A 270,654-nucleotide genomic window follows, 5' to 3' on the forward strand; every position below is an offset into this window, starting at 1 on the left:
CACAGGTGGTGGACACAGCTGGGAATAATCAACAAGACGAGACAAAGGTAAAAATGAACACACTCACATGAGACGCAGACCTTCACAATAAAACAGGAAACAAAACACACTTTACTAAGACACAGACTAGACAGAGACAGACTTGAAATGACATATGAAACTAAACCCACATCTTAGACCCAGACAAACAGAAACATGGAACTTTAAATAGACATAAGCATTACCATAACACGACAAGAGAACAAGAACACAATCCCTGATGCAAACATAAATCAAAACACAATAAACTCAAAATACTGGGTCCAACGGACCCAGAACCGTGACAGTACCCCCCCTCAAAGGGCTGGCTCCCGACAGCCCCAAACAGAAAACACAAGCACCAAGCCAGGGCGGGCGGAGGGGGCCCAGGAAGGAGGGCCCGAAACACAAAAAACCAGGAGCACGAGAGTCCAGAACCAAAACACGACTGTTCACTAGTCCATAACACAGTCAGGGAGCCGACCATGCACACAGCAACGGCGGCGACGGGAAAACAGTTCAGGAGGCCGACCGTGCACACGGCAACGGCGGCGACGGGCAAACAGTTCCGGAGGCCGACCCCTTGGAAGGTAGTGGCGGCCACTGAGCAGGTCCGGAGGACAGCCGCGATGCCAGCGGCGGCGACAAACCCTTTCCGGAGGCCGTCCCCGAAGGCCATGATGCCACCTAATAGGCCCGGAAAACGGCCAGCAGAGGCGAGGCGGAACGGGTCGAGCTGGCTCTGACGGCGGTGTGGCAACCGCAGGACCAGGCGAGGCAGGACCAGACGAAGCTGAAGCTGAAGCGGAGGCTGGACCAGACGAAGCTGAAGCTGAGGTTGGACCAGACGAGGCTGAAGCTGAAGCCGAAGCGGAGGCCGGACCAGACGTGGATGAAGACACGGAGGCCGGACCAGGCGTGGATGAAGACACGGAGGCCGGACCAGGCGTGGATGAAGACACGGAGGCCGGACCAGGCGTGGATGACGGCAGCGGGACGGCTGCGGAACCTGACGGCAGCGGGACGGCTGCGGAACCTGACGGCAGCGACGCTGCAGGCGGTGATGCGAATGGTGATGATGTGAATGCTGTAGGCGGTGGCGTGAATGCTGCAGGCGGTGATGTGGATGCAGGCAACGGTGTAGGAGTCACAGGGGATGATTCAGCAGATGGTAGCTGAACAAACTTCCCCGGACCGCCAGCAGATGTGAGGATATGCTGGCTGGGTCCTCCAGGACCCTCAGCTAACGAGGCGTGGTGCTGGGTGGGCTCCTCGGGCCCTCCAGCAGACGTGGCTTGAGGCTGGACGGGCTCCTTGGGCCCTCCAGCAGACGCGGCATGAGGCTGGACGGGCTCCTCGGGCCCTCCAGCAGACGAAACATGACGCTGGCTGGGTTCTCCAGAACCGCCCGCAGATGAAACATGAGGCTGGTGCGGTTCTCCCGAACCCCCAGCTGACGTGGCATGAGGCTGGACGGGCTCCTCGGGCCCACCAGCAGACGTGGCATGAGGCTGGTGCGGTTCTCCTGAACCCCCAGCTGACGTGGCATGAGGCTGGACGGGCTCCTCGGGCCCACCAGCAGACGTGGCATGAGGCTGGTGCGGTTCTCCTGAACCCCCAGCTGACGTGGCATGAGGCTGGACGGGCTCCTCGGGCCCTCCAGCTGACGTGGCATGAGGCTGGACGGGCTCACCCGAACCCCCAGCTGACGACACTTGAGGCAGGATGGGCTCCTCGGGCCCTCCAGCCGACGAGGCAGGACGCTGGCTGGGTTCTCCAGAACCGCCAGCAAACATGGCTTGAGACTGGACGGGCTCCTCTGGCCCTCCAGTGGAAACAGACACTGAAGCAGCAGGTACGGAGACCTCCGCCAGTGTGGACACTGGCTGGGACTGAGCAGCACAGTGGCTAGACTCAGGCAGCAACAGTGGGATGCAGTCCTCAGAGGGCTGAAAGTGTTCCCTAATACACTCAGCAGAGGACGGAGGCGGACGGGTGAACTCACTTGAACTCTCAAGGGGTGCTGAGAGCTGAGACTGTTCTGGTGAGTGCTCCGGTGAGGCTGCTGGCGCTGGCGTCTTGACCTCTAGGGGTCCAGAGTTGGCTGGTGACTGACACCCAGCCTCTGGGGAGGCCCTAGAGGGAGCAACTGTCTCTGACATGGCCAGCTTAAGAGAACCAGCAGATATTGCAGTGAAGTGTGTTCCCTGCTTTGAACGAGACCGTGAGGATGGTGGCTGAGTAAATGAGCGGGCAGACAGCTGAACTGGTGGCGACTGAGCAATAGGCAACGAAGCGGCTACAGACTGACCTACAGGTAGCGGAGACGATTGTAGTGGAGTCGTAATGAGTGGTGGAGTGGCTGACTGAACGGAGGGCAGCGCGGCTGCTGACTGAACTGAGGGCAGCGCGGCTGCTGACTGAACCGTTAACTGAATTGCAGACCCAACGTTAAACTGTGGTGAAAGTGTGGATGGGAGAACATGATCAGAAAAAACTGCTTCGGTGAGGTTTACAACTTCCCCTGAATGAATCAGTGCAGGTGAAAAAGGGTCCCAAACATTTTCATTGTCTAAATTCATAATACCAGGCTTGGAAACAGAATGGAAACAGTCATTAACACAGAGCGTGGGCTCAGGAGAAACAGTCTTTGAAGCAGTGGCCATGGATGAGACAGAAAAATTATTGTTATCTCCAGAAGACACACAAAAAATAGCTCCAGAAACAACAGTCACAGAGTCCGACGCAGCAGAAAAAGTGTCCCTCACACTCACCACAGCCGATTGTTTCCGTGTCCCGACATCCGGCTGTGGGGTGCCACGCCGACGGCGCAAACGTCGCTTCTTTCTCGGAGACAGCTCCGACAGGCCGGGTAATCCCTCGTCCGGCGGTTCGGACAGCACGTCCTCCGTTGAAGCGAGCAGGCGAGCGGTAGCGGCAGGGGGGTGTAGGTGAGGCTCATGGAGAACGTAATCCTGCACGAGCGGATGCAAAGAGTCCAGTAGCCAGGGATAACAGGTAAGGAGGTGTTGTAGATCGGCTTCAACGGAGTGAAGAGGCGCCCCTCCCTCATGCTCAAGCAGCCGGTAAACCAACTTAGAGGCGGAGCGGACAACGGCCTCCTGAAGCTCCCTGGGTGGGGTGACTGCCGCTGGATCCATATCTGGCTGGTCCGTACTGTCACGGCGAGTGAGATGAGCCGTATAAAAATAATAAATGAGGATCCAATTGCAGGCAGTAGTGGAGGAGTGAAGGTGGTTTATTGGGCACGAAATAAATATAGACAAACAGCAAATGGAGCACGAACTAAACTAGACTGGAGACAACTAAACTACTGAATACAAACCGGAACTCAAACATGAAGCAAGGTGGACGACGGTACAAGATGGTGACGGCAGGGAAACACACAGATGACGCAGGGTGGAAACACAGACGGACCAGCAACAACAATGACGGAAGACATGACTTAAATACACAGAGAACCACAGGGGAATTACACACAGGTGGTGGACACAGCTGGGAATAATCAACAAGACGAGACAAAGGTAAAAATGAACACACTCACATGAGACGCAGACCTTCACAATAAAACAGGAAACAAAACACACTTTACTAAGACACAGACTAGACAGAGACAGACTTGAAATGACATATGAAACTAAACCCACATCTTAGACCCAGACAAACAGAAACATGGAACTTTAAATAGACATAAACATTACCATAACACGACAAGAGAACAAGAACACAATCCCTGATGCAAACATAAATCAAAACACAATAAACTCAAAATACTGGGTCCAACGGACCCAGAACCGTGACACTCTTGGCTTAATCAGGTGATGACCTCTAGGTTGCAGCTGAATGTCAAAGGGGCGGGAATGAGACCAAGTCTGAGGTCCTAATGGAAGGGTGGAGTGCCATTTCTGGGTCAGCGAGGAGTTACTGCTCCAAGTGTAGAAGCCTAAATATCTAGGGGCTTTGCTCATAAGTAGAGTATGAGATTGGCAGAAGGATGAGTGGGGCATCATCAATGATGCAGACAATGTACCAGTATGTTGTGGTGAAGAGAGAGTTGAGTGTGAAAGCACATCTGTTTAGCTACAGTCCTACAAAAAGAAAGAATGAGGAGGAGGGTCCAGGTAGAGGTCTCTGCTTAAAGTGCCAGTATGACATCATACATCATAAGCCGCTGCAGTATTCTCCTGAACAACAGGTGTCGCCACGCAGACAATACCACCACATGAGCGCTGATGAAGGAAGAGAAGAAGCCAAGAAAAGACTTTACCGAGTGTGTTCTTTTCCCTCAAAGTCTCAAGTTTTCGAACTCTTGCAACATCCTCCTCTGAATACAGTGGGGCAAAAAAGTATTTAGTCAGCCACCGATTGTGCAAGTTCCCCCACCTAAAATGATGACAGAGGTCAGTAATTTGCACCAGAGGTACACTTCAACTGTGAGAGACAGAATGTGAAAAAAAAATCCATGAATCCACATGGTAGGATTTGTAAAGAATTTATTCGTAAATTAGGGTGGAAAATAAGTATTTGGTCACCTCAAACAAGGAAAATCTCTGGCTCTCACAGACCTGTAACGTCTTCTGTAAGAAGCTTTTCTGTCCCCCACTCGTTACCTGTATGAATGGCACCTGTTTGAACTCATCATCTGTATAAAAGACACCTGTCCACAGCCTCAAACCGTCAGACTCCAAACTCCGCCATGGCCAAGACCAAAGAGCTTTCGAAGGACACCAGGAAAAGTATTGTAGACCTGCACCAGACTGGGAAGAGTGAATCTACAATAGGCAAGCAGCTTGGTGTGAAAAAATCAACTGTGGGAGCAATCATAAGAAAATGGAAGACATACAAGACCACTGATAATCTCCCTCGATCTGGGGCTCCACGCAAGATCTCATCCCGTGGGGTCAAAATGATCATGAGAACGGTGAGCAAAGATCCCAGAACCACACGGGGGGACCTGGTGAATGACCTGCAGAGAGCTGGGACCAAAGTAACAAAGGTCACCATCAGTAACACACTACAACGGCAGGGAATCAAATCCCGCAGTGCCAGACGTGTTCCGCTGCTGAAGCCAGTGCATGTCCAGGCCCGTCTGAAGTTTGCCAGAGAGCACATGGATGATACAGCAGAGGATTGGGAGAATGTCATGTGGTCAGATGAAACCAAAGTAGAACTTTTTGGTATAAACTCAACTCGTCGTGTTTGGAGGAAGAAGAATACTGAGTTGCATCCCAAGAACACCATACCTACTGTGAAGCATGGGGGTGGGAACATCATGCTATGGGGCTGTTTTTCTGCCAAGGGGACAGGACGACTGATCCGTGTTAAGGACAGAATGAATGGGGCCATGTATCGTGAGATTTTGAGCCAAAACCTCCTTCCATCAGTGAGAACTTTGAAGATGAAACGAGGCTGGGTCTTCCAACATGACAATGATCCAAAACACACCGCCCGGGCAACAAAGGAGTGGCTCCGTAAGAAGCATTTGAAAGTCCTGGAGTGGCCTAGCCAGTCTCCAGACCTCAACCCCATAGAAAATCTGTGGCGGGAGTTGAAAGTCCGTGTTGCTCGGCGACAGCCCCAAAACATCACTGCTCTCGAGAAGATCTGCATGGAGGAATGGGCCAAAATACCAGCTACTGTGTGTGCAAACCTGGTAAAGACCTATAGTAAACATTTGACCTCTGTTATTGCCAACAAAGGTTATGTTACAAAGTATTGAGTTGTATTTTTGTTATTGACCAAATACTTATTTTCCACCCTGATTTACGAATAAATTCTTTACAAATTCTACCATGTGGATTCATGGATTTTTTTTTCACATTCTGTCTCTCACAGTTGAAGTGTACCTCTGGTGCAAATTACTGACCTCTGTCATCATTTTAAGTGGGGGAACTTGCACAATCGGTGGCTGACTAAATACTTTTTTGCCCCACTGTATCTGTATGTCTCTGAGCTTTTGTGCTGCAATATTTTTAAAATGGCAATAAAAACTGACACAATCGTACACTCGTGTCGTGCGATGGCTAGGTTCCAAATATCGAGAGGTGCACGACCAGCCAAAGCACCTCAAATACTGTGGTGCATGCCACATGATGGTGTAACATTCAGAGAGCATAAAAACACCCTTAGACTGCTACCCTTGCCACCCGGACCCACATAAATGGCAGAAAATAGATGTATGAATGAACGGTTGGATGACATCTTTTTAAATACTAAAAAAAAAAAATCAAACACATTTGTCATTTATATGTCATGTTAACATGTCAGTTATACCCGTCACATCCCCTTGCACTATCACTGTGCACAACAGCTGGTTTGCTCAGTACAACATGTGCTGTTACAAGAGATGAGATTAAAAGTTTGATTCCACTTTGCAGGGGATGTTTTTTCTTCATTTTATTGCTGAAATTTGCAACAACAAAAAAAAATTCTGTTAGTAGGTTTATTAAAATGTTGGTAAACCAACTTGCTAGGACATCTTGGAAGGTTGTCCAGCTACCCTCCATCCTGGCTGTTTAGGGCAAAAAGAGCTTCAAAGCAAATACAACATAAACATTTGACATCCTAATATTTTGAGCACATTCAAAACTTAGCAATGCTAAGAGGTTGGTGTCATGCAAACGAGTTTCTTTTAGCTTTTGCAGCATCTGCACCGCAGATGGGGTTAATAAAGACACATTAAACAGAAACTTGCAGATTTCAGCTTAAAAAGAGCACAACACAGATACACGCGCAAGAAGGCGAAGGGTATCTTGTGCATTAGCTTACTCTGCCAAAGCTTTTCATTTGAACAGGAGGAGCTGAACAGGAGGTGGGGTCACTCTTTCTTCTATATGATCATGTACGCGCACACATGCCGTCTGCCTGTGAAAGCACATCTGAGCAGCGCAACAATAAAACAGCTGTGTTTGTATTGGCCTGATGATTGTTTCATTCTCAATCACCCCATCATAAGCACAAACACACTTACGCAGACACAAACACACTTACTGTCCACAGAGATGGCATGACAGTGATTCATCTTGGGTAATAGCTGCTGTTATGGAGTAGGGAGACAGTTTATTATGAAGAAAATCTCTCCTCAACATTATTCTAATAGCTGCATCTTCTCTATGTTAACTGCTATTAAAGTGGACTGCAGTGTGTGTGCGTGTGTGTGTTTATTCACATCCACTGCAATACTGGGAGATGGATGCACTAGTCTGGGATGTAAGAGGAATAAAAAGTGCAACACTTAGATTGAAGTTGCAGTTGAAGATAGATTTTTTACACTCCAAAAAAACGAAAAACCCAAATTCAGCTTAACAATGATCAAATACCAGATTTTATATGTGGGTATCTGAATTATGATCAAAACGTTTTGACTCCACCTTCAAGGAGCAGCAATAAAATGCTCCCACTGCTCATTCATGTTTATGTCGGTCCCTGGTTGTGCTCTGCTGACCACTTTCACGTGTGTGTATGTGTCAAACCCACGTAACCTTCATGCCGAGGATCATCACTGGTAACAAAAGCTGTTTCTGCAGCCGGAACCCAGAGGCCAAACAGCCGTTTTCACTGGAAGAGTCTGAAGAGTGCAAGCTTTGAGGTCTTTGGTAGCTGCGGCTCAGGAAGTAGAGGAGGCCATCTACCAACTGGAGGACAAGGATAGAACTAGTCAAAGTATCCATGAGCAAGCCCTGAGTTGTCTCTGATGTGTGTGTGTGGGTGTGTACACATGCTAGACAAGGAGCTTAAGTATAGAAAAAAGCACTTGTATGAATGGATTAATGAGGCTTGTAGTAAAAAGCACTTTGAGTGCTCTGTTAGAGTAGAAAAGTGCTGTATAAGTACCAGTCCATTTACCAGGAACAAGCTCATTGCTTTTGGTTTCCAAAATCACAGCGTTGTGGACCATGAATGTCCCCCCATGTTCTGACTGTGAGTGTGGAGTTCGACTCTGAGGTGTCTGAGGGAGAAAATGTGGCACAAACCACCTCGATGAGGGCTGCAATCTTGCCATAACTAAAACTCTACATAACTAAAAAGTCTTTGCTCATCACCACCTTACTGTCCACATTTGTCTCATAAGCAAAGAGGCTGCAGTTTTGACACGATGGAACAGATCGAGTGCACACATGCAGAAGAGGGCTTCCAAGGAGGGATTTACAAACAGCAGCTGCTTGAGAAGTGCTCTAGGAGACAACATAAAAAGCACAGACATTTCATTACCATGTTATACAGCTGGTGAGGGACCTAAAATGTTTGTCCTTATATTTTCAGATCAGATAAAGAAGCACCACCACCGCTGAATCACCCCAACCAACCAAGACAGACATACGAGCAGTAACGAAAGACCAGCATCTCAGAGACAACACAATCCCCTCAACCTCGAACTGGCAGATGGCCGCCCCTCCCTGAGCCTTGGTCTGCTGCACGTTTCTTCCTGTTAAAAAGGAGTTTTTCCTTCCTACTGTCGCCAAGTGCTTGCTTATAAGATGTTGTCGGATTGTTGGAGTTTTCTCTGTATCGTTTTAGGGTCTTTACCTTTCAAAATAAAGTGACTTGATTTGAAAAATCAGAAAATCTAATGACAGAGAATCTTTTTTACCTTTAGAAATAAACAATATACAGCTCTTCTTTTCTCTTTAGCCTGAGTAAAATTACCCAATAATGACTTTTACAAGTGTTCATACAGTCACTTTCTTGATTACATAATTGTGTTCATTTTTTCAGTATATAATAACAAAAAATGTAACTTCTGTAGCATAAATAATGAATCCGGTTATTAGTTGGACCCCCACAGTCTAGTGAACTTTGAAAATAGATCATAAGCATGGAGAACAACACTTCAGCTCTCAGCCCCTTTAAACTGTGATCACGGCTGCCAATAAAGATGATGTAGTTGGAAACTGACAAGTGTATTTCTTTGTGTAAACTGTCTCTGCTGCACCATTGCAGAACAGAGGTGGCTCTCCCATCGCTGTTTGATACTCGTTTCATTGTCTTTTCAGGCAACTCAGGTAGAACCTTGGCACCGTCTGACCTCAGTCTGACCTGTTGGAAAGCCAAAATCAGACTCTAATTATTACTTTAACAAACTGACATGAAAGCATCACTCAAATAAACGGCTGACTTAATCGGACCATCACAGCATACAACAATCACTGTTAGCTTGTTGAACAGACTTTAATCAGCCAGCTCTGCAGGTTTATTTGCATCAGTTCTTTAAGATGGCACCCAGGTGAATGGAGCTAATTGTTGTTTGGAACAGCTGCTGTAAAGCACTTTGACTTCTCCCAACACGCACCGCATCCCTGTGTTTCTCCATTAGGTTGGGCTCCCTTTAACCCCAGATTGAGTCTCTTTTCCTTTGTACACCTTTCCTGTAGCATTTTTTTGTCAAACGTGAATTGTGTCTGAACAACCCTAGTCTATCATAAACTTAGAGGAAAAACTTTAAGTTGAAAGCATGCATCTCTACATCAATGGGCCTAACGCTTATCGTAATCCACCCATCCATACTTGAGTCATGCGATCCATCCTTTTTTCCCCCTTTCCTTACAAACCGGAATCCATTTCCCCCTCCCTCATTCTTTCCTCCATCCCTCCTTCCATCAGCGGTCTGTTCGCTAATCAAACACCATCTGTCCTTCCATCCCCAACCTGTCAGGAACAGCTGCCAGCCGCTCTCTTAACAACACTTTTAACAACCCTGCCGCATCTTCCACAGCCCGCCGCCCGCCACCTCGACCAGGCAGACGTCGCCAGCGAGGGCCACCGCCTCCTTTACGGGCGCACGCGACCGCAAACGACAGGATCGGTGGTGTGCGAAACCACGCATGTGTAACCTATTAAGAGATCAGGGTGTGAGACTCGCAGAGGAGAGAAGCAGTTATTAAGCAGAATAAAAAGGAGGTGAATGAAAAGGTGAACAAAGAATCAGTCCTACTGACCTCTAATTGAACCTAAGTGAGATGATTATGAAGCACGAGCAAAGAAAATAAAATTCCAGAGAAAGAGGAATAAAGGACAGATAAAACCAAAGAGAGATGGTGCTCAGTAAACGAGTGCAAGTCCAAATAGTAATCAAGGGAAGAATCAGCCGCCTGCTCAAAAAAAAAAGAGTTTAGAGCTAATGGTGGGAAGTAAAAGCTCCCAGCACTCACACACAAGAATACAATTTCACACACAAATACTGTACAATCACCACTCACGCACCGGCATAAGAACGCAATTAGCTTAAACACACAAACACGTCTTGTTGCGCAAACAATTCAATCATCCCTCACAAACACACACATCTTGAATATAATTAACAATACATGTTCACCCAGAACACACACACACACACACAGACACGCACACACGCTGCACAAACTGCACTGCTGTTGTCGTGAACATGCCAAGACATTTTCAAGTGTTATATCCTGAGGAACTTCCCCAACCAATCATTGGCACATAGGCCAGATGTTCACTGGTGCTTCAATGCAATGTTCTCCTGGCACTCGCATGCATTTATACACAGCGTAACATTCGCTGGCTTCTTTGTCTGTCTCCCTTTACGCATACGAGCTTTTGAAATGAAACTGAAACGCCAAGGCTGCACTTTTTCATTGCATAAAGGGAAGAGAAAAATGGGTTTAAGGGGAGAAAAATAGGAGGCAACAGTAGGACAGACGAAAGAAAACCTTAAGAGATAGTTGTGAATAGAAGTCTAAGAAACAGAAGTCAAAGGCAGAAAGGATTAAGAGAAAAAGATTCCTACTAGTAAGTACGGATGCAGTGGTTTATGTGGGGCATTCAGGTAGGTGCTAATACCTTTCCATACCACCAAGAAGGAAAGTTCATGTACAGCCTCATAGCTGTTAATGATTACAGTGAACCGTACCAATCAAAGGTTTGGACATACCTACTCGTTAAAGGGTTTTTTTCTGTATTTTTAATATTTTCTGCATTGTTGTACAAAACTGAAGACATGAAATGAAATGAAGTTACGAAATTGAAAAGGTCTCCAGATCGATTGCAATAAGTTCTCATCATCTGAAATTCTCATTGTGATGAAAATCGCTGATGTTACTCTGACAAAATGTTCTACGTTTAATAGCCTTCCCTGAATGAGCCATCATTTTAACAACACCCCCACATTTTCACAACCCCAGTGGAAAAAGAAGTACACCATCTTTCAATTCTAAAGTTTTACATTTCAGGATATAAGTTTTTAAAAAATCTGATCTTTACTATGTTCTAAACTAATATCACATTATCCAAGCTAGAATCGATTTTAATCGATAAATCGATAATCAAAACCCACCCCTAATCACAATCATTCTGATTAATAGGTACATAAACATTTTGTGTACTAAAATATTTCTCGAAGGAAACACGTATTCAAAGGGCAAAAAGTGGTGATGTTGTAAGGTGTTGTAAGAGGGAAGTCAGCACCACTAAGGCGAGAAACCAGGAGAAAGTCTGACTGAAGAAACTGAAACAATCATGCCCAAGAGGAAGCCACAGAAGGTGCAGATTTCCAAAGTGTCCACCATCACCAAGAGTATGATTGAAATAACAGAAATTCTTGATATAATTTCCCCTGAGACACTCGCTATGGCTCAAGTAAAGAAAAAAAAAAGACTAAATCATGTTTTCATGTGGAATTTCCGGTATCTCTCACAGTAAAGCAAAGAGGTAGTGTGGTGTTTTAGTGAAACATTGGTATCTGATTACCTGGCCTCCACATTCACTTCAACTAAACCCAACTGAGGTTGTTTGTAAGGAACTGGACTGCATTGAATCAGAATATGGGCCACATACACATTAAACCTATCCCTATATTTTCATTTCAACTCATTCTAAATACATATATCCATCCAAATATGGTTACAGCAGTGTTTCCCAACCACTGTGCCGTGGCATATAGGTGTGCCCTGAGAAATGATCAGGTGTGCAGTGGAAGATTATCTGGTTCCACCTGATTAGTACTCTAATCGGCGTGAGTAGCAGGCAGAACAATTACATTCTCTTCCACTAGAGGGGAGTGCATCTTCCTGCTCTAATGAAATGGGTTGCCAACTGCCAATATAACACAAGAAGACGAAGAAGAAATAGTCATGCTGTGAGACGACGCAGCAAGTAATAGCAATAGATAAATATCTGAAAAGAAAAAGTAGTCAGTCTGACATGGGTCCTGGAGAAAATTCCAACCCAAATGAAGGCCCTAGCATGAGTAGTGGTCGGAAGAAAGTAAAATAGGTATACTGGGGACAAACCGAACCAATTCTGCAATATCTGGTGCGTGGTGCATATTCTCTATATGCTTTTTGTTTGGTGGTGCGCTGTGTGTTTTTTCTAATGTCAAATATGTGCCGTGCCTCCAAAAGATTGGGAAACATTGGGCTACAGTATGTTTGTAAAGGTGGACAGCATGGCTACAGTAGGTGCTTGATTTTATACACATGTAGCACTGGGACTGATAACACCTGTCCTAAAATGAAGAGGTGTGCAGTAATACTTTTGTCCACATAGAGTATGTAAAACTGCTTCAGCACTATTCAGATGTAAAGTCGGTTAAAAGAGACTAAAAAGATGTTAGTGAAGTATGTTTCACTCTAGTGCCATCCAAGATGCAACTCAGAGTACTGCCTATTAACTGAGTTAATTTAATTTTTCATCCAACATCTCTGAAATCACTTCTCCCAGGTAATCTATCGCAAGTCTTTTGGTTATATTATTGCAAAGTTTGAATTTTTTATTGCTGGTTTTGTCAGGTATTATATTACTTATTTTATTCTTTTGTATTTCGTTGTATTGTACACATCTGTAAAAGTATTTTGCTGTGAAGTTTTTGGACCTTGATTTTTTTTTTATTCCAAGAATTTTATGACATCTATAACAGTTGAATGATGAACAGCTGAATGATCCATTACAGTGACTTCACTTCTTTTACTTTGAACCCTTCCTTTGACTGAAGTTCTCTTTACACTCAGTATTACTGAATCGCTGCACTTGCAGACACAGTCTTGACCAGACAAAGGTTCTACTATTAAACTGTACACATAAAAGTTTTTCATATAATTACGAGCATATTGAATTTGACTGTCCATGCTCACACTTACATGGACTGTGCTTTTGAAATAATACTAAAATCACTTATCTGTAGTACTGTGCACAAGCACTGAGCCACCCCTCATAGGGATACAGGTGCAGCGATATACTGAAGAATGTGCAGACTCATTATCTTTCTCTTTCTTTGGGTTACTTGGTTTAGGGAGGTGGCTGTTTTCTGTCTGGGCAAAAGGCATGGCCAAGGGCTGTGGACTTTGAAAACACAATAGCTATGCCCCAATTCATAGGCCGCATCCTTCAGAGGACCTGGCCTTTGCCGTCTATGTGGCCTGGGTCCTTCGAAGACCGAAAGTGCCAGAAGTGCGAGGCTGTGAAATAGGACTGTCTAGCCTTGAGATTTGCTTCACCAGCTGTCTCGGTGGAGTTTAACAAACTTAGCCATCCACTCCTTACTTGCTAATAAATAACACAACATTGGAGTGAATTCTCTACCATTTCACACTTCTGTTTAATCAGTTTTCTGTTTGACATTTATTCAGCTGTATGAAAACTAAACTTTAATTCTCAGCCAAACAGATTGATTCATGAACAAATAAAACACTGAAAAAAGCCGAACATTAACATTTTTAAGTTATCGAAGTGACTTATATATCATGTTTAACCTGAGTAGTGAAAGACTGCGGGAGGTCTGAAAACGAGTCCGGTGTTCTCACCAGCTCTAGTGAGCATAGACCTCTCGGTCAGCTTTGAGCTGGTGAGTAACACACGTCTTCGAAAACATCGGAGCACTTTTGCAAATATGTGATGTCTTGATAAATCAAGCAGATATTTGAAGTTTACACAGCTACATTCTCACCTGAAAATATCTTAAAAGTTTATTTTGTCACCCAGAAAGAGTAATAAGATAACCTTTATTAGTCCCACACGTGGGAAATTTGTTTTGTCACAGCAGGAAGTGAACAGTGCAAAAGTTATGAGGCAAAAATTAGAATACAATAAGAATAAATACAGTACACAACTGTACAGAATAGAATAAAATAAAATACTAGATACAGTAGAATAAAATAAAATAAATATACAATAAGATAAAAATAGAATACAAATACAAATACTATATACAACTGAGTAAAAATACAACGATGACAGAAAGGATTATTGCACTTAGTATTATTGCATATGTATGGATGTGTGTGCTTGATCAGTTAAAGTCTCTCTAATATTAAAACAAATTAGCTGCCGCCATTATTGGAGACTGAATTCTGGGATTGGTTGGGCTATGAATGATAGACCTGATTCAAATTTGGGGAAATGAAGGATGCATTTGTCGGCAGCCTTTGAATTGGGACAGCCTTTGTCGCCTGGCTGTGACGTAATCGGCCTTCAAATGTGGCCTCTGAAGGATGCGGCCTAAGAATTGGGACATATCTATTGGACATACCTGCTCAGCAGGACCAACCAAATGCTTGTCAGAAACGGGAGTGTTTTAGGTTTAGTTATATTATGTTGTATTTACTTAGTATTGGTGTTTGTTTTTGTTTCCCCCTACTGTGTGTAACTGATTTGGCTCAACCACTGTGTCTTTGTGCTTAGGTCAGTTTGTGAGTTGTGTCTGCTTTGTTCAATTAAGTTTCTGGAAGTTACTTTTTGAGTAGTTATATTTAGCTGACCTGTTTTATGGGCCCACTAATGAAATTTTGAACTGTGTCTTTTTGAACGTTTTGGGGGGATTAAATTTAAAAAGTACATTTTGAAGACATTTTCCTGTGTCCTCTATACCTTTGCTGCTTTGTCTCTCATAATGTGTATATGTACTGTACTGTATATATGTATATGTACTGTACGTATATACCACAATATATACAATACATAGACATATATAAGGTTAGATCATTCTAACAAGCTTGAAAGTCAATATTTGGTGCGGCCATCTTTATTCTTTAACACACTCTGGACTCTCTTAGTCAGCTTTCTTGTCAAGTAGTCTTCAGGAATAGTTCTCCAGGATTCTTGAAGGACATTCAAAGCTCTTCTTTGGATGTTTCTTCCTTTTGTTCTGTTCTCTGTCAACATGATCCCACACTGCTTCAATAATGTTGAGGTCCAGGCTCTGGGGAGGCCAATCCATGACTGATAGTGTTCCACTGTGTGTTTTTCTATCCAGGTATGATTTTACTGGACTGGGAGTGTGTTTGGGATCATTGTCATGCTGAGAGATGAAGTGGTTGCCAGTCAGATGCTTCATCTGCATTCTGTGTTAATGTGTGTAATTGTGCAGCCCCAAATCATGACAGAGCCTCTACTGTGTCTTACAGATGGCTGTAGACACTCACTGTTGTACGTCTCTCCTGACCTCCTCCATACATGCTGACAATGATTTGAACCCCATATCTGGATTCGTCAGGTCTGCTGTCACTGATTTTTTGTCCAGTTCTTGTGTAATTGTCACTCCTCAGACTTTTCTCCCAGTTTGCCTCTCTTAAAAAAAGCTTCTTAACGTTCACCGCTGCACTGAGACAATTTCTGATGAGGCTTCAGTGAACATTAGATGCATCTCTCAGGTCCTGTGCCAAGTCTTTGCTGAAATTTCTTCAGGACAGGACTTTCAGATACTATTATATAATATATAATAGTATCTATATTATATATAATATAATATGCTGTAGATTGTTTTTAGTCCTCCATTTGTCCAGTTTTCTCAATTTTATAAGGACACACTGCACACCACGCTGATATGCCAAGTTTTTAGCTAATACCTCTTTGGAAATCACCTAGTTGGTACAAAAATATGATTTTATGTCTGTCAAACTGATTCATTTTTTCACAGATTCAGCTAAAGAAAAAACTTTCAATGATTCATAGTTCACTGTTGAGTGGCTTAACAAACAAAAATGTCTGACCCTTTGTTAGCAAAATATCGAGAAATGAGGAGTGACTCAACACTTTTGTGCAATGCAGTATATTGTGCTTACAAAGAAATTCATATCTAGATAGATGGATAGTTGGCTGGTAAAAACTAGCTGCAAACTTTTACCATTATGCAGCCACTCAGATTTTTGTACCTATCTAATTTAATGAATGGTCAGAGCCCCTCAAAAAAGATGACCATTCAAAGCATCCCAGTTGTCTTTTTCTTCAAAGAATGACTTAATTAATTAATTAAAAATGATATTTCGAGGACACCTGCGTCTTTTTTTTACTTTTAGTGCTTTTTAATTAATGCTACCTGATAAGCTGTGCTCCATAGGTGTGTAAAGTCATTAAAACAATGTCACATTGTCAAAAATAACACTGAAGCAAAAAAAAAGAACAAAAAAAAAAACTGGCTATAAAACAATTTTGTCATTGCAGACCACTTCAAAGATTCAATGAGAGGAAGTAATGCTTTTAGATAATAGCTTTTAGAGGTTATAACATGATGAAAGTTGGCTATAAAAGATCAAAGCTTTTAAACTTTCAGTTGATCGAAAGATATTTTTTTATTTTGACTGCCTGTTATCAGTCAGTGTGAGAGCAGCGATTGGACACCCTGTGATGGTAAAATTCATCCGAGCAGAGAAAAGAGACATCTGGTGGGGAAATCAATAAAGGCTCCCACAGAGCGCATACGGGAGCTCGCACACACATTAATACATGCTCATACATAAACACACTTCCAGTATTTGCTTGAGGGAGTGTGTCAGCCACGTGTCTCATGTCCAATACAGGCATTAAGTCTGTCAATAAGAGCCTTTCAAGAATACCAGGGGTTCTACCAACTGACACACAGATGAAATATTTTTCATCTGCACACCCACAAAGACTAACTTCATCTTCATATTTGTCCTCTCACCAGACAAGTGGAGGACATGCACGGGGCTGTTCCATTTAAATCTACATCACCCCACCCCTGCTGCCACAGGTCAGAGAAGGGACGTTAGGTCAACCCTTTTAAGTACTGTATGTGTTCAAAAGGTAATGTCAAACTCCAGAGTTGAATTTTTGACATGGCTCAGTGGTTAGTGCCTCAAAGCAGGTGCATATTCTCCTCATGCCAGTGTAGTCACTTCTCCAGGAGCTCTTGTTTCTCCTGCTAGTCAGCAAAACCTTCTCTGGGCCACGATACTCTGCCAAAAGAGATTTTTGAGTTCAAGGGCTTTACTGTAAACTTTTTCTTAAAATTTACTTTTAAACTAAAATGAAATGCCAAAATTTTAGTAAACAAATAAATACCACTTTTATTTAGTGTTTTATTTACTTATTTAATGCAGTAGCAGGCATTTAAGGCCTTGGGTGAAATGACAAAAGTAGCAACACAGAGCAGGGTGAGAAGCTCAAACAATCACTCGCAATTATTTAAACAATCAAAATAGTTACTGTTTTTTAATGATATTCAAATAATTTTAGCATGAACCTAGCTGGTTATGAATCTTCTACCAAAACATCTACTTTTAAAAACTTAGTCCAAATCTTGTCTCAAAGTGTCAGGATGTAAGAGCATGTCTTTGGCTTTGGTTTGGTTTAGCAGTGCGGACTTTTATATCTCTGCATGTTGTCATTTTTTAAAACACTTGTATAGTTAAAGGAAACTGTTAAACGGGATAACAAAAGAAATGTCAGGCTCCACCCAAAAACTGCAGCTGATAAACAGTGTCTGAAAGTCATCTCCTTACGAAATGCCAGCATAGATCTTATACGGACTTGAGAGGTGCTTCTTGTCCTACAGAAGACCTTCGGAAAAAATCTTGAGGCATGCGGTGCTTGTGGACAAATGCGCATGTGACTGAAGACTAATAATGGGCAGAGTCTCTTAAGCTCAGTATCTGTGCTATGCCATTGTTAAAACCCCAGAGTGGGTGTAGGAATTTCATTTATCAAGACGTGGAAAGAGCTCCTAGAAGACCCCTCTTCAGAAACACACACAAACACTATAAATAACAAAACGAGAGAGCAACTGCTTGAAGTATGAGAGTAAAGTTACAATAATAATAATAAGAAGAAAATGTTTTTTTAAGCATAAAGAAAAAAGAAAATCAACCAGCAGAAGAAGATAAAATGAAAATAATGGGCTGTTTGATAACTAGCATTAAAGACGAGCGACAGAGGGGGAGGAATCTCAGGCCTCCCGTACTTGTCTGTCCACACACAGACAGACTACAAATAAGCTTGTGCAGATTCTTTGAACTTGCAGTGGTCAAGGTTCACTGGCAGGTCAGCTGAGGACTGAGGGAACAGAGCATGGAAAATAAAAGAGACACAGACACACACAAAGACACTTGTGGACAGCTGTCAATTGGCAGCTAAGCAAGTCTGAGGTGAAACAATGGGGTCGAAGGAGGACAGCAAAGTTAAAACAAGGTTAAGCTTTCAGGTTGTAAATCACTATGAGACATGGCAAGAGGCTTATGCGGGTTTAGATTATTCACATTCCACCGTCACCAATTATTTTTTCCAATCATTGGTGCAAACAATATAAACTGAAGACAATGAGCAAATTCAGTCTCTAAAACACTGAAATGGACTTTAAAAGCGGAAAGCTTGAGCAGTGCTGGTCAACATGTTGGACACATCTAGTTACTAACAAAGCCCGTTGTATGGCTTTGTTATGTTGCCATACAACAAGGCTTGTTAACTATGTAATAAACAATAAAGTTCAAACAAAACATGATATGTCTGGAAATTTTAGTTTCTTCATTCAACCTTTTGATCCAGGCGTTGCATTCATCATGACGTTATCGCCTGAAACTTTTGCGCCTGAAGTCTTTCCACGTATGCCGACCACTTGCATTGCAGTCCAAGTAATCCCAAACCATTTCACCTGGGGTTAAGTTATAGTGAAGGCCAGGGCACCTCACTCATTCCTAGTCAGGTAAAACTGACTTATGTCTAAATGCCAACACCAACGGGTCAAGTCTCAGTTGGCCAGGTCACTCTTGAAGGAGAGCTTTTTTAATCGCAGTGAGATTTTTACCTGGACAAATAAACTACAGGAAAAAGATGCTATATCTTTAGTGTTCGTAGAACAGGATAATCGTTTAAAAATATAAACCTTGGGCTACCATTCCCACATGCTTACACAAATCCCAGTCCTAATGAGGACAAACATACAATCATTTAGTGGTTTAATATGAGCACAAAACCTACAACAAAAAGCAGATGAAAACCAGCCAAAAGAGACTTTGGAGCAATCGCCACAATGATGGTACTTTAGAAATACAGTGGCTTGGAAAAAGTATTGCATTTTGGCCAAAAAGTTCCATTTTGGTCTCATCTGACCAGAGCACCTTCTTTTTTTTCTTTTTTTTTGGCCACCTGTCCTGTTTGGTTCTTTTGCCATCAGAATTATTGTCTGAAGGTAAGGAGAGAAGCCCAACGGAATTACTTTACCATTGAACCATCCCTGCCTTGCCCTATTGGTCCATTTGATTGACCTTTGTTGTTATTATTTATTTTATTTTATTTTCAGTTGTTACAGACGGGACAGACATAACCGTGGGGAGGGAGGGAAACAAAGACTGCGGGGAAGAGGAATAGTTTGTTTGCTGTGTCCCCCACATGGCTTGTGGCAAACTGCAAACGGGACTTCTTATGGGTTTCTGTTAACAATGGCTTTCTTCTTGCCACTCTTCCATAAAGGCCAACTTTGTTCAGTGCACGACTAATAGTTGTCCTATGGACAGATTCCCCCACCTGAGCTGTAGATCTCTGCAGCTCGTCCAGAGTCACCATGGGCCTCTTGGCTGCATTTCTGATCAGCGCTCTCCTTGTTCGGCCTGTGAGTTTAGGTGGACGGCCTTGTCTTGGTAGGTTTACAGTTGTACCATACTCCTTCCATTTCTGAATGATCGCTTGGACAGTGCTCCGTGGGATGTTCAAGGCTTGGGAAATATTTTTGTAGCTTAAACCTGCTTTAAATTTCTCAATAACTTTATCCCTGACCTGTCTGGTGTGTTCTTTGGACTTCATGTATGATTTTCGTTCCACTTCTCAAGTGTACACCACTTTGTGTTGGTCTTTCACGTGGAACTCCAATAAAATTGATTCATGTTTGTGGCTGTAATGTGACAAAATGTGGAAAAGTTCAAGGGGGGCCGAATACTTTTGCAAGCCACTGTATCCACAGATAGAAATGATGGCTACAGAGTTACACTGACTGCTCATTACTGTTTCTGTTACCTGCTAAAGTTCAGGCTCTGACTGCAGGCTCAGCTTTAACAGCACAATGGATTCTTCGCTAATCATGTATTAGCATGTTTGTGCAGATTCTTGCAAATAGCCAAAGTTGTGTTTGTTTTTGTCTTGCCCTGTTTTTGTTGCAGTTTACCACCATCTCCTTGCCCTTTCTTACAATAAAGATAAAGGTAATGTCCCTATCTTCACTCTATAAAAGTTTTAGGTTGCTCCACCAATTTCCTCCTTGCTGAATCAGCTGAATGCAGCGCAAAGATGCAGGGAGAAAAGGGTAAGTTTGATGTTTTTTTCTGCAGATAACTGAAGAACCATTGTAATGCAAGTACAGACATAATTGCAGTTACAATTATGTCTGTACTTGCATTACAATGGTTCTTCAGTTATATATAATATAATTATATGTAATATAATTACTGAATTCAGTACAGTAAGATGTTGTAATACTGCTTTAAAATGTAATATAATTGCAATAATGTGTTATTTTGGAACTTATAACATCTTATTGAAAAATGTAATATATGTTAGTGAAAAATGCATTGTAATTACATGTTACGTTTAATCTGTTATTGTGAATACAGATTTCAATAACAAGCTAATTTACTGTGTTATTGAAAAATGTACTGTAATTGCAATAACACATTACTTTGAAATGTGTTATAACCAACACTGGTGGGGACAGATGCATCAATGGCTAGCATACAATCGCACCATTTTATTGATGTGCACTACTTTAGCAAGCCAATGCTCTCTGTTCAGTACCTGTGGAGCCTGGTTATCAATTTGGACTCTGCAATATTTTTTTTATGTAACTTGAATTTACTTATGTAGAAGGCATTGTTGAGCAGAAGACATGAAACAGCTCTTCATATTTTTAATGTCACCTTTTTTTTCCCCAGTGTCTCACAAATATGCAGCAGTATTTAAGACTACGCAGAATTCTTCATAATTTCTGGGTAAAAGAGACATTCGTGGAGCATTAGTGGTTGTGAAGAGAATTCTCAGAAATGCACAAATGCACAACTCAATAACGCCACTACAACTCTTTACTTCACTGCAAAGGTCTCAACACAGGATTTTTCTCTGCTTCTTTGGTTTGGATCAGTTTGAAAATCCAGCACTTAAAGGAGGATTAGAAAAGCTGTCCACAATAGAAACAAGTCCAGGCCTCTGTATCAAGATACTTTCGTAAACCTCATACAAACGTGACAACTTTAAAACCAGCTTTTAAGAACTGTCTGGAGGTGCCACAAAAATGGTATCATAGCATAATAATCCAGGCATTTTAACAATATTTGTAATATGTACAATATTTTTTCTGCCACTTTAAAACAAGTTAATTACAAAATCCAACGACCACAAAAAACAATACAAACTGTCCTTTGAAATGAAAACAAACATCAATCAATTAAACAACATAAATATAAGTGCCAAGGATTTTTTTTTTTGTCTGTTTGCTTTTTTTTACTCTAAGCCTCTTACAGTGCCAGGGCACTTTTCTGTATAATTCAGCAGGACACGCTGATGCATATTGCCATGTAATACTCTTACTGCTCCCTGCCTTTTCTTGGCAGTACATATGAGATAAAGTGAACACAGACCAGAGTCCGGCACTACAACAGCGACAGAACAGACAAGCCAAAGGTATTGTTTTTGTCAAACAAGCTGAACCTTTGACAAGGATAACAGAGACAAACATATGATGGAAATAAAGAGTTATTAAATTACTGGAAGATTACATTGCATCAGCCTTAACGATCACTATTCTACTAAAGTAGAGCACAGCAAAGAGAGTGTTATTGTGTTTTGTTTTCTTTTTTGTGGTCATTTCATTTAACTCATTCAGATATTTTTACACATTATGCCAAAATGCACCAACATTTGCAGCGTTTATCTTTCTCTGATAAAACTTCCCCCACAAAACAACTTAAGTTAGCTCCAAGTGGGCACACATCTGTGATCAAATTATGGTGCTAATAGAAAATAAAAGTAGAGCAGTGTTTTATTATAATCTCAAACTCTACAGATGATCTTTCTCTGAACCTTACCTCAGCTGATCTACTCCTAAATTCACTGTGATAGATTGGCTGTAAAAAACAGCCAATCTAAGTGACAAAGGCACCACCCCTTTGTGTTGAGGGTGTTTTATTATCATTATTATTAATATTATGATAACAGTAAGAACATGTCTAATTCTGCCAAAAACTCTTGCGGTAGCAACAACTCTGGCCTGACAGCTATATCAGATATATTTCTGTCAGGTACAAAATTGAAATCCTTACTAAAAACAAAATCAACAAGCTCTCAGAAAGCTTAAACCTCCACCAGGCAGCTCATTCTCTTTCTCTTTACAACACGTTCTTTAAAGATGTAACACATTTTTGATTCAACTTGAAAGAAAGGCAGGTGTGAAATCTAAAAGTGAGGTCAGAGGTCAAATGTGACTTGATTTTTAGATGCAAACTATATTGTGATCATCACAAAACCCACATGCCAATATCATTTCCTTTTTACCAATACAAAAAATGTAGTGTAGTTTTAAAGATAAAATACATTTTATGAAAATTTGACCTTATTTGGCCCCATCTATCATTCCCTATATGCCTAAATGTTGTCAGTACAAACACTGGCAGTAAGAAATATAGTTTTAAATGAGTTTCAAAACTTTTTGAGCTATTGTGTTTACAGACAGGATGACACGGACGCAAGCAAATGCTACCAAAGACATGACCTCCTTGGAGGAGCTAATAAAACAGAACTAAAAATGCACTGAAGCCACAGCAACTTTTAACACACAGCACAGCAGCTCAACTCTAGTCACTCACCAGACTAGTTAACCTAGTAAAGGACCGAGGTACTGACCACAAAGACACGGGTGGACCAAGTCTTCATTAAGACCAGGGTAACTGGTGTCTTTAAGGGCATAAATACATGATGTGCTTCCATGTGGTCTTTGACCATGGGATGATTTGTGTTACCAATGTAAACAGTATACCTATATTACCACCACCCTATCCTTCGGTCTCCTTCTAGAGAGACCTACATAGACACAAACACTGCATTCAAGTCAACATTTTGAATAAGCAGTGTTAAAATATATGAAGCTTGTGATAGAATCGACTTTATCGTTAAACTCATCTATACAGTTTCAGTTTCTTGACAGTTAACACGTAAAAGTTGCCTTAAGGGCAGCAAAGCCAAGTTTCAGGTTTAACATTGGTATGGTAACTTGTGACAAGTGTTTCTTGATTGTAAAAATCTCCTGTTACTCACAATAATGTCACTATTTCTCTTCATGATGTTTTTGATCAGGACTATCTGCTGTAGTGTGTGACCAACTAATGTTTGCTCTGATTATTGTACGTTTCATGTTTACCTTACAACATAAAGTTAATAAGCAGTGTACAGATACAACAGATGATGTACTACTATAGTGTAGTAACACAACGAGTTCTATATTGCAGAAAGCCGCTAAATAAAACACTTTTCTAGTACAAAGACAGACCAAATTCCAGAGACGCTCAAAATAAGACCGCATGCCAGGAATTAACAAAAAAACTGTTTCATAAATTTAATCTGAGTTTTAGCATTTGGTGACTTAAGGACATAATCTCCCCAGAGACTGCATACTCATCCTCTTGCAAATCCGACTTTTCCTCAAACGTACCCCCTCTTCTCCCCGCCATCTTTGGACCACGAGCTTACACACAACGCACACGCAAAAATTGTTTCCATTTGCTTCATCAGAGTTCAGCGCTGCTCCTGTTGGTCCCTGTTAACCAGAATGTACTGTTACAAGCGTCAGCACTCTTGGATTTTTTTGAAGATGAAGACTGGTTTAACTGGTGTCATTTCAATAAATCATCCAGCTGTGTCTGTGCAACCGCAGCTGTGTGTGCGCGTGCATATTATTTGGCCTTTTCTTTTATGATTTTCTGCAAATTTTGGATAAACATTCATCAGGAATTTGAGAAACTTTACTAATATTGCATTGAGATAAATGAGAAGTTTTTTAAATGTGCAAAATTGGAGCCAACCCAAAAAGTGAAATCCACTAAATATTAGGGGGCACAGTGGTTAGCTCAGATAGCCGCACACACTGCAGCAGATAGAGCTATTACAAGTCTCCTTTGCTCTCCAGGTAGTTGAAGGAAGAGGGCAGTAACACAAACTGACAAACAAGATGGCTACCGCATGCCTTCCTGATGGGAGCCTAAATTGAGTGGACGCAGGTCTCAGATAACCCCGGCCGTGTGTTACCAGCGAAAGATTTTAAGAAGACGCGCCGAGACGATATTCAGTGATTGAATGCAGTCCTGCCACACCCCCCACCCCAGACACCGGCTTGTCATTATAACACAGTTTCTCCTTGAGAACTAAATCTACTTATGATTGTTTTTTTATATTTCTTTTTCATATATTCCTTATTGTTTTCTTTAATTCAGAACGACAATCTGGACATCGTAATCCATCATGGATTTAACAATTTCCCCATACGCTCCGCTGCCCCTCCTAGAGCCAAATAATCGTAATGATTTAGGACTTCGGGTATGACTCGAGGGGGACAGAAAGGAAAGAGAGATAAAAAAGAAAAAGAGAAAGCAAACCAAAAAAAAAGAGTGGAAAAAGAAAAAGATGATGTTCTAAAAGTGACATTATGACAAAGAGAGAATAGAGATAAAGAGTGGGGGAGGGACAAGTTCGACAAAGTCTCTTAGTAATCAAGCAAGAAGTAAAACAAGGTTGTGATATTCATAAATGGGGCCCGAGCTGTGTACCCACCACCACATCCTCACCCCCACCCTTTCCCTTTGGCCTTGATAGTATTAGAAAAATGAAAACCAAATCTTTAGATTAGAAAGATTGGAAAAATTGAATTACAGTGGTTGCATGGGGGCCGGATGGATGAGCAGAGCCAAATCTTCATCTCGGATGGAGCAGGAGAGGAGGGGGGTTGGGGGGGTGAAAATGATGAAAAATGAAATAGGGTATATCTGGAGAGGTGGGCGAGGAGCGATGGGGAGGCGGTGGGGGAGGGAGAAATAAGAATTTGGGGTCATCACCTATTTGGTTCGACCAGCTTTTCTTTCAATCTCAAATCCGGCAATCAGTTTAAGCTTTGACCAGATTGTAGAGCAGAGAGACGGGACGAAGGCAGCAGGGCGGCCTCACATTACCTACGAGAGCAGATTTAATGTTTCTGAAGGCAGCGATGATATTTTCCACATGTTAGCATCAAGAATCGCCGCTGTCTGCAAAAAATCTTAACATCTATCATCTAACTTCAGCTGTTTTTACCGAATAACCCATTGACGTTTTTTTAAGTCCATATAACTTTTTTCTAAAGATGATTTTTTTTAATACGCATTCCTCTTCTGGTTCAATCCTCTCAAATCTGAGGAATTGCTGCTTTCTCCTGTCATAATTGGCAGAAAACAGAACATTAGCTGCAGGCTGTGAGGCATCTATTCAAAGTGGAAGAAACTCGTTCATGTGAAGGCCAGTAACCTAACACGTCCGGCAGCTTTAAACCAAATCCTGTTTCCTAAACAGCAGCACACTCTAGAGGTTGAACCGGCAGGTTGCATGCATCTACAAATAGCACCCATTGAAATTAATTCAGTAGTATTAAAAGGTTGCACTGCAGGCGTGTCAAACATAAGGCCCAAGGGCCAAAAGAGGGGCCCAGGAAAGCTTCAAATCCGGCCCACTGGACGACATTGGAAAATATTTAGAAGAAGTGCATAAATTTTGAACTTAAGTTTATTTTAATACATTTTACAGCTTTTCCTGCTGGCACAGACCTCTTTCACCATTCATACTTCAAAGTAATTAAACAGTTAAACAACAGAAAAGTTCCTGTTTTTTCCATTATCTAGTATAGAAATATCAAGTATTTTGTTTGTTTGATTGTTTTTTTGTTTTGTTTTTTTTATAGAGGGAAAAAAAACCTGGAAATTAATGTGAAATGAGTTTTACATAGTGCACAACATTTTTATAAATTGATAATTTAGGTAACATTTCTGTTTCTGTGCAAACATTTATGTTGTTCAAGTGAAAGACGAGTATCAGGGGCAAGTCCTAGGCCACAAGATGTCACTGTAGACTACAGACCGGTGGATCTTAATGTTCGACAACCCCTTTGGCACTAGGTTTCTCCATTTGGGTTTATTGAGTTGTGCTTTGTTCTGCAGGCCCTAAATGGGCTATAAATGCTTCCACCTTCCTGCAGACACCAGCCCTCCTACACTGACTAGTTTATCAGTTTTACAGCGAGGTTTCTTTCACATTGTATTCCATAATTTCTGTCACAGGGCCTGCGTGCTTTGCACAGTTTTGTTTTCTCCCCATTTTTGGTCACAGTCTATGAGCCCAGCTGTGATACACACAACTGAAGGCCACACAATGTACTGTAAATACACACGGTGCAAACTCCTATTGTAAATACTTGCAATGTGCCTGTTTGGAAGATGGTGGTTGCTATTGATAATTCATTTATTTCTTCCTTTCATTCAGTCATTTCAGTGTTGTTTTGTAGTTTTAAACATGAGTGAGGAGGCTGTTGTATATTCAGAGGCCCGCTTTATTTGCTAAAAACTAAATTATGATGGAACACAAACTGTGGATAAATCAAATGTAGAGTAAATAAATGTTTCCAATGGCCAGGACTGGATTGCAGGGAGCGCTTTGATAACCTTGACTAACAGAGCGTTACTGAATCACCACTGAAGAACATAAAGATGCAATTTGACCTCCAAAAACAAATACGCAGATTCATTCAATGGAAATACGCACAGAGAAAACGATAGGACTCGGAGTTGGGAGTGAGGATGTTTGAAAACGAATCAGCTGAAATTATAACGGAGTCACAGCATCACCCTGCCTAAGACACAGAGGTGCTAGGTTGAATGTCAGACATATTAACACAGGTTATTTTATGCCCAACAGACTCTGTCTAGTCCACAGTGCTTCACATGAGTTGTTTCATTCCATCTCGCAATATTGATTTTAGGGACAGAAAGCATCTTTATTTAGTAGCAGTAATCTGTAGACAACCTGAAACCTGATGTTTCATGCTGATGTCAGCATTGTTAATATGTAAATCTGTAAAGTCATATAATGTTGCATATAATATATATTTTAAAGACCTCAAAAAAGAAAGTGTGCATGCCCCCCAATGGAAACTAAAGCTTTTTCGCTTTTTCCTAATTTATGTGTCCCTGACCTTTGACCTATGACCTTGAAACATTACATACTACAATGGTGTCATTTATTATCTTTATCCATATGATCAGAGCTGAACTGGCTGAAACCTTTGGCTTGAGATTTAAAGATATATTCATGGACTGTGTGACTTTGCAAACTTCATGGCGTCGTTGTGACGTTATGGATGTTGTATTGAAAAAGTGTGTTGTACAGCTCTCTCTGTGCTCTCTCATATGATATATCACACTTGAAAAAAATTGTTTTCAAACTCTGATTCATTTTCTCCCTTTGATGTGATCGGTTTGTGCAGGTGTGAACACAGTAATAACACTTCAGTGTGGGCCAAAACGACCACACCGAGATTCAATTTAACCCAACTACCATGTGTGTGTTGCAAGTTCGAGCTAAACGCCTTCCTGTACCCATATATGCTTTGCACTCTGGGATATGGCAGGGTCCTACAGAGGAGCAAACAAAGGTCAACGCTGGCATGCAACAAGCTGCGAAATCAATGTAAAATTCTCCAGTACATTCTTCCTGGATCTACTTTCCCCAGACACATGTGACCAGAGACCAGCGTAATCAAACTATAGGTATGAAAACACTGTTAGGCATCAGAGTCAAAAATCACAGTCCATAAACAACAATGGCATCCAACAAAGCCTTCAAACTAAAAATAAGGTTATGTGCTGACATGTTATTTTAAATATTCACAGCTGAGGGAATAAAACGACTGTTTTTCAAGTCAAGGGAACTCTGTAACACCAGTCTGATAGTAACAGCTGTATGATCTCACTGGCTTTCCTAATGAATGGCCTGATGTGCAACCCTTACACTGATGTTTGAACTGAACCTGTTGTCTTCATGGCCTGTGTGATAATCTGACAGAGTTTCCTGTGTGTAAGTGTGAGACCCAGAATGAAATACTGAAGGCCAACAGATTCAGTGAGTGACTTAAATCGCCTTTACTTAAGTTAAAACTCCTGAGCTTCCTCAGCAGGTGGAAGTTTTCTTCTACAACACACACATGGCCTCATTTCAACAAACCCTCTTGATTCCTGAAATTCTGCACTGTTTAAAACATGCACAACTACAGTGCAAGTATGCAGTTTCACGTTTCAACTTGCAGTTCCCAAAGTCATCCACCATGTGTCCCCACAGACCGATTATTATTTTACTAAGGCGCCATGCTCAGCTGCAGTGTTTTTTACAGTACGTGCATTTGTCGTTACATAACACGATTACTGTATTACCCTTTTAATTTATTAATCCCTATATGTTAAGATGGGGCATCAACCTCTTAGTCGAGGTACTGTGATGGTGAAAGCAGCGGTCATCTGTTTGACTTTCTGGGATTTGTTTAATTGTGCAAAAATGTAAACGGATTAAGTTACTTGTAATCACATTACAGTGCTGCTGTTACATCTGCAATATCTGATGGACAGAGACAGAGATAGGATTAAATCTATGGGCCACCAGGGGCCCTCAGTGGTCTGCAGTGATCTGTTTTTCTGCAGCTGCCAGCCAACAGCTCAGTCCTGTTTTCCACAGGATGCAAAAAGCTATTTCTGTATTTTGTCACGCAATTCCTGCAGCTATGCTGAGCGGCTGCTTGAATGGCCGCACGCGCAGTTTCCAGCCAGCAGCGCCTGCTGAAAACCATCGAGCAGCTGATTAATGCCTGTTGACTTGCGAGGATTATTGAGTGACAGGAAAATGAATGAAAAAATTTGCAGGATTCAATTAAGCATGACAGCTCCAACAACAACACGTCTGGTTGGCTATTTCCAATTATGTCTACTGCTTTCATTGACTGCCTTCATTCGGCGTCTGTTTTGCTTTATTATTATGCTGTTGTTGATTTTTTTTTTTTTACAGATTTGAAACGAGGAAAAAAATGTTTAAAAAGTGCAACATTAAAGCAGACAGCAGGTGGAACAGGCAGGGACAGTGACAGATTGAGAAAGCTCAATCCTCACAAAAAGCTTATGTAATCGAGTGTGCAGGGGCCCCCAGGGGCCGTACCGGCACACGCAATATGGCTCGGCCTAGAATGAAGCAGCAAAGGCAGGGAAAAATCTCCATGTATTTGTGCTTTTGCATGGATTTAAACCAGCAACCTCACAGCTAACAGTGTTGTGATGCTGTCTGCTTTCATCCGCTCCACCCTTCACGCTGATTTATTACAGTTTTCGTAAGAACATATAAATTATTCTTTCCCTACAGGGCATGGAAATGTAAACCCGGATTAACCGTCATTAATCAAATGTACTTTTTTTTTTAAATCCTGCAAAATGAATTACGCTCTCATATTTTTGTAAGAGATGCAGACAGAGAAACAAAGAGATAAAGGGAAAGAGCCACGACTCGCATTAGATATGCATGATGAATCGCACTGTGCTACTTGGAATTAAAATAACCATCTGAAATAAATATTTCAATAACGTGAACTTAAGAACAAAAAAACTAGCAGAGCTAAATGTCTGCTGTACATCCTGGACAGTCTGCAGCCTGTGTTAATGTCTCACATCCATATAACAGAAACCAGGAGAACAGATCTGACAAATAAGGAAAAGCAGGACAATCAGAAATGGATCACATAGCCAAGAAGACAAGTTTAGAAAAAAAGATCTAAAAAAAAAAAAATGTGTGTGTTTCTTTTTTTATAACTATCATTTTTACACCACTTGTGTTTATATAGCATGATTGTGTGTCATTACCATCGCCTGTAGTTTGTGCTTTGTCCTGATTTTCATCCCTCTGTGCTCTTCTTTCTGTTATCATTCACCACCAACCGGCCGAAGCAGATGGCTGGCTGCTCCTCCCTGAGCCTGCTTTCTTCTCTTCTGAGTTTTTTTTCTCGCCGCTGTTGCCAAGTCATTTAGATCACTGGGTGTTTAACATTAACGTTGCTAGGACTTGACCCTATGAGTGTCTCGGATGAGCATGGCTGTGTTTCGCTGCTATATAAAAAAGACCTGTCTGATTTAATTAACAAATTAGCTCAATGTGTTTTAAACATGCCATCCAGCTTGATTATGGTCCAAATAACAGTCAATTTAATGTATTTTTAAATTAATACCACATCATTTACTGTGTTTGTACATTTCTGAGGGAATATTCGGACATCAGAGTGTGTCTGTTCTTAGCACTGTGGCACCAAAACAGACACATCATAAATCCAAAGGCTGTTTTGAGCGCTCTGCAATTATGATGTTAACAGTAATTAATGGCATTACACTAAGCTGCTAAGCTGAAAGCTCCTGCCAGTCTACAGAGCTCGTGAAATTAGAGCTGCAGCAATAAAATTAGTCAAAAGAACATTAAGGAGTACATTTTTAATTGTATCAAATGAAAATATTTTAAAAGTCTTGGAAGAGAAAGAAAAAACAGCAATTCGCCAATAATAATCAATATTATATGATAGAGCTCGACTGATATAGGATTTTTAAGACCGAAAACTGATACCGATAATTGGTGACTTAAAAATCCAATATTTTGGCTGATATTTCTTTTCTTTCAAACAAATGAAAAATGAATAACAGATTTTACGTGCAGCTATTTATGAGTCCTAACAAAATAAAACAACAGTAGAGTTTAAAGATAATCTTGTTTGATGTCAACAAGCCACAGATTACTCACTAACACTGACACTGCACAGATCACTTGTGTTTGTGGCGTCCCAAACAAATGTTGCCAACATGGAAGTTGAAGAGTGCCATCTGGTGGACAAACTATGTAACATCAGCATTCTTTCCTTGTTTTATTTATGTTAATTCATTGGTATCAGAATTTAATATACATATACTGTCTCCATAGGCTAAAGTTCAATTGTATTTGCTGATATTGATATTGATAAACAGGAGCTTTGTTAGTGCGGCGAGGCTGTAAAAGTCAAGCAACAGAAATCCCATCATGGATGAAATATGTTGGACACAGAAGTCCAAATACAGCAACCATGCTAAATACTTCTATCAAGTTTAGGTCAAAACTACAACAATCGGGGTCTGTGATACATTTCAGACCATATTGATCAACACAAATTAATTTCAGATGATCGGAATAGCGAGATGCTTCACAGTTACTCTTAATAATCTACCAACTCTATTCCACGATCACCTCTCAGCCCAAAGCCATTTAAACTGTGTGCACTGCTCCTTTATTTGGTTGGCGAAACAAAGGATCTTTTCTCCCGTTGGCACCACTGAGCTCATACATGCACGCTCAAGCACTTTGTATTTTCCGCATGTTTCCACAGTCAGTAGTGAGTTTAGGAGAGAGTGTGAGAAAGAAACAGAGCGAAGAGGCAAGGCAGAGCGAGGCTGTGTGTGTGTGTTGGAGGGTCTGACCAACTGTGGTCTGTGGGAGATTGCATAACACGATTAGACTGCAGGAATCTGAGAAAGAAGTCCTATTGTTTCTAACCATGTGAGTGAGAGCAAGAGAGAGAGAGACTGCTGTTCAAATCCATGTGACAAAAGGTCAGAGTTCAAACACAAAGGAATGACAACACGAAGCCTGAGGCATCGCATTTCTCAACATCAATTTACTTTTCTCTGCAGCTCTGTCACTATGCCTTCTTTTCCTCAGGAGATTATATTGATAAAATGACAAAACACACTCCAAAATGTCACAACACAAGTATTATTATACAGACTACATAACTAGCAGCCTGAATGTGACGTTAATTGCATTGTTACTTATGAAATGCACCTGCTGAAATTGAAAAATAAAACTCTAAATAATCTCCAGTGAGACATAACTGAAAATGAGGCATTCAATTCAATTTTATTTATATAGCACCACATCACAATAACAGTCACCTCAGGTGCTTTATATTGTAAGGTAAAGACCCTGCAAGAAAACAGAGAAAACAGAGAAACCCAACAATCTTTGAACAAGCACTCTGGCGACAGTGAGAAGGAAAAACTCCCTTTTGACAGGAAGAAAGTTCTGGCAGAACAAACTCAGGAACGGGGCTCATCTGATGCAACGGGTTGGGCTTAACAGCATAAAACAAATTTAAATGACTGTTTACCAAGACTGACTGATGATTTGCCAAGATGACTGTTTACCTGTTAAACAAATTCCCCACAATCCCGCTTGCTTCATGCCGTTTCTTTTCTTTCTTTCTTTTTAAACAAATTCGTACTGTTTACTTCTAATAGTCAAAAAGCTCTGATTTCCCACAAACTCCACTCATCTAAAAGGAACCCCTGCCGCTAAAACTTGCCTCAATATCAGGCTTAAAGATGCAACACTGTGAGCTCGAGTGTGCTTCAGACCCTCAAGACCCTGCTGCGAGTGTTTAAGCATTTACTCTGTTCACTGGTCTTTCTATAGTCCAGAAAAATAGGTGAATTTAACTAAAATGTTATCATTGTGTTACCCATGTAGCAGTCGGACACAGTCACTTATAGTACGACATAAATAACCTGATTTAAGGGTGAAAGCATGAATTCGGGTACGGATTAGGTAAGCAGTGTTCATGTAAAAGAAATAACGGAAATAAACTATGTGTATGTGTCTGTGTGTGTAGTCTTGGCTTCCTGCTGCTCTTAACCTAAAAGCAGCAGGTTCAGCCCCCCTTTGTCTATTAATAATTAAACTTTAATGGCCTATATAGCCTGAGAGGCTGAAAAGCTGCAAAGGAAACACCAGGGGATTTACACTGCACTGCACAAAGGTAGATAAAAGAGGGCCATGAGGTGACAAAGAGGAGTGATGATAAATTAAGGAGAAGACGAGCTATAAAAACACAAAACACAGTACCTTCTGGCATTTCTTATTCCAAACTAGGGCCGCAACGATTCGTCGACATGATCAATAAAATCGACTGTAAAAATCTGGAATTTTATTGTCGATGTGTCACGAATACGTGTTTTTGTAACTGCAATACACTACTGGAAGCTGTGGGGGCAGTGTTGCCTAATTGTCTGCCAAGAGTGCAGACCAATGACTGTAGAAAACAGTCATTGGTGCAGACAAAGAACGTAGCACGAACTGCTGATGCCTTCTTTATGTTAATGTTTGTACATTAATGTTTATGTTAGCTTAGCTGTCACAAACTTGCCAGGATGATGCTAGCTTAGCTTTAGTTAATGAGTGAAATGGAAACCATTAAACTGGAGTAGCCATAATGTCTCCTAGTTTTTTGTTTTTTCTTCTTCTCACATTAATATTAGCGTTTATTCTGAATAGTAAACCTCTTCCAACTAACGTGAGTCCATATCAATAATTAATTCTATAAAACCAGTTAAAAAGTTTAATTGGGATTAAATGCTACACCAACTGAGGAACTATGATATACAACCAAATTTGTGATTAGATATGGTCTTTTCTAATTCAGTTTTGTTCTGTTTTACTAGTACTAAGCACAGGCATATAGGTGAGTTTGTCATGTAAAGATGCTCATGCACATCCCAAACGGCTGAAGTCATGACAGAGAGGATCATGGTTATCAGGAGCTGGGAACATCATCTCAAAGATGAGAGCAAGCCTCACTCCAGAGCATGTCCACTGCAATCATGAATTTATGAACTGAATCATCTGTAAACTGTGGAAACTTGTTATTTTGGACTGGAAAGTAAAATATTTTTGGTTTTAATTTGAAGCTTTATTTGAACTTATGGACACTACATCCCACCTCAAGCTCTGCAGCGGCTTCTTCTTCCTCTATTACATTTTGCTTGCCTTGTCAAACAGAGTGAATTAAAAGATGATGGTGGTTGTACAAGTACTTAGCTGGTGAGACCACAGGGTCTTTTTGCTGGCGGTCGATCTTAGCGCAAAGATATCCTGCAGTGTTTTCTGCACGCAATCCCTCCCCAGGGCAGCAAAAGCCTGACAGCAAATATCCATCTCCAGAACAAGACTAGTGTCAGTCTGAAGCTACGGAGAATTCTTTTATCCTCGCGGTGTCATCAAACCACACCATTAAACTCATGTTGAAAATAAATGATACACAGCCGAGAAAACTATATCACAACCTTTCAAACCACAGAATTTTAAATCTGCGTCCACACTGGAAGTGATTCGCCTGTCACACATGACTTCGCTTGCCTAAGGCATCCTTTAATGCAGGGCTGTTAAACATAAGGCCCGAGGGCCAGATTGAGCCCCTTGAAGACTTCAATATGGTTCTACCGGATGGCTTTGGAAAATGTGAAAGAGGGCATAATAGAGTTTGGATTTTAACTCTATTTTTTTTAACAGGTTTTAAAGTATTTCCTACTGATAAAGGACCTAAGAAAACATCTATGTGGAAAGTTTAATATATTGTGTTTTAGAAGCGTTGAAAATTCAAATCCTACTCTCACGTTGATTTACCTCTTCTGATCCATGAAACTACTTATTTATTTTACTTATTTCATTAAATAAAGAGCAGATTAAAGTATGCTAATCAACTTAAAATTAATGCACTCAACCCCTACTTCCTGTAAATTGAAAATGAACTATTACCACTGGCTTTGATGCATAAAGCTCAATAAATTGCATTTAAATCGAGACAATTAACAATCAAATTGTAGTTTTATTCCATTTCAGCCTGACTCAGGTTTGGCATCATGTGACTTCATGTTGGTGCAGATGCACAGCATTTTCTTTGCAGCTCAGCAGCAGCTGCTCTGTCTTACCACAGCTATAAAGCCAGACAGGGCGAGGCCGTGCTCTAATTTATGATTTCATCAATATGCTCCATCTGAAAGATGGAGACGTTGCTTGCAGCAATGCAGCATTATCTTCGACATATCTTTGGTTTCACTCGATCTCGTGACAACAGACGCAGTCTAGGGAAGAAGAAGAAGAAGATAAGGTGTTTGTATGCAAAAAAAAAAGACTGAACTGTTTGATAGCCATAGCAATCAGTTTCTCCTGCTAGCATGAAAACTATGTAGTAGTGCTTACTCTTAAAAAGCAAAAACCAAGCTTCAGTTTTTTTCATTCAGACTAAAATAATAAGTGTACACATTTAAATATTAAAGCTTATTGCTGGTTTTATAAAAATCCACTGCAGAATAACCTAACTAAACCCTGTTCATGCATTCAAAGTCCCGATGAGAAATTCATCAATAATTTGGATCTCATTGATGAAATCAGAGCTGCTTTGTAAGCGCTAAGTCTGCTAGTATTAATCTGAGCTCATGTTCCTCACAGACATGCCAACAAAATCTTAGTGAGAGTGAGTGGATGTTTTTCTTCTTCCTCTTCTCTTTCCTTTTATTGCTGGGTATCCTGCTTCGACATCAGCCAGTAAATGGATTACATTTGGAAGGCAACAGCTAGACAGCTCTTGTGGGCAGGGCTTCCCAATGCACCACTATCCACACACACACAGACACACACACACACACACACACACACACACACACACACACACACACACACACACACACACACACACACACTGCAGCAACAAAGCAATCGACAGTTTAGGAGTTTTCCTGCTGATGACGGACTTTTGTTCCTCTTCGTAATCAACCCCTCCACTCCTCCCTGCTCTGTCACTCCCTCCTCTCCTCCCCACTGCTGTCACTAATGGCTCGACCAACGCGACACACCCACACACACACAGATATTGTACTATTATACTGTATACTGCACCTTCTGTTCTCCTGCTTTCCCTAACTTTTAAGCACAAATGACGTACTAAAATAAATACCTAACTATTTCCAATTAGCAATCTCTAAAATGTTCCATTTAATAAATGTGTAAAGGCGCTTTCAGCAAATAAGAAAAAGTACAACGTTTATGTGTTTCAACAACGACAGATCTATAGCTCTAACGTCTCTAGTCATACAGTGTTTCGAGTGGATAGCTTCTTAGCACATCAGAAAATGTCTACTCCTCGCCCTCGAGCTTGCTCACAGAGCAAATTGCTCCACTTTGGGTGCCATCACCATCACCATCCACAGAGCCATCTGGGGAACAGAAAGAACTACATGAGGATGCTCTTTGTGGACAACAGCTCAGCCTTCAACACTATAATCCCAGACATCCTCACCACCAAACTGCTACAGCTCCACATCCCACCTGCTCCTGGATCAAAGATTTCCTCACCAACTGGCCTCAATCAGTCCAACTCAGCCCCCACCTCTCCCCTCCACTGTCACTCAGCACCAGACCCCCACATGGCTGCGTTCTCAACCCCCTACTGTACGCCCTGTCCACCAACCCACCCAACCAACGTCGTCGTCAAATATGCTGATGACACCACCGTGGTTGGGCTCATCAGAGGTAGAGAATTTGTCCCACTAGTGCTCAGAAAATAACCTGAAGCTGAACATCCTTAAAACAACTCCTCATGGACTTCAGGAGACACAGACAGGTCCACTACCCTCTCATTAAAAATAGAGAACAGGTGGAATCTTCCTTCTGTTTTATATCTTTGAAAAGTATCTAGATCAAAATCTGGTGGCACTTTCTGTGTTCACAGTTTCATCAATTTTGATAAGATCTCCAACACTACTGGCCGAAATGCAGCTCAAACCATGACAGAGCCTCCACCGTGCTTTACAGATATCTATAGACACTTATTGTTGTCACTGATTTTCAGTCCAGTTCTTGTGTAACTTGGCATATCTCGGCCTTTTCTTCCTGTTTCCCTTCCTTTAGAATGACCTGAACTCCTCTTCCTTATGTAATCTTGCCCTATGAAAGCATGCTCCGGGGCATCCCCTAGTTACTATATAATACAAAAACCTTATAAGCTGTAGTGAGTTCTAATGCATTCTTTGGTTTTTATGTTTTCTATGAGAAAAAACAAAAAGTTACTTACATAAGACAAGTTTTAAAAAAAAACTGAGTCTGAGAGCTGCGGCTTAATGTAAAAGCTACTGAGACACAACCCTCAAGTAGTTTGGCTGGAAGACGATCTCTTCAAAGTATAAAAACTTTTGATTAAGTTTTAGCACACTCACTGTTGATGGCAGCGTTCCTCATTTAAATGCCCATAAAACTAGCCTAATGGATCACTGCCTTACAGCTACTATGCTACACTGCTCAGTCTGTCTCTGCATCTGCTCGCCTCCGGGGAAATTTCCTCCACTGCAGGCAGACGCGGGGGGGAAGACACACCCATATAACATAATACCCTGCAGTACAGAGATGGTGGTGGGGGCGGAGAAAGAGTGAGACAGGGTCTGCATGAGAGAGTGTGAACAAGTGAATGATAAAAGTGTCAGCTTGAGTGAGTGAAATAATGCCAAAACAGTAATTACATGCAGGAATATGAGGAGAGAATTACAGATTGCAAAGAGCGATGAGGAGGAGGAGGTATAAAGCAGATGAAGGATGGAGGGATTATTCAGAGAATTGATTTTATCAGTAAAACACCCCGACTGCCGATTAGACTCTTGCTGGGGAGGGTTTGAGTTTCTGAACGCTCATACATGTTTCTCTCAACGTGACCACAACAAATAATGAATGCATAATGCATCTAATTACAGTGTTTGCTCCCATACACAGATCATCAATCCACCACTCCAAACTGCTGAGCTCCCCTCACTTGTTTAGTTTTATTGCCTCTCTCGCGATTAATAGCCACAGTCCTTCAGCCCTTTATGCTTTTGCTTGCTCAGCTTCTCTTTTTACCGTCAGTGTGCGTTAAACATTGATTGCTATGGTACTTTCACAGCTCCACTCACAGAAAATTCCTCAGACAGTGGAAATGCTTGGGTTTGTGAAAGACGTGGTGTTTCTTTTAGTGTGTGCCTAAAAAATAGCATCAGTTGCTCGCTTTATCAAACTTACGTATGAATATCTTAGAAACTGTGAATGAGAAAATGGATCCTCAGAACTAAGACGTAAGCTATTTGTTTATTTAAAAGTACTCTAGTCTACTATAATAAAAAACATTGGAGTGCTTCATACATGCAGATTTTGTGATTGTTCATCTGTGTGAAAGAGCAACATTATCACTTTAGCAGCGGACAATACCCTTGCTTTTTCTTCAGCCCCTGCTACCCAGAAGTTTCCTATATCACTGACCACTGTAGTCCTGTCACCTGATGTCTTTCACTTCTCCCAGTGCCTTGTTAATAGTTGTCGCATTGTTTGTGAGGCGGGCCAACTGTGACATCACCACATCCCCATAAACATTTTTACTGGGCCTGGGAGTTTGTTAGACACACTGCAATACTGTCGTGAATGATCGGTGTACCCAGCCAAGCAAAAATTGTACATCAGCACCGCTGAGCAGAAGAAGTTGATACCGGAAGGGAAAAAAAATAAGAGTTTCCCTCTGTTTAATCTGGGAAACGGTGGTAAAAAGTCACAGGATCGCACACTTGTGTCTTCAATCTGGCCACGCGACCCATACAAGGCTGCCAAAATCCAGAGATGCATGACATGCCAAAACAATACCAAAGCACGACTTATGCCAGCAGTTATGAGGTTTTGGTGCACACCACTATTCACGAAGATGACAAGGTGGGTATAATCTGGCTGAAGTACTCTAGTTTTTCCATCATGAACTGCTATTAGTGTCATTATTCCTTAATCTGCTGTGAAGATTCAATGGAAATCAAGGGCAGCTCTAACCAAAGGAAAACAAAAACCTATGTTGTCAGCTTCAGTTTATCATAGTAAAGATGAGAATGAATCCACAGGATGAGAAACTCACTGAAGATTATTCAGTAAGTTTCATTTTTCAGCATGACAGTGATCCCAAACACACTGCCAATGCAGTAAAATCATACCTGGATTAAATAAATAAATAAATAACAGTGGAGCACTATCAGTCATGGATTGGCCTCCCCAGGCCCAGACCTAAACATTATTGAAGCAGTGTGGGATCATGTTGACAGAGAACAGACAAAAGGCAGAAACATCCAAAGAAGAGCTTTGAATGTCCTTTAAGAAGCCTGGAGAACTATTCCTGAAGACTACTTAAAGACATGACAAGAAAGCTGCCTAAGAGAGCTCAGACTGTGCTGAAGAATAAAGGTGGTCACACCACATACTGACTTTCAAGCTTGTTGAAATTGTAAAACTCTGTTTTTGCCTTTTATATTGGATTGCACATTGCAGAAAATGACTGCACTGACCCATTTTCCTAGAAGAAATTTTTTTTTTTAAAAACACACGGGGTGGCCCAAGACTTTTGCACAGAACATTCTGTTTATTTAGGTCGAATGGAAATCACAGTTGGGTGGGTTCTCTCCAGATACTCTTGCTTCCTGCCATGTGTAAAGATATGTGTGTTAACTTAAATGCTAATTCTAAACTGACTGTGGGTGTGACTGTGTGTTTGAATGCGATAAGACTGTGGACTTGTCTAAGGTGTACCCTGCCCCTCGCCCCATGAAAGCTGGGATAGGCTCCAGCACCCCCATGACCTTACCTGGATAACCAGTTAAGAAAATGGATGGAAATATTCAGTAATATTCAACTTGGATTCACTGAGTTTCCTCTATTGTATACTGTACTTGTATAACATGAGAATCTGAATAGAAGTGACAGATTCAGTGGATCTACTGTGCTTCATTTGTGCATGTGTACAATCAGTAAGTTATGCTAGAGTGGCTCTCAGAGACTCAACAGCATATTGATGAGCATATAATAAAGCGCCACTCAACCCCACTCACAGTCTCTCTATGTAGGCCACGCTGTATGGTCTCTATGCTCTAGACATATAGCTGTGGTTTACTATATGTATACTCTCACTGTTCCAACATACTCACACACACACACACACACACACACACACACACACACACACACACACACACACACACACACACACACACACACACACACACACACACACAGGCAGATTTCTGCTTAAATGTAAACATTCATAGCACACACACAAGTAGTGTGTGAGTGCATGTATGCCTCTGTGTAGGTGTGTGCCCCAGCTGCATCCTTTATTTGCTATTCAATTTTTCATGCATCTATAATGCCGCCCACATCCATCCAGATTCCTCCTCCGCTGCAGGAGGGAAAGCACCTCCTCCGTTCATTCAGAAGCAGGAATGTCCACTGTCAGATCTGGAAGTGCATGTATGTTAAATGCCACAATCTCCTTACTCTCCCTGCAATTATACTTTATCATTATTAGATTATTTAACACCCTAAAGATATGATGAAAAAAACCCTCCAATGCTTAAAGTCAAGAAAAATAAGAAACAGGCATCATTAGACAGCGGAAGGAGGAGAAAGGCACCACCTACCACAGCAATTGAAGCATAAATGAGAGCATAAGAAACAGCAGTATTTTAATTGAATCCTAGTACTAATCAAGGAAGAGAAAGGAGACGACACTGTTGTTCTTTGCCAGGGTTTTTATACTTTTGAAGCAGAGATATCACAGGTACTCAAATCACAGATGAATCCCCTGCAGAGGATTTCTTCCAATCTGCAATAATTTTGTTACTCCTGGTGGATTCAATTTGTACGCTTGGCAGTTTAGGTTTTTGTGGGTCTAATTATTTACATATTTTTGGTCTTTTTTTTGTTTCTTGAAGATGTTATAAAGTAAAACTTCAAGGTAAAGAAAAAAAAAACTTAACCTGTGAGTTTTCTTGACTTTTTCTCATTTTACTGACTATCAGTACTCTGTGTTGCCAATAAAACAATTATATTTTATACATCCTAATGTGAGACTTATTGTAATCTACAGCTCACTTTCTATCCTCATGGAAATGACTTTCTGCCTCTTTAAGCTTTTCACCTCAGGAAGCTGAGAATAAATCAAAAGGTACACGAGAAAAAAAAAAGGTTTCATGAGATTGGATTGTTTTGTTCACTTCTCTGACTTGTGACAAAGAAAGGCGAAATAGAGCTGCATAAGGCTGGTGTGTGTGTGTGTGTGTGTGTGTGTGTGTGTGTGTGTGTGTGTGTCTGTGTTTATCTGTTTTCTGGGCGTGTTTCAAGTTACTCTCTATCTCGGCGCGCCGCCACAGGGGAATTAATTAACTTAATCAGAGTGGCACTCTTTCATGCTCCTCCAAAATCTGTGTGTTGCATGCAGGTGTGTTTTTGTGTACATGTGTGTTTCTGGAAAAAGTGGAAAAAGCGTGCTGGCAAAAATAATAATAATAATAATAATAATAATAATGGCACATATTTATATCAAGCGTAAGAAAATGTAAATCATTTCGTGAAATAACTAAATTTAAAAATAAATAAATAAACACATTGGAAGCCAGTGGTTTTCTGCACAAATGCTTCATTCTAATTCTTTAAATGTTTAGTCAAATACTCTTTCACAGTATTAGAGCAGTTCTGTACACTGCACAAACCCTTGGTCATGCAAATCCTACAGTCAGGTGACAAATTGTACAGTATGTGGACAATAAGATCTAGCAGTTGTAGGTCAAATGAATGTAAATCAGGGGAAAACCTCAGAAATACTGGCATGTATGTTCATTTCATTTCACTCAGATGTTATTGGTCCATTTAATGAATCTTATCTGTTGTTATATGTCCCATCAATCAATACCATCACCTGACGCTCTCTGGTAAGTGGTGGCAGGCTGAGAAAGAAAGTCAGTGATGAGCAAAGAGACAGATTATGAAGGAGATGTTAAGCTGTCGTGCGAAAGTCTCCAATGGAGGAAGGGTAAATGTCTAGTGTGTAGGTAAAATGTTTCGTATCTACCATGGTTTATTCACCAAGCATTTCCAATGTCATTTATTCCACTTTGCATGATTGATAAATGTTGTTTCTGTCATATGCTGTGGGAGTGTCTGGTTGGGCGTGGTCCAGGTTCCTGTCATTTGTCCCTGGGAGTGGAGTTGGCCAGCTCATCACCTGTTGTCAATCTCCGGGGCTCCACCTAGAGGGTTTTTAAGCCAGCACGGCCTGCCACTCCTCGCCAGTTCGTCCTGCTACCATCTGTGGTAAACTCGGCCTCCTCTGAGCTCTGACTCTGTATATCTGGACCTTGGGTTAATATGTTTTTGTTTCCTGTATTCTTCAGATTCTCCACCCATCGCACTCACCAGTAGTGCTGTTTTTGGTCTCCATCCTGTCCTCCCATCTGCTCGGAACCCGAGGATTATATACTCCACTTCTCCTCAGCCTGTCCTTCAGTCTGTATTCTCCATCTCTTCGAAATCTGGACCGGACTCTCCACTCTTGACCCTCTTTGGAATACACCCCTGGCAGCCTTTTCCCCGTTAAATGACTAGGGTCGCCAAGTAAGCCCAAGACTATTCACTGGCACTCCGTACCTTTGTCCCTTACTCGTTTGTTTCCCATTCAGTAACATTTCTCCCCTGTGTTTACAGAAGTTCCCGTTAGAAGTCTCCCCGTGCTCTACGCCGGTTTCTCCGCCCACGGATTTCCTTTAGTTTTCTGCGTATGGTTTTTGTTAAACCCAGTTCCGTTCACGTTTTGTTCTTTTCAATAAATTATACACAGTTCTAAGCAAATTGAGTCTGCTCTTGAGTCCACCGCATTCTCGTCCGTGACAGTTTCTAAATCTACGAACACTTTGACTTGTCTCTATAAGAGCACCTCACTTCTAAGTTATAGTCAATCAATCTGAGACTACATGCTGGCAGTTTTAATTCTGACAGCAAACTTTGATTCACTTTTACTCATTGACTAATACATCTTTTAGTTTTAGCTCATAACGTGAGCAAAAACCTAATTTTAAATAAGTATAAGAATGAAGAAAACGGGGTTAACCCAGGACGGTAATGTTGCTGGAAATGGTGTTGCGGTTCTTTTTTGGTTTTTTTTGTTTTGTTTTGGTTTGTTGTTTTTCCATAACTTGTGTATCTGCAAATATACACATTCTGTATTTTTCATATGAAAGAAACTATACTGTGGTGGGGTTTGCTAATTTCTTGTTTTGATTTATGTATGTTGTGTTTTGTTTTACTTCATATGTTTCATATGTTTCATATGTTGTTTGTTTAATTTAAGACAAAAAAAAATTAAATGAATGAGAGGTAAAACTTGAGGGGGTAGGGACAAATAAGTAAATACTTCAGCCTACTCCTTTTCAAACAAATAATGGAATGATATTTTGTAATGATTGTGAAGGCACATGTTTGAAATGTTTGAAATAAAAATGAACTGAACTGAACTGAACATCTAAAGATTATTCTAGACTAGAGCTTCAGCAGCATTCCGAGGGAGACTGGGGACATTGAGTCCGAATGGACCATGTTCAGCGTCTCCATTGCCGAAGCTGCCGCATTGAGCTGCAGCCGCAAGGCGGTTGGTGCCTGTCGTGGTGGTAACCTCCGAACCAAATGGTGGACACCAGAGGTGAAGGGAGCCACTAGGCTGAAGAAGGAGTCCTTTCAGGCTTGGCTAGCCTGTGGGACTTCGGAGGCAGCTGACAGGTATCGATAGGCCAAGCAGAATGCGACTCGGGCAGTGGCTGAAGCAAAAACTCGGGTGTGGGAGGAGTTCGGAGAGGCCATGGAAAAAGACTTTCGGACTGCCTCAAAGAGATTCTGGCAAACCGTCAGGCGTCTCAGGAGGGGAAAGCGGTGCTCTACCTGCACTGTGTATAGTGCTGGCGGAGCGCTGCTGACTTCGACTGAGAAAATTGTTGGGCGGTGGAAGGAATACTTCGAGGACCTCGTTAATCCCACTGACACGTCTTCCAAGGAGGAAGCAGAGTCTGGGGATGAGGGGGATGACCCGCCAATTTCCGAGCCCTGGTGTGGATAAGGTCCGCCCCGTGTTCCTGAAGGTTCTGGACATTGTAGGGCTGTCCTGGCTGACACGCCTCTACAAAGTTGCGTGGAGATCAGGGTCAGTACCCTTGGGCTGGCAGACGGGGGTGGTGGTCCCCATTTTCAAGAAGGGGGACCGGAGGGTGTGTTCCAACTACAGGGGGATCACACTCCTCAGCCTCCCTGGGAAAGTCTATCCCAGGGTGCTGGAAAGGAGAGTTTGTCTGCTAGTCGAACCTCGGATACAGGAGGAACAATGCGGTTTTTGTCCTGGTCGCGGAACACTGAAACAGCTCTTTACCCTCTCAAGGATACTTGAGGGCACATGGGAGTTTGCCCAACCAGTCTACATGTGTTTTGTGGACTTGGAGAAGGTATTCGTCCGTGTCCCTCGGGGTGTCCTGTGGGAGGTGCTACGGGAGTGTGGGGTGTCTGGCCCATTGCTACGGGCCATTTGACCCCTATACAACCGTTGCTAGAGCTTGGTTCGCATTGCCGGCAATAAGTCGGACTCGTTCTCGATGAGGGATGGGCTCCGCCAGGGCTGCCCTTTGTCACAGATTCTGTTCATAATTTTTATGGACAGGATTTATAGGCGCAGCCAAGTGGTGGAGGGCTTTCACTTAGGTGGCCTCAGAATCTCATCTCTACTTTTCGTGGATGATTTGGTTCTGTTGGCTTCATCGGGTGAGGGCCTCCAGCTCGCACTGGAACGGTTCGCAGCCGAGTGTGAAGCAGCGGGAATGAGGATCAGCACCTCCAAATCTGAGGCCATGGTTCTCAGCCGGAAAAGGGTGGAGTGCCCACTCCGGGTTGGGGATGAGTTTCTGCCCCAAGTGGAGGAGTTCAAGTATCTCGGGGTCTTGTTCGCGAGTGATGGGAGAAGAGATGCGGACGCTGCACCAGTCCGTCGTGGTGAAGAGAGAGCTGAGTGTAAAAGCGAAGCTCTCAATTTACCGGTCGATCTACGTCCCTACCCTCACCTATAGCCACGAGCTGTGGGTAGTGACCGAAAGAACGAGATCGCGGATACAAGCGGCAGAAATGAGCTTCCTCCGAAGGGTGGCTGGCCTCTCCCTTAGAGATAGGGTGAGATATTCAGCCATCCGGGAGGGGCTCAGAGTAGAGCCGCTGCTCCTCCACATTGAAAGGAGCCAGTTGAGGTGGTTCGGGCATCTGACAAGGATGCCTCCTGGGCACCTCTTGGGTGAGGTGTTCCGAGCATGCCACACCGGGAGGAGCCCCTGGGGCAGACCCAGGACACGCTGGAGAGATTATATCTCTCGGCTGGCCTTGGAACGCCTCTGTGTTCCCCCGGATAAGCTGGAGGAGGTGGCTGGGGAGAGGGACGTCTGGGCTTCTCTGCTTAGGCTGCTGCCCCCGCGACCCGGCCCCAGATAAAGCGGAAGAAGATGGATGGATGGAGATGGATGGATCAAATGTGTCTGGTCTGCTCTTCCTCCCAAGCTCTGATGTTTGGTCGAGTTTTCATGAGAAACAGGGGGCATGAACACTTCTAACTTTAATGCGCAAGGAGATTACTTCTGATTGGACTACTTCCAAACTTGTCTCTCCAGAACATTTTAATCTTGTCTTTATTCTAAGTGTGTCAATTTTGTCATAGTTTTTGTCCTCATTTTTTCATTTTTATTAGGTATTGTTTTGTTTTTGTAGAAAAAATAAACAATGAAAATTATCGGTTAACACTTCTAGCTAAAGTACAAACAGGTCGATTAATGCTGATGACTGCCTTGAAGTATCCTCTACGCTCCCATATTTCTATTGAATTATCATACATTGGGACACCAACAAGCTCTGTCTCTGCTCAATGCTTTATAAACTAATCTGTCTTTCCTCCTTCCTCCTCACCTTTACGTCTTGCATCAAGCTTCCAGTGTTTGTACCTGTGACAAAGATGATAGTGTCTGTTTCACCTCTTATTTCCCATCCACTCTCACTGTGCATAATAAAAAAGGACAACACTGTTTTGTGCAAGAGAGAAAGACAGCTTCCATTAACAACCATTAGAGCGAGTGCTAAAGGCTCTATATGACATTTAATGTTTCTGCTCTCTCTGATTTAAAGTGGTCAAGACAATGATAAAAGGAATGAAGAAAGTGAGAGGAAGAAGATGTGAATATATCAGAAGGAGGAAGCCTTTGAGTAATGGCAACGAGTGCCAAATGAGAAAAGGGGTTTTAATTATTAAGCAGCTATTCTTTCTCGATTTCGGGGCAATCGTGAAACCCAAATCGTCCTGTCATTACATCAGACATAAAATCAAGAACCAGAAGCAGGATTAGGCGAATGATTTCGCTCACATCTGACTGCTTTCTCACACAAAAGTGGAGCTCATCTTCCACTCGTGCTTCTTCCCCATCGTCAACCCGCTCCATCTTACTGTCTGCTGCAGCTTCAATTCTCTTCTTCTTCCCCCTCGCACTTTTAGCTTATCTCGTCCTTATTTTTATGCCTTGAAACACCTGCCTCCATCTCCTTGCCGAGTAGTCCAGTTTTTCACAGCGTCACTCGTGGTCTTAATGACACTCTCCCCCCTTTCTTCTTTTTTTTCTTTTTCACATCCCTCTGATCGGTCACTTTCATCCTATCTCTCTACAGATTGCATTTGTTTATCTGTCCAACTCTCAATGTGTTGTCATTTATTATTCATGAACCTGCTTCAGATTGAAAAAAAAGAAAGAATAAAGATACATCTGCATCATGAAGAGGATCCTTTCTGCCTGAATGCGTGTGCGTTCGTCTTCTGCTCAGCTCTGCATTGGTGAAGTGAAGCAGCTTCCGACTGATTTTACTGCAGTGTGCTCGACTAGACTTTCGAATGCTTGACTAAAGAGTACAGATAGAAAAATCTATTAAAATAATCATGCTGAATGTTAAATGATGGCAAATACAGGGGAAGTTGAGCACAAAATGTTCCGACAGAGCACATACATCTGATAAGTGACAGCTACAGATAACGTGGAGCCAATTTTATGAGTTTTCAGATAAATAAAAGGCATCTTTTTGCCTGATTTAGTTTCTTTTTCTGTTTACCTGGTCTGTCTTGGTGGGAGATGAATGGACTGATTGCTTGTGTGACTGGGACTCTGGAGGGTCTGCATGTCAAATTCAAATAAAACAACCGCATTTCTTGGGTTTACTCCATCAGAAGAACATGACAGGAAATTTACACCAGTTTACAAAGACAAGCTCACTTTTAACTCTGTTCTTGTCATGGTCCGGAGTCTGCGACTCCGTGTTTATTTTTAGTCTATTAGTATTCTGTGGTTTTGGTTACCTTGGGTGTTTGTATTCTTCTGTTCATGTTCCTATGTTCTGTGTCCCCCAGTCTGTGTTTAGTTGGTGTGTTATGTCATTGCGTGTATGTGTTTCCTGTTTTATTGTGAAGGTCTGCGTCTTATGTGAGTGTTCTCAGTTTGCCTCCCTAGTCTCGTCACGATAATCACTCCCAGCTGTGTTCCCCACCTGCGTGTAATCTCCCTGTGTTCTCTGGGTGTATTTAAGTTGTGTCTTCTGTCATGGTAGTTGCTGGTTCGTCTGTGTTATTTCCCTTCCACCCTTCTGTGTTGATTCTCTGGTCATTCTCCCTGCATGTCACGTTCGTATTCCGGTTAGTGTTTTATTTAGTTTTCCCAGTTTAGAGTTTTCACCGTTCTGTTCCTCGCCACCCTGTCTGTTGTACCTTTTAGTTGCAAATAAACTCACCCTCCACTTCAGCAGCCTGCAGTTTGGATCCATTATTATTCACACGGCTTGCCCCGGCAAACCGTGACAGTTCTGGCCTTTCTGAAAATGTGGCGGTGAACAGAGTAAGTGCTATGTTGGTTACATGCACCAGGCCAGGAAGAAGTCAAATAAACTCGGAGTAAAAAGTAAGGAAATTGTGAGGAAATTGGTTGATTATTTATTTGTTGTCAGAATGCTTCTTGGCATTACAAGCTATACCGTTGGAAAACCTGTTTATTTCCCCTTAAATGGTGCCACATTTGTAAAGATTATGCATTTATGTCTCGAGCACATGGAGTCCGACATGGTTTTAAACTACTTTCAGTACAAGGTTGCTTAACTTCATTATGTTTTACTACTCTCAACAATGTCACATCCACTGGCATACAGTCATCCGGTGCGCGCACACGCACGTAACAAATGTGAGTCTCTGTTTTTTGTGAGACTTCAAATAGCCGAAATACCTCCACACTACGGAACTTCTCTGGCCTTTCCTTTCGACAATCTCTCCGGCATTGGAACCGTCATCTGTGTTCTCTTCGGTAACCTGGTCACCCAAGCTCTCGGTTGATTTTTCTCTAGTCGGCACACTCATTTCCTCCATTACCCGGCCGCACGGCGGCTGGCTGATTCCCAAACAAATACACATGTGCGGCTTGGCACTTGAGCTGTACGTAACAAGTTACGTGACGTGACGCTGCGGCTGTGATTGGTTCGGTTCTGTGCTACTTAATTTGTATTGGATATTCATCTTTTTTATAAGAGAGGAAGAGAGAGAAAGATGAGGTCCATCATAATAGTTTCATTTTTCTATCGAGAAAAAGTTATTTCGCAATACATATCATTATCGTTCTATCGCCCAGCTCTAGTTTCAAGTTACAAGTACGAATTCTGACCCCGTTTTTCTTCCTTTCATCTGATTGGCCAATGTCATGTCAATCACAAATTTAACTATCCAATCAGAGAACAGATGGGTTTGACTGTCGGAGGGGCACTTTTTTTGAACTGCAGGTCCTTGAAGGGTAATACAGTTTGAAGCTGGAGGATCTCTATGTAAATATCCGATAGAAGCTAGGTCCCCAAACTTTCAGTAGCTGTTGAAAGGATAAAGTTGTGGTATATCAGTGGTTAGAAATACCATTATTACTTTAGGATTAGTTTAACACAAAGTCAGGGCTGACCCGGGACCATGGCTGTGAGTCACAGTGCGCAGCATAAAGGTCCTTTCACATCGGACACAGCATGTGCTGCTAATGCTAACTGCTAACTAAAAGCCAAGGATCCAGAATTTGTTGCGCTGGCTGCTGAGCTCTGTGGGTTTTTGCAGCAGCTCTACCTGTACTAGATGCACCTGCTCCTTGTTGTTTGTATCTCTGACTTTATTTCCTCTACAAGAGTTTTTTTCTTTTTTTTTTTGCTGGTTCTTCAAATATTCAATAAAAACATGTATGCTCATTCAGAACGAAGAAAGCTTTGTAACTATCCCCACTAGTGAAGACTGTCATTTCCACAATACTGAGACGCCCCAGGTCCACAGCGCTGTTGAAAAGGCTCTGGAGGTCCCTGTATTAACCCTTTAAAGCCGGTCGGAGCGGACACGCTCCATTTTGCGTAACTAATTTTAAATCACGGTAGCACTGCAACCACGTAAGCTAGCGCAATAATTTTTTTTTGCATATGAAACCGGAGGAGTTGTACTTGCATCTTATGCCATCAGCTTGTCCTAGGTCACAGTTTCCTTCCACATACAGCTTTGCAAAAACTGCGTAAAAAGCACTTGCAGCAAAAAACCATAATATTCCAGAAACACGCTTTGCCGATCCGATCAGCTGTTTGTAACACTTCCTAGTCCATCAGCGCGAACTATCGCATGTCCGCCATGTCCCGCCCGAAACCGGAAGTGACGTCATTTTGCGGAAATGTAGTTTTTTACCATCAGGGCCTTATGAGCCTATATTTGTGTTTTCAAAACTTATGTTTGACTTTATGACTTTCTGTGTCGTTTCTGGGATGCTTAGGACTCATATTGCACTGCTGGAAATAGTTTATTTTGATGCATATGCTGTTTTTTTTACAAATTTGCATTCTAATATTTATTTTCGTTTTTCCTGCAGTATATTAAAATTGGTGTATTTCAAAAATAAAACTATGAAGACACTCAAAATAAATTTCCTGTGGTGGGAAACTATTTTGTGCAACTTTTTTGTATTTACAAAGCCTCTTAAATTTCTCTAACTAGAAATATATGTTAAAAAAACAAAAACGATTTTCAATTTTTTTTTAGTTTATTGCATATTTTGCAATTTATGTAATTACTATGCACTTAATGCTTACATATTATTAAAATGTGGGCTTTAATGGTTGATTTGATGTATAGCGACTTGGAATGCTCCCACAAATGGCACTACAGCATGTAAAAATATAATATAAGCTCTGGCGGCCTTGGTTCTATACTAGGTCTTAAAGGGTTAAGCACGTAAACCTGTGTTTTCCTTCGTGGCGATGAAGGAAAACGCTGGGCTGGCATGTAAAAGGGCATTTATTCCCTTCAAGGACCTTAAGCTCCATAAAGCACACCTCCAACAGCCAAACCCACCTGTTCTCTGATTGGATAGTTAAATTTGTGATTGACATGACATTGGCCAATCAGATGAACTTGAGTGCAGTTTCACACGTATTTTTTGGCTAAGTCCACACACAAATCTTTTTTACGCACACACAAATTCTCTTTACACATACAAATCTTTTTTTACACACACACACAAATTCTTTTTACACATACAAATATTTATGACCGCAATTTGAGCCCATACCAGTCTGCATGACTGAGTGCTTGATTTTATACACCTGTGGTAATGGAAGTGAGTGGAAAACCTGAATTCAATGATCTGGATAGGTGACTGAATAATTTTGGCAATAAAGTGTAATAAAAACAGCAAAGCACAAGTATCTTCAGTCTTTGCAGGGACTGAGGTTAGTCTTGCCGAGTGTTTAAGTGGACGTCGGTAAGTACACCGCAGAACATTGCAATGTCATAATGATTAATGTAGTTCATTTCATCTGTCATTAGTGTCAACGGTTGGTGTATATGCCTATAAATAACCATCATACTGTACCCATGATCACATCTTGCTATGCCCCAGGCTCCGCTGGTCCTCTCTAATACAAAGCGACAGACACCCACTCATGTAAACACACATGCTGCTAATTTAGATTCAACCACTTATTCATCAAGCACAATCTATTTGCCAGTATGATTTGCACAGACAGACCCATTTATGTTAATCACTATGATTGAGAAGCACATCATCTGCAGATTAAGCAGATCTTGGTTGTACAGCCCGACCTTCTTCAAAACTTTCTTGCTTTTGTTGCTCTGTGTGTTTTGTACTATGTGAGCATTTCTGATCCAATGCTTGTCCTTTTTGGGTTAATTTAATTTTAATTTGAATAAAACACATTATGCTCATCTGATAATTTATTTCGCCAGATCTGCATCTATTCATCTTCAGTCTACAAGAGAAGAACCTGTTTTATCATCTCCTATAAAGTATTGTGTCCACTCTCAAGGCTGTTTGAAGCAGCTTCAAAGGGGGCCCACTCATTCGAAATTCATTTCAAGTAACACGTGAAGCCGCTTTTCATGGGCTAAAAATAGTTCTCATTCTCAGTCAGGTTCGGTAATAGAGGCAAAGCATTAGAAACACGGTGTGCAAAGCTTTAACTGTCTGTTCTTTGTGAATTTCTGAGAGGTCTCATTTGAAAATGCTACCATTCTTTGTTCGAAGAAAAACAAATACAAGAAATAACGTCTCTGCTGTTGAAATTATTTAACAGACAGTTGACAGCACATGTGCCTGCATTTGTAATCCAAATTTATTTTCTCTGTCCACTGGTCCATGTGATGTTGATGTCCAAGCTGGTTGAGATATGTTCCAAAATGTTTCGGGTGCCGTTTGAACAGTTCAGCATCTTGTTTTTCAGATGCTGCATATACATGAGTTGAATTTTAATTCTACTCTTGTATATGTGTTGCTGTTTTCTCCTACATCATCATAATAACATCAGCAACTGACCAGCCATGCTGTCTGAGCATTCAGAAAGCGTTAGCTGAGAAGTTAGCTAATGCTATTAGAAACTATCACAAACAAACCAACATGAGTGACCTAAATTCGACTAACAGCAAAGCTAACTTGAGAATATATTTGTTATATTTGCATAAACAAATAAAGAAAACGCTTGAAGTGGTTAGCATTTGTTCCAGAAATGAGGTTTCGATTAACAAAAGCATTTTTTTCTTCTTTTCCCACCACATTCCAAAGCTATGACATCACAATTACATAATTGGTCACTTGCAATGGTGGACCAATATTTTTATGATGATGCAGTAACAACTATAACACATGGATATCAGATGTACCTCTTGAAATTGTGAAGCAGGGGCTACAGAAAGAAGCTTTACTATAAGAACTGTAGAAGAAGTGAATCATCTCTGGGAGCTCGCAGTCAGGTCTGGAGGTTCACTGATGCTGACAAATTGGCTTTTAGTAATTTGCCATGACCAGATGTGACTAATGAACTCTCTACTTCTGGTTTCTACCGTATTTTCACGACCATAAGGCGCACTTAAAAGTCTTAGATTTTCTTCAAAAAGTACGGCGCGCCCTATAGCGCAGTGCGCCCTGTGTGTTGTAAGGAGGACGTAGTAGAGAACACCATGAGAACGCTAAAGGGTGAAGTGTGGGCGTTGATCGTATATACCGGACAATCGCACATACCTGTATAAAAGGACAGGTATGTGCATTATGTGGAACATCATTGTTTTAACAACCCTGAAAATGGCAAAGAGACACGCTTATGAAGCACAGTTTAAACTGAAGGCCATCAGCTATGCGGAGGAACATGGAAATCGAGCAGCGGCGAGAGAATTTAAGATTAACGAATCGATGGTTCGCAAATGGAGGAAGCTAGAAAACAAGCTCCGGCAGGTCAAGAAAACGCAGCTGAGTTTCCGCGGACATAAGGCGAGGTGGCCCGAGTTGGAGGAAAGACTCGAGCGGTGGATCATCGAGCAAAGAACGAGCGGGAGAAGCGTTTCGACGGTCACCATTCGGCTAAAAGCAGTTTCACTAGCTGAAGAGATGAACATTGAACATTTCCAAGGAGGTCCGTCTTGGTGCTTTCGTTTTATGAAACGGTGCCATTTTTCCATCCGGACCAGGACTACGGTAGCGCAGCAACTTCCAGCGGATTATAAGGAAAATCTGGCCATCTTCCGCTCCTACTGCAGCAAACACATCGGCGACAAAAACATCCAGCCCAGCCACATCACAAACATGGACGAGGTCCCGCTCACTTTTGACATCCCGGTGAGTCACACTGTGGAGAAGAAGGGGACCAGCACGGTAGCGATACGCACAACGGGGTATGAAAAGTCTTCTTTTACTGTTGTGCTTGGCTGCCATGCTAATGGACAGAAACTGCCGCCTATGGTGATTTTTAAGCGAAAGACTTTGCCTAAAGAGAAGTTTCCAGCAGGAATCATCATTAAGGCAAATGAAAAGGGCTGGATGGATGAGGAAATGATGAAAGAGTGGCTGAGGGAGGTGTATGTAAGGAGACCAGGTGGTTTTTTCCACGCATCACCATCGCTGTTGATCTGTGACTCTATGCGTGCCCATCTCACAGCCGATGTGAAAAAACTAGTGAAACAAATGAACTGTGAGCTTGCTGTCATTCCGGGAGGCCTGACAAAGGAACTCCAACCGCTGGACATCGGTGTGAACCGCCCGTTCAAAGTAAGGCTGCGAGCGGCCTGGGAGCGATGGATGACCGATGGAGACCACAGTTTCACCAAGAGTGGAAGGCAGCGCCGGGCGAGTTACACCACAATTTGCCAATGGATTGTAGATGCTTGGGCTAACATGTCTGCTGGCACTGTTGTTCGAGCTTTCGCAAAAGCCGGCATCATTTCCGAGGAGCCGCACGGCACGGAAAGTGACTCTGACAGTGAAGAAAGTGAACTTGGCATGTTTGATGGAGATTTAGTGCAGCTGTTCAATTCAGACACAGAGGATGAGGACTTCGATGGGTTTGATTGATGATAAAAATGTGAGTACCAAACTTTGTTTTGCTCCTGCTTTATTTTTAAATACGCACACTTGTATGCTTGTGTGTTGTTGATGATGACGATTACTGGTAATAAAAATGTGAGTACCAAACTCGGTTTTGCTCCCGCTTTATTTTTAAATATGCACACTTGTATGCTTGTGTGTTGTTGATGATGACGATTACCGGTAATAGAAATGTGAGTAAGGTACCGAACTCAGGTTTGCTCCCGCTTTATTTTTAAATACGCATACGGTACTTGTATGCGCCCTATAATCCAGTGCACCTTATGTGTGTGTTAAATACAGTAATGGCACACATAACTGAGACTGCGCCTTTTAGTACAGTGCGTCTTATGGTCGTGAAAATACGGTAAATCACTCTGAGTGCCAAGTCTGACCTCTGTCTTAGATAACACCAGTGAATAAACAGATGGTAGTAAAGGTGAAGAAAGTAAGATGTGCTCATTTTGTACAATATTCTTTTATTTGTATTCCAACTAGAAGAACAATGACTGTGATTTTTTTGGTTCTATTAAGCAAGGGTGGTGTATTTACCTCCAACTGTGTTTGAGAATCACAGTTCGTCCCAGCCACTATGGTGGTAAACTGATTCCACGTTTTTTCCCCTGTGTTCGATCTTAGCAAAGTTGGAGCTCCTGTTTCTCCTTCAGCTCATTGCTCCGCTCTCCAGTGGATTCACATGCATAGCTAACCTGCAGCTTCCTGTGGAGCTCTCCGTTCAGAGCCAGAGTCAATTCGTCTTACCCTCGCAGCCTGCCACCTCCACTTTGGATTCCAACCTGCCTGCTCAACATCCTGCCCTCAAACAGCCATCTCCCTCTTCATTATTCATTCTCCCACCCCAAATAAGGGATCTAAACTACCCACATCTGCCCATACAGTCTAGTGTTTCAGCTCCGGTCTCCAATATCTCCACTCAGCTTTTGATAGATTCAGGATTTGTAAATAAAACCCTTAAACTTGCTCAGCGCTGTCATGTCTGCTCCTTGGATCCAGAAAACCTGGTAATCATGAAAGCCACATCGTGCAAGTGGGAAAGGAACATGGACAGATTTATTTAGATTTTCTGTTATTCTCATAACAAAAGCAGGTGTTTGTTGCGCAGCTATCCTTTGCGATGATAGTTAAAGACTCAAATCATGGCTAGAAGTTAATATGAAATCAACTTTCCTTAAATTTCCTTGTTTAATTAAAGAAAACCACCAAGTGTAACCATTTCCCAACCCCATCTTCCCCGCCCCCCAAATAAAAGATCATTCACTGTGTATGTGTCATGATAATCAGCTCATCTGTGAATGATGACTCCTCCAACAGTCTGCCTTTTCAAACTGTGGCATGGTTTCCAATTTGGCAGGAGGCACTTGATCTGCTGAGGCAACGAGTGCAGAGAGACTTTAACTATTTATGGGCATGTTTGGAAGCCCGTTCAGACTGGAAGAATAGAAGAAGACAGCGGGAGAGAGGAGGAGGAGGAGGCAGTGGGGAGGGGAGAGCTGTGACATAATGCTGTGAGGCAGAGCTCCGTCTGCTGGGACTTCCATGATCCCACTCGGTTCCTGGTAAACACACTGCTAACAGCTAGGTGAGGGAGCGGCTATTAATAGCTCTCCGCGTACCCGCCGCACCCACCCTCCATGCCACACACACACACACACTCATGCATAAATGTATTCAGTGACACATGCATACAAGCAGCCGCGCTCATACATAAACAAACACAGGTGGATGCACATGCTGCCACGGTCACGCTCTCCTCTCCTTTCTTTTGTCCCTCATCTTTCTCCCCCACCCCACCCTCACCCTCTGTACGTCTCTCCTTTGTGCTCCCATTCTCCCTCCGTCTCCTCTTGGCACCACCAACTCTTCTCCCACTTATCATATGCTCTGTAACAGATGGTGGATATGATAATTACCAAACAGAATAAACAGTAAGTAAATGAAAAAAATCCTCAGTGACTCCATCTCTCTCACACACATGCTTTTGCCACCTCTGACAGTCTGACGACGTTGTCCAGGAGAGAAGAGCAAATCCTAGGTAGGATTTATTTTTTATTTTTTTTTGGGCAAAAGGCTTAAGGTTTCGCAGTCACAGTTACACAATTTCATGAAATAAAGATTGCAGATCTTTATCCCTGCCGTTATCAGTGTGACAGTAACTCTCTCCCCAAGAGCAACCAAACCAATTACAGCGCCAGCAGTTTTAATGAATCCTTTGATTAGAACGAAACACCCCGATTGCAGTTTCTGGTGCTAAATCCTGCCCCTCATTACAAACCAGAATAGTACATTCCCTCTTGCCCCCTTTTCCAGCCCATCTTCCTTCATTTCTCCACATGTGCCCTGTTTCTTTTCCTCTATTTGCACATCTGTTATGAATGCCCCATTTTCATCATGCTGTTAGATTAAGTGGGCTACGAGTATTACAGGTGGGTGCCATCAAAATGCTAAAACCTCTTGACTTTTATTTTTTCTTTATATTATTAAGTAGGTCAAGCAGACAGTACAAAATGTGGGTTAAAAAATATGAAGCTCAGCCCAGCGGAGAGCTGCATGATGACAGCTAAACTGATTATCAGGATTATTGTGATCAACACTGAGATCACACTGAGTTATTTATTATGATCATTAGTGAGGAAAACTGTTTTACTGAGCTGTCATGTAAACAAAACACTGTATTCACAACCACGATGTGCTGCATTCCTGCATGTCCAAATCATTGCATCCAAATAAAATGAGTCCTCCATATTCTCTTAAATTCAGCAGCTCTTAGAATAACCATAAAAAATGAATTTTTACTTTGTGCTGCAAACTTGAGTCTTTCAGCAAGTGTTCAGCAGCTGTGAAATCCATCTCCTTTTCCCATGCAAAATGTTGTGCCAGTGCAGAACTGTAATCTGATTACTTTTTCAAGTAACTAGTAAAGTAAGGGATTACTATTGCAAAAACGGTAATTAGGTTACCGTTACTTTCCCGTAGGAACGCTGCGTTACTGCGTTACTAAAACCGTGATTTTTTTTGCGAGAATGTCTCATGACAGTGATGTAAGCGAGTGCGATGTTCCTGACAACAGCTGTGTGCAGATCAACAATGGAAAATATATCGAGTGCAGGAGAGAGTATGAGTGTGCAGCGTTTAAAGCGTGGAAGTACTGACCTTACTTTGAGTTTGATGCCATAAAAAGTGACAAAAACATTAGTGTCCATTGTGCGTGGGAACAAAACTTCTTTTTACAGCGAAAAAAAAACCCCTAAACAAGCACCGAGTGCGCAACGACGTAATGGGAAATTCACAGAGAAACTCGTGGATTCTTCAACTGACCGCGGCACACCTGCACCAGGGTAAACCTCTGGTGCTGGGGTAGGCCCAGTCCTGCTTTACAGGTGAAAATAGAGCAAAAGGACCGCTAGTCTTTGACTTTATTTATTTTCTGCTGTGTTTTACTTGCATCTATTTGAAAGACTGAGTGTAAACACAAAAAATATTTTATTTTATGTGCTGGAATGTGCAGAAAATAGGTTTAAATGTTAAACTAATTTATTCAAGTCAGAGAATGTTGCATATAATTTTATTTTTGCTTGATACATAAAGTTAAAAGATTAAAACTGATAAAACAAGTTTAAAAAAAGAGACTTTTCCATTTCATTACATTTTGTATGATGGATTATGTAGAAAAAAGTAGAATTGGGCTGAAAGATCTATCGCTCCCATATGGAAAAGATATATATAAATCTTACAAAGTTTTTATCTGTCTTGTATGAAACTTGTATGAAAAGCATACAAGAGTGAAAACACATATAAGATCCCTTGAAAAGTTATACAATGAAACTTGTATGTTTTGTATACTTACTAAAAAAATATATGAAAGTAATGAGAAAGTGGCCACTTTCATGAGTAAATCATGTAAGCCTTATATGATTTATATATGATTTACTCATGAAAGTGGCCACTTTCATGAGTAAATCATATATGTTTTTACTATTTCTTTTCCATATGGGCTTTATCACCTATTCAGGTTGTAAATCGTGTTTTTAAAAAGTAACTAAGTAACTAATTACTTTTGAAAATAAGTAATCAGTAATTAGTTACTGATTACTTTTTTCAAGTAACTTGACCAACACTGCTCACCACCATGTTTACTGGAAACATACACTGTATTGCTAAAAGCCTACACTGGTCCATCCAGACGTAGGCAGACTGAAAAGGTGTGTGATTGAGAGGCGGTCTAATATCTGTTGCATATTTGTCTTTTACCGTTACTGTTTACCTTGTTACCATCTGGCAGACGTTACAGGAGTCTGTCTGCTCGGACTACAAGACTTAAAAACAGTTTCTACCATCAACCCATACGACAGCTCAACCACAACACTTTAAACACACACAACACAGTCCACAGAACGCACTCAGAAGCTACCCTGCAGCTTCACAAGTACTCTGTATAATCTGCACTGGTCACTCCACTTTACTGATATTTATATTTAAAAAAGAAAAAAAGTGCAATACTGTAAAACAGAGCGTTCTCACTCCCGAGGCGTAACATGTCGACGTTTTGTCACGTCCCGCGGCGTTCCTGAGGAACGCGAAAGGAGACCTTCGGCGTTCTTATGGTACGCGGCGGGTTATGGCTGGAATCCAGTGCAATGACGCTCCCGCGGTAATAGACGTTCCAGCCCTGTATTCCAGCCCTAAACCTAACCTTATCCCTAGCCCTGACCATAACCTTATTCCTGACCTTAACCAGGACTTTAATGATGTTAAATAGCGTGTTTCTAAGCGATTTTAAGAAAAAGAGCGAACATGTGTAGGTTCAGTCCAGACGGTTCTCATATTTCCTCTTTTTCCGAGGTCGTCATTTAGGAACGTGGTGGGTAGCCGAAAACGTAATATGGTGACGATTTGTCACCTAGCGTAAAATGTTACGCTTTGGGAGTGAGAACGGGTTGTGTAAAAAGTGCCACTAAAAAACTTTTGTACTGTTCAGTAGTGATGGGTCGTTTGCGAACGAAATGACTCTTAGAGCCGGCTCCTTGACATGAACGATGCGAGCTGGCTCCTTATCGCGAGCCGTCACGTGGGTTTTGTTTTTTTGTTCTTTCTCTCAGCCTCTCTCTCGCACTTTTTCCCCGCTTCACTCTGCACGCAAGCCTTGTGGTTTACACTGGGCAGAGGGGGAAGGGGCGGTAGCAGTAGCACAGGAACAGAGCCAGAGGAAGAGAGAGAGAAAGAGAGCCAGGGACAACAACGTCACATTAGAAAGGTATAGTAATCATCCACAACTATTTTCAGTTGCAGATGATAATGGATTCAGAAAGTTTATTCATGCAGGTCCATATGACACAGAATATGCATCTTCTTTTTGTTTTCATATTTTAATTTATATTTAATTGTGTTGTGGTTTGCAGTGTTTTGTGTTGTTTCACTTTAAATTTGTAAAAGGAAAAAGCTGAAAATTTAAATAGTTAAAAGTTGAAATGTGAATAGTTGATTTTTGTATTATATGATTCATTTATTACATTTTATGTGGAGTGAATAAATAAAAGTATATTTACGGTGGCCCCTAGAGACAAAGCACGTACAAACTTCAAATCACGTACGAACTCTGAAGCACGTACAAACCCTAAAGCACGTACAAACTCAAAAACACGTAAAAACTCCGAAGCACATAAAAACTCAGAAGCACATAAAAACTCAAAACACGTACAAAACACAACAGAAGTGCTCCAGGATGCTAGGCGCAGTGTTGAGCTTTTGTTACCTAGTGGCTACACAAGCCAGCAAGTACCAACGACTGGATTTGGTGTGTGGTAGTAACAGGTAAATGAACCGTTTTTTTTAAAATTATTTGAATATATATGAGTGCCTGTGTATAAATACACAAACAATACACATGCTTTCAATTGTGTAATTTAAGTGATCTAGTAGCTCTGCTTTGGAAGTTCAGTTCATGCTAGAAATGTGTTTTGAAGTTTGTACGTGTTTTGTCTCTAGGGGTCACCGCATATATTTATATATAAACATATATAAATAAAACCACTTTTTTTTTTACGTTAGTAATTCCTTTTGTGCATAATTTTATATTATTGTTAATAATAAATTAATTAAAGCAACAAAACAACCCGAAGAGCCGGTTCGGAGCCGAAAGAGCCGGCTCTTTTTAGTGAGCCGAACCGAAAGAGCCTGATCTCTAAAAAGAGCCAGAAATCCCATCACTACTGTTCAGTTTGTACTGCTGCTCATTCCTGCCACTGCAATATCCCATCTGCCGCCCCCCGTCACATTGCTATTTAAGATTTTCTTTATTTAATCACTAGTGTGTACATATATTCATTAGGGGTGCAACAATACTCGTATCGATATTGAACCGTTCGATACAGTGCTTTCGGTTCGGTACGCATATGTATCGAACAATACAAATTTTTTTATTTATTTTATCAACTTTTCTTCTGATGATGCTGTCTGCGTTGAGCGCTCAGTGGATCTGCGTTCGACTACTCCACCTAGGCTGCACTGTCGAGTGCAGATCCACTGAGCGCAGCGCAAGCTAGCATATCAGGCGTTGTGTGGAGGCGAGGAAAAGGAACCCAAACGCAGGACTCGCAGGTAGGTGAAGACTGGTGAAGGTTTATTATAAGGAGTGGATGAACAGAACAGAGGTAGAAAATGGCTGGCTGGCTGGCTGAAGGACTGACTGAATAGCTGGCTGGCTGAACGCAGGCGGAAACGACAACATAACATCAATGACACGACAAGGGCTGAAGGGAAGAGAGGGCTTAAATACACGACTAACAATGACAACGATTGGAGACAGGTGAGTGAACAGCTGAACCTAATGAACTAATGATAAATGGGAAGAGGACTGAACATAATGCACACAGACCAAGGCTAACACAATAAAACAGGAAGTGGAACAGGCAGTAGATAAACAGTGAACGTGAACTGAAAATACTGGGTCAACAACCCAGAAACCCTGACATAGCAAGACAGAAGCTAAGCTTGTTGCGACATGGCAACTGCCTCAACGTTACCTGAAATTGAACCTCCCCCACCCTCATTCAGATCTGGCGTTTGGAACCATCTCGATTTTCATGTGAAGCATGACCCTGATGGTAAGCGCGTCATGGACAAAAGTTAAACAGTGTGTTGGATGTGCCACACAATGCTCAATCTTGGGAACTAGTGCGTTAGCGCAGTTAGCTCGTTAACGTGTTGACGCCGTCCAGCCCCACGCACGGGGCGATCCGTGGTAACTCGTTAACGGAGATTTGCCGCGTTGTGGCGTTAATGTCATTTTAACGAGATTAACACTGACAGCACTAGTGGGAACACAACGAATATGACTGTACATTTACGCCGACATCATCCTAGTGCAAAGACAAGTGGAAGCAGACAAAAACAACAAGCACGCATGCTACAAACTTCACCAGAGTCATTTAGACAGCCGTTAGCACATGATTCTCCTTATGGGGACCTGATATGTTTAATATGCTGCTGAGAATATAGCCCAGAAGAAGCGTATAGTATAGCTTTTATTTTAGAAAGAACCATTTCTCTGTAATAAACTCTCTTTTCCAAAGATGAGTAATTTCTCGATCAGATAGATTTATTTTTTTATTATTTTGTTGTTTCAGCAACATTAAATTTAAAAACTGTACTTTTGAGTTAAAATATATATTTACAATTTTAATAAATGACAAATTAAAAAGGAATGACCATTTTTTGTATCGAAAAAATATCGAACCGTGACACCAAAGTATCGAACTGTGAATTTTGTGTGTTGTTGCACCCCTAATAAACTAACACCCAGCACGCCCCTGCGGGCGGCTTTTATACATATATATATATATATATATATATACATACATATATATATATATTTTTTTTCTTTTTTTCTCCTTCTACTGTACCATTCTGCTGAGTGACTGTCTTCTGCTCGTCGAATACATTTCATTGCAATGTTGACCCTCTGCTAACTTGCATATGACAAATAAAACTGAAAACTACTGTGATGTCACTGGTTCGAGCTATAATCAGGAAACTCCAAGCTTAGGTAAATAGCTTGGACTGACACATGCAGACAGTGATTTATGGAGCGCATGATTTGCTTTGCCTTACTTTTCTAGTGGTGGAGCACAGTACTGCTGATTTAATTGTAGGATTTCAAAATTGTGATCAAGATTCAAATTCAATTAATTGTGCAGCCCTAATTCGTAGCACAACTAACAATTTTTACTTCTGCCTTGTGGCAGGGTGTGGTTTGTGTCAGGTCTTTGTCACACCCCTGTCTCCCACAGGTGTGAAGGAGGGAAACAGGAAATAAAGACCAAGAGGGAAGAGGAGCATGCAAAACTGTTATAAAGGGCTTCATTTCTTTCTGTTGCTCCAATCTGAAAATACTCAACCACAAACTGTGGATAAGTATCGATCCTGTCCCACTAGTATCGATCCAATAACAGTGTTGCTATCAATACTGTCGATATTTGGATGGATTCGCCCACCTCTACTCTCGCACTCTCGTTATTTTCTTGCAACAACTCTAAGTGAGATTTCTGTTACATGTTGGAGACACAGCTATCTCCCTAAATTCTTTCTAAAATCTTGTTAATTGTGCCATTGCTGGACATAAAATCCCTGATGACTATTGGCCAGAAGCTCAACATTTGGGTCCTTTTCAATATATAACATTTAAATTGACCTTATAAACTTATAAATTAAGCAAATTACATTTAAGCTGTTGCCTTACTTCATATAACTGCCCCCAGACTCATCAATTACACCTGCTCGTATTTACATTTTCTTTCCTTCCGCTTAAAAATCTCTCAAACATGTTCCTCTCCCCCTCTTAGTCTCCATTTCGTCCTCCTTTGCTCCAATACTCTCCACCTCCTTGAATATCTCCCCTGAAGCTGTATAACAATTAATGAGGCCATATATCATAATTAAGGCAAAAAATAATACTTTGTCTCCTCTCCCATCTCATATGCTCTCAATTTTAATGAAGCTCTCGCTGAGCCAGACAAATCATCTGAAAAGGAAGACGACTTCTTAACTGCTTCTGTGTGGACATATTTGAAGTGACACCTCTGGTTTTGCTTCAACAAATCTGTTCCTAATAATATCTCCGCCGCCCTAAGTACGGGGGCCTTGTGTCCAATGTTCAGTCAAATATAATGCTTATATCTTTGTGCAGTCAGGTGTGGGCTTTGCCAAAGTTTTTATTCACAGTTCAACTTTTTCTCTGCAGCAATTTATCTGAAAGCATCTTTTTTTTCTTCTACTCACAATCGTCTCCGAACATTTATCCCATACAAAATAATTTCTCTTGTTTATGTCAGGCTAAGGTTTCGTCATGTCTCTGTTACCCCACCTGCAACCGTGAAAAACACATTCGTTACAAATGAGGAATGGCAGTGGTTAGGTTGGGTGGTCCCTTGTTGTATGTTGTGCCAAAGCCTGCCCAGCCTACAAATGTACTGCCATAACTCTTTCTATTCTTAAACGTTCATCTGTCTCAATAAACTTACACACTTGTATAATGTGCGTGCTGCAGCACCTGATAAATGGGACCCTGTGAGCAGGTATGACACAGAGCAAGAGAGCCAGCCAAGCAACAACCGCACAAACACACTCTCTATTACTCCTTTTGTGAATGCTCGTGTGTGTTTTGTGTGTGTGCTTCTGTGTAAATTGCTGAAAACAACCATCAACACCCACAGCAGACGTTTAAAAAAGCAGTTAGTTCGTTCTGTTAGTGCTTTAAAATTCATTTTTATCATGAAATTATTATGTAAATCTGCATGATTCATCCGGCTCTAAAAAAAAAAATTGTGTGAGTTTCTGAATAACAATACTGACTTGTGAAAATGATTGGAGTCCTTCTGACAAATATGATACATTTTAACCTTGTTAGCGTGTCCGTATGTTGATTTCAGGCATAAGCAACCAATCATATCAAAGTGCAGAGAGCAGCTAACATATTTAAATGATAATACACTGGAGAACACAGCAGTACTGAAGGCACATTATACTTCTCTTTACATCTTAGCTTTAGAGTCACATCATCATTTGAGCCGACACATGCACAGCAGCAGGAGATGAGAGCGGCATTACTTGTTGACAGTTCCCAGTCCTGCCAGCATTAGATGGCCAGCCCAGTACAGACAAATACCAGGGTGCAGCAGCTCCAGGCAGGTCTGTTATTGATATGAGTTTGAATGAAATTACATTTAGGAAGGAGAAGCTTTTGAGTCTTATTTTCATTTTCTTGTAAAGTTAAAGTTTGACGATCTTTATGATTTGCATGCTTTGCAAAAGCCAGTAACTATAACCAAAAATTGGAATCCTAAAATTTGCATTTTTAATTAAGGTTTTAAAGCCTTATTTCATTGGCAGTTATGTATTCTACAGGATCTGTCACACAACACAACTGCATTGGCAAAAGTCTTTAAAAGTCTACGAAAGAAATCCATCCAAAGCAGCTTTTCCAGTACAGGCTAAAGAAAAAGAGGCTAACCCAAAATAGTTCATGCCTTTAACTTAACAGTCTAACCTCACACCAGTTTTTCTTCCATGTCCAACACCCAGCATCCAGCCTTCTCCCTCTCTTGTCTCTCCTCCATCATCTTCTCAGTGAATTTATGTTTCCTGTTACTCTCGAACTTTGATCTGTTATCTACTTTGGCTCTAGGCTTGATATCAAGAGGACACTCAAATCTTATTTTGTCTGGGCTCACCCGCGCTCAGATGACCATTAAATCTTATTTTCTCATTCCCTGGTGCTGCCTAACTGAGTTTACCAGCCTACTACCAGGAACAAGAAGGGTTTTCCAAAACCTAAAACCCTAAAGCCAGTTGCACAACAGATGCAAACAAAGCATTAAAGCAGTGCACATCACGTGTGACCCAATACAACACTTTTTGGGCTTTTGTGTGTGTGTGTGTGTGTGTGGGGGGGGGGGGGGATAATCTGTAGCTACTACTATATCGTTACTGGAATAAAGACAAGTCACTCATTTGGTATTGTAACACCCTAAGAAAGTATGTGCTTGAAAAACCTTCCAAAAAAACCCATCAAACAAAATAGCTGTCTGCTATTTTGCTGTACTTGTATTAGTTGCTTTAAGCAAGTAATTGGAGATGTGCAGCTCCTGAAGACCTGGGATGATGCGTTATCACTCACCGACACAGTGGATTTGTTTCCTCCTCTGCCACATTTAGAGAAGCTCCATAAATTGATGATAACTGCGTTTTGGTCCTTCGAGGAAACACTCGAAGAGTTCCTCGAAAGACACATTTGTATTGTGCAATTACTGCTGGAGCCCTCTGATGTATTCTTTTATTTTCTTGCATGATTAATATTGCACAGTTTTAATGAGGAGTTATCAAGCGCTAAATGCTGTGTCGCTCCAAACATGGACAACAAGTTTTAGGGTAAATGTCCTCCACAATCACAACAGAAAAAAGTCTCATTGATTTGCACTGTTTCACAGATTTGACTGAGTAAACATAAACAAAAATACTTGAAGGGGAAGAAACGCTTCATTAAACAGAGTTGTCTTTGAAAGTTAGTTTCCTGCCTTGACACGCAGCAACAGTGCCGCTGCAATTGTTGTTGTTGTTCAGGCTGCTCAGCACAATAATTACTGGGGGGGGAACCCCAAAGCACAAAGAACAGGAGAGAAAGAGAAAGTGCAGGAGTGTGTAACCAGGATGACACACTGTTTGCTGCTGAGGATGAACCCAGTCACCTTCATAGAAATACACTGCTTAGAAAATATTCCAACCAAAACCAGGGAAGCTAACATTTTCTGTGATTTATTCTAACTTTTGAAACTGTACAAAGGAGTAGTTTTAACCATTGAGTTGTTATACCATTTTTCCAGGTGTGAAGAACATTACACTGGCAAACTGGCATGCTGTGTTTATTTATTTATTTTTTTAAATGAATAGTGTTCAAAAGGAGTTTGTGAGTAAATTAGTCACACTGACAAGCAAGACAACAAAAATACGCCCATGCAAAACACATTCCTGCATCCTAAATATTAGTTGACTGTTATTTGACATATCAGCTAGTTCTGCTGTTTAGGTAATATACTGCTGAACAGGTGGTCGCCTGGCTACTGTAGAAGTAAAGCTTTTTGGCTTCACCTGCTTCCTGTGTGCAAGGAGGAGAGATGAAAGTCTGGAGTCCAAAAAAAATAATGTAACTGTTTGATCGATATGTTTTGACTTGGGGCCTCCAGCATGCCATCGATCTACTGGAAAATCTGTAAGTCACATCAGATTTCATCATGCTTAAAAACGAAGCAGCTGTCAATCAGATACTTTCCAGATGGAATTACATGGTGGATCAAAATCTGATGGTACTTTTCAGTGTTCATATTTCATCAGCTTTATCAAGATCTCCAACATCACTGGCTGAAATGCAGCCACAAACCATGACAGAGCTTCCACGGTTTGACCTCCTCCATACATGCTGACAGTGATTTGAACTTCATCAGACCTGCTGGCATTGATTTTTAGTCCAGTTTTTGTGTATTTTTCATACACCAGCCTTTTCTCCCTGTTTCCCTTCCTTAAGAATGACTTCTTGACAGCCACCCTTCTACTGAGACCATTTCTGATGAGGCTTCGGGTATTTTCTTTCCTGTTTCTTACTGTTCATCAGCTGTAGATTTTTTTTTTTTTGTAAGGCCTGACACTTCTTTAATTCTCCTCCACTTGTTCAGTTTTCTCAAATCATGCACACCATACTGAGATATGTTCCCAACACTGGTTCATCCCTTCTTTGTTCCTTAATGATTCATCATAGGTATGTGGTTCAACAAAAAAACAAAAAACAAAAGACTTCCTCTGAAAATGCTCAGGTAAAGCTGGGCAGACACTGTGCGATATTTTTCAGTCGCGCGATTCAGCTCCTGCTCAAACTGTACAATTGACTCACAGGGGTTAGAAGTTCGTGGTCACGATGCAGGGTCTCACACTATACGGCCCGATGCTCTGATGCGACCTGAGTGCTCACACTGTGCCTCCATAAAATGAAGGTTATAACAGAAATTCTGTCGCTCTCCCTCTCTGTCTTTCACTCACACAGACACACCACCACCATCAACTTTGCTAAATTGCTAATGAAAAACATTGATCAGGCAGCTGTGATTGAGCAGCAATGTATAGATCCAACCGTTTTCACGGTTGTTGTGGTCGTGATAATTTTGTGAGGCCACATCGAAAAGGCTCGGATGAGCTTGCCATAGTTCTACAAGTTGTGCCTCCATCGCTTGTGTCCAGATCACACGCTGCACTGCCGTGCTGCGCCGTCTTTTTCGCTGGCATTTGTGTTTGCGCGTGCGCAGTGTGAGAAACTGTGGTGACACCCTCACGACGGTCGCGAGGATTTCAAACAGGTTTGAAATCCTCACGACCAAGCGATTGATGATCGGGAGCTGGTCGTGAGGTGTCAATCGCTTCTCGTTACCCCACGTATACTACACGATGCACGACGCACGATGAAGGCCAAAATCGGGCCGATCGCCAAAACGGTCGCACGACTCAAAAATCGGCTCAAAATGGGCCAAAAATCGCACAGTGTCTGCCCAGCATAAAAGGACTGGACTGAACATGAATGAAAAAGCAGTCAATGTCCAGACGAGGAAAAAAAAAAAACTTCAGAAAGCAGGGAGAGCTACTGTTTGAGACCACAAAAATTACAAAAATCTGGTTCTTTGGAAGCCCATTTATAAATAAATGCCCATTTATAAATAAATGGGCTGTAGCTCAAGACTTTTGCACAGTTCTGTGCTTTTTGAGGGCATTTTCACATCAGTGTGTATAAAACTGTTTAAAAGCTAGCAAGGGGCAGCTAGCTAGTGGAAGTTCTATGAGTTCTGTTTCTATGTCCTCCTGCTGGCACCAGGCCTGCTGTCGAGTCCAATAATGACCACATTGTTTTGGTGCCATCAGCCACACTGGTGGCTAAATGTTTGTCTTACTCACACACAGAAAAACACAAAAGAGCTTCCCAGCACAGGCTTTTAACTTTGTGTGCATCTGTGCGTGTCCTTGCTGGTAGTTAATGTGGTTAGGGAAGAAAGCACAGACAGCCGGGTGGTTCGGAAGAGCTAGTTTGCTCAGAAACGTGCATGTTTGGGGGTTCACGTTTGTTACCTGTGTATCTGTGCCGAGTTAAAGGCATGTGTGTGTTTGTGAGAGGAGCGGAGAGAGAGTTGGCCTAGGCAGTGGAAAATGTGCGAGCCAGAGACGATGACGTTGGCTGAGCGGAGAAGAACAAACTACTTCCTGAAAACCTATTCAACTCTTTGACTAAACACTCACTCCAGCAGACCTTCTGCAGCTCTCTTTTCTCTCTTTCAATGGCTCCAGCTGAGACTTCCTGTGTAACTCAGTTCAGAATCAGAATCAGAATGGGGTTTATTGCCAAATGTTGAGCAGGTTTACAACATTAGGAAATTGCTGCGGTGCTTCAGTGCAAACATGCTGTCATAAATAGCACTTAAATAGACATGGAAAAAAATAAAAGTAGGGATAAGAATTAAAAGTGCTACGTGGAAAGATATGTGCATGAGATATACATGAGATATATACATGAGAATAAGAATTAAGAGTGCTACGTTGAAAGATATATACATGAGTGCAGGTGGTGATCAGTGCCAAACATAGAATGATGCAGTGACACAGCGTAGGGTCATGTGTTAGTGGCGGGTTCATACAGCACTGTGGCACATACCCAATTAGACAAAACAGGCCTTTAATTTTAAAAGAAAATTTGAAACAGCATTAGATGGTAAATATCTAATTTGCTTATCTCATTTCTATCTTTAATATTCTGTGTTGTCTAGAAAACCTATTGCTTTATTTTGAATTAGTCAGCTATAATGCCACATTCATTTTTTGCCAGTTGATTATAACTGATAGTGCTTTTAATCCACTTTCTAAATAGTGTGCAGTTCAACAAACTACATAATTAATACACAATAAAAAAAAAGCTTCACATTCACTGTCTCACTTTTAGTAACTCACAGAGCAGTGAAGTGTAACTTCAAGCTGTGACGAGGTTTTATTGTAACAATATGACTCTGTGGGTTGGTCCTGCTCCTAGTGGTTTCCTAAAACCACTAGGAAATGTTTATGTTCATTTTGCAATGTCGCACAACTACTTGCAAGCACACAAATGCACGTGACACACATGCCAATCATTTGCTACTTGGAAGTTTGCAGTTATATTCACCCACTTCAGCAGCAGCACAAAGAACAAGGACACACACACACCGGAAACACACAAACACAAACTGGGTCAGGTAATTAACAGTTTGTAGATCTCAGCCAGCTTTAATCTAATCAAACCACCAGCCTACGTTTCCCCCATGGGTTTACACATACACACACATACACACATATGTTTGGTGCAATTAAGCACAGCTTTGCCCCTTCCACCTCTCAAATATTTGTTTCTCTAAAAGAATATAAATTTTATTAATTTAGTTTACGTTTGATCGCAGGTCAACACGAACACCATCGTCTAGATTACGCTATTCGCAAAATATAACTGAGCAACGTTACTTTCATTTGTTTATGCTAAGGGTAAAATTATGTGTAGAATTCCTATTAAAAACTAAACTCGTTACAATTTGCTATGGAACAAGGCGAAAACATCACTAACCATGTGCTTTAGAGCTGCAGGTCAATATTAATAATGTTGAGCTTTATGTGCAGCTTTAAAGCAAATATCAGGCATCCACGTTTCCAGGTGTGCTGACATCACGGTAACAGATGTGCCCATGAATTGCAGCTCGATACTCAAACAGAAAAACAGGATGCTGATTCTGTGTCATATCTCTAACCAACCCCATAAAATATATGACCCTGGGTTCAACAGTACAGTAGTGTGCAAAAGTCTTGAGCCACCCTTCATTTCTTTATCTGCTTGGAAGAAAAATATAAACGTTCTTGTCGTTTTTTAAACTGCTCTTGAGCAACAGTTCTTCAGGCTTTCTGGACGTCCTTCGAAGGCTTTCTTTCGCTGCTTTTTCACTCATTTTCAGTGCAGTCCTTGTACCTGAACATTTTTAGACGAAGGATTTTTTTGTTAGTCAAGCCCCTTAATACTGAAACTAAGAAATTGGTTTGGCTCCAGACTTTGCATAGTATTGCAGTTCACCTGCTGAACCAGCCTCACAGCACATTGTCAGCTTAAAAACAAGGAAATGCTTGCAAAGAGCAATACGACTTCAGAGAGACAATTCATCCTCATTTGTTCCATTAATCTTGAGCCGAAGAACTGAGTTAATTAGTGTTCAGTGTGCCGTAAACTCAAACTCAGCCAACATGTCATACAATCAAAGAGTCCAACTCAATTTTAAGGCTTTTTGAGTCTTTTTATAGTGCATGAGCCCATAAAAGGGATTCTGGAGCAAGACCAACCTGAATCTAGTTCATTATGCTTTTTAAATATATATTATGAAAGTAAAGTCAGCTGTTTTCAGTGCAGTGAGTTTGAATCACCATTAATCAAGCTATAACACCTTAGCAAGACTAGAAGAAACAAATCATCTTCCAGTAGATTCCTACAGAACAATTTTATTAAGTCAACACTGAACATTTAATTAGGCATCATTTGAAAATAATTCCATTGGTCATGCTGGAAAGTATGTTCAATCTTTATAAGCATACATATCATCTGCATTTCAATATTTCAATGTATGAAAGACTTCTGGTAACAGAAGCTTCACAAAAATGTATCTACAGTTGTGAACAATGACCAGCACACGTGAACAGATATCTGCTGTCTCCACAGAAGAGCCCCCAATTCTGGGATGTTGTCACATATTTCACCATAGTGAAGTGAGTTTATATACAGTCAGCAGCAACACAAGTTGAAGTAAGTACTAATGTCTCTATCTAAACTGTCAAACATTAAAAATTAAAGATGCTATGCCATTTATAGGAACAATACACAGTGCTAGCTAACTCATCTCATCTTGTATGACCATCTAAGCAGATCTGTGCCATCTCGGTGTGCTCTAATTCAGCCCTAAACTTGACATTATTACGCTCCTGCAGCTGACAGTTTCATCATTAGAGAGATTTCTCATCCCACTGCAGTTCCTGTTATTATTTCTGCAGCGGTGACATGGTTTATTCATCTGTAAAGTCTCACCATGTGTGTGTGTGTGTTTGTGTGCTGCACTGAGAGTGGACAGCTGTAGTTGCCTAAGTCCTGCCTCAGGGCCGCCTCCTCCTCGCTCTTACTATGAGCTAGATTGGGAGCGGTGTGGATGGAGAGTGGAAAATAGTCTGAGTGTATGGAAGGAAGGGAAACATTTCTGCAACCTGGTTTAGCTGCAGTAAACAACGATACAGAAACCCATCTACTCCCAGATACACATACAATTTGAAACCAAGAGTAGTGCAGGGACAAGTGGCTACTTCTTTGCTCCTGGACAAATTTTCTGCCTCATTGAGTTCTTTTGGAAATGGCGGGCAGCAGCCACTACAAGATGCTGCCCCCAACCAGAACGACAATGAGACCAATAAACACATGAAAGTCTATTTATTGTCCTATTTCTTTCGGCTCGTATTTGCTTCACATAAACAAGCAATCCGGTCCCTGAGCATTCCCTTAAGGCTGTGCGACCAGATTTTCTCTTATATAAGGGTTATCATCATGTGGTACCTGGAAAAAAGGGAGTAACATTTGGACCCGAGTTCCCATTGAGACAAAGATGCTGTACAGGCATTTATACAAGTCCATTTGTGACACTGTCATCAGCTTCATTGACGCTTGAAGAGGGTTATCCTGCTAAAGGCCATCTCAGCAAATTCAATTCTTGCTACAAAACTTCATCTCGAGTGTGCAGAGGTCTTTCCTGATCTCCTAACGAGGGTTATGACGGTAACCAGGTCCACTCACTCACACACAACTTCCTATCTTTTTACTACTTTCCCATTAATCAGCAACTAAAAAGACAAAAAGTGAAAACTGGAAGCACAGAATCCAGAACGCACCACCTCAATCCCATAATGCCGTTTTAATATGACAATTTTAATATCCACAGTATGAAGTTTGAGCAATGTTCAGATTTTGGGCTGTAATAGCTGCATATTTTTATCTATGCCTCTTTGTGTGTGTCTCCGTCTGTCTCGCTCACTATGCCACGTGGCTTTATAAGAAGAGGACACAGATTTATCTCAACTAAATAGAGCTGGGCGATATAAGATTTTTTCATATCACGATATGTTTTTTTCATTTCAGGCGATAACGATATCTATCACGATATAAGCCAAATAACTGTATTTGTAAGATTTAAATGCCGTTGCTCACAAGTAAAATGTGAAATAATCAGCAGCTTGTTTTTATTTAAATATTTATTTCCCATAATAAGTTCAACAGGGTAGATGTACTTAAGGAACATGAGACTTTTTCAGATAAATAATATTGCATTTAAGTTTCAAAATAGAACAAACGAAACAGACTACTAAATTGTCAATTCCACTTAGAAAAAAAACATTAATTCTAAGAATAAATCTTAGTTTGTTTTACAGAAGAACAGACAAAATTGACTAACTTTTGTCAATATCAAATAAACTGAGAACTAAAAGGAAATTCTCAATCTCTCCTTGTTGTATAGCTTAGCTTTTCAAACAGTTTTAACAGTTATTTTAGTCTGACAAAAGCCGAATGATGAATTAGCGCTTTCAGTCAGAAAGCGATTTATTGTATTTCCAGACTTGCTTTCGGCACAATTCACAGTGCGCGCTACTCTGTTTTTTTGTCAGACTTGAAATAGCCGAAATACCTTCACACTACAGAACTTCTATGGCTCTTCCGTTCGATAATCTCTCCGGCATTGGAACCATCATCTCTTTTCTCTTTTCGGTAACCTTCGGTCACGCTCTCGGTTGATTTTTCTCTAGTCGGCACACTCATTTCTTCCATTACCCGGGCGGCACGGCGGCTGGCTGCTTTCCAAACAAATACACATGTGCGGCTTGGCACTTGTGCTGTAGGTAACAAATCACCTGTCGTGACGCTGCGGCTGTGATTGGTTCGGCTCTGCGCTAGTTAATTTGGATTGGCTGTTCTTCTTTTTTTTTTTTTTTTTAAGAGGACAGGAGAGATGAGGCCTATCACAATAATTTAACTTTTCTATCGATAAAAAGTTATTTCGCAATACATATCGTTATCGTTCTATCAGCCAGCTCTACAACTAAATATATAACACTAAACTACATCGTCCGTGTAGCATCCAGTCGAACTGAGAAGGCCAGAACTGATGGTTGTTGAATGACCTTTATTATTCCATGCCGTGTATAAGACAACAAACCAACGTAAGAGCTAGACAAACAAATAAAACAATTACCACGTTATTCATGTAACACCATTTTAACTGCTCATTACGCTGGTCTAACCGTTTTCTATTAAACTATACAATACATATTATGCGTTTCAGATTGCTCAAATTAAATCATGTTCATTACAAACCTTGTTCCCCTGTCGACTGTAGCTAGAAACATTCGTTTGTGTACAATTTAACCATGTTTTTCTCTCCCTTTTCTCCGTTAGCAATAGTTTACCGTTTTCTTGCGTCTTTTTTGTACATCAAACTAGTTACCGTTAGCAACATTCACTTCCTGTTACACAGGATGTTACCACAAACATTATATTACGTGTATATGAGCTAGCTTTACATATCCGCCGTTACAGTCCGGAAAGGTAATTGGACAAATACAGTGAAATTATGCTCAACTGCACATACACTTTAACAAGCAAACAGCACAAACTTCATATTTCCCTAAGTTCTGAATTTCTGTTTTGAAGAGAAACTATTACGATTACCAAGAATAATTTGATATATTTATACTGTTTTATACCAACTGACAAATGCATATACATGTATAAACTACAACTCAGGCTTTTCAATTTACCTATGGAACCAATCAATCCCTAGATAAAAACAATCACCATCATTTAAAACAAGTGAAACAGTTTTATGTGTTATAAGAGCAAAACAAAGCTAGCAAAAGGACCCATCTTCTGTCTATGTGACGGTTTCATCATGTAGACCGTCTATGTGCATTGATATGATGATGACATGATGATATAAATGTCAAATCTCAGAGCTCAGCTGGACTAGGCTTCCTCTTTACATGATTATGTTTTAGCATGACTAAAAACAAGACAGCGGAGAGCAGGACAGGATGAGGGGAGGAAGCCATGCCGCAATCTAGACTTTTGCTACGTACATAAAGGTACAAATCCACCAGACAAAGTTAAAATCCAGATTGAATTAAAGTCTAGACAGGAAGGCAATAACGGATATAGATCCAGCAATCAGCAACCTTATGAATAACCACAGACAGAGACACGACACAGCAGCTGGGATCTACAATTACATTATCTTTGTCTTATAGTAGAGGACTACAACCTTAATAGAGAAAAAAACAGTCATTTTTAACCTGCTTTAACTTTGGTTTGCTTTGAAAAGTACCCGCTGGCATTTCCTTTCACCTTTTGCAGTATTGCTAATGTTGCTACACAGACAGGACAGGGAGAACAAGCCATTCCTAAATACAGCAACAGACACCTTTAAAGGCTTCTGTGGTCACCATAATCAGAAAGGATATTGAGTTTTTCTCTAGGTCTCCTTGTATGTCTTTTCTTTATCTGAAGCAGCCCTTACACACATGCCACCAAATGATCTGACAAGTACAGAAATAAGAGTGGTTATATTAATACTGCTTATGATTATTTATTTTAAAAAATGACTATGTCTAGATAGATAGATCATATAATTACACACTCGTGAGAGGCCAAATTATCAAAATCAAAGCACTTGACACATAAGCATCCTTATAAGCGTGACCAGCTACACCATCACCGAGTCAAGGTTGAAGGAGTTGCTCAAGAGTTTGTTCACGTCATCCACCGGCATGTGTGCGTTTTCAAACATCGAAGCATGACTGGTTGATGGTTCCCCTTGTTACTGGAGTGCAGAACACAAGAAAAATGATCAGCTGCATTTTTCTGTGTAGGTTCTTAGTCATCCAGGTCATGGTACTCTGAGAGGCTTCAAAATAAAGTGAATGAACTTGTTCAAGTTTTCTGAAGACGTTTCACCTCTCATCCAAGAAGATTCCTCAGTTCTAACACCAAATGGTGGTGTGCCCCAGGGAGTTAAATCCTAGAGGGAGTTGTCCCTATAGACTATTGATCATGTTCATCATCACAAGAGCCAAGGTGTGAGAAGGGGTTGAGGGGCCCAGGAAGGGATCTTAAAACTGCACTGTAGACAGTTCAGTAGTTGTTCACAGTGGACAAAGATGGCCTCTTTTACTCTTCTTTCAATCCATCTGTGTTCTCTGTCCAAAATATGAAGATTGTTATCCTCGAAAGAGCAAACATTGACCTTTAGATGCAGATGTACAGCTGAGTGTTGACCTGTCGAGTTGGCTCTTCTACACTCAACAAAAATATAAACGCAACACCTTTGTTACTGCTCCCATTCCCCATGGGATGGACGTAGAGACCTAAAATTCATTCCAGATACACAATATAACCATCCCTCCCAAACAGTGGTCACAAATCAGTCCAAATGTGTGGTAGTGGGCACATCTGCTATATTGAGATAATCCATCTCACCTCACAGGTGTGCCACATCAGGATGCTGATCTGACATCATGAGTAGTGCACAGGTGTACCTCAGACTGCCCACAACAAAAGGCCACCCTGGAATGTGCAGTTTTTTGCGCTATTGGGGGTCTGGGGACCCAGAACCGGTCAGTATCTGGTGTGACCACCATTTGCCTCATGCAGTGCAACACATCGTCGCATGGAGTCTATCAGATTGTCAATTGTGGCCTGTGGAATGTTGGTCCACTCCACTTCAATGGCTGTGCGAGGTTGTTGGATATTCGTGGGAACTGGTACACGCTGTCGTATACGCCGGTCAAGCACATCCCGAACATGCTCAATGGGTGACATGTCCGGTGAGTATGCTGGCCATGCAAGAACTGGGACATTCTCAGCTGCCATCTGCCCTGAACAATGTGAACCATGATTCATCCGTGAAGCGCACACCTCTCCAACGTGCCAGACGCCATCGAATGTGAGCATTTGCCCACACAAGTCTGTTACGGCGACGAGCTGGAGTCAGGTCAAGACCCCGATGAGGACGACGGGCATGCAGTTGAGCGTCCCTGAGACGGTTTCTGACAGTTTGTGCAGAAATTGTTTGGTTGTGCAAACCAATTGTTCCAGCAGCTGTCTGGGTGGCTGGTCTCAGACGATCTTGGAGGTGAACCTGCTGGATGTGGAGGTCCTGGGCTGGTGTGGTTACACGAGGTCTGCGGTTGTGAGGCTGGTTGGATGTGCTGCCATATTCTCTGAAACGCCTGTGGAGACGGCTTATGGTTGAGAAATGAACATTCAATGCACGGGTGACAGATCTGGTTGACATTCCTGCTGTCAGCATGCCAATTGCACACTCCCTCATTGCTTGTGGCATCTGTGGCATTTTGCTGTGAGACAAAACTGCACATTCCAGGGTGGCCTTTTGTTGTGGGCAGTCTGAGGTACACCTGTGCACTACTCATGATGTCAGATCAGCATCCTGATGTGGCACACCTGTGAGGTGGGATGGATTATCTCAATATGGCAGATGTGCCCACTACCACACATTTGGACTGATTTGTGACCACTGTTTGGGAGGGATGGTTATATTGTGTATCTGGAATGAATTTTAGGTCTCTACGTCCATCCCATGGGGAATGGGAGCAAAAACAAAAGTGTTGCGTTTATATTTTTGTTCAGTGTATGTTGTGCCATGCGCTTATGGAGTGGTTGTTTGGTTTCTCGGATGCAGCGGTCTAAGTACTCCTCGCTGCATTGCACAGCATACACTCTGGTGTTTAGTTTGTGTTTGGGAGTCGTCTTTGGGACGAACCAGTTTTTGTCTGAGGGTGTGGCTCTCTGATAAACCTGCTAAATTAGGGAAGATTATGTTGTTCTGTTCGTCATTCTGTTTCTCCCTAGTTGGTGTCCCTAGTGACCTTCTTTCCTGTGCATCTTCACTGATTTGATAAAGACCCAGCTGGGATAACCACATGTTTTAAGAGCTGTCTTTACATGTGTTCCTTGTCTTTCCCTGCTCCCTTAGAAGTAATTTGATGCACATTACACACATAGCAGCTGGGTTTCAGTTTCCAGCTTCTGGTCACCAACTACAAATAGAAATTACTAGTCACATCTTTACCATTAATGTGACCACAGCACTAAAGTTTTAGATTCTGGAAATTGCTACCATCAGCTCTTGCATTAACTGAATACAGCCTTTTATTAGATGCTATCAGACTGGTAAATGTTCATGTCTCTTACTTGCCTTACCACAAGATCACATGCATTGCTTCAGTGAAAATGCTGTAACCCACAAGTTCAAACTCTTCACTGATGATGTACTGTTCTATAACTAATAACTGAATAATGACAGATCATGTTTATCTTTCTTTCCCTGTTATGGTAGCAGTATTATAGTAATGATACTAACCTTTCTTCCTCTGACCTAATCATCTTTTAATATTCTTTACTATCTATGAATTTTATATGACAGAGCTGAGTGTAAAAGCAAAGCTCTCAATTTACCGGTCGATCTATGTCCCTAACCTCATCTATGGTCACGAGCTGTGGGTAGTGACCGAAAGAACAAGATCGCAGATACAAGCAGTGGAAATGGGGTTTCTCCGAAGGGTGGCTGGCCTCTCCCTTAGAGATAGGGTGAGGAGTTCAGCCATCCAGGGACAGGCTCAGAGTAGAGCCGCTGCTCCTCCACATTGAAAGGAGCTAGTTGAGGTGGTTCGGGCATCTGATAGGGTTGCCTCCTGGGTGAGGTGCTCCGGGCATGTGTTCTCCGGGAGGAGTTCCCGGAGAAGACCCAGGACACGCTGGAGAGATTATATCTCTCGGCTGGCCTGGGAATGCCTTGGTGTTCCCCCGGACAAGCTAGAGGAGGTGGCCAGGGAGCAGGAGGTCTGGGCTTCTCTGCTTAGGCTGCTGCCCCATTGACCCAGCCCCAGATTAACTTAAGAAGATGGATGGGATTTTATGTCTGTACTACCAATTTATCTGCTTCTCCATTTTTCTTTGTTTTTTTCCATTATTATTCAACTAGAAGTATAATCATCAAAATCCAACTCTTTCCTTTAATATTTATTCCAAATGCATTAAAATTGCTAAAATTGGTGCAACTACTCTGAAAAACAAGAATTCATTTTACAATTTATAATCTATACAAGAGACAGAAGTATGTGTTCCTGTTGCCCAAAAAAAGAAAAGATCTTACTATAACTAGAATTTCTTGCAACATGTTCACTCTCAAGGATGCTTCCAAGGATGCCACTCTAGTTACATATACATACAATGTGTACTGTGAGCAGAGCTTGATACTCCTAAACACTTAGAAATGTTGGTAAGGTCAGAATGTATCTTAAGAGAAGGCCTGCAGAAAAGTGAGGCCCTCCTCTGAGCACACTGGTTTGTCTAGAGTGACTCCTAATCGGCCATACATACCTGAATGATTTGGTATCAGTTTGAAAAAGTGAATTATCTAGAACTCACTGCTGTTTTCAGTCCGGGGATAGATACACTTGGAAATGCCTGAAGGTTGGATCCTATTCTTTTCCCTGTATCTGTAACTCTCTCACTCCTGCGACCTCACCAGCTTATATGACATCTGTCACCACAAAATTTCCCTCTCTGAGCAAAGTGTATCCTCAGAGACAGAGTGGAGTGATGCGAGTTGAGTTAGCATTGTATTGTCAGCATGCAAGCACATGCTCTGTAGAGCACCGGGTTCATGCACACACACACACACAGACGCACTCTGGAGATCAGAGTGCCAGAGCTGTCACTGGGTCAGTGGGGAGATGTGCGATATCTTGACAGAGCTGAAGTGCTCACTGACACACAAACACTGCAGAGCCTCACAGTCTGTCCTTGTCCCTTGGAGTGACCAAGAGAGTGTATGTGTGTATGGTGAGCATGTGTGTGTCCACTGGCTGTTGTGTGCTTTTGGTATTAGTTTAAATTAGACTGATATTAACTCTTAGATGCACATAGTGGGGGGTTTTTTCTGGCTAATTTTTTTTCCAGAGAGAAATCTTGAGAGAAATCTCTTTAAATGTCATTGAGATTTAACCTCCTAGGACCTGGCGTCCACATATGTGGACATAACATTTTGGGTTATTTAGACCAAAATACTCAATTTTGCTCTACAAGGGCCTGGTATCCACTTGCAGGGACATCATACTGCTACTGTTCTATCGAAATTTTAAATGAATATCCTCATATGTGGCTCTCATTTTTCATAGAAACAAAAATCTGGTAAAAAAAAAAAAAAGAAAAAAAGAAAAAACATTCTGGTAATGCTTTGTCCTTTTAATCCTTTTAATTCATCGGGTCCCAATCAGCCAAAATATCAAAGACAAATTAAAAATGCATGCTGTGGAAGAGTTCAGGTCTTAGGAGGTTAAAGACAATCTCTAAACATTCAGTGTAACATGTAAATATTCTGCATACTTTGGTTGTAACGAGTAGTAATATGACTTACTGTTGATTTCCTATCACTTTGAAGCAGTCTGGCCAATCTCTCTGCCCTCTGACATCAACAAAATGTTCTCACCCAGAGAACTGTTGCTCACTGGATACTTTCTTTTTCAAACCATTGTTTATAAACCATAGAGATGGTTGTGTGGGAAAATCTCAAGACGGGCAGCAGTTTCTAAGATACTCAGACAATCTGGAACCATTAACCGTGCCGCATTCAAAGTCATTTAAATCATCTTTCTTCAACATTCTGATGCTCAGTTTGAATTTCAGCAGACTGATTTGATCACATAGACATGATTAAATATGTGAGTTAACGAACTGTTAAACAACTGTACCTAATGAAGTGGTCAGTGAGTGATTTGGTTTCTCTGTCATCCAGCCATTATGCTGGATGGAGATTGGAACGCCAGAGACCAAACTACCAACCTTCCAGTTAGTGCATGACCTGTTCTACCACCTTAGCTACAGCGACAGACAAGACAAAGATTGAGCTATTTAATAATAATAATAATAACTTTATTTATAAAGCGCTTTTAAACAAAGTGCTGTACAACTATTTAAAACTAAAAAGATAAAAAATAATAATAATAAAAGCGATACATAGCAATACAGGTAAAAGACACAATACAAGTTAAAAACAGTAAAAATTTAAAAACTAAAAGCCATAGAATTTAACCAGAATGACGAGACATATGTTTCAAGTAGTAATGGTGAGGCTTTTTAAACCTAAGAGATCTACCTGCTGTCAAGAATGGTGGTGGTAGCATCATACTCTGGAGCTGTTTTGTTGCCAGTGCTACTAATACATTGTACAATGTAGAACGAAGGAGGACTACATCCAAATAATTAGCAGGCTTATAAGAAACAGCTGCGCTTACTACCAGAAGGAGGCTTTTGGCACTCTTGTCCATCCAAGGTGGCTGAGAGCATTAGGCAGTTAAGTGCTGCAGATCTCTCAAGGAAAGCTACTCCGTTTAATATTGCCCTTTAGAGAGTGGTAAGTGGGACTCTTGTGTTCATCATAACGTGGCATATAGTAGGGTGGACTTTGACAACTGTTTCCCTCTTTTGTTGCAGGTTTGCACTATACTGCTGCTGTATTGTCATGCTGTTTTGTTGTTATGTGATGCTTTTATAACGAACAGTACTTTGGGGTGTAATTGTTTTATGTAGATCTTTTATTAATTAGTGGAACGTTTTATTGCTTTAGTGGAGGTGCGGCCGCTTGCTGAGGGGCTAGGCACGTGAGGTGGAATCCCCTTCCCGATGCATGCGAGTGTACACACCGAGCATAGGTAGATTGCACCATTTAGAGTTTAGTGTGAGTGACAGTGAGGTCTGCAGTGAAGTTACACGGGTGAGTAATTGGTGGCACCCTTGGGCACTCCTCCCTGTAGGTTGCCTCCTCAAGTGGCCGGTCTCCACTATTTTGTTTAGTTATTCTTTTATCATGCTGTGATTGTTTTAGGGTAGCATCGTGGTAGGGAGTCTGGTCATTTTAATCATCGTTTGTTAATAAAGTGTTTTAATTAACTATTTTGCCGTCTCAACCCTGCTACCTTAGGTGTCTTCCTGATTTTAGTTATGTTTTTAGTAGTTTCTCTTAATAAATTTTGATTTGTAAACTTCCTTTTTCTCACCTCTACCGTTAATAACGAGTCTGTGGGCTTTGGTAGCCAGTGCAACACGTACATTGGCTAGAGAAATCTTTCCTGGGGTGTAACGCCCTCCCCCAGGTGGCGTTGTCAATATCTTAGAGGAATAACCGGGGACGGTAACTATCGCCACACCACATACACATCAAAACTGCTTTTAAAATGGATAAAACAGGCTAGCATTAAGCTTCAGGAATGGTCTTTTCAAAGCCCAGAGCTCAATCCTCAAAATTTGTGGAATATCTTTAGGGGTCTCTGAGCCTAAGAATTTAATTGCCGGTAGTGATCTGCCATTACCTGTATATGACAAATAAAATTTGAAACTAAAAAGCCAGGTCGGGGAAAGCCAACTACTGTACAGTTTAAAACAGGGATGTCAAACTCAATTGCACAGGGTGCCAAAACTGAAGGCACAATTTAGGTCGCAGGCCACACTATTGTTTTAGTGAATACACTAAAACAATGTTTGCTTGGGTTTTTTCTTTTTTCTTTTTTTTTTTTTAAAAAACATAAATGTGAATAAAAACAGACAGGAATATTATTCCAGATTAAATAAACTTAAAAAAAATAAACCTTAACTTTAACTATTTTGCTCTTCATAAAAATATATCCTGTCAAAATTATGCAAGTTAGAAATATGAACATGCTGCCAAAAACCCCAGAAAAAATAAATGAAAGCATACACAAGGTTGGAGCCGCATGTAGACTGAGCTGGGGCATTGCTTCAGGAATGGAACTAATAAACTGTGCGGGCCATTCAGTGTCGTACTTTCCCTCGAGTGTACCATTACACTACAGCTCCATCTGAATCTGCACAGGTGCAGTTCAGCAAAGTCCACTGACTTTGTTCAACATTACTTGGCAACAGGGAAAGTGAGGCAAGTTGCACTGGTGCATTTGTGACAGCTTCACTTGAAATGCCTTCACCGCATCATACATGCCATGTCCATGAACTGACAGATTTCCTTGCTGAGCTCAAAAACTCGATTGAGAACTTTTCCCCAACTCAACCAACAGATCTCTGTATGATAAGGAATGTCGGCAAACTCTGAATCTATTTCCCTCATAAAAGACTGAAATTGATGGTGATTTAAACTTTTAGCTCAGATAAAATTTACGGTTTGCGTTACGGTGATCATTACCTTTTAGGACTTCACCACACAGCTTTTCCTGGTGTATGATGCAGTGATATGCTGTTAACTGACCGGTACAGTTCTCCTCCTGCATCTTTACTCGCATCCTGCTGACTAGTCCGCTTTTTTTTCACCGCACAACACTGGCGCTCCATCTGTTGTAAGTCCAACAAGTTTGTCCCAGGGCAGTTTCATGTCGGTTACACTTTGACATACGTTTTAAAAAATGTCTTTTCCTGTCGTTGTCGCGTGCATCGATTTAATGTTCAATATTTCCTCTAGACAGCTGAAGATGGCCAGCTGTGCAATGTCCATCATGTCTGTACTTTCATCCACAGCAAGAGAGTATGCAATAAAGTTTTTGCTTCTTTCACACAACTGTGTTCTTAAATCAGTGGCCATCTCACAAACCCGATCAGCAATCATATTTCTCCTCAGGCTCACATTTGCCAAAATCTGCATCTTTGTCTGGACACAAGACGTCGCACACCTTCATCATGCAGCTCTTCAGAGTGGTACCGGGCTGATTTGGCAGTCTCCTCTACTACAATAAAACTTGCTTTCACAACAGCTTCACTTTGTGATTTTGCTCTGCTGAAATGTCAGATTCTTCTTTAGCTCTTCTACATTCTGTAGTTTCTGCTCTGCATTTAGGTTTTTCAGCTTATCCTGATGTTTTGTCTCGTAGTGCAGTCTTAAATTAAATTCCTTAATTACAGCCACATTAGCTCCACTAATAAGACACACGGGTTTACCAGCAATGTCTGTAAACATATTCAGTCACCCACCGGTGCTGAAAGGCTCTGCTTTCAGAATCAACTTTTCTCTCCACCATTGTGAGCGGCTAGCTTCGCAGACAGAGAGTGTCACCACCCAGAAACAGATCACCATGTACCCCAACCAGAAGCCTTGGATGAACCGGGATGTTCGTCTCCTCCTGAAGGCCCGCAACACCGCCTTTAGGTCAGGAGATGCACACGCCTACAGTACAGCCAGGGCTAATCTAAAGAAGGGCATCAAAAAAGCCAAACACCATTACAAAAAGAAGGTAGAAGAACACTTCTCCAACTCCAACCCCCGACGCATGTGGGAAGGACTCCAGACCATTACAGACTACAGGACCACCAAACCCTCCCCCGCATCCTCTGATGTCTCCTTCCTCAACGAGCTCAACAACTTTTATGTTCGTTTTGAGCGAGGGAACCCCACAACCAAAACAGACATGACGCCAGACGACCAACCTCGGACTCTCTCCCCCACCGATGTAGGAGCGGTGCTGAGCAGGATCAATGTCCACAAGGCTGCAGGTCCTGATGGCATCCCCGGGCGTGTTCTCAGAACATGTTCTGGGGAGCTTGCAGGAGTGCTCACAGACATATTCAATCTGTCCTTGGCCCACGCTGTGGTACCGGCCTGCTTCAAATCCACTTCCATCGTCCCGATACCCATCTAGCTAGGGCTGGGCATCGTCACTGATTTCTAGAATCGATTCGATTCCGATTCACAAGGTCCTGAATCGATTCAATCCATGATTCGATTCAATCCGATTCAATTCGATTTGAATCTGGGAAATTTTGCCTCAGACAGTCAGAAATATTATAATTCAAATCAGTACATTTACATATTTTTGTATCTATAAAAAGAAAGCTGACACACACAAGACTTTATCAAAGGTGTGAGCATCACAGCAAATGCCTTTGTGTCAAAGTAGCTGAAGATAAAACACAGAAAAACATGAAGGTGATTTTTCTGGCCTGGGATTTTATAAAAATATTCTGCAGTACATCAAAAACGAAAGAAAACCATTAATCAACTTATGAACATTACCTCTGAAGTTACAGTGGTTTTATTAGAGACACGGCTGAGCGTTTTGCATTTTGTATAATTTTAAAAAGTTAAAATTTGTTCAGAAGCCTATTGAACGGCAGAAATTAGGTTTTCTTTTCGGAAGTAAGTAAAAGAAAAAAACCCATCAGCCGATAGCGCTGTAAACAACGGTAGTCTTGTGCGTAACAAGCAAGCGAATAATGCGGAAAACAGATTTTGGGGATGGACAGGAAACTGTTCTTGAAGTATACAGAGAAGGAGAGAGAGAGAGCTGTGCATGAAGTGTGATTTTTATTGTGGTGGAAGCAAAACAGCAAAAGTAAGAGGGAGTCCATGACGATGTTTATGTGATGTTTGGATCTTCTTTTGCTGCTGGTTCGGTCAATATTGTTTGGAGAGAGATAAAACTAACAGCTTTAGAATCAGCGCAAAAAGAGCGTGGACCCGCCGAAACATCAGAATCAGCGAGCTGTCAGCTTTCAGCCCCGACTGTGTCTGGTGAGAAAGGCGACATCTCACTGATTATGATCTGCGGTCTGCGCTTTGTGTTTGTCTTTGTGCAGAATCTGCGTACCTGCTCTCATTTACTGTTTTAAATGTTTAAATTTTGTGACGTTTCACCTGAGATTCTGGAATTTTGGGTAAAATACATTTATATTAAAAAAATCGATTCAGGATTTTAATGAATCGATATCACGTTATCCAAGCCAGAATTGATTTTAATCGATGAATCGGTTATTAAAACCCACCCCTACATCTAGCCTCAATGACTACCGCCCAGTAGCACTCACCCCCATCATCACTAAGTGCTTAGAGCAGCTGGTCCTAGCACACTTCAAATCCTGTCTCCCCCCCACCCTGGACCCCCACCAATTCGCATACCGCCAGAACAGGAGCACAGAGGATGCAGTCTCCATCGCACTGCACTCTGTCCTCTCACACCTGGACAACAACAACACCTACGCCAGAATGCTGTTTATAGACTTCAGTTCAGCATCAATACAATCCACCCCTCACAACTCATCAGGAAACTGACAGACCTGGGTATCAGTTCCCTCATCTGCAAATGGTTACTGGACTTCCTGACCAACCGCCCCCAACATGTCCGGCTGGATAACCGCTGCTCATCTACAATCACGATGAACACCGGTGTACCACAAGGCTGTGTGATGAGCCCTTTCCTCTACTCCCTCTTCACCCACGACTGCAGACCTGCTGAGGGTTCCAACACCATCATTAAGTTTGCAGATGACACCACGTTGATTGGCCTCATCAGTGACAACGATGAGGCCGCCTACAGGGAGGAGGTGGATCGTCTGGCTGAGTGGTGCGACACAAACAACCTGCTGCTTAACACCGAGAAGACTAAGGAGCTCATCGAGGACTACAGGAGGAATGCAGACCCACATCCACCCATCCACATTAAGGGGACGGCTGTGGAGCGTGTGAGCAACTTCAAGTTCCTGGGAGTCCACATCTCCGAGGATCTCACCTGGACGACCAACTGCTCCAAGCTGGTCAAGAAGGCTCACCAGCGCCTCTTCTTCTTGAGGACTCTGAGGAAGAACCACCTGTCCTCAGACATCCTGGTGAACTTCTATCGCTGCACCATCGAGAGCATCCTGACCAACTGTATAACAGTCTGGTACGAGAACTGCTCTGCCTCGGACGGGAAGGCGTTGCAGAGGGTTGTGAAAACTGCCCAGCGCATTGCCGGAGCACCACTTCCTGCCATAAAGGACATCTACAGGAAGCGGTGTCTGAAAAGGGACCCCAGTCACCCATCACATGGACTCTTCACCCTCCTGCCCTCTGGGAGGCGCTACAGGAGCCTCCGGACTAAGACCACCAGGTACCGGAACAGCTTCTTCCCCACAGCTGTCAGACTCCTGAACTCTGCCTCCTGACGTGACCCACGTTAACACATGGACTGAACATACACACACCCACAACCACCTACACACACACACAATGGACAACTGTACCCTCAAACACACAATAATAACATGGACTGAACCACCACTCACAACCACTAGCACTTTATATAGCCTCTGTAGAAATTATCCACATATCTCACTTATCTTAACTGCACTACTGTATAGCTCTGTGTAAATAATCATTCTGTACATACGATAATTTTTAATCCTACAACTGTTTATAACTTGCATAGCTCACATTTCTGTATAACTGTATATCTCAGATTCTGTATAGTTTTTTATTTCATATTTATATCCTGTTCATATCCTGTACATAGCTTGTACTCACTACAGCCTGTACATACTTATAGTTATAGAATATTCATAACATACTTCATACCATGTACATTATAACATACCATAATAGACCCATTTCTGTAATATACTTACATATCTATATTATTGCTAATATATATTGTAATATATCTATATCATGGCTAAAGCACTTCTGGATGGATGCAAACTGCATTTCGTTGCCCTGTGCATGTGCAATGACAATAAAGTTGAATTCTATTCTATTGACTATGTGCACGTTAGCATATGCTACTTCCGGTGCAGAAACTCCTGTGGGGAGCTTTGTTTCCGGTGTCCTATTCACGCCCTGTTTACGGTCCAAAACAAGTTAAGCAAATGAATGAATCAAGCGGCGATTTACATTTCTATAGATGTCTTGGGCATTTACCCAATATGATGCTCATCGACTTGTTGATATTTTTTACCCGCGCCTCAGGGCAAAAGAGAAAAGGGATTCAAATGTTATATTTCTCAGCTGTCCCTCGTTTATCGCGGGTTTTATGTTCTAAAAATAACCAGCGATAGGTGAAATCAAGTAGCCAAATTTATTTTTTGACGGTGCAAAACGTTTGGTGGACATCGTGGACATACTGTACTGCACTTCAGATTCACACTGCTAGCGATCGATGCAGCGATTCTGTACTGTACAAGAGAGACATCACGGAGGAGATTGTCTGCAGCGATCAGGAAGCAGGACACAATGTGACGTAAAAAAAAAAACGTGCAAACTTGCACTAAAAAAATCTGTGAAACAGCGAGGTGAAAGGTATCTTCGCAGTAGCGATTGACCGCAAAGTAAAGCTACCGGAAATGTAGAACCCCACATCCGGTCTCAAACCAGGAAGTTAGCATTTTCTCGTGCACAGGGTCAATTCTATTCTAGAAGTTTGACTTGATTGACGCGGGAATGTTCCCAGTTAGCCTAGCGGTCAGCAAGGAGGCTGCAGCGCTGCATTATGGGATCTGTAATTTGTATATTATTAGCGCCAAAATAAATGCAAACTTGTGAACACATGTGTCTGCTGTGAACAGGGTCTACAGAAACAAGCTAATTAGCTACACGTGTTTTTTCATTTATTTATTAGCAGTCTGTAAACATACTCAACAAGCAAGTACTCACTTCTACTTGAGTATTTATATATATATTGTTTATATTTAGCTAGCCCACTTAACGCTTATAGAACAATACTCACAAAATGTACTTGTGACCTTGTGAACAATAGAAATGTATGAATATTTTTGAATGTACACGTTTTACCAGTAATTTTGACAAAATCTACACTTACCAGTTACTTTAGCAGTCTTCAAAGCTTGTAGCTAGTAATCATCATGTCCTCGTGCTAACATTAGCTTCCAACCTGTGCAGGTGTGGACTAAAACAATTAAGTCCCAATAACCTAATGAAAAGAAGAGTTGTTTATTTCTTCTCTATTTAATTGGCTTACAATAAATAAATTAATAAGTTAATTACTTCACAGCAGTGGTGGTATTGGCAGTAGCAGCTGCTCTTACAGTTATGTAACACAGAAGTCCTGACAATATGCCATAAAAAGCATGCAAAGTTGAAATGATGACTGTGAGCTGCTTTGCTTCACCTGTTAGTAACCAGCTACATATCTGGGCAGAACCATTCACGTCTCCTCTTACTTTTTATTGCCACCCATCAGAGAGCTGGCAGTGTTAATTCTCTTTCCTCGTCTGTAACTGTGTTTTTGTAGGATGCTAAGCTGCCGAGTTTGTGCTCTTTGCTTCTTAAAGTCTTAAAAAGTCTCCTTTTCTGTGTGGGGGGTACTGGTGTGTGTGTGCGCTTGTCAAGACTCAGCAAGCAGTGAGTGGGAGGACTGAGACCACATACAGTAGATGCCTGAAACATAATGGAAATCGGATTTGGCACGCCGGTCCATCTTGGCGAACTCAAACACCCACCATGGCCTTAAACAACTCAGAGACAGTGCTGCTGCTTTAAAGGTCACGCAAAGTTAGAAATCTCTTTATTTTAAACAAACATCTGGCTCTTGAGCCAAGATGAAAGGGCTTCAGCACAGAAGAAACACTTTGTATGGCTGCAGGAGCTGCAAACGCACCTTTGAATGGTGTAAACTGTGTTTTGTTTTGTTTTTGTTTTTTTGTTTTTTAAAAAAGGGTAGCATCATCTGGGAGGTAGATGCATGCTGTGGGGTTAATTGTGAGATATTCTTCTTCAACCGTCTTGCAAAGACGGTTGGACCTACCGTGTGATTCTGAACAGCAAAAAGCAGATGCAGTACACTCTGAAAGACTTTTGGGTAATCTCATTAAAGCATCAAAGTGGTCTGATGCGAACATTTCTTGATTCACTCCTGAAAAGTGTTTTAGTAGTGCAGCAGTAAGCACACACTGCATGTAGATAGGGAATGAGATCGGTAACCAGCTGGGAGCAGCTCGTTGATAAGTCTTCCCCTTGTTGTGCTGATAAAAGGCTGCTCACAATTTGACCCACGGGTTAACACTGCCAAGATAGCAATAAGGTAATAAGGCAACAAAAAAAGGAGGCTTTTAGGTTTTCAATTTATGAATGATTTGCTGCATATAAGAAGAGCAAGGATTTGCACAGTAAGAAATCACTCTATCAGCCAATAGCCTGCTAGGAAATAAGTTACTCTAATCCACTTGATCAAGGTCCCTTCATTAAAGCCTGTTCAGATATTCTGTGACAAACCTTGAGTTTAAAAGCATAAAAGACATTATTTCAAGATTATATTTGCACAAACCCAAAAGATTTTTTATTAAAAATGAAGGCTTTACCAACAGCATTGTTTACACACAATTCAGGTTTAAGTGCATGCACTGTGATTGCAGTGTAGTTTCTCGTGGACATGTGTTGATGCTTCGGGATCACTGTGGGTACAAGACGCCTTTGTATTTCTGTAGCATTGTTTTAATTAGACCTGGATTTCACCCCTATATTTAACTCTAATTAAGGTCACCTGATGTGCAGGTAAGAAATGTGAGGAAAACAAACCATAGCAGCAATTTTGTGTCGAGCAAAAAACATAAATGAATAAAGTCAATGCTATTGTGTTTCTATCCCCTTTATTTACATTTCAAAGAGAACGAGTAACAGAGAGTTCCCATCTAGCCATCTTTATGAGTGTGTAATCTCTTAAATGGTAACAGTACATTGGCTTCTGTCATGCTGTTTTGTTTTGTTTTAATAAACACTCCTGCTTCTGAAAAAGATGGGATGCTGTGTAAAATTAAAACACAAAATTGCAGTGATTTGCAAATCTCAAAGCACAAATTTTATTCACGACAGAACAAAGAAAACATACATTTTCAAAACATACATGCTGGCAGAGACATCTTAAAACAGTTGGGACAGGACTACGTTTGCCACTGTGTAGCATCCTCTCTTCATTTAACAACAGTCTGTAATTGTGGTGGAGCTGAAGGAGAGCAGCTGCTGGACTGTTGGGAGGTAATTGGTGTCCCATTCACATCTTTTTCCATTCAAGATGCTCCAAATGATTTCAGTTGGTGAAATGTCGAGACTGCTGGCCAGTTCAGCACCAGGACTCTTCGACTGTGAAGCATCATCTTGCTCAAACATGCAAAACCTGTAAAAGAGCTTTGTTGCTCTAAAAACCTGTATATACCTTTCAGCACTGATGGAGCCTTTCCAGATGTGCAAGCTGCCATTTCCATAGACAATGAAGCACTGACAACAAGCCGGAAAATCCCCCTCCTCGTCAGTCCAGAGGACACGACATCCATCTTTTCTAAAACAAACTCCAACATTTGATTTCTGTGCCCAGTTTCCCACTTTGCTTCAGTCCATTTTAAATGAGCTTTGGCTTGATCACGATCATGTTCACAGATGACTTCTTCTTTGCATGATGGAGATTTCACCTGCATTTGTGGATAGGGTACTTCCTGAGCTCATGCAATCTTTGAATCATGCCTGTTAATGATGAAGTGCTGCCTGAGGACCCGAAGTTCACAGGTATTTTATATTGTTTCCCCATCCTTGTCCCTTGCGCAAAGAGATTTCTCCAGATACCCCGAATCATTTGATATTAAAACTGTAGACGAGGAGAGTTTTCACAATTTCACATTCAACTTATAGATGCCTTTTTGCAGATTGAACCTCTGCCTCTCCAAGATGCTCTTTTTATACCCAATCATGATACTGACCTGTTGCCAATGAAACAGTCAGAAAATCTTCCAGATGTTACCCTTTATTATCACTTCTTCAGCCCTTTGTTGCCCCCGCCCTGCCGTCGAATTCCCCTTTATGCAATTTTAAATTAAATTTGAACATTTGATACATGTTCTATTAAGAATAAATAAAGGTTTACAAGATTTGCAGATCATTCAATTTTTTTTGCCTTTTTTTTTTTTTTTGGTAAAGATTTAGGGTTGCATTTCAAAAGAAAGAAAAAACAAAGAAGCAGCTCAGGCCATTTGCATTACATTTTCATGGATTCAGTCAAAAAGGCTGGAGATTTCCCAGGCAAGCACACACGATTAATGATGACAGGAAACATTTTGGGACCTGACTCGAGCGCATTTTTATTTAACGTTCATAACTGTTAAAAACATGTATAAAATTGGTCCTGTTTCAGAAACAAGGCACGCATAGTCATGTCAATGTTCAGTGTTCATGTCATTATTAGCATTATCATTTATCAGCATCATCATCAGCATGTTCCATCTCAGTATTTGTCTAAGAGTAGTATCAAGCATTCCCTAATATAAAAACACGTTCCAATTTTTTATTTTTTTTTTTCCACAGAGGTTAAAATTTTATTCCGAGCAGCAAGACAATATTCATGCAAAGACGGGAGTGGAGGAGAAGATGCGAGCTGACTGGACTGACAGGTCTTTAGTAGTAGGTCTCCCGTTCCACCCAGCCTGGATACAAAAGGAGGAGAAAAAAAACTCACTTGATTTAGAGGAAAACTCATTGGACACATTTCATTATACACTTTATTTTAAAGCATGGAAATAGGCAGGAGGATGGCAGAAGATTAAGGAGATGCCAATTTTTCCATTTTAGCCACTAGCCTCAGGGAGCAAAGAAAGAAGGAGAAGGGAAAGAAGGGAGGAACGGGTAGTAGAGAAAGTAGTCCACACACACACACACACACACACACACACACACACACACACACACACTAAAAAGGATAATAAAGGCATGGATTCTGGACTCACCTCCTGGGCTGCGTCTGAGGATCAGCTTACGGATTTCATCATAGATAAAGATAAGCAGGGAATAGGGGAAGGCGCAGAACCACCAGTTGGGCCTGGAAACGCACACAAACACAAAAGAAGATGAGAAACTGATCCAGAGCCCCAGGTCTGGATGAACGACATGTGGTAAGTAAACCAGATTAGAGTCCGTAAAGTACTTATTGGTGGTTTCTGGGGGAGGGCTTTACTTACTTAAGAGGATACATTCTGAGGGCAACATCCATGCCTGGGCAGTAGGAGAGGAAGGCAGCCAGAGCGGTCTCCTCAAACAGTCCAAAGATCAGGATCTTGTTCCTGAAAGAGCAACAGAAATAAATCAGGCTGAATATTTATAGTTTTATATGGTTTTATTGTGCCGGGATGCTGCAGTGGATACACACATTAAATATGACCAGAGCTCCACAAGTTCTTAATATGGTTATGTCAGGCTGCTCACAGACTTCAATTGTGACCATAGAACTGGTTTAAACTTTGTTTGTGGTGGCCAATCACAAGGAAGTTGACTGAAAAGTAAGGACTGCCTTTAAGACTGCTTGTTTTAGACAGTGGCTGACCTGAGATGCACCTTCATCCAGTCTATAATAATAATTTATTTAAAAAAAGAAAAAAAGGAGAAAAGACTTTTGAACTGTGAGATGGGCAAAGCTACTCCAGTCAAGTCCATGAATAACAATGTGGCACTTGAAATGATGAGAATAGCTTCCCTTTAAACAACTGACACTGATCTGAGCGACCGATGCAAACCACAGCCGGAGTGCTTTTTAAATTAAGTATATCCTTCTTAGAGCCCAGAATATATGCAGAGGTTAGCTGGAGTTCTTCCCAGAGAAAGAGCACTGCTACTGCAATGTGGATAAATAAGCATGACATTAAAGGTGGCAGCTGTTTCAGGACCATTTCAGAATGAAATATCCACAGCTAAGTTCAAGCAGAGGTGACGGAGAACAGTGATGCGCCTCCGCATTCACAAACGGAGGGCGTTTTACTCACTTCATGCCCTGCTGGAAGACTGAGTTCCTCCTGGTCTTGCAGATGATCAGATCGGCCCACTGCACGATGACGATGCTGACGAAGAAGGCCGTGTGGCAGGTGAACTCCACGATCTTCCTCTGCTCGTAAGTCTGATGGAGAACACATCGTTTGCATCAGCTGATGATGGAACAAACTGTTACTTGAGGTCTTCCTTACAAATGTTACTCACCCACTGCTGTCCATAGCTGTCCTCCAGGTCATTGATGTACTTGTTATCCCAGGAAACTCTGATCCCCACCAGGGTGGCCGGCAGGAAGCCGTTTTCAGCCAAGATCACAAAGTAGGTGAAGAAGCCTGCCAGAGCCTGGATCATACCTGCAAGAGGGAATGATCATTATATCAGACACTTCATAACATTCTGATGTTTTAATACTAAAATGATGAATACATGCAGTTAATTTGTGTGAAATTAAACTGGAATCAATCATTTATTGATTAAACAGATCAGCTTTGTGCTCTTTCGGAAAAAACGAGACGAATGAGAACGTCGCCGTCTGAGTCGGTGAATATGTTTATCCAGTCCTTTGGGTAATTTTCTGGATCAAACCATTTGTCAATGGGTGAGTAATTAAGTAAATAAATCTGATTAACCAGTCTTTGAGGCATTAACAACTTAGAATAAAAATTACAAGTCGACTAAATTTCATTTTAAAATCATTATCCATGAGATGAATAATCCATAAAAAGATGCTGTGATACTTTAGATGTCTGGCAAGATGCACTGATCATCATCAGATATTCAAAGCCTCCTTAATGCAAACCCCCAAAACAGTTATATCATGTTTTTAAAACAGTAAGGAGGGTGAGAAATTTGTTTGAGTCTATAACGCTCTTATAAGGAAGTTCAAAAATGGTCAGAGGGGTCAGGTTTATTTCTGGCTTCATTACCGAAGAGGGAAACATCAAAAGCCCGAGGCAGTGCTCTGTCATCACTCAAACATACAACACGCATACACTTCAACTCTCTATCACTACAGGACTATTTATGGTGCATGCCTCTCTTCTTGTTATCTTGCTCCACCCAGACACTGAGCTGCCCTCTTAGAAAGACAGAAAGAAAAAAAAAAAAAACAACATCTAGCAGAGATCCATGTCTAGAAAATGTCATTTCAGTGGGCAATTTCCAGAATTCGCATTCAAGTCGAGGCCATCTGTTTACCGATTTGTCCATAGGCTATACTGATGAGCCTCTCGTTCACCAGCTTGTCTGTTTTGGGGTTTCTGGGCTGTCTCTTCATGATGTCGCTCTCAGCCGCTTCATAAGCCAGGGAGATGGCAGGGACCTGAGAGGCAGCACGCAGCACCAATCAACAAAACAAAAAGCACCAAAAAACATAAAAGTTCAAGTTCCTTGTTTTTCAAATAACTTAAAAATCATACAACTGAGCGATGAATCCCTAACCGGCAGCAGAAAAAAAATAAAACACTACCATGTCAGTTCCCAGATCAATACAGAGGATGGTGACGGTTCCCAGGGGCAGAGGGATGTTGGCGATGATGAAGAGGAGGAAGGGAGTGATCTCAGGGATGTTACTGGTCAGAGTGTAGGCGATGGACTTCTTCAAGTTGTCAAAGATCAGACGGCCTGATGAGATCAAAGCAAATTTGTTGTATTCATAAATGCTCCTACTACTTACACACAAGTAAGCTAGTGTCAATTTGTACAATCTGTTACCCTCTTCCACTCCAGTGACAATGGAGGCAAAGTTATCGTCCAGCAGGATCATGTCGGCAGCCTGCTTGGAGACGTCGGATCCAGCGATGCCCATGGCGACACCAATGTCCGCTTTTTTCAGAGCTGGAGAGTCATTCACGCCATCACCTGTCACGGCCACAATGGCTCCCTGCACACAAGACGGTGCCAAAGTCAAATTAAACAGAACAGAAGGGGAAAGGCGACGTTCTTTCTTTCAAATGACATTACATCGTGTGACACAATCTCCTGCCTTGTGAAAGAAAAGCCTCAAAAGGTTTCAGGGAAACTCCCATTTTTGTATTTGACAGCTGTGATAAAAGTGACTAAGAGACATAAATGTGGAATCAGTGGAGGAAGATTCGCCGCTACAGTGTTACGTGTGACAAGGCTTTGGAAGGCTATTCGGTGGCTGTGTTGGATGCCAACAGGGGCAAAAAACAAACAAACAAAAAACAAAAGCCTGTGGGATTTCCTTCATTAAAAAATAAATTAAAAAAAGGTGAGTGCCTCAATTATTTGTCACATTAGCTCCACACAGTGTTATTATTAGGCCTCCCACTTGAGCTAATGAACAGCGCACCAAGCATATTTTTGAGATTTATTAAACGTTGACAAAGAAAGAAGCTGACAGTTCAATTATTTATAGCCGAACGTGCATCAGTAAACTACCAGATCTATATTTCACTGCACCTGATGTGGCAAATAATGGCTATTAAAGCGTTGAGATGAGAGACGTGTTTGAAACGTTACAGTCATAGCAGTCTGCTAAACGCCGCCCTGCAAATAGCTGTGAAGAGTCTGTGACGCAGAATTGTTTACCGAAACCCTTGATCGGACATTATAAACAGGAATTATTTTAATAAATATCTCCATAGTCAGAGTCCACGTACAACTTTGAGAGTTTTCCCCCGCTTACTGATGCGCTCAGATATTCATGCACATGGTTGAGCTCACAGCTTGACAGATGTTGGCGCTCAATTATTCAGCCAACTTGATAAATCAGACCAAAGCAGCAATCATAACCAACCACTGGGAGAAATTCACAGATGCATTTACATGACAAAGCAAAGGCAGGTGCTGTGTTTGCCAAACTAAAAAACACGAGCACAAACGCTGCAGGTGTTTGTGCGAGCAGGACGGTCTGCTCCACAGCACAGGTGAAAGCACTGTGCCACATTTTCACATTTGTTTTGCTATACCTGTCTCTGGCAGCCCTCCACAATGATCAGCTTCTGTTGTGGCGAGGTTCTGGCGAAGACGATCTCCGTGTGGTACTTCAAGATGTCGTCGAGCTGCTCTGGGGTCAGATCCTTCAGGTCACCACCGTGAACGACGCAGGCCTTGGCATCTCTGTGGGGAAAAATGACATTCATACTTAATGTTCTGAGGGTGGAAATTATAATAGATAATGGCCGAAACACCCAATGAATCCAAGGTCCACTACTGATAATATGTCCCAAATCTTAATATGATAACCTAGATTAGATCTCAAATCCCCTCCAAAAATTGCAGATTAGCTTGGGTAAAAAACCAAAAGTTGAGGCATAAAACGATGTGTGCTGCTGGTAAAGTTTCTGGGCTGCCTTTCCTCATAACAGCCATCCCTCAAGATTCTCGCCATTTAAAGCAATGCATTGTCAGGGACTACAACATCTAGTCCTTTTGCTGAATGTAACAGCCACATTTAAAAAGAAAAAGGGACCAAGAATGTGGCCATGAGGTAACCCCACAGAAAGTTGGTACCTTGGATTGACTTCGTTGATCGGGATGTTCAAACGTGCAGCAATGTCTTCAACAGTCTCGTTGCCCTCAGAGATGATACCCACACCTTTAGCGATGGCCTTAGCTGTGATTGGATGATCACCTGTTACCATGATCACCTAGAACGAGGGAAGTTTGTGCTGATAAGTCCAATAAGTCAACACTCTCATTTATGAAGTCTAAATGTCTGCTTTGAATGTGATCTCCGCATGCATACCTTGATTCCAGCACTCCTGCATTTACCCACGGCATCGGGCACAGCAGCACGAGGAGGGTCAATCATGGACATGAGGCCGATGAAGCACAGGTTCTCAGTGGGGAAGTTCACCTCGTCGGTATCAAAAGCAAAGTCCTCTGGGAACTGCTCATCAGGCAGGTGATAATGGCAGAAACCTAGATTGGACACGAAGTGGTCATTTAGGTTTCAACTCAGTATTATGAATTCAGAAATTTAAACCCCCAGCAGCCACAGAGCCTCACCCAGCACTCTCTCTCCCAGACCTCCCAGCTCAAGGTACGCATTCTGGAAAGAGTCTTTCATCTCGTCATCCAGAGGCTGCTCTTTGCCCTGCATCATTATGGTGGAGCAGCGGTCCAGAATTCTCTCTGGAGCTCCTTTCATGACCAGCAGGTGCTTGGACTCTCCTTCACAGGAATTCTTGTGGATGGAAAGCTATGAGCACAGAACAAAAAAAAAAAAAAAAAAACAGGAACAAATTTTTTAAAAACTGTTGTTTTTTTTTTTGCACAGTTATGAACCCAACTTGCAATTAAGATAATCTAATATTGTAGATTTCATGTACATGACAATAAATGTGACATTTCATAATGCAATGCATACTTTTGCCATACCTGGTACTTGTTAGTGGAGTTGAAAGGGATCTCAGCAATTTTGGGGGTTTTCTCCCTCATTTCTTGGACTGAGCCACAGCAGAGTTCAATGCACTTCAGCAGAGCCGACTCAGAGGCATCACCAGCCACATCTCTCTGGATGATGAAGATAAAATGGGGAAAAGAATCTTAAGTAGATTATCAAACTATTCAACTGGGTTGCCAAATTACTGTACGGAGAGTTTAGAAAATTGTTCTCTGTTAAATTTACTTTGGAATAAGGCATAGCACAAGAAACAAAATGCCCGTTATAATTTTTCTTCCCATTGTAATAATAGGCCTTGATGAAAACCAACCCCATGTTTACCCTTGCCTCATTCTTGTAACAGTGACAGACAGGAAAATAATGAGCAGTGAAAGAACATGACTGATAGTCTTGGAGCCAAGAGACCTACGTGCAGCTGCGTGTGTGTGTGTGTGTGTGTGTGTGTGTGTGTGTGGTGAGGTACACAGTAATTATGTAGTTACATGTGTGTGTGCGTGTGTATGTGTTTATGTGAGCCACTGCAGTGGGAGTTATGTGAAGGAAAACAAGCCGGTCTGTCTAAGAGGAAAACATCTCAGCAGGGGTAAAAATGAATAAAAGCCCAATAACAGAATTGGACCCCTGTTAGAAGGTTCAAAATCATTCATAAACAGAATAATGTAGAGCTGGATATGAAGATATGATTTTTAAGACCGATAACTTGGTGATTTAAATGGTCAACATATCGGCCTTTTTTTCTTTTTTTCAATTTTGCCACACACGGAACAAACAGATCTTCTCCAACTTGTTAGGTTTATTTATATTGATGATAACGACAATGCAGTTCCATAATAATCTAGTTTTATTGTTACAACAAGTCAAGGATTACTTGTTCACGCTGTCCGGCTCTCCTCGGATCAGTTGGCAGATATGCCAACGGGGAAGTTGCAAAGTCCCTTCTGGTAGACAAATGTCACCATATCAACACTGATTACACCATTAAAGGCCGTTTCTCCCTTCTATTCTTAGAATTTTGATTTATTTGCCATTATAAACAGCAAATATCAGTCATCGACTTACTGCCAATATATCAGTTGGGTTTTAATTGCCATTGTGAGCACTGGGATAAAAGCATGATTATGACTGTCATACTTTTGTAGCTATTGCCCAAATGGGCTACCAGCTGTGTCTCATATCAGTCGGGCTCTACAAAAATAAAGGTTGTTTACCAGAGTTTAATCTGCAACCCCTCCCCCAACTGATGAATGCTGTGAAGTGTCATGTGGGCCTGTATTTAAAAGGGGGCTTTTATCATAGGCTTTACAGGATTCTTTGGTCAGTAGCACGCCACAGAAATTATCAGTGGATCTTCCAGCTAAGTCAGCCCACTGGAAACACCAACACAAAGTACTGAAGCTTTGACACTCTTGATAAATATGTCCTAAACTGCTTTATCATGAAGCATAGACAAAAGCTGCAGCATCATTACATTTCCTTTCATAGAACCGAGCCAGTCTCTTGTCCTTTGTTAGAATATTTAGAGAGGCATTCACGCAACCGCACAGGTGTTACAAACACTGGGAATGAAGTGAACAACATTAGAGGATAAAAACCAAACAATAGGGCAGAGGAACACTTGTGTTTTTCAAATCATTTGAAAAAAGGGAATATTCAAATTTAGATAATGAGTCAGCAGTACTGGAGTTTTAAATCCTGCCCACATAATGAGCACACAAACTAAAAGCTTACAACAACAGAAACACATTTCTTGCTGTTGAACAAAGGATTTAAGAGCACACAGGCTTCTGTTTTTAGCTCTTAAAGCTAATCATTTCCTAAAATACATAAACACATACACAATTCATGCAGGGGAAAAAGAAAAATCCCGAGAATGACTCAATTTGATTCCAATTATCCAAATAAACAGAAGGACAGGTGAAAGGCCTACCTTTAGAATGGGAACGTTGCTCTGCTCGGCCAGGAAGACGGCGCGGTTGCAGAGTCCGGCGATTCTAGCCAGAGAGGCCCACGTGGCAGAGCTCCTGTCAAAAGAGGTACCGCTCTGGTTCTCAGTGGTGTCGGCCTCATGGATCTGGTTGTCAAACCACATGTGGGCCACAGTCATTCTGTTCTGGGTCAGGGTGCCAGTCTTGTCGGAGCAGATGGTGGAGGTGGAGCCCAGCGTCTCGACAGCTTCCAAGTTCTTTACCAGGCAGTTCTTCTTGGCCATACGCTTAGCAGTCAGAGTCAGACACACCTACAGAGGAGAATGCTTGGGTCAGCCAACTGTTTGAGAACCACTGGATCTTTAAGACACATGAAACATCTGGACTCACAGTGACAGTAGCGAGGAGACCTTCTGGCACATTGGCGACAATGATGCCAATGAGGAAGATGACGGCCTCGAGCCAGGTGTACCCAAGGATGAGGGAAAGGATGAAAAAGGACATGCCGAGGAAGACTGCCACACCAGTGATGATGTGGATGAAGTGCTCAATCTCGATTGAGATTGGGGTGCGTCCGACTTCAAGTCCCGAGGCTAGCGTGGCGATACGACCCATGACGGTACGATCTCCAGTGCTGATCACAATACCACGGGCAGTTCCTGTCACAGGGATAAGATCATTAAATAAAAAACAATAAAACATTAGCTTCATTGTTCATTCTGTGTCATTATACCTTCAACACAGTTGGTCGAGAAGAAAGCAATGTTCCTCGTCTCCAATGGGTTCTCGTTGGAGAAATCAGGAGTACGAGTCTGGGGCTCTGATTCACCAGTCAGAGACGAATTGTCCACCTGAGTGGAAACAACACAACAAACATATGGTAACATCTGCCTTTAGTTAAATAAAGATCACTGAAAGGGTCTTGACTTCAGGTTTGGGACCCAAAACGGATCAGCGATTTGCTTTTTTGTTTTCCATAACAAAATAAGTGCCTGTTAATTAATGAGGCACAAGTCAAGTAACTAAAATAGTGACTTCAAAGGAAGAGTCAGAGAGGGTAATTTGGTTCTTCATGCTCTACTTCACAATCACATGGCAATCTGATAATGAAGTGTTAAAAATACAAACAGAGTGCATGACATTGTTTGAAATCCACAATAAAAACAGAATTAATTGGTCACAGCGAGCCTGGATTTTATGAAAGGAAGCACTATTTTTAGAGAGACATTTCAGGAGCTTCGAATCACTAACAAGCACTGAACTGAAGGATTAAAAGGTTTCCCCTGGATGATACTGATGAGAAATTGTTTGTTAAAAATGAAATAGAGGCAGATATAAATAACTTATGGAGCGCCCACCTTGCAGCCGTGGGCGGAGATGATTCTCAGGTCGGCAGGGATCCTGTCACCACCTTTCACCTCCACTAAATCACCAACCACCACATCCTCAGCGTTGATGCTCTTCTTCTCACCGTCACGAACAACCAGGGCTTGCTATGAGAGAAGAGAAATGAGAGAAACAGATGCTGATGTGAGACAAATGGAGTCGGGTGAACGTCCAAATCCGTTTCAGCTGATTTCAGAAAGCACTGTGTGATTTAACAGGCATGAGACTGAGACGTCTCTCTCTGCTGCTCAAAAATAATAAACACAATAATAATCACTGTGACAACACTGCTTTCAGTGTAATGTAATCCATCAGCAGGGGTCTCATTAGGATAGCAAGAAAAAAAAAAGCTCAAATGTAATAGGCACCTGTGGGACCAGGTTCTTGAAGGAGTCCATGATCTTGGAGCTCTTGGCTTCTTGGTAGTAGGAGAAGCAACCAGTGATGATGACGACAGCAGAAAGCACAACACCCAGGTATAACTGAATGGCAAAAACAGCGAGTTCAGACTTTTCCCCAGCAGTTCCTTTCTTATCCAACTTAGCTTCCTTTATTCTGTTAAGCTTCTGAAGGTAAATCCTATTAGGAATAAGTGTCTAGCATTGCCTGCTTTATGATGTTAAACTGGCTGAAATCATTTTCCACACAGTTAAGGACTGTAGCTTACATTATCATTCGCAGGTTCCTCCTCCATTGCAGCCTGGATACTATAGGCCAGGAAACAGAGGATGGCACCAGTCCACAGAAGCATGGAGAAACCACCAAACATCTGAAGGAAAAACGAGAACAGGACTTGCCTTTTAACTCACGAACTTTATGAAACTTGTGTCACAATTTAACGTCGACGCCGAACCCCCTGACAATCTCCAAACAAGGAAGATTTTGAAGTCACCTGTTTGCAGAATTTGACCCACTCTGGGGTGGTTGGAGGAGGAGTGAGGGCGTTGGGTCCATCACGGGCCAGGATCTCAGCAGCCTTCTCACTGGTCAACCCCTGACATGAGAAAATACCGAAACAGAATGTTATAAAAATGCGCCAAGCTGACACGCAAGAGAGCTTGGACAACGATGTCTGCCTTTAAATGTCTTCATCACCATTTCCCAACCAGGGACAAATACACACACTGCCAGATATTTAAGCCCAGGGGGGACGGTAGGTGCTACTAGTTGCCTGGAAACACATCATCAACAGGAAAAAAAAAAAAACCTACACAAAAAACAACAACAACAGGGCCATCTACTTCATCAGCAGGTAGGAGGAAGATGAAGAAGTGAAGATGAGAGGAGCGAAAGATGAGGCAAATGGGATCATATGAAATCAGGGCAGAGGGGCGTCTGTGGCTAATAAATTATTCACAGCTGCTTTAGACGCATGCATGCGCACGCATGCATAGCTCGGAGACCCCAGTTAGAGGCACTGATTAACTACTCTCCTTGATCCCTCCTGTATGACCAGGAGCACATTTGCATGAGGAGAAGGGGGCCGTTTGGAGGGTGCGACTGAGATGGCAGTGGCTGGAGACTGGGGGAGTGTCTTTAAGACAGGAGTGTGCATTACAGTTCATGCATTAAAGCCAGTGTATGAATTATACAATACAGTCGTCATGCCACTGGGCTAATACCAAGAAAGTTAAGTGCATTTCAAAGGAGCTTGCAAAGAAAAGTGTCTGGACTTCTTTAAGTTGCTTGAAGACGTTTCACCTCTCATCCGAGAAGCTTCTTCAGTTCTAAGGTCAAATGGTGGGGAGTCCCAGATATAAACCTAGTGGGAGTGACCCCCCACAGAGGGACAAAAGGACCCCCTGATGATCCTCTAATCGCCTGAGCCAAGGTGTGAAACTGGGCGTGGGTCCCAATCAGCCAGAGTTTCAGGTGAGTTCATTGTGAAACCTGGCCCCACCTTATCATGCAAATTCCTGAGGTCAGATGGCCCAGGATGTGGGACTCTCCACCATTTGACCTTAGAACTGAAGAAGCTTCTCGGATGAGAGGTGAAACGTCTTCAAGCAACTTAAAGAAGTCCAGACGCTTTTCTTTGCAAGCTCCTTTGACTACGATGACCTGGATGACTGAGAACCTTCACAGACTTAAGTGCATTTCCTTTTACACAGTGGCATGTGAGGTTCTGCACTGCAGGGTCTGTCACAATAAAAACAAGAGCTTTTCAACTTACAGTTATGACAAGGTGGGAACATACCTGAACTCCGCTTCCTCCAAATGATCGACAGCAAAGATTTTAAAACTTGATTCAACTCTCTTTGTCACAGTTCAATTTCCATTGCTATTCCTCTTTGTCCCACTGTTTTTCAATTAAAGGTTTAGCTTAATGCAGTTGACTTAAAAGTGAGGTCTAGGAAGCAGAGGGCTGCAAAATATTTTCTCTAAAAATCATAATATTCTGTTCTAAAGAGTCCTCTTTATAGATGGGGGGCTCATTTATACCAGTAAAATTAGTATATTGCGACCATCACTCCCTCCCACGTTATTTTTGGACCTGCATAATCTCCGATATGCCTCATCAATCTGTCATGAACAGCAAACCATCCCTGCTACTGCATAGCTTGGCTAATCCAGCTAGCCAGCTGGCGAGCACAGGCAAATATTTTAGCCAGTCCACAGCATCAAGTGACGCAGCTAAAAACTGGTATTAGGATTATGACTGGGCGGAGGGCTCTCTCCACTGGAAGTGTTCCCTGGGCCCCCAGAAGTCTCTTGAACCCTCCTGGCTGAAACACACGAACAGAGCCTGAAGATGAAGTAGCAGCCTCGACAACCCTTCGTCACGCGAGCACAGATCGCTCCCCTTTTTAAACAAAGTCTCGTGTTTAATTCATCCGAGCACCATTAATTATTCATGTGCCGAATGTCAGCTGTCAGACCGAAGAGGGAAAACAAAAAAAAAAAAAAAAAAAAAGGAAAAAAAAAAGGGGGGGGGTTAAAGGCAAACAGCAGCCAGTTTGCAGCTGGTATTGCAGCTTTTTTTTTTTTTTTTTTTTAAATCTAATCTAATCTCCGTGATAGATGGAGACACTTTGATGGAAATACACTCTCTCCACCCCCCCCCCAAAAAAAATTACATTACGATGCCAGAGTCTGGAGACGAGGACAGCAGCTACCAAAAGTTAGACTGTTTAAGGTTTTTAAAGCAGACAGAGAGCCAGAGGGCAGCACATTTTCAGCTTTCACTCACATTGGTGAGGTCCGTTCCATATTTGCGGTTGAGCTCGTCCAGGGTTAGCTTGTGATCATCCTGCAGGGACACAGAGACAAAGTGGCATCAGACCAGAGTTCATGTAATCCAAGTGTGTGTGGGCTCAATGTGCTGAAAACCAGTGATATTTACCTACATTTTACAACGACTTCCTCATATAAGATGAATAAATGAATGGAAAGATAATGAGCCAACAGAAGACAGAGAGAGGAGATGGTGAAGAAGAGGTGAAAAAAGAGAAAGGAAAAGATAAATGTAAAGTAAGTAGAAGGATGAGCTGAAGGAAGGCAGCAGGCAAAACAGGAGCATGAAATGAGGAAGCAAGAAAGGGAAAAGAGGAAGGAGTTAGGCAGGAAAAAAAACTGGAGAAAAACAACAATTAGGCAGTGGCAGGATGAAAAATGATGTTTTTTTAGAGGACACTATTCAGAATTTAATGAGAAATTAACATGTGATTGGTAAAAGAAGGTATGATAGATCAACAAATGAAACTTTTTACTTTGACAGATTTGTGAATATATTGACATCAAACACCAATTTTATGCTCTTTAGTACTGGCTGCATTTTGGTATTCCTTGTGGAGAGGTATATATGAAGGAAGTAGCGGTAGAAGATGAACACAATGGAGAGGACAGAGTGTTCAAATGAAAGGCAGGGGACTGGACAATCACAGGAAAAGGTCCTGAGGTGAACAAACGTAGCAAAAAAAACAAACAAAAGTGACCACTGACACACTCACCATGTCCACTTCCTTCTTTAATTCATCCATATCCTTTTCTTTCTTCTTACCCTTGCCCTTCTTCTTGCCGCCCTGCTCCGAGGTCGCAGCGAGCTCATACTGCTCTCGTCCTTCCTGGAAACACAAGGCAGATGGGGGTTAAAAAACAAACAAACCCAACAACAACAGAAAATGAGATACTGTTTAGTTACAGAAATAACTTTAGATTATCTCAAGAAGCTTTGTGAATGATACCAATAATGCATAAATTGGCAGTCAAAAGGTACAAAGTATAGTGTTAGTAATGAGACACCACTGAAACGGTTATTGTTCTCTCGAGTCACAGGAGTTATATAGTACTTTTCTACTGCAAGCTAATTGAGTGCTTTCTTACTACAAGTCATATTCACCCAGTCTCACACACACATTCATACAAGTGTTTTTCTCTATACCTAAATGCTTTCAACCTAACAGTCACACTGAGATGGATGCATTGGGGGTTCAGTATCTGGCCCAAGAATACTTTGACATCCACACTGGAAGAGCAAGGGATCTAAAACTTCCCAAAGCAATTTACATTTTTCCAGTATTTTTTTCCCCTCTTTTTACACATTACATTACATAATTTTTTTTTATGCGAGTGCATCTGCCATTTTGCTGCTCATACCGAGGCTGCTAGTTTGCGGCCAGCTCAGAATTCTGGATAGACAGAGGTGGTTTTCCTATGTTAGCTTCTTTAAAATGTGCATGTTCAGCTGGGTGAGGGTGATTAAAGTGCCACCCCGCACAACTACGCACATTTAAGAACTCACCAACGACCACGGTCACTTTGCTAACAATGTATGCAAACTGCTGCTTTGCTAAATGACCTATGTATAAAAGATTCTTTCTTTATTGGTTTCCTAATGAGATCTGACATTAAATCAAGACATTAAACCAATCGTTCAGTCCCAGAGTATAAACACAAAGGACATTTAAAAAAAACAAAAAAAACAAAACAGATTTCCAAGTGTCCAAAAATCTTACTGTCATGACCTTGATATAGTCGTTTTTTGATGTGCCACCACTGGATAACATACCAGCACAGATAAAAAGAAACCAATACATGTGAGGCAGTTAATTCTGAGGCATTGGACAATTCAGAATTCATTCTGGGTTTATATCCACATGCCTAAAATACAACTTCTACCATGTAGTTATAAAGCCATATAAGATCAAATCTTCGAGCCTAACAGTGAGTAGATTCCCTCCTGTGATGCCAAACCAGCTTTGATCCTTTGGGGAAAGGACATAAAACCTCTGGGAATATCCTGTGGTTTCTAACACTGAGACTTTGACCCCGGATTCTTTGGGTCATCTGGGTCATGTGGGCTTGCGGTATGGGGCGCATTCTAGAGAGGCCAGAGGAATGCTTGGGTCACTCTATTTGGTAAATGTAGTCCTTTAATAGCAGTTTTTGCTGCATGGCATTGTGCATTTCCCTGCTGGGGGAAGACTGTTGCCACTGGTAACTGCCATGGCCCTTACAGTGGGGTGCCTTTTCTGCATTGGTATTTGCGTGGATGGTTTGATCAAAGTGACATCCACATGACATTCAGAACCCAAGTTTTGTTTGTTAGCACAACAAAGCAACAACATGATGGATGTTATTCATTTCACCTGGCAGTGGTTTAAATGTTGGGCCAGTGAATATTAATCACTGCATGACACTTTAAGTGGGGGTGCGTGCCACTGATTTAAATGAACTGCAACCACTTGATGGCACACGCATGCTAAATAATAAAATGTTACAACTTGAAGGTGAAACTTCATGTTCCAAACCTTTTCTGTGCAGAAACAGACAGAATCATGCATAAGTAACACGATGACTACTGCCGAGGTGCATCTGATGTCTCATGACTCCAAATGCCAGAAGACATTTTGCCATACTGCGTCTCTTTAAGCCTCCATGTGGGTCAGTGCACTTAAAACCAGATACAAAAATAACAAACATGGCCTTGTCTAAACCTCAGAAAACCTTGACCTAAATTGGTGAGACAAACTGCCACAAACTTCAGCCAACAGTCCAAGAAAGAATAGTCACCTCTTAACTTGTCACATACATGTGGACACCATCTGTCACTGCAAACAGCTCTCTTTTTCTTTCTTTTTTTTCCCAGTAAACTTCTAAAAGCCTCTTATTTTTAAAAAAACAATAATCCATCTGTAAAATTGTGTTTCAGCAACTGACAATTTTGAAAATTTAAGTCAATTAAGCTTTCAAAGGATCAGTCGAGCTCTAGAGGCACATCTTTATCTGCCAGCATCAATAGTCTCACTTCGGAGAGGAGCAGAGTTTTTGCGCTTACTGGTCAGTTGCGAGATAAGACTTTCTGTGGTGAGCCAGATTACGGTGCTGGGTGAAACCAGTTTCACTTGTTGAAAACACCCACGTTTGCAGTAAAAGGTGTCACTGTTGCATGCAAACGCATGCACACACAAAGCACTTTATTCACTCGCCAGTTTTCTAAATGCAACGTGAACAGTTATGCACCCCAGCCAAACACCAGAGTGGAACAATAAACCACACTAGTCATTTACTGGTAGTCACACTTATATATATCACCCTATTTTGTTGATTTGAAACTCCAACTGGGACACAAATTCTCTTGCTGTAGGCAAGTAAACAGAATATCTCCAAATTTGGATCTTGCAGTGTCCACATAGAATTACTCATAGTAGTGAAAGCAGGTTTAAAAATTATCAAATATGGAAACACTTCTGATTTTACATTTCACGACAGAGCAAGACTGCGCAAAGACCGTCTTCTAAATGGTCAAGCTAGAGAGACGGTGAGACAGAGTGGGCAAGTGGAAGAAAGGAAGTCACAGGAAACAGCTAGGGGTAGAAGTAGCGTTATTTTTAAAGCTCAAAACGCACAGCTCTGAAGCAGCACTTATGAACTCCGTTCTTCAACAGTGAGAAACATCGCAAGGCAATTCCATGTGCTGCTGAACACCTTCATCCTGTCCAGGGTTTTAAATGAGGTGAATAATGAGCCTACAGTTTTTATTGACACCATAACCAGATGGCCAACATAACCACTCCTTATATATGAGGACATGAACATTCTGCTTTCAGACTGCCAAACTCAGTGGTTTTTATGATACTCCTAAAAGACTAAAGTTATAGCCTCTATAGAAAGACTTGGTGATATGATGAAACAATCTGGCAATAATAGGAAATTATACAATTTTACTTTCATTCAGACTTGCAGGGTTTCTGAATCAATGCAACTGATGTGCTTTTTAAAGCTTTTTACCACCGATCAGTTATTATTTAGTCACATTTACAATGTTGAACTCTCAAAGGAAGATAACCGAAATTTTCAAATTGTTATTTTATTCCAACTGTCCAATTTAACAGATCAGCCAAAAGCTGATATCCACTTAAGCCCAAAATGAAGTATCTCAACAATTATTTTGTACATGGCCACTTGACTAAGTGCAGACATTAAAATTCCTGTTCTTCTTCGAGGGCCACCATAAGACTGAACACTTCAGCTGCCTTTAGCCTTAATGTGGCACATTAGCAGGCTACATAAAGACTGACTGTGATTAGGAATACTGATAACCATCGCCATTTAAAAAAAAAAAAAAAAAAAAAAAAAAAGTCGATACTGATATTTAGAGATTTGAAAAATCCCACATATCAGCTGTTTTCCCTTCTGAAAGAAACAGGTTTGTAAAATGCAGGCATTTATGAATCCTCACTAGTTTAAAAATTATTGTTTTATTGCAGACTGATCTCAGTCAACCAACCAACTCTGATCAAGTCAGCTGGTTGTTATTTGTTCCAATTCAAACACAGGGGAGTTCCACCTGGTAGTCAGCCTATGCAACAGCAACACTTACACCATGTTCAAGTGTCTTTTTCCCATTACTTAATTCATTTATTGGTTGTTATCAATGACACTACCAATATACCGGCAAATACCCAATAGTTCAGCTCATATATCACAGATATATGAAGCAGGCTGTAATTGTCTCATAGTAACGGGATGTAGGTTTTTATATATTTCAAGTAAGATAATGTTGATATAACCTGGACAATTGGATAACTCTATTGCCCAAATGGGCCACTAGCTGTGTGTTTTAACAGGTTAAGCACATGTTTGATTCTCAGGGTTTGTGCTACGAGGGAGAGAAAGCTAAGCTAGTGTGTGCTTCAGGTATGTAACAGAAGACAGCAATTCTAGAAGCAGACATCGATCAGTGGTTAAGTCCCATCAATAATTCAGCGCTGTACAAGGTACAGCACTTTAAAGGTGTTAGCATGTTAGCAGACAAGGAGGCTGTCCAACACCAAGTGACTACCAATTTGCTTCGCTCGTTAGGTGGTGATATTTTGGACCCAGAATGACTATAAATGAACATCCTAACCACAGTCCCAGTCATGGAAACATGCTAACTAATATTGTTTTTCTACCACATTAGCCCTTAAAGTTTCCCAGAGAGCCACCAGAGCACTGTGTGATCCCAAGCACATGTTGTTATTGTTGCTTGAGCCCCCCTGGCCAGCTAAGCTGGGAAAACATCGAGCCTGGTTCTTGCTCTTAGCCTCTGGAACCTCAGGGGGCCCTCAGGGGCCATCTGGCTTTAGTGAGAACACTCATGAAGAGAGGACCAGAGCCCAAAGTTGGACACACATTTGTTTCCAACAGAGATGACACCAATTTGAAGAGTCTGTAAAGTCCATGTCCTCCATGTATAAAAGTTCACATCCTGAACAATGTTTTATTGATAAAAATTCATTCACCTCTGGAATTTTGGATATGAAGAATGCCAGGCTTGTGTATACCACCCGTTCTAATCAATCAATGAAAAATCATGCATTTGTCTTTGATAGCTTGTGATTATGATTTGATCATTTATCATCCAGGACTGCATGCACTCCTCAGCTGAATGGCCTCAAGAACATATCACTTGACTGACGCACGTCAAATATATCATTAGACTTTGTGCAAACATTAATCGTCCTCAGAAAAAGAAGTTGAACTGCAACCATTTTAATTTTGACTGTCCAACTTAAATAATAATTAATAATTAAATATCTGTTAGCTTAAATAATTACAGTTTTTGGTTCTTTAATTACTATATAATAGTAGTTACATTAATTATCCTATTTAGGGTCAGACTGATACAGGATTTTTAAGACGAATACTCATGTTCAGTGATTGAAAAATCATATTAGCCGATATTTTCAGGCACACAAACCAGTTTCTTCATACATTTGTTATGTGTAGCTACTAATTTTAGGATAATGACAATTTTATATGCCTATTTGTATTGTTGGTTTTTGTGTTTGTCTGTAGACACTGATACTAACATAGCGGCAAATACCCAGTATTAGTCAACTGTAATGGTTGGGCTCTAGTCCTAATAGGAAAGATAAAAGTTTATAATTGAAGTATCCAGAAATGAAATTAATAAGTCATTAGTATTTTTTGTCACAGCAACAGTGTATTTATGAATATGAATGATACATAAAAGAGGCCACAACAATGCAGAGAAACCCCAACTTGGACTAGTGATCTGTGAGTTTTTAAACACCTGCTATTTCAAGTCTTTCACTTCAGGTAAAAGATCAGAGTCTGAGAAGATGCCAGAATAGAAACACTAACCTGCTACAGAGCACAAAGTCCCTGACGGCAGACTCAAAAAAGAAAGCAGCTGACAAGCAACAGTCAAGCCGGAGCTGCTGCACCGCTCCCCTAAGTCTGCTCTTGACATTTCTTTTAAAAGACAGAGTAGATTGATAAGTAAATTTCCCTGCGTCTCGCACCTCAGTCAGTTGATTTGTCATTGTGCGCCTCAGCCAAAACACTTTTTTTCCCTCCCAGCCTTGAACTGGAACCTAAGTTTATTCTTAATCAAGTGACACTCAGATTATTTGTAATCACACAGCATTTCATTCAACTCATTGCTACTGACAGCATTCAGCCTCTAACTCTAAAGGCATTTGCCTTGACTATAAAGACAAAACAGTGTTAATGATCCCTCTGTAGCTCACTGCCAACACGTGGCCTTAAAGTCAGCCACAGTTGTCTGCCATTTCTTTGTTCGGTCTTTGATGCATTACTGTCGACGCACCTGCCTCTGTGTGGGGAAAGCCCCATTTCATCAGTTGCATCAGTTTTAAACCCAGTGAACTTGCTCTGGTCCTGCCAGATAAGGGTGACACATAACTAAATCCCATCCGGGATTTTACCCACCCTCCCCCAGTCTTACTTGCACTGTACAGAAATGACTGCATCCCCCGTGACGGCGCTGCACCTGTCACTTTACTAACTACTACTGAGACATCATAAATTAACACGCAGAGGTGCTGCACCTACACTTACTCCACAGTCACATGTTGACAGCTCATCTTCCTGGTGTCAGAAGAGGCAACAGAGAGTCAGGTGACTCTGAAGCTTTCGCGGTCTTTTTCCGCTCGCAAGACAACAAATCAAAGCACAGAGTCAGAGATATCAACTAGATTAAGGATATCACACAAGACATCGCTGTCTGCATATTTCCTGATGCTTATTTAGCTCGAAGCACAGCTGCAAACAAATACTACTACTTTGAGGATTCTGGGGTCCAGTGCACTTACACTGAGAGGCTTCTCATAACCTTGAAGAGCAGCATTCAAGGTCAGTGAACTCCTTACAGCAGCAAGGTGGTTAAGATTAGAAAGAAAATGCAAGGATGAAAGTGGGGAAGGAGGTGGTATGAAGACAATACACTGACAGATGATGAGCAAGGGAAAAAAATGAGAGGGAAGGATCTGCTCTACAAAAGCAAACGTCATAATAAACTGGTATGAATTCTCCCTGAACAATGGCCTTTTGTACTACCCTCACAAAATCTGCATCAAACACACAAACAACAGCCTCACAGAATCGTTTCATGTGCTTGGTAAGACCACAGGCACGTGGGCCATGTTATCTGTTATGATGCTGACCAGTGCTCATTGTTTTTTTTCCTTGCGCCTTTTTTTGGAGATTTTTGGGAATTTCAAAACAGGCTGGAACCACGCTCTCTTTTGTTTGTCTGCAAAAAGGCTACACAGTCCAGGAACTGTCAGAAAGATTTCGCAACATTACAGACCGATATCAGTGACATTGAGTTCAGCTCAGCTTTTATTAGCGATTGAATCCCGTGAGAACTAACCGGTAAGAAGAAGGCTTGAGATAGAAAAAGAAGCATGACAAAGTTGGGGAAAACAGTGAGGGTTTGCATCTCCGAGCAGAAGCAACTTCAAAAGCTGACCCCACTCCCAGCCTCCCGGCTTTTGCTCCTCGCATGGGAGAACAACATCCTAGAGGCTCAAGTGGACATCAGAAGAAAGCGGTCGAGCAGCCACATATTTTAAAGTGTTCGAAAACGTTTTACAGGCAGAATTCCTGTGAGCGAGTCCACCCTGGTGCCAGGGTCTCTTACCAGATACAAAAGCTGCTCATTCAACTGTGCCCCCACAAACACACACAGACTGTCCTGGGACTTTGCCCGGTTGCCACCAGCGACTGTTGCCACACCTCTGGAGATATGTGAATGGACAAAGTCACGTGTCACAGCCCCTCCTCCTCCCCCTTTCCTCCCATGCCCCCTCCTCCTCCTCCTTTATTCTTTCATTTCCTCCAACTACCCCTTTTTCTGTTTAAACACTGAAAAGAAAGTGTGTTAATTTAAATGTGGGGGAGGGGGGGGGGGGGGTCGTGTTTAAAACTCCCTCCACGTCCCTGTGACTCTCAGCTTTTTTTTTTTTTTCCCCCCATAAAAAAAAAAAGAAAAGAACAAAAGTGAGTGAATGAATGAATGTCTGGCAGTGTTTCCTCAAGAATTCAAACTGCAATCTTATGTCATAATCGCACGAGCCAACAGCTCAGTGATTCAGCCTGCAGATCCTGGATCTAGATTTTAACATGGCGTGGAAAATTCCCATATTTCCTCATGCAGGAAAGGAGCACAAAAGACAGCCACCCGTGTGTTCTCTGCAGGTTTTTGGTTTTTATGTCCATGTTCCACATTTACTCAGCTACAGGCTCGCAGGGAAAGTTCAAAGAGCTGCCACGGAAAACAAATCACACGGCTCAAGCTTCTTAGCAAAACAGAGGGGAAGGCTCAGGGAGGGATGGCATGTGGAAGAATTGAAGGGAGGGAATTAAAAATAAAAACGAGGAAAGCCAGAAAGAATGGCAAAGCAGGAAAGAAAGAGAGAAGCTAAAGATGGCAAACAGATTAATGGAACGTAGGAAACACAACGGGTAAAGATTGACTGAGCGTAGGAAAAAGAAGCAGAGAGAAGGGGGTACGCGGTGTTCGGAAACAGACAAGGGGTACTGTGTGACAAAAGTCCCAGTTAATTCACAGTGACTGCCAAGCGGAAAGAATGTTAAATCCCCAGTAAAGAGGGGGAGCGGGACAAGAGCGGAAGGAAAACAGGTACAAACAGAGAACAAGGGGGGAACGAACTGTAAGGAATGGATGTGAAGGTGTAGATTAAAAGTGGGCGGGGACTAGCATGCCAAGTCAGCTTATGGTGGGAAGATGAGAGAGAAAAGTCTTTGATACGAGTGAGGGGAGTGCCATCCAGAAACAGCAATATTACCATCTTTTCACTGTTCACAGCATGTACACTTCAATGTTTCAACTACACTCGCATAGTCATATTTTCCATGCAAAACTGCAAGCTCAAGATCAGAAAATCCTCAGCTGTGTCCTTAACCAGTACTTTCACAGAGCCAATCTGCCTGTCCATAGATTTCAGATGAGACAAATTCAAGGAAAAACTTAACATTGGGTGTTTCAGTAAGGTACCGCAGCTACACGTTCCTGTACACCTGCTTTGGTCATCCTTTGTATTGATTTGCCAAGTTTCTACAACTCCATTAGGGTCCTCATTTGGCATTCCTAAGGATTGTGGTGGAACTCCCCAACATGTCCGTCCTAAAATTTTCTAATAGGACTGACTGCACCCTCTTCAAATAGTTATCATTAGTGACTGTATTGCCTCCTTTCTACTAGCACCTACTCATCTACTACCTACTCACTTGACTGTACTCAGTTTTTAGGATTTCCCATTAGGTGGTAGTGCCTGGTCTACTGGGCTGGGACCAACAGACTTCATGCCACTGATTCCCTCAAACATGGAAATTAGGGAAATGGATGCACACAAACCAAGACCCTAGTCCAAAGACTAGGTGCAGACATTTACCATCAGCTTAGCAGCAGGTATACGCCTCTGTTTTCCATTGCTGTGTTGTATTTATTTCACATGTAAATGTTGTCACAGGATCTTTGGGCCACATTGTTATAAGGACCCCACCCACAGTGAGTGGTAATTGAAAGGGAAAAGGCTTAAACTGAGCCAAGTTGAATCCAGTACAGTCGAGTTGGTGCTAGTGGAAAAGAGGCATGTGTGTCCTACAAAGAGGGCATTATCATCCTGAAGAAGCTTACTCCCATCAGAATGAAAATGACCAGCGGTCACATTGTAACAATATGACGGTTGAAAGGTCAAAACTTTGTCAAAACTCAACCCTCATAAACCCAAGTCAAATGTTACCACTTTTAGCACTAAAGAAAAGAAAACCCCAGAAGGGTGGGAGCCAAAACACTGAGGCTTTGCAATGCAGAGTCTAGAAACTGATGGGAGATGTCAAGGAGGCTATGGCAGCTATGGACATTTCAACCAGTTAGAAAGACCCTTGTCACATTTGAGTGATGTACTTTCAGCTTGCTGGAAGGCTGATATTGAATCATAAAAAATAAAAAATATTTCTCTTCAATGTGTCATCCATCCAAGTATGATTAAGACAACTGGGTAGTTTAACTCTCTATAACTGCAGAACGCATGCTGCACGAAAACAAACAAATTCAACCTGACAACCCAATATTCATGCAACTGTGACCATTTCACCCTACCCCACCCATTTACCAGAACAGGATAATTTCGTTGGTGAAAGGAAACTGCTATAGCTAAAGCGTTTGAATTGGTTGTAAAAACGGATGATTTTGAAGACCTGAAACTTCTTAATAATTCAGCCAACTGAGGAGAAAAAGATCTTAAAGGTTGAGTTAGGTAAGACTATGAAATATTTAGTCCACTTCGCCCCCATTGCTCCCCTGAAAGCGTTGACAGCTGCCTCTGCGTTCAGATCCCCCACTCCGCAGTGCTCGCCTAGTTCAAGTGCAGAAGCTGCAGTTTGAACAGGTGAGGTAACCTCCCATCAGCTTCTGCACTGCGAATTTAAACAAAAGGAAAAACAAGTGTGTGTGTGTGTGGGGGGGGGGGGGGGCATAAATAAATATAGATAAGCTTCAGCTACCTGCTCCTCTTTCCTAAAGAGCTTTTAATCCATGAATGGATCATTCAGGTTAAGAGAGTGCACTGCACAGAAATGTCCGCAGCCCCTCCATCATGTCTGGAAGTTGTTCGGCAGTGGCAACTGGTGCCTCTTGGCCCCCACCTCCCTCTTTTCAAGCAATCAATCCACCCTCTTGCTAGCTCACTTTGCTTTTGTCTCTTTATTGCACTGTGCTGCTGATGTGGTGAGGAAAATATTTTTTTTTTTTTTTTAAAAAGGGCGAAAGAGTAATGTCATCCTCATATTATGAGGGGAGCAAGTGGGAGGCACACTTCCCCCCCAAAAAATGATCTTCCCGTACCTGTGCTCACTCTCTGCCCCACTTCTTCTCCATTGCAACTTAACCCCCCCACCCCTTCGGAAGGCTCTATGGTGGCCATCATCTCTTCCAAGTCTAGCTATTTGTCCGTGCCAGCACTGAATGTATTTGAGAAAAGGAGAGAAGAGGAAAGGGAGGGGGGCAGGAAAGGAGGGGAGACACTGTGGGGGAAGTGGAGGCTCGAATGGGGGCAGGGCATGGCTTTCATGACATATGGGAAGGAGAAAAAAGAAGCGGTGGCCAAGAAGCTGAGAGAGAGTGAGGAGAAAACTCTGCGGAAACAGAAGGAGGGAAAAAATGAAAGAGGAACAGACTGAATGAGGCGTTCTGCTTCACATCTCCCGCCAGATCTCTCTCAGCCCATCTTCCCTCTCCCCTTCATCCCACCTCTCCATCCCTTGCAGGCTGAATCTGTAATGAGTGCTTCCCCTGCGCAGAATGGCAGGGTGTGGCGACTGCTGACATTACATGCAACTGGCTTCAGTTTCATCCCCTACAATTCAAGCCGGGGAGGAAGGGGACGATATCAGCCATACCAAGAAGCAACAGAGGAACAATAACAGACTGAATCTTTCCATGTAAAAAAGCTGGACACTAATATATGATGAAAAAAGACAAGGAGGCGTGGGAATTTTAAATCAATTTTAAAACATCACAAAAAGGGCTTAAACTGTCCTCTTTTCTTTTTTCTCTTAACAATGCCTGCAAGCAGCTTATAGCAATTTTAATCTATCAGTGATGGATTGCTGCCACCATGGAGCACAATTACCCTTTCATCCATTATATTCCTGCAGTTAAAGTCACAATAGTGAACCCGCATGACACAAAACTACCCAGCAAGCAGTCGAAGAAATTCTCCCTAAAAGGAGGTACGGCTGACTTCAGATAAGTTTAAGATAGCTGCTCACAGTTGCAGGCAGAGAAAAATGGGTCGGGCTGCTAACATATCCCTCCCACTGCCAGGCTGTTATTCCCAGAATAAAAACGCCTGGTGCTGAAATAAAATAAATAAATACATACAAGTAGCGAGAAAGAAAAGCCACAGTTCTTCCCTAAAGGCATACATTTCTGTGCTATGTGTTGCTCACGAAGAGCTTTCCCACTCGAGTTGAAGCTTAAAGTGGCTCTAAAGTCAGTAAAGTGAGGACACCGTTACTTTCTCGAGCGGGTTTATTTCCACAGCTGCACCGTCGCAGCTGGAAAACTTTTGACAGCTCAGGCGGTTCAGAACATCTCGTTACATAACGGGACGCCACTCAAAAGCATCTCTGTGAGCGATGGAAACTTACTTCACAGCGGTCTTTATCCTTGACGGGCTCAAGTCAATGACAAAATACATAAATAACAGAAGGAGAAGAACAAGAAAAGGGGGGAGTCTCTACTCTCTGAGGGTTCGAAACACGGAAGTACCCCTCAAGAGGCATTTGAGGAGAAGGCATTTTGAAGCGTTTCGAGCGAATCGCAACACATGGTGTAGCATCAGCATCGACTTAAAGCGAACCACTTGTTTGAATGGCGAACTTTCAAATATCTCCTTTTGCCTACCGCTTATTCTCAGCGGGAGCAAATAAGAGCATTTGTGGAGTCGAACAAAGAGGTAAAATAAACATTTTTTATACTCACTCCTCGTCCCATGGTTGCCAAAATGCGGGGTTAATTCTTCCCAGTTCAAGTAAAAAAAAGAGCAACGAAACTCCACCTTAAATTTATATACAGTTAAAAAAAACAAGCTAAACAAAAAACAAAGATAAAAAAATAAAACTCCTGGATGTGCCTGTTATTATATATATATATATATATTTTTTTTTTTTAAATTTATTTATTTTTCTTTATTTTTGTAGTCAGCACGTGTCACTCCTCCGCAGCACACATCCGAGCTCGCAAGCCGTCGCGGCAGACCCTCCAATACTTATAGACGGCGTTTCTTCCATAGTGACGTCGACGCCATTTGCCATGGTAACCCCACGGATGAAGGCGGGGCATCCTCCATTACTGGGCGTTTTTTTTTTCTTTTTTCTTTTCTTTTTTTTCTTTTTAAGCGCCACACACAAACACACACACAATTCAACACTGATGGGCACTAATCTGCACCGCAAGTAGTCCAAAATAAAAATGATAATAATAATAATAATGATAATGACAATACTAACAATTAAAATATCATGGCAACTGTTGATTTTCTATGTTAAATGTTATGTATCTTTGCTCATTCACTGAACGAACTATTTGTTTTTGAGAAACATTGCTAGCTTACAAAGTCTATGACCCCTTCCTTATTTCCTAGTCTTCTGCATATTTGTGACACTTACATGTTTTAGAAATTTTAATAGTGGACATAATTTGTATTAGAATTACAATTTTCTGTTTTTTTAAATGATTATCCGTTCCTGTATTAATGAAATAAAAGCTATCCAAACTATCCTGTGTGAAAAAGCAATTGCCCCTTAAAGCTGCGTACCCAATGAAACTGATTTGCAGCAACGCGGCAACCAGAGAACATAGAAAGTGCATGATTTTTGGTGACATCAAGCAACTACGGAAGTTAACTTTGGATGGAAAGCGTGATGATGAGAGTGAAGAATAATGTTGATTGACATATGACCAACTGATAAATACATTTGCGGGTCATCTTGGGAGCCCAAGCCTGTAATGTCATCAAGCAACCAGCTGGTGCGATGCATGATGAGAATTCACTTCCACTGTGTGCAAAGCCTAAACCTAATAACTGGTTGTGCCACTCTAGGCAGCAATAACTGCAATCAAGTGTTTGTGATAACAGCAAATGAGTCTTTCACATCACTGTGGAAGAATTTTGTCCCAGAATTTTATTTGTGGTGCTTTATTTATGTGCTCTGACGCAACATTTAAAGTTGCGTCAGAGCATCTCAATCTGATGTAAGTCCAAACTTTGACTGGGGCACTGCAAAATATTCATTTTATTTTTTTTTAACCAGTCTGAGGTGGACTTACTGGCGTGTTTCGCATCATCGTCCTGCTGCATAGCGCAAGTGCTCTTGAGCTCCATGGCATTAACTAATGTTTTTTCTGCTAGAGAGCACAATTCATGGTTCCATCAATCACAGCAAGTTGTACTAAAGCAGCAGGGCAGCCCCAGACCATAACACTACCACCACCATGTTTAAATGTTAGTATTATGATCTTGTTATGATTTTCTGTTTGATGTCTAACGTAACGAGACTCAAACTTTCCAAAAAGTTCCGCATTTGTCATGTGAGTCCAGCGAATATTTTCCTAAAAGTCTCAGGTATCATCAAGATGTGTTTTCTGGTCAGCAGTGGTTTTCTCCTTGGAAATGGATGCCATTTTTGTCCAGTCTCTTTTTTATTGTTGGATCATGAACTTAGACCTTAACTGAGGCAAGTGAGGCCTGCAGTTCGTTGGGTGTTTTTCTGGGTTCTTTTGTGATGTCCTGGATGAGTCGACGATGCACTCTTAGAGTACCTTTGGTACGTCGGCCACTCCTGAAGGTTTGTCGCTGTTCCATGTTTTTCCACTTGTGGATAATGGCACTCACCATGGTTCACTGGAGTCCCAAAGCCTTAGAAATGGTTTTGATAGGTGTCATTGACTTTGATGCATTAATTTTTGAGAAACTGTAGCCTATTTCATTACCAGTTCTTGTGTGAAATACTAACACTGGCACAGGGCCAGATAGGTGGATACTTATTTTCCGTTAATAAATGAGGACAAATATGTTTTCAAGGTCCTATCTATTTGTAAATTAAATCGAAATGTGGTTAGCCTCTGTGACCAGCAATATTGGCACCTTCAAACCCTTTTATAGAAGAAACACTTAAATATGAAGGCAACCATCTAGATGAACAATACTCATATCATTTCTATACTTTTTAAATCCTCATTAAAGGACAGCTTAATGTGAGTTTAGAATCAAAGTACCAACCAAGAAAGACTGTTCAGCAGAAATGTTGAACTATTGCTTTAAACTTCAGCTCTGCACAAAAGAGGCCCACCACTAACACCCTGCTGTTAGCAAACTACTACACACACACATGCACACACACTCCTGATTCATCTACACCTCTCCCAGCTTAACAGCTGGGTTCGCAGACACCTCCCTTCCCCTGCTGCTTTGACAAGGTTGTTGCTGCTGATAGCGGGCAGCCAACTTTTGAAGCCCCTGCTTCTGAATCTCTAGCTGCAGAAAAAAAGGCACACTCATGCTCGCAGTATAGTCTGACCAGGCTTGTCATGGGTTTTGAGGGTATAAGCAGACAAAAGCTTATAAAAGCTTATCTGTTTTGTTGGTTTATCATGTCAAAATTCATTAGCATCCCAGGCCTCCATTCTGCCCTGGGGCGCCTTGACACTTTTCCCTTCTTTCCCTCTGACCAGCCAGCCTATTGTTTCCTTTTTCTCCCCTGGTACTAGGCCCCTAGCTGGACTGGCCATCGGGCATACCGGGCATTTGCCCGGTGGGCCGCTGGCGACTTTTTGTTTTTATGGGCCGATCGATTTTTTTTTTTGGAAGGGTATAAATAATGAAAGGTGTTGGATTGGCCAATCCGATTGTTCAGTCTGACGTCACTGGCCGTGTCTGGGTCTAAACCCCGCTGCAGGTCCATATATCAAACGATCAATATGGCATTACTGAGAGTTGAAAAACTGTCTAAAGTCTTTCATCTTTAATAAAATGATCAGCGTTCTGCTCTACCAGGTGTAACAATTGAGTTTAACATCCAGGCATCCATGAAAACGGAATTTATGACATTTAACGGAGTTAGAAGTTAGCAGGGAGTTAGCTCACTAGCTTCTATCTAAATACAATATAGCATGTTCTGACTGCGGGGTTTTGGAAACAAATTAAAACGTACAGCTCTGCTATCACTTCCAGCATAAATGAAGACAGAAAACTAGACAGCAGTGACGTTTGTAGGGTTACTGAAGTTAGGCTAGCTGGTATATAATGATGTGCTACGTGACCGCTAGTGACACAGCATGTTAGCATAATATAAACAAGCTAACTTTTTTTTCCACTCGATAAAAGTTAACGTGAGTGTTCTCGGTGGTCAGGAACAAATGTAATCGCATGGCAGGATGCTGTAAAAGGACCAAACTTCAGCCAGGAGAACAACTGAGATAATCCATCCACAATACGAGGTTAGTCATTCATATACTGCTGCATGGGCTGGGCTGTAGTTACATCCTAAGGTTTTAAAAAAAACTGAGCTTAAATAAATGATTAATGGTAATAAAAGCCGAGGGAGGTCAACAGGGATCACTGACTGTTTTTAGGAGCTTCTTGAGATCAAATAGAAGAAAATACATAACATTAAACATGTTAACAACACAAAAGCCATATTAAACGCAGACTACTTTGGACCCGGAAGTAGGATTCGTCGCGTCATCACTGAACAACCGGATAGACGAACTAAAGAAAATGGAGAACAAAAAAAGGAAAGGAGGTGCAGAAAAAATTAGGGCCAAAAAGAAACAAGCCCTTCAGGCAGACGCTGCCAAATGTGTAAAAATAACTGAATTGTTTGGCGGTAGCTATGGCATAGCTTCCACAGATTTAGCAACATCAGCAAGTGGTGGAGGCCAGCAGGTGGATAAGGGAAAGGGGAGGCAAGAGGAGGAGAGACCCGAGGCGGCCGCCGGTCATAGTGGCAGAGGAACTGAACTTCAGGTAAGTTATGACCTGCTGTCTATCTGTGTCAGATATAAACCAAGTTTAGTTGTAGTTTGTTTTCGTTGTGCTGACTTTTTACAGTCGCTTAGAATAACTGGTACTGCGTACTAGCTAGCATGACAGAGTTTATATACTGCTGGGTGGGTGCTATGAAGTTACTGATAGTAAATTTTATTTTATGCTTAAGGTTAGTTTCTCAAACTCCTCAAAATCTTAACAAATTGTGCCAATCCTTACATGTTGCACCAGGCTGATTTATTATCAAAAGTGGAGAAGTCTGTGACAGAGGAGACAGAAGAGCAGCAGAGAGAGATGGAGCAAGAGAGAGAAATAAAAGAACAGGAGAGAGAGATGGAGATGGAGAGATGACTTTATGTCATCCATGAGGGATGCATTTGACATATGTTTCACATATTATAGCCCAACAAGTTACTTATAGCAATTTAAATACGAGCAATCAGTTTTTGGCAAATACCGGAAATCGGTTTTTGGCAGACAATCACTTTTTGGCACAACACCGGCTATTGCAGTTAATAATACAACAGCTTCTTGCCATTTTTTGTGTTTCTTTTTATCGCTGTGTAACTGAGTTCAATTGAAAGCCTGCATGCGCTAGTACCTCTTGCCACAAGTTCCCAGAACCCTTTGCGGTTTTACCCCTGAATGACGTCACATTTTTGGTGGGCCGGTCTCTAGTCCAAATTCCCCGGGCCGATTTTTTTGTCCCAGTCCAGCCCTGACTAGGCCACATATACTTTGAACATATACCAGCTCCAGAACACTGCCCAACCTCTGACCACCTCCTGCGGAGATTGCAAGATAGAGGGAGAGGGATCTGTGCCGAGAGCCCACTGACTATCACACTGCAGCAAGATTTTGCTGTACACTACCCCAGCAGCAGCAGCCGCAGCAGCAGCAGCACTCTTATGGCCATTTGCATCTGTTCCATGAGCTTTTAAACCCTTTCATCCCACAACACAAATGAGAGATTTAGTCTTTCATCCCTGCATGTAAGCTTGAAACCAGAAACAGTCAGCCACTTGCTGTCGTATATATATGGCCAGAGGGGAAAAAAAGGAAAGTTACAGCCTTATGTTCATGAGCCAAAGCTCCACCAAGGCTTTAGATTCCGTAAATCTCGAGGCAAACCCACATTTATAATTCCCCCCTCATTGCTCTCCTGTCTCCTGTCTGCAGCTCGAACCAGCCGCATCAGAAGGCTGTGACAGATTACGCTTTGAGAGCGACCTTCTCAAGAATGAAGTAGACCGGGGCAGGGCAATATGAGCCTGCAGTTACGGAGTGCTATTGTGTCCCGATAGGTAAACGGTGTCACTCGCTGTCTGGATCCCTGTGTATTCTGACAGACTTTATCAGCTGGCCTGGAGAGCACTCTGCGGCAAGTGTCAAGATAAAGCTGAGATAGATCAAACAGACGACGGGAAGATTTCAATGGCGGGCTTCAGCAAGGAGTTCAACAGACACACACACATTAACTCCATGGTTGCTTATCAGACCAGCTCTGCTCTGAAATATGATGAGAAAAAAATACCCCAAAGCAGGGGTAAACAAACAAAACCCACAGGTGGACTTAATTCACAGATGGACGCACAGCAGCAAGCCTTGGCATAGAGGAGGTGGGTGTGCACACAAGCCTATATGTCTTCCTGTGTATTACTGCACATGTGCAGTTGCCTGTTTACTGCATTTTTGTTTTGCATTCCCATTTGTGGGTGCACGATTAAATGTGGCTTGCATGTTGCCAGTGTTGTGCTATAAATAGCCAAGATTTTATTTAGATGTTAGAGAAAGAGACAGAGAGCGAGAGAGAAGGCTCTCAAATGAGTTGCCATAGCAACAGGCACGTTCAGGGGCCCTGCTTGTGAAGGAGGGCAGGACTGGGGGTGGGGGAGTGGAGGAGTGTGTGTGTGGTGAGGGGGGGGGGCTGAAGACATGATAATGTTAGTCTGTCTGCAGCCTCGTTTTCTCTCAAAGCAGTGAGCAGAAACCCATAAACTAAGCTTCATAATGTCAGCCCCTAAAAACACAAATTAATGCCTGCCTTTGTTTCTCATGCCCCAACTCTTTCGCTTCCTCATCGTCACTCTGACTCACTTTTGTCGACCCCATTCTTTGTCCCTCTTTCCTCTACATCCCTCCATCCTTTTGTCTGCAGACTCCTGACTCTAGACTCTGTCTTGCAGCAGCACCCTCTGCTGTGGAAGAAATCACCTGAAAGATTACTCTTTCGGCTCAAGCACTTTTCCCCCCAAGTGTGTGTGTGTCTATGTGAAGCTGGCCATCTGTGACCAGGTTGGCATGATGATTAGATACTCGCACACACACAAGACAGGTTGAGGGGCGATCATAATGACCAGTGTAAACACAAAGATAGCACTAGAGTGGTTTCAGTTCATTTTCACTGAGGCCCTCTTTGCATTAGCGGTCAACAGACCAATCCATTGCAAACACTGCTGTGACAGACATGGCTCTTGAGATAATAGAGACACTTTTAAGCACGTGCACACACACACACACGCACACACACACACACACACACACCGTTTCAGTATGCTTGTTCCTCATTTTTGCGAGGAAAGTACAGCTGTTTACTGCACATGAAAATGGAAATACAGTATATGATAAGAAGACTGAGATTGTGGTGTTCAACAGTAAAATCCCTCGTGCCCAACTCTGTGCTGCCCTGGGTTCCTTTGCTAGCTTTTCTTGTGACTATGTCAGTAACTTGGGTGTACTGCTGGATAGCTCGCTCAAACTCGATAAGCAAGTGTCTGCTGTAGTGAGATCTAGCTTCCACCAACTGCGCCTTATCTCTAAGGCTAGGCATTATGTTCCGCATGAGGACCTGGAGAAGCTTATTCACGCTTTTGTGACCTCCAGGTTGGATTGTTGTAACTCTTTGTACTACGGTCTTCCCTCTTCTCTTCTTCTTAGACTGCAAACAGTCCAAAATGCAGCAGCCCGCCTCTTGACCGGTACCAGGAAATTTTGCCATATTACTCCTGTCCTAGCTAGCTTGCATTGGCTGCCCACAAAGTACCGTATTCCATTTAAAATATTACTCTTTACTTTCAAAACTATTAATAAATTAGTGCCAAGTTATCTTAGTGAACTTCTCAAATCACATACTCCTGCTAGAACACTCAGATCTGCCACTCAACTACTTCTGACCCAACCCAGATCTCGGCTGAAGTCCCGGGGTGACTGTGCGTTTGCTCTAGCTGCCCCGGTACTGTGGAATACCCTTCCTCTCGACCTCCGCGCATCTGATTCCATTGCACTGTTCAAATCACGATTAAAAACCCACTTATTCAATCTTGCCTTTCCCTCTAGTTAATATTTCTTTTATGATTTTATATCATGCACTTTTATGCTCATTTAAATTCTTGTTTGCTCTGTACCTGTTGCTTTCCTATGTATCAGTGACAGTTATCTGCTTGCATACTTAGTACTTGCTTTGGTCCTATTTCTATTATCCTCCTCCTATTCTCTATCTTACTTGTTAAGCACCTTGGCATACCCTTGGTTTTTAAGTGTGCTTTATAAATAAAGTTTATTATTATTATTATTATATGAGGCAAAAACAGAGTTTGTACAATTACTGAATTTGAAAGTCAATATTTGTTCTGACCACCTTTATTCTTCAATACTTCAATACACTCTGAACTCTAAGTTACTAATTGATGGTAAATGATGATCATGCTTTCCTGTGAAAATGCCCTAAAATATTTCTCCTTCCCTGAGACATCTTGCTTGTTCCCCATTAAGCTCTTCATATTCAATTCCTGCAGTGAAGACTGTTGAGGTGGATAATCCCACTGCACGGGTCATTGCGCCTGACTCACAGGTATGTATCTGCTGAACCTCGGAACATCCTGAATCAAGTTCCTGAAACATGGTTTCCAGTCCAAAGGCATCAGAGAGACAAGCAATCATGCAAGCAGCCTCAGTGAACAGTGGGAATGTTTTATTGGGAAAGAAACACACATCAATATAATCTTAATCTATCCATGCTTTGTGGTGTTATTAATGGGGGGGTCTAATAACTCAAACAAATATGTAACATGGCATTAAATAGTAATGAAGCACACGCTCCCTCCGTGTCTGTGTGGCGTTGGATCAGTAGTATGTTTCTTTCTCCACCCAACCTAGAAAGCAAAGGAGACACAATTAGGGAGGGGTTTTTTTTTTGTTTTTTTAATCTTTCTCACAGTTTAGGGCTCAAATTTGTCTCATTGTCTTTTACAGAGGAAAAAAAAGATGGAATACAACACGACAGCCACATCTAAAACGGCTTTGGCCTCAAACCTCGTGCTCAGAAAGATTTCACCCCTCATGCTGGCTGACAGTGATTCGAAGAAATAAGACTTGACTGGGCTTGGGCCGTGTGCGAGAGACTGCATGCTAAATTTAGGGGAAATGCGGCCATTAGGAGATGCACCCTGAAGGGACGGGAGAGGCTGTGTCATTTTTGTTTCATGGTTGCTTATGAGGTTACACCATCAGTGAGGCCATGAATAATCACCCTGGGATGAAATGACTAAAAGAATCACATAAAATGACCCTGTAGCTCAAAAGCTAGATGTTTGGGTTTTATATCATTAGCTGGACATAAAATCCAGTAAAAATGAATGGCGAGAGTGGTCCTAATACCAAAATTCCCCAATTTTGACACCAATTTGGTATTTGGTGTCAAACATAAGGCGCCAGGACTGCAAAAGACTCCAATCTGGCCCGCTGGACATCTTTGGACAATGTGAAGGAGGGCATAAATCTTGGATTTTTAACTGTATTTTCATAAATCTTTCAGTTTTACCTACTGATAAAGACCACCCCATGCATACTAATCATCCTACAGTGATATATTAAATAATAAAATCATGTCATAGATGACCATCTATTATAGAAATGCCTCTGTTTTGGTTATTATTTCACTTAATTTTCTTATATTATAGAAAAATATAGAGATGGATTAAACTTAAACTTACAACGACAGAAAGGGCCCAGTTAAGATCAAAGTGGGCTGTATGTGGCCCTCAATGTAAAATGAGCTTGACATCCCTGCTCTAAATGCTTGAATTATACCATTTAGCATGTTGGGTTTCACTTTTGGGAGAAACTGTGAGTTAAAAAATAGTTTTAAAAAAGTTAAAAAATTATCTAAGGGCAGTTCACTTTGGGCTATTTATGGAGTGGAAAAAGTATTTATTTGCTAGCACTTTCAAAAAAAAAAGAAAGAAAAGGGGGCCAAAGTTGCTAGAAACCATGTCAGCTCAACTTGTGTTTTTTCCTGTCTGAATGTAACACATTATTCACCATGGATGGGCAGTGGGATGTTCACTGATCTGTGCCGTGGGGCTCAGATGTAGCGCACACGCACTCTCACACAGCTGCTTCAGAGCCAGCCCTTCGTACAGGTTCTGTTCAGCTTTGTGGGTGGAATGATGCATTAACTACACCACGGTTGGGGGTTCAAATCCCACCGGGCTCTGCCATCTGCCTCAGCTCACTGGTCAGTGTAGGGACGCAGTTGTGGCAGCAATACTGGGCACGAGTATCCACGAAAAATAGACTCGCAAGAGGCACACGCCACTTTTGCTGAGCGCGCGTGTGCGCACACACACACACACACCTGTGTCTCATTTTCACACAGTACAGTGGGCACCTTCACAAAGCTGCGGCTGCCTTTGCTCTGTGATGTCAGCCTCAATGAATCAATGAGACTGACATCAGCCACTGGAGGGAGTTTGTTTGTTTTTGTGGGTTTTTTTAGAAGTTTCAACACCTTTTAAAGCCATCAATATTTCACTACTTTGCAGCCGTGTTTTCAATCCCGTGTGTTTGTCAAAAAATAGCTAAAAAGAAGGTCTCCCATTCAGATGGGTTTTTTTTTAATGCGGTTTAATTACGTTAAAGGGACACATTTTTCCTCTGCCTTCAGCGCTTTTCATGCATTGAGATTACTGCAATGTGTGGGGCGAACTTTTGAGAAAATCACCTCCCAAATATGCAAAAATATGATCCTCTTCTTTCCAAATGTGCAGAGAGCACATATTTTAAGCAACACAGCACATTTTTCTGCATCTGACTTCAAGTCAAGTAAAAAATCCCTCTGTGCCCCACTACATTCAGATTACAATACTGAGAATACAGGCAAAAATGTGTCCTAGGGGCCTCAGATAGTTATATATGTCAAGAGTTAGTGAAGCTCTTACCTCCTGGGTTGCGTCTGAGGATATATCTTCTGGCTTCATCATAAACAAAGATGAGGAGGGAGTAGGGGAAGGCACAGAACCACCACAATGGCCTAAAGGTAAGGATGGACAGACAGGTTGAATTATTAATGGGAATGTGACAAAAAACCCCAACACAAGCACACTCTTCTCTTTTGAACAGAAAAGCTTTTGGGGTGAGCATTAGGCTGTGGAGAACCGGCTATTAAATGAATTCAGAAGCCGTTGAAACAAAATGATGCAGAGAAATCTGACAGCTGGGTTGAGGACATATCCTGTTCATCTCTTTGATAGTGCTCTCTGGCAACGCTAACGAGGCTGCTAAAAGCCCACTAATGCAAAGCCCTGAAAACAAATCCACAAAACTTCTAGAGGGGGTTTGTGTGATTCTATAAGTGTCTTAGAACTAGAGCAGGGGCCTACACCCCTGTCTTTACCCAATAAAATACCCCAGAAGGGCATAGTGTCAGACACATATGCTCAGCACCTTTAATCTGCATAAGATATTTACAGAGGTAAAGAGAGAAATAACTTAGAAAGAACAAAACAGAAGCTAGAGTCTGGGACACAAAACAGGTGAATGAAGAAGGTGAGAAAGGAGAGAGATCCATGGGAAACCGATGAATAAAGGTGACAAAGGAAAGTAGCGTGTGAACTCTTGAGCTAATGAGCCTCAGTGCTTTCTATTTTTCTCTTTTGGGCAAAGAAACTCATTAGTATAGCATCTCTTGTGCTTCGCTCTGCCTCTGAAGTGGAAATTACCAGTGACACTAGATAATAGCCATCTTATTTTCAACGAGATGATAAAGCTAAAGCATCACCAAACTGAAAACATGAAGCTCTCAAAGGGCTGTCTGCACTGAGTGATGTACGAGAAACCTCCGGAAGGATCCAGCAACCAGGGATGTCTGCAAATTTGCCAAAAGAAGGCTTTTCACACTTTAACAAAAGTTGCCTTGTGCTCAGCGAGGTCCTCAAATAAACTGAACAGACACGCAAAGTGGGATATCAACAAAAGCCAACAGTGAAAAAGGAAAATGAAACGTTCTGCATGATTATTGGAGCCTACGAAATTATCTTGGAAGCTAATTTTAAAGTCATGAGTCACAGGATGGTTCTGTTTGTGTACTTGACTCACTTCATAGGGTACATTCTGAGGGCAACGTCCATGCCTGGGCAGTATGAAAGGAAGGCAGCCAGAGCCGTCTCCTCAAAGAGCCCAAAGATGAGGATGCGGTTCCTGTGGGGGTGAAAAAAAGGTATGGGTCAATACAACAAAAGCTCCTACTCTTAAAATTACCTGACATATTGATGTTCTTGTCATAGGAAAGCATGCAACACAGTACCAAACTGTCATTGTGGCTTGAAGCCATCTCATCAGTAATGTCTTTGATTTTATTTACAATTACTCAAATATAAAGACCCAGTTGTCATTTGAAGATCTCAAGCATCTCTATGTGTACATACGTCATTCCTTGCTGCACAATGGAGTTCCTCCTGGTCTTACAGATGATCAGATCGGCCCACTGCACGATCACAATACTGGCGAAGAAGGCTGTGTGGCAGCTGTACTCTACAATCTTTCTGCGCTCATATGTCTGGAACAGAATAAAATAAAAAGGAAAAGATTAGAATGTTTTCCTTTTCCTAGACTGAAACGCCAATTAAATTTAAGCATAAGTGTGACTGACCCACTGCTGCCCATAGCTGTCTTCCAGGTCATTTACATATTTATCATCCCACAGCACTCTGAGTCCTATCAGGTCCATGGGGAGGAAACCATTTTCAGCCAGGATGACAAAATATGTGAAGAAGCCAGCTGTGGCCTGCATCATACCTAACAGGAGAAAAACAACAGGAAACCTCAGGAAATGCAAATCAGAAGCAGAGTTACAGTTTCTCTAGCTTTCATTAACAACTTTCATACTTGTCTCTGGTAATCAAGATGGAGATAAGACAGCCAAATATAACATGTAAGTGGCATTCCCTGCAAAGCTAAGCCTCTGGAGAGACATAAAAGTAAGTAAATCAAGTAACATTTTATTTGTATAGCACCTTCCAAGATAAAAACACAAAGTGCTTCACAGAGAACTGAAAACATAGAAACAAAAATCAACCAAAAGCAAGTTTAAAAAGATGAGTTTTTAACAGTATAAAACTATATGTTTGAAATTGTGAAGATATCCTTTAATTTGATTTTCTTCTTTTTGAGGATTTTTAAAAACACGACTTTAAATGGATTTAGTCTCTAAAAATGTGCTGAATTAAAGCTGGAAGTCTGTGCTACAATCTCATCTTGATCAGTTGATTTAAAATCCAATGTGATTTTGGCGGCGCACAGAGACATTTCAAGCTTTAATAAGTGTAGTTAATTAATGGAAATATTGACTTTGTCACTGTAATAAGCATCATATAGATTGCTTCATAAGGTGAAAAAAGGAGAGATATGGGGGACAAAAAAAACTGACTTTGGAAACCCATTGTGTTGTATTTGATGCAGACTTTACCATGAAGTCAGGTATAAAAACATCAAAACCATCTGAAACAAAGCAATGATATTCACACCAGAAATGTATTGTAAAAGTAAAGATTTCCCCAGCAAAGCGCAACTCGCCAAAACAAGGCAGCCATTTTGGATATGGGATTCAAAGTACAGTATGCAGACTGTCCACCAGGGGGCAGTAGAGAGCATACACTTCAGTTTGTGTTTTGTTTTGTTTTGAGTTGGTAGGAGGAGCATGTGTCTGAGCGACACAAACTCCCTGAGCGGTCCTTTGGACCACTGTGAGCAACAGCAGACATGTCCACTGTGGTCACGCCAGCATCGAATCCATCCAAGTTACATGGTTTATTAAAATAATCAAATTATAGACAAGCATGGGGTAGTCACGCTTTCCCTTAGCTCCCGCAACTTTTAGTTATTTGAGCGAGCCCACCTAACTTATCTTTTGAGGCAAATATCTTGGTGATTTGGTGAAGCCGTTGGAACATTTGATGCCCTGTCATGTCGCCTAAACCTGCAAAGTCGAATGGTAAAACAACCGAATGCGTGGTTGCTAGCGTTCCTGCGAATGTTAGCAAAGCCGACATAACAGCACTGCTAGCGGAGCACCATTCAGCTTTACTGGCGAAACTAAAAGTCAGCTTTTGATGACTTGAGTAAAAAGCTGGATGGACTACAGAAGGCATCGGACAACCATGGTGAGTGCCTAGAATCTTTGGGGGAAAACGCTGAACCGCTCGACCAGCGCCTTGCTAAAGTGGAGGATACCTGTGAGACACTACGGGTCGCTAATGAAAAGCTGAAGGCTAAGCTATCGGACATTGAGTCGAGAAACAGACGCTGCAATGCCCGCCTTATCGGCCTGGAGGAAGGGATTGAGGGTCCACAACCCTCTAAGTTTTTCTCACAGTTGTTGCAAGACGTTTTTGGGAGAGACATTTTCCCCTCTCCCCCCGAACTGGATTGTGCACACCGTATTTCGGCCCCCAAACCGACCCCTGGAGGCAGACCGCGGCCCGTCATTGTCTGTTTTCACCGCTACCAAAACAAGGAGCTGCTAATACGACAGGCTAGGAGGAACGACCTGAAGTATATGGATAAACCATTCCGAGTCTATGAAGACTACAGCCCTGAGGTGGTGAGCCAGCGGAGAGAATACAGGTCAGTGATGTCAAGCTTGTACAAGATGGGCCTGAAACCATCACTGCTATACCCGGCACGACTACGCATTGTTAAAACAGATGGTGTACGCCTCACATTTGGCTCTGTGGCTGAGGCCGAAAGGTTTGTGCAAGACTCCATGGAAGACTGAACTGTTTTGAGGCGCGTGGAACACGGGACTACTTCGGACGACTGTTACGGCATTGTCATGCATCCTTTGTTGATTTTCAGACATTTGACTTCATTTCTTTTTCTTTATTATTTTTTGGCGTGACAGTGCAATTATTTTACACATACTTTGAATGGTGGACTTCACCGGTGTACACCTGGTGAGTCTTATTCCAACCTTTCCACTATGCGGGATTAAGGAGCTTTAGGTAGGATAGTTATGGAAGTTTTTCAGTTAGATTGGATAGGTGTGCTGTTTGTTCTGACATCTAGCGTCACCTGGGGGTTCAGGGGGTTTCTGGGAGGGTTCCAAGTGTTTTATGTTTCTTGTCTGAGCAAGAATGAGCTAAAATTTTTGATATATTTTCAATGGTTACCCCTATTGACTTAGTGACCTGGAATGTTAAAGGCCTGAACCATCCTATTAAAAGAAAGAAGGTTCTCACTCACTTGAAAAATATGGGTACTGATATAGCCTTTATCCAAGAAACCCATCTTAAAACTCTATAGAATATTTATTGTTAAAGAACCGCAGTGATACCTATGAGCACGGAGATTAGGCGGGAGAGATTCTAGCAAGACAGTTGAAATGTGCAAGAGCCAGGCAAACTATTAATGGGGTCGCAACCCGAGATGGTGGAACTGTTACAGATCAACAGGATTATAAGTTGTATAGCTCCGATAATACCAATGATTCTAACCTTCTCTCTGACTTTTTTAGAGACCTAAAGATTCCAACATTGTCCCCAGACGAGGTTTCCACCCTAGATGCACCTCTGCAGCAGCAGGAGATCATAACGGCAATAAAATCATTACAGTTTTGCCGATCACCAGGCCCTGATGGTTTACCGAACGAATTTTATGCCGTCTTTGCTGGAAAACTAGCCCCTGTGTTAGCTACAGAGGTGGGACCAAGTCATTGTTTTGCAAGTCTCAAGTAAGTCTCAAGTCTTTATCCTCAAGTCTCAAGTCAAGTCTCAAGTAATGTCAGGCAAGTCAGAGTCGAGTCTCAAGTCACTGGTGTAAAAGTCCGAGTCAAGTCACAAGTCTGAAATTTTGAATTTCAAGTCCTTTCGAGTCTTTAAAAAAAAAACGAAAAAATAATGTTGCAGTTATGCTAAATGTAAATATTAGACCATGTAATTTTAAAATCTGTGTTTTTCTCAACACATGACAAAATAGTGAACTTAGAAAATATACACAAATTGTGAAATTGCACCTCTTTAAAATGCAGCTCAATTAAACCTAGCTCCAAGAATAATTTTCACCGACAGTTCTGAGATAAGCTGCATGTTATTCTTGGATGCGGTTGTAGGACCAGCTTTAAAATCGCATGACAAAAATATCATACACATTAAAAAAAACTGTATCACCAACGTAGCCTGAACAACATTTGCTAGTTAGATGAAGTCAGCTATCTCATTGTAGCATATTTATATGCATATTTATAATCATACGGTTCTTGGAGTGAGTGCACACACTCATGAAGTTTAGTAACTTCAGGTCACTGCAACAAGCCCAGGTACAGTTTACCGACGGATGGGTGCAGGACCTTGAAATGCACCGTGTAGAACGAAAGACCATCGTACGTATCATAAGTTTACCAGTCTCACAAATTGTCGTCATAAATACACATTCCTTAACCGTTTATTAATAGGACCTTTGAGCTCAAGGGTAATTAATTAGTAGTGGAAATAATTTCTGGTACCCATCACAGAAATGTAGCAGTGACAACAATATTGTATGCTGTAATCGTACTGGGCAATTAGTGATACAAAAACCCTGTTTTATCCTGTGAATAAAAGTATATGTTTTTGTCAATGTACCATAATAACAGAAGCGAAACGCAATATTCTGTCAGGACAATTCACTATTTATGCACAATAAATAAAGGAGCATAGCGCGACAATTTCTGTTCAGCGCCAGACTTGCTTGTAACCTATATCACTAATTATGTTATGAAAATGAGGTATTAACTACTAAAAAACACTGACCTTCGTGTAAATGCTTGGAGCAGACTAACCTGTGAGCTGGAGGGTTCTGGGACGTTATATTTGATCTTTGAATGGCTGCAATCCAGGCCGTCTTTGTTACTTCGGAAACATGGCTAGAACAATTTCTCTTCAACGACGTAATCCGATAACAACCGATCTCTTTACCCGTCGGCTTCCCGTGGCTGTCATGCGACCGGCTATTGCAGTTAATAATACAACGGCTTCTTGACATTTTTGTGTTTCTTTTTATCGCTGTATAACTGATTTTAATTGAAAGCCTGCGTGCGCTAGTACCGCTTGCCACGAGTTCCCAGAATCCTTTGCGGTTCTACCCGTGAATGACGTCACATTTTCAATCTCTATATAATATGCATGTTAAATTTTATATTTGGGGTAAAATATCAAGTCTTTTCAAGTAAACCGGTTCAAGTCCAATTCAAGTCCCAAGTCATTGGTGTAAAAGTCCAAGTCAAGTCACAAGTCTTAGAACATTTTTTCAAGTCAAGTCTAAAGTCATAAAATTAATGACTCGAGTCTGACTCGAGTCCAAGTCATGTGACTCGAGTCCACACCTCTGGTTAGCTACATTATATACTGACTCTCTTGCCAAAGGTGTTTTGCCTGATAGCCTAAATCAAGCTTGTATAACATTACTTCCCAAAAAAGATAAAAACCCTTTGGAATGTGGATCCTACAGGCCGATTTCACTCCTGAATTCAGACTATAAAATACTAGCAAAGATTTTGGCCAACCGATTGGAAAAAGTTTTACCCAACATAATCTCTTCAGCTCAGACTGGTTTTATTAAAAACAGTCACTCCTTTTTTAGTATTCGTCGACTACTTAATATAATGTACACCCCCAGTCAAGCTGCTTCTAAATGCCTCCATGGATGCGGAGAAGGCTTTCGATAGAGTAGAATGGGAATATCTATTCGAGGCCTTGCAAAGATTTGGGTTTGGAAGTTCCTTTTTATCCTGGGTGAAATTACTCTATGCCTGTCCTTCAGCTATGGTACTCACTAATAACCGTTATTCTAAACCGTTCCGCTTACATCGTGGAACCTGTCAGGGCTGCCCCCTTAGCCCCCTCCTTTTCGTATTAGCTATTGAGCCATTGGCAATAGCTATAAGAAGTAATCATGCTATTCAAGGCATTTCGCGATACGGAACTGAGCTATCAGCACTACAGCACGATTGCAGCGGACCCGTATGGGTAGAAATGGAGAAGCTCTCTTCTGGTTCTTTTTTGCTATTGTCTATCGTAGGTGCATCTATCCCGTTACCCAAAAGCCTGACAATTGAGAATCCTGTAGTTAATAATACTATCCAAATTTGCTTTCAGTTTAGAAAACATTTTAATCCTCTGAAGATGTGCTTAGGCAGCCCAGTAGCTTCCAACTATGTTTTTTCCCCTTCAATGTCTGATGCCACATTTCAGGGCTGGCAGAGGTGAGGGCTGAGATCTTTAAAAGAACTATTAATTGACGGCACGTTTGCCTCATTTGAACAGCTGACTAATAAATACAACTTACCCCCCTCTCATTTTTTTAGGTATCTACAAATACGACACTTTCTTTCAGGCTCTATCCCAGGGTTCCCAAATAAACACCCTAATGATGTAATGGATGACATTATGTGTTTCAACCCGGTTAAGAAAAAGGCCATATCATCAATACTTGTTCTGATTTTGCGCCTGGGTTCTTCCTCTATGTCTGCAATTAAGCGATCCTGGGAAGAGGATCTTAAAATCTGTGTTGCTGAAGCAGACTGGGGCAATGTTTTAAGTAATATTCACTCGTCCTCCATGTGTGCAAGACATTGCCTTCTGCAGTTTAAAATAGTGCATAGGGTACATCTCAGCAAATCAAAATTGGCAAAGATGTATCCTCAGATTGACCCAACGTGCGAAAGATGTAAATTGGCAGAGGCCACCTTGATCCATATGTTTTGGTCCTGTCCCAAAATACAAAAGTTCTGGACGGATGTCTGTGAGGCATATTTGGAATGAGAGTGTCACTCAATCCACTTTTATTTTTATTTGGGGTCAATTCCGATGGTCTGGCACTACCGGCAGGGGGTCAAAGACTTATTGCCTTCTCTACACTATTGGCAAGATGTCTAATACTTTTGAAGTGGAAGGACGCAGCCCTGCCCATGGTTTCGTATTGGGTTAAGGATGTATTATTTCATCTTAAATTAGAGAAAATTAGGTTCGTTTTGAGAGGATCAGTAAAGAAATTTAATAAAGTCTGGAAACCCTTTTTGATATTTTTTGACCAACCATCAACACAGGTTCAGGAGTGACCTTTATTTATTTATTTTTAATTATATTTGTTTGCTTATTTTTTCTTCCTTCTTATTCTGTATACCTTGGCTGGTGTTATTTCGCACTGATTGAAAGTTTTTCCTTTTAAACTTTTGATTACTTGAGGGGTGTTGTTTGTCAGGGTGGGTTTTTATTTTAATTTTTCTCCCCTCTTTTACTTTTATTTGATGCTTTATGTTTTTGTATTTCATTGTGAAAAATAATAAATATATTAAACACCAAAATAATAAAATTACAGCATTTACATTTATGTTAGACTACTTTTAATTAACTGCTTTAGCCCACTTACAATGAAAATTTAAAAAAAAAACTTGTTCATGACCTGTGTAGTATGTTAACACTATTGGAAGTAAAAATAACTTGAACTCAAAGTTTGAAAACACAACTTTCTTTCTTTCTTTTCTTTTTTTTATTTTTTATAAAGCTCTGACTTGTATTATGAGTATGAGTCTGTGGTCTGGGAAATACAGTACTGTATATAATGACCAATGCTGGGCAATTAATTATGTAGTTACTTCTTCAAAAAAGTAACTGAGTTTTGCAAACGTTTTTTGCAGCTGTTTACCTAAAAATGCAGCCAAGGTGTTTTTTTAAAATAAACGTTTCAAACTATATACAGAACAATCAGGTGTTCTGCATCAAATTTGATGCCACACAAATTATTTGTGCCACTCCAAAAAAAAAATTTCTGTCCACTATGAGATAATGGAGAACAACAGCCTGATACCTGCAGGCCTGACAGCAGGAGATGTATCACTCCTGTAACACCTGTAACATTCAGATGCCTCATTGTTCTGACACACACAACAAAACTATTGAAAACTATCGCAAATCTCTCACATCTCAAAACACCACTGTCAGTCCTAAAACTTCCCCCTTCCTAAGCAACTAAATGCCATGTTGCCATATCATTTTTTGATTGGTCGACATGGTACTTTTTTCCACCAATAGGAAAAGGTGGGGGTTTTTTTGATTTTGTTTTTGCTCACAGGCGGAGAGTGCTTTCGAGCGTGTTCCGTATAAAACGCTGGTTTTACCGTTTCTTCCCGCAGTAAATATAAATAACAATGGTATTCAGGAAGGCAACCAAACATTGCATATATTTTTATCATAACTCTGGTTTTACGTGGCCCACAACAACACAATTTAAAAACTGGTATAAAGTCCACACTTTTTCCGTCAATTGCTCCGTCTGTCCTGCTCACATCTCCAATGGTCGTACACGTTGTGATTAACGTGGCTTCACTCCACATCAGCCACGCCGCTTTGCTAGCTAAAACACCGGTGTCGGCACATAAGGACGCTGTCATAGCCTGTCAGCGACGCTGATTAGCTGCGTATATACGAATGTGAATCGCATTATTGGCTGGACTATGGGATAAGGTGGCATCGTTCTAATCCCATACGGGAACAGCCAGTCACTTACTGACTAACACTGCAAAACAGAATTGTTAAAGTATTAATTTTAATTTCAATTCAGGTAGATTTTTTTTCTGTGCACAACGCAGATTTTCTGTGCACAGACCGTGCCAGCACGCGCGCAGCTTAGAGGGAACATTGGTCACAAGTCATGTATCGATTATAAAAACTGAGATTTATATATAAATAATGTCTTACCAATTTGTCCGTAGGCTATACTGATGAGCCTTTCATTCACTAGCTTGTCTGTTTTGGGGTTTCTGGGCTGTCTCTTCATGATGTCGCTCTCAGCTTTCTCATAAGCCAGGGAGATGGCAGGGACCTGCAAAACCACAAGTGAATAAATATACACATGAACTTTCCACCCAAATTTGAGTTCAGTTGAATCTCTCTATAGAACAGGATGAAGAGCCAAACAGCTCACCATGTCAGTTCCCAGATCAATACAGAGGATGGTGACGGTTCCCAGGGGCAGAGGGATGTTGGCGATGATGAAGAGGAGGAAGGGTGAGATCTCGGGGATGTTACTGGTCAGAGTGTAGGCGATGGACTTCTTCAAGTTGTCAAAGATCAGACGGCCTGAACAAAGTAATTTAGTAGATTCAGTGATTTTTCGTATTTTGTATTTCCAGATTTCTGCAGGTGTAGGTCTTGATATAGATCTTACCTTCTTCCACTCCAGTGACAATGGAGGCAAAGTTATCATCCAGCAGGATCATGTCAGCAGCCTGCTTGGAGACATCAGATCCAGCAATGCCCATGGCAACACCGATGTCAGCTTTCTTCAGAGCTGGAGAGTCGTTCACACCATCACCTGTCACGGCCACAATGGCTCCCTGGACAAGGAAGAACATGTTTTTACAAGTTCCAAACAAAACATTTGTCAAACTGTGTCTGTGAGAATCCCCCCCCGATGCTCACCTGTCTCTGGCATCCTTCCACAATGATCAGTTTCTGTTGAGGGGAGGTCCTGGCAAATACAATTTCAGTGTGGTGCTTCAGCAAATCATCAAGCTCCTCTGAGGTCATGTCTTTAAGCTCACCACCATGGACAACACAGGCCTTAGCATCCCTGAAGAAATTACAACAACATTAGTACAACAGTAGGGTATCATCAGGAGATTAGAAAGAAAAAAAAAACAAAAAAATAAAGTCAATTTGACCAAAACAAAGACAGCATCACCCTTAGGAAGAACTAGGACTCCCAATTATAGACAATGAGTTCTAGCTCCTCAGCCACACCTACCCTACAGCAACTGCTTTGTTCTAAGGGGGTTGTGGCTGAGGAGGTAGAGCACGTTGTCTACTAATTGGGAGTCCTCCATTTGCATCCAAGTATCTTTGGGCCAGTTACTGAACCCCGAGTTGCCATAAATCCAGAGTAAATGTAAGGTTAAAAGTTAAAATGGAAAGGTTAAAATGGAGTAGAGGTAATGTTAAAAAAAACTTTTGGCATAGAAAAGGGTGCTTGTGTGACTGTGTGTTGAAGAGGTAATGAAGCTTGTAGTAAGAAAGTGCTTTAAGTGCTAAGGTAGAGTACAAAAGCACTATTTAAGAACCAGCCCATTCACCAGCTAATGGCCACAGAACGATTTTTACCAGCTGCTCCTTACGCTTGAGAAATACTAGCACAGTGAATCTTTGAAAGAGAACTAACCTAGGGTTGACCTCTGAAACTGGAACATTCAGGCGGGCAGCAATGTCTTCAACAGTCTCATTGCCTTCGGAGATGATACCCACACCTTTAGCAATAGCCTTGGCTGTAATTGGATGGTCACCTGTGACCATGATGACCTGAGAGAGAAGAGATGAGAAAAAATTGGAGTACTTTGTACAAACAAAAAAAACAAATATCTGGTCATCCAAAAAGTTATCATACCTTGATTCCAGCACTCCTGCATTTACCAACAGCATCAGGCACAGCAGCACGAGGAGGGTCAATCATGGCCATGAGTCCGACGAAGCACAGGTTCTCAGTGGGGAAGTTCACTTCATCAGTATCAAAAGCAAATCCCTCTGGGAACTGGTCATCAGGCAGGTGACAGTGGCAGAAACCTGAATAAGACACAAAGAAAATGCTAGTCAGGACTTTGCAGAACTTTGCCTTGTTTCCACTACCTAATAAAGGATGTAGCTATAGAAGGAATGCTCTGTACCCAAAACTCTCTCTCCAAGACCTCCCAACTCAACATAGGCATTCTGGAAAGCATCTTTCATCTCATCATCCAGAGCCTGCTCTTTGCCCTGAAGCACAATGGAGGAACAGCGGTCCAAAATCCTCTCTGGAGCTCCTTTCATCACCAACAGATGCTTGGTTTCCCCAGGAGTGGTGTTTTTATGGATGGAGAGCTTTGGGACAACAGAAAGGCTGGATTTAAATTCAGGTTTTATCTATACTATCAGTGGTTTATGTAATGAAAAAAAAACTGGTTTACTCTAGACAGCTTTGATAAGAACTTTAGCCAAAAACAGCTTATGATTAATCCAACCACTAGGGGGCACAAATCAGCATTTACTACTAAATATGTTGTACACCGAGACTATACATAACAGACCAAGATAATCAAAGATTTAATTAAAAAGGGCATTCCAGAATGGCCTAAAACCTGCATGCCTTCTAATGTCCAGAAGGTCTGTTTGGATAAAGCAGTTTGTATTGATGACTGTATGATATTAAACCTGAGTAAATACTTTACTGATTAGTTTATTGTCTAACTCTTTTAAATTTGCAGATGCTCAACTGGCAAACCACAGCGTAATTTAAACTAAAATATATGATAAAGCAGGGTAGGGTTTAGGGGATTGCCAGGCTGTGATTGTCAAGTTGCCTTTGTATTTGGTTGTTGTGCTGTTTGTTTCACAGTCAGAGCCACAAGCCTTCTTGTTCAGGTTAAAAAAGAAATAAGATGGAAACAGCCTAATGCTCAAATCAATGCTTTAAAACAACACTTGAGTGGCTAAACAATCTGTGGATCAGTTTTCTTTTATTTTTGAGCTTTTATCACACTATCTGAATGGTTTACCTGGTATTTGTTTGTGGAATTGAAAGGGATCTCAGCAATTTTGGGGTATTTTTCTCTCATTTCACTGACAGATCCACAGCACAACTCAATACACTTCAGCAAGGCAGCTTCTGAGGCATCACCAGCGACATCTCTCTGTGGATTTTAGAAAAAAACTGTCATTAAAATTGGATCAACAATCACATCCCATGCCTTCTCTATTACAATATGTTGCAAATGTAGACTGATAAATACAGAACTATATATATAGATAATTTGTTGTTGAATTACATAAAATATACAGCACCTGGGTCTTAATGAATACCACTCCCTAAACTGGGTAGATGATTTTGAGGACTAGGATTCAGTTTTAATTTAATTCCACAGTACAATATCACTTGTATCAAATGTTGATTTACTCTTACACTCTTATATAAGCTTATATAAACTCTAATATAATTCGCCGACTATGCATTGCCTACATTTGATTCCGTCCATAATGAGCATTAGTAGCACACTTGCCAGGATTCATTACATATATTAACTTATGGTTTTTTTCTGGCCAGCCATCGCTAAAGAACCAGCTGTATATTTAAAACAGCCTTTAATTATCTTGAGTGCTTTTCTAAAGACTTCTAGTGCTGATTGGCTGCATTTGTATTTGCTTGTATCCCAAAAGTTCCAAGCCAAGTCATAACACTGCAGCACTTCACACATAGCCACTGCATCCCATGTTCACTGGGTATACTATCAAATTCCTTAAAATATTTAAAGGAATTAGGTCAATACACCACGAGGTAATAAGCTCTGTGCTTGTTTACAACCAGAGCTGTGAGGATTTGCTCCACTGAAACAAAGGTTCTTACAGTGGGGAATTATTTGGAGTCTTTCGTGATGGTCACGATGGATGAACTAGAGTACAACAGGTAGTGCTTAGGAAGCTGAGTAGTTTTACAGATGAAGATTTCTCACCTTCAGAATGGGAACGTTGCTCTGGTCAGCCAGGAAAACGGCACGGTTGCAGAGTCCAGCGATTCTGGACAGATTAGCCCAGGTGGCAGAGCTCCTGTCAAAAGAGGTACCACTCTGGTTCTCAGTGGTGTCAGCCTCATGGATCTGGTTGTCAAACCACATGTGGGCCACAGTCATTCTGTTCTGGGTCAGGGTGCCGGTCTTGTCAGAACAGATGGTGGAGGTGGACCCCAGAGTCTCGACAGCTTCCAAGTTCTTCACCAGGCAGTTCTTCTTGGCCATACGCTTAGCAGTCAGAGTCAGACACACCTACAGACAATTTAGGTTTTAAGAACCACAGTCTTTTTGTATCAATAAATATAAGGTATTTAAAAGGAATGCCATTAGACACCAAAACTCACAGTGACAGTAGCCAAAAGACCTTCTGGCACGTTGGCGACAATGATACCAATAAGGAAGATGACAGCCTCCAGCCAGTTATATCCAAGGATGAGAGAGAGGATGAAGAAAGAAACACCCAAGAACACGGCCACTCCAGTGATGATGTGGATAAAATGCTCGATCTCAATGGCAATGGGAGTTTTTCCGCCCTCTAGACTGGAAGCCAGGGTGGCGATGCGGCCCATGACGGTATTATCACCAGTGTTGATGACGATTCCTCTGGCTGTGCCTGAAAAGAGAAGACAGACTGAGTCCATGGAAGCTTGGTGATGATTCATGATCTCTATATACATTTCTATGTCAACCACTAATTCTCCATGCTGTACCTTCAATACAGTTGGTGGAGAAGAAAGAAATATTCCTGGTTTCCAGTGGGTTTTCATTGGAGAAGTCTGGAGAACGAGTCTGGGGCTCTGATTCACCAGTCAGGGAGGAGTTGTCCACCTGAGGAATGAAAGCACAGAAGCAGGAATCAGTGACAAAAGACATCACGCTGATCAAGCCAGAAAAAGGATATATTGAGAAGCTGAGATGGAGGTGGGTTGCCAAACAGCTTGCAGGTGAGCAACAAATGTATGTTGGGTAAAGAAACTCAAACACAGTCTAGATAAGATTCCTCGTTAGGAAACATAGAAAGGTTTCTGATAAGCAATCATCTGATGCTGAGATCATGATGTGAGCTTGCCTTTAATGCTTTCGTGGACTAACATTCCGCCCAGTTACTCAAAAACCATAACACATGAATCAGAAACATTATCACAGGGCAGCTTGAGTGTAAAGAAGTAAATTGAACAGTCTAAAAATATATATTAGCTATCAAACCCACGCTCTACAAAAGTATTTGTTGGGATTAACACAAGTAGTTGATACAGGGGCAGGGATAGCTCAGTAGGTAAAGTGGTCGCCCCATGATCGGAAGGTCGGCGGTTCGAATCCACTTAACGGCTACCCTGAGGTACCCCTGAGCAAGGTACCGTCCCTACACACTGCTCCCCGGGCGCCTGCTTAGTGGGCTGCCCACTGCTTCACAGAGTGAATGGGTCAAATGCAGAGAAAAACAAGTAATTTCCCCATGGGGATCAATAAAGTATCCATTATTATTATTATTATTACAGACCTTGCAGCCATGAGCAGAGATAATTCTCAGATCAGCAGGGATCCTGTCTCCTCCTTTCACCTCCACTAAATCTCCAAGCACCACCTCCTCAGCATTGATGTTCTTCTTCTCTCCATCACGGATAACCAGGGCTTGCTATAAAACCAAAGACTTAAGTTAAACATTATAAAACAATAACTACATTATAAAACATGTCAAAAAGACATGATGAATATTTCTTGTTTTTAATTCCCAGATGATTCAGATGAATGATGGTAAAATGTATCATCATTGTTGTAATACCGATGACGAAACACTACTCCTTAGAGTTGTGCAACTAGTACTGTTGCTTGTTGCCAAAGACTTTAGTTAAACATTATAAAACAATAACTACATTATAAAACATGTCAAAAAGACATGATGAATATTTCTTGTTTTTAATTCCCAGATGATTCAGATGAGTGATGGTAAAATGTATCATCATTGTTGTAATACCGATGACGAAACACTACTCCTTAGAGTTGTGCAACTAGTACTGTTGGGTGTTACCACTGGGAGGCTACAAAGCAATTTAAGACAAAAACAGTGTGTATAAATGGGCTGTTACATTAGCTTTTCTTTTTGTGTCTCACCTGTGGGACCAAGTTCTTGAAGGACTCCATGATCTTGGAGCTCTTGGCCTCTTGGTAGTAGGAGAAGCAACCGGTGATGATGACGACAGCAGAAAGCACAATACCTAGGTACAACTACATGAAGAGAGAAGAGAGACATAACCTTTGTAACTATTAATTCTTTAATTAATATGTCACAATCTATATAAAGAAACTATCATTACGTTATCATTTGTAGGTTCATCTTCTGAGGCAGCCTGGATACCATAAGCCAAGAAGCAGAGGATGGCACCAATCCACAGCAGCATGGAGAAACCACCAAACAGCTGGAAACAAGAGGAAATAACAATCAGGCTTTGCTGGTTGTACTGGTTTACAGTGACACAGACTTAATTTGCATTTCTACTATTTGAATATTCAAAAACAGGTTTATGGTTTGCAAGGGGAGGATGTTTGACTCTTACCTGTTTGCAGAACTTGACCCATTCAGGTGTCGTGGGGGGAGGTGTGAGGGCGTTGGGGCCATCTCGGGCCAGGATCTCTTTTGCTCTGGAGGAGGAAAGACCCTAAAAAGAAAAACAAAGATAAGAAGAAGCTGTGCAAACTATAATATAAAAAAATATTCATCTGTTCTCTAAATCTGTCTAAATCTTCATTTACTGGGTGAGAACCATAATAAAGGACAAGAACAAGAACGGTTTTATTTGGTAAACAGGTTCACTCTATTCCACAAAGACATGGTGGATTAAGGTCTGGTTGACGCAAAACAAAAGAAAACCCGAACGCGTGAAGAAAATTATCTCCCTAATCTTAAAATGAGAGCTTCCTCTGTTTTATGTGTGACTTGCAGTAAATGAAAACTCAACATACCAGTAGTAATAAAACCAAGACAGAGAAATATACCAGATGATCAAGTTGTATTTCTATTACTTCATGTGTGACTGAAAGTCTCTTTAAACAAATACCAAGATTAACAAGGAGCTTTTTTTCTCTCCTTGTTGGCAGGATCAATAAGTCTGGTGTTCTGGTGTGAATGAAGTCTTTGTTTTAGGGCAAACTCAGACAGATCAGATTTCAGGAGATAACCAGCGTCACTCAGGCATTTGGCCGTGGTGGAATTGTATTGGCTAGTGCAATTGGATTCTGTGTGTATGTAACCTTAGCTTGATGAGGAAAACATGAAGAACAACTATTGTGTAGGAGCTAGCTTTGCTTTCTTTGTACAGTGTGGCGTGCACTGATACCTTAAAGGGCTACTCTCTTTCCTCTTCCTAGAAATTTCTCGTGTCTTCTCTTGTTTGTGGGAACATGTAGCATCATTGTAACAATGCAACAGCATGACTACTTTCTAACAAAGTAGTCTTTGACCTGCTTGCAAATCATACTTATAGCCAAGACCATTACAGTACTTTTAAATAACAGGGACACTTTTTATTTCTATCCAGTGTTTTGAAAAGTCCCTTTTCACCTGCTTTTCATTGGGAGGAAGGAAGGAATGAGGCCAACACCTGTAAAACTAGGCTAAAAACCAAGAAATGAATTTCTTTGCTGCATGACTATCTGTGCCTCCACTTCTTTGCTCTTGGATAAACACTACACTGCTGGATAAGTACAAGAAAAAAGTGAAACTTTGTCCACGTCTTTAGTCCGCTGTTTGACCTCAGCTTGGATTGTGAAATCTTCCCTTACCTCTGTCTTTATCAGCTGAAAGACTCACAAAAACAAAGACACACATACACACATCTGGAATGCTCACCCTGGTTAGGTCAGTTCCATATTTTCTGTGAAGTTCATCCAAGGTTAACTTGTGATCATCCTATGGAGAGAGAAGGAAAGAGACTGAGAGACATTGCATAAGTGAGACATGAAGGCTGCCGTGAGCTCAGTGACGTTCGGATTGGCTCAAGCAATCAGTTTGCTGCGAGCAAACACTCCGTAAATCGATGTCACCCAACTGATAGACTGATGTTTGCTCTCAAAAGTTTGTGCTCATTTGTTTGACATTTCAGCAAAGCTCCCCAAGAACTCTATCTGACTCAGAGGCTAACTCACGTCATTATCAGTGACATCAAAGTGAATTTGGTGCAAGATTTTCATAATGATTTCTTGTAGTGTTTAACCATGAGTGTTTGTAAGCCACCAAACGTTTTAATCAAGCAATAATTCAGTTAATTCCAAATGCGATAGTGGCAGAAACTAAAGTAGCTCTGCAAATGAACCACCAGAGACGCATGTGTTCATCGATGCCTACATTGAGATTATCTCATGTCATTCGGTTGAGCTGCAGTGATATCTAACTCCCACCTTTCATTGATTGGAAACTGAGAGACAACACAGTCATGCGATCAAGAGTGCACTAAAGCAATTTCCATTTCCAGACAAAAACGAACAAAAACAAAAATTATTATTTACATAAATAAAGCAAGGATGTTGTTTTATAGCCACAAATTTATATGTTAATGGTTTTAAAGATAGCGGCAGATAATCTTCTGGGACTGCTGTGTCACATATCATGAGGTGACGTTGCCTAGCAACCACCTATCAATGGGCTAAGATGACCCATTTCTTTTTTTTTCTTTTTTTTGGCGTTTATGCACCTACAGCAAACCAGCTCCAGCATCGCTATCACTTTAATTTTAAAACAATGCCATCTGATTTGTATCCACAAAACCTGGATGGTGTATTACGTGGGTTGTGACGTCATCACGTTGCCTAGCAACCGCCTACCAACAGACTAAAAATCATAGCACGTGTACTGTGGCATGGGCATGTGCTGGTGATACGAAAGTACAGGATCACTTTGATTGTTTAAAGTGTAAAAGCTCCAGTCGTTTACTGCCTGCACTGTGAAAAGCGTGTCAGAGTTGTAGTTGCAGGTAAATGATTGTCACTCAGCTTTCTGCTTTAATAGATTGCAGTTTCTTTTTTGGTTAACCTTTATTTAACAGAAGGAGTGCACATCAAGTTTCACTTACTGTGTGCTGGGTTGATCTGACTAGTTAAGTTTTTAATTAAAAAAGTTAATTAAACCACTTCTCTTTCTTCACTGTGCTTGATGACATTTCTCTGCACGCTTTCCTGTCACATGGGGAAAAAAATGGGGGTAACCGCATGGTTCAATCAGCATGGCCACTTTTTTGCATTACAATAAGCATGCAAAATGTTCCATACCAAATGTGCCACAGATACTGTGCTTATATTACATGCTACAGGCTAGCTTTCATATTCTGGCTTATAAAGACCTACACCTTGGCCATCCACAAACTGCTGAAGAAACAAACTCTATAACTCAGTAAGATCTATATTTAGGACTTTCTGTTAGACTTTGTCACAATTTATCAAATCACTAGCTGCGTTGTGTTATTGTGGGCCTGTTCCCTTTGTCTTTAGCTGGACTTTGATGCCTCGGTTAATTGTATGATGATGCAATAATCATTAACAGATTGCCAAATCCATGGGTTTCATAGAGAGTCACCTACAGTTTTACTACTGAGCTGATACATTAATCCAATACGTTATTAATATTTAACTAAAGTTCAAATCTGGGGATTATCAATCCAAGCTGCCCTTTGACAGTAAATCTTATTTTGAAATGCACATTCAATGGTGGCCTGACACATGAAAGACAATGCCTGCTTTTAATTGCAGGCCATGGGAGGTCATGGCACTTTGGTGATAGGGTTGCCATGGCATTGAGATGTCCTTCAGTGACAGCAGGACTTTGAGATGTAGTTAAGATGTACACGGGACAGTAATCATTCATGTGTGTGGAAGATGGGGCTTTTATTACCTAATAACCCTCAGTATTCTGTGACCTGCAGGATGACATTGGGAAGAAGGGACTGTCGCTTGTGTCAAGACAAAATCACTGTAGAAGTGCCAAAGACCGCTAATAGCATGTTCTGTCAAAAATGTTGTTTTTAACAAGTTACTTTGGAGCCATGTTGGATATCTGATATTACCTAACAATATCTATCTACATGTTTTCTTTGTGACCTTGTGAAAGTCATTGACCAGCAACATTTAAAAAACACCATTCTGCCAAATAATTGATGGTTCCTCATGACAGAAGTGACATTTCAACACAGATCGCTCGCTAATACTTGACTGGTGTTTGGAGATGTTGGTAAACTTGCCTATGTGTCAACTGACCTTGTCAAGGACAAGGACAAGGCTAAAATATTTTCTAGAGTATACATCTTAAATATACGTGAATATGTACATATATAGAAATAAACGAGTAACCAGTGACTTTACGTGTTAGTTTTAAAAACGCACTAGTTTTACCTGCTTCTTCTGTTTTTGACTGATAACCAACAAATCTATGTTAATCCGAATGGAAGGAAAATTTGCCTGGAATTGAAATGCATAATATTAAGAGTCTGAGATAAATGTCGCGCTGAGTTGTCTCCAGTGGAGACGTGAGAAGAGAGGTGAATGCCTCCATGTGTCGGATAAAAACCTAAACACTTGAAACTTTTAATAAAAGCATCCCTGGCTTCTAAAATACCAAAACGACCGTTTTAACTGGTCATCGGTGCTCTGCAGTTGACTTTGTCGTGAACTCACACCAAGTTCCTTGCTGACCTTGGGAAATGACCTAAGCAAGCTGCAGACTGGGACTGAGAAAAAGCTGACACCAGTGGAAAACATCTCAGTGTTCTGCTTTTTTTCCCCCTCCCTCTCTCTCATCTGTCTACGCCAGGATGTTTAAAAACCTGTCTAAACTTTTAAGTGTGAAACTTCACAACTCCACCAGTCTCTACGTCATCAGAGTCCAGTGGGAAGAGTTGAAATTTTGAAGCCTAACAATAAAATAAATGCTGAGTGTTTGTGGAAGTTTATGCATTTGAAACATCCTGGCACTCCCACCCAGCACTGACGTGTTTGGTTGAGATCAGTCTTTATAGACATGGCTTGCAATTTAATTATAGCTGTGAGCTACACTATGCAAGCAGTCCCAATAATGTGTGACTGTACATGCAGCAGTGTAAGCACAGAGCTACGTCTCATGTGACCAGCCATGAGGCCAAAGCAGAGGTTTGTATCGCTGGCAGTGACTGAGTGTTAACATGAACTGAGTGAATTTTATAAAATGACTTGACTTTAACTAGTTTAGATGTCATTTGTAGGCTTTAGTGTCACCATTTTATGCTTAAATCACATCAATCGAGGCCTCAAGTGGCAACTAATTACAGACTGGCTTTGCTCAAGCACTCTGTACTCACAAGGTCGACTTCTTTTTTCAGATCGTCCATATCCTTCTTGGCCTTGGCCTTCTTGTCTTTCTTGCCCCCATCTTCTGAGGTTGCCGCCAGTTTGTATTCATCTTTCCCTCTCTGCAGTGAAGGAAAGGGAAACAAAGTTAGCCTCTGACAAAAAAACAGAAAAAGCCTGAGGGAAGAAAGCCCTGGAGCTTCCGATTTTAAGAAGCGGGAAGCTATGTCAACTGTCCTGTTCAAACATATTGTGAAACTCCTGTAAATTATTATTAACACAAGTGAGATCTTTGAGTTCTGGAGTTCATAAACTTCCTAAAGCTGTAAAGAAAGACGTAGTCTAAGTCAATGCAGGAGAATCTGGCACTCACATGCAAAGTTAAGCAACCTTAAGCAAACTTGTGACAGAGTTCCAACACTTACCCCAAGCCCCATGACTGCAGCACGAGTCAGAGAGTGGTCAGTCCAATTGCTTTTTAAAACTGAAACTTCCCACTCCGCCTCTGCCTCTCTCTCTCACGCTCACTCTCTTCCTCTTTTCAGTCGTCTTCCACTCTCCCCAGAGCAGAGAAGGTAGAGGCGGTTGCAGAAATACACCTTTATACCTGGAGGAATAAGAGGAGGGGCTTGCTGGGTGGGGGAAGGGAGCTAAAACTGGACAGGTAGCTTAGTTGGGGGAAGTTTACTTGCATTGGGAGGAGGCGTGCCTGAGAAAGGGTGGGCTAAATCTTACTCAACTTCTCATTTTTGTTCCCACTGTAGCCGGTCTTCTCCTTCCCTCTCCCTTCCAACTGTCCTAAAACCGTTTTTTGGCTTCTGTTTTTGATTAATTTCATCTGCAGTGTTATTCGTGCGAGGGCATTGTCTCAGGTTGTGTGTGCTTACCTCACACAGTGAAAGGCAAGATAGTGAGAGACACAGAGATAAAGCAACAGCTCCAAAGGTCAAAGTACAGCTTTGAAGGTGACTGATTGCCCAAAGCGTGAATAACAAAGACTGAAAGTAAAGTACCAAAAAAAGAAAAAAAAGTGAGAAGCTGACTAAAACTGACTGACTTCTATCTTGCGAGGGCGCGGGAGATAGAGGGAGAACAAAACTGCTACTCAAAACTACGATAGCATGTGGAATGCATAGGGAGTAAACCACTGAGCCTGAAGCTCAAAACAACGCCCCCCCTCCCCCTCTGAAAAAGAATCTAATTTGAAAGTGTTTTGAGATTAAAATTTTTAGCTATCTCTTGCAAACTTGGCCAAAGTTGAATGGAAAAGTGTATTTTAATTGGTGCGGTCGATACACTTAACAGGATCCAAAAGGTTTGCAGCTGCCACTGGAATCCCCACCTCAGCATTCCTGAGGTTAGCAAAGTCTAAAGTAAAGCCATAAAGTTTTAACTGACAAGGTTTCAATGAATGATTAAGCAACATAATGTGCCTGCAATACTCCGTGCCCTTGAACAGAGCGACCACTGACTGCTGACTTCTTAACTGAATGACAGTCCCTGTGAAGCAAATGGACTGCCCAAAAGTTTTCAGCACTAGCGCTCAAAGAGCCACAGTGGAACTGAAGGACACCCGTGACCCCCAATGTCCCTTATGGAACCGACACGTGCCGTTAACGCAACTGAAACTTTAGCTGTGAGGATTAAGGGCTGTCCTTGATGGCTGACTGGTGGGGGTTGTTGGATGTGTTTGTAGTAAACTTACGGCTGTTTGTAGTCACTCAACTATTGCAGGGTGGGGGGTTAGCAACGGAGTGGGAGGGAGCTTGCAAAACACTAGGGGGCGTGGGGGCGGGTGGGGGACACATGGAAAATCTCAGAAATGAACATAAGGGCTTGTAATGAATGATTAGGCAACATGGTGGCCAAGAAATACTCTGTGCCCTTGAGCAGACAAAGTGATCTCTTGACTTGTTGTCAGACTGTTAGAAGTAACAGAAAACAGGCTAAAATGACCCTAAATGATGAGATAATCCCACGTTTACCAACAAGGAAAGCCTGGACAAAATTAACCACTATGCAAGCAGCGTCAGTGCACAGTATTTATGTTTTATTGAAAGCCCCACACATACATCAATATAATCTGACTATGACTTGTGGTGTTAGTGGTCTAACATCTCAAACATAGGTGTAGCATATGAAACACTCCTGTGTCCCATGCATGGCGCTGGCTCAGTAGTATGTCTCTAGCTCCACCCAACCTAGAAACCAAAGGAGACGTAATTAGGAACATCGCACATCTCGCCTCACATGCACCAGGGTTGACAAACTGATGCGTTGAAAAAACAAAAGCCATGGTTTCAACAAGCTTGCACTCAATCCTTTAAGTTTGCTGGCAGCAATCAAAAGAAAAGAGACTCGACTTGTGGAAGGGGGGGCGGGGCTTTGAAGATATATGTTGCTGAACTTTGGCCGAATGCCACCATGGCTTTGGTGGCAATGCTATTAGAAGATGTATCCTACGGGCGGGAGAGGCTGTGTCATTTTGGTCTCACAGATGCTGATGAGATGACATCATCAGTGAGGCCATAAATAATCAGCCTGGGATGAAATGACTAAAAGGATCACAAGACACTGAAATGACCCTGTAGCTCAAAAGCTATGAGTGGAGTTTCATGTAAATGTAATTGAGTAAAACTGTCCTAACATGTCTCATGTGTTAGTCTAAAGGTTAACTAGTCGGACATCCTAAAAAAATCCAAGTATTTCTGGTGGAAAGGCCAGCAACATAGTGTATTAGGTGGTGATTGTATGGGATTTGGCATATAGTAAATAATAATAAATTAAAAAGAGTAAATTAAATGAAATAAAAATCTGGAAAATGAAACACACATATTTTAATGCACTGTTGTCCCATTTATCCACCCGTGTGCATTGGGGTGAACGGCCACTTTTAGAAACATCAGCTTCACAGATGTGTGCCTTGCTTAAATATAATGTAACTATTACCTGTTATTAATTCCACCAACTTTGTTCTGGTCAGAGTATCATAATAAAAATCCTTAAAAATCCTTGATGTGGGCAGTTTAATGCAGGAACAATTCCTATCAACTGTATGACTGTGCAGGAGAAAGAGTACATCTACTGATCACGGAGGGGCTTTTAACTGCAGCAACTTGAGAGGACGTAAACATAAATGGGTCCCACCCCCTTCCACCCAACCAACAGCTGAGCTTTAATGCCAGCCAGCTGATGGGCTCCTTTGTTTCAGTGGATGTGGTTCAGTACTATGAAAATAGTTCCCACATGAAACTGTGCAAAACAAGGTTTGTAGAGTTTTTGAGCAACCAGGCCCTGATTACAGGAAGGATACATCGGTGCCACTGGCACTACAAGGAGAATGTTATTTAGTTTCATGACATTTAAGAGAATGGAGACATTTCCACAGCCTATACTGTATCACCAAATCTGGGCACTACAGGCCCAAGTTAGATTTTGCAGTGAACTATTCCTTTAAGTAGCAGGCTTGTCAAAGCACTTGATCATTTCTCTTTAAATTTGGATGTACAATAGATTTTAACGCAAAACAGCACATTTTGTGCTTCTGATTTCTCATTTGGGTAAAAAGGAGTTGCACGCTACTTCATTCAGATTAAAATGCAGAGACAAAACGGGGGTCCTGGGTGCCTCAGATAGTGAAAAAATGTAACAGAGTTAGTGAAGCTCTTACCTCCTGGGTTTCGTCTGAGGATATATCTTCTGACTTCATCATAAAGGAAGATGACGAGGGAGTAAGGGAAGGCACAGAACCACCACAATGGCCTAAAGGTATGGATGGACAGTCAGGATGAGTTACATGGCAAAAAAAGCAAAACAAAACACAAGCACACTCGTCTTTTTTCTTTCAGGTTCAATAAAGGCACATGAAAAGCTTTTGGAGTGAGCATTAGGCTGCAGAGAACCGGCTATTAGAATGAATTCAGAAGCTGTTAAAGCAAAACGAGGCAGAGAAATCTGAGGACTCTGGGTCGAGGACATATCCTGCTGATGCGTTCATCTCTTTGAGACTGCTCTCTGGCGACTCTAACGAGGTTACTGAAAGACCACTAATGCAAAGCCCTGAAAACCAGCCCACAAAACTCTGGGATCTGTTTGTTATGTTTTTGTGCTTATTTCAGTGTCCTAGATCTAGTGCAGCTGTCTACATCTGAATATATCCACAGGTAAACAAAGAAATTAAAAAAATAAAAGAGCGTAAAATAATCAGAAATAGGGACAACAACACAGAATAAGAAACTGGGATTATTTAAACACCAGAAGACACCCAAAGAAACAGGGGAGTGGGTAAGTTAGGGAAGTAGCATGCGAACTTTTCAGCTAATGAGCCTAAAGTGTCTTCAATGCTTTCTATTGTTCTCTTTTGGGCAAAGAAACTCCTTAGTAATAGCAGCTCTTGTGCTTCGCTCTGCCTCTGAAGAGGAAATTACCAGTGACACTAGATAATAGCCGTCTTATTTTCAACAAGAAGGTAAAGCAAGATGACACCACTGAATTAAACACAACAAGATCAACACTTTACCAGGGGATTGTCTTGTGTTCATGAATGTCATTGCATGAATAAAGGTGACAAAGAAGACGGCCACAAGAATAACATTGGAAGAGCAAAAGTGTGCTTTATGAATAATTATTGAATTCTAAGGGTGTTTTCCTGAATTTGTGGTATTACTAGATTAAAAAGAAGAGCACAAGCTTGTCTGTGTGCTTGACTCACTTCATAGGGTACATTCTTAGGGCAACATCCATGCCCGGGCAGTATGACAGAAAGGCAGCCAGTGCAGTCTCCTCAACGAGCCCAAAGATAAGGATGCGGTTCCTGCAGGGAAAAAAAGTCAGAATCACCAAAACACTGGTGAATATTCTTAGATGTTCTAAAATCAAGCATCACAACATCATTAAACTTTAAAGGTGCTCTTAGTTTTGATGTAAGTCCCGCCCTGAGATCTCTTGTGTCTCCACATATACGTACGTCATTCCTTGCTTCAAAATGGAGTTCCTCCTGGTCTTACAGATGATTAGATCAGCCCACTGGACGATTACAATGCTTGTGAAGAAAGCTGTGTGGCAGGTGAACTCTACAATCTTTCTGCGCTCATATGTCTAGTGCACAAAAAACAAAATGATAAGCTTAGAAAGCCTTTTCAAGCACTGAAACTCAAGTGAACAACACAATAAAGCTGAATAATTCTCCTAGTTCAGAGTACATGTAGTAAAATTACTGTGACTGACCCATTCCTGTCCATAACTGTCTTCCAGGTCATTTAGATATTTGTCATCCCACAGCACTCTCAGTCCTATCAGGTCCATGGGGAGGAAACCGTTTTCAGCCAGGATGACAAAATATGTGAAGAAGCCAGCTGTGGCCTGCATCATACCTAACAGGAGAAAAACAACAGGGAACTTCAGGAAATGCAGATTGTATTGATTTTTCTTTTTACATTCTGTACGGTGCTTGAAAGTCCCCGACTACTTTTGATCACAAGGTGACTGCACAGGTCAGCTGATAGGAGGCAACCTTTCTGAAACCAGTAGTTCAGTCTTACTTGGGCTGACTGATGTCACTCTCAGTGGGATTGCTGAAGGTTTGCAAATAACTGCAGCAAGAGATATGTATTTGTAGTGGGGCGTGGTCTGCAATGCCTCTCCAGGTGAGATGGATGAACCTGCGTGGCAACTGCAATCACGCTTCGCCAGCTTAAAAGTCTGTGACTGTTTAATCTTGTAGTTGTTGTTGTTGTGGATGTGTGTGGTTGACAGCTGCAGAAATGCAGCCCATTGTGAGTGTACAGCAACTGTGTGTGTGAAAAGTGGTTGAATAAAGATGCTGAAAAGTGTAAGAATGTCGTTGGGTCTGCTGTGGTTATTTTACAGTGATGCCGAAACCAAGGAGTGGAGTGGCATGGCAGACCCAGGACCGGGCCAGCCAGGGAAGGCGCTGGCCGGAATAGTGATCAAACTCACAGCCACACAACAAGAGCAGGCGGTGTTGTCATGCTTCTGGCGGGAAGAGCTGCAGGACAAGACTGAGCAGCATGTGGAGGTGATTAAGGCATGGCAGCTCGGATCTGGACCTGGCTGCCACTGCCGCCAGAGTGAAGGAGGTAGGGACTGTTCTGGCGTCCGTGCCGACCCCCAGGGCGTGACCATCTAGGCTGCACCCATCCCCACTCCTAGGGTGGGAGCGTCGATGCCTGGCAGGGGCCTGCAGCCATCAGCCATTCGAGGGGGTGACCGTGGCTCAGGGGGTTGGGAAGTTCATCCGGTTCGATCCCTGGGCTCTCTGTCCTGGTCGTTGTGTCCTTGGGCAAGACACTACCGCCTACTGGTGTTGGCCAGAGGGGCCGATGGCGCGATATGGCAGCCTCGCTTCTGCCAGTCTGCCCCAGGGCAGCTGTGGCTACGACCGTAGCTTGCCTTCACCAGTGTGTGAATGTGAGAGTGAATGAATAGTGGTATTGTAAAGCGCTTTGGGTGCCTTGATAAGTGCTATATAAATCCAATCCATTATTATTATTAATTCCCATCTATCAATAGCTCGCCCTTCATAATTGCAGACATTTTAGATAGACCATTCAAATGCAACTGATGTATATAAATAATGCACAACTTGGCAGAAGAGTTAGAATTAACTTTTTGAGGGTTTTTGGAAAATTATATGTCATATTGAAGGTGCAGAATTCTTAAATACTGCCACAAAAATATGGATACAGTATAGTTAAAGCTGAATAAATAAATGATGCCTTACCAATCTGTCCATAGGATATACTGATGAGCCTTTCATTCACTAGCTTGTCTGTTTTGGGGTTTCTGGGCTGTCTCTTCATGATGTCGCTCTCAGCTTTCTCATAAGCCAGGGAGATGGCAGGGACCTGCAAAACCACAAGTGAATAAATATACACATGAACTTTCCACCCATATTTGAGTTCAGTTGAATCTCTCTATAGAACAGGATGAAGAGCCAAACAGCTCACCATGTCAGTTCCCAGATCAATACAGAGGATGGTGACGGTTCCCAGGGGCAGAGGGATGTTGGCGATGATGAAGAGGAGGAAGGGTGAGATCTCGGGGATGTTACTGGTCAGAGTGTAGGCGATGGACTTCTTCAAGTTGTCAAAGATCAGACGGCCTGAACAAAGTAATTTAGTAGATTCAGTGATGTTTTGTATTTTGTATTTCCAGATTTCTGCAGGTGTAGGTCTTGATATAGATCTTACCTTCTTCCACTCCAGTGACAATGGAGGCAAAGTTATCGTCCAGCAGGATCATGTCAGCAGCCTGTTTGGAGACATCAGATCCAGCGATGCCCATGGCAACACCGATGTCAGCTTTCTTCAGAGCTGGAGAGTCGTTCACACCATCACCTGTCACGGCCACAATGGCTCCCTGGACAAGGAAGAACATGTTTTTACAAGTTCCAAACAAAACATTTGTCAAACTGTGTCTGTGAGAATCCCCCCCGATGCTCACCTGTCTCTGGCATCCTTCCACAATGATCAGTTTCTGTTGAGGGGAGGTCCTGGCAAATACAATTTCAGTGTGGTGCTTCAGCAAATCATCAAGGTGTTCTGGGGTCATGTCTTTAAGTTCACCACCATGGACAACACAGGCCTTAGCATCCCTGAAGAAATTACAAACACATTAGTATAACAGTAGGGTATCATCAGGAGATTACATCAGGACATTTCAAAAAGTAAATTATGTGAACTTTGGTACTGTCAGCAAAAAAGTGTTCAATAACACTGTCACCTAATAAAATAATCAATCCTCAGTGCAGACAGTGAATCCCAACCTTTTGTTTTTAGCATTTAGTTAATCCAACAGAATGTTATGTCATATTTTGTAAACAGAGGTTTTATATGAGTTTAAAAGAGCCTAACAATCCTAACCCTGCAAAAGCACTAAGAAGGATAGTAATTTTAGTGTGCTTTAACGTGAACACACAAACACACACACACACACACACACACACACACACACACACACACACACACACACACACACACACACACACACACACACACACACACACACACACACACACACAATAACTTGTTGATGAATAAAAAGCAAAGCCACCAGCTAAGCATCACACCAAGATTTAATAGATGTAAATTAATGGTAAAAGCCTCTTTGGCTGTGTAGCAGTCAGGACCTCTGAAAGACAGAGTTAATTTAATTTAGCAGTTTTTGCAATTTCAAGCAAACTTTAAAGCTGTATCATTAAAGAGAGAAACATTTTGAACAGTTCTCACTTGTGGTCAAGAAACTGTCAAAGCTACTTCAATAAATCTTTGAAAGAGAACTAACCTAGGGTTGACCTCTGAAACTGGAATATTTAAGCGGGCGGCAATGTCTTCAACAGTCTCATTGCCTTCTGAGATGATACCCACACCTTTAGCAATAGCCTTGGCTGTAATTGGATGGTCACCTGTGACCATGATGACCTGAGAAAGAAGAGAAAAAAATGGAGTACTTTGTGCAAACAAAAAACAAACATCTGGTCATCCAAAAAGTTATCATACCTTGATTCCAGCACTCCTGCATTTACCAACAGCATCAGGCACAGCAGCACGAGGAGGGTCAATCATGGCCATGAGTCCGACGAAGCACAGGTTCTCAGTGGGGAAGTTCACTTCATCAGTATCAAAAGCAAATCCCTCTGGGAACTGGTCATCAGGCAGGTGACAGTGGCAGAAACCTGAATAAGATACAAAGAAAATACTTGAAAGATTCCCCTTTGCTAGCTAAAATTGAAATATACAGATAGCGAAGGAGGCTAGCTGTACCCAGTACTCTCTCTCCAAGACCTCCCAACTCAACATAGGCGTTATTGAAAGAGTCTTTCATCTCATCATCCAGAGCCTGCTCTTTGCCCTGAAGTAAAATGGAGGAACAGCGGTCCAAAATCCTCTCTGGAGCTCCTTTCATCACCAGCAGATGCTTGGTTTCCCCAGGAGTGGTGTTCTTATGGATGGAGAGCTGTGGGACAGCAGAGAGACTGGATTTAAATGCAGGTTTAAGTGATTTACGTGAAGCAAAATTAAAAGAGCTTTACTCTAAACCGTTTGACAAGACTTTTTACTAGATTAATCAAAAACATTTAATAGATTCAGGTAAGGCAAGTTTTATTGATAAAAATGCTGTTGTTAAAATTAGACTGAAATAAAATATATGTAAAATATAGACATGGCTTAGGGCCCTGAAAAGTAAGTTCATGCAATGTACTCTCACCAGCAGGGGCGACTCCCCTGGTTGAAACAAGTAGTATGATTGCAGAAGTGTAAAAGGATATTACAGTCATTTTGTTCTGATTTATAACTTCAGTAAATACTAGGGCTGTCAGCATTAATCGCTTTGCAATGACGTTAACGGCAAAACTGCATTAACGTGGCGCTAACACGTTAATCGAGCTACCCACACTAACGCGTTGACGCCGTCCAGCCCCACACAAAGGGTGATCCACATTAACCCGTTAACGGAGATAAGCCGCGTTAATGTGGTTTTGGCATTAACGTCATTTTAATGCGATTAACACTGACAGCCCTAGCCCGAGTAAATACTCAATAGTTTATCATCCAAATCTCTAGTTTAAGTGTTATTTAATTCAATGTGATATTTCTTTTGTAAATCAAGCCCTCATTTATAGTGAAATAGATAATAAAGTGCAAAGGGTAACTAGCCTGAGACTGACAGCTTAGCACTATATTAGTGTGCAGCATCCCCCCAGATCAAATCAAGTTTAAGGAAATCAAGATTGGGATTGCCTTAATTCTAAAGTTAAGACTTTGAAACAAGGCTTTCTGCAACTTTATAGTATGTGTTTTGTCTATAGATGTGCTTTTTTTGATCTAAACATTTAAGGGCTTTATCACACTGTGTGGATGGTATACCTGGTATTTGTTTGTGGAATTGAAGGGGATCTCAGCAATTTTGGAGTATTTTTCTCTCATTTCGTTAACAGATCCACAGCACAGCTCAATACACTTTAGCAAGGCAGCTTCTGAGGCATCACCAGCCACATGTCTCTGTGGATTTAAGCAAAAAACAGGGTTAGTAAAATAGGTTTATCATCACATTCCATGCCTTCTTTATAACAACATTTTGTAAATGAGAATTGATGTGTACACAACTGTATTTAGGTAATCTGTTGCTGAATTACATCAAAAATATGGCAATCACATGGTTGTGGATGTAATTTACTAAATTGGATAGATGATTATGGAGACCATGACTTAGACGAAGACTATTATACATCTGTATATTTAAAACAGACTTTAATTATCTTGAGTGGTTTCATAAAGATTTGTAGTGCTTTTTGGCTGCATTTGTATCTGGTTGAATCCCAAAAGTTCCAAGCCAAGCGATAATACTTCAGGACTTCCCACATAGTCACTGATTCCCAGTATTCATTGGGTATACTATCAAACTCAGGAAAGAGGGGTAATAAGCATTGTCTTTGTGTACAACCAAGGGTATGAGAACTTGTTACATGGAAAACAAATGTTTCTGATTTGTTCCTTCAGATGGATTATTTGGATGGGAAATTATTTGGAGTCTTTGTTGATGTTCACGATGGATGAACTAGAGCAGTTTTACAGATGAAAATTTCTCACCTTCAGAATGGGAACGTTGCTCTGGTCAGCCAGGAAAACGGCACGGTTGCAGAGTCCAGCGATTCTGGACAGATTAGCCCAGGTGGCAGAGCTCCTGTCAAAAGAGGTACCACTCTGGTTCTCAGTGGTGTCAGCCTCATGGATCTGGTTGTCAAACCACATGTGGGCCACAGTCATTCTGTTCTGGGTCAGGGTGCCGGTCTTGTCAGAACAGATGGTGGAGGTGGACCCCAGAGTCTCGACAGCTTCCAAGTTCTTCACCAGGCAGTTCTTCTTGGCCATACGCTTAGCAGTCAGAGTCAGACACACCTACAGACAATTTAGGTTTTAAGAACCACAGTCTTTTTGTATCAATAAATATAAGGTATTTAAAAGGAATGCCATTAGACACCAAAACTCACAGTGACAGTAGCCAAAAGACCTTCTGGCACGTTGGCGACAATGATACCAATAAGGAAGATGACAGCCTCCAGCCAGTTATATCCAAGGATGAGAGAAAGGATGAAGAAAGTTACTCCCAGGAAAACGGCCACTCCAGTGATGATGTGGATGAAATGCTCGATCTCAATGGCAATGGGAGTTTTTCCGCCCTCTAGACTGGAAGCCAGGGTGGCGATGCGGCCCATGACGGTATTATCACCAGTGTTGATGACGATTCCTCTGGCTGTGCCTGAAAAGAGAAGACAGACTGATTCCACTGACTTTTCATTTGGCTTTTGTTAGGTTTTGTATTGTTGATTGTCATTTATGCTTAGAAATATTTAACCATATATGCTTAGAGGTGTATAATCAATTGTGTAGTGATAGGATGTGTGATCTTTAACAGGCTGCAAAGGGTTGGTGTGTATTCCACACTGGAATGCACACCTACATCCTGGGAGCATGAGAAGAGGTCGTACCTTGTTTTATTGTTTTATGGTAGGATAAACGTGGCTGTATCTGTTTTAGGCTAAGTGCCTTTTGTTTAGATGAACTGTTGGACTTCCAGACCAGCAGGTTTAGGGAAGTCATTTATGGGGTCACACTCTGACCCCCCCCCCCCCCCCCCCCCCCCACACACACACACACACACACACAGAGTATTCTTTGTTCACATGTATACCTATGTAAGATGTTATATGTTAATGACCCTATGCATATTCATGTAACCACAATAAAAGGAGTGCTATGGGGAACCTGGCTGAGAGTCTGATGGAGGTCAAGTGGTGGGACGACACTTGGCTCCAGGCAGGTCTCCCTCATGCATGAGTAACAAGAAGAACTTTGCCTACTTCGTGTCTTGCTTGCTGTGTAATTATATTGTCTTCAACGTTCCAGCGAATAGGTTCAAGCTACAAACCTATCAGCTTTTACTTGAGATCATTAAGCTTATGTTTTCTCTAATTAGACAGTAAATCAATTTTTGTGTCTGTACCTTCAACACAGTTGGTGGAGAAGAAAGTAATGTTCCTGGTTTCCAGTGGGTTTTCATGGGAGAATTCTGGAGATCGAGTCTGAGGCTCTGATTCACCAGTCAGGGAGGAGTTGTCCACCTGAGGAATGAAAAAAAAGAAACAAACATGTTAACAGGGTCAGCAATAAGCTGTGATCGCTGACCAGTGGTGATGATCAGGTGATGCACAAGGGTGGAGGACTGAGGTTGATTTTGCCACTTCAAGAATGAAAAATTACTCAAAAACTATAACACATAAAATAAGATTTATATAAATAAAACCATAGCTGTCAAACCCCCACTCTAGAAAAATGTATGGTGTAATTAACACAAGTATTTGAGTTAAAGAACCTTGCAGCCGTGAGCAGAGACAACTCTGAGATCAGCAGGAATTCGATCTCCTCCTTTCACCTCCACTAAATCTCCGAGCACTACATCCTCAGCATTGATGCTCTTCTTCTCGCCATCACGGATAACCAGGGCTTGCTATAAAAATCAAAGATATTTTAGGAATTTTTAGGGAACACATCAAGCATACCTAGATATGTCAAAAGACACATGAATATGTATTTTCTTTCTTTTCCCATCAACAAAAAGTCAGATGAGTGATGGTAAAAATGCATCATCATTGTTGTAATACTGATGAAGAAACACTACTCCTTAGAGTTGTGCAACTAGTACTGTTGGGTGTTACCGCCGGGAGGCTACCAAGCAAAATGATACAAAAACAGTGTGTATAAATGAACTGTTACATTAGCTTTTCTTTTTGTGTCTCACCTGTGGGACCAAGTTCTTGAAGGACTCCATGATCTTGGAGCTCTTGGCCTCTTGGTAGTAGGAGAAGCAACCGGTGATGATGACGACAGCAGAAAGCACAATACCTAGGTACAACTACATTAACAGAGAAGGCGCAGTTAGGTCATCTTTTGTGTTATACATTATTTATTTAACATCAGAGTTGGGGAGTAACGGAATACATGAACCGGCGTTACGTATTTACAATACAAAATATGAGTAACTGTATTCCGTTATAGTTACAGTTAAAAAAAGTGGTATTCAGAATACAGTTACTTTGTTAACATAAATGGATTACACGGTGGTCTTTTTCTGTTTCATATGCTAGTCTATGCCCTCTTTATTTTTGGTAATTCCACGCCGGTGGAAACCCAAACAAAACATGCATTAAGAGGCTCTAATGCCTGTGTCTCAATCTTGCAGCCCATGTCACCCCTACTTGCGGCCCGCATAATAGCATAAAGAAATATTTTTTAAATTATTTAAAAAATTATTTAATATGAAGGCAACAGGCAGAGTGTTACAGACATAGCTCTAAAGAATGTAGCCTCATGGGCAGTGTAGTCTGTGCTGCAGGGAGAATGGACTGCCATACCTGTTATGTGTCTGTGAGCGCGAGGAGGGAGAAAAAGAAGAGTGGAAAAGTATGAGTTGTCACCGACCAGAAACGGGAGTTGGAAGCATGTAACTATAATAATAACCACTGCAGCAAAAAAAGAGTACCTGACTAGCCCAGTTGTAAATTTTCTATTAAGACTCGACTGTACACCGTGTTCGTGTTTTCCTCCAAAACAATAAGTTCCGTTGGAGCAGCCTTTCAACGCCTCTCTCTGTCTCTCGCTAGCAAAGCTGACCGGAACAACAAAGTAAAGCTAATTTTTGGCTATGAGCCAGTCACAGAGCCCAATGTATTAGCCAGAGGTCCCTTTACTACGATTTGGAGCCGCGGACCTGTTTTATATAAGCACGGAATAGTTTTCAATACGAGACCGCTGCAAAAAGTGAAGCCTTACATAATGTCCACCCTACTGTTACTCATTTTATGTTAAGATTCAAAAATCTAGTTGATATTGGTATTGGTATGGCGGGTAACCAAGTAATAGTCATAAATCACAGAGCAATACTACATTCATGTAGTTGTAAAAAGCATGATAATATATTAAGTAATCCAAAGTATTCAGAATACGTTATTCTCACTGAGTAACGTAACAGAATATGTTACAAAATACATTTTGGGGCATGTATTCTGTAATCTGTAGTGGAATACATTTTTAAAAGTGACCTTATCAACACTGTTTAACATACAACAATCTAGTTGAAGATGTTATTTTTACGTTATCATTTGCAGGTTCATCTTCTGAGGCAGCCTGGATACCATAAGCCAAGAAGCAGAGGATGGCACCAATCCACAGCAGCATGGAGAAACCACCAAACAGCTGGAAACAAGAGGAAATAACAATCAGGCTTTGCTGGTTGTACTGGTTTACAGTGACACAGACTTAATTTGCATTTCTACTATTTGGATATTCCACCACAGGTCCGGTTTGCAAGGGGAGGATGTTTGACTCTTACCTGTTTGCAGAACTTGACCCATTCAGGTGTTGTAGGAGGAGGTGTGAGGGCGTTGGGGCCATCTCGGGCCAGGATCTCTTTTGCTCTGGAGGAGGAGAGACCCTAAAAAGAACGATAAAGGTAAGAGGAAAGGTTAAGCTGTGTAAGATAAGATAAGATAAGATAGAACTTTATTAATCCCTCGGGTGGGTTCCTCTGGGAAATTCGACTTCCAAAAAAAGCACAGCAACGACCGAAGTTACAGTTACAGAACTGTTATATATATACACACACACACACACACACACACACACACACACACACACACACACACACACACACACACACACACATATAAATACAGAGACAAATATAAATAAAATATACAAAGGGGATAAATAGAATAAATAGGAATAAAAAATAAAAATACAAGTGAATTGCACATTTCAAGTATTGAGTCTATTGCACTGTTGACTATTTACAAAAAGTATTGCACAAGGTATTGTACAGTGAGGTGAAGAGGCACTACAGCTTAGTTGTTCCCCCCTCCTTTGTCCTCCTGTTTCCCCTCCCTCTCCCTCCAGAGAGGAGTTAAACAGTTTGATGGCGTGTGGGACAAAGGAGTTTTTAAGTCTGTTAGTTCTTGTCTTGGGGAGAAGCAACCTGTCACTGAACAGACTCTTCTGATTGTTTATGGCCGTGTGCAGAGGATGCCCAGCATTGTTCATAATGTCCAGCAGTTTCTTTAATGTCCTTTTCTCTGCCACTGTCACCAGAGTGTCCAGCTTCATGCCGACCACAGAGCTAGCCTTCCTGATCAGTTTCTCCAGCCTGGATGAGTGTAAAACCTGATATGAAAATGTGTGATTCCAGTTTTTCCCTTGTTCCTAAAAAGTTTTTAATCTTTGCTGACTTAAGGACAAACATAATGAAGAAGAAGAACATTTCAGTTTAATACGTACAGCATTTAAATCCAAAGAAATGGTGAATTAAGGCCTAATGGAAAACCAAGAAGAAAAAACAACCACAAGCCGAAATACCTCAGTAATCTTAAAATTACAGCTTCTTCTCCTTAAGAACAGACAACAAGAGAAATCCATGTTTATGGGAAATCAAGTCTTGTAATTAACAGTGGGCGCGAAGACTACCAAGTGATCAGGTTGTGTCTGTTTCTATGAAATCCTCTGAAGAAATACGGGGAATTTTTTTTACTACTATTTTCTTTGTTGGCAGAGTCAATAAAGCCCGTTTCCCTATATGAGTGAAATTGTTCAGACAGGTCAGATTCCAGGAGATAATCAGCCTCAAGCAATCATTAGGTGGGTCCGTATTGGTGTGTGACAGTGCATTCTGTGTGTTTATCTGTAGCTTGATGAAGATCACATGGAGCTACTATTGAATAGTATCCAAGTCTGCCTTTTGTAGTGTGGTATGTATTGATACTTTAAAGGTCCAGTTCACCATCTGTCTAACCTGTTAATGTAACTGCCTGTAAGTTCACTTGAGTTGTTTAAAAAAAAAACTTCTTCATTTCCACAAGTAATCTGGGACTATAAAGACAATGTATTTTATTTGTGCCACATGTGGCATTAAAAAGAGTCAAGAAGCAAAGCCTGGGATAGGCTCCAGTCTCCTGACGACTGGTTAAACAGAAAAGAATGGATGGATGTTACTTTACAGAGACAATATTCCTCTACCAGCTTTTATTGGAATGAATGAAGGCAGGAAGCTAATTACAAGTAGGCTAAAGAAACAAATAGCTAAGTGCCACATAGCCCATGACTCAATCTCGGGCTCCTTCTGTCCATGTGTCAAAGCGTCGTTGGGCAAGTTACAGAATCCCAAGTTTACCCCCGATGTACCTATCAGAGTGCGAACATGTTGACATGTTAGATAAAAGTGCTTAGTAAAGATAGAAGCACTGTATTAATATGTGTGTGACTGGGTGAAAGCAGTTTGAATGCCCATATTAAGTAGAAAGGTGCTCGATAACAGTGTTTCCCAACCAATGATCAGGTGTGTCGTGGAATATTACCTGGTTCCACCTGATTAGTACTCTAAGCGTCCGGCGTGAGTAATGGGCAGAACAATTACATTCTCTTCCACTAGAGGGCAGTACAACTACCTGCTCTAATTGAATGGGTTGCCAACTGCCAGTAAAACAGAAGAAGAAGAAGAAGAAATTACATAATAGTCATGCTCTGAGTGAAAGAATGCAATGCGTAATAGCAACAGAAAAGTACTCAATCTGACCTGGGTCTTGGAGAAAATTCCAACCCAGACGACGCCCCTAGCATGAGTAGTGGTTAGAAGAAAGCAAACTATACTGGGGACAAACTGAGCCAATTCCGCTATACCTGGTGTGCGGGGAAAAATGATCAATATGCTTTTTGTGACATTTTTGCTTGGTGGTGTGCTGTGTGATTTTTCTAATGTGATATATGTGCCGTGGCTCCAGAAGGTTGGGAAACACTGCTATATAAGTACCAGTCCATTTGACAAAGTAAACTAAACTGTTGACTGTCCTGAGTCATGTGCTTATAACTAGGGAAGGATTGATCCGATATACAGTATCTGTATCAGTCTGATCCTGATCTAAATTACTGGATATCGGGGAGAAAAAAAAAAGTAATCCGATCCATTAAATATCACAAAAACATCTCACAAAACTTGCAACATGGCGTAACCCACGTAATGAAATAGCACGTCGGAGCAGCATGCGTCACATGATAGAGTGACTGTTGTGTGCGAGACCTGTCGGCGGTCTGGAGTTCACACTAAAAGCATTTGGAGCCTCGCTATGTGCTGCCAAACCAGGTGTACCAAGGTAGGTATCCCTGACAAAATTCGTACCTCTTGCGTTGCGAGCATTCGCTGGGCACGGAGTGCAGATCCAGTTTTTTCTGCCTCCATTACAGACAATTAGACGTGGAAGTAGTGATGTTTTAGTTTTGTGAAAAAGTGAAAAATGAGTGTCGTAACAGTACCATTCAGTTTGAGGGTTACAACAGAAACTTACATATTTATTGTTCTCATGTGGTATCGGATGGGATTATTTTAACAAATAAAGGACATTTTATCTGATAAATAGATGTAACTTTACTGTATAAAGAGCTAAAACCTTCAAAGTTTTAGGACTAGTTAGTCATTATAAGCGTTTGTGAACTAAAAATGAAGAATGTGGGATACTCTTTGTCCATGATTTAGGCAGGGGGGGAACATATTGTGGCAGGATCAGCCTGATATTATTTGTATCCCACTATAACTTCACTGTATAAGGAGCTAACATCTCCAAAATTTCAGTATTTAGTCGTTATTAGAAGTGTTTGTGAGCTTCAAATCCAGAATGTGGATAGTGTTTGCCCGTGATTTGGAGAGCCCTGCGTGTGCTCCTGATGCAGGGGAAACAAATTTTGTCAGGGATATCAACTTTGGCACGACACATGGTTAAACAGTTTCGTGGTTCGAAAACAAAATATGAAAAACACTTTTTTCATACTCATGTTTTGTATGGAAATTACACAAAATTCATTAGCTTACACTGACATCCATCTTGATAAAAGATGAGTGTTGTGAGAAGCCGTGTTTGCATTCATTTGCACTGCTTTCCACTCTGGATGTCTATTTATGTTAAGCTTTAAGTATAAAAGGGTCCATTCTTTTTTTCAGAACCAAAGAATTTTTGAAATCTGCATAAAATTGCATTTTAAATTAATTTTTGAATATTACTTTAAATACTTCGATTTAAAGTTCTGCTAAAAGTTTAAATAAAAAGATTAGTATTGCTGAACTGCAAAATATTTTGGGTGTAATAGAATAGCTTTAGTGTTTTGTTTTTTACAGTTTTTAAAGTTAGCATGAACTTAAAAAAACAGTTTTATTGATTATAAAATAGACTGTATAGGATTCATATCGGTTTCTGCAGATATCCAAATTTATGATATCGGTATTGGTATCAGACATTAAAAAGTGGTTTTGTGTCACCTCTACTTATAACCTCATGTTGGACTATGAAATCCTCCTTGACCTGTGGGATTATCTTCTAAAAAAACACACTTCTAAAAAACTAGACACCCACAAGCCCGTCTGAAGTGCTCACCCTGGTTAGGTCAGTTCCATATTTCCTGATAAGTTCTTCCAAGGTTAACCTGTGATCATCCTATTGAGAGTAGGAGAGGAAAAACAAAGAGATTGAGAAACATTGAGTAAAACAAGCCAAAATCCCACAGGCAGGCATGCATTTTATTACATGTGTTTTATTATGTGAATGTAGCAGCAGAAAATTGCTGTTTGCGCATGAAGGATGAGTTGATGTGATCTAAGGAACCACACAATACAACAACAACAGAGCCTCTCACTCACTCAGCATTAAAAACCAATCTAGATAAACATGACTTAGAAGGTAATTATAGCTGACAGCATCTTAATAACATGGGAGTGTACATCCAGCAATGTAAGCAGCAATCTTCATGAAATATGGCTCAGACACCTACATCTCATGAGACCAGCAATGAGGCCAAAGCAGAGGTTTGCCTCAGCCGTGACTGCATCATTGCTGTGGCCACTGGCAGCAATCGAGTGACTGTCATTAAAGTTCACGAACGTTTATTCAATGCCTTTTTCTTTCTGTGACACAGTCAAACTATTTATCAGTAGTTTTGTATGCTTAAAATTCTCACTTTTCTTACATGACATCAAGCCAGTCAAGTTACAGATGATCACAGAGCGGCTGCACGTGAGCTGAGTACTCACCAGGTCCACTTCTTTCTTCAGCTCATCCATGTCCTTCTTCTTTCTAGCCTTCTTGCTTTTCTGTCCTCCATTTTCTGACGTTGCTGCCAGCTTGTAGTTATCCTTTCCTTTCTGGAGAGAAGAAAGTGGCACAAAATGTGGCATTAATAAAACTGAACATATGTGGGGGAAATTGCCCTGAAGCTTCCTCTTCTGTTGTGCAAAAATAAGAGCAGAAAGTCAGGTCAGCCGTCCTGTTCAAACATGCTCTGACACCGGTGTTAATAACTGTTAGAAGAGCGAAATTCTTTAATCTTGATCCAGATAATCTTGGGTTTATAATGCTGCCAAAGCTGTAAAAATAAATTTAAGTTAGAAAAAAGAGAACTGACATTAACACGAAACGATAAATTGAGCCCTGTGAGATCTAGGTTATCTCTGATGGTGACTCCAAACCTAGCCCCAAGAATAACCTCATGATTTGGAAAAGACAAGAATTATTTTTGTTTTATCTCAAAAGAAATTCTATTTCTTTATCAAAATAACCAAAATTTAGACTGAGCTCAAACCTGAAAAGAAATGCAGAACCTAATCTTAAGGTAAGTTTAAAGGCCAAAATCTGTGATAAAATTTCAGTACTTACTCCAAATCCCATGATTGTATTTCAAGTCTAACAGCAGTCAATCTTCCTGCCTTACAAGTCAAACTTGCCTCCTCCACTTCTCTCTGTCACACCTGCACTGTCTCTTTCACTCCCTTGTCTTCCACCCTCTCCAGAGCAGGGACGATGGGTGGCATCAGTTTGGCACACCTTTATACCTGACCTGGTGGAGCCGTGGCTGGGCAGGGCAGGACCATGTGGGGGCTAAAGATCACTCAAACCCTATGTGTTGCACAAACTGCCTCCTGTCTTCCACTTGACTTTCACCCCTCATTCTGCCATTATGAAAACAATTTACATTTTCTTGCTCATTAATTTTACCTGAAGCGTTTATGTGTTTATGATGTCTCCACCCGCTTGAGGTTGAGAAACACTGGAGTGAATCCAGCTATGAAGGTGACTTATTTCCTCAAATCTTCATTAACAATGGCTGAAAGTAGGGACTTGATGCTTAAAATGGACTTTTATCTTGTGAGGGTGCAGGTGAAAGGAGAAGTAAACTGGTGCACATAGCACAGATACAATTTGGATTGCAATGGAAGTAATCCAGTGAGCCTGAAGCTTTCTGAACTTCCCTTATGAAAAAAAAAAGATCGTCCAATGCATTTCAAGGTTGCATTACTTTAAGAAAGGGCTGCTCTACAATGCCTTTTACTATGCTAAACCACCGTGTTTAACATAAAATGCTGAATGCCTTGGTTTGCTGCCTGCTACTCCCTTACATTAACTAAAGCCAAAAACCATTTGAGACTTTTTCTGCTTTCACACACTGTTGCATATCAACTCATAATAGCTGTAGCTCACCGCAGTACAGTCAAACCCAGGATAGGATATTGGTTTGTGGTGTAGTGATCTGAAAGTCATCGGGATGCTAATGAACAAAATGTGCCCGTCATGTCAACACCCAGAGATAACTTTGTCTTAACGACATATGATCACACCTTCTATCCAAAAACACGAGCACACACATTGGAAATTAGTGTTTAGACTTTCATTTGCAGAGTTTGTACATGTGGATGCTTGAGTCTTTGGGATGTTCACCCCCCACACGGAAATTATGCAATTCTTGCATCAATAAAACCAAAACAGTGAACCATGATTGAGCCTAAGTGGCTCCCTCAGAGATTTTATGGAGATAATGTAGGTTTTAGCTCTGCAATTAAGGCATTATAGGCTCTTGTATAACCCTAAACAATCCTCTGTCATACACAAACAACGTGGGAGCTGAAAATGTAAAACATGGCCTTTAGAACGTTACTGTACTACCAACTACATGAGAGATAACATGAATATTATTAGGGGAAACACCAGCAGCAGAGGCACGGGGTCCAAGCAATTTAAAAGACACTGAAGTGCTAGATTAAAAAAAAAGCAGCAATGTGAACAGCTGTACTTACGCTTAAGAAAAGTGATTATAACGGAAGCCAACTTTGCAAAATATACAGTACAATGGGTATAAAGCATTCATGATGAAGATTCACATAACTGTAAAGACACATGTCCAGAAATTTAAAAAAGTGTGTGCAAAAATGTACATGCAAATGCATAAATATAACCTCTTAAAGTGTTGTAGAGAAACAGGTCAACGTACAGAACTGTGTAAACGTCTTGAGCCACCATTCATTTCTTTATATTTTACTTCCAAGCAGCCAGGCTTGCTTGCTGGAGGTCTTTCAAAATTTGTCTTTGGAGAGTTTTTCCCTCATTTTGAAACCAGTGAGAAAAGGCCTAAGTATGCCACATTCCACAAGAACTGGAAAATCAGTGGGAATATGTCTGATGGAGTGATGAATCCAAATTTCACATTTTTAGTTCAGACTGGAGACAGGTTCAACAGTGAGTGTCTACAGTCTATGAACAATGGTGGAGGCTCTGTCATGGTTTGGGCTGTATTTCAGTCAGTGATGTTGGAGATCTTGATAAAGCTAATGAATTATGAACACAGAAAAGTACCATCAGGCTTTCATTCGCCATGCAATACCACCATCTGGAAAGGATTTGATTGGCAATGGCATAATTTTTCAGAATGACAATGGCCTCTGGAATACTTCCCTAGATTTTTATGTAATGTAACATTTCAATGTAACGATTAATGTAACTATTCAGGATTTGTGAATAGGAGAGCCAAGAATTTAGACTGGCCATTCCAGATTCCTACCATCACCTGGGTGTATTGGCTTAAAGCATCACAATCAGCAGAAATGAGCTTCCTCCAAAGGGTGACTGGGCTTAGGCTAGTGTGAGGAGGTAATCCAGGAGGGGCTCAGAGCAGAGCTGCTGTTTCCCCACATTCGAAAGAGCCAACTGAGGTGGTTTGGTGATCTGACTGCAATCCATCCTGAACTTCTCCTAGTGAGGTGTGAAGCGTCTACCCAGGAGAGCACCAGGGAAGACCCAGGACTTACTGGAGAGATTATATCTCTCAAATGGCGTTGGAATACTTCCTTCAAAAGATGCTTGCCATCAAGCAAGCATTCAGGACTGTGCATTTAAAGAATTTCTTATGTCAGAGGGATTCAACACTGGGCTTGAATACACACTAAAATCTACCCTTGAAAATATAGCAAAAGGGTCTCAAAGTTCCCTAAACTGAGACTTAACCTGGATATGCAACATGTAAGTGAGTGCGCTATAAAGTCCTGACTGGGGCAAGAAAGCTAACATTAAGCCGTCTATAGTAGTGCCAACATACTGACTGCCTACATGGACTATCCATCCATTCGCTTCCGCTTATCCTTTTCAGGGTCGCAGGGGGTGCTGGAGCCTATCCCAGCTGTCATGGGGCGAGAGGTGGGGTACACCCTGCGGCCAGTCTGTCGCAGGGCCAGACAACCATTCACACTCACATTCATTCACACCTAGTGACAATTTGGATTATCCAATTAACCTATCCCCACAAGCTGCATGTCTTTGGACGGTGGGAGGAAGCCGGAGTAACCGGAGGGAACCCACGCAAACACGGGGAGAACATGTAAACTCCACACAGAAAGACCCCGGCCTGATGTTGGAATTGAACTCAGGACCTTCTTGCTGTGCAGCAACAGTGCTAACCACCATGCCACCGTGCTGCCACCTGCAAGGACTATAAAACGTAATTTCAGAATAACTTATCATGGCAAAAGGACACTCAAGTGCAGTACACGTACAGACCAGTGATTCTTAAGATTTAGATTTTAGTGCTTTGTCCTCCTCATAGCCACTCCTGCAGCGAGGGTGACAGTCAAACAGTCAAACCCATGTTGACATGTGAGAACATTTGCCTTGCTGTCATTTCTACTCCTCCAGAGATGCCTGACAAATATACATACATCTGTTCTTTACTTGAGAAGCTATCATATGATTACAGCCAAAATGTGTGACTTGTTTGCTACATCTTATTCCTATTGTAGGCTTCTTCAAGATTTCTTCAGGACCCCTTCCCCCGCCCAAGGTCTTGTACAAGACAGCACAAAGCCTACAGATACTTGGAATCAAAAATATCCATTAAATAAATGTGACTTTGTGCAGTTTATTTTTAATTTGATATAAAACATTCACTTGAGGAGTGATGAGAAAAAAGGCACAGACATGTAAAATGCAACCACAGTTGAACCAAATTACAGCCACGGGATAAGAACAGCATGTTTCCCACCCCACTGAGACAGTAAATCCTCGTGCTGTAACAGCACATATCATCATGTATATTTGTTCATCTACAACATGCTCGCAGTCAAATTAACTCTCTATGCATCAAAGGTTAAGGCCTTAAACCTAGCAAAGCCATAGCAAAATTCATGAGATACTTAAACTCTGTGGGAATCTGTATTATCTCATGATGATGAAGATGGGGGCAGACCACCAACTGTATATAAAATATGGACATAACCAACATGAGCAATCACAAGTTTGTGAAAAACGCAGTTGACAACTGAAAAATTTTGGATCATAGGTCCGACAACGCTGTTAAAAGCTAATGTTGACATGCTTATTTTAGACCAAAGAAAAGCTGTATATTAATTTTATTTATTTATATGTAGTAATGTTTATTTCTTCTGCACAGTCAGGGATTTTAACGTGTGAATATATGGTTACTCATGTGGATACCCAACAAAATGCAGTTTTTGATTGCTTGAGTTAGTCAATTTTTTTTAGATCGTCCTTAGAGTATCATGGTCTTATATTAAGTATTATTTTGAAAGATTATTTAGACTTTTAAATATTTTTGAATCAGAATTATTACTTTCAGTTATTTTAAAATAAATATAGTTTTTATTAATTTTTTAAAAAATATTTACATTTTTTTAATGATTTTTTTTATAATGCAAATTTTGATTGGCAAATATCTTTCCTTACCTGGTTATGTTTTTCAGGGCAAAAATAATAATGACATGACAGATTTTCTCTGAGCTTAAGGCTGTTAAAACATGTAATGTGTGCAGAAGCGTCTCCCTGCAGTGTACCCAAATATGAAAACACTGACTAGTAATGCCTTCAATTCCCAAGGGAAAAAAAGTGATAGCATCAGTATTATCGGCAATGCTTTGTCTTTCCCAACCGTCGTTCCCAAGCTGTGGGGCAGTACAAAGAGGATGTGACATGGATGACCAGGTGAAAAACGATTTAAAATGACATTAAATGCATCAGATTGTTTTAGGTAAGATAATTAAGAGTTTGCTGATGCTATTGCACCGACTTTTATTTTGTAAGGTAAAGACTGTAAAATAATAAAAGAGATATAATAAAGAAAATAGATAGAAAACATGAACAACCACACAACACCAATGAGCAAGCACGCAAAAGTGGGAAGGAAAAACTCCCTTTTAACAGGAAGAAACCTCTGGGTCAGGGACAGGCAGCCATCTGCCACGGCCTGTTGAGGGAGACAGGAAAAAAAGACACACTGTGGAAATGACACAAATACTATCATAAAAACATTCAGGCCTAAACAGAGCAACCACAATATACATCACCAAGACCCAATCAAGCTGCTACCAATACCATTGAAAAATAAGAACTTTACACTGAATGTGAGAAAAGCTAAAATATTTCTTGCTGAAGAAATGAGCTGGAAGTAACAGCCGAGTCTCACTCATGCCATAACTCAGTACTTCAGAGCACCGCCACCAAAGCACACGTTGCACCTAAAGGAGCCTTGACCAAACAGAAATAACTGACACCCCAGAGATAAGAACTGGCTGTACCTTTATAACAATATTATAAAATTGTAATGAGCTTTTAACATGAACTTCAAAGACAAGTAAAGATACTAAAAAGCCCAGCTGGATTACAGACTTCAGTACATTATACCAATGGTTCCCAGAAGGTAGGGTGGGAACACTGTATTGGGACAGCCAGGTGAATAATGTTGTTAGGTTTAGGTTAGGTTGTAATAACACAGTTTTTATGATTTTGTCTCTGTACATGACATCAAGGTGGACTGCAAATAACACAATCAACATGCGACTAAAGTGCAGGCTTTCAGCTTTAATTCAAGGGTTTTAACCAAACTATTTCAGAGCCCTAAAAGTAATTGCACAAACTATTTTCATAAATATAAGAATTGTTTTTATTCCCTTGCTGTCAACAAACATCATGGTTCCTCTCTTGAGATGCTGTACAGTCACCCATAGTTGCTGCTTGTTTGCCGGTCTTGCTGCATTTAGTTTTGTTTAAAGGAACTGAAAAGCAGCTGTGTTGAGTTCAGATCAGGTGACTGAGTTGCCCATTGAACAATATCCCCTTTCTTTGCCCTCAGAAAACATTGGGTTGCTTTTGCAGTATGATTTGGGTCATCATCGATTTGCAGAAAGTATAGATTGCATGTCATATCATTTATCAGCGCTGTGCACCTTGTTGTAAACCTTGACAAACCTGTAGACCCTGACAGTGATACTTTGTCAGATGTTGTGAAGTTGTTTTTCTTCACCATGGAAATACTTCTGTGATCATCCACTTCCTAGACTTCTTCTGTGGTCTTTAAGGCCTTTTGATGTTGCAGGTTGAATTTGGCCACTTTCACTTCCGCTTACATCACTTTGGAGTGAAGAGCTACCAAATGCAATTTCAACGCTTGGAATCAATTCCAACTCTTTTATCTGTAGCCACTAATCAGAAGGTCGGTGGTTCGATCCCAGGCTACCTCCTGGCTGCATGCCAAATATCCTTGGGCAAGATACTAACCCCATGTTTGCATACTGGTGCTGGTCAGAGGGCCCGGTGGCGCCAGTGTCCGGCAGCCTCGCCTCTGTCAGTGCGTCCCAGGGCAGCTGTGGCTACAATGTAAATGGTAATGGTAAATGGCCTGCATTTGTATAGCGCTTTTCTAGTCCATAGGACCCCAAAGCGCTTTACACTACATTCAGTCATCCACCCATTCACACACACATTCACACACTGGCGATAGCAAGCTACATTGTAGCCACAGCTGCCCTGGGGCGCACTGACAGAGGCGAGGCTGCCGGACACAGGCGCCACCGGGCCCTCTGACCACCACCAGTATCTGGTAGTTTGCCATTGCCTGTGTGTGAATGGGTGAATGACTGAATGTAGTGTAAAGCGCTTTGGGGTCCTTAGGGACTGAGTAAAGCGCTTTACAAATGCAGGCCATTTACCATCTGTATAACTGGTTCTGGAATAGGCAATAAGTCTCACCTGGCCATGAAACTTCTTATTAGCCAGTTGACTAGTAAAGAAACCATGTCTGTAATTCATAAACAGTTAATGCAAGTTAGATATTTTGAATTAAAGCTGAAAGTCTGCACTTTATTAACATTGTGATTGCTTGAATTAAAATCCACTGGGGTGGTACACCGAGTCAAAATGAAAAGTATTGAGTAAAAGTAAGTTGAATTAAAATATTAGTTTTACTTTGCCAGCATTTAAGAGAAAACTTCATAATGTTAAGTCAGCCTGACATACTCCCAGTAGGACTTAATAACTCCTAAAAGAGACTTCACACACATACTCAAAATTTCCATCTTAGGTGTTTGTCTAAAGCTTGAAAAAAGGAGAACTGTAATTTATTCTTGGTGTTTAGAATTTAGCTCAGCATGTGCATTTTTAGGTTTCAGTTTTAGCAGTAATTTTGGGTTGCTTTTGATCAAACAGACACAGAATGGCCAATTTTCACAGAAAAAATAAAAATTTAAGTACAGCACAGAAACATGCTATATAGCCTCAGACATAAATGTTTCTTTGCAGAGAGTAATTCCAGATGAAGAAGTCAGAGACTCTGTGGACACGCTGGGATATCTGTGCCAAGGTCAACAAAAGAGAAAACAGACTCTTGTTGAGGCTGCCATGAATGAAAGGGACAAAAACAAAAAACAACTTTTTGTCTCTCTTGGTTTCCACTTCATACAAATATAGAAAAAAAAAACAAATGAGGTCAGAAAAAAATATATGGATATGAAGCTAAATGCTGCATATTTGTTTTCTGTCATCAAACAGAGGACTACTGTTATAAAAAAAAAAACAACCTTTGCCCTAAATTAGTTGTACTAAATATGATTTTGTTTAAATTAGAAGCCTGCCATTTTAGCAAACTAATAAGTACTCAAAACTGGACTGTACTTGGTCCCATCACCTTAATAATTTTTTTAGTCTTTATCAGAATGTTAAAAATCAAATAAACAGTCAAAGTAGTTTTCTTAATCTTTTTTTAATCCCATCACTTTAGTTGGCAACATTTTACTTTTTAAATATTTTTGTCCATGCATCACAGCTCCCATTCATATGTTAAACACTACTATTTATAAGGTGCTCCTCTGTGAATAGTTTACCTGGTAAGTAGTAAATAAATAACTAGTTTTTTCTAGTAAGTCTTTCATCTCTAACTGCAGCTGGTAGTCTTTGGTCTACTTGACATTTTCAGTTAATTTATTACATTGGATCAGTTCTCTACCTCCTACAGGTTCTTGTTGGAGTCCCTCAGCAGAACTAGTGCCTCCAGAAGAACACCACAAAAAGGATTATTGCTGCCAGATATAGTCCAAGATGGTGTTGAAGTTTGTCAGACCACATTTGTCACCAATATCAAAGAATGACATAACATCAACATGACTGGCAAAGAAGCCAGTAGGACAAAAACAAGATGGAAAGAAATGAATCAAGTTGATTATATGAATGAGGGGATTTTCTGAGCCTAGGAATGGCTTATACAGAAAACCCTAAACCTCTAAAAGAGCCAGAAGGGGGAAAAAGATGCTTGGACAGATGAAACCAAGATAAAGAATGAGGGAAAGAGAAAAATATAGAAAAGCAGAGAACAACACAAGATCAAGAAGCATATCACATCATCTATCAAACATGGTGGAAGCAATGTTATGGGATGTGTTGATGATGTGACTTCTGATGGATGCATATTCTTCAATGGTTAAGTCAGTCACCTGAATGAGGAAATTCAAAAACCAGGTCAAATTGTGTATGAAAGGAGAAGATAAGGCATAAAACAGAGGGCGTCCACAGCAGTTTCTACAACCAACCATTTACCAGAAGCTTGGTTCCTTGCAGGCCAAGAGAGATGAAAGAATTTCTGAAATCTGTTTGCACCACAACAAAATGCTTGTGTAATTAGTAAACATTCAAATCAGCTGCAGTGTCAGCTAGAAATAGGCCAGCTGACAGATCAAAGTGTAATCAAACTAGGCTACGGCAACGCACATGGCATCCTCTCTGACATGAAGAAAATCCTAAGTGGTTCAGTTTAGCTGCTTTACAAGCTGCCAGATCGTATTCCTGGTACGAGTGGACGTCAGTGGAGAGTAAATTGGATTTGGATTCTCGTCAGTTTCACCCAGGGAGATGATGACAGGGATCATGTAATCTCTGAGAGATCTATGTGTCGTTCATTCAGACCACACAGGCGCACGCACATAGACCCTGCACATCCATTTAATCTGGTTGAGGATTACCAGCTGCAATTAAAGGAATGAAAAAAGGAAGATGGAGGGAGAAAGAGACAGACAGGGCGAGGGATGCATTTTTCTAATTCAGGTTATTGCTATTATTGTATGGTCAAAGCTGCAAACAGGCAGTTGAAACTGAACCATGTTGGTACAGAAGTAAATAGGGAATCAATACTTGTCTTAATGATTCTGACAGATTTTTTTCTTTCATGTGCAGTTTTCCTAAAGCTTGTGTTAATATTCTTCACAACTTCATATTCATCAAAGTCACAAATGCAAATCCTTTAGCACATCAGATGAAGATTAAGGGTTTATTTGACACATTCCTTCATGTGCTTATAATGAGCTTGATGCTGAAACACATCCCATCCCTGATCTGAGGCCAATCCAGCACTATCAGACATGGATTGGCCTCCCCAGAACTTGGACTTAAACATTATCGAAGCAGTGTGGGATCATGTTGACAGAGAACAGAACAAAAGGCAGAAACATCCAGAGAAGAGATTTGAATGTCCTTCAAGAAGCCTGGAGAACAATTCCTGAAGACTACTTAAAGAAATGACAGGAAAGCTGCCTAAAAGAGTTCAGACTGTGTTGAAGAACAAAGGTGGTAACCTAAATATTGACTTTCAAGCTTGTGGAATTGTATAAACTATTAAATACTGTATTTTCACGTGCGCTGGCACATGTTTTAATACATTTCTGCACTAATTTTCCATTTTGTAAGAACTCACACCAAAAATTAGATATTTAATTTGGGGTTGATCACAACCGATGACAGAATGTAAAATATCTAATGTACAAATGATTTGAATCTTTTAAAATGTAACCACTGAACAAATAAAATAGAAATTAAAAGCTATGTAAGACTTCTCTTTTCAGCACTGGATGTGACGTTATAGTTTTACATTTCCCAGCACTGTGCACTGTAGTATAGTGGCACAAGGAACTAGTGAGAGAATAAAGGAAGAAAGAGTCACTGTAGGCACTTTCAGCCTGGCTGATCCAAAATCCTGGCAACAGCAACAAAGAGCTACTGTCTGAGCTCACTCTTTCTCACACATTCATGCACACATACTGCAATGTGCAAACCCCAGTGTGGACGCAAGCTAGTTTGCTAACAGACACATACCAAAATGACCACCACATGCAAGTAATGTGCTAGTGATTTTCTTCTCACCACAAGTCTTATGGGTTTTCTGGATGATTCCCTAAAGACTGAAAGACTTCTAAATTCAGGCCTTTTTTGATGACAGTTTGGTTAGGTTTGGGTCAACATGGTAACATGGGTTAAAATAGATCCTTTACATAATCTGAGGACACCTATCTGTCTGAAAGCACTGAACGTCTCTTTGGCAAGCTTTGCCCACGTGCCTGCACTTGCAGCTCTAGCTCAACACTTGTCATCTACAGACAAAAAAATAACACCTGGAGTTCTGACACTGATGCATCCTGCAGGTAAAGTATTATATAACTGTTGCATCATGGCAGTCCTTAGGTCTTTCAGTCTGTGGTGGCAACATCAGTCCAATGGCTCCTGGACTCAACCTTCTATTTTGGTCATGACTGGAATATTTAAATTCCAGTCATTACCAAAGTCATGGTGTACAAATAAAATAAAAAAAATGGTAAATGGCCTGTATTGATATAGCGCTTTACTAGTCCCTAAGGACCCCCAAGCGCTTTACACATCCAGTCATCCACCCATTCACACACACATTCACACTAATTCAAATCAGTTTTATTTGTACACCACAACAGCAATCACCTTAAGGCTTAAGGGTTTTTTTTAGTACTTGTTTTGGTCACCATGAAATGTGGCTCTCTACGTCACATCAAGAACCATCATCAGGTAAATCTGCCAATATGTGTGAAAACAAACAAATACGAGCCAATCTCTGTTGTTCTTTGTGTTTAGCAAATTTTAAGCTTTTTGAACACCGCAAACAAGCAAATGTCAGCAAGTGATGATTGTTATTGTGAGCACGTAGACATGTAGGCATGCTGACGTAAATATTTAGCTCAAAGCACCGCTATTCCAGCGTTTCACCTTCTGCTGCAGAGGGACTAGCACATTTTTCATTACTTTAGTTTGTGTGTTTTAAGGTCTCCCACAATATCTCTGTGCCACCTCTGTCAAAAACTGCTTTTAAAGGTTTGTTTTAAATGCATTGTAGTTAAACGAAGACAGTACATTAGGAATATAAAGTCAAGACTGAGTATTTAATTTAATATATGTGTTATTACAGAATAGCAACATTGCAAATTGTTCAATTACATTTTTTTCAATTAAATTTTATTTATACAGCTCCAAATCACAACGGCAGTCGCCTCAAGGTGCTTTATATTGTAAGTTAGACCCTACAATAATACTACAGAGAAAACCCCAACAATCATATGACCCCTTATGAGCTAGGGATTTGGTGACAGTGGGAAGGAAAAATTCCCTTTTAAGTGGAAGAACCCTCCTGCAGAATCAAACCAGGCATTTGTTTAAAAGACACAAATTGTGCTCTGCTTTACTAGACAACCACCCAAAGTGAAGTTTATGCCATTGCTGCCCTAAGTTAACAGTACTGGTAATTAACAAAATGGAGAAGTCTGGTGTTTCGGCTCAAATTTGGGTATAAAAATGTGGATTCACTTTTTTGTTTGACCAAAACAAAAACAAAAAAAAAACCATAGCAGAATTTCAAAAAGTTGCATCCTGACACCATGGTCTGTTTTTCTCAGCTGTGATGTTTCCGTCATACACAATTCAATCATAGAGTCAATATGCAGTCTGTTTGGGAGTCAAACTAAGGTCAAAAGATCAGGAGATTGGTTTCAGTGAATGTGTTTAAGAAAGACCATCAAATGCTGTTGCTTAACTGTCTGAGCAAATCTTGTGTTTGTCTCAAGAGACTGTTATCAAAAAATAAACATCCAGGGCGCAGGCCTTCAGCCACCTACCTCTGCTGATTTCAGATATAGCTCTAAGTTGTCATTATGCCTTTCCATAGTTGTAAACATGCACATACTCACTAATTATGGCTGCAGCTACCAAATTAAAATGACATAATTGTTGTCTTAAAACCAAGATTTTGTTTGTGCCAGTTTTGCTATGACAAAGGTTTTGCCCGAAGCAGAAAATGGCTACGCACTGTTGTATGTGTTCAAAGGCATCTCACTTGCAACATATTCGAGACTAAATACATATTAGGTAAAAGATATGTCAAAGTCCTGAACTGGGATGATCACAAAAAGTACAAACTGTGAAAAAGCACATGTTGGAATGCGTAACATAGCACTGAGTCATTGCTATCAGCTTCCTTTCAAAAGTCATGCAGCGTTTGTTTCAGCTGTGTGGCAGTGTTTGTTGAGAAAGCTTTAAAAAAAAAAAAAGGAGATTCTTGTAACTGCCTTCCACAGAAAAACTGCCTTCACTTCCTTGAATGACTCGGTCAGTGGTCACCGTTATGTCTGACATGAAAAGAAAAGTTAGTTTCCTGGTTAGCATGGTGGTATGGAGCTAAACACTGTTATCTCATGGCAGGAAGATTCTGGGGTTGAACCTTCAGGTCAGTTTGTGGTTTTCTGTGTGATGCACATTCTCCCCAGGTATTCTGGTTTTCATCACAAAGACATGCATGTAGGGTTAACTGGTGATTCTAAATTAGCAACAGGTTGCTGGTGTACCCTAATCTCAAATACAGGGAGTGCAGAATTATTAGGCAAATGAGTATTTTGTCCACATCATCCTCTTCATGCATGTTGTCTTACTCCAAGCTGTATAGGCTCGAAAGCCTACTACCAATTAAGCATATTAGGTGATGTGCATCTCTGTAATGAGAAGGGGTGTGGTCTAATGACATCAACACCCTATATCAGGTGTGCATAATTATTAGGCAACGTCCTTTCCTTTGGCAAAATGGGTCAAAAGAAGGACTTGACAGGCTCAGAAAAGTCAAAAATAGTGAGATATCTTGCAGAGGGATGCAGCAGTCTCAAAATTGCAAAGCTTCTGAAGCGTGATCATCGAACAATCAAGCGTTTCATTCAAAATAGTCAACAGGGTCGCAAGAAGCGTGTGGAAAAACCAAGGCGCAAAATAACTGCCCATGAACTGAGAAAAGTCAAGCGTGCAGCTGCCAAGATGCCACTTGCCACCAGTTTGGCCATATTTCAGAGCTGCAACATCACTGGAGTGCCCAAAAGCACAAGGTGTGCAATACTCAGACACATGGCCAAGGTAAGAAAGGCTGAAAGACGACCACCACTGAACAAGACACACAAGCTGAAACGTCCAGACTGGGCCAAGAAATATCTCAAGACTGGTTTTTCTAAGGTTTTATGGACTGATGAAATGAGAGTGAGTCTCGATGGGCCAGATGGATGGGCCCGTGGCTGGATTGGTAAAGGGCAGAGAGCTCCAGTCCGACTCAGACGCCAGCAAGGTGGAGGTGGAGTACTGGTTTGGGCTGGTATCATCAAAGATGAGCTTGTGGGGCCTTTTCGGGTTGAGGATGGAGTCAAGCTCAACTCCCAGTCCTACTGCCAGTTTCTGGAAGACACCTTCTTCAAGCAGTGGTACAGGAAGAAGTCTGCATCCTTCAAGAAAAACATGATTTTCATGCAGGACAATGCTCCATCACACGCGTCCAAGTACTCCACAGCGTGGCTGGCAAGAAAGGGTATAAAAGAAGAAAAACTAATGACATGGCCACCTTGTTCACCTGATCTGAACCCCATTGAGAACCTGTGGTCCATCATCAAATGTGAGATTTACAAGCAGGGAAAACAGTGCACCTCTCTGAACAGTGTCTGGGAGGCTGTGGTTGCTGCTGCACGCAATGTTGATGGTGAACAGATCAAAACACTGACAGAATCCATGGATGGCAGGCTTTTGAGTGTCCTTGCAAAGAAAGGTGGCTATATTGGTCGCTGATTTGTTTTTGTTTTGTTTTTGAATGTCAGAAATGTATATTTGTGAATGTGGAGATGTTATATTGGTTTCACTGGTAAAAATAAACAATTGAAATGGGTATATATTTGTTTTTGTTAAGTTGCCTAATAATTCTGCACTCCCTGTATGTATTTCAGTTTCTTCTATTTTCTTGAAATTTGTTACAATCACTGCACCCACACACAGCGATGTTTTTCCTGTTATTCTTGAGGTTGATGGAAATATTCTTTTCTACAATGTAATAAGCAGTGGGCATGAAACTGGCAGACCTGTAGTGCATGAGTTAATAATGAGTAAATCCCCTCTAATCTAGGTGGTGGATTAGGGCTGATTACCCCTAAAGTGAAATGCTCAGTTTTCCAAACAATGGATTTAACCATATATTCCTGGAACGTTTTTCACTGGAAATCTAGAGTGAATTTATTTATTTATTTATTGGTCTTTAATCAAAGTTAAGGCAAAAAAAAAAAAAAAGGTTACTGAGCCTGTATAGAAACTTGCAATAGAAAAGACATTTAAATGAAAGAGAAACACATTGAATGTTTGAACTGAGACATTTTCTTATTTCATGAGAAGTATTGTTTCATCTAAAAACGTGATGGCAGCAACACATCTCAATATGTTGGTAGAAGGACAAAGTAGAGGGACGTAAACCGAAACAGCTGGAGGAACACTTTTATCTAATTTGGTTAATTAGCAAAGTTTTTTAGAAGTAAGGAATAAAGAAAAATGGGTGGAGGATCATAACCAGAAATGTCACCATCTTCTCCGTGGCAAAGGTTAGTTTAAAATGAACACAGGCAAAGTAGAAAACTTCTGTGGTCAAAAAATTAAAATGAGTAAATCTGTCATCAGTTATCAAAAGTCTGAATTGGTGCTGGTATGAGACAGCTTTATAGCCATTTTCCACAAGTACCTACTCAGCTCAACTCGACTCGGTTTGGGTCGTTTTCTGTTACAATCGAGTACCACCTAATGTGCGTAGGGTTGTTATAGCAACGTGGCAAAAAGTCCCAAGATGTCATATATAAGTGACACGAACACCATAACGATGGAGGACGTCAAGGCGATGGTATACCTGCTGCTTGGTCTTTGGCTTTTTATCAGACTCGGGGAACACAGTGTTGTCTTTTGTGTGGCCATTTTCCTGGTTTCTAGGTTTCAAAAATGGCGGTTTTGATTTTTATAGAGGATGACTCACCGAGTGATGCCACTGACTAGCGAATCGATGGCATGCAGTATGTTGACGTCACATTTTTGGATTGCCTCAGATTGCTTGGAACCCCGGCCGGGGTTTTATGGTTTTTCACCTAACAGAATAACCTAAAAACCAAGTTGAGCCGTGCCAAGCCACCCAAGTAGGTTCTAGTGGAAAAGGGCTATTAATGTCTATGGAATTGTCAGATTGCACATCTGGAAAGTCACCCTCTGCGATGATGGTATATCCAGGTTTTAGAGCAACGCATGTTTCCATTCAAAGTCTTTTTCAGGGAAGGGCTTGCACATTTCAGCAAGACAATGCTAAATTGAATCCTGCATCTATTACAACAGCATGACTTGATAGTAGAAAGTGCAGGCTGATTCACCACTAACTGAACTCATTCATGAAATGAAAAATACAAGAAAGTAGATCCAGGACTGTTAAGCAGCTAGAATAACATATCAAAGTGGCAAGCATGGTCCGGTCCTAACTTTTTTGGAGATTGCTCCCATAAAATTCAAAATGACCTTTTTTCTTTTCTTAAAATGACACGTTTTCTATGTTCTGATGTGAATAAAAATGTGGGTTCACAACATTTTTTAAAATCATTAAATTCAGTTTTTATTTGTATTTTACACAGCCTCACAACCTTTCTGGAATCGGCCTTATACACTTAAAAGTCTCTCACCTTCTCATTAACCTCTCCTTCACCACAGTGGACAAAGAAAGGCAACTTGCTGGGAGAAGCTAAGAGCAGAGGAAAATGTCAGGGGAGGGACACGATAACGTCGGAAAGGAGGAGCCGAACAGACAAGAGAGGAGGAGACTTGTCACATGATGGTACTGGAATGTCATCTTGTCCTTGGAAAGGACACAGGCATATCACAACAAAGGATTTCCTTGTCTTCATTTCCCCACTTTTTCTGTCTTGAGTTCACTCTCCTTCAAGCTCTTATCTGTCCATTTTCTTAGTCTCTCCTATCCAGCTTCTATTCACCTTTTGTACAATACCATCTCAGTTCCTGACACTGCACACGAGAAGGACACACACTCAAGATGCCCTTTGTACTCTAGAGTTTTCTTTTTTTTCACTCTCCTGCTAGTTATTTCTTAGTAGGAGTTCATTCACACACACACACACACACACACACACACACACACACACACACACACACACACACACACACACACACACACACACACACACACACACACGTGCATACACCTGTAACTTCCCCCACATCACCCATTCCTCTTCATTATCATAATCACTTTACCCCCCCCCCCTCTCTCTCTCTCTCTCGCTCTCTCTCACACACACACACACACACACGCACAGAATTCCTATGCTGACTCCTCCCCTCTGTAAAGACTTTCCCCTGGGGCCCTCACAACCTTCCCTCATGGAAAACTACCAGGGTACACCACACACACACACACACACACACACACACACACACACACACACACACACACACACACACACACACACACACACACACACACACACACACAACGAGACCTGTGTTAACAGTGGACCGCAGAGTAACGGGAATAGAAAGAAGAATAGAGAGAGAGGGTGATGAGCGAGGGGGATGGGGGACGGAGGGCCCGTGACTGATAAAATTTGATGAAAACAAACGTAAATCTGTCCAGCTCTTCCAGTCACCCACACGTGACAACATGAATATTTATACAAGCGCCGTGAAATGCTTACCGATAGCTAAATGGTCACTGAGAAAGAGAAACTGAGCACGCCCACTCCAATCCAAAGCAACACCACCTCCCACTGGACTAATCCCCCACTGACCTAACTACAGCCGGATGGTACTTTGCTACGGTATATTATTCACAGGACTTCCATCTATTTAAATCTTAATGTAGCAAACTGCAGGTCAAGGGCAGATGAATTTTAGGTTAAAGTAGGTTTATTTTAGGTTAAGATTCTGTTTTTTCAGTTACAGACATTGATTACCTTTGCAGAACATAAAATGAAATGATTATTATCACCTTACCAGACTAATGTATGGCATACAAGAGGCCAGTTTTCACCCTCATTTAACATGTGTGTTAATCCTAAAACCTGTAGCAATGATAAAATGAATCAATGGCAAAATCATCAGGTGAAATGAAGCATTAAAACACTTAAAGGGCACGTAGAGTCCGGATGTTCTCACTACGGTCATCTCAGGGACATAGCACAGAAGCCCCACCCACTTGATGTTCAAACCCAGCCAATCAAAGGAAAGTTGGCTTCCATGGCAAGGTGCCTTTAAAAGAAGGTTAAAAACCTTGTTCCGCCACAGAGGATCAAGTGAGGCCTTGTAAAACATAAGTCAAGATAATTTTGAACAGTGATGGATGCAAAGCTACTCTAGTGGATCTCCCCCCAAACAAAATAGAGCTGGAAATGAGCATAATAGGTACTGTTTAAAATAATTTACATTTTCTTGTGAAAAGTGACCTTTCGCGTGAGTCAGCATGACCAAGTATTATTTTCACCAAACATTTATACTGTTATACAGTTCTGCAGCACTATATGCATATATATACATATAAATGCACATCCCTAAACAGATAGTATCCTACAAAAACCTTCGTTTTTGCCAAGAACTCCTGGAGATAATTGCTGTTGCAAGTTTTACTTCGTGCACAGATTGGCCGGAGGTTCATGGAAAACATGCAGCACAGAAGAGTCAGAGCCAAGAATCAAGCACCTGCTTCCTCCTCGATTACTGCTCACTGCAGTCAACCTGAACAATATTTCAGTGTTTGCAGTTCTTTTGTGTTTTGCAGAAAGGTAATCTGATAATTTCTCAACCACTATAAACCGCATTCATTTGAATGTGATGGCTTTGTTAGATTTCATGTTCAAGTTCAATTCAAATAATTTTTTTTAATATAGTGTGAAATCACAACAGCAGTCGCCTTGTGGTTTGCTTATATTATTTGAGATCATTTGTTCTTTTATATCAGGGGTGTCAGATTTTCTTTTTCTTACAGTGAGTCCACGGGGGGGGAAAGGACATTTTCTGTGAATTAATGAAAACTTTATAGTTTAAAATTACATGACAGTAGGAGTAATGGACTACCAGAACCTAATTTTAAAATGGTAAATGGCCTGTATTTGTATAGCGCTTTACTTAGTCCCTATGAACCCCAAAGTGCTTTACACTACATTCACACACTGGTGATGGCAAGCTACATTGTAGCCACAGCCACCAACTTAAGATCAAAGTCAGCTTCGCTCAGGACATCCCTGTCAACATTTTAAAAAATCCATTGTGACCTGTATTTGTTTCAAGCTTTAAAAATATACAGTATAAAATATCTATCTATCTATCTATCTATCTATCTATCTATCTATCTATCTATCTATCTATCTATCTATCTATCTATCTATCTATCTATCTATCTATCTATCTATCTATCTATCTATCTATCTCTCTCTATATATACACACACATTTAAAAAGCATTTTATAAAAGAAATGTTTCTTTTTAGTAACGTTAAACGTGTTTAACAGTATATTTAGATTTAATAATTTTGATGCTGCAGGTTTAAAGCCTTGATCGTGTCACATAGTGTTGTTTTATTCTAGGGCGTAACATCCAAATGTGAGGACATGCGGTGCTTCGAGTTCAGCTCTGAAGCTTACAGTTTTTCTCAGTCGCTTTGGTGCGTTTCTCAGAACACCATTAACATTTGCACAGCAGTTAGTGCATTTCCCAAAACAATTAGTGCAAACTGCAAAACCTAGTGGATAGCCTGCAAAAGCACGTCACATGCACAGAATTGATTATCCATACCTCAAAAGCAAGTATCCATGTCAATGAAACTGTCAGTGCCATCAAAATGAAAAGTCTTGACACCATCTTTATGAACAAGATAGTCAAATGGCATTGTCATGTTTCCACTATGACAGTTTATAATTTCAGTGTTTCCCATTGCAAAAACAATTGGTGACACCTGAAAATGCTGACGACAGCACTATGGCCTACCTGTACAGCCATCTGAAATGTGCAGTAAAGTCACTGTAGATGTTATGGGAGTCTTGGGAGTAACTGAGACACTGAATACGTACGTCTCACATTTCCATTGTGTAGAAGTGTTTGTAATCCTACAGAATTGTGCAAAAGAAAAATATGCTACAGTCACTTGTTCACTGTAGAATACATGTAAACATAAAATCACCAATTTGGTAGAGCCTCCTCATGAGTGACAGCTGTAATTCACCTGAGATCAATTGTTCAATTTCGGAGACATTTCCAGGAAAAATGATACAGAAAGTTATAGGATTTGCTTGACAGATGGCCAATATTTGGCATGTGATAACTAGTTCAACAATTTTGTGTGTGATGACTTAAGCAATGGATGTATGACTATTAGTTTTATTGGGAATGACTATTCAGCATCCATAGGTATGATTACTTTTGACTGACATGACATAAGCAAATGGAAATGTCAGAAAGCAGCAGGGAAATGTATGGAAGCAACTGATTCATGTCCAAAATCATTTGCAGTTTGTTCAGAGAGAGGAGAAATTGCTACTATGATGTGCACAAATGACTGAGTGTTGTGGAGGTTGAACTAATAGTTATGAGAATTTCAATTCTGATCTGAGAAACGCACCAAAGCGACTGAGAAAAACTGTAACATGAGGATTAGATGGACAGTTTTCACTGTTCAAAATATAAACACCACATTGTCCCGCCCCACCTGTCACTTCCTTCAGCTTCAAAATTATGTAATGTACAATGAGTCACACACACACACACACACACACACACACACACACACACACACACACACACACACACACACACGTATCTCTCTCTGTTTTTCTTCTCTATAAAAAAACGTATACTCTTTAAATTACCTTACAATAATGATCAGTATTTAAATGGTTAAAATTCCACAATATCCACACTGGAAGCTTTAAAAAATCTGTATAAAAAACACAAAACAAAGACAAAGCAAAGAAAAACAAAGTAAGTGAGATATGAATGTGAGAAATACTTAAAACAAATTTAAAGTAAATCGGGGGAATTAATAAAAGCGAAATGTTAAAGTTTGTGGGGTTAATTTTGGCAGCAAAAGAAAAAATACTAAAACAGAGTGCATGACCAGCAAGCAAGATTAATACACACACACACACACACACACACACACACACACACACACACACACACACACACACACACACACACACACACACACACACACACACAGAGATATCCTCATCTCCACCTTCACATGCCTGTTCTGATAAACCACCAATCGAACTGGTCTGCAAAACTTTTGCAAAAATACTACTTAAAAAAAAGCACAGTCTGATCTTGCATGTAAAGACATTCTGACATAGGCCAGTGTTGCCTAGCAACAAGGTCTCATGCATAATAGTTGAGGTGTACTGTCCGTAACTCTAGCATGGTTGTGCGAGTGAGATAAAGGGAAACAAAATAAAAATTCTGACTTTGTGAAGACAGCAGGAGGTGTGCAGTGTTGGCATGGTGAGCTGCATCAAAAAGCTTTAAATAAGAGACTGAAACAGTGTGCAAACTCCAGGTATCTGAACACAGAGTGGTTAAATCCAAGTTTGAGCTGGCATTTGCTGACCAGAAGTTTCTGTTCTTACAGCTCAGCTTCAGCACAGTAAACTTGAGGAATATCCTGACCTGACAGTACAGCAATTTTAGCAAGTAAGATGACAATTACCTCTGAGGTCGGTTTGCCCCAGAAGTGTTCACAGTTCAGGTTTTTACTCACTGTGAACTTTAGATGTAAAAGATAAGGCATACTGCTTCTGTAGCTACAGTTATGGGAAAAAGAAGGTTTCCATGGGACCCCCATGTTCACTGTTTAGTCCATCCCATGATTTAGTAGCTTGTAGAGCCACTTTTAGCAGCAGTAATGTGAATTCACTGTTTTCTGTATGTCTTTATCAGTCGCTCATATCATTGCAGAGGAATTCATTGAGGTTTGCAGTAATTTTTTATGCACAGCTCTCTTAAGGTTGAACACCACAGCATTTCACTAAGGCTGAGGTCTGGATTTTGATTGGTTCATTACAACACCTTGATTCTTTTCTTTTTCAGTCATTCTGCTATAGATTTGCTGCTGTGCCTTAGCTGTTAGGCTCACATTTGACTCTAGAATACTTTGGTATACAGAGGAGCTCGTGGTGACTCAAGGTGCTAAGGTCCCCTGGCTTTAAACAAGGCCTAATCATCATTCCTCCTCCACTGTGTTGGTATGTTATATTTGGGTTTCGCCATACATGGTGCTGTGCATTATGGCCAAACATTTCCACTTTAGTCTCATCTGTTCAAAGGACATTGTTTCCAAAGTCTTGTGGTTTGCTCAGATGCAGCTTTGCAAATTTAAGCTTTGCTGCCATTTCTTTCTTAGAGCAGGAGGCTTTCTCCAATTCTTCCAAACAACCCATATTTATTCAGTCTTTTTCTAATTATACTGTTAAGCGCTTTAACATGCTAACTGAGGCCTGTAGAGTCTCAGATGTAGCTCTTGCATCTTTTGCAGTTTCTCTAAGAATTGCACAGTCTGATCATGGCCACCAAGTTTTCCACTTGTAAACAGTCTTTCTCGCTATAGATTGATAGTCTTTGGCCTTATAGCCAAACCCTTCCTAGATAGGCAGAAGCAATTGCTTTTCTAAGATCACAGATGATGTCTTTTCACCTTGGAATTGTGTTAAACTTCTGCTTTTATAGCGGTGCTCACACTTGCTCACATTACAGAGATGTATATATACTTTTTGCACATACGTTTAGTTCTGGAAAGAAAAACCAAACCAAGAATCCTTCAACCGCATGAAATGTTGAGGATCAAACTTGTCCCCCATTCACAAAAACTGCACATGTGGAAAATCTGAAGAGTTACGGGTTTGCTGTACCTAGTTAGGCTTGCTAACACTAGAATTACTGAGCCTTTTTATTCCTGGTGCAAGTCCCTACTACTAGATTTATTAAACCTGCGCAAATTTGCGTAAATCCCCTGAACCTACCGGTAAGACCTCCTAGAATAACTGACTTTTTTATTTTCTGGTGGAAGTCCCCTGCTGAAATTTTCACAGGTCATCAGCTCGATTCTCCTCCTGTTTTTGTTGTGCAAACCACCCATTATCTTTGAGGCCTGGAACATTTGCATTTGTTCACTCAGAGTAGCTCAGATCCAAGGCAAGAGAAAAATCTGTGTTACAACCCTACAATGGAGCTGAAGGCCTCTAAGCAGGGTGCTAGGAGGTGTTAGGTTCAGGGAATTTACGCAAATTTGCGCAGGGTTAGTAAATGTAGTAGTACGGACTTACAGCAGGAAAAAAGGCTCAGTAATTCTAGTGCTAGCACCCCGCTGAGATTTTCACAGGCCTTCAGCTCTATTGTTCTCCTGCTTTTGTTGTGCAAAACACCCTCCCCCAACCAGGAGAGATTTGTATATGTGTAGGAGTGGCATTACTTGACTACAGCACAGTGCTGTGCATAAAAGCAGACCGGCCAGGAGGGAGAATCATTTCTTCTACGCATTTCTGAGAACGCACATCAGGATGGCCTCCGTATCACTGCCACGCAGGAAGAACCTCTCCGCGCAACAGGCTTGGGCCTTGCTTCAGGAAATGGACGAAGCAGATTCTGATGGAGGAGAGGTTTCATTTGTCCAGCAGGCCACTGATACCTCCTCAGAAGAATCTGAAAAGGAGACGGAACAAGAACCCAACATGCCTCCACGGAAGAGGCCCCGTGGTACTGGGAAGCCCTGTCTGAGCCACACGGCAAAAGACGGCAATTTGTGGGTAGAGGAGAACAATGGAATACCCAGTGCAGGAGCAAATCGCTCGTGCTTCACTGCACAAGCTGGACCCACAGAGTCTGCTAAGGTTTGTCATTGTCATATTACATATGATATTTATATAAACCCATTTAGAGTGAGGTTCATGTAAATTTACCATTCTCTATTTGTTTATCTTCCGACAGCGTAAAATTACAAGTGTGCTCCAAAGCTTCCTTTGCCTGTTAGACGTGGGAATGCTGCACACCATCAGAGAGTGTACGGTACATCAAGCCCACAGAACAGAGCCGGACTGGAATTTGTCAGTTCATGAACTGATGGCATTCATTTCAATCCTGTTTGTAAGAGCAATCATGTGTCCCGTTGGTGCCATTGTGGATTGCTGGTCAGAAAGATTTCTGGTGCCAGTAATCAAAGAGACAATGCCCCGAGATAGATTCATTTCAATTATGCAACACCTTCGATTTGATGACAAGGACACGCGGGCAGAACGGGTGAAAACAGACAAATTTGCGGCGATCTCTGACATCTGGACACGCTTCAACGAGAACTGTGCTAAGAGTTTCACTCCAGGAGAACACATGACCATAGATGAACAGCTGTTCCCTACCAAGGTTCGTTGTCCATTCACACAGTATAACGCAACAAAGCCAGACAAATTTGGGATCAAGTTCTGGATGGCCACAGACTTGGACACCAAATATGTCTGCAGTGCATCTCCTTACTTGGGAAAGGACCCCAGTCGTCAGAAGGGACAGAGGCTGGCAGAGAACATGGTCATGAAACTGATGGAGCCGTTTTTGGATGATGGGAGAAACGTCACAACGGACAATTTCTTTACTTCACTGTCACTGTCGCACAGACTGCTGCAGCACAAAACAACGTTACTGGGCACGGTGAATAAAGTCCGGCGTGAACTTCCTCAACTTGCGCGGATGTATTCCATAAGAGCAGCAACACGCAGGTGGCCAGTAGCAGTTTTCTACAATATGCTGGACCTGGCGGCGGGGAATGCCTACATTTTGTACAAGGCATGTACAGGGTGGACAGGCAAAAGAAGATTGTTTCTGAGTCTTCTAGCTCAGGAACTTCGTTGCCGATTCATGCAGCACAAGGAAATATTAGCACAGGCTGCTGAAGCTGCTGCAGCTACTGTGCCAGTGTCTGGAAAGACAACGCAGTGCCAGGTGCAAGAGAGCTGCAACAGGAATCGCAGCAGGTTTACCTGTGCAACATGTCAGAAATTCACCTGTGCCAAATGCAGGGATGATGAACACTGGGTCTGCAAACGCTGTAAAGTTTGAAACACTTTGAAATAAAACAGACTTGTGTACCCATATATTGTGAATGTGTGTCTTTTGTATCGATATGGCAGGAATTTCTGAAGGTTGTAACACAGAGGTTTGGCTTGGCTTGGATCTGAGCAACTCTGAGTGAGCAAATGCAAATGTGCCAGGCCTCAAGGATAATGGGTGGTTTGCACAACAAAAGCTGGAGGAGAAACGAGCTGACGACCTGTGAAACTCTCAGCAGGGGTGATTAACACCTCAGGACTTGCACCAGAAAATAAAAAAGCCAGTAATTCTAGTAGGTGTTGGGTTTAGGGAAGTTACGCAAATTTGCGCAGGTTTAGTAAATCTAGTGTTGCTAAGGTATAACTGGACAATCACTATACATCAGAGGTGTTTTAGAAATCAACTTGTTTTCAGTGTTTTTTTGTGATTTTTTTTTTTTTACAAATGTAATAACGAAAAAATATACAGACTGTAAGACATGAGATGGACTCGCATACTGAAGCTGATGTTTCTCCCTTCATTTACGTCTGGTAAATAAGCGCAAGAAGGGGAGGATTTGTGCTCAAGGGTCCCTCTGAGGCTGATCTTAACAAGGGGAGAGCAGATGGATTTCTTGGACACACGCATACACACAGGAATTAAAATGGATTGACAACGTGAGCCTCAAGGGAACAATATGGACTTGGATGCAAAGTAAAATTATTTCAGATTTCAGTTTCTGCTGCAACTGAATTTCAGATTTCCACTTCACTTACTGCTCTGCTGGATCATTTCACAGGCCACACGTAAGAAACAGCATGGGCATGAATTTGAATTAGGACAGAGAACAAAAAAGCAGAATGCACATAATGCATGCACACACTGAGGAACGTGGATTTCTCTCTGGGCCCCCGGGGACTGGTCTTAGCCTCTTAATGATGTTAGAGCCAGAGAGCTGGATTTACTGTGGTGGGGAGGGCCGAGGAAGGACAGCCCACTACAACCAGACACACACACACATACACACACTTCTGGTTATTCCACTTATCATTCTATCAATCATGCACATATTCATGCACAAATTAGCATTCGGAGAGGAGCATGACACTGTACCACACTCCCAAAGGACGAGAGATTCCTGTTGGGGAACAGGTACGCACTCACCATGTGAGTAATGACACGGCAAGATGACAGGTGTAAATATGAAGCTAGACAATAGAGTCAGTACAATGAGTTTTCACAGCAACTTTAAAGCAGTTTGAGTGTATCTGGGATTAGGGACATGATGGTGAGATTACAAAAGAACAAAATGTCACCAGCATCTGTCATCACACTGTTTAACTTTCTGTTCACTTTGTTTCTATTCCATCTACCAATGTGTGGATTTAAGGAAGTTAATCTATTACTAACTTATATAGTAAAGTTAATAAATCATTAACTCTGATTAAATAATCATCTGCTGTGCTTTAATCTTCTTTTATGTACCATGTGGTCAAACTTTTCGGCACAATCATGGGATTCATCTGAAGATTGAAACACATAGATCGATCCATTTGCTTGTGTGGTTATCGGAGTCATTCGCTAACATTGTATTTCTCTCACTTAATAACAGTGACTGTAACTGCTACCCACCCTTTTCTTCATTTCTGCCGCACTCTCGTTTCCCTGCTTCCTTGTAAAGATTTTTTTTCCTTTCCTTCCAGGTTGAAAGCTTTATTGGTTATTTTTGTTTTCTGAGCTCATTATTCTCAGGAAGGAAGTTGTGGGTCCTGCGGCCCATTGTGTGGAATTTCACCTTACACCTTTTTGTTTCTTTGTTGCCAGGCCTCCCCACCTTTAGTTTAAATATACTAACGTTAATTGGTAACTGAAACTCAGGTGTGGCATCCTCTGTGTATTTTGTGATCACTGAGATAAGCTGAGCCTTGATGATTTTTTTCCTTTTATATACCTTTATAGGTATATAATCCTTTTATATATATACCTTTTCAGCTACTCATTATCAACCAGTCACATTGGTGTGACACTGCTGTGACATTTAGCTAGGTCAAGACAACCTCCTGAAGTTTAGAATGGGAAGAAAGGTGATTTAAGTGACTTTGAACTTGGTATGGTTGTTGGTGTTGTTGGAGGGGCTGGTTTGAGAATTCAAACTTCTGGATCTGCTGGGATTTTCCCTCCCTCTAGAGCAGTGGTTCCCAAAGTGTGTGTGTGTGTGTGTGTGTGTGTTGGGGGGAGGGGAGGGGGGGGGGGTTGATGGCAGGAGAGAGGGGCCAAACATCTGATAAGAATTTAGCAGTAACTGAGTAACTGAAACACCCACTTTTTACAACCAAGGATGCAGAAGAGCATCTCTGAATGCAGAACACATCCTGCCTTGAAGCAGATGGGCTATAAAACGAAACACCACAGACTACATTCCACACAGGCTCACCAAAACTGGAAAAAACAGACCGTAAAAATGATGCCTGGTCTGCTGCAGTTTTCAAGATGAAAAATTCTGCACCAACTGTGATGCTGTTATGTCAACATGGATCAAAGTCTCTGAGGAAGTTTTCCAGCACCTTGTTGAATCTGTGCCATGAAGATTTAAAGCAGCTCTGACAGTAGCGGTAGGAAAGTGTAGATATTAGAGTGGCTGATGAGAGTACGTCAATGTATTTTATCAGCCTCGAATATGAAAAAGAAGCTTATACATGTGACTGCAGTACTGTTCTAGAAAAAGGCAAATTTGTTGTGAGCTCATTCAGTCGATCAGGGCAGGATTTGCAGAAATTTTCAACCCTTTTTTATTATTACTGGCTCTTTGAGTTTAATGAGGAATAGATCCGTGTCACGCATTAATCCATACCGCATCAGAGTATCAGTTAAATATGATGAAAAAGTGAACTTGTTTTGAAATTATGTATTGATTTTTCCCTCCCTACTGTCTCTGCAGCCCTCCTCCCATCTGTCTGTCTGCCTGTCACTCTATCGCGTGCTCTTGTGAATGAAGCACTCACACACACACACGCACACAGCACAGCATGTTGCAGGGTGTGGGCAGCTGACATTTCACTGCAAGCAATCTGCCAGTCAGAGTTGGATGTGCTCGCGTGATCGCACACTAATACACCAAATCATACACACACGAACATGTCAAATCTTCAGTGAATGAATGATGGATTTTTTCGCCCAGTTTACTTGATCATACACATGTGTGTGCTTGATTCATGTTACGTAACACTTCATTCCCTGCTCTGACTTTCTGCCATTTAGTTATCCATGTGTGCAATGAATCACCAGGCTGCTTCACTTTAACGAGCACGTGCAAGGGGTTATGTAACAATCTACTGTAATCTCATGTAAACATATAAAAAAGGCCGCCTCATTCATATATTAATAATAACCTGAGAAAAATAATGGCAAAAATAGAGACAGCTGACAACTAAATAAATTCAAGTAGAAAAATACTGACTTATGCGTCATCAGGTATGAATAAAGTATCAAATGTTAAGTACTAGTGCAGAAGGTTTATAGATGCACAGAGGAGGGTTTAGGGATCTGTTTATAGTGTATGATGAGATTTAAATTATGTAAAATGTAAGATTAAGGCATGCAAACATCATGCGAGATATTAAAAAGATTATTATGACTATTTTGTCTATTTATTTTATGTGATTTCTTTTGTTCTTTTCTCCAATTATTTTTGTGAATTTTATCCCCAGTGTTGAACAACTTTTTTGCTTTTTTTTTTTTCACAGTCAAACACCAAACACAGAGCTGCACTTATATAATACCGGACTAGCAGGGAATTTTGTTGTAGGCTATATGTAAAAACAGATTAACGTATACAGTTCTTTTGTTAGTATTCAGTGCAGCTAAATGCTACATGAAAAAATAAACTACTGTTTACTGAGCTATGCTGCACTTGTCAAAAATAATGAAGTCAGAGTTTAACATAAAATAAACACAAAGATAGAATGAAGCTTTTAATAGAAAGTAATTCGAATGGAAAAAGAGAGGAGAGTAGATGCAAATGTTACGTGTCTATTTTTGCACATGGTTAATGAAATGCATTCCAGTTTCATTAAAGACTGAAAGCATATTTCTATCTATAAATTGTTAATTGTTGAGTGTGTTTTGCAATGGCAATTTTTATTAAATGTAAACTCAATGTGCTTCACACTGAAGAAAAAAACATAAAAACCTGTGCAGGTTTATAAATACATTTCTGAATAAATAAAGCATCAGATTAGATTGCATGAAAATAAATGTTAAAATTTGTAAAAATATTCTTTTTAAGAAAATATTATTGTAATTTTAGAGAAAGAAAAAACAGCATTACAGTGCTAACATGGCTAAATTCAACAGCACAATAATTGCATAACAATGTCCCCTGATGAAGCACAACATCAGAAATCCAAACCAGAGATCACGTTACTGCATCTACCCAGCGAAACAACTGCTCTTTTAAAATGCTAACCGCTTAGCCCCTGCTATACGCCGCTTTCAAGTCACATAGCAAATACTCAGAGGGAGTACGCATGAATGAGCTTAAACTAGAGCACGAACTAATCCTGTATACTTATCATTACTGTAAAACTTAAAAGAAGGATTTTGTGCCTGTCATTATTTAATCTACTTCTTTTGGAACTGTGGGCTTAAGATATTTAATGTAGCTTAGCAAAGGTTCAATCAGGAAGAGTACTTCATTCAGCCTCCCTTATGACTTCATTCATCACTGTGTCACAGCCACACCTCTCTCTCCATTCATAGTTTCAAATGTAAGAAAACATTTTCAGGTTCATTTCATCGAATCAAACAAAGGGAAAGCCAGTTTAAAGTAAACCATGACAGGCAATAATTATTCTGCCTTTGCATTTAGATCTAAGGTTTCTCTGAGAACATGAAGTACATTAAACTCCCTGAATGACTTGTGCAGTGGAGATAAGTATGCAGGAGGCTCATCACCAACAGCTGCTGTTTATAATTTTTAAGAGGGGGTGAGATCAGAGGACAAGATGTCCTCACACATGCTATAATTAGCTTTGTGGGTGTGTTTCTTCCTCGCAGTGACAAAATTTAGGTGTGCATTTACAATTCGGAAATTGTCATAATTACACGAAGAAAACAGGATGTTTGTGAAAGTCTAAAAAGAGCGAAAGCTGCTGCTGGAGGAGAAAATCACCGACATGTGCTGTTTTTCGACCAGGAAGGCTTGAACTAATTTGGGGCTGTGACCGTGTTGGTGTGTGTGTGTCTGCACATGACAGGTGTAGAGGTTACCATGGCAATCAGACAGCAAGACTGACGAAAAATGTTTATGGAAGTAGTGTGATGGCAGCGGAAAACTATCACCAGTTCCTATCTGCTATCTCACACACGCTGTGGAAACATGGAAACGGTGGATGATACTTTATTTCTTGTCAGTGCATTTTTTTCTGCTGAATCGACACTTTCAGTTAGATTGCATCAGTTTACCTCATCATGCGTGTGTGTGTGTGTTTTCCCTGAAGGGTTGTTAAGAGCAAATATGCCATGTGTGGTTTTGGCACCCAGTGTGTGTATGTGTATATGGTTGCACACCATTGCCTAGAGGCAGCCAGAGTTCTGCCATCATTATCTCTCCTCGCTGGGAAGTTTTTGGAGAAGTGGGCCAACTTTGATGAAACGGTGCACAAGACAAGTAGCAAGACGAGAAAGTTTGAAATCAAAAGACTAGAAAAGAAAATGTAAGCAATGTACTAGTTGTTGTTTTTTTTTAAAGACAACTAGCGACCGTTATGTAATTCCAATTGTGCATTTTCACTGCAGAAAAAAGACCAAAACTCTTCATTTGTTCTACTAACAGAAAACATCCAGACTCTGTCTTCCTGCCACTGCAAGTGCATGCACAGATTTCTTTTGTAAGGTTTGCAGGTAAGGCTAAAACTTCATCTGATGGCAGAAATCCCAGATCTCAATCTGAAACACCAGTAGCAAATCAATTGTTCTTTGGCTTGGTGTACCAAGGCCATCTATGCACTGGCAGATATTTGAGATATCCCTCTAGCAAACACAGGATTGGGTGAAAAACAGCATCACATTTCTTGGTATTCTGATAAAAGACTGGACTACTTTAGTTATCATAGTAATTAGGTCCCCTATGAAATGTTTAATTTAAAACAAAAAACACTCCCTACCAGTCTACTCATCAACACAGTGCTGGTACAGAGCCACTTGTTATTTGAAGAACCAGCCCACATTTTAACAGGTTTAGCAGCTGATTTTTACATAGCACCGTTTGCAGAGGTTGGGTCATTTCCATGGGAATAATATCATAATGGACAGAATCTGTGGGCAGCATCTTCCAATTATTTATAAGTTTCTTGCAGTAGGACTCTGGGATGGGACGCACTCTCTAAGTCTTTACACTTCTGCACTCAAAGACTGAGTCATATCACATTTGTCTCGCTTCTACTAGTACCTACTCGGCTCTGCTTGACCCGACTTGGGTTTTAGGATTTTACATTAGGTAGTAGAACCTGGTACCAGGTACTTTTTTAGTACCTGCTCGGCCTGGGTTCAAAGCGATCTGAATCAACCTGAAAATGTGATGTCAGCAGACTGCATGCCCCCGATTGGCCTGTCAGTGGTGTCACTCTTTGAGTCATGAGAGTGACTCCTTAACAACAATCATATGCACAATTTCTGAAACCTGGCAACATGGTTCCTGAGTCTGACAAGATGTCATAGACCGAGCAGTAGGTATGCAGCCACCTCAACGTCCTCCATTGTTGTGTTTGTGGCATACAAACAAGTCACTGGACTTTTAGCCATGTTGCTATAACGACCCCGTGCACATTGAAGCTGTGTCCAGATTCATAGGCTGTATCCTCCTGAGGACCCGGCCTTTGTGGCCTACGTGGGCCGGGTCCTCCGAAGGCTGGGTAGGCTGGAATTGAGCGGCTGTGGTGAAATTGGACAGTCTTGCCTTCAGATTTGCATCACCACCTGTCTCAGTGGAGTTTCATAAACTCAGCTGTCTGCTCCTTGCTATCTAAAATATAACAGGACACTGGCGTAAATTCTTGATCACACTTCTGTTTAATCAGTTTTCCATTCGACGTTTGTTCAGCTGTAATCTCAGCCAAACCGATTAACTCATGAACAAATAAAACACTGAAAAAAGCCAAACAATAACATTTTTAAGTTATCTAAGTGACTTATATATCATGTTTAATCTGAGTAATGGGGGCTTTGAAAACGATGTGCCGGGAGTTTGCCGTTCTCAGCAGCTCTAGTGACCCTCAAGCTCCCGGCTAGCTATCGAGCTGCTGGATAACAGATGTCTCTGAAAATGTCGTAGCACTTTTACAAATATGTGATGTCTTGATAAACCGAGCAGATATTTAAAGTTTACACAGCTACATTCTCGCCTGAAAATGTCTTAAAAGTTTATTTTGTGACCCAGAAAAAGTAATACGATTAATATTAAAACAAAGTAACTGTCGCTATTGTTGGAATTGGCTGGGCCGTGTTCTGGGATATGGTGAGCCACGAAGGATATACCTGACCCATCCTTCAAATCTGGTGAAATGAAAGATGCATTTGTTGGCCGCATTTGAAGGAGTCTACGAATTTGGACAGCCTTCGTCGCGTTGCTGTGATGTAATCGGCCTACAAATGCTGCCTCAGGAGGATAAAAAGGCGAACGGCTGAAGTGAAGCGGCTGAAGAGTAAACCTTTAAAAGTAAGCACTGAATATTATGTCACATATTTATGTGCAAATGTTTAATAATGAAGAACATTAAAACATTACTGTTGGCCACATGTCGGCAAAGTTATGTGACATTAGTGATGTGAGTACTCTCAGCATCAACTTGGTTTTAAAATCTTTACTTTATAATATACACTGTTCAATAGCTGACCTTAATCTTACTGAGAATGTGATGATTTTATGGATAATATCCACAAACAGAACAGGCTGAAAGTCAGTGATGCTGCCATGTTTGTTTCAGTTCTATGAAGCTTTGAGTATTTTGGATTAGTAGTACTGCTGTACTTGTTGCATCATATTGTTGTAATTGTTTATATGCTTTATATATTCTGAGGTAAGTTGATCTATAGTGTTACATCATATTCTATAAGGATGTTATGTGTTTGTATACTATCTGCCCAGTTTGACCCATTTAGCAGAAGTCAGCCTGTTTAAGGCTCTTATATCTGTTTTGTATGACTTGGTATGATTTTCTCACCCAATAAAGGAATATTTAATATATAAGTCTACTCTTCATTCTATCAGAAACAGTTTTCACAGCTCGTACATTTTGTTTTTACACATATATGTAAGCATTGAGCCAAATTTAGTAATGCCAACATATTAAAATAACAATATTTGTCTCTTATACATAATATACACTATACAATATATATATATACTATATATACACTGTCAAAGATACTTGTCTTTGAGTGAAGATTTAAGGTGATAGGAAATTTAAATAACTCCAAATTGAATCTTTACTGAAGCTCAGTATTTGACACCTCTTCAAAATAAAACAGGAAACATAATGAGACGCAGGCATGAAACACATGAAGGACAAGGGAGACTTAAACACAGGGGTTGAAGACACACGGGGAATCACAATGAACTATAATAGCAACCTAGGCATAATTAAAAAACATAAACATCAATATATATATATATATATATATATATAAACTCAAAACACTGGGTCAAAAGACCCAAGATCGTGACAGTGAGATGGTACTCAATTGTAGTGGAAAACTGTTGAAACCGAATTAAAAAAAGGGTTAAGTACAATCGAGTCGAGTTGAGCTAAGTAGGTACAAGTGTAAAAGAGGCCATTGTACGTTTCCTGAATGTACAACATCAAAAGTGTACAAAGGTGTAGAGCAGGGGTCCCCAATCCCAGTCCACGAGGGCCGGTGTCCCTGCAGGTTTTAGATGTGTCCTTCATCCATCGCAGCTGATTTAAATGGGTAAATTACCTCCTCAACATGTCTTCAAGTTCTCCAGAGGCTTGGTAATGAACTAATCATGTGATTCAGGTGTGTTGATCCAGGATGAGATCAAAAACCTGCAGGGACACCGGCCCTCGTGGACTGGGATTGGGGACCCCTGGTGTAGAGGATGTGCAGCTATGTGAAGTACATGACTTTCTCTACAGGTTTGAGTGAAACACGCTCATGTGACTGACAGGTGATCATACTAGACAAACTTGTATATTTTTAGTGTTGTGGGTGTCTCACAGGGCAAGAGAGGCATGTCACCAGTCTGTCACAGGACTAACACAGAAAGCCAGATTCATGCTCAAACCTACAACCAATTTAAAATCAGCAGTTAACCTAACCCAAGTCTTTGGAATGTGGGAGGAAGCCAGAGAGAAGCCACAAAGGCATGAGGAGAATATGGAGAACCACCACAGCACCACCATGCACCAACAACGACCTAAAAAAGTCTCTTAACGCCATCCATCCAATCCCTCCTTCTTCTTATCCAAATACAGGGTTGTGGGGGGGCTGGAGCCTATAGCAGCTACCACAGGGTGAAAGGTGGGGTTAACCTTGGAAAGGTTGCTCGTCTGTTGCAGAGTAAACAATCCACATAGCAAATGTTTAAATTTATAGCCATTCATAACTAAATAGAAACCTTTAGTTAAAGTTATGCATGGTCGCCAGAATGTCCCCTTCCACACTAAAACAATAGCGAACATTTATGAATGGCTAGACTAACCCCACTGCAAGATATTCTCAGTGTGGGGCATCAACACAAGCCGGCAAAAGTTCATTAAACAAAGTTCACAAACAAGAAAAGGTTAATAGTAGAAAGCTTGTCCTGTGTCTATTTTTCCTAATGAGAGCAGCAGAACAGCAACAAGTGAATTAGTGAGACCCAAGAAGCAGTTTTTAGTCTGATCAGCATCCTTTTCAGAAAAGAAAGTAAGTTAGCAGGGTTCATGTGGAGGACTCGTGCATACACATGCTCACACAAACAGGTTGTCATGGTAACTGTAGCTCAAGCATCAGGATGTGTGCTTTAAATAACCCTCATCTATATCAGTGTGTCTGACTGTCAGCCTATTAAACTGAGAAGCTTCTTCCATCTAAACAAGTTTGTGTATGTGTGTGTTTTAATTTAGAGTGGAGTGAAATGTTTTTTTCACACCACTGGAACCAGAAAATTTAGTTACACTACCAAAGTTTTGTACACGCTCGTGACATCAATAGGTGTAACAGATGTACTAAAATTCGGGAGATCTGTCTATTCAGCAAATACAAAAAAATGTCATATAATATTTCTACAGAGAAAAAACACCCTTTTTTTGTTTTTCCTGTTTTGCTACTTTTTGTTTGTTGTAGTGTTTTGCTTCACAGTGCCACTGTACTAATCTGATGCCAAACAAAGTAAAAAAAAAATACATTAATAATTAGGTGTGAGAGGATCCTAACTGCGACGCTTTCTGCTCCCTCTACTGACCTCTTCCACTTGCTGGTGATATATCTTTTGCCCACAGATGAATTGCCACTGCTCATTAAACAGAAAAACAAGATAAATTATTATTGATTAGCAATAATTGGAAGTCATTTTTGTTGATTTAGATTTTCTTTGTAAGAGCTTCAGTGGACAGCATATACAAACAAAAACTTTGCTTTTCTTCAATATAAATTTTTTTTGTCATAATGCAAGGAATCAGTTTAACTTCCCCAAAACTGCAATAAATAAAAAACATATAACTTACAATATAAAGTTAAGTCCTTTTCATCTATTTGGATAAGTTCATTTGATAACATCCATCCCTTTGTCTCCAAACTGCTTTGATATGTTGCTCATACCAAGGCCAGTGGTTTATAGCTGGCTCTGACATCCGGGTAGCTTTAGCTTTTCCTTTTTTAGGTTCTATAATATACTGTAGCAGATGGCTGCCTGCAACCTAGAGGTGCGACGGCATGTACTGCTCCTCTCACATCTGTTATAACATCCAAGAGTCATCTTGGATGTGTGTGTCATCACATGTCATCATATGGGTCATCATATGAAATTTGCATCCACATCTGCCCTTAAAGTCATTTTTTGTACATTATTTGACTCCAGTAAAATCACTCTGCTGCACTCAGGGTGGCTGACTTCTACAAGTAACACCTCACATTACCCTCAGAAGTGAAAAACCCAACATCAGCAGACTGTCATGAGTGTAAAATGTACTGCAACATACGGATGGAAGAGAGGATTACTACAATGATGCAAACCAAAGAGATGCATATAAATCTAAATAATTTTATAATATAAATATTGAATATAAAGACACTGAACATTTTCTTTTCTTTCAACAGGGGCTCAGAGTAGAGCAGCTGCTGCTCCACATCGAAAGGAGCCAGCTGAGGTGGTTCGGGCATCTGACAAGGATGCCCCCTGGGCGCCTCCTGGGTGAGGTGTTCCAGGCATCTCCCACCGGGAGGAGGCCCCGGGGCAGACCCAGGACACGCTGGAGAGATTATATCTCTCGGCTGGCCTGGGAACGCCTTGGTATTCCCCCGGATAAGCTGGAGGAGGTGGCTGGGGAGAGGGAGGTCTGGGCCTCTTTGCTTAGGCTGCTGCCCCCGCGACCCGGCCCCGGACAAAGCGGATGAAAATGGATGGATGGATGGATGGATGAACATTTTCTTTCTTCTTACTGTTTGCATAATGTTATTTGTTTCAGTGCACCAGTGGGGAGAGTCAGAAACACTGATCACGGTGATGGCACCATGGATGGACCCATTAATGAAGTTAGATATATATATTCCAAATATCTGCTACAAGCTGTAAACCTTATTTTGGAAAGTCAGCAAAATTTGGAAAATCCTTTTAACTAAATTTTACTGGTTATGCCAAATGTGCATAGATTAGAAATTATATAAACTTGACTACATTTATTCCACTTTTACTCTGGAGATTTTAATAACCCAAATGCTCTTTTTTAGAGCTAATGAACTGAAAAAAAAAACGTTTAAAAAATATGTTTTTCTTGGCACACTTCTAGTCCTTGGCAGCAGCTGAACCTAACTGAGTTTAGTTGCTGACCGTGTCCGTCCCTTTATGACCACAATGTACCATCTCAGTCATCTCAAACTGGTTTCTAAAACATGACAATGAGTTCACTGAACTCAAATGACCTCCACAGTCACCAGATCTCAATCCAATAAAGCACCTTTGGGAGGAACAGAAACAGGAGATTGGGTGGAACAGGAGATTCACATCAAATCTGCATCAACTGTGTGATGATGTCATGTCAACATGGATAAAAATCTCAGAGGAGTGCATCCAGCACCTTGTTGAATCTGTGACATGACAAATTCAGAGAGCTCTGAAGACTTTAGGAGGTTTAACCCAGCATTAGCGAGGTGTACCTAACAAATTGGCCGGTGAGTGAATACTGCAAACTTGAAAACTGGCTCATCCACACAGTTTGCAAGGTGGGAAGAGAGCACAGTGCTGTACTTTTCTGCCTTAAGCAGGGATTGTGTGAATGTTCTCCACATCTGCTTCTGATCCCAAAAAGTAATGTAATATGTATCCGATGCAACATCTGACCATCATTATTAAAGTAAACACAATACGGAGCCAAATCCAGGATTGGACTGTACCAGCTCTATGAAGCAGAACACAAAATACAAGTCTGAGTTTACCTGCACTTCAGAGTTACGCCTATGATGTAGCTGTGAGATATGAACCCTCAAGAGTCCTTTTTGATTAAATGTAAACAAGACAACAAATGGGATTTTCAAACACAACTCCTCTACAAATCAGACTCAGGAAAATGTAATAATATAACAAGATGATCTTTTACTTTTAAGACAAACTTAACCACTGCAGGCCAAAACGTGGGAAAGGAAAATTCTGCTTGATGCTCAGGTTTGTGGACAGGAATGTGAGAAGTGCTGGTTAATAATAATGGATTGCATTTATATAGCGCTATTCATTCACTCTCACACACTGGTGGAGGCAGCTACAGTTGTAGCCACAGCTGCCCTGGGGCAGACTGACAGAAGCAAGGCTGCCATATCTCGCCATCGACCCCTCTGGCCATCACCAGTAGGTGAAGTGTCTTGCCCAAGGACACAACGACCGAGACTGTCTGAGCCGGGGCTCGAATCGGCAACTTTCCGATTACAGGACGAACTGCCAATTCTTGAGCCACGATCGCCCCGGAGTTGGTTAGAGGTAGAAGCTGGACAGACTGTTCTATAACTGGAACACGGAGGAGGCTCCATCATGGTTTGATCTGTATTCCAGTCAGTGTTGCAGACCTTGTTAAAACTGATAGATTTCTAAATGCAGAAAAAGTACCATCGGATTATGATGCACCATGTAATACTAACTGGAAAGCACCTGATTGGTAACAGCTTTATTTTTCATCATGTTATTGATCCCAAGCACACTGCCAATGCAGTAAAATCATACCTGGATAGAAAAACACACACAGTGGAGCACTGTGTGTGGCTGTAGCTCAGGTGGCAGAGCAGGTCAGCCACTAATCAGAAGGTCGGTGGTTCGATCCCAGGCTGCATCCTGGCTGCATGCCAAATATCCTTGGGCAAGATACTAACCCCGTGTTTGCCTACTGGTGGTGGTCAGAGGGCCCGGTGGCGCCTGTGTCCGGCAGCCTCGCCTCTGCCCCAGGGCAGCTGTGGCTACAATGTAGCTTGCTATCGCCAGTGTGTGAATGTGTGTGTGAATGGGTGGATGACTGAATGTAGTGTAAAGCGCTTTGGGGTCCTATGGACTAGAAAAGCGCTATACAAATGCAGGCCATTTACCATATCAGTCATGGATTGGCCTCCCCAGAGCCCGGACATCAACATTATTGAAGCAGTGTGGGATCATGTTGACAGAGAACAGAACAAAAGGCAGAAACATCCAAAGAAGAGCTCTGAATGTCCTTCAAGAAGCCTGGAGAACTATTCCTGAAGACTACTTACACCAAATATTGACTTTCAACTTAATTAGAACTGCACTAACTCTTGTTCTAATAAAATAATATCTGCATACAGACATTACCTCCAAGTGCATTTGACTCTTTCATAGGACTGTCCTCTACCTGTGCAAATGTCCTGGTTTATAATGGCTTTGAGTTGGTTTGCTTTCTTAAATCCACTCTCAGTGGCTCTATGTGTGTTGAACACTGAGGCACAAACTTTTTGGAGTATTCTGGGTAATTAAAATGAACATAGTATGACACCAGATGATTAGTTCCTCCTAGCCAAAAACTAAACAGGGTAGAGGAGATAACGTTTCTGAGTCCAGTAATAACGTTTGCAGGGTAGTTGCATGCTGTAAGGGGTTTTTTGGACAGGCACTATGTGCTTTTGACTACTTGTTTTCACCAGCCTCCAGTCTTAATGCCCAAATATTATCCTGATTTTCACATGAGAAAGGCATTAATCTTTCTAAATTCTCAGGATAAAGGATCATTTTCCAAAATAAATAAATAATAGCTCCAGTGCTGTCACCAGCCTTTTTCATAACTTTTGCCTCCAGTGAATAAACCAATAAACCAATTATTTTATTGCATTCACACTATCAGTCTCTCGATTGCTTGATTTCACTGAGCGTGTGTGTAACTCAGCCAAGTGTAAGTGCTCTACCCCAAGGACACTGTCAGGAACACCAAACAAGAAAACTACATTTCCAAATCAATCATTTCAGAAAAGCTTCTTTTCCCAGCATAAAAATGATTTCAGTGCCATGACGTGCGCCACAATCTGGGACAATGTTGAATCAGAGCTAAAATTATTCTCAGGAGAAAAAAAAAATCAAATAATAATAACAATAAAAACTAGTGCTCAAAAACATGTAATCCTCTCTTTGTCTCATACACATACACAGATGTTGTTTATATTGAAAAAAGGGGGGAAAAAAGTCTCCCAACTGTCTTTCCCAGAATCCTTTGTTGGTTTTCCCAACATGCTTGCTGGTTGCATGGAGAAGAGGGAGGAGCCAAAATGTCAGGGGTCACCTGACAAAGATGTTTGATCTTTCTTTTGGCTCTGCGTGTCTCTATATTAGTTCAGTCGTTCTCAGTATGTGTTTGTTCTTCTTTTTCACAGCAGGTTCAAAATTAGAAGGATGAGGATCCGTCCTCGGGCCTGTACTTGCGTCTGAGCACGCTCCCTCTGGTCTCTGGGGCCATAAATGTTTCATCCTGGGACCACAATGTTTTCACAGATTTCCAATAACATCACCCCTCTTAATAAGACTTCAGCGACACAAGTTACAGCAATGAGACAGTGATTGGAAACTGTAAACTGAGCGATGCTTCTTTTTAGTGCAGTGTTGGTAAAACAAGACTTTTCCTAAAAGATCATCTTTATTTTAGATCATTTAGAATTTTATTAAATTAATAATTTAAAAAATGGGCAATTTTATTACTATTATGATTATTATTATTTTAGAAAATTTATATCTAAATGTGGACTAGGGGGATTTGTATGTAGGAAATGAATACTGTTGAACCATGTTTGAAACAAATAAATGAAATGAAATGAAATATGTTGTTAATAGAGGATTTTATTTTGATGCAATGAGATGCTTTGCCACTTTGTGATATTAATTCTACTATGGTTCTGCTCAGGGAGGTCAAAGGTGACAGCTGTGTGGCTTAAATATGTTGATTTTCTGCATGGCTGTTTTTAACCTTAAACTCACGTCAGGGCCACAGTTCATTTTTTAAAATAACTCTTTAGCCTCATCTAATGGACAGTACTGGAAAAACAAGTAAATCTCTTGTATGCTTTTTATGCCTTTGGACCTTCTGTAATTCTGTAACTCCTGCTCTGTGAATTCATGCTTGATTAACTTTGACCCTGCAAGGGTTTTAGGTCACATCAGAATATGTATGCTGTGCTGACATCACAAGGTCACATGACCATACAAACAGAGGAAGAAATAAAAACCCCCACAAAACTTCAAGTCACCTTCTCTTCAACCTCCTAGCTCTGCCTGTGAAAATAAGTAGTGATGATCCACAGATCCAACAACACTATTACATTACAAGGACTTTTCTAGAAGCTATTATTAAAGCAAAAAAACATGTAATGAAACAGAGAGGAAAGCTTGCAGTGTCCCACAGGGCTGATCTTATATACACACAGATGATCTTCCTGTTCCTCTGCTGCTCTGCTAAAGGAAAGCTCTGTGCATTGTTTATATAGACTGACTATAAGGTACATGAATGTGACGGATTAAAGTCATGTGATATAATTTTATTTTCAGTCCCACCAGCCTGATGGTGAGACTAGGTAATGCAGTGTTATTGAGAAAGTGCTGTCTGGATCACTCCTCCTCTAGGTGACACTTATTGCTCTCGTCTAAAACACTGTCTCTGCACTCTGTAGTTATGTTAAGCATACCAGAGCTGTGCACAGCCTCCCTTCCACAAGCAAAACAAAACACAGCAGACAAATGTGAGGCCTTCTCCTCTTTCCTACAGCAGCTAGTGTCACCTGAGTATCAGAAAGGTGAGCCCACAGAGTAATCTGTATGCCCATAAATTGAGTCTCGGTGCAGCAGAGGTGGAGTGGACAGCAGCTGCAAAAGCATTTTATCCTCTAAAATTTAATGCGTGCAATTAGAAATAAGCTATTCTCTGTTGACTTTTACACTGAGCTAATTTCTTTAGCTTTAAGGAGGTGGATCTTTTCCTGTCATGTGCCCACAAAACACTCAAAGTGGATACGTCTCTCTTATGACTTTACTCATCATTTAAATTTTCTACTCATGACTTATGGTCTTCGGATGATTTCTAAGTGATGTGTCACAGAGCACAGATGGCTGAAATTCCTAATGCAAAAAGAAAGGTGGTGACAGGACTGACGAAACAAATGAGCCATGAAAGAGAAACGAGCGGCTGCTAAACTACAAAAGAACATAAAGCTTCAGATAATGAATGGTGTATGTTGTTTTTGGAACAGACTGCTTTATAAACACACGCTTCACTGAGCTACAGCGCCATCTGTGAGACAACCGAGTGTTTGCTCACAAAACCATTTAATCCTGTTTATTGTTATTGTTTTTGGGTTTCCGAGCTATAGTCTGTATTTATTTTGTCTGAACTGATTATCTACTACAATAAGCATTTCTTTAAAGTGTCTCAGATGAAGCTAGAATAAATAAAACCTAAACAAAGGGTGACATCATCATGGATGTTTTGGTGGTAGACCTCATGTTTTAGGCCATTGTTTCCCAACCTTTTGGAGCCATGGCACATATTTCACATTAGAAAAATCACACGGCACACCACCAAACAAAAATGTCACAAAAAGCATATTGATAAATTTTCCCCGTGCACCAGGTATAGAATTGGCTCAGTATACCTTTTTGCTTTCTTCTGGCCACTACTCATGCTAGGGCTCTTATCTGGGTCAGAATTTTCTCCAGGAACCAGGTAAGATTGACTAGTTTTTCATTTCAAATATTTTCCTGTTGACATTACGCACTGTGTTGTCTCACAGCATGACTGTTATATAACTTCAACTACCAAATAGAGCAGGTAGTTGTACTGCCCTCTAGTGGAAGACAATGTAACTGTTCTGTCCGTTACTCACGCCAATCGCTTCGAGTACCAATAAGGTGGAACCAGATAATCTTTCACGGCACACCTGATCATTTCTCACAGCACATCTATGCACAGTGGTTGGGAGGCACTGTTTTAGGCTATCCATGTCCTGTAGTGGGCCACCGTGGGATAGCTATCTGAGGGACCTTACAAGCTGTCAGAGGAGGGAAAAGGTTACTTGCTGACCATACCAGAGTGACCCAGACCTATCTCAAAGTCGAAGGAGAGACCCAGCCACAACACGAGGATGTGAGTGATCAATGGCGTGATGCAACATATGCAGGAAAATTGAGACTTTATAGGAAACCACAGTGCAAAATGGTGAACACTGCAAGGACAATGGGAAGAAGAAACTCTCTGAAGATGGTGTTAGACGTGTATACCAGACAAAGGTGTTTACACCTGCAAAGCTATGAACTGCCACAGTGAAGGTCTAGCAATTCTGTCTTTCAAGGATAAGTAAGCAAGTATGATACTAGTAGTCCTTTTAACAGTGGTGTTCAAGAAAACCAACAACATGTTTATATTAGTTTTAAGTGGTGCTTTATGTAGTGTGAATCTACCTTCCTTAGGCTCCTGACAACCTTAAATATTGGAATTAAGTATAGAAAATGACTGAAAGATGAACAGGAACCACTGCTGTCCTACCAATGCTGATTAAGAATACAACATCATGAAATCCCAGAAAAGACCTTGGTTAACCAGGGTTAATTGGTAAGTGTTTTATCATAATCCTTTGATAATGGTCACATAAACATATACTTTTCATTCTGCACTATGTCAACTGCCTCTTCCATAAGAGTCAAATTTGTCATTGAGTTGTCATGCCAGTCCTTAATGTACAAACAATATGCATTATAGTTAGAAGAACTACTTAAATAGGTTGACAGCGGAGAAGAATTAAAATGAAAAAGTATGTTCTAAAATTTTAAAAAGAAAAAAAAAATGTATCTTTAAAGTAAGAGAGGGATGTTGCTTGAGTGTGATGTACCTGATGAGTCGCTCCCAGGCGCCTGGTACCTGGAAGAGCAGAGGCTGATGCCCAGCAGTAAATATGGGATGGAGCAGAAAGGACCCAAATGAAGACTCACTATTCACGATGTTGCGTCAGAGGACCATGGAGACCTCTGTGAGATGCCTGATGGAGCAAAGAGGATTATTGAGGTATCAGATAAAGGTACGCAGAAGTAAATGTGTGTTTGAATTGCTCTCAGAACGACTTCCCCCGGAGGAGGAAGGGTTAGACTAAAACTTTGATGCCTAATGATGTGTTTATTACAACATATCAGCCTATTATGGTGTCATTGTGACATTGTAGGCATCATACAGAAAAAAAGTGTTGTATAGCTCTTGCCATGTCCTTTCATATCATATATTACTTGATTTGGTCTTGAAATGTTTCTTCAAGGTCAACTTTGAACTTCAGTGCTTATATGATGGTGAAGGTCAAATGTTTCGCCAACCTAGGGAGTCATGTCCTTCAGGGCCTAGTATATTGTTTGAGTTTTGAACACAATCCATAAAAATGTGTGGGTAATGTAAAGTTTTTACTGCTTTTCACAATTTGTGTGAACTTGATATCATGTTCACCCAAATTAAATAAGCTTGAACTGAAAATGAAAATGAAAGCTGTCGACCAAAGACTGCTAATAAACAGACAGACGGACAAATTTTGTCTGTTTCTCCTTCGAAGGAAGGACATCAAGTGCGCTAAAATTGAATAACGATTGTATAGCTTATATTTTAAAACTCCAGCAAGCAAAATATTAATGTACAGTAGGGCTGCTTTTCCACATTGGAAATTTTAGGTCATAGACTTGATCATGTAAAATCACATAACTACTTTTGGCCACACTGATTACATACTTTATACTTTTCCATTCTGTTTTTTAACTACACGACACTGCCCCTCTATTTGACAGTGGGAATCATGATGGATGTAGACAGACCCAAAAATGCTCTACTTACCTGGGATCCTGCCCCCAACAGCCAGGCATCCACTCGTTCCATGTTTCTGTTGGAAAGGCAAGAAGTTGGTTCTGACTTTAACTCTCAGAGATCTTCATCTCAGCTGATGTCACCAGTGACAGAGTAAAATGTAACATGTAAAGACTTACCCAGTGACTGGGAAAGCAGAAGGGAAGTGGTGAGGGAAACTGCCAAGAAGGTACTGTATCCTCTGGATGGAGTAAAGAGGAGATGGTGATGCCATTAGGAGAGGAAAATATTCAAAAGATGTTGGCAAAGAAAGAGTGGAATCATTCGTGTGATGAAGAAAGTGGGGAGGAGTAGTGGGAGGCTAGGCATATGGCAAAAAGAAAGAAGTGCCAAAGGCAAACAGTTACAGTGACTCATACACAAGGCTGGTCACTAAGGAAAAACAAAAACACTATATCGATTGGCTGGACAGAAAGATCATGCCAGAAAGGATGAGCAGCAGAGAATTAGTAAGGAGGAAGTATGGACAGCTATGAACACACTGAAGAGTGGCAGTGAGTTCATATGACATACTTGTGGAGCTTTGGGGATGTCTGGCAAAGAATGTAGCTGATTTTTTCCAACTGTGCTTCTTTGTGGATCTATAGAAAACATATGATAGGGTGCCAAAGGAGGAACTGTGGTACTGCATGATGAAGTCAGGAGTGGAGAGCTGAAAATGCTTAGATTTTCATTGGGACAGGATTACAAATGAGAACATCAGAGGAAAAGCTCAGCTTGAGTGATTTGAAGATAAAGTGAGGCAAGGCTGACATGGTTTGAACATGTGCAGAGGAGGGATAATGGATATATTAGAAAAAGGATGGTGAATATGAAGCTGGCAGGCAGGTAGACAAGAGTAAAACCTTGTCTACCTGATCCAATGTGGTGGAGGAATAAAACTGCTTTAGTGCTTCGAATTACTCTGTGCATACAGTTAAAATCCTGGTGCACAGATCTGCACTGTTCTTTTCAGCAACAACCCTTTGTTCTGTATTACTGCACATCTACCTGATAAATCTGACTCCCAGTGCTTTATTGAAACTTCAAGGATGTACTAGTTCATTCAGCTTACAATCAATAGCAGTTTCAAGGTTTTTGAAATGTGTAAAGCTGAGCAGTAGAGTGATGTGCTTTTGACTTACTGTATTACAGAAAATAAAGACAATTAGAATCCTTTGAGAAATCAATGAGGCTTTTAAAGAGTCACATCCAGTAAAAAGCAATCTACTTGACAAAGTTAAAGTTCAGGATGGTCAGTGGTAACCCTGACACATAAAAAGCATGGAAATATGTGAATTCACCAGCATTTCACTGATGTTAGCATAATGGTGAAAGGAAAGCCCCAACCACGCCTTCCTAATGTGGGAGTCAACCAGTAGGACCACTCCCTCCATGATCATGACCATGAAGATCATGATCATCACCATCTAACAGGATACCAGTCATTAAATTATTAAGAACCTTATGTTAACGACTAATTCGGATTCAGTAATGTTCCTACATGAAGAGCAAGGATTTGGTGGAATTTAGGCAGGGTGCGTGAAGGTCTGGCTGTGAAAATGGAAAAATGTCTGTAAAATGACAAATGTGACCTTGACTTTGGGTGAAGACCTAACAGGTGATCACAGTGTATAAGTTAAATTCTGAACAATCATGTAAAAGGACTATTCATGCTTTGCTATGGCTTTGCTATTCATTGAAGGTTGTATTTAACTAACTTTAAAACCTCATAACGACCAGATTTTTCTATTATGTACTGATCCTTAAACCCTTGGAAAAGAGGGTGTGTTTTCTTTTTATCGTGACTCAGAATCTGGGCAAAGTCAATTTACAAATACGATTTAATTGGTTTCACTGATATGCTATCAGGAACCAAAAGGTTTGGGAAATGGAAGCCCCAGCTCAGCACTTCTGCGGCCAGCAGAAATCAAAGCAAAGTCATAAAGTTTAACTGAGATGGTTTCAGTGAATAAGTGAGCAACACAGAGTACCTGGAACACACTGTACCCTTGAAGAGACAACAATATCTTTAACTTCTCTAATAAAATGTAAAAAAAACGATTGCCCTTTAACCAAAGGACTTTGATGTTCCTCACAAAATCAACATGTGCACTTCCTGTTCTTTGGAATCTGCAGTGAGGAGGAAGGCTTGGCTCACCGGCTGGCCTGTGGGGGTTGTTGGAAGTGTTTCTAGTACACTTATGACTCTTTGTAGCTACTCAACCATGTTTAGTAAAGGTGGTGGTAGTGCTGGTTTTGGTGGCAGTTGTAAAAGTACAAAGAAACAAAGAGCGAAGGGGAGGGAGAAAAATGGAAAATCTAAGAAATTAGCAACACTTTCCCCATTAAAATACTCTGTGCTCTTGAACAAAATGGTCTCTAACCTCTCAGCAAATTATTAGAAAAATGTCCTAATATGTTACTTTTTTATTTGTGACACATAGCTTGTACCAAACTAAGGACTGTAGAAAGGTGGAAATGAATCACAGGTCCTATATCTGCTGAAGCTTCAGGGAAATCCCCCCCCCCCACCCCCCCACCCCCACCCCCATCCTGAATCAGTATTTTTACTGCTAACAAAACAGAGAAACCTACGAGAAAAGTGTTTACAAAAGACACTAACATGCAGGCAGCCTCAGTGTACAACAGACGTTCTTTATTGTGACACACACTGATAAATATATATTTATATTAATAATGTAAGATTGCATAAGATGGTAATGAAAAACGCACATCCTCCAAGCCTATGTCATGTTGGCTCAGTAGTATGTCTCTAGCTCCACCCAACCTAGAAGTCAAATGAGACACAATTAGTGTGATGTTTCATGTCAAATGTGGTAAATGGACTGGTTCTTGTATAGCGCTTTTCTACTCTTCTGAGCACTCAAAGCGCTTTACACAACTTGTGCATTCGCACACCCACAAATGTGAGAGTTTAGATACTTCCTTTTGTCTTTTACAGACAAATCCAACGAAAAATTCTAATAAAAATTATAGAGTGGCCAACTTATCTAATTTTTATCTGTCTTTACTTTATTTTGCTTATGTTTACTGACAGTTATTGGGGAAAAAATTGACTTGACTGGGGATTATAAAGAAGATAAACTGCAGCCATGATTTTGGTGATGATGCTATTAGGAGCTCTACCCTTCAGGGACATGTGAGGGTGTGTCAGTTTGGTCTCAGGGTTGCTTATGAGAGGATATCATGAGCGAGGCCATTAATATTCACCCTGGGATGAAGTCATATGACCCTAGAAGAGCTAGAGGTTTGTGTATTTGGGTTTTATATTATTAGATTTACATCCTGTACAATTCTGAACTGAAGTCTGATCATCAGGACACAGTTTATTTTCATTTCTTGGAATAATCAACATTTTTCACCTTTCACTCTTAATACTTTTTGCTGTTCTGGTGTTCAGTTTGTGGTTTCTCAAACCCTTTAGATAAAATGTAAAAAAAGTATGACCTTTGCATTCCCCTACACTAATATTTAAAATGCAGAGTTTACAGGCAAAAATGTGTCCTACGTGTGTCAGAAAGTAAAACAAAGAGCTGGGAAGGTCTTACCTCCTGGGGTGCGTCTGAGGATATATTTTCTGACTTCATCATAGATGAAGATGAGGAAGGAGTAGGGAACGGAACAGAACCACCACATTGGCCTAAGGTAAGGATGGACAGACAAAGATTCAATTTCAAATGACAAAAAAAAAAACCCACACAAAAGCTTGCTTCTCAACATCTTGGAAATTCTTATGTCAGGTTCTGTAAAAGCACATGAAAAGCTTTGATGGTGAACATTATGCTGTAGACAACCAGATGTTAAAATGAATTTATGAGGTGAGGAAGCAAAACGACGCATCTAAAAAATCAAAAAACAGAAGGTACTCACTGCTACAGGTCAGTAAGAACAGACTAGAGACCAAATGATATATCAGTGGGGTCGATATATCAGCTTTAATAACAGTATCAGGATATATAACAGTTGATTAAAAAAAAAAAGTAAGGAAGACATGGGGAGAAAAAAGCCTTCAGTCATTTTATGACCATTGATGTTGCAAGTTTGCCTACCAGAGGGCACTCTGCAACTTCCCTGTTGGCAACACATATTTGAAACGGCACAAACACAAAACCCAGCTAACCCGAACAAAGTTGGACAGAGCATAAACAAGCAATCCACGACAAAGAAAGACTGTTTTAAAACCTCATTGTCACATCAAGGACTCATATATAACTACATATAACAAATAACAGGGAAAGCTGTTCATATTTTCTGTCTGAAAGAAAAAAATTGGCCAGTATCAGTTCTGAAATCACCAAATATTTGTGTCAGTATTGATCTTAAAATTCCTGTTACTGGTCACGTCTAGAAGAGACCGTACGGACATGATCCCTTTCAATGTCATAATGCACACATAGAAAACTTATGATATACTGCACAACATTTAAAGAACACCCACAGGAAAAGTAAACAAATTAATGCAAATGTTTTATGGTCCTCTTGGATATTCTTTGGCAAGATTGTATGAATTTCTGAGCCGATGAGCCTAAAAGTGTCTTAACTTTTTTCTTTTTAGAGGAGAGCAACCCATATCGCAGCTTGTGCGCTTTACTACAAAGTGGAAATGACAGTAATAAACATATTTTATTTTATATTAACAACGCTAAAACTCCATTTAACAAAATACAAGGACATGATCGTCTTTGCATAAATGAAGATGGCAAACTAGGCAGCCACAAAAACATGGGTGAAATAGCAAAACTTTGCAATATGAATATATTTGTATTTGTATTTTTACTCAGTTGTATATAGTATTTGTATTTGTATTCTATTTTTATCTTATTGTATATTTATTTTATTTTATTCTACTGTATATAGTATTTTATTTTGTTCTATTCTGTACAGTTGTGTACTGTATTTATTCTTATTGTATTCTAATTTTTGCCTCATAACTTTTGCACTGTCCACTTCCTGCTGTGACAAAACAAATTTCCCACGTGTGGGACTAATAAAGGTTATCTTATCTTATCTTATCTTATCTTATCTTATCTTATATAGCGATTTCTCTAAAGTAGCCAAATAATGCTGAGTGTTTTGGTTCATTTGTATAATTACAGTGTAGAAAATTATAGTGTAAACCTATCAGATTGTTTTTACTCACTTCATAGGGTACATTCTGATGGCAATGTCCATGCCTGGGCAGTATGACAGGAAGGCAGCCAGAGCCATCTCCTCAAAGATGCCAAAGATGAGAACGTAGTTCCTGTGAAATAAATAAATGTAAGAATCAATAAAACAGCAGAGACTAATCTCGTTAAAACTGGACTTATTTGCCGGTTTATTTGGAAAATGGCGGTTCCAAAGTCTGTTGTTATTGGAGATCTCATGTATATCTGTGCATACATACTTCATTCCTTGTTTCACAATGGAGTTGGTCCTGGTTTTACAGATGAGCAGATCGGCCACCTGGACGATCACAATACTTGTGAAGAAAGCTGTGTGGCAGGTAAACTCGACGATCTTTCTGCGCTCGTACGTCTGGGGGACAAAAGCTAAATTAACACTGAATCACTGAAACACACACGTTTTACAATTCTCACAGTCTGGAGTAAAGTTAGTAACATTACTGTGACTGACCCACTCCTGTCCATAGCTGTCTTCCAGGTCATTTAGATATCTGTTATCCCAGAACACTCTGATTCCCACCAGATCTTTGGGGAGGAATCCATTCTCAGACAGGATGACAAAATAAGTGAAAAAGCCACCTAAGGCCTGCATCATACCTAAAAGAAGCAAAAACATCAAAGAATGCTTATCAGACAGGGTTTCAACTTTTACTAATGACAAATATAAATAACAACTGTGGCTGCCTCTTCATAAAGAAAGCAGTAGCAAATATGACATGTCAATGTAATACTCTGCAAATCCATGGTGAATGAAAATTAAACACATTAATTGTTTGAAACAATGCCGCACGTTTAACCTATTAACAAATTAAATAATGATCAGATTTGCCTGAAAAAAACTGACGGATTCCGTTTTTAATGCCTGCAAACAAAAAATCTTTCAATTTAATAAAGTAATATGCATTTAAATTAATGATTGCATTCAATCTATAAGCAATAACTTCCTCACCAAATGACGGTACCCATTTTGGATATGATATTTAAAGGTGTTTTAGTGTCTGCAGTATAAACAAAATCCAGCAGGGGGCAGTAGAGGAAGGCTTAAAACAGCACAAAAGTATTAAAAACAGATTTGATATAGCTAAAGGTTAAACAGTGAACGATGTGTTACCAATTTGCCCATAGGCCATACTGATGAGTCTCTCATTCACCAGCTTGTCTGTTTGGGCATTTCTAGGCTGCCTCTTCATGATGTCACTTTCAGCCTGTTCATAGGCCAGGGAGATGGCAGGGACCTGTCATGGCACAAGAAAAGAAAAAGAAAAAACAAATTATCCACCCATAATTGCATTATCTTCCGCTTGAGCTTCTGTGTAGAACAGATTCAGTAAGCTGGAGAGGAAATGCCCCCTCATTAACAAAGAGATCTTCTTTTAGCCTGCAAAAAGAGATTGTTGATCTAAGAAAAACCCAGGACATCTTCCTATCCATCTCTGATCAAGGAAAACAGCAAAAATCGCAGTTTTCTTTTCAGCACTGTACCCAACTTACTTAAGTATAAATAACTTTATTAATTTCTTCATAAGTAATATTTGAACTATTTAAAAAACAACATTTAATAACAATGTCACAAACATATCATTACTCACAGTAAGCTTTAATACTACTGATATTTATTTAGATTCTCTCCCTACGATTGATCTGGTTAAGGTAATAATTAGTACTTCTAAATAGTCAGTGTAGACCACATTACACCACAGAAACAGCTTCAGTGATACTGCTGGTATTAAAGGTACTGTGCTACAGTAGTTTGAATCCTTTCCATCCAATGGACTACAGTTTCTTCATGTAAGATGGAGAGTCCTCTTCTCACACTAAGGTTAATTATGGAGTTCCACAGGGTTCCCTGCTAGGACCAATTCTGTTTACATTATACATGCTTCCCTTTTACATTGACTTTTACTGCTATGTGGATAATACCAAACTTTATTTATCTAAGAGGCCAGATAACACAACAATTAGTTAAACGTGTTTAACAGAATGTGCTAAAGCTAAAACAGCGTGGATGATTCTTCCTTCTAAAATCATTGTTTTTGTGACTGTTGTTGTGATTTTGTTCTACATAGATTGAATTAAACTGAATTGAACAGAATCAGGCAAAATCTCACCATGTCAGTTCCCAGGTCAATACAGAGGATGGTGACAGTTCCCAGGGCAAGAGGGATGTCAAAAAGCACGAAGAAGAGGAATGGCGACATCTCTGGGATTTTACTGGTCAGAGTGTAGGCGATGGACTTCTTCAAGTTATCAAAGATCAGACGGCCTGAAAAAGGAATTCAGCAGCTGCTGCGAAGCTTTGTATTTTATGGAATTTTACTTTTTTTCCAAGTCTTGATATAGATGTTACCTTCTTCCACTCCAGTTAAAATGGAGGCAAAGTTATCGTCTAGCAGGATCATGTCAGCAGCCTGTTTGGAGACATCAGATCCAGCGATGCCCATAGCAACACCGATGTCAGCTTTCTTCAGAGCTGGAGAGTCGTTCACACCATCACCTGTCACGGCCACAATGGCTCCCTGGAAGAAAGCATTTTTTTATATACATTTTAAACAAAACAATGTTGAAACTGTGTGTGTGAGAATCCCCACTCCCGCCACCCCTGATGCTCACCTGTCTCTGGCATCCTTCCACGATGATCAGTTTCTGCTGAGGGGAGGTCCTGGCAAATACAATTTCAGTGTGGTGCTTCAGCACATCATCAAGCTGCTCTGGGGTCATTTCTTTCAGCTCACTACCATGGATGACGCAGGCCTTAGCTTCCCTGTAGATTAGATTGCAGTAGTGTTAGTACAGAGGTGTTTCGCTGATTTTTTTTTTGTGCAATTCTGCATGCTTTTTTTTTCTTTTTTCTTTTTTAATGCGCATTGTATTCTGCGTCCTGATTGGCTGTAGACCATTTTCAATCAACCTCGTGCAGTGTCTCCTGCACAGTACAGATTGCGTTCAACTTGTCAAATTTACATAAATCTTCGCTTGCAGTGTGACTCTGAAGTGCTGCACTGTATGTTTGTAAGTTTTCTCCCCAACAAACACAACAATGTCGACGAAGCATCATCACCTGCGGGTGCCTTCAGTTTCATTCTATAATACTGCACTTATTTTTCTACAAGGTTTGAACTTTGAGAGTATTTAAACAAGAGAGAAAAGTGTAAAAATCTTGATGCCTGTCTGAAAAAAGTGTGTAGTTAGGGGTTTTACAGCCTTAAAACATTTATAATAATTGCAAAAAATAAACTTGGCTACTTCGCGGATTTCACTTATCGCAGGTTATTTTTAGAACGTAACTCCCACAATAAATGAGGGACAACTGGATGACAGTAGTGTGGCTCAGGAGGTAGAGGAGTTCATTCGCTAATTGGAAGGTTGCTGGCTCGTGTGTCAATGTGCATGAATAAATGGATAAATGTTGCATGTTGTACAAAGTACTTCAAGTACTCAAGTAGAGCAGGAAAGCACTATATAAGAATCATCTATTAACGAACAGCAGCTGTAGTCCAACATCCTGTGTCCAAGCACAGACTATGTTAAGGATATTAGAAAAAGATAATGATGGGGGAAAGAAAATAACATCAGCCTCAGCAAAAGTTGATGATGGAACATTCAGCAAAAAGCTACATTTACAACATATTCTACTTGTTGTCTTCCCATTGCAGATAATGAATCACATGTGTTGCATTTATTAGGTGTTATTTGCACTTGAGTTACGAAGATGACTACTGATTCAGGATTATAGTATAGTATAGTCTTGTACTGCTGATGAAGAAACAGGAAAGCCAGTAGCTAAGAACCATATCAAGATTATTTTTTCTTGCACAAATTAATGGTAAAAGCCTTTTAGGCTCTGCAGATGTCAAAACCTTCATTAGCCAAACTTGATTTAATTTGAACAGCTGCCTCTTATGCTCACAAAATGTTCAAAGCTAGCTAAATAAATCTTGATAAGAAAACTAACCTAGGGTTGACCTCTGAAACTGGAATATTTAAGCGGGCAGCAATGTCTTCAACAGTCTCATTGCCTTCTGAGATGATACCCACACCTCTAGCAATAGCCTTGGCTGTAATTGGATGGTCACCTGTGACCATGATAACCTGAGAAAGAAAAGATAAGAAAAATATTTAACTTGAAGTTTTGACCACAGTTTGAAAAAAGAGAAAGTTTAAAATCTGTTGTTTCAAAAAAGTTAGCATACCTTGATTCCAGCACTCCTGCATTTACTCACAGCATCGGGCACAGCAGCACGAGGAGGGTCAATCATGGACATGAGGCCAATAAAGCACAGGTTTTCAGTGGGGAAGTTCATATCATCAGCATCAAAAGCAAAGCCTTCTGGGAACTGGTCATCAGAGAGGTTATAGTGGCAGAAACCTGAAAAAGACACACAGAAAGTACTTGTTAGATTAAATTTTCTCCAGTAAACAAACAGTTCATAAATGCTGATATAAAAAGAAGTGAAGCTGTACCCAAAACTCTCTCTCCAAGGCCTCCCAACTCAAGATAGGCACTATTAAAAGAATCTTTCAGCTGAGCGTCCAGAGGCTGCTCTTTGCCCTGGATCACGATGGTGGAGCAGCAGTCCAAAATCCTCTCTGGAGCTCCTTTCATCACCAGCAAATGCTTGGTTTCGCCAGGGGTGTTGTTTTTATGGATGGAGAGCTGTGGGGCAACAGAAAGCCTTGATTTAAACGCAAAGTTTTCAGGTCTCAAAAATTAGGCCCTCATTAGGCGTTCTACATTTGCAAGGGTAATCTTGAGTGTGACTTGAATTTCACCATCTAGCAGTGAGTGCAAGCATTGGTGGAGATGTCACTGTGCCTGCCGATTATTTGTGACTACATAGAATTGTTCATGGAGACTTTACATTGCAATGTCCCAAGTATATATGTGAACCAGGCACTGCACTTCAAAGAAGTATACTACTGTGCATTTCCACAACAACATACCGTCAAGGTTTATTGCCTTAAACTGTACTCCTGCCAGCAAAGGATGACTCCACTGATAACAACAAGAAGTCAGACTGTATAGGTATTTTTGAGAAAATTGGCTTACTGGACTTTTGATTTAAACACAAAGCTTTGAAACAGAAGTTCACAAACCAAAGCATGTACAATGTATTTTTGAGATTTGTCACTCTGTATGGATGATTTACCTGGTATTTGTTTGTGGAATTAAAGGGGATCTCAGCAATTTTGGGGTATTTTTCTCTCATGTCACTAACAGATCCACAGCACAGCTCGATACACTTCAGCAAGGCAGCTTCTGATGCATCACCAGCCACATGTCTCTGTGGGTTTTTAGAAAAAGACAGAGTTGGTAAAATGGATTCATAAGTTACATCCTATGCCTTATTTAAAATACCAAAGCTTTTACTTGCCAACCACAAGAGCCTTAAGAAATGAAAGTTTATCACCTTCAAAACAGGAACTTTGTTCTGTTCAGCCAGGAAGACGGCCCGGTTGCAGAGTCCAGCGATTCTGGACAGAGCAGCCCAGGTGGCAGAGCTCCTGTCAAAAGAGGTACCGCTCTGGTTCTCAGTGGTGTCGGCCTCATGGATCTGGTTGTCAAACCACATGTGGGCCACGGTCATTCTGTTCTGGGTCAGGGTGCCGGTCTTGTCAGAGCAAATGGTGGAGGTGGAGCCCAGAGTCTCGACAGCTTCCAAGTTCTTCACCAGGCAGTTCTTCTTGGCCATGCGCTTAGCAGTCAGAGTCAGACACACCTACAGACAAAACGTAAGTTTTCAAAACTATGACAACTGCAGACAGTAAGACATAAGCTATCTGCAGAGAATGTCATTTGACACCAAAACTCACAGTGACAGTAGCCAAGAGACCTTCTGGCACGTTGGCGACAATGATACCAATGAGGAAGATAATACCCTCCAGCCAGTTATATCCAAGGATGACGGAGAGGATGAAGAAAGAAACACCCAAGAACACGGCCACTCCAGTGATGATGTGGATAAAATGTTCGATCTCAATGGCAATGGGAGTTTTTCCAGCTTCAAGACTGGAAGCCAGGGTGGCGATACGGCCCATGATAGTATTATCTCCAGTGTTGATGACGATTCCTCTGGCTGTGCCTGAAAATTGAAGAGACACAGAGTCCACAGAACAATGGATGATTTCATTCTTCCTTGTTATCCTTCTTATTTTGTGGATTACCAGCAAGCATCACTAAACTACTGTTTCATCAAATAAAAACCACACTCAAATTGTCAACCACAAGCTGTTCATACTCTACCTTCTACACAGTTGGTGGAGAAGAAAGCAATGTTCCTGGTTTCCAGTGGGTTTTCATTGGAAAATTCTGGAGAACGAGTCTGGGGCTCTGATTCACCCGTCAGGGAGGAGTTGTCCACCTGAGAGATAACAAACAAAATCAAACGAAGATCAGTGAGGGGATCAGTGACATGAAAACACAGAATTAAATATTTTTGTAAAAAATAATAATAATAAACTTAAGAAACAAATGGGAACAGTTTATGATATGATCAAAGAAAAGCTACTTAGAATGAAGACCACCACATCCAATCAACATAGCTAGTAACTTCTCAGATTTACTAGTGGGATACATAAAAATGTTGAACAGTTGAGCAATCAGCTTGCATGCACAAGATTAGCTAATCTAAATGGACTGAGGGCTGAGCTTGACTCTGTCGCCGGCCATAACTAAACTATGTCTAAAACTAACTAAACATCACAGCATGTCTTCTTCTCATTTAAATAAATAAATAAATAAATAATAGTAGATATCAAACACATGCTCTACAAAAATGTTTGCTGGCATAAAGAGTATTTGAGATACAGACCTTGCAGCCGTGAGCAGAGATGATTCTCAGATCAGCAGGGATCCGGTCTCCTCCTTTCACCTCCACTAAATCTCCAAGCACCACCTCCTCAGTGTTGATGCTTTTCTTCTCTCCGTCACGGATAACCAGGGCTTGCTATGAAATCAAAGATTTTAGGAATTTTTGATTAACCCGGTTTGAATTTAATGCCAACACCAAAATTTCAGATGATAAAATGTATCATCAGTGCAGAACTTTTCCCTTAAGACTGTGCAAAAATACTGCAGTTTCTTAATTCATATAAGCTGTAAATATGTTGAATTTACATTAGTTTTCCTTTCAGTGTCTCACCTGTGGGACCATGTTCTTAAAGGAATCCATAATCCTGGAGCTCTTGGCCTCTTGGTAGTAGGAGAAGCAAGCCGTGATCATGACCACAACAGAAAGGACGATACCTAGGTACAACTACATGAAGAGACACGAGAGAGTTAGGTGATCCTTAATGGCGACTTATGTTGTGATTTGGCGCTATATAAATAAAATTGAATTGAATTGAATTGAATTAATGGTCACAATAACAATTTAGATAAAGACTCGCTTACGTTATCACTTGCAGGTTCATCTTCTGAGGCAGCCTGGATACTATAAGCCACAAAGCAGAGGAAGGCACCAATCCACAGCAGCATGCAGAAACCACCAAACAGCTGGAAACCAGGGGAAATAACATTTAACCTTTGGTGGTTGTACTTACTTTTTTTTGCATTTATAATGTGTGAGTTAAAACACAGGTTTGTGGTTTTCATGGTGAGGATGTTGGACTCCTACCTGTTTGCAGAACTTGACCCATTCGGGTGTTGTGGGAGGAGGTGTGAGGGCGTTGGGGCCATCTCGGGCCAGGATCTCTTTTGCTCTGGAGGAGGAGAGACCCTAAAAACAGTGTCTCAGTTACCCCAGAAGTTCAAAAGACTTGTCTGTACATGTGTAGTACAGTATAGTTACATCCTACAACAGTAATATTGTAGTATATTTACTGGTTCCTGTCACCCTCTTAATTTTGCCTTTCCAATGCCGTTTTTTTACTTGGCACAGCAGTGGCAAGGCAGTGGTATTTTCTCTGTAATTTTACAATTTTATGCACAAAATGAGCTAATGTTAAATTTGATGTTTGCTACAGGCCACACAAAAGCTGTCAAGGCAACAAATGACTGAAAAAACAAGAAAGTTCAAAAAGATTAAGCCTGGAGAACATATAGCAAATTATTAAGTTATTATTATTTGATTGCTTTTTAGTTGTTTAACATGCTTACCTATAAAAGAGATGTGAAAAAAATAGTGGCTCGTGTGGATTAAAAGTCTTTTAGTTTTCATTTTGTTCAAATTTGAAGAATTTGGTTTGTAAAACTAGACCAATAAAACAGAACTCCGTAACTAGATACTGCTCATAGTGGGTGAGAAACTGAGATCTTGAACATTTTATATGCTATTATTTGCATGCACACCATGATGTTTTTCAAGACTACCTGATCTTTCCTGGCCTCTGTCCTTACCATCTCAAACACTCACAAAAACAAAGACACATATTCGGAGTCCTCACCATGACTAGGTCGGTTCCATATTTTCTGTGAATCTCGTCCACGCTTAATTTGTGATCATCCTAAGGAGAGTGTGGGAGAGAAAAAGACGAAAATGTCATTTGAGGCTTAAAAAACATCCCTGTAAATTCCTCCAGAAGGACACAGGGGACAAAATGCATCTGCACTTTACACATTGCTCCATACAGAGTCATTTTAAGATAAGAATCTTTTTGTGTTTGAACACGGATTTTCACATGTTATAAACTCTTTATACTATATTGGCATACTTAAATTGTGCCAATCAAACACTTACATGAAAGATTATCCCAGAGTGGCTTCACATAATTTACGTACTCACCAGGTCAACTTCTTTTTTCAGGTCCTCCGTATCCCTATTTTTTCTACCCTTCTTGCTCCTCTTCTCTTCGTGGTCTGCGGTTGCCGCCAGTTTGTAATCATCTTTCATTTTCTGTTATGAACAAAGTGTCACAAAAGGGAGTTCTGAATACGACTAAAATCGAAGGTGATTTTAAAGCAGAAAGTTGCATGAAACTAAATTATTAATTATTGTCAACAATTAAAGAATAATATATTGTTAACTGATATGCTGTTAAATATTAGAACAGCAAATTCAAATTCAAATAGATCATTTTAGAATATGTTTTAAGTTTCTAAAGCTGTAAAGAAATTAATGTATGTTTTCACAGTGTCACAAAATAGGGTTTTAAATAAAACTGATACAACATGAAACATGCTGGAAAGTTGCCTTTCAGATTTTACATAATGAAGTAAATGTGTCATTGTTTATATAATTTCGAAAAATGTCTCTTCACAGTTGATAAAGAAGTAAAAAAAAAAGAAAGAAATTTAACAGAGATGTAAGCTAATGTGTAAGTAAGCGGCAAGAATATTCAACCCTGAGCAATCCAAAACTGTCGAGCTCAGTCCAAACTTACTGTCACTCCCATGGTTGCAGTGCAGTCTGACAGCAGTCAGTTCAGTTAATCAGTCTAACCTTCCTACTCCACCTCCCTCTTTCAGTCCAGTTGTCTCCTGCGTCTTCCACTCTGCCCTGAACATAGGTGGCTTAATTTCAGCTTACTTTTATACCTGTGGAGGAGGAGCTTAGAGGAAGGAAGCGTGGAGGTTAAACTCAATAGGTCATGGGTTGGGGGAGGTATTATGATTAAACTCCTCCAACACTCAAATTTTTTGCTTCAGTCACTGCCAAGGGTACCCGTCAGCTGTGTCCAGAAGCCCAACAGCTAACCACGCTTGGTTGGACTCCTTCAGCTTGATGGCTCCCTTCAGCTTTGGTGCCACTACTCAGTGCAGATATCTCGGCAATAGAGCTACCACAATTGATCAGTCAACTTCGATAACCCTTCATCCTTGTCATCCTTGCGTTGCTGGAAGGGGAAGTTAAAGATCTAACAAACAAGGATCCTCTGCCAGACATGCACAATGAACCCTCCCTATACATTTGGGCACAGCAAACCTCACTGCGAATCTGGTCATACAATTACAAAACCAATCATCAGCGACCTAGCGTGTTCTAGGTGCCTTGATGAACACAGCTATGCTCGAAAATTGACCCTGATATCCCTCATCAAACCAAGATGTTCTCTTCCTGTTCGCAAAGAAAGGGCTGCCCTTGATGTCTGACTGGTCGGAGTACATGGAGTTACAGGATATGTTTGCTGTAAACGTGTGAATCAATGTAAGCATGTTATCATCTCATTAAGCAAGGTTAGGATGGGTGTAAAGATAGAAAGAAAGAAACGGCAAAGAAGAGATATACTGTCAAACAAAAAAAGGGTGAGGGAGAAAACCTAGAAAAGAAACACGGAAACTGTCTGAAATAAATGTGAGAGAAGAGATGAAGGAGAGGGTTATTTGCCATTTGCCTTGGGAAACCCCATGAGGCAAAAATATATCTCTAATTGATTAGGATTTTTCACCATTTATGGAAGGAACAGGTTTTTAGAAATGAAAAAAAAAAAAGAAAAAAATTACAACTTGTAATCTTGTAAAATTCATAAATCTTTAAGGGGTAGTTTTGTCAACAAAGACCTAGCATGTAATTAAAAAACACTTTTGACCCTGATGTCCCTCATCAAATCAATGTATCCTCTTCTTGTTTAGGAAGGAAGGGCTGTCCTTGAAGTTTTTATGGGTGCAGAGCAGGGAGTTGCTGGATATGTTTGCTGTAAACGTATAACTTTGTGTTATCAACCCACAGAGCAAAGTGAGGATCGTTGTGAAGATGCAAAGAATGGAGCGACAAAGATGAGGTAAAATGTAAAACAAAAGGCGCAGGAGGAAAACATGGAAACTGTCTGAAATAAATATGAGAGAAAGGTAAATGATGAATGAGATGGTTCAAACTTAAGTACGAGGTCCAAAGCACACTTCTGTACATATTAATATATATTAGAAAAACACAAAATGGTTCAGTCCATCCCACGCTTGACTCACTTTTATAGCACAACTGATTTATTCTGCCTAGGCGAGCGCTAATGCACACTGTGAGTCATGTCTTTCTACAAGAAAGCAAAATCAAATAATTACAAGAAAGAAAAGAGAGGGGCAGAAAGCAGTTCCTAAGAAACGCTGTTTCCAAAGAAAGGTGAGCACAACAAGCATTTTACGATGTTAACCCAGAGAGTTTGAAAAAGTAGGAGATCTTACTTTACTTGAATTGACACACAGTGAGCTCATATACTGCCAACAGCAGCTATTCTCAGCAGTCTTTTATTTCGATGCGAGTATCAACGAGAATCTTGGCAGTATTAACGCCTGTTCAATTTGGGGGGGTTTCTTTCTTTTTTAAATTGTAAGATAAAGACCCTACAATAATAGACAGGAGCAACATCAAGAAGCCCCTTTTCAGCACTTTGTTTTTTCAGGATTTATATGTTGGACCAATGAGTTTGTGAGGTAAGAAAGCCACGTGGAAGTTGATAAAATAGCATTTTTAACATCACTGTGATTTTTTTCTTCTGTAAAAATGTAATGTTGCTAAGTGTCAATGAAATACGCCTCCATACACAGGCACATAAACATTTTCAGGCTCACTTCTATGCTTATGTTTGTTAACTGAGGAAAACTGACAGAGATTGTAATGCATTTTGACTGGACCAAGATATGGTATTTACTGTTTTGTTTTGTTTTTTAAAATCCAGCTAAGCTTGGATACTTATTTAATATTTCAAAATTTCAGTCATCTGTATTATTATATAATTTTGTATGTTTTGCCTGATGATCTAGTTTGATCCCTGCCGTAGCACCACATGGGTTGAAAAAGGTATGAGGCTGTGAGTATGGAAAATGAAGGTTATTCTGAGGTTACTGCAGATAAACATTTATTATTTGTGAATAAATCACATATCTAGTGACGTCTTCTGGTGTTTATTGAGGAGTATTGTAGCCTAAGCATTGCAATTTAACATCCTATCCAACACTTCCCGCCCCCCATCCCCCATCCCCCGCCCCCACTCCAACTCAACAACCTGATCATAAAGGAAGGACTGTCCTTGATGTACGGCGGAGCTGGATATGTTTGCTGTAAACGAGCAACCGTGTGTTGTCACCCCATTAAGCTAAGTGAGGAGGGGTATAAAGATGCAAAGAGAGAGAGAGAACAAAGTGAGTGGATCATATAAAACTAAAGAGGCAGGAGAAAAACATGGAAAATCTCGGAAATTAATGTAACAAATGTAAAAATAAATAAATAAATAAAATAATAAAAAGATGTAAATGACAGTACACATCATTTCCATTTAAAGAGCATTACTGTTTAACTTTTATAAATATACTTGTAGTATAAATGTCTATGATGCTATGGGTATTTTGAAGACACAATCATGGGCGATCGTGGCTCAAAGAGTTGGCAGTTCGTCCTGTAACCGGAAGGTGGCCGGTTCAAGCCCCGGCTCGGACAGTCTCGGTCGTTGTGTCCTTGGGCAAGACACTTCACCTACCGCCTACTGGTGATGGCCAGAGGGACTGATGGCACGATATGGCAGCCTTGCTTCTGTCAGTCTGCCCCAGGGCATTTGTGACTACAACTGTAGCTGTCTCCACCAGTGTGGGAGTGAATGAATAGTGGAATTGTAAAGCACTTTGAGGGCCCCAAAAAGCACTATATAAATGCATTATTATATTTCCCTGTTCCCTAGCACAATAATGACATTATTTAAATCAGTTGTGTGACTGAATTTTGATTTAACCAAAGTGTGCTGAGAAAAGTTTGAATGTGAGCTATAATGCTTTTAATCTTCTTAATTAATTTTTTTTACATTTAACATCACATTTTTTTTAAATAGAGTAATTGTGCAGTAAGGTCAACATATCACTTTATCTCAGAACTGGACAAGTAAGTAGAATTTATTTTTCTTAGCACTCTAGACACTGGCAACAGCAGCAAAGAGACCCTTTCGGTTCTGTTTCATTTATTGCTATAGTAAACAGTGACAAACAGACAAACTGAAAAGTTTCAGATTTGGAAACACACCATTTAGCAGTGAGTCATTCCCGTCAACTTCCTTTCAACAGTCGTGCAGTGTTTAGGTAATTTGAGTCAGGACTTTAAGACTGGATAGCGGTGTTTGTTCGGAAAACGTTTCTCAAAAAAAGCCATGCTAGTAACTGCCCTTCACACTAATACTGCCTTTATTTCCCTGAAAGAATGAAACCATCACTGCTCACTGCCTGCATTAAAAGGTCACTTCTAAAAAAATTCCCAGGTGGTGCAGTGCTTAGCACTATCACCTTACAGCAGGAAAATTGGGCTTTGGTGTGGATCAGTTGATTTCATGGTTTACAAATAAAACGTAGGCTTTTTAATGGGCAGTAATAACAAACATTTTAATATTTTTTTCGTTTGGTTTTTAGTGAAGTTGTATTCACTCTATGCACGTTTTTTCTTTTAGATTGAAGGACCCCCCGGCAATAAATGCTTACATAGAGTAAAACTGGTTTCCTTGATTTCAAACTACGTTGACTGACATCCTGTTAAGGGCCCCTCGATCTTATTCAATTTTCTTCAACTAATAAGAATGAAACCCAATCTCAGGGCAAACATAAGGACAGTGCTTTTGATTTTTAGTTCATTTAACAGCTGCAAGGAGTTCAATGTCAAAGGCATAAGTAGCCTTAAATGTACTATTGTAAGAGTCCTCCAAAGGACTATCGGAAAAAAATGAATAAACTGTTCACTAATCAGTGTTTGATGGAGTAAACCTACCTTAAAATGTCCCAAAACATGGATTTTTCATAATTGTACTTCAGAGATGTTTTGTAGTAGAGTCAGTCAGCACCATCACAATGGGATCCCAGCTCTGTGACCTGTAATCAAAGTCAAATATCTGCAATCACAGTTTTGCAAAGTTTGGGAGAAACACTTCAAATAAAGAGATAGACTAGATACTTGCTGTCAACACCAAATTCAAATATGCCACAGAAGGGGACAATTTATAGCCGCATAATTACTAGCAGTCACAGGGGGAAATAAAAATACAAAAACTGGCAAGATGGATTTGGTGACTGACTGTTCAACTTGGATTTTTCATATCTTTATATCTTTTGTTAAGGTGATGAAAGGTCATGGATCAAGTGTAGAAAGCCACTTTGTCTTTCCTGGGGGAATATCACCGCACTTCCTCAGGAATCACAAACTTGATGTGAATTTCTGTGAAATGCCAATTATTATTCTTAATTGTGAAACAATACAGTTATACAGGGAGAGAGAGAGAGAGAGAGAGAGAGAGAGAGAGAGAGAGAGAGAGAGAGAGAGAGAGAGATTACAACGACAGTGTTTACTTAAATGGCAGTTTAGTGATAACCTCTGTGCTGCAAGACCTGGCAAATAAAGAAATCACTGAAATAGAACCTATCTGACAAACGGAAGCAGGCAAAAAGATCTCAAAAAGCAACCTGTAATCTAAAGAAACGTCTGAGAAACAAATTAATTGATGTCTATTTGCATTGAAACGATTACAAAGCCATTTCTAAGGCTTTTGGACTTCAGTGAACCACAGTTCATTATTATTATTATATATTATAATATATTATTATATTATTCATTATTCAGAAAGGTCACCTCTGAATGGCTAAAGAAAAAAAAAAACTAATCAAAATGAAGGTTCTGGAATGGTCTAGTCAGTCCAGAGTCAATTCCTAATTAGCACTCAACTTATGTCTAGTGTAGAACTCTCTAATTTAAAAATTTTGCCTTATAGCATTAGGGTTATATCAACACACCATTCAGAGCGACTGATCCGATTTCTAGATATTTACAAAACAAGACAAGCGTGTATGACTTGTGCTCTTTAAATGATTTCCAAGAGTGAGTGTGTCATAGAGGAGGGATATGTGCATTACACAGAAATCTTAAAGACAAAAAAGGTGGTGACAACACAGAGTAAACAAATGAGCCATGAAAGAGAGACCTAGAAGGCACTTTTATGTTAACCACAGCATGAGAACAATGCAACAACGATCTGCATTGTTGTTGATTAATGCAAATTTACTATACAATATTTATATAGTATGTATCACACAATTTTCCTTTTATTACTTTCTTTTTTTGTGTAAATGGACTCCTCAGTGAGCTACAGCACCAAGAATGTTTGCTCAAAATACCCCTCACCAAACTATAAAACAAGAGTTAATCAACTCAACAATCAGTAGTTCCTCTTTGGCAGCTGCACTAAGTCTTTTGAAAATGTTAAACATTTGCACACCCTTCGTTCTCCTTTCAATGATTTAAGCATTAAAATGTGTTGTTAGTTTTAAAGCAAAATTAAATTTAATTAAATATCTGGATTCATCTACAGTGCTACAGTACGCATTTATTAGACTACCTGTCATTAAAACAAGAAAACACAAATATTTTAGAACCAAAAATTATATTGTTAATAGTTAGACAAATACCAAGCTGATCTAAAGATTGTAAACACAGTGCACTTGTCTGAGGAGTCAGTCATGCATAAGGTCATTCTTACCAGCAGCTGAATGACCTAATGCTTGAAAACATTTTTGGGGTTATCTTACTAATCAGCTTGTTTGCTACATTGTTACCTATATATACAAACTTCAGTTGCTTGTGTATATAGGACCACTTTGTGTCTTCCTTCTATATTTTATATTCCCCTTGCTATAAGAGCTGTGTAACACCCAAATTTCTCATTCGTGGGATAGTAAAGCTTTATTCTATGCTATTCTATTCTATTCTATTCTATTCCATAACATTAGTCCACTAAACCTGTTTTTCTTACCAGAAATGCAAGTAAAGTATTTAGCCTAATAAAAAAATACAACGACATTGATGTGGTTTACTATTTTTTCTGTGTTTTTATTAAATGGTAAATTTGAAAATGAGTGAATAAAAACAAATTTTTAAGTTTTAGCATTAAAAACATAATTTTGATTAAAAGCACACATCCAACCGGATAAAAATGATTTTCTTAATCACAATTACTGTTAATTTATTTACTTCTGCTATGTTGCGCGCTTCAGGTACCCCTTAAAGGATTAGTAGGTGATTATTGAATCACTGCAAGATAACAGCAAGATAACAGGGGCCGATGGCGCGATATGGCAGCCTCGCTTCTGTCAGTCTGCCCCAGGGCAGCTGTGGCTACAACTGTAGCTTGCCTCCACCAGTGTATGAATGTGAGAGTGAATGAATAGTGGTATTGTAAAGCGCTTTGGGTGCCTTGAAAAGCGCTATATAAATCCAATCCATTATTATTATTATTATTATTATATCATGTCTAATAAAATGGAATAGCATTTAGCTCCTGCTATATTTTAAAGCTCCAGTAGGCAAAAGTTTAATGTAAAGTACAACTGCTTTACCACATGAAAAATCTATTCATTTAATTACATTTTCTAAATGATCTCTGAGTTATGAAGTTCACTGCAACTTGTCAGCTGAATTGCATCTGCTGACACAGTGTGTGGTAAAAAGAAGAAACTCTCTGAAGCAGCTTTTAGGTTTATTTGAAAAGGAATAGCTTAATAAATGTAAATATGCCAATATAGTACATTTATTTTTAAACTTGTAGGTACTATTGTTCATAAGGCCCAACAGGGTGAGAATGCAGCATCGGCATGAAGGGGAAGAACAACGACACTCTGATTCTGGGCCAGTGATTATTAATTTTATTTTTTTTGCATTGTATTGCTTGTTTGTTTTCTGCTTGGGATTTAAATAAAAATGTAATGTTTCAGTGTAATTTTGACACGCTGAAGTAAAGACAAGATATTTTCTGTTGATTCAAAATTTAGGAACATCTGTATTATTACTAAAACTATAACTCTTGTAACGCTTTTTTATTTAGTAAATTAACTTTTTGCATGGATCTTTGCAAAGAAAACAAACACTAATCATTTTATAACCACTTATACATTTTAATGAATACAGTTAAGATTTTGTGACATTTTTTGTTTGCCACCGGTTTAAAGATTCTGTTAAATTACATTACTACCAGTGGTGCTGTAACAGCACAAGTTTCAAGGATTAAGCTGTAACCACACTGTCAATCAGACTTTTCAAGCCACACTTATTACATTCTTTGTTCTTTCTTCCTTCCAGAGACATGAAAGTGCCCCTATTTGTCCTGTGGAAGTCAAAATACATCCACTTACCCGTGTTCCCACTCCCAACAGCTAGACCTTGGACCACTACATCCGATCTCTCGGAGACTTGAGGTCTGGGTAAACAGCACACTGGAAAGTCGAATTGCACTTATAAATAAATAGTTGACATAATTCCTTATTTTTAAAAAACCTGCTAGTTTATGTCGATGTAGTGTTAAAATGATTTTGAAAACAAAGTTTCTGAACGTCACGTAATAGCCATGTAGTTATAAAGTTGTAGGAAAATACTGTCATGAACCACGAGTAATGAATAAACTGCATAATCTAAACTGAGCTTGAAGGACAAATACAGTTTTGTATTACAATTTATTTTGTAAATACTGATACACTGATCTGTGCTAATATTTACAATAAGAAACCACAGTTTTGTATTACCAGGAGCACACTGGGAGCTTCCATCTCACAAATCTAGCTTCCAGCGCTTTGCTGTTATTTATAAAATTCATTTATCATTTCTTGCAACATAAAGAAAACATTCTTTCTTAACTCATATTTTTACTTCCCAGGTTGAAGATTCACAGCTGCCTCCAAAGAGGCGAGATTGTCTAAAGAGAAGATGCTCCACTGAGTTGTCTGCGACAATGGTCAGAACCTGGATAGTGCATCATGATGGAGGTGTTTAATACAACAGAACTGAACATGGCACTGATTGGTGATCCATTAAACTCCATAACATAGGTGATATTTATTTTTCATTTACCGTGTGTTTCTTTGGAATTTGTTTATTATATCTTCTTTTATGCTTTTCTTTTTTACAGCTTATGTCCAAAGATTTAAACAGTTTGTCCTCATTGGCAGTACTTTAGCAAAAGTCTATGACCTGTTTGCCTAAATTATTATCATTATTATTAGTATTCTTTTTTATCAAAGAAGGCAAAGAACATCCAGTCACATGACAATACAACTACTAACTTCATGCTCATTACCCATGCATGGTTCAGTTGAAATAAACTCCAGAAAACTGATATCTATTCACCTTTTTGTTATAATTTACGTAAAGTATTACATCTTACATTGTAATACTGTATACAGACAACTTGTGTGATGCATTCATCTAGTTTTTAATCATATATACATTCATAATTAAAATAATACTCACAGCAAAGGCAACATTTCTTTCTTTAAATGTCTTTAAATATATAAGAAATGATCTTGCAACTGATTTTGAAGTTATGTTACTTCAGGAAATACCAAAAGCAGCAGCGCTAGTGTTTAAAAACAAAAACAAAAGTCCGAGTTGAGGTTTTCTGAGGAGAAGATGTAGGTTTCTCTTCCAAACATGGACAAAGTTAAATAGAAATATAAATTTAATTGGTTTCGTTGATATGTTACTGGGAACCAAAAGGTTTGCAGCTATGACTGGAAACCCCACCTCAGCGTTCCTGTTGTTAGCAGAAATCTAAAGCAAAGCTATAAAGTTTAGCTGAGATATTTAAGATTTAATGAATGATCAGGAAACTCAATGCACCTGAAATGACCTTGTGATCTCTAACTGCTCATCAGATTATTAGAAACAAAAGTAAACTTCATAAATGACTGGCCTGGAGCCAAAGAACGCTTTTGACTCTGATGTCCCGCACTAAACAAATATGTGCATTTTCTGTGTACTGGAGTGTGCAGTGAGCAGGAAAGGTTGTCTTAATGGCTGGCCGATGCAGGTTGTTGGATGTGACGTTTATGATTCTTTGTAGCCACTTGGCTATGCATGGTGCAGGGTGAGGTGGAGATGAGGTTGTTAAAGTACAAGGGGAGGGATTTTGTAAAATACTAGGAGGACAAGGAAAACATTTAAAATCTCAGAAATGAATGTGAGGATTACACAACTTAGTGTCCATAAAGTAGCAGGTGCCCCTAAACAAATCATCTCTAACTTCTTCTCAGAAAGTTAAAAACTTTGGAGAGTATTCACAGGCAAGATACTGAACCTTGGGGAAAAAAAAACCCTGAGACAGTTTTTTTCCCCACTTTTAACATAACAAAGAAACGTACAAGAAAACTGAATAAAAATGCAGACAGCCTTGATTTTAGATTAGAAATACTTTATTTCGGTACACACATTCATAAAGATATTCTTAATCTATCCATGCTTTGTGGTGTTTTTAGAGCTATAGCATCTCTAACAAACACTTAAGATAACATTAAGTAGTGATGAAACACACACTGCCTTCATGTCTGTCTCATGTTGGCTCAGTAGTATGTCTCCTTCTCCAACCAGCCTAAAAACCAAAGGAGACACGATTAGGGACATCATTTTTGTGAAATTTCACCTCACATTTTTTTTAATTCTTTATGTTGTCCAAATGACAAAGATTTTTGATATAACTCTGTTGATTATGCATTTGTAATTAAATATGTAAAAGGCTTTAACATGGACAGTTTCACACAGCTGTATCAGAGCCAGCCCTGCATACAGGTTCTGCTTAGATTCAAGCATCGTGACTGACTTTAACTAGTGGAGTTTAGAGTTTACTTTGGTTTCTTAAGATATTCAACCATTTAAAACTTTTGGACTTTTAGTACCTTTTTCTTTGCTGATGCTTGTAGTCTCAAGGTTAGTTTAAATGTTAACCAATGTAAATACATTTGGTGGAAGGGCTAAAAGGATTGATATTTGATCATGATTTTTAGTTTTTAGTTTTAAACAAATTATTAATTAAAATTATTAATAATAATGGCATTGAAAACAGGATTTATATTAATATGTGTCTAAAAAAAGCTAATGGATTTTTATATATATGAGATGCTCTCGCTTAAATAGATGGGGCCAAATGGAACTTAATAACTTATTAACCTATTTCTAGTCAGAGAAATTCCAAAGAATTTATGTGCAAGTAATTTTTTTAAAAATGGGTGAAAAAAGAAAGGGCTTTCATGAAGGAAAAAAATATGGATAAAAATGTGTCCAAAGTGTTTGGTCATTCCTGAATAAAACTCTTACCTCCTGGGTGGTGTCTGAGGATATATTTTCTGATTTCATCATAAAAGAAGAGAAGGAAGCCGTGCGGTAATCCACAGAACCACCATAATGGCCTAAGGTTTGGATGGACAGACAGAGACTGAATTACAACTACTACACTGACATTATTTCTTTGACGCTGCTGAAGTGACTGAGGACATCAGGTGAGGAGTCCAAGGACAAAGGGAAACTTGAGTGCCAGAAGATTATGGGGGAGGTCTGGACTGGCATGAATGGTTTAAGGTAAACAAAGAGCAGTGAAGTCAAATGTAGCGTGGAGTTGGTCAATGAACTAAATCTAACAGGTCTGACTAACAGGTCACAGAACTGCACAGATGTCTGTCACCTTTAGACATTTTCTGATGACTGCAGTAGTGGGAGGTATCAGAGAAGGTGGTGAGAGTACAGGACTGTGGTGGACAACTTTTGTACTTGGCATAACCATCTGCTGTTTAATGTGGAAAAGACTAAGGAACTGGTTGATGATAGGAGGAGGACATGAACATCAGCGACCCCTACTTACATCCGTGGGGTCTGTGTGGAGGACTTAAAACACAAAAGGCTTCTATTAGGGAGGGGAAAGCTATCTTCTTTTTCAGAGAAAACATCTGCCAGAAGATGAGCAGGATGAATTATGAGTCTGTGTTGGCCAGAGCCATACTCTATGATGCGATGCAGGGGCAGCAGATAACAGACTCAACTGATCCTGTCGATGTTATGGTGAATGTTGAAAACGACAGGAATTGGCTTGGGAACGTGAATGCCCGTACATAAATGAAGATGGCAAAGGAAACAGCCACAAACACCACAGAGAAAAGGACAATTGTGCATTAGGAATTAGTCATTATAATTGCTGAATTTAAAAAAAAAAATGCCTAGAAAGGGTATCTCTAAGCGTTCACACTATTGCCTAATGGAAAATCATAGTATTAGCTTATCTGCTTTACTCACTTCATAGGGTACATTTTCAGGGCAATGTCCATGCCTGGGCAGTATGACAGGAACACAGCAAGAGCCAGCTCCTCAAACATCCCAAAGATAAGGACATTGTTCCTGTACAAAAGAAAAATGTCAGTCAATATCAATAAAACTGAAACTATTTTTTTAATATTTGATTTGAGTGCTCTTTTTCTGTTCTGGAACTTGGTATATCCTTTGTTGTACTACATATATATTTAACATTGGCTCATTTTCTTTAATAAATAAAATATTAAGTTTCATGTATATCCATTCCAGCTTTTAGGTAAGCTTTCAGCCTGATTTGTGGAATAATACAATTTGAAATTGTTTGCGGAGCTTGTTCTTCAAATGGTTCGAGTTTTATACTTGTTCTAGGCTGTATGGATGCTGATGTCAGTCAGAAATGCTAAACAGAAGCCCCTGGTACTCCACCACCAGCCATATGTCCATTCAGTGACACACCGGCCAAGGAACAAGCTCTGGAAATGGACAACTCTGTTCTGAGACATATGAAGCTGGAAACACTGGCAACCATAGTCACTTGTCTTCCAGGGAGGGAAATTTAAATCTGCTGGCTAACTTAAATTCTGTAAAATTATAATTCACGTCGGCAGTAATGACACCCAGTTATGTCAATCAGAGGTCACTAAAATTAATATGAAGTCGATGTGCAACCACGCCAAAACAACGTTAGTAGTTTTCTCTGGTCCCCTCCTAAATTGGACCAGGAGTCACACGTTTAGCTGAATGTTCTTAAATTGCTGACTGTCTGAGTGGTGTCCAAAAAACCCAATGTGGGCTTTATAGATAACTGGGAAACTTTCTGAAAGAAACAAAGTCTTGTTAGGAGAGACAGCATCCATCCCACTTTGGATGGACCAGGTCTCATTTCTTAAAATCTGGCCAAATTTATTAAACATCCCAAAACGTGACTATCCAGAGTTTGGACCAGGAAGCAAAGTTGCGGTCTACACAGGCCAAGGGGAGAGTGTCGCAGCAATTTCCGGCTCATTAATCAACCAAAGAACCAGACAGATTTTTAATCATTTGAAAGCCTGATTCTTAACCGTGTCCACCCCAGCTGAAAAACTAAAAAAAAAGAAAAAAGAAAAACAGTCTTATTTGTTATCATCTATCGTCCACCTGGGCCTTATTCAGAGTTTCTGTCTGATTTCTCCGACTTTTTATCCAATTTAGTGCTCAGCTCAGATAAAATCATTATTGTGGGTGATTTTAACATCCATGTAGATGCTAGAAATGCCTCATCATGGTGTTTAATCTGTTAGACTCAACTGACTTATTTCAAAATGTAGAAGAACGCACCCACCACTTCAATTACACTGTAGATTTTGTTCTGACAAAGCGCACAGAAACTGAACATTTAACAGTGTGTCCTGAAAACCCTCTCTTGCCTGATCATTTCCTAATAATATTCAAATTTAGAATAATGGATTACACAGCGGTAGGGAGTAGATTTGATCACAGTAGATGTGAAATGGTATCTCAAAAATTTGGAAGATCATGATTTAGCCTGGAAAAGTAATCTGCTGCTTTATTTTTAAAAAAGCCCACCGTGAAGATAGAACATCTTAATAATCATCACTGACTGAAGAAAATAAGAACAACCATAGTTTTCCCTTCAACACTGTAGCCAGGCTGACAAAAAGACAGAGCTCTGTTGAACCAACCATTCTTTTAACATTAGGCAGCAATAACTTCATGAATTTCAGGAAAGCCAAAACTAGGGAGCTAGGAATACAATAAACAGAAAAGGAACACGAGGGCTGGCACGACAACAGGCAGAGAAAAAAACAGGGCTAAAATAATGAGGGAATGAGACACAGGAGGGAAACAGAGCTGGGAGTAATCAAATACACACAAGACAGGGAGGAAGCAAAACTATTGTGGCCAACCTTTACATGGAGGAAGTGGGAAGGAAGGCTCTTGGCTCTTTTAAAGGGAGTGTACCCAGCCACTGGTACAGATATGTGGACGACACCTGGGTCAAAATCAAAACCCAAGAAGTGGAATCCTTCACTGCTCTTTTTAACGTTCACCAGGGAAGACACAAAGGATGACTGTTTGCCATTCCAGGACTGTGCCGCGCACATTGAAGGGAATGGAAAACAGAAGTTTACTGAAAGCCCACACACACAGACCAGAGCATCCTATTTGACTCCCATCACCCTCTGGAACACAAACCTGGAGTAATCAGGACCCTACACCACCAGGCAGAAAATCTTCCCTCTAAGCCTGAAGGAAAAAAGAGGGAATGCACACATGTAAAGGAAGCTCTGAAACATGTGGTAATCCTAATGGGGCTTTCATCAAGTCAGCAAAGATGCACAGAAAAGAAGGTCAGACACCAGCTAGGGAGGATCAGAAAGACAGACGTAACAACATTATCCTCCCCTATGTAGCCGGTGCATCAGAAAAACTCAGGAGAGTTTTCTCCAAGCACGACATCCCAGTTTACTTCAGACCCAGCAACACACTCAGACAGAAACTGGTTCATCCCAAAGACAAACTCCTAAACACAAACTTAGCGACATAGTGTGTGCCGAACAGTGTAGCGAGGAATGCCCAGACCTCTACATTGGAGAGACGAAACAGCCACTTCACAAGCGCATGGCACAACATAGAAGAGCCACCTCCACAGGACAAGACTTGGCTGTCCATCAGGATCTAAAGGACAAAGGTCACTCTTTAGAGGATGCCAATGTCATATTTTGGACAGAGAAGACAGTTTGAAAGAGGAGTGAAAGAAACCATCTATGTCCGCTGTGAATGACCATCTTTGAACAGAGGCGGTGGTTTACACCAACTGTCTGCCATCTGTAATCCAGTTATGAGATCCCAGATGCCTTAACGTCCACTCACATCCTGGGCCTTTTGACCACAGGAAATTGCATGATAGGGTGGGACTAGGTTTCACAGTGGGCTCACCCTTGCCTGATTGTGACCCACACCCGTTTTCACACCTTGGCTCCTGTGATTAGGTAGAGGATCATTAGGGGGTCCATGTCCCTCTCGGTGGGTTACTCCCACAGAGCTTAAATCTAGGACTCGTCACCATTTGAGCCTAGAACTGATGAAGCTTCTCGGATGAGAGGTGAAACGTCTTCAAGCAACTTAAAGAAGTCCAGATGCTTTTCTTTCCAAGCTCCTTAGACCAAAACTGAACACAATGAGCACTAGAAGATGGACTTTCAAAATAAAACAGGAAACATGAGACATTCACAAAGAAGCGGACTTGACCCTGAGACAGGGAGACATGACTGACTGAGGAGACACAGGAGATGCACAAACATAGAGACAATGGTACCTGACATGAAACGAAGAACACAGGGAAGGCGCAGAGTAAACACAGGCACAGAGACTATACACAAGCTATAATAAACACTGACACCCAAAACCACGAATAACTCTAAATCAAAGAATATTACTTAAACTTGAAATACAAACACTGGGTGAAGGTTACAAGTGATCTTCTTATCTCTGTGCTTGTCCTGCTAGACAAGAGAGTTTAATCCTGTTGACCATAACATTTTATTACAGCAATTAGAGCGTGCTGTAGGCATTAAATATGCTGTGCTTCCCTAAGGTCAGCGGGTCTCATACTTTTGACATAATTCCCCACGTGGCAGGAAGAAATATTTTCACGCCCCATCTAAACTAGCTGAGCCTTTATTTAGATAATAAACTAATTCACAATGAATCATTCAGTAATTAGTTTTAAACTGCTTTCATTTTAAACAACTATTTGTAACTTTTGTCAGTAGACTGCTTCATTAGTCTGCACCACTTCTTCAAAAAAGCAACAGGTTAAACAGAATGTGAATATAGAAAAATAAAGTTCAGTCTTATAAAAAAAAGAAATCCAGAAACTTGTGAACAGAGATAAAAACACGTTCAAAATAGAATGACTCCTGTCTCAGAGTGATGCTGAAAAACTTGTTCGTGGATTTACTACTTCCAGGCTGGACTACTGTAATTCATTATTATCAGGATGTCTGAAACTTTCAGTTGATCCAAAATGCAGCAGAAGAGTACCAACAGAGACTAGAAAGAGAGAGCATATTTCTTACATATTTTTTGTCTTCATTGGCTCCCTGTTAAATCCAGAATGAAATATTAAAACCTTTTCTTCAAATACAAGGTCTTGATCAATCAGTGCCCATCTTATCCTAAAGACCTTACACTACCATATCACGCCATTAAAACTCTTTGCTCTCACGCTGCGTGAGAGAGTATTTAAAAGTAGAACGGCAGACAGAGCCTTCAGCTTTCTGTCATGGTCCAGCAGCCCTCATCGCTCGACCTGCCCGTTGTGTCTGAGTGTGTGTTTTTGCTGCTACTCCCCTCACATCTCTCTCTCCCTGTTGTGTGTGCTTTTGTGTGGGACTTTTGCATCCCTGGAGGTTTTGGTGCTGAGTATTGTTCAGCGCTGAAGTGTTCACTCACTGGAGTCAGCCACACCTGCTGCTCATCTGTTGCTGCCATCTGCAGCTGATTACCGTCATCGGCAGCATCCCTACTTAACAGTGTATTGAACTCGTCAGTATGGCAGTGGATTGCTTAATGAAAACCTTGTTTGCTGGTGGATTGCCTAGCCATCACCAGTGTGTTTTGTCTTCACTATGAATCTGGAGCTGAGTTGTTTTCATGGGAGTGGAGCCAGTGTTTTGGAATTGGAGTTGCTGTTTCACGATTCCCACCATGGACACAAGCACTGTTTGGGATTTGGGAGAAATCGCCATGGGAACCACAGTGCTGGGACTTGCGCATTTTTTAACCCTGTAAATAAACTCACTGTCTTTTCTTGGAGGAATTCTGCATTTGGGTCTCATTACCTCAAACCTGATGCTTTCAGACCCCTCTTCCTTGGAACCAGCTCATGAAATAGGGCTAAGCTACCCATGATGCATTGTTATTTTTCATCTTTGGCTCTCTTCCACAGCATGTCTTTGTCCTTGCTTTCTCCCCTCAACCTAACTGGTATTTCCCCCCTGAGCCTGGTTCTGCAGGAGGTTTCTTCCTGTTAAAAGGGAGTTTTTCCTTCCCCCTCTTGCCAAAGTGCTTGCTTGTAGGGGGCCATATGATTTGGGTGTTTTTCTTTGTTTTATTGTAGGGTCTTTACCTTATGATATAAAGCGCCTTGATGCAAATGTTTTTGTGATTTGGCACTTAATACAATTGAATTGTAAAGTTCTATCACACCCATTGGAGCTCTTTCAGATCTTGATGTATACGTACTTCATTCCTTGCTGCAAAATAGAGTTCCTCCTTGTTTTACAGATGAGCAGATCGGCCACCTGGACAATCACAATACTGGAGAAGAAGGCTGTGTGGCAGGTGAACTCCAAGATCTTTCTGCTCTCATATGTCTGGTGTATAAAAAAAGAGATGAAAAGATTGGAATGTTTTTGATTTTGAGCACTGAAACTTCAGTGGACTGTAACGTAAAGTTTGATCATTTTCACAGTCCAAAGTACAGCTAGTAACACAAGTCAGACTGACCCACTCCTGCCCATAGCTGTCTTCTAGGTCATTTAGAAATCTGTTATCCCAGAAGATTCTAAGTCCCATGAGATCCAAGGGCAAAAATCCATTTTCAGCCAGGACGACAAAATATGTGAAGAAGCCAGCTGAGGCCTGTATCATGCCTACCATGAAGAAAACAACAGAAAACGTCAATGGATTCTTATCAGAGAAAGTTTGAACTTTTTATTTTACAACTGTGGCAGTTTCTTCATAAATAAACATGAACAAATATGACACGTCAATGTCATTCTATGCAAAGCCAAGGTAAATAGATATAATGGACAGAGAATTCAAAGATTATGACACAGAACCAAACCACAGAAGGAAATATTTGGGAATACTTTACAAATGTGATATTGAAATTGATCACAAAATGTTACTTTAAAAAAAACAACAATTATTGTTAATTGAATTTGGACCTATTAAGTTTCTTCAATCTTCATTCTTAAACATCTTCCTTTTTGAACATTTTTCAAATGAGAAACTTTTTACAAACTTTGTATTGTTACTTTTGCGACAATTGTGACCAGAGAATGGTACAAGAATGCACACACAAGAAGGCCCTGAGTAAATGTGGTTATCCCAACTGAATATTTCTCAAAGCTGGGAAGGCACCAAAGGAAAGCTCCAGCTGATCCAGGAGAGAAGGACAACCGCAGTCGAAGCCAAAACCCGTACTGATCCCATACGTGTCAGGAGTATCGGAACAGTTGAGACGCATTTTTTTCTAAACACTGTGTCTTTGCAGCTTTTAAACCCCAAAACACGCTGCGCCAAAAATTGGTCCACCCCAAGGATCAGGTCCCCTGACACAAACAGAGTAACATAGTGTACACTGTTAAGTGCCAAGAGGATAGCCAGGATTTACACATCGGGGAAACCAAACCACCTCTGATGAAGCGGATGGCACAAGAGTGAAGAGCTACCATCTTACAATGCTGTGATTGCAGCCATTACCCAACTCTCTGTGAATGGTACTCATGGCCATTGATCAGTGGTTGTTGATGAATAATCAATAATAATGACAATTTGCATATTAATGATCATGAAACTGACCTCACTGTCCAGTTTTCATTTAATGTTGCTAGTTTTATAAGTATGCAAATGTACCATTTTATAACGGTGGAGACTTCTTCCATCTCAGTCAGTTGAGACAGAAGAAGACACTTGGATGAGTGATGAAACATTTCTCCTACTGAAAACGGGACGTCCTGATTAACAGAATCAACTTTTGGGGATTTCTTTACCTGTATGATGGAGCATGCATCAAGACATAATACAGCAAATAGGAACAGAATAATTAAAGGTTTAAAAGTATAAATAATGTGTTACCAATCTGTCCATAAGCCATACTGATGAGTCTCTCGTTCACCAGCCTGTCTGATGCATTTCTGGGCTGTCTCTTCATGATGTCACTCTCAGCTTGTTCATAAGCCAAAGAAATTGCAGGGACCTGTGACACCACAAGTAAACAAAATCAACCCATAACTGCATTATCTACCATTTGAACCTCTACATAGAGCAGGATGAAGAGCCAAACAGCTCACCAAATCAGTTCCCAGATCAATACAGAGGATGGTGACGGTTCCCAGGGGCAGAGGGATGTTGGCGATCACAAAGAGGAGGAAGGGTGACATCTCAGGGATTTTACTGGTCAGAGTGTAGGCGATGGACTTCTTCAAGTTGTCAAAGATCAGACGGCCTGAACAAAGTAATTTAGCAGATTAAGTGATGCTTTGTATTTTATATAATTCGACATTTTTCCCAAGGTCTTACCTTCTTCCACTCCAGTTAAAATGGAGGCAAAGTTATCGTCCAGCAGTATCATGTCAGCAGCCTGTTTAGAGACATCAGATCCAGCGATGCCCATGGCGACACCGATGTCAGCTTTCTTCAGAGCTGGAGAGTCGTTCACACCATCACCTGTCACGGCCACAATGGCTCCCTGTACAAGGAATAAAGTGTTTTTTACAAGTCACAAATAAAACACTTGTCAAACTGTGTCTGTGAGAATCCCCCCGATGCTCACCTGTCTCTGGCATCCTTCCACAATGATCAGTTTCTGTTGAGGGGAGGTCCTGGCAAATACAATTTCAGTGTGGTTCCTCAACACATCGTCAATCTCCTCTAGGGTCATGTCTTTAAGCTCCCCACCATGGATGACACAGGCCTTAGCATCCCTGTAGATTAGATTACAACAGTGTAAGTATAACAGCAGTTGTTATCCAACGTCCTGTGTCTGAGCACAGGGCATGATGAAGACAAGATGAAAACATTGGTATAGAACAAAGACTGAATTAACCCTGGCAAAAAAAGAAAAAAAAGATGGTATGTTAAGCAAAAAGCAACATTAGAAAATATTCGACTTCAGAAAATGTTGGATTCCCGCTGCATATGAATCACATTTCCCCCCACACAACAGAAGTGTTATTACACTTGTATTATAAAGAATTAAAGTTTCAGAGAAAATACAGTATTTTCACATAAAAGGCATTTTTGCTTTACAGATTACATGACCTCTGTTTATGAACAGCAGCTACTTATCCTCAAAGTTAGCTAAATAAATCTTGATAAGAGAACTAACCTAGGGTTGACCTCTGAAACTGGAACATTCAAACGGGCAGCAATGTCTTCAACAGTCTCATTGCCTTCTGAGATGATACCCACACCTCTAGCAATAGCCTTGGCTGTAATTGGATGGTCACCTGTGATCATGATGACCTGCAAGGATTGAGGAGATAAAATGTTTAAAGTTTATGTGCAGAATTTGTTTTATAAACTATATCCAAAAAAATCAAAATTTGAGATGTTCTTTCAAACAGTTATCATACCTTGATTCCAGCACTCCTGCATTTACCAACAGCATCGGGCACAGCAGCACGAGGAGGGTCAATCATGGCCATGAGGCCAGTAAAGCACAGGTTCTCAGTGGGGAAGTTCACATCATCAGTGTCAAAAGCAAAGCCTTCTTTGAACTGGTCATCAGGCAAATGATAGTGGCAGAAACCTATAAGGCACAAATAAAATGCGATTGAGATTCAATTGTCTGTTCAGAATCAATCAGAATCTGTATCTGTTATGGTCTGGGAGGAAAGCTGCCTCGTTTCTCTCTGTACTGTACTCAACATGGTTGAAATGAAAATAAACTGTACCCAAAACTCTCTCTCCAAGACCTCCCAACTCAAGATAGGCGCTATTGAAGGCATCTTTTAGTTCGTCGTCCAGAGGCTGCTCTTTGCCGTCAAGCATGATGGTGGCGCAGCGATCCAAAATCCTCTCTGGAGCTCCTTTCATCACCAGCAGATGCTTGGTTTCTCTGGGGGTTGTGTTCTTATGAATAGAGAGCTGTGGGACAGCAGAAAGGTTGGATTTAAATGCAGGTCTTATCTATACTATCAGTGGTTTATGTAATGCAAAATGACTATGTTGAGGGCTGTGATCAGCTGTGAGACGGGCGCTGCTCTTGTGGTGACCTGCAGCAGGTGTTTATTGGCATTTATTGGCATTTTCTTTCTCTTTTTGTTTTTAACTTTGTTTTAACTCTGTTCTTAACCGTGGTTTTAACTTTTTGCCCGACATGGAGATCTTCTACACCTTAGGTTTATTGTTGTTGGCGATATTCACCTGGAGTCATTCACTCTCACTGACAATCACTTATACACGCGAGGGACTACTTGGATTACGGTGGTCCTGTTTGTCTATGTACGACTCTTCTAATGCTCGGACAGATGTGCTTCTTGGTGAGGATTTATTTCCCCGGTCAAAGACTAATTTTGGAAAGCCCCGCCGCTTGAGAAAACGCGGAAAGAAAGGCGGCGTGCGTCAGCGTGTAAGAAAATTTCGGAGGAAGAATCGTGTTCCTCTGCCTTCTATGATTCTGGCCAATGTCCAATCTCTTAGGAACAAAATGGATGAATTACAAGGGAATGTGCTTCATCTACGGGAATACAGGGAGGCTTGTCTGATGGCGCTTACCGAGACATGGCTGACCGATATGGACAGTGACACTTCACTGCGAATCAGCGGCTTTGGGACCCCTGTCAGATTGGATCGGAACTGTGGAGTAACACGCAAATCTCACGGAGGAGGGGTTTGTTTATATATCAACCAGGGCTGGTGTAATAATTTTACTGTGCGGGAGCGGTTGTGTCTTCCTGACATCGAGCTCCTTTCAGTATCTGTCAGGCCTTTTTACTTACCGAGGGAGTTCCCTCAAATTTTTGTCACTGTTGTTTACATTCATCCTAAGGCTGACGTTAAAGTTGCTGCTGATGCCATTTTTAAAGTGGTACACAATCTGCAGACTCTCTCACCGGATGCTCCTAATTTTATTCTCGGTGATTTTAACAATTGTAATCTTAAGAAATCACTGAACAATTTCTTTCAATATGTCACTTGTCCTACAAGGCATAACAAAACGCTGGATTTGTGTTATGGACCAATTAAGGGGGCATACAAGTCTGTGGCCGGACCTGCGCTAGGTTCTTCGGATCACAATGTTATTCACCTCCTCCCTGCTTACAGATCTGTGATTAGGAGGGAGAAGGCCTGTGTGAAGTGGACTAATGTCTGGACAAAAGACAGTTGTGTTGCCCTTCAGGGGTGTTTTGATTGCACTGACTGGTCCGTGTTTCAAGAGAGCACTTCTGATTTGGATGAACTCACTGATGTGGTGTGTAGCTACATCTCTTTTTGCAAAGACTCTGTGGTTCCAGTCAGAGAATTTAAGACTTTCCCTAATAACAAACCGTGGCTCTCTAAAGATATTAAGGATCTGATTCTTAAAAGGAAAATTGCTTTTAACGAGGGAGACGTTCCCACTGTGAGAATATTGAGGAAGGAGGTGAGGGCTGCAATAAAGATCGCCAAGATGAGGTATAGAAATAAGATTGAGGCAGAACTCAGCAGTAACAACCTCAAAAGAGCTTGGCTTGGTATGAAAACAATGGCAGGGCTACAGACGAAAGGTAAAAGCAGCATTACCTTAGAGGGGTTTACCTCTGACAAACATCTGGCAGACAGTCTTAACAGTTTTTACCTTCGTTTTGAGAACTATGATTGTTCTAGGCAGACCAGCACACTGAGGGAAAAGACCATCACTCCCCCATCTATTTGTATTGATGAGACAGGGGTAGCTAATCTTTTTAGACATACCAAAAGCAAGAGTCCTGGACCTGACAACATCTGTGGACAGGTACTGAGAACTTGTGCTGATCAGCTGAGTGGGATTTTTCACTATATCTTCTCACTTTCTTTAGAGCTACAGTCTGTACCTAAAATTTGGAAACATGCGATCATTGTTCCTGTTGCTAAGGGCAGTTCTCCTAAGGCACTGAATGATTTTAGGCCTGTGGCTCTGACTTCTTTAGTGATGAAGACATTTGAGAAGATAATTAAGAAGGAGATTTTAATGCATGTTGAACACCATCTTGACCCCTTCCAGTTTGCCTATAGAGCAGGGAGAGGTGTGGAGGATGCTGCTGTCACACTCCTGCATCTCTTGTATAAGCATCTTGAGGCCCCCCACACCCATGCAAGATTATTATTTGCTGACTTTTCATCTGCATTTAATACAATTCAACCCCTCTTACTTGCTGACAGGCTTTACAATCATTTCAAGCTTGACACTAGTCTGGTCGGCTGGGTGACAGACTTTCTGACTAATAGGTCACAATGTGTGAGGGTAAATCATGTCTTTTCTGATGTGCTCTCCTCCTCTACTGGATCACCCCAGGGTTGTTGCCTCTCCCCTTCTGTTCATTCTGTACACAAATGAGTGTCGCAGCAATTTCACAAACAGACACATCCTGAAGTTTGCTGACGACACAGTGATCGTCAGTCTTCTAGTGGGGGACGAGTCAGGCCATGGACAGGTTGTAGATGATTTTGTGAATTGGTGTGATGAGTCCTTCCTTTCACTTAACGTGTCAAAAACTAAAGACATGATTATTGATTTTAGGAAGTCCTCTTATAGCTCATCACCCACTATCATTAAAACTGCCGATATTGGGATCGTTGAGAGTTATAAATATCTAGGTGTGGTACTTGACCATAAACTGTGTTTTGAATCTCATGCTGATGCCACTACTAAAAAAGTTCAACAAAGACTGTTCTTTTTAAGGAAAATGAGATCTTTTAACGTCTCATCTGAGATGTTGTCCTTGTTTTATAGAAGTTTTATCGAATCTGTGATGTCTTTTTGTATCGCTGCCTGGTTTGGTAACCTGACGGTGAAGAATAAGAATCGGTTGGGACTTCTGGTAAAAACTGCTAGCAAAATTTCAGGGCGCTGGCAAGATGGACTTTTGGCCATTTACAATAGAAATGTGCTTAGAAAGGCTCATTCTATTATTAATTGTGTGAACCATCCACTTCACAGTGAGTTTGAGTTGTTGCCTTCCGGCCGCCGTTTTAGAGTACCTCCGAGGAGGACTAAAAGACTCCAGGTCTCTTTTATCCCTACTGTGTCTTGTCTCCTTAATGGCAAATAATTGTCCTTGAATTTTCTATCATTATTATTGTTATTTTTGTTTTATAGTATTGTTCTGTTTGTTCTTATCCTCCTGCTGCTAAACTAATTTCCCCTTGTGGGACAATAAAGAAATTGAATTGAATTGAATTGAATTGTTCTACACTCTTGTGCCCATAACTGTTTATCAAAGATGGGCACAGCTTCCAGGTCTCAGGTGGACTCTTAGGTGGAGTCACACATATAAACTAACATACAATCTTTATATACAATATCATTTTAAATTTTAATACATTGTGTGGATTGTTTACCTGGTATTTGTTTGTGGAATTAAAGGGAATCTCAGCAATTTTGGGGTATTTTTCTCTCATTTCACTAACAGATCCACAGCACAGCTCGATACACTTCAGCAAAGCAGCTTCTGAGGCATCACCAGCAATATTTCTCTGCGGGTTTTAGCAAAACAAGAAACAGATTATATCGATCATGGATCAAGTCCCTTTTTTAATAACAATATATTGCAAATAAAAATGAATGAGCAATAAATAACAATATAATAGCTCGAATATTTGTTGGTTAATAAACAAATAAATTTACAACATTGACAAAAAGAAACCTGTAACCACACATATTATACAAATACTATTTGCAATAAATTACCCACCCTGTCACATTTAGTGGACTCACAGTGCAAGAAATATGTATGTCATATATGGTAGATCCAACAATCTCACTGGCCACCTCTTGCTATGGCTCAAGCTGTATATTTAAAACAGTTGCATATGCTATGCTATAGATTCTGCAAAGATTTACTGCAGATGTGTAATTTATGCATTAGAATTTGATAATTAAAGGAGTTTTAAAGATGAAAGTTTCTCACCTTCAGAATGGGAACATCGTTTTGGCCAGCCAGGAAGACGGCACGGTTGCAGAGTCCGGCGATTCTAGACAGAGCAGTCCAGGTGGGGGAGCTCTTTTGAAAAGCGACACCGCTCTGGTTCTCAGTGGTGTCAGCCTCATGGATCTGGTTGTCAAACCACATGTGAGCCACGGTCATTCTGTTCTGGGTCAGGGTGCCGGTCTTGTCAGAGCAAATGGTGGAGGTGGAGCCCAGAGTCTCGACAGCCTCTAGGTTCTTCACCAGGCAGTTCTTCTTGGCCATACGCTTAGCAGTCAGAGTCAGACACACCTACAGACAAAACGTAAGTTTTCAAAACTGTAAACTATGACAACAATAAATTGAAAGGTATTTAAAGAGAGTGTCATTAGACACCAAAACTCACAGTGACAGTAGCCAAGAGACCTTCTGGGACATTGGCAACAATGATACCAATGAGGAAGATAACACCATCTAGCCAGCTGTATCCGAGGATGACGGAGAGGATGAAGAAAGTAAGACCCAGGAAGACGGCCACTCCAGTGATGATGTGGATAAAATGCTCGATCTCAATGGCAATGGGAGTTTTTCCAGCTTCAAGACTGGAAGTAAGGGTGGCGATACGGCCCATGATAGTATTATCTCCAGTGTTGATGACGATTCCTCTGGCTGTGCCTGAACGGACAATTGAAATCCATTGATAATGGAACATGCTTGTGGGCAACAGTGATGCCGGTAACGCGTTGCTTAGTAACGCGTTACTCCGAATATGACCCCTTTTTCAGTAACGACTAATCTAACGCGTTACTATTTCCATAACAGTAGTCAGATTAAAGTTACTTGTCCAAACCACTGTGCGTTACTATTTTTTTTAAGCAAAAAGATTTGGTTTTTTCTTTTCGTCTCAGCGGATGACAAACGCATACGTGTCGTGAAACGTCACATAAGCGACAGGTCACGTTTCCCGCTCACAAGCAGCCAGCGACGTAAAAAAGTGTAAACAACAATGGAGGGAGAGAGATGTTCGTTCTTTAGCTGGAAATATGGTCACTATTTTGAGTTTCTGTCAACTAAAGATTTAAATATTAAGGTTCGTTGTACACTCTGTGTTGGCGAAAAAGTGTTATCTACCTTCAAAAACACTACGTCAAACTTAAAGAAACATTTGGAGTCGCAGCACAGCACAGTCAAACTCACAGAGAGAGTCCCACCAAGTGGTCCGAAGCAGAGAGCCGTGACTTCCGCAGAAGGTCCTACACCCCCCAAACAACAAAAGTTGGACTTTGGTGCAAAACCAGTAAGTGATGAAGAATTGAAGAAGTTGGTCGCGCAGTATATTGTAGAAGAAATGCTACCTATAAACACTGTTGACTCGCCCTCGTTTCGTGCAATAATAAAAAAGATCCCTACTTCTGTTAATGCCGAGCTGCCTCACCGAACGACTTTTACTTCTTACTTGGAGAAGGAGTTTACAGAAATGGAGAGAAATTTGAAGGCCACACTGAATGAGATTGACTTTGTTTCAACTACCGCGGATATTTGGACTGCTAACAACAGAAGCTATATGGGAGTAACGCTCCACTGGATCAGTAGAACCACATTAGAGCGTCACAAGGTTGCATTAGCATGTAGGCGAATTCGTGGTAGACACACGTATGATGTCATTGGTACAGAAATCGAAAACATCCACTCCTCTTATGGATTACTCAACAAAGTAGTTGCAACAGTTACTGATAATGGATCCAACTTTGTTAAGGCGTTTCAAGTTTATCATCCTGTCACGGAGTCCGATGATGAGACGGAGGAGGAAGAGTCCAGCCCCAAAGACGATGATGTCACTTTTTCTGATCTGTCAGAAATCCTCTCGGCTGAGAATGAAAGTGATGGTCAGCTGTCTCTTCCCCCGCACCGCAGGTGTGCTTCGCACACCATCAACATAATTTGCACACGTGATGTGGAGAAACATTTAACAACCAATGCAGAGAGCAGGGCTGTGTATAGGAGCAGCACAGCAAAATGCACAGCTCTTTGGACCAAATCGAGTAGATCTACACTTGCATCAGAAACAGTGGAAGAAATCAGCAAAAGAAAGCTCCTAATACCAACATCCACAAGGTGGAATTCCTTTTTTGATGCTGTAAAGAGAATTGCAGAAATCCCCATGGGTGAGCTGAATACTCTGTGCACAAAGCTAGGACTGAAGTGCTTCAAAGATCAAGAATACCAGTTCCTGCATGAGTACTGCATGGCCATGAAACCTCTGACTGCAGCACTGGACATTTTACAAGGCGACTGTCCATATGGAACTTTACTACCAACACTTGAAGTTCTGATGCAGAAGACCCAGGCTGTGAAAGATGACCTCTCCAGGATGACTGCAGGCCTTCCAGATGCCATTGTACAGGTACGCTCTATCTTGAAATTAGTCAGATTTTTTGCTTCATACAATTCACAAACATGGAACAGAATATTAATTATCATTGAAAAATAAGATTAAAACAATTAAAATGTTTACAAGTAACCTAAAACAAAATTATTAGGCATGGTTTGCAAATAATTCAATAACATAATAAATTGTAGGCATAAAAATATCAATTATGTTTTTTAGGCTATTCAGACTCGTTTCGCCGGTGTGCTGGATGACAAAGATGCCCTTCTTGCAGCTGCCAGTTGTCCAAAATTCAAACTCCGATGGCTGAGAGATGCAGGAAGGAGGGAGCGAGTAAAACAGCTTCTGACAGCAGAGTGTTGCACCACTGCTCCTCTGGCAAAAAACCCTGCCAGTGTGCCCAGTGCTACTACATCTAGCAGCCAAGGTGAGATGGACTTTTTCACTTTTGAGGCAGAGCCAGAGGAGGAGACCTATTCTGCAGAAAAAGAAGTCATGGACTACCTGATGTCAGGCTACGACCTTCAGATTCTGCATAAATTTTCAAGCATAAAGACAATTTTTTTTAAAGTATAACACTCCAACCCCATCAAGTGCTCCTGTGGAGCGACTTTTTAGTCTGGGAGGTTTGGTGCTCACGCCTAAAAGAAATCGACTTTCTGACAAAAGGTTTGAGAAGCTTCTGTTAATGAGGTACAACCACTGGTTTACTTGCTCCACTCTACTGTTTCCCCCATAACATGCGATGACAACATATACTGAAAAAACAGAGAATGGGGAATCCAATTTAAATAACTATTTACAAGTAATTGAATTAAGTTTATCAAAGTCACTTAATAAACTTATTAAAGTTTTCAAGTTGATTAACTTAAAACAATTACCTGCAAGGAAGTAAGGCAATTTAAGTTGGACCTGCAGTCTCTTTTTTTTTTTTTTCATAAGATTAGTCCAAAGTTACAAAAGCGGACAATAGTGCTTACATGTGGATGGTATAAAAAGTATCTTAAGGGAAGTCAAGAAAGACTCTTTGTTTGTTTGTTTGTTTGTTTTTTTATAAAAAGTATTTATGTTAAGTGAAGTAACAAGACTGTCTTTATTTTCATACAAACAAGTATTTCTGTCAGGAAAAAAGTTTTAAGTTCAACTTCAAATGTCAGGAGATATATTGTTGACATTACTGTTAAAATACACTTCCAATAAAGTGAGTATTGGCAAAATCGGTTGATGTTTTTATGTTGAGGCAGTGGGGAGTGTTATTGGAAGCTTCTGAAAGTAACTAATAAAGTAACTAGTAATCTAACTTAGTTACTTTAAAAATAAAGTAATCAGTAAAGTAACTAAGTTACTTTTGGAAGGAGTAATCAGTAGTCCGTAATATATTACTTTTTCAAAGTAACTGTGGCAACACTGGTGGGCAATATAATAAATATTATACATAAATTTCTCTATCAACCACAAGCTGTTCATACTCTACCTTCAACACAGTTAGTGGAGAAGAAAGCAATGTTCCTGGTTTCCAGTGGGTTTTCATGGGAGAAATCTGGAGAACGAGTCTGGGGCTCTGATTCACCAGTCAGGGAGGAGTTGTCCACCTGAGAGATTAAAAAGAAAGTAATACAGGTAAAACAAACACATGAATACTATTTAATAAATATGAATTTGACTTAAGGAATAAATGGGAACTGGTATGATGTTTGAATGAATCACAAAAATGCTACTCAGAATGAAGACCACCACATGCATCAATATACTTAGCAACTTAACATCCATGCATAAAAATGTTTCAGCTGAGCAATCAGCTTGCATGCACAAGATTAGCTAATCTAAATGGACTGAGGGCTGAGCTCGACTCTGTCGCCGGCCATAACTAAACTATGTCTAAAACTAACTAAACATCACAGCATGTCTTCTTCTCATTTAAATAAATAATAGTAGATATCAAACACATGCTCTACAAAAATGTTTGGTGGCATTAAGAGTATTTGTGATACAGACCTTGCAGCCGTGAGCAGAGATGATTCTCAGATCAGCAGGGATCCGGTCTCCTCCTTTCACCTCCACTAAATCTCCAAGCACCACCTCCTCAGTGTTGATGCTTTTCTTCTCTCCGTCACGGATAACCAGGGCTTGCTATGAAATCAAAGATTTTAGGAATTTTTGATTAACTCAGTTTGATTTTAATCCCAGCGGCAAAGTTTCAGATGATAAAATGTATCATCAGTGCAGAACTTTTCCCTTAAGACTGTGCAAAAAATACTGCAGTTTCTTAATTCATATAAGCTATAAATATGTTGAATTTACATTAGTTTTCCTTTCAGTGTCTCACCTGTGGGACCATGTTCTTAAAGGAATCCATAATCCTGGAGCTCTTGGCCTCTTGGTAGTAGGAGAAGCAAGCCGTGATCATGACCACAGCAGAAAGCACAACCCCTAGGTACAACTACATAAAGATAGAAGAGAGAGTTAGGTGGTACAGCAAACAGTGGTACAGATTGTTTATCTTCATGCATGCTCAATCATCCAGTGAAGGTAGTCCCAAAAAGTTGATTCTTTTCAACTGAAAAGGTTGCATCCAGATGAACAGGATCAACTTTTTGGGATGCACATTATTTAGTAGATAACAATTCAGATGAAGACTTGCTTACATTATCATTTCCAGGGTTCTCCTCTGAGGCAACCTGGATAGCGTAAGCCAAGAAGCAGAGGAATGCACCAATCCACAGCAGCATGCAGAAACCACCAAACAGCTGGAAACCAGAGGAAAAACATTCAGGCTTTGCTTGTTGTACTCACTTTTTTGCATTTCTAATATCTGAATTCAAACACAGATTTGTGGTTTGACTCTCACCTGTTTGCAGAACTTGACCCACTCGGGTGTTGTGGGAGGAGGTGTGAGGGCGTTGGGGCCATCTCGGGCCAGGATCTCTTTTGCTTTGGATGAAGAAAGACCCTAAAAACAGTGTCTCGGTTACTCCAAGCTCAAAAGACCTGTCTGTACAAGTGGAGTACACTACAATTCTTTCTTTACAGGTCCTATGACCCTTTTAATTGTGTGTTTTGTGGGTCGTTGAGGAGTGTTTTTATTTTATTTATTTTTGTCATGTCCATCTAATGTCAGAAAAAGAAGTCAGACTTGACTTTTTCGCAATAGTTTCACAGTGTTTCTTGGATAATACACCTCCAATAATGGCATTACTTCACAAATAGCCTAGTAAGTTGACAAAGCATTGAATGCAAGAAAAATACACCGACTGCCAAATCTTCCCTCCCCTCTCTCCTTATCACACATTTGGAGTGCTCACCCTTGTCAGGTCAGTTCCATATTTTCTGTGAAGTTCATCAAAGCTTAATTTGTGGTCATCCTAAGGTGAAACAAAGACAGAAAGAGACTGAGAGATGCATTTTTAAAAACAAGTCAAAATCCCAGTGATTGTGAAGCTGCAGCTATAATCTCCTTTGAGAAAAATCTTTTGTAAACTTCCCCGTGTCCTCCAGAGGGACACAGAGAGCATAAAAAAGACTAAAAACTGAGCATTGTGGCTACGTTTTGGTCCATGGAGGAAATTTAAGATTAGCTAAAGCAAACAGTCAAGTAAGACTAGAATCTGTCTGTGAATGGAAACAATGTTGCTGCTAATAACCACTCTTTTAATATCTGACTGATGTTTCCTCCCAAGAGTTTTGCTCATTTTTTTGACATTGCAGTTGAATTTCCCAGCAGGGGCGTCCATCCTCACAAACTTGTAGCTGAACTTTAATCAACATAAATTCTAATGAAAGAAATTAACATTGATTTCATGACGTTGATCATGCACATTTGTAATTAGCCCCAAAAAATTATTTCAGCAATTTCATTAGTGTCAAAGAACAACTTATTGTAGTCTTAATGCAGAATACAAGACACAACAGGAACAATATTCTCTATCTGCATTTTGACTTGATGCAGCATGTCATATCTTATATATAAAAAAACATATATATATACATACATATATATCTGACCAAAGTACCTCAAGGCTGTATGGTGACCCTTTGCTAAATTCTGTGTACACAACTTTGAAACCATCCGTACCTCCAACACTATTGTTACAATTGCAGATGACATGACTGCCATCTGACTTTTAACTGTAAGCAACAAAAACACATACAGGCAGGATGTTCACAATCTGACATCATGGCATGTGAGCAACATCTTGTCTCGAACTTCATGCCAGGTGGTCAGCATCACAAGGCACCTTTATTGTGATGACAACACCTCAGCAGTCGTGGGTAAAGCAACTTTTCTCTATATTTCTAAAGGAGATTAAGATAATATTGTTGATGCACTTGCACTGTTGTTTAAGGAAGTTGGTCCAGTACTTATGTCATTATATGTGAAATTAGTATAAATGTAATTTTGGTATGCTTGTAAAATTACAATAAAGGTCTTTAACCTACAAGTTCACTTTGACTTTAAAAAATTAAAGTTTCAATCGTCTGCTGCTCTGAGTAGGTTGAATACAAAATGATGCATTTCATTAATATTTACTTGTTCAATGAGAAGTCTTCAGCTTGGATGAAGTGTGATCAGTCACATTTATAAGCAGTTTTTACAGTGACATGAGAAAATGGGTGTGGTTGCATGGTTCACCCAATAAGCCATTTTCCTTACCAAATGTGCTATAGATAATGTGAACATGCCATACACTACTGTTGCTACTATTGCAGCTCGAGAACACTTCTCCACTGATTTTGATGTTCCTACTCAAAAAAACCCACATTTTCATCATGTGTATATGGAACTGAGATGTCCTGTAGCACATCTTTGAGCTCAAGTTAAGATATAGGACAGTGATCATTAATATGCAACCAAGACGTGGCTTTAATCACCTAATAACAATCTGCTGGGTGGCATTGTGCAGGAGGGTCATTGGCTGGATTCAAGAAACTAGAACATCAATCATGTATGTACGCCAATCATTCATCACAATCCTTGTCAAGCTTGTCAATGTCAAGGTCATACAATCTTAACCTTGAGCATTATCTGGGTTAAGAACCACTATATTACTGTGTGTAAGTTTAAGTCAGTTCTGACTAATACTGGAGGAGGAATATTATTCTCGTGAACAGAACAGATGGATGGCAGAGAGCTTCCCATGGACTAAGCTCACCGGGCCTTCTGATGGACGAGCTTAAAATTATTCTCAAAATTATTTAACAGAATATCATCTTCTGTCAAAATAGCATCTTTTCTAAAGTTGTTTTAGAAGCATACAAGAATCACCAGCAAAATATTTTAATCCTCTATTTGCTTTCTATTTGGTTACGAACTGACCTGGCCAAGGTCACTATCCCTCAAAACCCTGCAGGCACCATGTTATTGTTATGAAATAATTTGTCATCCCTTTGTTTGCCTTGTGATGCTTCCCCAGTGATGCAATTTCATCAGTGACCTTGAGAAGCGACCAAGACACCGGTTCAGAGCAAGAAAAGGCTGACAGCGGTGAAAACTAGCTGTTCTGCTGGTTGTCGGATATATCTACATGTGAATTCAAACCCACCTAAAACTTTATTAAAGTGATTTTATAAATATGGACAGTTGAATGATATAGGTTTACTGTATGTGGATACAAGATTAGATATCATTTAATAAAATAAAAAATAATATATAAATACAACCAGCTCCTTCACTCAGCATTTAAACCTTCTTTAGATAGCAAAACTTAAAAGTTCATTTATAACTGCCAACATCTTAACAACTTAACATGGGATGGTACACAACAATGTTTATGAAGTACAGCTTGGGCAGCCAGAGCTCATGCTCTAGCTGTAACATGGACTGATTAACGTTGTCCTTAAGTCCATTTCATGAAAGTCATTCCATTCAATGCCTCTTTCTTTCTTAATTAAGATGAATATTTGCACGTTACAAACTCTTTATAGCGTTTGCAGAAGTTGTGTTTGTGTGCTTGAGTGTTACCTGACAGATAATCACAGAGTGGCTGCACAAAAGAGGAGTACTCACCAGATCAACTTCTTTTTTCAGGTCCTCCGTATCCTTGGATTTGTGACCCTTCTTGGTTGTTTTGTCGTCATTTTCTGAGGTGTTCGCCAGTTTGTAGTCATCATTCATTCGCTGGAATGAACAAAGTGGGACAAAATGAAGTTCTAAATAACATTCAAAACATGTGAGAAGATTTCCCTGAAGCGTCGTCTTCTATTTGTTCAGAAAGCTGCAGAAAACCACCTTAATTAATTATTATTTGTAATTATTGGTAATAATTAATAGATAATATATTGTTGATTGGCATGCTGTTAATCATTAGAACAGTGAATTCAAATTCGCATACATAATTTTAAAATAAGGTTTCAGATAGTTTTTAAAGCTGGAAGGTTTTGACATAAGAATGTGATATTAAGGTCCAATGAAAATATAAAAGCTTAACTGAAAACTCATAACCAAAAACTGAAATGAATTTAAAGCTAAAAAAATGTAAAAAAAAAAATTTAAATTAAATTAAAGAGCCCAGACTTAGTCCAAATGAAGTCTAAACTCCAGGTTAAAAAATGTGACAACACTTACTTTCGATCCCATGGTCGCAGTGCAGTCTCTATCCTTCAGTCTGCCCAGAGCAGAGACTATTGGTTACTCATTTTAGCCTACCTTTATACCTGGGTAGGAGGAGCTTAGGGGAATGGTGGTTAGAGGACAAGGGATGAGCACAGTTGGGGAGGTCAGTGGTATAGGGAGGCAAGCTTCCATGATCTAAATGAACTCCTCCCACACCTGAGTTTTTGGTTCAGCCACTATCACTCATGCTTGTCAAGTACTAGGTAGGTCTTCCGCTTGATGGCTTTGTTCACCTCTAGTATCCACTATTTTGTCTGAGGGATCCCACCACTACAGTCTCAGGAAGAGAGGTGCAAAATATAGACCATTAAGACTCAGTAGCCCTCCTTCTCTCTCAGAATGCATCCTCACTATACATTTCAGCACATCAAGCCTGAATGTTGTTTGATTTTCACTTCATGAGTAGAGTGGATAGGCTCCATCCCCACTCTGAAAGTGGATGGATGGAGGGATTGAAGGATGGATGGTCTTATCAGGTCTCATCTAGTAATAAAATGCATGATCTGACTAGAGACATTTCAAATTTCTGTATTCTTGTACAAATCCACAATACAAAAAGACTTGCTGGTTCAGCCAGAATTTCATCACAGATCGATGGTGCAACCAAAGGAAATTTGTAACCCTGATGACCCTTATGAAACCAACCCGTGATCTTCCTGCTTAGGAAGAAATGACTGTCCTTGATAGCTGGCTGGGACACTATGAGTTGTTGGATATGTTTGTTGTAAATTCATGACTGTATGCAATCACTGGATTTTGCAAGATGAGGAAGGAAATAGTAAAACGGAGGGGGGGGGGGGGGGGGGGGGGGGTGAAACATGAAAAATCTCCAGTAGTATTATTAAAGAAGTGTATAAAGGCCAGTGAAAGGGTTGTTATTAACTCACTGGACCTACATGACAGACTATTTGACTGTATAAAAATGCATACATAACTGCAGCATTAATTCCTTTCTCTTGTGATTCTGGAAATTTCTTAAAAATCAACACATCTGTCTGTGGAAGATGTTACAGAGATTAGAAACCTTGCTGAGATCATAGACGCTGACCACATTCCAGCAACAATTCAACAGCATATTTAAAACCAAAAAAAAAAAAAATCACACATGGAAGATCAGTATGGAAGATAGTCCAAACCCATGGCTGGGTTGGCCAAGTAGTGCCGGTCACAAGCCTGGATACATGGGGAGGTTTCCATCAGCAAGGGCATCTAATTGCCAAATCAGACATATGGATCATCATGAGATGATCAGAATGAGACCTCCGTTCAAAATTGGTCTGGTCTGGATTAACAACGACTGCCTATAGTTTTGTTGACCAGAAGGTGGAAATTGTTTGGCGGTAGACAGAGGAGGAGGAGGTAAAGGGAAAGGCGTGTTGGGAGGCAGAGAAGGAAGTGAGAGTAGGTACTTTAAATGGAGGGATGACTGGTGGATGACTGGTAAAGAGAGAGCTGGCTGATATGAAGAAAATGAAGGTAGTTTTAATGTCCGTGTAAGAAACCAGTTGGAAGGGAAGCAAGGCCAGAAGCATTAGATTCAAACTGCTTTGCGATCGTGTAGATTGGAAGAGAAATAGAGTAGGGGTTATCATGAAGGAAGATTATGTAAACAGTGTTGTGCTGAATGTTGTCCCACAGGTTAAATGAATTTAGTAGACTTCTGGATGAATTGGCAGAGATTGGTGATTGAAGCGGACTTCAGTAGATATGTAGGTAAATGGAACAGGGGTGATGAGGAGGTGATGGGTGGGTATGACGTAAAGGAGAGAAATGCAAAAAGGGAAATGGGAAAAGAATGAAATGGAATTTCAAGAAGACTAACATAGGGTGAAGGTAAGAGTGGAGGAAGGTCCGCACTGGTGGCCTAAATGTTATGCAGAAGATGCAACCTGGCATAAAGAATATTTTAAGGTGATGAAGAAAGCTGAAGGAGCTTTTTAACCTCACATGATCTCAGCCAGAGCGACGGGCTTCAGGTACTCCTTGTTCCCAAAAACTGCTTCCTCTGTGGAAGCTGTGTTAGTGCAGCGGTCCCCAACCTTTTTTGCGCCACGGACCGGTTTATGTCTGACAGTATTTTCACAGACCGGGGTTTAAGGTGTCGCAGATAATATAACAAATGAAACCAGTACCTGTACCAAAAAAAGTTAGATTTATTCAAAACACATGGGAAAAGACACAGGGAAACAGAGTAAACGATAAAGAAAATAATAACAATAAAAACTGATAAAAAATTTTTTTAAAAAACCCTGAAAACCATAAATTTCACCCCCGAGCCTCAACTCTCGCGGCCCGTTACCAAATGACTCACAAACCAGTACCGGTCCATGGCCCAGGGGTTGGGGACTGTTGTGTTAGTGGGATCCAGGAGATCCCGAAAGCATCCCTTCCCCAACTTCAAAGCCAAACATAATTCTTATTCTTTGGTGTCATCAAACTCCTCCCTTCATCTATTTCAGCCACCTGTCTTGAAAAGACAATTTCTTATCAAATTTTCTGAAACAAAACTAAATATCAGTTAGCGCATGTGTTCTTGTGAATCAAATGTATTATACAAGTATTTCTGAGCCACAGTGTCATCAAAGATCTATGGTGCAACCATACTTGTGACCCTGATGTCCCCTATGTAATCAGCACGTGATCTTCCTAATCAGGAAGGAAGGTTTGTCCTTGACAGCTGGCTCACTGGGCAGCTGGAAATAGTTGGATATGTCACAAAGCCATGACTATATGTAATCACTGGATTATGCAATGTGAGGTTGGAAAGAGAGAGCCAAGCAGAGGAAACATGGAGAAAATCAATTACAGAATACAGACACCTGTTTACAAGAAGAATATTAGGTATTAGTGAGGTTTTAGCAAGTGCTTAATCTATGATTTCTATATTATTACTCCTTAGTATGTCATTTATAAATATAGGTATTTTTCTCCATCTGTTATTGATGGGTCTATCTAGCACAAACCCCTCACTGGAACAATCAGAGACAATTCTTCTACAATTGCAAAAAGCATTGGACACCAGGCAGAACTCTTTGTGTGATCTCGTGCACAAGGGAGAGAACTGTGAAGAGCGCTGCTCCTGACGCTCGAACCCCAGTCACTCTCAGTTAGTTCCCCCGTAGCATTGCTCTTTATTGAGGTTACATAATTATGCATATTTTCATTAACATATGATGTCTTACATAGGCGTACATGTGAACATAGAGTACTGTCTGTGTGTATGTGTAGGTGGGGGGGGGGGGGGGGGGGGGTTAGGATCGACAGGATTGCATCCTATCACTATGCAATCGATTATATACCTCTAAGAATATATGAGTAGGGATGGGTATTGATAAGGTTTTCTGTTTAACGATTCCATTCTTTATCGATTCTCTTATCGATTCTTTTTTTTAAAAAGAGGAGAACACACAGGTCAATTAGCTTAGAACTTTGTTTTATATCTTCTCTTTGAACAAGAAAAATTTAGGAGTAACATGGCCTTACAAACCCAACAGTGAGATCTTAAGAGATCCACAGCCTATGGGTCTTCAATGGGGTGTCACAGGGTCCCCGGGGAAAAAAATTGTAAATGTAAAATAATAAAATAAATATTCTTCTGTAGCAATAACAAAGTATAACATAAATTATTCTGTAGCAATTACACAAGAATATCCAGTAATGTCCCTGCCTACAACTAAACACATTCACTTACCGAAAATCGGGGGCATCTGCTGTGGCAAATGGGTTCAAGCCTTTTACCACAAACTTAGTCACTGCTCGGTGACATTCGTCTATCCTGGCCTGAAAGGAGACGCTACCGGTAGACTGCAGCGAGAACTGCCAGTGAGCGCCAGCCAGACTCTGTCTGTCTCTCTCATCTTGGTCACCTAAATGCACAGTAATGGCAGGTTTTGTAATAAGGCAGATCGTGCTAACATAATATGCACTGTTAGTTGATTATTTACCTGCCGTATTAACGGGAGAGGACGTGCAAACGTTACCGCTGCTGCTGGGTTGAGATTCACGAGTCCGGAGCGGAATTAAAAACACGACATTCATTTAAGGTTATCGCGTGTTTTGTGAGCAAATGCTTTTGCATATTCGTAGATTACAAGATGGCGCGGCCACGTCCAGACGCCTTCTTGACCGCTCCGACTATCCACTTTTCTTGTTTTTTACTTATTTTTTGCTCTGGTTTACATCCCAAAATCCTCTAGTCTTATAGCATATGACAGCGGATCACTTGTAAACATCGGTGCCAAGGTTGCACATCTAATCTTGGACACTTTTAAACCCGACCCTTCCTGGCCGCCAGAGATTCTACGCAGCGCGGAGAACAACAAAGGACGGGCCGCTCATCTGAGGCGCAGAACAAAGAAGCGCCGGGGGAAACGCGCTGGTATTGGGAACAGACTGAGACAGCAGGCGCATCGCGCACCACTGCCCAGTATCCTACTGGCCAATGTACAATCCATGGAGAACAAGCTCGATGACCTAAGAACAAGGGTCACCTTCCAACGTGACATGAGGGACTGCAACATTCTGTGCTTCACGGAGACATGGCTGACCCCCACCATGCCGGACCAGGCCGTAACTCCGTCGGATTCATTCTTTGTGCTCCGCGTGGACAGAACGGCAGAGTCGAACAAAACCAAAGGTGGAGGAGTGTGTTTCATGGTAAACAGAAAGCGGTGTGATGCCAGGAGCATTTCTACTCTTTCCAGCAGCTACTCGCCACATCTGGAGTTCCTGAGCATTAAGTGCCGCCCTTTCTATCTGCCCCGTGAGTTCACCTCGGTCATCGCCACGGTGGTCTACATCCCACCCCAAGCGGACACAGGTATGTAGGGATGGGTATCGTTTAGGTTTTATCCGATACCGGTGCCAAATCGGTACTTTTGAAACGGTGCCGGTGCTTAAATGGTGCTCGAACCGGTGCTTAAAGAATGGAGAACACAAAATTGGTCCAAAAACCTCTCATGTTCAGCTGTTTTTCTGTAAAAAGATAACAATGTTAGCCTTTTCTGCAGCTATGGGGCATATATGGTATCACTCTTGGCTGGAAGCAGTGCTTAATCAATGGAAAAAACACAAACTTTGTCCAAAAACCTCTCATGTTTAACTGTTTTCCACTTTTTCTTTGGTCATTTTAGCCTTTTTGGCCAGGGTGAAGGGAGTACCTGCCATCAAACAAGAAGACAGCCGCATGTAGCTATGATGATGTTTGCTAGTTCACCTTACATGCATTAATGTAATAACGTGGTTAGCCTACTCAACGTAAATCACACAAGAACAACATTAAGCTACTCACGCAGAGAAGAACGGCTGCTGCTGCCATCAAATACGGCGCATTTCTCGGCTTTTAAAAAAACCGCTATGCGTCGCCAGGTGTTTCATCGGATTCTTGGTGTTACCTCCTTTGACACTATCACAGTATCAGCTTAAAGCACTTGTTGCAGGCTGCTGAGTTTGCATATTTTGCTGTGAAGTACAGCCAGACTTTTAACCGCTTCGCCTTGGGCATTTTTAATCTGTAGCTCTGCGCTAACAGAACGTACGTACCTGGCCCCGCCTACTATTCTCGGAAACGTAAAACGATTGGCTAAAAGTGTATCACAGCTCAGGAAAAAAAAAAGCACCGAAATAAAGCACCGAAATGTGCGCTGCTTTTCGGTCTGGTTACTACCGTTTATGTCAGAACCGGTGCCATCATGGCACCGGACACCGGTACCCATCCCTACAGGTATGGCTTTGTCCGAATTACATGATGTGCTGAGCTCGCTTCAAAACAAGGACCCGGGCGCAGCCCTCATTGTAGCAGGAGACTTTAATAAAGCGAACCTCAGACAAGTCATGCCAAACTTTTACCAGCATGTCTCGTGTCCAATGAGAGGGGATCGAATTTTGGATCACTGCTACACGCCATACAAGCAGGGCTACAAAGCTGTCTCACACCCGGCTTTTGGGAAGTCTGACCACAACGCCATCTTTCTCATTCCCCAGTATAAACAAAACATATGGAGGGAAGACGTAACCACGAGGGAGGTAAAACGGTGGACTGCCCAATCAGAAGCTACGCTACAGGACGCACTCAACGACGTCGACTGGGACATGTTCAGAGCATGCGCAGTCGACATCAACGAGTTTACGGAAGTAGCAGTATGCTTCGTCAATATGCTAGCGGAGGAGATTATCCCCACTGCGAGAGTCACCACATTCCCAAACCAGAAACTGTGGATGGACAGAACAATCTGCACTGCAGTAAATGCCAGGACCGCCTCCTACAACGCGGGTCTCGCCACTGGCGATATGAGCGCCTACAAAGCGGCCTCATACGGCGTGCGGCGCGCGGTGAGAGATGCCAAACGCCAGTACCGGGAACGTGTGGAGTCCCGCTTCCACCAGGGCAACACACGGAGTATTTGGCACGGACTATGCACCTTTACGGACTACAAAGCCAGGGACGCTGCGCCGATCAACGCCGACTCTGCATTCACCAACGAGCTGAATCAGTTCTACACCCGTTTCGAGGTTAGCCAGGCGGCTAATGCTATCTACCGCCTGACTACCGAGGACAGTGACGTCATCAGCGAGAGACCGGTGACCAGCATCGCGGAGCATGACGTCCGAGCGGCATTGAGGAGAGTGAACACAAGGAAAGCGGCGGGGCCAGACGGCATCACCGGCCATCTGCTGCGCTGCTGTGCTGACCAGCTAGCAGGTGTGTTCACTTACATCTTCAACGAGTCCCTGGCGAAGTCTGTGGTCCCCACATGCTTCAAAAGATCCACCATCATCCCTGTGCCCAAGAACAGCAAACCCTCATCCCTGAACGATTACTAGCCAGTTGCACTGACCTCGGTAGTAATGAAGGTGTTTGAGAGGCTGCTGAAGAACATCATCTCCTCCTCCATCCCAGACACCACAGATCCGCTGCAGTTCGCCTACAGATCCAACAGATCCACAGAGGATGCCATCGCCCACGTCCTACACACCACTCTCAGCCACGTGGACAAGAAACAAAGTAACTATGTGCGAATGCTGTTTGTTGATTACAGCTCAGCGTTTAACACAATAGTGCCCTGCAGACTGTTCACAAAGCTCAGGGATCTGGGACTTAACAGCCGTCTGTGTGCATGGGTGTTGGACTTCCTCACTGGCAGAACTCAGGTGGGTAGATGCGTCTCTAACAGCATCACCATCAACACAGGAGCACCTCAGGGATGTGTCCTCTCACCACTGCTCTACTCCCTCTACACTTCAGACTGTGTGGCCACCCATGGCTTCAACACCATTGTGAAGTTTGCTGACGACACAGTGGTGTTGGGTGCCATCTCCAACAACGATGAGGCGGCCTACATGGATGAAGTGAAGAATCTGGCATCATGGTGCCAGGACAACCACCTCCAGCTGAACGTCGGCAAGACCAAGGAGCTGGTGGTGGACTTCAGAAGGGGTCAGCACAGAGACTACAAGACCATTATCATCAATGGAGCTCCAGTGGAGAGGGTGCAGTCCTTCAAGTATCTTGGTGTCCACATCTCCTCAGACCTGACATGGGCTGCCCACATTCAGATCCAGACCAAAAAGGCTAGGCAGCGCCTGTATCACCTACGACAACTGAGGAAGTTCAGGGTCTCTCCAAAGATCCTCAGGATTTTCTATACAGGCGCTGTGGAGAGCATCCTCACACAGAACATGACATCGTGGTTCGGGAACAGCTGTGTGAAGGATCAAAAAGCTCTCCAGAGAGTGATCCATACAGCAGAACGCTGCTGCAGGATTGCTCTCCCCCCGCTTCAGGACACTTACACCAGGAGATGCCGGATTAGAGCAGCGCAGATACTGAAGGACCCGTCCCATCCTGGCAACAAACTGTTCCAACTTCTGCAATCTGGTAGAAGGTTCCGCATCATCCGGGCAAGGACAGAGAGACTCAAGAGGAGCTTCTATCCCCAAGCCATCCGGGCCCTAAACACACACACCCGCCCTCTCACATCATCTATAATTGACTGAGTCAGGACTCTTCCAGACACTCTAAACCAAGGAACAATGTACATTCCAAATTCCTTTAATTTTAAATATGTTTACATTGTCTATTCTGTAAAATAGTCAGATGTCTATTCATATTAATGTACAGAATTCACCTGCTTGCTGCTACTACTGCACATTCACCCAATGTATATACTATATATATATATATATATATATATATATATATATATATATATATATATATATAATGTTCTTCCTCTACCCCCCCCCCCCCCCCCCCCCTCCATTTTTGCACATGTCGAGGAGCGTGTCAGGCTACATTTCATTGTGTGTTATACTTGTATAACTATGCATGTGACAAATAAAGAACCTTGAACCTAGTGTTTCCTCCCTTAAATGAAGTATCTACTTTGCAAGTATTGCAAGTTGCCCTGTTATCATCCGTTCTCGTAAAGTATGACCAAACTTTTTAGCGTTTGAGCCGCTTAGTTTCCTACCAGGTAAATGACACTCCGCAACGTGGTGACGTCATTCGGGACGACTGGAATCGATAAGGGAATTGTTTGTGAAAATGGCAAACAATTCCAAGGAATTGAAACAGTAGGAACCGGTTCTCAACAAGAACCGGTTTTCGATACCCATCCCTATATATGAGTATATATTTCTAAGCATAAATGACAATCCAACCATATAACCTAACAGTTATTGTTACACCATTAACAGTTATCACTACTACTACATTACTGCTAAAAATAAATCATAATCATAGTCATAATAATATTTATGAATGACATACTAAAGAGCAATAATGCCATATAAATAATGAATTAAGCACTTACTGATACCTTAATAACACTTGATAGTGTAACAGCATTTGAAAATGTTACCTATTAGTTTAGCAGCGGCCAAAGGGGAGGAGTGCCAGCAAAAGTTCACAGTAGCTTATTAATCAACCTTTAAAAAAATGTCAGAGAAATTATGTCACCTATCATTGGTGCCAAAATACTGACTTAAGCACAGCATGTACTGTAATCAGTATTCAGTTTCATGTAAGTTTCATCATACAGGACATGTACAGCTGATTTAAGATCAAAGATTTTGGAGACTTAAATTATTGAGCTACTTCTCATCATCATTCCTGCAGTGAGGGTGACAGTCAAATTCGTCTTCAAGTGTTTGTAAGTTTGTCTTGTACTAACTTTTCTAGTCATCCAGCGTAAGTAAGATTACAGCTCTTACTTGCTGGCACTTATTCATACTGATTTTATTTTTAAAGCTTTTTAAATTTCCGTCAATTTATATCTTTTTCATCTACATTAGCCTCAGTTTTGTTATTTATGTGGTAGTAGGTGTCAGGATGTCACATTAGTAAATGCCATGAGAACCTTCACAGACAAATGCCATGAATGTTTTTTGCCATGTTTGAGAGGGATACTGTTTTTTTAATTCATACAATCTGACATAATTTTGTGGTTTTACATCAAATCATCTGTCTTGCAATAACTGCTATTAACAAAGCACTTAATTATATTAGGAATTATATTTCAAAATTGGATATCGGAAGTAAGCAGCATGGTACAGAGATATGATATCATACAGAAGACAAAGACAATAATAATAATAATAATAATAATAATAATAATAATAATAATAATACTAACAATAATAATATAGTTTCTGTTGCCCATATCAGAATGTACATTTTCATGCAGTTATTTTTTTAGTTTACTTGACAAAAACAACATTTATTTCAACAACTAGAAGTATAAAAATCCTAAGGTAGCAAGATGCCAAAAACAAAACAAAACAAAACAAAAACATGCGGAGCACAACAAACTTTCCTCAAATAAATGTGTTATGTATTCGCTTTTGTCTGAAATTGTATTTTTCTCACAATATTGTCCACAACAACAAATGATCAGGGACAATACAGGCAGGAAAAAAACACACACAAAAGATCTAGATCCAAACATTTGCCTGCACCCCTGTTATTTACTAGCCAACATAACACTATGCTAGATTTATGTCTTTTTAAATATTTTTTGTGAAAAAAAGAAAAAAACTTCTTTACCAAAAGACTTTAGGAACCAGAGAGGTCTTATTTGAGCTGAAGTCAGGGTATATTCACTACTGATGTCAATGTTATGCTTACAGAACAATTCGAAAACTGCCACTAAAAATACTCAAAACTTAAAAATACAAACACATTGTGTTTATATTTTTAAGTTTGGAGTATTTTTAGTTGGGGGGGGGGGGGGTCTATGAGTGCACATATATCTTTGTCTTTCTGTGTGTCACTAGTGGGTGGGTGAGAGTGAGTGAACAAGTGGTGTGTGTGTGTGTGTGTGTGTGTGTGTGTGTGTGTGTGTGTGTGTGTGTGTGTGTGTCCCGGTGGGATATGGTCGCCTCTTTCCAGTGGACGCCTCTGCCCCTCCCTTAGCCTGGACCTTCCCCTTGTCAGGGGAGGTGCTGACGGATGCTGGGTGCCAGGTGGATCCTGGGTGCCAGGGCCCCTGGGACCCTGCTCTCAACTCGTACCTGGGTCCTCTAGTTGCCTGTTGCCTCTGGTACTCTTTGCATGGACACCCCATCTGCAGCCTCTCTCCTTCTCCTGCAGGGATGAGCGTGTGGATGTTGCCGAGATGTGTGGCTTATGACATAGTATGACATTGTCATGCTACTCCACATATAATGTAATATATGAAATAACACAAAAAGAAAGAAAAAGATAAAAGATTCACATGAACAAGAGGAGCCTATAGAGATTCTTTGTAGCTGTTCTTGCAAAAGCAAAATGTGTTCGGCTTATGGACAGGTTTAGGTGCTGGCTGTTTTTAGTTTTCACTCAAGAAAAAAGCAGATATGATTTGCCCCCAAATCAAATTGATGTATCTGGCTTGTGGGGCTTAGATTATATAGGGCTGTGCAAAAGTCATGAACCATGCTTCACTTCTTTGTTTTGCTAAAAAAAAAATGGAAACTAGGTTATTTAGTGAAATGTGTGCAAACTTTCAGTATATAATAACAGTAAGTCAATTCACAACTATAACAAGCTTGAAAGTCAATATTTGGCATGACCCCCTTTATTCTTCAACACAGCCTGATCTCTTGTCGGCAGCTTTTCTGTAATTTCTTTAGAAATAGTTCTCCAGGCTTCTTGAAGGACATCCAAAGCTCATTTTGTTCTGTTCTCTTTCCAGATGATCCCACACTGCATCAATACTATTGGGTACGGGCTCCAGGGAGGCCAATCCATGACTAAGCTGTTATGACACAACACCAGTTCATCAGAGTGAGGTGCCTTTGCATGCTTGAATGATTCACAGGCCAGTGTTAGCTGTCTTAAAAAACAAA

The 270,654-nt window shown here is 40.9% G+C and overlaps 7 protein-coding genes and 1 long non-coding RNA gene across 11 annotated transcripts; 3 read left to right on the plus strand and 5 right to left on the minus strand.

Moving 5' to 3' along the window:
• Positions 1-90,991: 90,991 nt before the first annotated feature.
• Positions 90,992-116,910, minus strand: LOC308394177 (sodium/potassium-transporting ATPase subunit alpha-1). The gene is made up of 23 exons (XM_080878357.1): positions 116,640-116,910; positions 104,326-104,439; positions 103,566-103,625; positions 101,268-101,369; positions 101,043-101,144; positions 100,744-100,857; positions 100,348-100,482; positions 99,723-99,840; positions 99,380-99,648; positions 98,992-99,300; positions 97,040-97,174; positions 96,668-96,860; positions 96,405-96,580; positions 96,170-96,306; positions 95,626-95,776; positions 94,406-94,574; positions 94,161-94,315; positions 93,890-94,013; positions 92,900-93,045; positions 92,689-92,819; positions 91,891-91,992; positions 91,660-91,751; positions 90,992-91,359 (listed from the first exon to the last, which is right to left on the minus strand). Exons 1-23 carry the CDS (start codon positions 116,649-116,651, stop codon positions 91,331-91,333), a joined length of 3,075 nt encoding a protein of 1,024 aa, XP_080734483.1. The 5' UTR covers positions 116,652-116,910; the 3' UTR covers positions 90,992-91,330.
• Positions 116,911-124,653: 7,743 nt separating this feature from the next.
• On the minus strand, positions 124,654-148,435 carry LOC308394178 (sodium/potassium-transporting ATPase subunit alpha-1). Its single transcript, XM_080878358.1, has 23 exons — positions 148,279-148,435; positions 147,865-147,975; positions 144,393-144,452; positions 143,101-143,202; positions 142,861-142,962; positions 142,658-142,771; positions 142,047-142,181; positions 141,256-141,373; positions 140,890-141,158; positions 140,489-140,797; positions 139,538-139,672; positions 138,671-138,863; positions 138,394-138,569; positions 138,172-138,308; positions 137,436-137,586; positions 137,182-137,350; positions 136,939-137,093; positions 136,713-136,836; positions 128,633-128,778; positions 128,409-128,539; positions 128,080-128,181; positions 126,924-127,015; positions 124,654-124,856 (listed from the first exon to the last, which is right to left on the minus strand). Exons 1-23 carry the CDS (start codon positions 148,288-148,290, stop codon positions 124,828-124,830), a joined length of 3,072 nt encoding a protein of 1,023 aa, XP_080734484.1. The 5' UTR covers positions 148,291-148,435; the 3' UTR covers positions 124,654-124,827.
• Positions 128,804-137,033, plus strand: LOC308394184. The gene is made up of 3 exons (XR_013971135.1): positions 128,804-130,934; positions 131,495-131,710; positions 136,912-137,033. It is a non-coding gene; the product is annotated as an uncharacterized lncRNA (long non-coding RNA).
• Positions 148,436-149,882: 1,447 nt separating the features above from the next.
• On the minus strand, positions 149,883-212,700 carry LOC308394181 (sodium/potassium-transporting ATPase subunit alpha-1-like). 4 transcript variants are annotated; one of them, XM_080878376.1, is made up of 26 exons: positions 211,838-212,700; positions 211,444-211,505; positions 211,295-211,340; positions 210,318-210,464; positions 166,994-167,104; positions 166,341-166,400; positions 162,263-162,364; positions 162,025-162,126; positions 160,673-160,786; positions 160,247-160,381; positions 159,878-159,995; positions 158,865-159,133; positions 158,464-158,772; positions 157,741-157,875; positions 156,637-156,829; positions 156,373-156,548; positions 156,158-156,294; positions 155,318-155,468; positions 155,065-155,233; positions 154,822-154,976; positions 154,596-154,719; positions 153,080-153,225; positions 152,820-152,950; positions 152,565-152,666; positions 151,524-151,615; positions 149,883-150,054 (listed from the first exon to the last, which is right to left on the minus strand). In XM_080878376.1, exons 5-26 carry the CDS (start codon positions 167,021-167,023, stop codon positions 150,026-150,028), a joined length of 2,979 nt encoding a protein of 992 aa, XP_080734502.1. In that variant the 5' UTR covers positions 167,024-167,104; positions 210,318-210,464; positions 211,295-211,340; positions 211,444-211,505; positions 211,838-212,700; the 3' UTR covers positions 149,883-150,025. The 4 variants fall into 4 exon arrangements, with proteins under 4 accessions (XP_080734502.1, XP_080734503.1, XP_080734504.1 ...); XM_080878377.1 differs by having other exon boundaries at positions 211,444-212,700; XM_080878378.1 differs by lacking the exons at positions 210,318-210,464; positions 211,295-211,340; positions 211,444-211,505; positions 211,838-212,700 and adding an exon at positions 183,353-183,368.
• LOC308393423 (uncharacterized protein) lies at positions 190,172-191,824 on the plus strand. Its single transcript, XM_080877177.1, has 2 exons — positions 190,172-190,558; positions 190,656-191,824. Exons 1-2 carry the CDS (start codon positions 190,229-190,231, stop codon positions 191,772-191,774), a joined length of 1,449 nt encoding a protein of 482 aa, XP_080733303.1. The 5' UTR covers positions 190,172-190,228; the 3' UTR covers positions 191,775-191,824.
• Positions 212,701-213,934: 1,234 nt separating the features above from the next.
• LOC308394180 (sodium/potassium-transporting ATPase subunit alpha-1-like) lies at positions 213,935-225,964 on the minus strand. Its single transcript, XM_080878374.1, has 23 exons — positions 225,811-225,964; positions 225,213-225,323; positions 224,875-224,934; positions 224,106-224,207; positions 223,883-223,984; positions 223,632-223,745; positions 223,302-223,436; positions 222,734-222,851; positions 222,304-222,572; positions 221,901-222,209; positions 221,640-221,774; positions 220,954-221,146; positions 220,683-220,858; positions 220,445-220,581; positions 219,103-219,253; positions 218,840-219,008; positions 218,601-218,755; positions 217,604-217,727; positions 216,944-217,089; positions 216,714-216,844; positions 216,468-216,569; positions 214,876-214,967; positions 213,935-214,094 (listed from the first exon to the last, which is right to left on the minus strand). The coding sequence occupies exons 1-23, from the start codon at positions 225,820-225,822 to the stop codon at positions 214,066-214,068; spliced, it is 3,072 nt and encodes a 1,023-aa protein (XP_080734500.1). The 5' UTR covers positions 225,823-225,964; the 3' UTR covers positions 213,935-214,065.
• A 9,606-nt stretch (positions 225,965-235,570) lies between these two features.
• LOC308394182 (sodium/potassium-transporting ATPase subunit alpha-1-like) lies at positions 235,571-259,409 on the minus strand. The gene is made up of 23 exons (XM_080878379.1): positions 259,279-259,409; positions 258,721-258,831; positions 256,019-256,078; positions 255,565-255,666; positions 255,362-255,463; positions 255,043-255,156; positions 254,712-254,846; positions 254,191-254,308; positions 250,734-251,002; positions 250,331-250,639; positions 249,762-249,896; positions 246,134-246,326; positions 245,813-245,988; positions 245,566-245,702; positions 245,011-245,161; positions 244,758-244,926; positions 244,529-244,683; positions 244,314-244,434; positions 242,958-243,103; positions 242,694-242,824; positions 237,429-237,530; positions 236,460-236,551; positions 235,571-235,737 (listed from the first exon to the last, which is right to left on the minus strand). The coding sequence occupies exons 1-23, from the start codon at positions 259,288-259,290 to the stop codon at positions 235,709-235,711; spliced, it is 3,069 nt and encodes a 1,022-aa protein (XP_080734505.1). The 5' UTR covers positions 259,291-259,409; the 3' UTR covers positions 235,571-235,708.
• Positions 251,071-254,175, plus strand: LOC308394183 (uncharacterized protein). Its single transcript, XM_080878380.1, has 2 exons — positions 251,071-252,731; positions 252,936-254,175. Exons 1-2 carry the CDS (start codon positions 251,334-251,336, stop codon positions 253,290-253,292), a joined length of 1,755 nt encoding a protein of 584 aa, XP_080734506.1. The 5' UTR covers positions 251,071-251,333; the 3' UTR covers positions 253,293-254,175.
• Positions 259,410-270,654: the final 11,245 nt, after the last annotated feature.

Source organism: Rhamphochromis sp. 'chilingali' (assembly GCF_963969265.1).
Source record: "Rhamphochromis sp. 'chilingali' genome assembly, chromosome: 3".
Lineage (NCBI taxonomy): Eukaryota > Metazoa > Chordata > Actinopteri > Cichliformes > Cichlidae > Rhamphochromis > Rhamphochromis sp. 'chilingali'.

Bases quoted from the DNA above. Each gene is read 5' to 3' on its own strand.
- LOC308394177 (XM_080878357.1), bottom strand. The intron at 96,861-97,039 runs GTATGGCAAAAG...CTGTGCTCATAG, and splicing joins ACTCCACTAACAAGTACCAG to CTTTCCATCCACAAGAATTC. The intron at 95,777-96,169 runs GTACCAACTTTC...TTTTCCCCACAG, and splicing joins ATCAACGAAGTCAATCCAAG to AGATGCCAAGGCCTGCGTCG.
- LOC308394178 (XM_080878358.1), bottom strand. The intron at 138,309-138,393 runs GTATGATAACTT...CTTCTCTCTCAG, and splicing joins GCAGGAGTGCTGGAATCAAG to GTCATCATGGTCACAGGTGA. The intron at 137,351-137,435 runs GTGAGCATCGGG...TTCCTTGTCCAG, and splicing joins TGGAAGGATGCCAGAGACAG to GGAGCCATTGTGGCCGTGAC.
- LOC308394181 (XM_080878375.1), bottom strand. The intron at 166,401-166,993 runs GTGAGTACTCAG...TACTCTCAATAG, and splicing joins TGAAGAAAGAAGTGGACCTG to GATGATCACAGGTTAACCTT. The intron at 160,787-162,024 runs GTAAAAATAACA...CTGTTAATGTAG, and splicing joins ATGAACCTGCAAATGATAAC to TTGTACCTAGGTATTGTGCT.
- LOC308393423 (XM_080877177.1), top strand. From the start codon at position 190,229: ATGGCCTCCGTATCACTGCCACGCAGGAAGAACCTCTCCGCGCAACAG. The intron at 190,559-190,655 runs GTTTGTCATTGT...ATCTTCCGACAG, and splicing joins GACCCACAGAGTCTGCTAAG to CGTAAAATTACAAGTGTGCT.
- LOC308394180 (XM_080878374.1), bottom strand. The intron at 223,746-223,882 runs GTAAGCGAGTCT...CTCTTCATGTAG, and splicing joins ATGAACCTGCAAGTGATAAC to TTGTACCTAGGTATCGTCCT. The intron at 219,254-220,444 runs GTTAGTTTTCTT...TCTAATCTACAG, and splicing joins GTTTCAGAGGTCAACCCTAG to GGAAGCTAAGGCCTGCGTCA.
- LOC308394183 (XM_080878380.1), top strand. From the start codon at position 251,334: ATGGAGGGAGAGAGATGTTCGTTCTTTAGCTGGAAATATGGTCACTAT. The intron at 252,732-252,935 runs GTACGCTCTATC...TATGTTTTTTAG, and splicing joins TTCCAGATGCCATTGTACAG to GCTATTCAGACTCGTTTCGC.
- LOC308394182 (XM_080878379.1), bottom strand. The intron at 245,162-245,565 runs GTTAGTTCTCTT...TCTAATCTACAG, and splicing joins GTTTCAGAGGTCAACCCTAG to GGATGCTAAGGCCTGTGTCA. The intron at 244,927-245,010 runs GTGAGCATCGGG...TTCCTTGTACAG, and splicing joins TGGAAGGATGCCAGAGACAG to GGAGCCATTGTGGCCGTGAC.